Source organism: Atractosteus spatula, chromosome 1 (assembly GCF_055471065.1).
Source record: "Atractosteus spatula isolate fAtrSpa1 chromosome 1, fAtrSpa1.hap1, whole genome shotgun sequence".
Taxonomy (NCBI): domain Eukaryota; kingdom Metazoa; phylum Chordata; class Actinopteri; order Semionotiformes; family Lepisosteidae; genus Atractosteus; species Atractosteus spatula.
Window position 1 is genome coordinate 61,400,928 of NC_142706.1, and position 261,767 is coordinate 61,662,694.

Here is a 261,767-nt window from a genome sequence, read left to right on the forward strand (position 1 = left end):
CTGGCAAATGGAGCAAACGTTGTTTTCTACAAGGTCAGTCATCTGGTCATCACAGGAGTGTGTCTCAGTGTTGTCTCTTTGGCCACGGTAGGAAGAGTGCTGGCTGGGATGTGCCCAAGATCACATCAATCTAGAATGATTCCTTGTAAGAGAAAAGATTGTGAATTAAATCAAATGTCTTTCTGGTATAGAACAACTGAAATATAGGTTCCTGGTCATTTAGGAAAAGCAGACCTAATCTTTAATATCAAGGCATGAGTTGCATATTTTACAGTTGCTAGCAAGCAGAACAAACCCCCCAAATATTGTGCTGGGGGTTCAGAGGGAGGTGTCTGCACATCTTCATGGATGGTAATTCTGCTTAACAACAAACTAGCCTGTTTAAGTCCATTATGAAGCAGTGCCACGTGCCCAGGCTTAGTTGTTGTGTTACAGAACAGACGCACCTTGTTCAGCAGTAATAGCTGCTGTATATGTTTTCATGTTTGCTGACTGAAAGCTCATGTTTTGGTTAACAGTAGGTGTGCACGTGTGCACGTGACTTATGTTTTAAGGATGATGCCCTTTACCCTTCTTAATCAATCACTTTTTCTATCAAAAACCAGCTATCTGGTTTTGTGCATTACTACTTTTTAAAACTTTTTTTAAAGCAGTTGTCTAGGTAGTCTCAGCACTGCACTCCATGGCCGGTATGAGTATTGTATTGGTTCACTGCCTGGTTTTGACTGCACCTGTGCTACACAAGAGTAGCAATTCAGCTGTGTGATTTTTACCTGTTTGCAAGGACACTTGCAGCATGATCAGTGGTGGCTACAATCACCCATTCTCAATTACTGTTGATCCAGAGGACACCACCTGGGTGGTCTGAGGTTTCCACAGAGCCTATAGAGAACAGGAAACAGGAGAGAATATATATAACAGCAAGACATCAGTATTGTGCAAAACTACCATAGCCCCATATTACTTAATATCTGAGACTGCTAATTTTAGTTTTAACCTTCCCATTGAAGTGTTTTTTTCACATCAGTAGAAAATACCGTGTGGGGCGGCTCACAATATGAGCACAGGTTCAAGATGGGACCCCAAACACAAATACTTGCCCCACAGAAGGCTTTAACAGTGTTTTATAGACTAGCATTTGTAGAATATAGCTTGTACCTGGCACAGCAATAGTAGTAGCAGCCAGAGGGCGCTCCTTCTCTGTCCTGTCCCTAGTTTCCGGGACTCCTTCTCCTTCCGGTGTCTCTCTGTCTCTGGGGCTATATATTTCCGGGTCACTTATTCTGCTTCGTTCAGCATTGACGTTCGGATGTCCTGAGACCCGCCTAGCACCAGGTCGCCACTCCGTCCGTGGCCTGAGGGCAAAGTTTCTATACGGCACTCCAGAACTCTTTGCACTACTGACTGCGGGCTAACCCCCCGTTCCGCAGCTTCGCATAGGGTCTTTTTCCGCTCTCCTGCCTCTCCACGGTTTGTCCCTTCCAACATCCATGAAACATTGTTTGTCGTCCTGTTCAAGGAAGCCTGTGGAAGTAGCGCAGGCGGGTGTGGGTTGCTACTAAAATCTGCAATCTTCTTTCCTGTTGGTCTATAAGCAGCCTGTACTGTGTGTATATGACTAAGGCAAAATATCACAGTCCTAAAGCTAGTTTAGTGAAATGGTCGAGGTGTTTTTGCCTAGGGCTATAATGGAAAAAAATACAGACAGCCTGCGCTATGGCAATAAAGCTGCTCTTCAACCCTGAGGCTGAGACTGTAGCATTTTAGGCGAGATTCTTCAACCCGGTGGCTGGATTAAAAATATTTCAGCCTGAAGCTGGGCTTAGGCTAACGCAGTGGTCTTGCAAAGTATGTGCTCGGACGTCTTCTCCTCATTAGTCTATATATGTGGCCTGGAGCAGGGTGCACAGCTGATGTCTGTTTCTGTGATTGCCAGCATCTGCTCTCCTGTGATCTGTGCGATGCTATCAGATAAGCTTCTAAAAAAATTTAGGAGTCCTTTGGGAAGGAAACACCCCTCAAGTACCCAGCTCCTTGCGGCATCACAATTGTTTGTGCCTTATTCCATTTTGGCTTGAAGTCAGTCTAGGCTTCCAGTCACATACTGAATGATGAGGCTGTCCCTGCTTGTACACCAGCCCTGGTCCAGAAGGGCCACAGTCCAGCAGGTCTTACCACAAACCCTGGTCCAGGAGGGCCACAGTCCAGCAGGTCTTACACCAGCTCTGGTCCAGGAGGGCTACAGTCCAGCAGGTCTTACACCAGCTCTGGTCCAGGAGGGCTACAGTCCAGCAGGTTTTACTCCAGGCCTGACTCAGGAGGGCCACGGCCTCTGCAGGATCAAAGCTAGTGTAGAATTCTGCATTGTATAAAAAAGTTTAAACTACCTGATAACATTCCTGAGAGTATCACATTCACCTGAACAAGTTTTGATTAAATAACATTGGATTTAAACATCGGTTTCTAAACCACATACCTGGCCAGATGACGTCGTCCTTCATTCCCTTCATCTCTGTCTTTGCTGGTTTTTGCCAGGCGCTGTGATTAGAAGGAGAGAGAATGAAAACAGCTAGAGCAGCCAGAGGGCCCAGAACCTGCGAGAGCGAAGCAGCAGAAGATGAACTTGCACCTGCCTGATAAAATTAAAGGAAAAATCTCAAAAACCGTTTCAAACAGAAAGCTTTCGCCTTTGTTAATTGGATAACAAATGTCAGCAATTCTGTTCACTCTGACATCTTGTGAATTAAACTAATACTTTATCTTAACACTGAGAACATCATGTAATTAACAGATCTATTGTGTGTGAAATCTACACATCAGCCATAAAAAAAACACAAATCATGATTCTGGAACATATATATTTCAACTTCATAGAGCTTAAAGCCTCTGAAGCATGATACAAAATTAGGAAAGATACATGATTTGATAATGTTTTTATTTTTGTGATTTGCACAATAAACGGAAAATCACTACAAGAAGTACGAAGATTCAATGCAGAGACCTGAATTTAAGTGACTCTCTTCTGCAGAACTTTAAAATTACACATTTAAAACTCCCAAAAATGTGGAGTCAAATTAAATGTCATACTAGTCATTTGCTCATGGCTGCACAGCAGAACTTGAATACTGTTGCAGTCAAAGCAGGCGTTTGTGTGGATCTTCAAAACCTGAACACGCAATCCTGCACATGTGTAGCTCTGATGGCTAATTTTTATGTCATCTATTATTCACCCGACTTCAAAAGTGATTACGGAGCTACAGAAGAACAGCACCTAGTCTTTCTGGTATTGCACTGCTCCCTGCTGGCTATCTGTGGTAATTCATATCAGATTGCCAATATTCCTTTTCTGAGTCTGTGAACTTATTTCTTTTCTTTAAGACTGAAAGAGCAACAAATTATAAAATATGAATTACAATAAGAATACTTTAAAATACAGTTTTTAAAAGAATGTTATTAACTATTTATTGCCTAGGGCACACAGGTTTAACTACAGTTTTCAGTGAAAAATGTGAGAGTGTTTAGGGCTGCTGTTTGAGGTTATTTTTTCACTTGAGTCTTTCCACATCTCTCAGCTGTGCCCACAGCTGGTTGAAGTCAGGGAAAGTCAGTCTCTGCTTAGCGCTTGGGGGAAAATCACAAATCCATCAGCATAAACTATCCACAGTGGTTCATTTCAAGTTGCCTGCTATGTACACTATGGGTACTGTATATCCCACCACACCCAGTAGATTGCATGTTACACACAGGGCAATTATAAAGTACTGTCCACTGTCAGAATAAGACTGGTACCTCTCAGCCTCCAGCTACACGGGCTCCTCCAACATTGGTTCATTCCCATTACAAAAGACAGAACGCAGTACAGAAAAAACTAGGATCGACACCTGCTTTTCCTTTTTTACCAAACATGCCAGCTGCAACTGTGACTCGGCTCAGGTCAAAGCTGGGGCCCATGTATCAGTACTGCAGGTATGCAGGCCTGCACATTCTCTGAAATATACACTCTTGATACACCTGGCTCTAGTCGCCTTGTGAGCCCCACAGCATCTACTGCAGAGTTAGCACCGAGGAGAGAATGGGTGCAGCTCTCACTGACAGCCCTGCACTGTCACAGGTGCCCAGCCAGTCAGTACGGATTGCTCATGGGGGGAAGCTATCCTTATTCAAACCCATGTCAACCCAGCAGAACCCAGCCATATCCAAGTCATGTTTTGGGGAATACTCAGTGGCAGTCAGTTACAAAGGCCACACTAGATTTCTGAATGAGCGACACATGGGCTAGTCAATATGATCACCGTTTCCAGGTCTGTGCAGTACAGTACATCCCACTGAGGCTACTGAGAGATCTATGATGCATTCACTACTGTGGCTCCCTGGGGCCAGAGCCAGCCATCAGTGGTGTAAAAGACACTCCAAAACCAGATGCATGTGGCTCAATGCCACCTCTGGACTGCTGCTTTGTCTACAGGTTGTCATGCACACAATCACATTCCAACACAGCTTTAAAAAGCCAATTGAATTAATTATTGGCGTCATCAAAGCACTTTGAAACATTTTCCCTCTCTCACACATATAGTTTACTCCCACAGAGATCATTAGAGACATCTTTAGGTCTATGAGAGTTGATAGGAATCTGAAGAAACCCACATGGATGAGGTGAGAACATCCAAACTCCACACCTGAGGTACTAAGGAACTAAGAGCTCTGAGGCTGCAGCACTAACTACAATCCAACGCCCTTAGTTTTGATGTGTTTTGTAATATTTTCATAAAGTTGTTTGTGCAAAAAGAAAGCGATCACAGAAACGGAGAGAAATGATCGAGCCAGTCTAAAGAATCTACTGTACATTCTTAACATGTGTTGTTTTACTTGGGAAGACAAAAAACAGTGCAGACATTTTCTTTGAATAACACAGAACTAAATTAAACACAAAAAGTTTAGATTTTTTTTAAAGTGAGGATAACCTGGTGTAGCGGCGAGGCTTAATAATAAGGCAGAATTAAGTGTTTCTGAGCTTCCCAAATGAGGCCCCATTTCTCTGTTGATCTCTGTGGTGCAGCCACAGAGAGACCATTAGTGCAGGTTGATTTAAGGTTTCCTAGGACAGCTCCCAAAGGGGGATGCACTTAGCTAAGCCTGGCTATCATGATCAATGGTCATCCATTGGTGCCTATCTGTCTAGGGAGTGCCAGTTGGACATCTGGACTGCATTACTAAGTGTCAGGACTAAGTGACTCATATCTCACCTTGATCAACCAATCAGGGACTGGTAGGGCCGAGTAACCCACGTGGGACTCTGATGCCCATGGAACTTTCAGCCAATCAATGAGCTGAAGTTCCTCCAGGTAAAAACAGGCAACACAGAGAGCCTGGAAGATTCAAAAGATTCAGAGATTCAGAGATTCAGTGAGATTCAGTAAGATTCTGGAGAGGATTCTGTGGACTGTTCTAAAGGGAATTCAAAGGAGAATTCCAGGGCAGGACGGCCCAGGAGCAGAAGGCTCCCAAGGGCAGGACATTCTCGCAGCGCGCCTCCTGACCATCCTGAGACTCAGCCCGGACAACCACGGAACGGCCAGTGTGTCCGAGTGCCAGAACTTTCCTTTGTTCTAAGAGTCTAGAGTGGAGGTTGCCAGAGAGTAACCAGCAGCAGGCCTCGTGAACAGGTCGGAACTGTGGACAGCTGAATCACTATTCAGAACTAGCTCTTCATCAGGAACGAACCGGTCCTCTTCCTGACTTGCTGGGATCCACAGTCATCTTTTCTCTTGTGCACAAACTTTGCTAGTTAAAGCCAACACTAACTAGCCGGTCAGCGAGCATCAGCAGCTTACCGTCGCAAGCCGCACAGCACAGCCTGGCACGGAGCCAGAGAGCGCGGATTGGACAGCAACAAGCCTGCAGCTGATTGTTTGTGCCTGCAGGAGATATGAATCCCCAGAGATTGGATGAGTATTCAACTTCAGTGCATTACAGCTCGAGAATTCAATTGTTATCCAAACCAGTTGATATCAATTTAATTCCTAAGAGTTATGTACTTGTTTTGAGTATCTAATGTAGAAGTTATAACCAAGTTCATTTACGAAACGGTCTAAATGAATGATATACTGAACGTATGTCCTCTTGATATGTGTAACACTTTGTAACTGATTGAATATATACCTTTGTATTCTGATAACCCTCACGATAAGATCTGTTAGGTTTACATGCATATTCTATGTATTAATAAATGTATCCTCGTGTATTAGTACCTGTGTGTGTGCGTTGTTTGAGTTATATCGCATGGTTGGATTCTAAAGCCATCAAAAGAATCAACTTTGTGATTTACTGCTACAATTATAAATTGTCACAGTAAATACCCAAACCCTACAGAACTGGTGCCTTCAGAGAGCCACTACATTACATTTTGGCTATGGCAACGTTACATATTTGGCATCCCTGAACCGGTTTTCTTACACTGGACAGGTTAGAATTCAGTGTTTTGTACAGCTGTTTTTTTTATCCTATATAATGAGTGATTCATATTGTAGTACTACTGTATTTCTATTTGAATATTACAGAATAAAAGTGGGTAAAGTCCATACAAGAGCCCTGTCAGTCCAGAGCTCTGGTTCCTGTGGGGTTAAGAGAGTGTCTGATGGGGTGGCAGCCCAGAACAGAGTTACCCAAGCACCACTTATTACCACAGGGTGGACTGGTGCCACTGGGGTCAAGTGCCTTGAAAGAGGGACTTGAACTCATAACCTGTCAGTCATCATATCATCAGTTCAGAGGTTTAACCACTAAAGTATGTCACCTCATCACAGACTAAGCTGCTAGAAATTTAACAGGAATTTATTAAAAGCTTTCTTTCACTTTCTCTGTTATTGGTTTACCTACTGCTTCTTACTGTGCAACACCATTCGTAGTTACTAACTCTAAATAAGTCAATTAATGAATTACAGCAAATTAGGTTAACATAAGTATTCAAAATTGATTTCTGATTCTTTATTTAGTTATTGTCAGTAGTCAAAAGAATATTAATATGCAAATTGATTGTAAAATATCAACACATTGAACAATTCAGCTTTCCTAAACTAAATCCCAAAGTATACCAAGGGAATGACTGTAATTAGATCAACATGGGCACTACCTGACTGCCTCAATATTACTGTACATCAATATTCACTCAAATTCCAACTTAAACACTGCAAAATCATCACTTTGCCTTTATCATTTACCAGATTTCATCATATTTAAAGACAAACCTTTTTAAACACATTGCCTGACTTCCAGTATTAAATTGGGATTTGTTTTTGTAAAGGAATGGGATATTACAGAAGATATACATACAGGTGAGATACCTTAAATGGATCAGTTCAGTCCTCTTAATTTCATCTGTAATAAATCACTCGCATTCAAATACAGTCCAGTGAAATTATGAACACAAAACACAGACATAAAAAGTCGGGAAATAATTACAGTGAAAATTCTCATAAAGTTATTGGTAGAATGATTTTATCCAATTATACTTATACATATAATAAATAGAGAAACGCAATCCGTGCAAAAATTATATAGATTTAAAAAAGTATGCAATCAAACAAAAATATTTACAATTGGCAAGGAAGCAAAACCCACTACCACATAGAAATTGTATCAAATACACAGATTGTTAGATCTACAGGTGCAGTTGTCTGCACAGGTGAAACAAGGAAAATAAGGTGGAAACATATTGCTTGGATTGGTATTACCTGTTCAAGTCCTTGGCAGCTAAGGTTCCTTTGTTTCCACAGGGGACTGTTGTGCGGGCTTTGTGGAGATGTGTGCAGGTTTTTTGCATGGGCCTGGTGGAGCTGGGCTTGATTTGAGCACCTATTTATACGTTTCTGTGTGTGTCCGTATTTATAGAAACAAGGGACCCCAAGCCAATGAGACTGAAACATGTGCCCTGGGCCATCTGTATGGAAAAAGAGATCCTGCAGCTTCTGCCTTCTTTGCAGCACTTCGGAGAGCTCCCAGCAGATGCTGGACTCAGTGACAGGTGCGTCCTCCCAGCTGCCAGGAGCTGTGTCAGGCCACACCGAAGGCTAGCACCCGAGATGAACCAGTCAGCTCTCTCCACCGCACTCACCTCTTCCCGGGTCCTAGAAATCGGATTTCTAGGAAAATCTGTTAAGGACACGAAAGAGTACTTAACTGCAAGTGGTGGGGTGGGGGAGCGAGAGTTTACCCCCAATCTGTTCTTAAAAAAAAGGTTTTACATCAATTCTATTGCAAATCAAATTTTAAACAGAAGGCAAGGACTTGCTTTCATGTTACCAGTCTTTCTATTGTGACAGACACTCTTCCAAGTTCCTTCTTAGATTAAGTTAGCATGGGTTCAAGTAGGTGTGTTGTCAGTATCTTTATAAACAAACACAGATCTGAAAATGTGCTGCAAGATGGCTCATGTCCAGTCACATCTTCTTGCATTTCTGTAATACAGAGCTGGAGCTAACTAGGGCACTATCTCACAGAGAAATATCACCTAGTTTGAACATTAACAAACTGGAAGAACTGGAAGAAATCCCCCAAGGGGATTTTCTATGCCAAAGGTACACTGCTCTTGCAGATGACCAGTATCGACCGCCTAGTGACAACAGTTGCACCCAGAGATGCCACGGATAGACTGCCATTTTTATCTTGAAAATGATCAAATGGAAATGACCGTTTTGCATGAAATCATATCCACACATGGGACTGTGCATGCTCTGTGAAAATCAGGAGAAAATGACATCGCTTCATAAAGCAGACTACATCGTTGTGCCCCTTGGCAGTCAGCCTGTGACACTACCTTGCGACTTCACGATGAACACCAGGATCGTGAACACCAGGATCTGTTCTGCCACTGCTGCAGATGATGGTCAGGTTTTGGTTTCGAGCAAGCACACTGCTGCCTTTGGGTGAGAAGGACTGAGGCTGCCCCTGACCTGTACCTGTACTCGTTGTTATAAGGAGCAAGCATGCACTTAATGTGAGGCTGGAATGGCTTGTGGCAATGCTGTGATTCTTCAGTCATGTCAATAAAGCTCCTTGAATTTATGTGAAACTTGGTGGAGGGTAAGCATCTAGTGAAATCTCTCTACAACTCTGCAATTCCCTATGGAGATGTAATGACTTAGAGATGCAAAAGATGCAAATCAGCTCAGTAAATTTATTCAAAATATAAATTCAGTAGCAGCAGAGTCTCATAAGAAGCCAGCTTATTGCCATCCAACGCAGTTGTGGATCCAGCATGCTTTGCACCTTTGCTACCTGACCTCAAGCTGGCATCCTACCGTCAGAAAGCTCAGGGACCCCTTAAAAAGCCTCCAGCAAAGACTTAAGAATTTTATTTCATGCAGCACATGCTGGTGGAAACCCTAAAAAGAAAACTGTAAAAAATCTGTATCCAATATTAGACTGTGTTGGACCCACTGCATTAATGTAGCCAGTGATGTAGACAAACTCTTATTTTCACTGCAGATCTATGAATAGACTGCACATTTTACTTGAGAGGCCATTCAGATAATCCCAGGCAATAAGCCTGGTATTGGCTTTGAGCAGCTTAATGGGCATGTGCAATTTAAGATTTGCATCTCTAAAATAAGTAGTATGTTTTGCACGTTGTGACCTTGATACTCCTGTATTTTTCCTTAAAGTTTAAAGTCAGCTATGTACGCTACAAGCACATAATCACAGTAGTTTTGCTAAGCATTTAGTACTTGAAATGGAAAGTTAAGGATCATTCACAATATTCATAGGATATTACAAACTAGAGTTGGTTTCCTTTATGGCAACAAATCTTGTTATGCATGTTTCCATAGGTACACACCAGTTCAGTTCTGCATACATACTGTATATTCTTGGACTATGGGGATGTTGTTTACAGATTGGCCTCTAAAGGAAACCTGATGTCTTCTACCATTCTGTCATAAGGTTTATCACTGGCATAACCCATCACACTCATCATTATGATCTTTTACTCTTTGAACACTTAAATTAATTTCCTGATCATAATTAATTATGATCATAAAAAATTTATTTCCTGATAGTTGTGATAATACCTTCATATCCACACACTTTATCATAGTTCCTTGTGCCTACCTCAAATGTTGAGTTGTCACACTTCTATCAAATCTACCCTTTCATAGCATAGCAACTAGTTTTTTTAGCATAAGACATTGCTAATAACCGGAATAAATTGCATCATCGTGTCTTTTGTGTGTTATTTAAATCTGAAATTGGTTGTTTTCTTTTTTTCCTTGTTTGGCTTTCTGTGCTGCAGTGGTTTGTAACTCTGGGCCAGGTAGGTCATTATTGTGAATGAGGCTTGGTTCTCAGTTGATTAATCTGGTTAAACAAAGGATTAAATAAAATAAATATATAACAGAGCAGAACCACAGAACCAGCTATTGAGCGAGAATAAAAGCATCAGTTGGGATCTGGGTGGACAGACTGCGTGGACAAACATCCCTGATGTTTTCCCAGGGAAAAAGGACAGAAGAATATTTTGTGTAATGCTGACAAAATAAAACACAAGACATAAACTCACAGGAAGACAGATGCACAGACTGGCAGTGTAGCAGCAGGTAAGTGATCATAAAGACAGAAAAATGAAATAAACTGATAGATCCTTATTCCCCCTTGCCAGGACAGAGTGCATGTCTCTTCCTATCTGAGCATGACAGTAATCCTCTCCATTCTGAAGTTTCCTGTCCTCCTGACATGAATGAAACGTGGTGAAAGGGAGTCCATTCAGTTTGCAGGAACCGGACCTGGCATATGGCTCCAACAGCTGTGTGACCATATGCAAGCACCCTGGGTGGCTAAGAGCACTCAGAGCTTTCGTTGAAAATCTCTCCTAATCACACTCTTCTCACGTGTTGGGTGAGGAAAGGGCTATGACTGTAACTTTTCAATGGCCTTGGGCTGGATGATGTAACATAACACTTCTCTGTAGAAACCCTCCCTTCTCTACCAGAGCTCCTCCCAGTTCTTTGGTAGCGTGCTCTACACCTACAAAGTCTGTGACTGTATCAGCTTCACAGTGCATGAGTCCCAGGCATCTGTGTGCTGCTGTACAATGATATTGCACTGCAAATGTGTTCTCTGCTTTCTGAGCACCTGTCTCTGGGACTCTGGGACTGATAAAGTCAACTCAAAGGACTGTGTCAAACACAGAGCCAAGGATATGAGCTCCTAAGTGGAGGCTTTGCATTAAATAACCAGGTACCTCTCCAAAGGACTTATGGGGGCTCTGAAACTTACAAACATTTGAAAATTGCTTCCTGGATGTGGACTGGGTTAGAATACTGGGATTGATTAGCTAGTAGCAACGAGTGAGATGGAGTAATACTTGTGAGTGAATAGTGCAGAGGTGGCCTCCTTTAGCTTACATTTCATACATTTTTATACTGCAGCCAGAGGACTGTACAAGTAGAACCTTCAAATTGGGAGGACTCAACATAAGCAAAACATTTCTGCAACATGAAATCATGGGAAGGCTTTTAAAGACTCGACAGCGTTTTGTATGTGTTCAGAAGTACCTTGCTTAGTATTCACAACTGTGAGATTAATGCAACTGTAAGGTTATCTGTGAAGTTTCTGCAGGGGAAATGGATATTGTGTATATCCAAGGGATATGTTAATGGATATTGTTTTCCACTCAGAGAAGAAAAATCACTTACTGAAGACCCCAAAATACACTGGGTCGTGATGCAAACTGGCATTAATGACTAAGACACATGACTTCCGATCACAGAGCATGTGGGTTCAGCTGAGGTCCTGGACATTGCTTAGATGTTACAGGAAATAAGTAGGTGAATCTTTCATAATCTTTGGACTCCGATCCCCAAGTTGACAGCATGCAACGTATGCATCCCAGCTGACTCATGCGTTGGCACTGTTGTGCAACATGGGCAGTTCAAGATAATCACAAAGGGGATACTTTTAATCTCTATTTTTGACTTTTGCTACAAAATTCACAAATGTTTCTGTGACTGTTTCTTTGTGTGAGACTGTGTGTGATAGCACCAGGAGGATATATGTGCAGATTTATGCAAGTACAGTGTGTGCAGTAGTTCTTCTTGGCTAAATTTGGACCAGAGTCGTATTCAAACATACTCAAGTGTAATGACTGCACAGCTGTCAATAGAGGGCAGCATTGCATTTTTTCCTGTATCCTCAAATTCTTTCCATATACTGGGTGCCTCACTATATAGAAAGTGTCAAGATAAATCACTATACACACAGAAAGATGTCTCTTAGGTGTTTGAAATATGAGCAGCCCTCTTTACAGGAAATGTGGTACATATACAAAAATTACAATAAATAGGACAAGAAAAAATATCAAAAATCTAAATATAGATATTAACTTCACTCCAACAAAAGTATTATTTTTATGATTCTTTGATGATAATATGTGTGCCTAACTCATTCCCATGGATATTGTGGTCTCCCTCTCTGACTCACCCTTTTCCTCTTTCTCTAGATTTTGATTTTTCTTTATCCATCTTAAACCACTCCTCTCCTTTCCTCTCTCTACCCCTTCTTTTCACTTTGTTCCCCTCTCCCTTTCTCGCTTTGCATATCTTTTTTTTCTCTGGGAAGGCTGGCAAAGTTGCTTTCTTTATGAACAGACATTCTTGACTTCCTGCTACCCTCTAGGAATTCCGGTCATTCCCAGTTCAGGTGTAACTGGAAGTTTGAAAACAATAACAGCATAAAACTCGATAGCTGCAAGCCTGCTGTGAATGCCGACATGAAACCTAGAGACAGCACATGGCCAGATGAGCAGTGTGCGTTTCAGTGACCTGTCACTGGTCTTGGCTTGTAGAACCCCTCCAGGCTCCTAGGATATGCCAGCGGTCTCCTTTTGGGGAAACCGGCTCAGTCCAAAAAACCAGTCCATCACAGAAGTATTAGCTGAGAAAATACATTTTCGGTTCCCTTATGGATTGACTAAACACTCCTACAATCCCATGGAAGAGCTGGAACTTCTTAATACCTGACAAACTCCATTCCTCTTTCTTAAAAACTGTTAGTCACACACCCAGGGACACCCTGACACACTGACCCTGGCTCATCCCTTTGATAAATGGCCAGGCTTTGCTGTCAATAGGAAACTATATGTCCCTTGTGTTCTCTCAGACCTACTGCCAGACCTTACATGGCTTAACCCTCAGCACCCAGTTTCCAACTATTAATCAGCACTAATCAACCATTCTACAGAGACTATGGAGAATTCACATTAACGCCAGGAATAGAGTGTAGCGTAGTAGAGGCAAAATGCTAAATTCACTCTGGATCATTCATGTATTCGTTAAATCCGCTCCATTACAAACAAACTACTTGCACGTTTTTTCCATTAACTCTCTTAAATACTTCAAACTTTAACTGCATTTAAGACTGCAGGTTGACTGCTGATAAAGTACAGGAGTAAAATAAATTCTCTGATACCATCTAAACCCTCTCCAGTTCAGATTACCCCTGAGTATTTCCCTGAACTACAGTTCCTTCTCCATACCCCAGACTGCTGTTGTATCCTAATTGTTGATAATTGCCATGGAATGTTCCTTTATCCAAAGGGCCAATCAAATTAACCCATTTTTCACCCATTTCATTCCATAGGACTCTAATTAGCCAATTTAGACAGGTGTGTCCAATTCAATTACAGCAGGAGAAGGCTTCAGACAAGCCTTGGCTGGCACCAACATAAGCCTTTTATTATACAGAACAGCCATCAAAAGAAACTTGAGTATCTTGATTTAGAATGTCCTGGCCTGAATGAAAAGAGCTTACATTTAGAGATGTTCTTCTGGTTAATTCAAAACAATTGGCATAATTGCATTGAAATGTATTTATGAGGATTTTTCTGCAATTTTCTTTGAATACTCATGATATTCCAGGAGAGCCCCTTGTTATGTTCTGAAGCTTTTCTCCAAGACAATTCAAATCATTTTGGACCAGAGAATCCCTGTTAGAAAGCGAAGCCGCTTGTCTTCCTTCTCCATTCTAACAACATTGCTGTGCTGTTGGATAGGTGTGAGACCAGACTAACCACCTGGACAAAACAGCGACAACAACCTTGGGCCCACAGTGGGATTTCAGGCTTGTATATAAAGAAGTATGTTACTCATGGTGTTCAGCATTGCTGCCTTGCAGCACTGGAGCCCTGGGGTCAGTTCTTTGCATCTTCTCACTATGTTTACGTGAGTTTCCTCTCGGTGTTCCAGTTTCCACCCACAGTCCAACGACATGCTGTTTGAATTAGTGGCTTCTAGGAAAAGTGTCCCTGGTGTGTACGGTATGTGCGTGTGCCCTGCGATGGACTGGCGTCCTCTCCAGGGTGTACCCTGCCTTGTCCCTGTTGTTTGCCTCCACGCGACCCCAAATTGGATGAAGTGGCTAAAAAGGCATGGATGAATATCACCTTGGTGACATTTGTGTTACGTAGCAAAAATTCACTTTATTCATTGCAAGTTCCGAATTGCCAGTTAGGTTCAATTATATGCCCACTCGATTAGGAATGTCCGACGGTCCCAAAATGGGGAGAATGAAGAATCGCAGGCAGGCTTCTCTGACCTGCCGACCCACTGAACTGTCAGTCTTGTGACACGCGCTACCATGTCCACAGGGGTGGTAAGAGTGCTCAGTACCTATTGCAGGGCAAAGTGCCTCCCCTGTTGACATCACCGTGAGCCTGCAGGCATCAGAGACGTCGCTGGGGGTTGCTGGGCGGACTGCAGCCCAGTCCTCTTCCAGGCCAAACCATAACCCTGGCTTGAACTCACAATAGCTAGAGCGCAGAGGACAACGTGCACCGAGAGAGGGCACCTGCGACAGTAGAGCCTCTCTAGGGCCATCCTTGTCCCTGTCATTCTCATTTCTCTTCTTTGCTTGTTTCGAAGCGCAACTGTGAGACCCAGGTTTGGTAATGCATCAGCTTCTATATTTGCTGTCATTGCTCAATGAAGGAAGGCAAAACCTTTCTACTTGCCGATACCTGGACTCTGGCAATGACCCAGATGATCACGGTCTGGGAGTGAGTCATTCTGACACACAAAAGAGGAATTAGAAATGTTTTTCTTCTTCTGATCCACACACTGACAACACACACTAACTCTGTGTTATAGTAAGAGTGCATATAAGAAAGACAGGGAAAGATGTAGTATAGAGAAAGATGACTACAGAGATTGGGTAGCTTGATTGATTTGAGTGCTGCTACCGCAAGGATCCAGGGTTCAATTCCTTGGCTAATATCCCAAGTCACAGGGAGACCACAATGTTGATGGTGTGGTTCTGATGTGCATGTTGGCACAACAGATGCTGCAGAAGATTAGGCAAAGTAATTTGTTATTTTAAAGGAGAAACAGTCCACAAGAGCTCAAGAGTATTCAGATTTCAATTTCAAGTTTCTTAATTTTACAAATCACCTGCTTAGATGAGTGCAATCAAACTGACCCATGTCCTTAGAAACTGCTGATTTAAAAGTTGCCCCTAAAACTGCTTGGATTCAGTCACTCCGGGACCAGCGTTGGTGACCTGTGCTCCATGTAATTCAAGAAGCTACACTGAAGGAAAAACATGCATCCTACCGAAAAAAAAACAGACCTGCACATTTAGAAGTGAACCTAGAATGCTTGGCAGTCAATGGTTGGATATATTAAATCTCAAAGTCTTTAACACATGAAAGACTTAGCCTGAGAAAGCTGACGCCTTAATACGAAAAACCAACAGGTTTTCATTTCCTTTAGAAAGCAGATCAGCACACTTAGATCATGGTGTGCAGCAAGTCTGTGCCAAATTCTAATTCAATGCCAGTATTATGCTTATCCATATTTGCTAAACCAATAGCCATTACACATGCTTATACTTTTAGGGACATGCACATACTTTTTCAAAAAGCGTCAAGTGCAATAAGAACTAATTATTAATTACCTTCAAAAGGAAACAGTCCAAAATACATCCGCTTACTCCTGAGTTTTGTATTAGCCCCTCATAAAATGTGGTCCACATGGTTTTAAGCGGGAGCTGCATGCTTTGAAAAACCAGCCTGCATGTTCTAGGCAATGCACACAGGAAATTCAATGCAGATGAAGAGAGAGAACACAAATCCAAATCTGCTAGCAAAGGTTTGTGGAGTTAAGAACACTGAATAACCTCATAATAATAAAATAATAATAATAATAATAATAATAATAATACATTTATTAAGTGCAATACAGAAAAAACTGGGAAATAATACAAGTGCAGACAAAGTGAAAAAAACAGGTATTAATTAAAGGCTCATTAAAAAACAGTTTTGTGCCCATACATACAAAGCGTCAGACACTTAACAAGAATTTGTGTAAGTGTTCGAGAGCTAAGACTGTAGACACAGGAGGACCTACTGTTCTACTGCTCACGCCTGATCTTTGAGATGGACAACAGGCAATAGATCGTTTCAGTTTTGCAACAGGACAGATTGCAACAGAGAAAACTAAAGAACAAGCTGGAGATGTTTTAAAGTGTTTAAATGCCCGAAGATTGTAAAATCAATTCCTGATCCTTCCTGAAGCCAGTGCAGAGTAATATGAGCGCCAGCCCAGGACTTAGCATCCTACTTGCTGATTTTTTTGAAGTTCTACAGTTTGCTCAGTGTAGTCTTAGGAGCTGCAGCCAAGCTCGGCATTGCCATAGCTAATTCTGGAGGAGACAAGACTACAGAGAGTTGACTTGTTAGAATATAAAGACAGAGCACTGGAATACCTCTTGAAGGATACCCCATACATACGTTTAGACACACACGCAGAATTCACAAAAAGAGAGTCATTAGTCAGGGGTGTATATAAATAAGAAGGCACCAACCAAAAATAAAAAAGTCTAACAGGGGCAATAAATCATCACCCGTGAAGAACACCTTGTCTAACAGTGACAGAATTGTTTATGGAGAAGCTTGCCAAAAGTGCCTTACAATATAATACGCCTGAGAGACCATATACAGCATCACATGAAAGAGAACAGAACCACCGTGGAGAGATAAGAAACTGAATATGGAGCGCCTACAAACACCCCTGCACACAAAGCTGTCGCACAGAGCCTGTAGTTTGAAAGAGCAAGAAAAATATAAACAGCTGAAAGCAGAAAAGTCAGGTGCTGTAAAACTGCAGCAGATCAGAGTGTATCTAAAACAGTGGATAATGCACTGCCTGGCTGTTACTGTGTGCTCACGGGCCGTAGCCAGGCAGCCCGTCCCAAAACCCATGGACAAGTAGTGAACCATGTTAAGGAAACACTGGAGGCTTTTTCTAATTCACCTGGAAACCAAATTAAACCAAATGCATTCCTTCAGTCCCAGCGGCAGCGAAACCTCTAAATGTGCGGAACTGTACAAACGTTGAAAACGACCTTTTCACTCTGAAGAGCTATTTAATATTGTGCACCAAACTTCTACCCAGTTTAAAGTTTGTATTACCTCCAGAAAGAAGAGTAGCAGGAGAACTGCTCTTATATATGTAAGCAAAACACCACAGAAGTGATTGCATTCATTTTTTGGTCGTCGTCAAAGATCAAGCAGTGAAGACTTTTTTTTTTCCGCGGCTAGTTTTGTCCTGGCTGGGACAAATCCTGGCAGCTTCACTACGTCTTAACCATACTCCCGTTCCTAATTCTGCCCTCCAAAACGAAGTGGGCCTGCTCCTACACGTGAACCCCGCTTGGAGGGTAACATTACTAACTTGCCCTGGGTTCGGTTCCGGACCCGGAGTGCTGTGGGTGTGGAGCTTGTATGTTCGTCCCATGTTGGTGTGGGTTTTCTCCCAGCAGCCCAGAAACATACTGGCAGTTGAATTGGCTTCTGGGAAAACGGGTCTGTGTGTGCCCTGCGATCGACTGGCGTACTGTCAGGGTGTATCCTGCCTTGCGCCCACTGCTTGCCAGGATGGGCTCCGACTCCCCCCAGGACCCCGACTTGAAAGAAGAGGTTAGAAAAAAGACGGGAGGAAGGAGCCACTTTCAGATCTTTGGAATGAAACATACTGTCTAAATAAATGGAATTATATTATTTTCACATGCTGCAGGATATTAATATATTAAAACCAGACTCTGGGTACTCTGGTACTCAAATGAAGCAAAAACCTTAATACAGCCTTTCTTTTCAGTCTGTGGCTTCAAATGATTCTATATTGGACGTTCTTGTATATTGTACACACACAAAAGATTGCAGAGGTGTCTGAGCCACAGAGTAGAACATATTAAGAACAACAAAAAGACTGTATATAGAACAAAATTAAAGTCTTGATCTGTGCTTATTAAGTTTCATTTATGTACCTGCGTGGTGTTTTTCAGCCTCATTTGATTAAAACAGTATTTCACAGGCTGTTAGGACTGAGAGTCACTTCATGTAATAAAACCAGCAAATTGCAATTTATTACCAAGGGGGCTAGATGGGTCAGATAGCTTCTTCTCTAATGCAAGAAATTGTATACGGCTAATAAAGTGATCTCGCACGTGTAACTGTTTTTCAGATATGTGTTATTGTGAGACCAAGGACACACACTATTTGGTGGTTTCTAGTTATTTTACAATGTGGATGTCTACTGTATAGTCTGGACATTTTGAATGTGGCGTTAATGTTAGGAATGAAAGCAAACACAGGTTTCCACCCGCAAGGTACCGCACCTCGAAGATTGTTCTTCCCGCAACTCCAGTCCGGGTTTTGCGGTTTCCTCTCGACCGGAGAGACAGCGTGCTGTGCATCAGGGAGGTTGAGTCTGAGAGCATCCTCAGCCACACACACAACCGAACTTCAACACGAAGGATCCCAATGCCGTAAGCGACTCCCTGGTTAGTCTAACTTCCTTTTTAAAAAAAAAAAGTAGCAACGAGAACAATCTCAGCGAGATCAGAAGGAGCGCAGTGGAGAAAGAGGGGTAGACTTTTTTTTGGTTCGCGTCGGCAAAAAAGAAAAAAGAAAGAAAAGCGGTGCCAATGGAAGAGGATAACCGCAGCCAACCAGCACGAGTCTTTTTTAGAAAAACAAAAAGTTAACTTCCTGTTTCGGGGTGGTCCTCTGAGTCTGAGAATGGATTGCACACAGGCTGTTACGGTCTGTGCGGCTTGCGGGAGAGAGTAGCCGAATGACGGGAGCTATTTCGTCTTCTCTCGCTGTGTTTTTGAACTGGACCTGGCGGAAAACTTTTTGAGGAGATACCGCTGAGGAGAAGGGAGAGGGAGTTTTGGACGCGCGGTCCTGTCCTTGTGGTGGATAACGTTCCCTCTGTTTTCCGAAATCTGGTCTTCCGAATCAAAGGAGCTTTATTGGAAATTCTCAAAATCCCCTGGGGAAGACCGTCCGAGGGAACAGATCAGTTCATTGGGATCAAATTCAGGCCACCAACCGATGCAGAAGTTCCCCACTTTTCGTAAAAGGTACAAGTCTCTTTCTCTCCACACCCAGGCTCAGCGCAGTCACTGAATTTTAAAATAATTTGAAAAAAAGTGGGGATTCTGATAAATGCCTAGTGTTTGTCCAAGTGATTTATTAAACAGCAAGGTGTTGCTTTAGAACCGCATTAGAAGTGTTTTATTCACACATGAATTTTTGCGTTTTGATCAGCGGTACAAACACGTCTTTATTATACTCTAGTGGTGAAACACTTGTGGATATGTAAACATGCACCCATACAGCGATACACAGTCAAAAAAAAACTTCCCTTTTAAGGGGAGAAGAATCCAGGGGTATTGAGAAGCGTGGGGAAATTGACAGAGTTACATGTGAATGGTTTTCCTCGCTTAATCATAGTCTGCGGCGTGTTGTCCATTCTGGACTAGAGGAAATGGGATTTCATGTTTCTGGAAAGAAGTGTACGCGATTTATGTTTTAAAAAGTCTAGAGGGGGGGAAATGAAGAAAGAAAACTGTCTTCGTTTTCCGCAGTGCTTTTCTTAAGTGTTATATCTTCTGTGCGTTACACTAAATTGAGCTTGTTCTGCGCACAACCCAACCAGAAACGCCGCAATCATTTGAGAAATTACAGCTTGTTGCGCGTCGCACACAAGTAATTCAGCCTCTCTTTGCAATTTGCTGCATTTTGTTCCTATTGGGAAGGTAATAATTGTTTATGTTTTTGGGTTCTAAGAATCCTTGAGAATCTGATTTGTCTCTCGTTTTTTCTTTCCTGCCGAGGCTGCCTTCAGATCTGCGGGTTACTTTTCTCAGACGAGATTTTCAGGAGTACGAATTCGAATTGTTCGACGTGCTTTCAGAACTGAACTGTCTGACAGTTTAAGGTGGTTTTTTCCCCCCCCCGTGTTGTCGTGCGTGTACAATTTTGTCGTTTCATTACGCTGCCACCTGACTTTGTTTCTTGGTTTGTACAGAATTGTTAAAAAATACACTCAGAAATTAATCTTAAAAATCGAGAACATATTTTCGGTCCCATTTGTTCGATGTCTCCAAAAAAAGAATCCGACACCTCTGAGTAGGGCCAGAAACGATACGGTTTTTGAATTTCTAGCAGTCACAGTCCTCCTTCGATTTAGCGTTCCGATTTATTATAGAGCATACATTCAGAAGTAAACTTTCTGTGTCATGACTTTTGAATTCCTTAGAGAGCTCTTGCTTAGAAGCCAAACAGCTGTTACTTGTAACCTGAAATCCGTAGGGGGCAGATTTCTTTCCCAAATGTTGAGATCTGTCAAGACCACCATTAAACGACGTAATTACAGGTTGTCTGGCTTTTCTTGGCATTTAGTATTGTTATTGTTATTATTGTTGTGCGATAATAATTGAAGAACTTTCAGGGCTTTTATGGTTATTAATGGTGACTATAATTATAAATGGTAGGTCATTGGTAACTACACGAGTTCAAAGTAACCTCTCAGACGAAGTTTCTTTCAGGTTTTGAGAGAATGAACCGCCGATGTTTTGAACGTAAACTTCGAAGAACTTTTCAAACAAATAATTCACCTCCTTTCGAACAGAAATAATGCTCATGAAATGACATGAAATATCTTCCATGCCGAAGACTAGTAAAGACAAACAATCCTATACGAGCAAACACTTTCTATGCGAAAAAAGAAATATATGTTCTTCGTTTTGACTCATTTTGAAAATATTTAAATCTATGTCTGCTTGTATGCAAAATAATTAAGTACACCCATCAGTAATTTGTTCGCACATTGGCACTAATTGCGATATCTTTCTTGTTTTACATACCAATCCTTAAGCACGTCTGCTATTATTTCCGACAATGCCGACGAGCTGCGAGAGCAGACGGCGCTTCTGAATGGACCATAATGCACGGAAAGATATTAAAATCTGATATCCTTCACACCACATTTCGTATAGTGGATTTGTTAGAGATTTTAGCAAAGAAAATCAATAAATAGAATTTAACAAAAAAAAGTTAATATATATTTAATTTTCTTTCCGTGAAGAGTCACAAAAGGTTTTTTTTTCAGTAGTGGGACACAGCTAGTATTATTGGTAACATATGAGCGGCGGGTGTAGTTGCTGGGATAGTAGTTACAGACGAGCTAGTGAAGCCACGTAAGATCTAGTGGACTGTTTTTCTGGCCCACTTGTTTTCTTTCTTAATTTTTAGAGATCGGCGAACCTTGTCATTTGCAGAACTTAAAATTAAATACAAATTAATGGAGCACTTACAAGCGCGAATGGTTTGTGTTTATCGATACGAGCTGAAATCAGGGCGTGAAACAGACGTCGATACCAGAAATTACAAAACCCGCGAAGTATTGATTTCTATTGATAAAGTACTGGCATCCTGTAGCACTGTGAGTTCTGAAACTGTTCCTGCAAGTGCGTAAAAATGCTTCATTAATACCTGTGGTGTAAACATTCTAAATAACTGTAAATTCATTTATGTATAATTATTATTGCTAAAATTTAAAACATGTAGGAACTACATTGATGTAGGAACTAGATAAAGTAATAAAATGTATTACAAAAATCTGTTCCTAAAGTTGAGTGCTTAAACAGATCAAACAGAAATATATATGCAGATGATCATTTCCAAATACAAACTCATTTCTGGATTGTATTCAATGGACGTTATCATTATTTGATATTGCACGTCAGGATAATGACCAGCACGAAGGGCTGTTTCTCCAAAGGGCCAAGAGCAGCAAAACCAGAAGGGAAATCAACAGAATCTACAATCCTAAGAAAACGCGCACATGGCGGAAAATAGCAGAATAGAATAATACAGAAAGGTGTCTCCATCTTAACAGGAAAAAAACCCCAAGAAAAACAGAAAATACCATAAGGGCCTGGGCTGACTTTTTTTTTTGTTCTGTATATAAAAATATTATGTAGCTGCTGGCTAGGAAAATGAAATTAAATACAGTGGGTAAGTCCCACCAAACGTTGACTTAAAATGTTTAACTTGGACATTACAGGGTCCCTTTGAAGAAGCAAAAAAAACACAGACCTTGCAAAAGAAACCGCTTTTCCTTGGCAGTGGTGGGGGAGCGCTGCCAGTACCCCAGCATGGCCAAGATCTTCGTCTGAGAGACGGCAGAAGAGCAGGCTTCACATGGGCTTGGCTTCATGGCTGCCCGCAGACACACAAAAACACCGGTTCTCTGCTCCGGGCCATCAGATCCGCACAAGGGCTGAGATTTTAACTTCGTTAGTCCGTGTTGGAATTCATCGGGCTCGGGCAGCGAAAGCAGTGGAATAACGCGTTGGCATTTTGCTTTGCTTTCGGAGGGGTTAGGGTGGGTGTGTGTGTTTGGAGTACAGCCGTTCATGTGGTTTCTTGTAGAGTTGGAAGGTAACTTGCCTCTCTGGATTATGCTGTGGAGAAGCAACTTTTTTTTTTTTTTAGTGGCCAGGTGGCCAGATGAAACCTAGGTGTTTACAGACAGCGGACAAAAACACACCTTGAGCTCCTCAAGGCTGTATATGTGGGTCTGGTTTTAGGAAAGGTCAGTTCGAACTGGGGATCCAGTCTCTTCTGTCAGAGGTTCAGAGGCTGACTGTTAAATGCAATGGCCACCAGGAACAATGTAACAGAAAAATAGACTACAACCAGATGTCTGTCCAGCTCATATATTTTAAGTATTTCTTCTCATCACACTGCAGGACCTTGTGAATTCATTACATAATTGAAATGTGTAGCTGCATAGTAAATCTAATTTGGAGGAGAGCTCAGAGCCAGTGTAGGGTGTCATGTAAGAATCCCCCCTTTAATAACAAAAAGAAAACACTTTGGTCACTTTACAATAATGCTAGTGGTGCTGTTTGTGTTTTAGTAGTGGAACTGCACTACTGTATCAGATGAGCTTTGTAGAACAATTGTTGGAATTATTTTATGCTGAGCGGTTCTGCTTACAGTGGTTTTAATCAACAGGCAGATGGGAGTTGTAATTGATTTGGGACACAAAGAACGCATGTGCCAACTGCTTATAAATACTGCTTATCTTGATTCTGCCTGGGATCTGCAAGTTCTTTAGGAATGACGAACCATGTCCTGCAGCAAGACGGTGAATAAATTGTACGTGCTACATACATACTCCTATTAAAGCTCCTCTAGTAAAAAAAATAATAATATGGGCTTTTCCAAGACAGCTCTGTCCGTCCCAGTCTGTGCTCTGTATTAACTGCCTGCTGCAGATCTGAGTTCCTGCAGCTGACATCCAGAAAGCTGCACAGGAGTTTAAGTCATGTCAAGTCATGAGACCCCCATGGCAGCTCCCTTGTGAGACTGCTCGGACTTAAGAAATGTCCTCTCCGACAGTGAAAGTTGAGAAATGTCAGAGAATTCACCATTGACCCCTTAACTTGAGCCCCGCCTGCCACTCCGCTAATGAATTAATTCAAGATTCTGCTCAGCGATCAGCTCTTCCTTACAGCACAGATAAGGCTAGGAGGATAGCCTGGGAAAGGATAGCCACCAGAGCCATGAGGACACGGCACTCCAGCCTGTCAACTCGCAGCTTGGAGCTGTGGTTACTGAGGTCTCCAACACAGTAAACCTCAACAGCCTGTTTATAATACTGCAGACAGATCCAAACAAATCGACAAGAAGAAAACCCTGAGTCACAGGGATGTGTGTTGACACCAGCTTAGAAAAAAGGCATTTGGTGGTTAGGGAGGAAAATGATGTTTAGGTTTGTCTTGGTTCGTGAGCACAAACTTTGAAATGTTCATTTCTCTGAGTGGGATAGCCGCATCCCGAAGACACGGGAGACAAGCAGTGGTCCACTGTTGTCAGTTTGTCAGTTCGAACTCTTCTAACTCTGGTGTTGTTGGAGTAAAGTAGATCCGTTCAAAAGTCTTCTTTCTTGCAGATCCAAAGTGTAATAAAAAACGGGAGCTATTGTAGAATGTTAAAGGCGTTTCAAGTCCACAGCATCTGAGTTTTCACAGAACACTAATGAGAAATAAAGCAGTAGTCAGATCTGGTTCAAGTGATCATATTACTGTTGTCTTGGAATCTTTATATTGGCTTCCAGTCAAATTCCATATTGACTTTCAATTAATTTGGTTAACTTTTCAAGCTTTGAATGGTTGGGCTCCCTTGTATCAGTCTGATCTTTTGTCTGTTTATCCTCCCAGTAAAAGCCTCTGATTCTGGTGCTGTGTGTGTTCCCACAGGCCTCTGCAGTCTGGGTGACACGGTCTTTTCTTATTGCCCTGAAGCTCCCTTTAAAAAAACTATGATTTGCACATCAGTTACAAACGAGAGGAGGCCATTTATTTTCCAAATGCAGTGCACCGAGATGAACGTTATAAAATAAAGATTATAATTATTATTTTAGTATACCTTTTCCCCACGTCGTCTCACACATTCTCTCCTAATAAGATAATCCAACGAGACTGTAAGACTCTCAGATCTTTCAGAATTCCTAATTTCGGACTCTCTGTAGTTTGTTTAAACATTCCTTTTGTAAAAGTACGAGCATGTTTCTGCCTTTTTCTAAAGCTGTGCTTAATGTAGCATATCGGCAGGCACTCTTTAATGATCGCGGCCTGGCGTGAGTTACTGATGGCTGGGAAGTGGAGGTGTGCGACTTACCACCTTTCTTTGCAGGAGAAGGGGCTGACATGTGCTCCATTGTGCTTCACCTGTCCTGTCCCAGGCGGTGATTGATCACCTGGAGGTCTCTCTCAGGGCTCAGCTATCTCAGAGAAATCAGCAAGGGGGAGGAGGTCTGTTCAGCTGGAGGGCTTCCTGCTGAGGTCCTGGTGTGTCACTTAGCAGCGCTATATATAAAGGAAGCACCATTAGGGATGTTATATATGCACTACGGAGATACAACAGATCTAAAGGGCACCTTCCAGGTCACGAGCTCTCTGCATTTTGCAGACTTGCTACTTTGTCTGTCTGTCCTATAGAAGTACAGTAGCTGTTTACTGTAATGTGACGTGGCATCATCCCTAGACAGCTGTGGAGCATTGTCTTTACACTGGGCTCCCCACATGCTGCAGTTTACAGGAACTTTGCAATTCCTGAAAACACCCCCTCCTCCCCTACCTACCCCAGCAAAACCGAGAGGCATGAAAAAAACTGTCTCAGACCAGGTCCGTTTGGGATGCTGAAGGATTTGTGCAGGGAGTCACCTGCTCATACTGTAACTATACACAAGTGAGAGCCAACAGCGTGTGGAGATACTACGCTGCTGGAGGTGTGGGGGGGAAGCACAGGCCGGTGATTGGCATTGCAAAAAACACACCCGGCCTCTTATCATCACGGCTCTGAGCTGACCTGGCCTCGTCTCGAGTGACTTCAGGCTCCCTGATGTGAAAGCGGAGGTAGTTTTCTGATTTTTTTGTTATTGCTGTTAATGATGTGCTCCTTGGATAAAGGCTGTGTGTCCTGTCAGTGGTACGAATTAAAGTATTCCTGGGAAGCTTGTTGGTTTTATCCTGGCTCAAATTCCAGTGAAAGGGGACTAGAAGTCCTAATCACAGCCAGCTTTTGCTCCTGTTTTTGGAGTTTGCTAAGGCAGTTCAAGTATTCAGTTCAGAATACCTGTGTGTATCTAAGGTAGGCAGTACTATTTACTTGAAAAATCAATCTGCCAATCCTGCATAAGTTGCAAATGGGAAAAAACTAATTCAATATTGTGATGGTAAAAGAAAATGGTCAAAGTAATTAAGAAGTACCCGAAAAAGTTGGTTACTTGATCACTTTTGTGTTCGGGCTGTTCTGTTTTTTTATCCATGCTTTTCACAAAATTTAAGAAGCACATATGCTTGGGGTAAATTGTCAGAAGGTTGACCCAACTGAAATACAGAGCTTTAGAGCGATTGTGAACCTCCTTGATCGTGAGAAGTTGCTTTTACTTCTGGAGTGAGGTGGGGTTTCTGGATGGAAATATGGCGAAACACCCCAGTCAGAGAGCAACAGATTAAGAGCCAGGGTTCAGCAGCTTGCTTCACTTGCTCTGCTGGGCTGCCGCCCCCTCTCCAGCGGAAAGATGTCAATATTTCTGCTTGTGCCGGAGGAGCCAGCTGCACTCCTGCGGTTTCGCAGACAGAAGGGCGTCCCGCTGTCCGAGTCGGGGACGGGCTCCCACAGCACACGTTCTCGCGCCGAGCCGGACCGGACAGCGCCAAGCCCCTTCATCTCAGCACTGCCTTAGTCAGTGGCGTAAGGCCCGGGTTCCAGGGCACTCTCCTGGCTTCAAGCGCTCGCAGAATCAGCAGACAGCTGAGCGAAACACCAACAGGTTAGCTTCATCCTCCCTGTTTGCGTTTCCTGCCAATGTATCTCTTTCAAGTTTCAGCAGTAATGCAGAGTTTATTTGTTCGAATTGCGCCAGTAACCTAATAAATGTGCTCTATTGGCTGCTCAGAAGTCACGACAGACAAGCAACTGCTGGATTTCCACAGCTTTTCTCTACACAAAATGGAGTCCCGTACGGTCAATTGATTTTCTTGTCCTTTAAAACCAGAGCTCGATATCTGTACATCAGATTCTGTGATATCAAATTTGTACAGTAGGTTAATACTCACCGGAAGAATGGCACTGCTGCGTAGGTCTATTCTGTTTTCTGTATAATATATTGTTATTGAAGCTCCAGCACGTTGATCTTGTTGAGTGTGTTGACATCCTACAGGGTCTGTACAAATTAAGGCAATTATTCATTTAGTGTACAGTGTAAATTGTCAGATAAACAACTTAGCTGAAGACATTTCTTAGTACTCCTGGAGGTTGATAATGCTCATTAAGGGCAAACAGCTGCTTTCTGCACTAATATTCTGCAGCATCCATTCAATCACCAGTCAGTCACTCTCATTGTTCCACAGACCAGCTCCTTAGAAAGACTCAGGCTGCCAAAGGCCACAGCTGAAGCTGCAATCAACTAATTGTCCTGAGGTTCATAAATGAATCACATTAAGCTAACAAGCCAGAGTTGTATCAGCGCATGTTTCCAGGATCGAACTCGATTCAGAAGCTTCCGAGACATAGCAGGACAGGAAAGAGTCCTTGTGAGAAGAGGCATCACTGTGGATATGAGGAAGGTGGTGTATGAGAGGCCCGTCACAGAGAATGGGTGTGTCTTCACATTTGAAAGAGCACAAACTTCATTTAAGAAAAAAAAATCAGTTCCAAATATTAAAATGAAGCTCCTTTGCCTGGTCTCCTTTCACATTGTTTCAACAATGTGCTCAGGTATTACAGAAACGAGTCACATCAGTGAAGGTCCTGTGAGCTTGACTCCTTTACCAGAGGAGAGCGTAGACTCCTGCACATTCACGTGTGTTTTCCAAACCATTCCGATTTATTAGATCACTGGAGTGACCTTTAAAAAAGACAACAGCACTACACGTGTGTTAGCATTGGAGTTAGAAACAAGTGAGAATTCCAAGAATGTGCAGTTGCCTACAGAGGAATAAGGTCTTAAGGCTGGGTTGGCACCTCAGAGATCCAATCGGGGCTGATGTTGTGGCACGTTTCGGTACGTTAATAGAGGAGCCATGGATGGCATTCCAAAGCTGCTGGGTTGCCAGTGTTGGCAAGCCAGGTGGGGACTCATGCATTCATGTGGAGCAATGCCAGTTTCAGTCCTGGCTCTTGCATTTTGTACCAGCTGGAACCTGTTGAAGAAATGTGATTTCAGGCCAGTAAATACAGTCCGGGCAGGAAGAGACAAAGCATAACAGTGGATATCTGTGACAGGAGCGTATCTCTATGCTCTGTAGAAGGAAGAGTTTGGAGATGGTAAGGTGTATGTGTGAGAAACGTGAGGTCACTGGCCCAGTGAATGAACGGCAACCTTTCGGCCTGCAGTATTCTTTGGTAGCATACACTGTGTCCTAATGGTTAGTTTAAAGTGTTTAATAAAGGGTTAGAGACTGGAGTTAATGGTGCAGGCCTGCTTTGTCTCCAATATTAGAAACGTCTTACAGCGAAAGCACAGAGAGGCTTAGGACACGTCTGGAATGAATGAACCTGCATAATCTCAACTAATCTTAGTAATTAACCTAATTAAGACTCATTTTACCCCTAGTTTGGTCAGATTAGTCTAGCATTACTGCAACAAGCTAGTTTTTCATGTAGGTTAATGCAATGCTAGGCCTTAATCCTCACCTCAACCAATGTAATTGCAAAGGGAGGTAAGACCATTGTGGAATAGTCTGCAAACTGGAAACAAGCTCCATTAAGGCATAGGGCTCTGAATTAAATTATACTGAGTTGTAATGAATGATCCTTTGCAGGGCTGTTTTGAATGGCCAGACAGCTAAACATGTGCTGACCCCTACCCCCTCGTCCAATTTTAGCATAGCTTGGGAAAACATGGCATAGTGCAGGAGCTTGTTTACAATAATGACTTTTATTCTTTAATGCAGGGATGTCTCTGAGATGCATATCATATCTAAAAATATACAAAAAAAGACATAAGAAAAAAACTAACTTTTGGAACCCTATAACATGAGCCACACCAATGACCAGTGCGTCTGCAAACGCATTGGAAAACAAAGTATATTGTTTTCAATACTGATTATTGAATTGATGACAACAGTTGTATGAAAATGGTTGGCTGAAAAAGAAATGTTACTGAAATGGCACAAACCATCTTGCATTTATCCTGTGCTTTTCATGCCTCTTCATCGGAGTACTGATCCCAGATAGAATCTAAACTCAGCAGTTTCGACTTCGACTTGCACGTGCAAGAATCCTCGCCTGTGATCGACAGCCAAGACAGAACTGAAATTCTGAAATGCCAGGTTGCGAACGTCCCTAAAGTACATTCAAAGTCAGAGGAAAGCTGGGGTGCTTTCATATTGCCAAGAGAAAACCTCTTCACTAAGTCACCGGGAAGCTGCAGATTACACAGGGTTATCAGAGCAGTCTCTCCACTTCCACGTGGAAAAGAACTAGTTTGCTTGGCAAGGATTCTGAACGGGAATCAAGTAGACAAACCGAAACCAGAAGACAATGTGACAGCCTGCTGTGTTCGGCCTGTCTTTTCCTAAAAGTGGTTGCACTCCGCAAGGGGAAGGAGGAAACAACCAGAGGAGATTTCCCAGAGCTGCTGTGGCATTCTGCACCTACCCGCAGGGCGTCTAGGTCCGTTTCAGCACGGCGCTCTGAACCCAAGCCCATTCAGAGGCAGGCCATTGTGTCCCTGGCTCATAGCGCTGGGAAACAATAGGGTAGCGTGTGCACCAGTGTATGCAATTAACCCTAATTAACACCTCTCTGGCCAACAAAAAAAAACACCCCAAGGGGTAGGTGTTCTGTCTGAAGAGTGCGGATAATTGCAATTGTGGGTTTTGTTAGCTGCAGTGTGGTGTCTGCATGTAGGGCGAGTCGTTTTCTGGGAGCAGAGAGGCTCACTTCCGCCTCTCGCTCTGCTGTGAACGTTGAAAGGTGCCGTAAGGAAAAACGACGGCTCGTGTGTACTTGGGAACACTTTTTCTGCTCGCCTCCTGTCAAGACGGGGATATTTGTTCAAAACAAAGAAGAGTGGTGGCTATCAAAGACGTTATCTGAACTAGCTGAGAATCCGGCAGCATTTCAGAGAGTCAATTCCAAGCGCCCTCGGCCTGTGGTTTCCACAAGTGTGAAAGACTCTCTTGCACGACGCAAAGACATGCAATCAAGGGCGAAGGTATGAAAAACCACTCAGTGGAACACAGCCCGCAGAAGTGTTTCCTGATCCCAGAGCAAGTGTGACAGCTTGAGTGGCACTGAGCCACTGCTGCAGGCGGCGTCACCCCCTTGAAACCTAGACAGTGCACAGCTCTCCCCAGGCAAGAGACCCAGGCCTTCGGAGTTACCCTCCGTCTGAGGGGTAATGCTGTCTGTGCTCTGGGCCAGCAAGCGGTCATGATCGAGTCCTGGCAGGGGCTGGGCAGAGCAGAACGGCAGCCGATTAATGGTTACATGCTCAGAAGCCAAATTTCTGTTTTATTGAAATGCCTGATATTTTGTCCAAAAGTCGAAAAGGAGATCATATATGAGACATATATGATTATTTGTGCCACCGTTCTGTATGTCTGTTTTGTATGCTTTCTTGTAAAACTTTATTTAGTATTCACCTTCCTCCTCCTGTACTGCACAAGGCTTGGTGATCAAGCCTAACCAGGCAGATGAAGAGCCCCTCTGGGCTTTTTATTAACAGGTTAAAAAAAGCGACGCACTTTGGAAACAAAAAAATGGATGGAAAAAAAACAGCAAGAGATTCTGATAAGCGAGCAGAGAGAAAAGGCAGGGATGACGAGTGTTTGTGTGTGTCTGTGTGTGTGTGTGTGTGGGGGGGGGGGATCCCTTCTTCAAAAAAAGAAAAATGATCATGTGACATTTGCCCCCCTCCCCAGGACCCGCCTCTCAAACGCACCAAAGCAGAGGGGCCGCCGTTTCCCGGACCACCCTCACTCTGCGGCAGGGGTCCTTGTCGGAGGGATCAGACCCCTCAATCGGGTTCTTTCAGGCCCCGTGAACCTGAAACAATGTGGCTTTAAAGCAGCTGTCCATCCATGCCGATTAGCCCCATGCGCTCTGTCAAAGGAGGGTTGGGGGTTGCGGACAGGAGCGGACAATACCCTCAGACCCCTCTCCCCAGCTCCCGCGGAGGAATCCCCACTCTGTTCCTCTACTCTTCGTGGCTGGAAATGCAGGGAGTTCAGGGAAGAAAGAGCTGTTTCATTCTTCTTCCTTGAAACACCCCCACCCCTGTTCACCTCTCTGCCACCGTGCTTCCCTTCTGCCCCCAAAAACCGGGTCTCTCCGGTCCTGTGGTTCAGTCCATATCTCCCGTCCGATTCTCTCTCTCACTTTTCGCTGTCTCTTGTGTGTCTTTTGTTGGCGTCTTCTCTCCCTTCTCTCAGTCTGCTGTGTTCCCTGCCCATCTCCCTGTTTTTCTTCATATCACACAGCAGCCCCTGGAGCTCTCTGACCACCCTCCCCCCCGCATCCCGATTCCAGCTGCCAGCTGTTTTTCTGAGACATCTTCCTCTTCTTGCAGCCCTCTCCCTCTCTGTCTCTCTCTCCGCTAAACTTCCTAAACCTCCTGGTGTGCTGAGACAGCTCCCCCTACTGGGCGAAAGAAATCGGGCCATGACCTCAAACCAGAGTGTTTGTTTTCCATGCCACCAAAACGCAGCTGGTTTGTTACTTTTGCCATCAATAAAAAATTTAACAGTGACAGTGATGATAGTCACTTTTTTTTCTCTAAAAGCTGAAAGAGTAACATAATCAGCCGAAAGAGGACAAAATCCTGAAAACTACATGTAATACTGTACCAGGTCAAAATCCCTGTTTGCTTTTGACACTTAGTCTCTCCAGTTCCACAATCACTGAGCAGAACTATTGAGAGTGTTGGATGTGCTGTATTAGTGGGCTTGTAATGTTGGCATCTGGGCTCAGGAGTGCTCAGTAATCTGGAGGCTGTCTGGACAGGGCAAGGTGCACAGGCAGTGCTGCTCAACTCTGCTGATTAACAAGGCTGTCTCTCATCTCCACACAAGAGGGGCTCCAGCTCCACTGTTTACTGGCTCATTGGATGGCTGTGTGATCTTAAAAAAAAACAGTGGCTTTCTGTGACTTTCCTAGGTCAAGCGCTGGGGTCTGTAGTGGGAGAGTGAAAAAGTGAAGCAGTAGCTAAAAAAAGCAAACTACTGTAAACAACAACAAAAGTTTTTTTTTCAAATCATCAGATTACCCCCTTTTGAATTTTCTTTTTGCTTTCAGGAACGTTTCCTAGATCTTTAGGCAGTTAAAGAAACTGTTTTTCAGTCTTCCAAGTTGAACGAGCAAAGCCGTGATCCCCCTCCAGATGCCCTGTACTGTCAAGAGTTCATAACAAATAGCCTTTCCTAGTTCTCTTCTCACGTTCTGTACACTTCGGTGATACTTTCGATCAACGTTCAGTTCTGTGTTCTGGATCAGCACTCATAAACGATTCTGAACCTGGGCCTCGTGAAAAAGTTATGGGATCCAAACAGAACACAAATAGCAGTGTGTGCAGTAAATAAGAAATCAACTGGTAGCTGGTAGACTCCTGATTGTTCACACACACACACACACACACACACACACACACACACACACACACACACACACACACACACACACACACACACACTCTTTCTCTCTCTCTTGCTCTGCGTTGAATGACAGCTATTTCATACCACCCTTGGATCTTCACTGTAATCTGCCTTTCAATCTCCTCACTATGATCCAGCGCGTGTTCCCACCTACACACTGCCTCCCAATGCCCCTGTGAACCTTGTGTTTTCCAGAGCACTCCAGCTCAAACAGCACACCCTCCGGAGTAAGATCAGCGCGAGGTACAAGGATGCCTGATCCACAGCAAAGAAGGGGTTGTGTCTAGCGGGCTTCATACCTGAGCAGACGTAACCCCCACCCCCATGTTCTGTTAGTTAGACCAGCTTGTTTCCTGTAGGAATTGTTAGTAGCTTCATTCTTTCTCTTTCTCTTATATTCTGGCACTGATAAAGCAGGGGAAGGATACTTTTTGTCACTGTAAACTACACGTCAGTGCGCTGTAATCTAAACCAGCTGCTTGGCGATTTTTAAAAAAATGTTTTTAATTTCTACTGAAATGAAAACTTCCGGAGCTTAAATCTCGTAGAGATGGTGGCAAGGTGACCCGAACAATCTTTCACCTCTGTCCCTCAGACTTTTCACAGAGCATTGACCTGTGTCTCCCTTGGCGTCCGTGTGTGTAGAGAACATCTGCCAGTGCTCAGGCCTGTGGAAGGACTGCAGTAAGGCTTGGTGCGGACAGGCGTGTTCTCTGGCAGGGCCCTCATCCCTGTGATCAAGCCCATGTTCCTGTTCCCTTTGCATGAGGGTGGCTTTCACAGCAGCTCATGTGTTACTGATTAGGAAGAAACTCTCGATAATGGGAAGCAGGTGAAGGGATAATGGGAATCGCATGTGAGGGCGATCTTTACCTGATTCCCTTTAGTGCTGACACTACATGTGATCCACAGTGAGGTATTGATCGCACTTTGCAATGTTAGTGGATTTGCTTTTAAGGAAAGGTTAAAAAACACAGGAGGAATTGATCAAGGAATTCCCTGTTCCTGGAACCATTGGAACAACCCTGGGCCTGTTACTCATGGAATCACAGCCACAGTCATTGCATTTAATTACAGGACCTTTTGGTTTACCATTTCTGCTTCGTGTTGGGTGTACTTTTCAATAGAAATAAAAGCAGCAGTCCTTGCGATAATGTAGAATTCATAAGGTAATCCCAAAAAATATAACGTAAAGCTGGCTCCGTGGACCAGTGACAAGGGAAACTAATGCTGAATGGGATGTGGAGGATTTCCATCTCTCTGATTTTGTAGTGCTGGAAAGCTGATGCAATGCAGTGTTCTCTGCGACATATGACTTGATCATTATCAATAATCAAAACCCTGCATCGGTTTTATTTTCTTTTTAAGGGTTTTAAGCCAGGAGAATTTAAAAACTCTCCAGCAACATTCCTAACCCAATGGCCTGAGATAGCACAAATCTATCATCCACTTTGCCGTGCATTAACTGGTGTAATTCAGTTATTCTAGTCATGCACCAACAGTGTAAACAACATCTCTACGTATATTACAATGTTGATGTTGTTTTAAACGGCTCACCGTGTTGATTAAATTGATGCATGAACTTTTCTGTGAAAATGACATAGTGAATCAGTCCAAGAAAAACACAGGAATGGCCCAGGCATTACTTACTAACTTATCCCTTCTGAGAGCTAGTCTGCTTTACAGCTGCTGGATTGTGGAGAAATAAAACAGCCTCCCAAATCAAGCTGGAATGAAAAATAAGCTGTAAGACTGTAAACAACTGCATTTACGACGTGCCGCCTTGCACTGTGCTGGAGCTCTGGCTTGGAGGAGAGGCCTGAAGATCCGAGTTCCTTTCAAGAGCAGAAGGGAGACATTTGCATTTCGGTTTCCCTACACCAAAAAAGTGCGTTCAGATGGTCGACAAGAAGCATTGTCTGTTTCCACAGAGGTGAAGTGCAGCAGGTTTCTCTGCAGACCTGGAACGGCTGGAGTCCGAGCTCAGGTCGGGAGCCGCAGTGCTGCTCTCTCAGTGGAGTGTCTGTGCGGTCCTCACTGGCAGGAAGCAGTATATGTGCCAGCGGGTATATATGTTTTTTTTTGTTTTAATCATTTTAAAGTTCACCTTTATGCCCCTTAGTACCTTACAATAATCAAAAAGGTTAAAAACTGTATTTTGTCTATTTTATAATGCCATCCATCCGTTTTCTAAGTGCTTTATTTAATTCAGGGTCGCAGGGGAGCTGGACACACCCTGGACACAAACACACTCCCACTAGGGCCAGTTTTACAGACGCCAGCATGTCTTTGGGCTGTGGGAGGAAACTGTAGCACCCAGAGGAAACCCATGTGTACACAGGGAGAACATGCAAACTCCACACAGACAGCACCCCAGGAATCAAACCCAGGGCCCCAGTGGTGTGAGGCAGCAATGCTGACCACTGTGCCACTGAGCTGCCCATTTTTATAATTTAAAATTAATCTTTTATCATTTCTGAAAACCTCATTTTACTTTTGCTGCAGAGTTCTCCCTGTGAGTACAGAATGCAGTAGAAGCTGAAATCATTTCATGGTTCACACATTTACATGTACAGTATAGTGCTTTTAAGAACACAACTAATAAAGAGTCCTGAGCTAGCAGCTGTCCTGAGGAGGGATCGCCTATTCCCATGCATTTTAAACACCATAGTTCACATAGCAGTACAAAGATCCCCAATAACGTCCTGCAGTGCACTGCCATTCCAAGTGAGAAGGACTGTATGACTGAAAGCCTTTGATTGGGGAGTTTAATTCCTGAGTTGGAGCAGCTTCTACCACTGAATGATTGAATGAGTTGAGTGACTCCTAACTCAGTTAACCTCAAAATCTAGAAGTAATGCAGACAGATTCTGGTATCCTTCTCCTCAAACGATATTGAACCATTCATGAACAGTATGGAAACTAAATAATATAAATCAGTCACTGAAATGTAACTGAAATTGTTAGTTTTAATAGGAAACTCGTTTTGTTTGGAAGACAGCTGCATTCTACTGCATTCTAAAATGCAAATCCTCCAAAACTTTTGTTCATCTTTTTAGTTTCATATTAAAAATACAGCAGTGTATGAGAGCAGTGCAGAGCTCATTCAACAACAACACTAATTGTTTTTCAAAGGGAGCACTGTGGAGTTTTTAATTGAATTTGTCCTACGTGATATACAGTATAACAGCGAACATGCTCACATACATACGTGTATATGTACACACACTGCGTGTGTTCATTCACTGCATTTAAAATACAAGCCTAATTAAGTCTTTATAAAAATAATATCATTGGCAGGCAGCAGCCAAAGAGCTTCGTTTCATTACCGTTGGGAGTTTTGGCAGGCGTACAACTACGCAGAGAGAGAGAGAGAGGGAGGGGAGGGAGAAGGAGAGAGAGAGAGACGCAGATTGTTTTAAATCCTCAGTGAGTCAAGCTCTCAGATTTATGCCTATGGGCTGCTACTTGGGTGGGCTGAAGGGGAGCAGGAGGATTGGAACTGGGGAATGTTGCAAACTCCAGACTGCTCTCTCCAGCTTCAGTTTCCTTGTGGAAAACCTTGCTAACTGCCTGACTGGCCACCCACCCCCCTCTCTCTTTCACTCTTGACATGCACATAATGTCCCTCTCTCCCCCTTTTTTTACGTGCTTTCCAAGTCTCGGAGCTAAACCCAGAGAGCTTCAGAAAGTTGCTTGGTTGCCGAGGCTGGTTGTAATAGTTAAAAAAAAAGATTAGAGCAGAGGAGGAAGCAGGTGTGCACATCCAGAAGGTGCATCTTCTTATCTTGCTCTGAACTGTGTGCTCAACCTGCTGTATAGGACAGTAGTTCTGACAACAAAAGAAAACAGCCTATCATTTAACTAGCTGTGATAGAAACCCTGTACATTATATACCGAATATTAAGAAGTGGATGTGTATTGTAATTGATTTTTTAACATAAATAAGTAAATATTATTACTGCCCTTCAATCTCTATTTGGTGAGAGATTTTGTAAGCATTAAATCCCAAAGGTGAATCAGCTTCTTCTGATTCTAATTTCTTTCTGTCATCTTTAATATTTAATAGAATTCTTAATCAAGACCACACAACTGATAAAGCAAAGCATCATCATTAAAGCAGTTGGACAAATAAACCCTTTTGTTTTGGAAGCAATGAATGTACATCTAGCCTGAAAATTATTGCATCAGCGAGAAACTGTTTTTATCACTGGAACCAATTTTCCTCCAGGCAAACTTTCAGTCCAGAGAGACGCACTGTGTCTATATTGCATGTATAAGATCATATTCTTTCTGATTAAACCAGGTGGTACGTGAACTACAATGTTTTTAAGATGACCGTGGGAGTGTTAGGCCTCTGCAGTCAATGTGGCCTCTCTTATCTCTTCATGTTGCTTGCTAGCAGAGTCACCTTACAGAAGTGCAATATCAATGCAGATGTTTTCGAAGGAATGGATGTTTCCAGATGGAGATGTGTGCCATTGCTGGAGATCTGATAAGCTGTAATTTGCCTCCCACTCATTCCTATCTGGTAACCCATGTTTGTTTTGCAAGGCTTGAAGGAAATCGAGCCCTCTCTCTCCATTCCTCTGCATTAACCCCTTCAGAGCGGGGCTGTTGGAGCCCACTGCCCAGGTGCACAGTGTGTGCTGAGAAATGTTATCCTGAGCTGAAGATTGTACACTATTACCCAAGCAACAAAAGAAGAAATAACTAATAGGAAAAAAAAATCACATTTCTAAGTACAAACCCCTATATGCACATTTATATGGGCATCATACACATACAAACACTGCTACGCAGAAGTCTTAGACATTTTGCATTATGTTGCTCATTTCACTTAGTGTTCTGCCTTCTGAAATTTCAGCTGTTTTAGAAGATGACAGTTAATAATGATGGATATTAATTTTACAATACAGAAAGTAGATTTTTAGCTTTATGGATAAGTAGAGAGGACGAAATAGTGTCAATGAAAAGGAAACGATCTGATAATGAGTCACTTAGATTGGATTGGTGAATGGGACTGATTAGCTGCTACAACACTTTAAGTTGGTATTGGCCAATTGTGTCTTCAAGCTTTTTTCCCCCTTTTGCCCATGTCTCCCACTGTTTTCTGTTCGAGACCATTTAAAAAATATCTTATTTAATGATGCAAACGTGTGAATGACCTGAGATCTCATGGGATCTTATGGGCTCATAACAGGAATACAACATTTCCTGCCGTGCCCGTTCTTGATGCACACAATTATGACCTTAGTGATACCTGGTTTTACTTGAGGAGCTTGTTAGTGGCATGACAGGTGCTGACTTCACGGAGATGTTAGTCATCTCATACAGGAGGAACAGTGTGGAGGTAATGATGACCTAGTGCATGTCACGTGCTTTGAGATATAGTGATTGCTGATTCAAAGACAGGTTATGTTGTTTTTTAAATTTGGAGTTGCCTGTTGCTTATGCACCTCATCCCGGTCTGAAGTCGCAAACTGTTAACAAGTTTGCCTTTTAGTGCTAATGAACCTTCACACTAGTGTGAGGAGGATAAGACCTTTCACACTTGCCTCCACAGCACAAATGCCCACAGCAGATGTTGGCAGTAATTGGAAGAGCAATGCAGCTGAGCAAGTCTCAGTGTATTACTCAGTGTGGCGCAAGTCCACTGAACTGCAGCAGTGCTCCGACATCAGCGTGCCGCAGCTGTGGGAATCCTGGTTTTAGTTGGTTGATTTGAGAACAAATTCTCGTTTAGTACGATGACCTGGAGAGTTAGCCATTTGTACGTCTGTACAGGATGATTTACTGAAGCGATTGGAGTGAAGCACCTTGCTCAAGGACACCACAGCAGCATCACAACCAGTACAAGAGCCTCTAGCCACTTGAGCCACAAAAGCTTGAAGACACGATCATCCAGTGTGAAAGCTGCTAAATGACAAAACTAGAACCAGCAATGTTCTGGGACCATATGGCAGCTTAAACTGGAAGAGCCACTCTAGTTAGGCTGCAGGTTGGGAGCCTAGAGAAGTACACAGGAAGAGTGTCACTATGTCCAGCTCCAATCTGCAAGAGGTTCAAAAGTTGCCTGGTTCCGGGTTACCCAAAAGAACCTACTTAGCATCTATCTCAATCAAACATAAATCATTAGCTTGAATGCACCTAGAAAACATCTCCAGGTGTAAACCACACCTGTTGTAGCTGTCTACTATTTTAGTAAAAGGAGGTATCGCAAACAATTCATCAACAAACCCTTCAGTCAGTGACTGGCACCCATGAAAACCTATCCAGCGTGTGGGTTGAAGACACTGCACATGAGCACATTCGGCCAGGCAGAGATGGCCAGGCCTCTGGGCCACACACTGAGCTACCACAGCTGTACCCCCTAAATCACCACCTAGCCTCCTTCTTTCTCACCTCTCTGTTTTGGTTGGCTGGTGCTAGTGCGAATGTGCGCGCCGGCGCAAATGGCTCGTTGCCGTGTGGCTGAGAGAGCTGCTGTGTGTGGGGATGTGGGCGTGTTGAGGGAGTGAAAGGAGCTACTGTAGATGTGGGGGTGGTACTGGCAGGTCGGTGGAAGGAACAGGAGCTTACGCACGGAGAAAGCAGTTGTAATAACAATGCCAAGCACTCTTGGAAAATGCTGTTTATGCCGTGCTTGTAAGTTACTAGGGAGATCTGAGCTGTTCTTAGTCTCCACATGTGTAACGAGAAGCTGCTAACATTTAATAAGACGTCATTCTGTTGAATGACACAGACTGACACTCACTTCCACAAGTAAGAGAAACAGGTGTATGAATGTTGGTCTCCTTCGTGCATTATCAGGAAGACCAAAGGGGCTTTGCCCTCCATGTTAGTTTAGTGAGTGATTTGGTTTAGATGGGGAGGGGGGTATGTCATGAGATGCAAGCGTGCTCCTATCTATAGTACGTGGTCTCTTTTATTGTTGTGACAGCCCCCCATCGTGGAACTGATGTTTCTTTACTGCTGGTGGCGTACAGACTCACAGAGCTGGAAGGCCAAGGCAGTCAGTATATAGGGTCTTATCCAGGCTGAGCAGCTGGGTGAGCCTGGCCTGATCTCCTAACCCCACTGGTAGTAATGACAGGGCTCTGTCCTACTTGTGCTTGGACCAAATGTTGGAATGACAATTTGCTGCAGCTGTTGTTGATTCAAGGAACTCTCCTCCTTCTGGCCATTCTCTCATTCTCATTCTTTCTTCTTTCTGCTTGCAGAGGCACAGTCCTCTTGGTCCTTAAAGCCAAGGGCACCTGTTGGGGTATCATTAAAGAGGGGGGGGGGGGGGGGTGAGGAAGGGAGTGAACAGTAGTGTGAAAACTGCAGTGTGGGGGTGGGGAGGTGGAGGTAGGTAGTGTGTGTTCTGTCTTTGTGCTATAATGTTCTTGGACTACTGTTGGCACACACTTGAGGCCATTTCAAAACTTTGACCATGAGCTGAAGAGTTAAGTAGGTGAAACCATCCTCTGCAAAGTGCGTTTCTTTAGGGCAGTGCGGTGGCTCTGTGGCTAAGGATCTGCGCCTGTGGCTGGAAGGTTGCTGGTTTGTATCCCGTAGCTGGCAGAGGAATCCTACTCCGTTGGGCCCCTGCTTAACCCCAACTGCTCCAGGGGAGCCATATAAATGGCTGACCCCGCGCTCTGACCCCAAGCTTCTCTCCCTGTCTGTGTGTCTCATGGAGAGCAAGCTGGGGTATGCGAAAAGACAAATTCCTAATACAAGAAATTGTATTTTATCTCTCATCTAAATGGGCATCTTTCATTGAACTTTCTTCCATGCAATTCAGAAAGTTAATTGTTTGCTGTGTATTCTTTCTTAGTTTTGTATATTTTCCTATTTAGATTGAGCATATTACTCATAGAGAGCAAAGACGTGTTATTACTACTGCATAGGCAGCAGGATAATGGGACAGAACTGGCTCCTGCCTGTGAAAAATTTCTCAAGCAAGGCATTTCCTCCATTGACATGATCCTGGAGTTTTGTTTTGATTGGCAGCTCTCGATGTCACTGAAATTGAAAATGATCAAATCGTAGAGATTGTCTTTATCTTTGATGATTTGCCTGCTGCATTCTGATTTGGTATTTCACCCACACAGGAAAGCCATTGTCTTTATCTTTGCTAGTGATTATTGCAGGCAGAGCTGACTTTCCCCCTACACACACCTGGCCAAACACAGAGAAAGGTAAGCAGCCAATGTTGACATTCCACCTGAGAATGCTGGTGCTGCAGACAATAAGCAGGCACTGTGGGAATCCCCACACAAAATGCACTGTGACTCCAGAGGCTTCAGTCAATCTGGAAGTGCTTATAGTGCACTAGTTTGAACTGATACAGATACTAACTGGTTCCCACTCAAGGATTTTGTACTTAAGAATGAGGATACACTCATTTGTGCCCACATCAAAGCCTTGACATGACAAGATGCTACAAGGCGCTGGCAACAATTCTGAGAGAAGTTTATCCCTTTGGTCATGTGTCAGCAGTTCCACTTACCGGCTAGCCCTTGTTCACGTTGTCCCGCAAAAATTGTTCTACTTGCAGGGTGACATTTGCCAGATCTTGAGGACAGGCCTTGAGGTTTCAACTGGCTCCTGCAATTGGCCCAGAAGCGAATACATGGCAATGTGTTAACAAAGCACATCTTGCAAAGCAAAACTTCACATTAAGGACTCCGTAAAGATCTTATGAATTAATGCCACCTACCAAGAAACCGAAATTTAAATCGCAGAAAAGTTCAGTTTCTGGGAGATTTTTGGGTCTTTCTAAGCAATTTTCCGATTCTCGTTATCTAGTGAAATGGGCAGAGCCACTGATATTGAGAGCTGGCAAATGGTTAAATGTGCTAAAATAACAGTACAGAGTGAAGGTGCTGTCCAAATGAAGCTTCTTGTTAATTAGTGTTTGCTTACATTCTCTGATTGGACTGTATTTAAACTAGAGACCGAAGGTTTTTCCTCTCTTTTGTCAAGGGGGGGTCTCGGGATGACACACCAGGTTTGGTGCTCAGTTTTAATTGATAAGGATATCTTATTTTACCTTCTGAGTATTGTGCTGCTATTATTTCTGGACAGAGGAAAGGGGTGGTAGGTTTGTGAAATGAAGAGAGTGTTAATCCAGCCAGCATTTTCCTTACAGTTTGTCTTTTAATTTAAGTTAAAAAAAAAAACAATACCTTTACTAAGTTCATGAGATGTCTTCATGGCAGGACAGAAATCCTCCTTAAGACCACGCTTTACCGTGGCGGGGTCTCAGGAAATGGGAGATTCCACCTGAATATCCATACTTACGTACTTACTTTGAAAACCTTCGCTGAGAACACAGTTCTCCCTGCCCTGAGGAGATCCGTTCTCCCGTCTGAAAGACTACAAACATCCACAAACAAACTTAACAGCTTAGCTTGACGAGGGCACACTGTCAGGAGGATGCGGGGGGGCCTGTACACATCACCTGAAAGAGCCCCAGGGGCAGGAGCCGTCCTGGGGTGGAATGAGAAAGGTGGGGGGTGGCTTGAATCCTGCCTGCCTGTGTGTGGCATGCAGGCAGGATCCACTCCACGCTGGAGAAGGCTCCGTGGATTGAGCTAGCCTGCGGTGAGAGCCGCCTGGATCTGCCATCTTCACACAAGCAGCCCACTTTGTGTGGCCTGCTTTGTTTTAAGAACTTGAAGCATCTGAGGCATCGAATGTTCCTTGGTTGTATCACAGCGTGTTTCAGAAGAAAAAAACAGCAGATTCAGCAGATCTAGGCGAGCTGCGTTTCGTCCATATTTTCCGGCGTGTCTGACGTCTGTGTGCTGCTCTCGTTCCGCGAGACCTGCTGGGGTCGGTGCTGCTGTCTGTCGAGCATCAGAGCGTGACGCGCCGCGTCCTGTTCCTCTTTTTCATCCTTCGCGTCTGTGCTCATGCTACGACGAGCATTAAGTGGAACGAGTACAAACTGGTGCATTAGCTATAAAATATAATCTAACGTCAATATTTTAGTTTTTCATCATACAATCCCAGCTGGGTGTCCCAGTGACCCACTGGTCCCCCAGAACCATGGGATGCTTGCAGCAGTGCTGACACTGATTTCCGTGTGCGGTCATTCCAAACCCTATTGCCGAAGTGGATGACTGCTTGATGAGGTGAGCAGCCAAGTGAGCAGTAAGGTATTCGAGATGCTATTGTTTTATAGAATCATTTCGAAGATGGATGACTTAAAACGTACTGTTGAAGTGGCGAAGTACAAAGGACTGTACGACCCTGGCTGTTCTCCCTGCAGCAACATCTCAAAACAGATAGATTCTGGCATGACATTTCACCGGCCGCCCATGTGCAGCACGGGTGTTAGATTTAATAAAATACGTCATCTTAATATAATGGATTTTACCTTATTGAATTCTATTATATCATCTCTAGCAAAGTTACATAACGTAAGCATTATCAATGCTGTATTGTTGTCAGAGAAAGAAATGGCAAAAACAGAGAGAATTTCATGTCATTTGATGCAACAGGCACTAGCTCAGAATAAACATATTAGAGAAGCAACCAGTGAACTTTACCAGCTGCATAAAAATTTGCTGTGAGAGCAGGACACACACACAGAAGAAGCAGTGTAGATTTGACTTAAACATATCAAAAAGTCCATGTCACTCTCCTTGCTGATAGGCGCTATGTGTGTTAATCTGAATAGGAGGCAAGCAGTTACATGGAAAGGGATAGTGCTCTCCTGTTGTACTAGCAGAGGGATCGCATTTCTCCCCCTGAAACACAGTAACATTCAATGATAAGATACACACTGAGCCACAATATAATAATGATTGCTTACACTTATATAGCGCTTTTCTGGACACTCCACTCAAAGCGCTGTACAGGTAATGGGGACTCCCCTCCACCCCCACCAATGTGCAGCATCCACCATTTGCATGTTGTAAATGAGCCCCAAGATACAGTACATAACATGTACTTGATATTGATATTCACTATGCATGTGCCTCTCTCTTTCAGCCTGCTGTTTTGTTTTTTTGTTTTTCTGGCTACAGCTGGAATGAGCTCTGTGTGTTGGGTGAGCGGGGAAGGTTTGTGTTCCAGGGCTGGTGATGCTTGAGGACAAAGCCTGTGTTTGTGTGCGGGGGGGGGGGAGGAGGTCAGAAGCCGAGGGGATAGGTTGGAGAAACATTGTGAGAGCGCTGTAAGCTGTAATGGAAGACAAGGGCCGAGGGCGTGTGAATCACAGCTGGCTTGAGAGGTGGCTCGGGGGGCCCATCTGAGGTCAGGTGCGCTCCACTCCCTGGAGGGGAGGGGCGGGAAAGATCCTGTCTGCCCAGCCCCAGATTCTCCAGAGAAGAAGCTCTTTTGCAGTTTTTCATCCCTGAGATCATGTCCAGGATGCCTGTAACGTTAGCTGACCCATTCCAATAACTGTGCTGTAGAAAACTATGTACAGTAGTAATAGTAGTAATTTTGGACATGCATATATGGGACCATGGAAAACTCATACCTATGGACAATGACAGTGGGTACCAGAATGTAGTGACATCACTGCTGCTCACCAGAGGACAGATGGTGATCACTGTAAGCTAATGTGGTAACTGTATGAGGGCAGTACTGTCATGACATGGCGCAGCCAAGTATACAGTAATTCCATTCATCCTTCCAATGGAAACCCGTTTATTCCTGGCAAGGACTGCAGCAACCCAGAGTCTATCCTGGAAGCACAGGGTGCAAGCTGGGAAAGCACTCTGTACAGGTTGCCAGAACAGTGCAGTGCACACACACTCAGACTGGCACAAACACACTGGGGCAATTTAGAGACACCCATTCACATAGCCAGCGTGTGTTTGAGAAGGAAACTGAGCACCTGGAGAGAGCCCACACAGACAAACGCCATACAAGAAGGCACCTCAGGCGAGAAATCAAACCCAGAACGCAAGAGCTGTGAGCAAGACACGAACTGTCTATTTAAAAACACAACCATCACCGGGCTACAGAATATTATCAAAGTGCATTCGCTGGAAATGAATTACAGTGCTGATAGAGGATTGACAAGGGTGTCTATCAGAGCAGACAGCTGGGTTGGTCTTTAATGGGATATAACAACAATACACCTCCAATAGAACAAAAGGCAGTGATTAGAGGATGGGCGCTTAATGATGCGTAATGTGTAGAAACTGCATCCACACACAGAAACCACTTCACTCTGCAAAGGAGGAAGCCATCAGTCTGTCGGGAGAGATCTTCCTGTGGAGGCAAAAATGCTCAGGAAGCAAACTAGTCCAGGGTTTACAACGCAGGGGGAGGCACAGATGTCTTTCGTCTTGCACAGAAGAGCTTACATGGCTTTACTGTAACCCCTGCTGCAATAAGAATGCAGTAATGTATCGAGATGTCCAATCATGTGCCGCAGATACAGCAGCGCATCACACTGTTCACACAATGTAATCTTTTATTTGACTAAGAGATTGTAGTGCTGGAAATGGGGGGCCAGGGCTGTTGCATATGCGATGTGTGTTTTAAACCTTTTGTGCCTAGCTTACACAGTTATATGTAGGCTGCAAGATACTATTTTTAGGAAAATAGCAACTCAAAAAAAGAGGCTGGATCTTGCTTTCACAAAACACGGTTCTGCAATCCATATTTTCAAACCATGAAACCGGATATCCAGTACTGATCTGGTCTAGCATGATTTGGAAAGGTGACTTTATACTGGGAAGCCAGAGACCTACCATGGTGGTTGTCTCCGTACCATCCCCAAAACCAATACACTGCCTCCCTTTGTGCAACCTGCCTGTCAGCCAGTGTACCCCTGGGGGTGCCTGCCTAGAAACCACACAGACGTGCAGGTGCATGCTGGGAAGCTTGTGGCTCATTAGGAAATGAGCAGAACAGCACAAGCCCTGGCCTGTGTCCCTGCCTGAACTACCACAGGGAAAAGCTGTCTCAATCTCACAGAGCTGTACAGGCAGGGTGTGCGGTCTTCTACAGCACTGCCAAGAACTGTTCCCGACCCTTCGGAGATACAGAGTGGGGCGCTCCTCTTGCAACTTTCCATTAAATAACTTTAAGACACACAAGCCATGCAACTGCACATTAACTGAGCATTCAAAGTTGGGACACATGTATCTCACACATATCAACATAAGAAGCTGTTGAATAATATTTCTTTTAAGTTAGGATAATGAGGCAGGATATAGAGGGTGGATAGGTCATGGGGTCATAGATTAGCTTGATATGTCTTTTCCCTCCGCCTTAGACGCTCCCGAGAGTCTCCAAGTTAATCTCCAAGTTTGGCCAAGAGAACTAAACGGGGAGGATCCACATACAACACACAATTCCATGTGCCTGTTTATTACAAATGTAGAAATCAAAAAGTGCTTTTGTTTTGAAACTGCTCACAGTGTTCAACAAACATTCCCCCCAGACAAGAGATGACTAATATATTCTTGAAAACTCCTTTTGGCTGACAAGTTCCTGGGACTGACTGTGTTTTGTGCTCAGTCAGGGCTGCTGGGGTTGATATTGTAGTACCATATTACAGCGTGTATATGCTTTGTTCCTGTTTGACTTTGAGTAAGTGTGGTGTAGTATGTATCTACAGTACTTATTGTTTAATGGAAGACTTTGTGTATAGAAATGGCATTTGGAAATATCTTGTTACGATCCCTGTTTTTCTTTTAAGATGGCCAAATTCTGCAGTTCAGGAGCAACAAAAAAAGAAACGAGAGAACATGAGGCCTTGAAACTGGACATCTGGCCACCCAGTTTAGAAGGGAAATAAACCAGCTTGCCTGTTAGTCATGTTCGCGGCACTGTTTTCCATGGTGAGTCGGCAATGGAATGGAATTCGGCTCTTAAAAGAGAGTGCTGGGAGGCCTGTGGCCTTTTCATGTGCTGCAGAGAAGGCATGTAGTATAACCACGGCCATACCAGACTGGGAGAAAGCCGAGTTACCTTTTCTTGCCCTGAGGGATGAGGCGCTTTGCCTCTGAAGTGAAAAGTACTGCTCAACAATCTACAAATCTAGTTTCCTGAAAAGGATTTAGCAGTGTCTGACAACTCGTGCTTCGTGGCGAAGAGATTGGGTTAAACCACTGCGACCCCTGCCTCCTTCAGTGTAATGTTTCTGTAGAAGACAGCAGTCTAAACTTGGTGCCTGTCGTCTCTTTCAGTATGGCGGTGTTTGTGTGTGTGTCATTAGCCCTCGACCACGATTAAGCTGCTTCTCCCCAGAGCTGTGTTGTGGTTCCCCTTCGGTTGTGCTCGTCTTTTTAATGACTTTCTGCCACCTTTGCTCTGCTCTGTTAAACATGTTAGCTTAGGGCTCGCTCCGCACACAAGTACCTCAGGCGTATTAGCAGACATCTTGTTGGTCAACGACCAAGTTGTTTTAACCTCAAGTTAAGGAGTCGCCCACTGCTTGTGTGCACCACAGCACTCAGGGATAATTCAGAGCCCATCTCTCTGTAAACAGCCAGAGCAAACTTTCGCTTAAAAAAAATTTGGAGTGTACCATCAGGGCTCTCTTGCTAACTGACCCAAGCTCTTAAGAGGCCCAACAACAGACACCCAGATTGGCTTTTGTAATGCAGGAGAGGGTCTTTACATAACCTGAATAACGAAACGCATTGTCTAGCAACCAGCCAGCACTGAAGGGCCTGTAAAAAAAGGAAGACTTGTTCAGCAGGGGCAATGTGCCTCATTCAGGACTTAGGCCAGGCATTTAAAATGCAAATGTTTATCCAGGAAAAAACCCAAGCCTTCCCACTGCATTTTCTGTCTTTTATTTTTTACAATTAGCGATATTAGCACTTGGAGATGGGATCGAGGCATGGATTTACTAGGCAGCTGGAAGAAGGCTGGATTTTAATGGACTTTTTTCATACATGGCATAATGAAAAATGCTGATGCTGTAAAAGTTTATATTTTAACGCGACACATATATTGTAAGATTTCGTTTTCAGGTTTTGTAAAACGTTTTACAGTTTACAAAGCTGTTTTGTAAAACCTCACAATTGCACATAATTGGACATAATCTCACAGGACTTTCCTAAGTATGCAAAGGAACAAGTAAAGGTTGATTCCATGCTGAAAAGAGAAGAAAAGTAACACAACATTTCAGCTGTGGAGCCTTCTTTGGGTGTGAGGCATTCTTCCACACCCGAAGAAGGCTCCACAGCCGAAACATTGTGTTTCTTTTCTTCTCTTTTCAGTATGGAATCAACCTTTACTTGTTCTTTTGCAGCCTACGCATTGCTGACGCAGCTACTTACTTGAACTACTTTCCTAAGTATGTTAGGCAGCCATTAAGATGGCGTATCTGCACCATCCTACAACAGTGCAATGCTCTGTATGAATCTGGTCCTAAAGGATTCTTTAATACAAGAGCTAGAATTACATTACTAATTCCAGTCTTTTGCTGTCTCATGATGGAGGATTAGCATAACATCTCTGATATGAATCATTGACATGCATGCCAGAGTCTTGCTTGTTCTGAGTTACAATTATGCAGAATCAGAGAAAACAACAGACCAGCTCCAGAGATTCCGCTGCTTTCTAGTGAAAGCTGAAAAGCACGATTACAGACACTTTTGTCAGGTGTAGGTTACTCTTCTCAGTAGAATAGCAGCTGAAAGCGTAGCTGTGGTAGCACACTTCCCAGTTCGGTGATGGGAATATCTCTTTCTGAGAGCTAGCCCTGTGTAGATATGTGAAAATTCACACAGGCGATTCAAACACAGAGTGTTGATCAGATTCCTGGGATAATGATCAGATTTCAATCCTTGGTGTGTGCACTAATCTGTTCAGAGAGCTCTCTTTGGACCCCCTCCCTTGCTCCCCTCCTTTGTTCAGATGTGTCCCATGTGCTCCCCTGGGGAGACAGAGGAAGTTTTTCTGCAGAAGTGAGATGTCATCATTGTGTTCCACCACACAATGGCAAGGTGTTTCACAGGCAAACCAGGGCCTTCTCCTCATTGTGCTACAATCTGGAGGGAGAGGTGGAAGGGGCAGTGGGGGTTACAAGACTTTGAAATGACGTGTGAAAGGGGGACACTGATATTTAGAGTGTTGGCTCAGCCAGGGGCTCATTGTGTAGAAACAGCCTCCCCTGGCCCCCCATGGACTCCCATGATCATCAATGGCACTTCCTTTCTCTGCCCTTTAGGGACCTGGGTCCAGACTAATTGGCCATCTGAATGTCAAAGCTGGGGAGCTTCCAGGGTTAAAGATTGGGGGTTATAAAGAGATCACAGAAGATAAATACTAAATAAAAGGTATTTGCAAGAGCTGTGCAACACCTGTAACATCCATTTCTATTTTTCTGAAGGATCCACAAAGGGATATATAGGAAATTATTTACAGAGTTAATTTGTGAATCTTATACACAAGTTTTAAGGAGCATTACATACTGTAGATGTGTGTGATGAATTCATTTTTAAGCACATTTGTATCTGTGGTGTGGTGAAAAAGTAAGAACACCACCTGAAATGTTTTATGGTCAAAAACACTGCTGATCTATCTCCTCCTCTTATGTGGTGCTGCCACATTGTGTAATGCTATATTTAGTGTATGTATATTCTACACTAAATACTATATATATATATGGTGTAATACATTCTGAAACAGTTAAGACTTTTATTATTGATATATACTGTATATATACGTTTTGGTAATGTCTTTATCCATGCAACTTGGCTACTGGGATGCGAACTGAAGAATAGAGAGGTGTTGATCCAAGTGGATAGAACAAAACAGGAACATCTTTTATCCCAGAGGGACCAAATAATAACACTCCATTTTGTGATTATATGTTAACACCTGTTGTATACTGTGTAGTCAGATGATCAATTGCCATCCTCCTGTGTTCAGATGGCAAAATAGCATAATTTCCTTCTCTCAGTGGTCTAGGAGCTAGTGCAGTGTTTTCACAGAGAAATCTGCACCCTTACTTTTGATCCAGGGTACAACTGCCAAGATAGTTCTGTGTGTGTGTGGTATGAGTCCGTGTGTATATGTGTGTACATTTATATATTTGCACAGTGTTATCCTGCTTGTACCAGACCAACAGTAGCCCTACGTTTGTCAACAGTGGGACTCTATAAAAACCCTCATTGACAAAGAAAGAACAAACAGCACAGTTTGCTCAGGATTTCCTAACAAACACTCCAGAGAGCAGAAAGAGAGAGAGAGGCTTCTGAGTGTCTAGCTTGTGTACTGTATACCCTCATGTTGCGATAGGGTAGGAACAGTACAGCTCAGCGTTCCACACAGCAATGACACGTCATCCTTGTCAAACACATAGGAGCTGCTGAAGCTGAAGCGTCACGTTGCTTTTTTTAATGAGGGCAGCCAATCACTGAGTCTGATCAATGAATCCAAAAAGTCTTAAAGGTGTCGTGAGTGAAAGTGGAAGCTACACAGGCTGCATTTTTACAGTGGCAGAGCAGATTCATCAGAAAGACGACCCAGACTTGCCTGCTGGGGAGTGCGAGACAGGAATGATGCTACGTCTTTTAAAAGTTAAAAAACTGTCTGGGTCTCCAGACCCACCTCTGTACGCCCTACGAGCCTCGATCATGACACTGGCTGGATCATTGTTTCGCCAGGTTGAATGGGTGCAGGAGGCAGGGGTTGTGGGGGGAGTGGAGAGGTGGGAAAATTCTGCAGTTTTGCGGAAATCTGCATAAGGTCAGAATTACATTGTAAGGGCTTTGCCATTTGAGGTTACGTGCAGTGTCCTGCCTTGTCTAGTCCTGTGAAAGGCAACAGGGTTTAAATTATGAAGAGGAGCTGAGAAGCTGTCATGGCCAGAGAGGGTTTTAAAACTCCCGTGAAAAAGTGGAGTTAAAACCATGCCTGAGAATATTATTTGTCTGACTAGCATTGTTTTCCTATTTCAAACCCCTAACACTTGCCCATGACATCAGCGTGAGATATCAGTCTTCTTTGTCGTCTTCCAATAGGTAACCAGAAACTTAATTTGTTATTTTTAACACAGGAATGAGCCACTGTGTCATATCTTTTTCACAGGCCATCACTTGGATACTGTAAGGCTACGCGTTCAGTTGCAAATAAACAGCCCGCTCTGCAGATGCTGACAGAATCTCAGAGATTATTTTCCCCTCAAGTGGAGGGAACGGTTTGGCTAAAGACGTTTTAGGCGGGAGGTTGTGGTAGTAAGGAAGGGGGGGACATTTAGGGGCGTAATTAAAATTCATCCCACGGTCCTCACAAAAGAAGAAAGGAGGAGAGGGAGAAGGGTAGGGGGGGTAGGAAAAAAAAGGTTGTTTCTGAAAAGGGTTTAAGCCTCTCTAGTAGCAAACGCATACCCCAGCTCTGGTCTTAAATCTCTGTCTTTGGCTCCCAGCACAATTACCTCCGAGATCGGAGAGAGAAAGGCGGGAGAAGGGGTGCTGGGAGGCAGGGAGAATGATGGAGAGCAAGTGCGTTAATTATTCTCCTAGCCTCCCCGAGACATATAGAGGCAAGCCAAACAGGAGGTCAACAATTGACTCAATTACTAGACAAACTTCACAAGGGCCCTACAGACTACTTGCAGCAGCTTAGAGAGTCTTGCGCAAACTGTAGTTTTTTATTATTCCCTCATCTTTTCTGGTAAATGTTTGCCCCTCTTCAGGTGCCCCCTGCTATTGCTGGGACCATTGCGTGGTTAGAGAGTTTAACCTTTTCATTTATTGGACGTTTTTTTGGAGAGCGATGGAGAGGAAAGAGCAGATTAAGAGGCTACAGAGGTTTCGGGTTGTGTCTTTTCATTTCTTCCTCTGAGGTAAAAATGAAAATCCTATCGGATAACGCAGCCTGGCAAAGGCGGTAGAATCGGCTGTTCGTCTCTAGGTTTGTAACAAGAGACTGTGGGGGGGGGGGAAAGGAATTTAAAAAGCAGGGATGGACATAATGCCGTTATCTTACATCACTTTCCTGAGTATGTTAGGCAGCCATTAAGATGGCATATCTTTATTTTCAAAGAGTATGCCTTGTTCATTTTTTAAACTAACGCTAAGAGTCTTTTTACGTCCGCAGACTGAATCCTTGATCTCCTGTTTGTATCACTTCTCCCCAAATGCCCACAAAGACTATCAAACTTTATTGTATGTATTGCCTTTCAAGAATACCGATCTACACAAAACTTTGTACATTAAAAATAAGTAGTTTGGCTGACATTTTTTTACATCTTTCTCCAAAGCATCTTTCAATGACCTGTTTTGTTTCTAGATAGGTCTTGGTTCTGATTGACCTGGTTGGGCGTGTTGGCATAATTAGGGTAAAATACTTTGGCTTAAGTGCCCCACCTACGATCTGAGCCAGTGGCCCTCTGGCCCTCTGGACAGTGATCTGGAGCCCTGAACAATACCCAGGCTACCAAGTCCCATCCCAAAGTAAGAGCGCAAATTCAGGCCTCTGTTTCTGATCAGAGGGCAAGCGGACGTTTGTGCATGATGATTAACCTAACGGCTGATCACCCAGGGCTGCGACATGACTTCAGTTCACGGTACAGCTCACCCTTTCTTCTGTGCAACTCGGAGACACAACTTTCTTGGAGCGAGGAACATAGCGGGTAACACCCGCGTGTTTTTGTGTTTCTCCTTCGACTGCAAGAGTTGAGAAAGTGCCCCCCCCCCCCAAAGTAAAAGGAACTGCAGATTTGCTTCTCCTGTTCTGCCCCCTCTACCTTAATGAGGCCAGACAATACAGAGCAGAACAGCAAGTCCACAATGGCTCCGTCTCTCTGCTCTCAATGGGAGCGCTGAAGCATGGGTAGATTTCTTCTTTTCCTTCTCCCAGATTTTGGCTATTCCGTCTTTTCTCTCTCTCTCTCTTTATGACCCTGGTGATGTAGAGTGGGGGAGGGGGGGCGGGGTCTGCCACACACAGACTCCACTGCAGCTCAGTGACGAGTAGCACAGTCCTCACAGATTGTTTCCATTTCGTATCGCCTTTTCTTTCTTCATCTAAAGCAGTTCTTTTTCAAACCGTGCTCCTTGATCGGTGCCACACTTCGCCGGGATTTCCGTGCGGTGGCCATACGGGCAGCACTTTGCCGGGGCATGCGTGTGCCACTCTTCCTGTGAGAAGGGTTTTTTTTTATGGCTGTAGTGGCTGGATCACATTTAGTAAGACACAAAAAGAAACGCACCATAGTGTTAGTCTTGGCATTTTTTCCTAATAATGCCTTGAAATACTACAAAGGATGTGCAGACGTTTATGTATGGCTGTTGGGTTCATTAATCCATTCAAAAGCCCACCAGCAGTACGTTTTCCAACTGTGTACTCTCCGATACTCCCGGTCTTCTCCACAGGTTTTCTTTCTAGGCAAAAATGGATCCGATTCCGGTCTTTAAAACCGAGACACTACGTGCTGTAGGCTGACCTCTACAGGTCCACTGGATGAAAACATTTCCACTAGTGTAAGGAAATAATTCTACCTGGACTGAGAGAAGACTGAGAAGAAGAGGTGTGTGTTTCTGACACCTGAAGAAGGCTCAACAGCTGAAACACTGTTTCTTCTTTCTACTGTATGGAATCTACTTGATTTCATTTACTTGATGATCCTTTCTGAGTCTCGCAATCCCTCTAGTCCCTTGTCCGGATGATCTTTCTCCCCCACATATCTTTCATATATATCCTGCCCTGTTCCAGTTCTATTACTACTGTATCAGCCAAATGAGTGTTAAACAATCATTTACTGTAAGAATCTTCTCTTCTCCTGTTGTGCCCTTTTCTACCAAGTAAACAAGACAACTCTAATGCTCTAATATCGTGCTAATGGAGCGCTGAAAATAAATATTGTGGTTGCGTTGGACTGCTTATTTTCCGTTTGTACACAACAGAAGAACTAAGACCCCCCTGAGCCCAAGACTTTTTTTCCTTCAAAGGCCACAGTTGTACGCTGCCGATCCTGGAAGTTCACCGTGAGCTCTGGTGCCTGGCCCTCTAAGCTTGGACCATGGCCTGCCCTGCTTCCCTGCACGGGAATGACCGGGGCGCAAAAACCGTGTGTTGGAATGCGATACCGTACGACTGTCTTGTTGAACATAGTTTGAAAGCCGCGTGCAGCCTGAGTATCACTCAATGCAGGGTGCAGCCGTTCAAACATAAAAAGGAAACTTTGTTTAAGAACATTATCTGGATTTCTGACAGGGGAGATGAAAATACTTGTCATTCTTGGGATTTACTTAAGTGGAGCTGTATACAACGATACTCAATCCTTGCAGAGTACACAAACTAAACAAAGAACAGTCAGAACAACGAAGGACAGCCAGTAATCAAAAACAGTGCTAAACATTGAAAATCAAGACTATTTTAATGCGCTTTTTAAAATAAGCAGTGGCAAAAATAATTCCAGAATTTTAAAAGTGCTCTACTAAATGTGTTAAATTTCCACTTCTATACTTAAAACCATGTCACTTGGCACTCAGGTCACAAGAGCTGTAGTCAGGTTTAATCTGGGTATACACCGCTATCTCTGCTCTCTCACACAAACAGATTCTCGCTTGGCTCATGTATCCTTTTTTGTTAAGTACTGATTAGGTGATTTGTTGCCTCTCAGTTATGCAAATTCCACTTAATTAGGGGCCTGCTGTGATTCCCGGTGGATTGTATAATGGAAAACAATGGGATTCCTTACAAGCCGTGTTGCTGGGAGAGGGTGGTGGGAGCATATACATTTTCACACAGCACTGCTCACAGGTGTTTGAGAAGTACTGAGCAATGGGGAGCAGGGCACAGAAGAAGGTGGAGATAAAGAGGATGAGTGGGATGGAAGAGAGTACTGCTGTATGTCTTGCATAGTACTGCAAAGTATTATGACAGCTACTAATATCCTTTGCACAAATGCTTTGGTAACACCTGTGTAACCTGCCATGATGTCAATAAAGCTAGTGTGGATTGTACACAGACAGAAAGGGATCTCTGTAATCTTCAGAGATCAGCCACTCTTAGGTCAGACAGCCAGGGAAGTGATCAAAGCTCTTCCATGCACTACCAGAGATTCCCACTGCTTACTAAAAGAGATCACCTATTAGTACCAGCTTCCACAATCCCTCCCTTGATGTATTTCTGCATTTGGTTACCTACCTACTGTACGTTTGTCAGTTTTTTATTTATGAGGCTCTGGAAATTGGTTATGAGTTTGTATGGAGGCAGTTTTTAATTGTGATCTTCTGAAAGAGATTTTCAAGGCGTGCGGCCGCAGGGCACTAGAAATAGCATAGCGGGCAAGTCGCAGGAAAAGGCAAGAGAAAGCAGTTACATTTTTGAAAATACATGGCTTCCAAAAAGGCTAACAAATTGGGAGCCAAAGACAGTTTGGTATCTTAAAGCACTGGGGTGTTGCACTAGGATCGGGTGGGAAGGACGTGCAGAGCGTCTTGAAAGTAGGAAATATTCACAGTATAAATAATAAGTTAACTCTGCCTCTGAAAGAATGTGAGAGAGGGCTTGTTGTTCATCTTCTTTTTCCCTGATTAGGAAAGCATTCGATCAGCAGCAGGCCATTCTTCACACAACGGTGCGCACGGCAGCCCTGGGCAGAGCAGCCAAAACCCCAGCATGAGGTCACGTTATTGTCAAATTAAAACTAATGCAGCCGGATATTCTGCTCCCCGCACATCTGTATATTAAAGTAAATGCTATATTAGTTATGAACTCTGGAGGACCACACAAGAACTAGAGGCTGAGTACATGTGGCTGCGTGCAATAGGCAGTGCAGCCCTGAGGACTTGGCCCTGCCTCCAGTCTGAGCTGGGAGACGCAGGAGTTTTGGAGCGATCCCTGTTTTTCTGTTCCAGCAACTACAATATATACTGTATATGCTCCGTATAGCCCAGGCAGTTCACAGTCAAAAATCCTACAGGTGGTCTTACGGCTTTCCTTTTAATAGAAGCATCAAGACTATATATTTTATATCTGTAAAGGTGGATGTCTTTAACCAACACATAAAGCATAAGAAAGGATGCAAACAGGAGTTTGGTTTCTAGAAGCTCATTGATCCATGCATCTCATCCAGCTGATCCTTAAAGGATCCCAGTGAGATCCCTTGGATTTGAGACATCCAAGGGAACATCGCCTTCCTCACTTGCCATCAGCAATTGAGGTCACATCTTGAGTGCAGGTTTATAGAATGTTCTCATCTGTCAGGTGTGAATAATAATAATATCACTTGATTAACCCTTTACAATTTCTTGCATTAGGAATGCTCTTTTCGGATACCCCAGCTTGCTCTCCATGAGACACACAGACAGGGAGAGAGCCTGGGGTCAGAGCGCAGGGTCAGCCATTGTACGGTGCCCCCGGAGCAGTTGGGGTTAAGGGCCTTGTTCAGGGGCCCAATGGAGTAGGATTCCTCTGCCGGCTGCGGGATTTGAACCGGCAACCTTCCAGCCGCAGGCGCAGATCCTTAGCCACAGAGCCACCGCTCCGCCGTGGCGAATGTGGATAATGTGGCTAATGTGCTTAATGTGGATATACCGTATGAGGACGAAGCTCTTTTGAAACGTTTTTTGGTGTGTTTCCCCCCTGGGATGAATAAAGTATTTTGAATTGAGTTGAAAGACCCCTTAGCTTCGGTTGTGTCTCACTGGGGAGGCTTGCTTGGTTTTCATAAGACGTGTGTTAAGAGGGCGTGGCTATAATACGGAACGTAGTCTAAAGTGTTGACCTGAAATATGCCAACCTGCTGGTAAACCTACAAGTGTTAAGAAGCAGCATGTCACTCCCACAGGCTTCTGCCAAGCCCCACCAATTTGTTTAGTCTGCTGTAAATCTTTGCTGTCTACTGCCCAGCTCCAATGGCACAGTCGGTCAGGGTGGGGCTTGTGCTGCAGTGCACAGCCATGCCAGGATCAGGAGCCTGTGCCTCGCCCAGAGCTGTAGGTTTGGGGGCAGCGGCACCAGAGTTCGGGGCTCTGGACTCCCAGTCGGAGTGCTGGGCGTTCAGCTGGCGGACAGGAATCTGCTGCTGTACGCCTGAGCAATGTACTGCTCTCGGATCGCGCCGGGAAAGGTACTGCTGCACGAATGAGCAACTTTTCCACGTCATCATTGGAAATGACATTTTCTTTTCAATTGACGTATCTGGTCAAATAACGGCCCCACGTATCAAGGGGGTCGATACAACTATTTCCTTTTCATTGGGTATTAAAGTTTTTTTTTTAATTGTTATTTTTCAGTATCTCTCAAGTTTATTTTTTTAATATTCTAATTGTATATGGCTATAATAGTGAAAAACTTTATAGTCTCCTCTCTAGATTTGTTTCTTCGTGCCGCTGTATTCGGAAGATTTTGCAAAATGACAGTAAAGCAGACTCTCAGGTAATGTTTGGATAACCCACAGTATGTCACCGGTTGCCACACAACCCGGTGCTGAAGCAATGCCCTGCTCTGCCAGCGGGCTCTATCAGGTCAGTGTCAGTTCTAGTGCAGTAGGGAAGTGCTATTGTGACCGTAGCGGTTCCGCGCAGGCTCGTGCCCTCCGCCACCCCATTCCGTCCCGCAGCACCTGGGGCGCGAACCCGAGTCTGCGGCGTAACGCAACAGGGAACCAGCCGCATGAGCTAAAGGAGACCTCCCCCAGCCCAGGCGGCTGAGGTCCCTGCTACGCGCAGTGAGGGGGATGACGTCACCGTCACCATTTTAGGCAAACGGGTTCAAGGACCTGGTTGTAAGGTTGAGGGGCGATTTGGGAAGCTCTGGTGTATCAGGGGTTAACATGGCTACAGGATGATGAAGCTCTTCTGAGATGTTCTTGCTGTGTGCAGCTGTGTGCCAGCTGTGGAAACGCACCGGTTCACAGTTGCAAGAGCCCTGACGACACCACCCCCTCCTCACATCAGCCCTGTCCAGCTGTCCTCCAGAGCTCCCAACAGATTGACTTCAAAGAGCTGCCTGTGGTCTGGGCACTGCCAGCCGGGAGCAAGAAGGTGTAAAAACAGAGAGAAGGGGGGGACGGAGACGCGAGGCAAGAGAGAGAAGGGGGACAGAAGAAAAGCGAGGCACCGTGGGAGAGGAGGAAAGAGGGAGCTAGAAAAAAGAAAGAGAGCTCTTGCGGTGGAAGGAGGCAGGGGGAGGGGGGGAAACCACAGGTATGTGAAGGATTGTGGGTGGGAGGCCTGGAGAACAGGAGAGGAGAGCTGGGGAGAGGGTCACACGTGACAGGGGAAGAGGGAAGAGGGTGAATGCAGGAAATAAAGAGTGGGAAAAGAGTAATGGGAAATGGACAGATCGTGGCCAGACAAGGATACGAGTGGGAAGAGAGCTATGGAAGATGGATCGAGGAAAGATCTGGATACTGTGGGAAAAAGAGCAATGGGAGATGTATCTTGGATAGGGAGATCAAGTTTGGAGAGTAAAGGCAGGGATGCTGGAGAGGGACAAGAGGAGCTTCAGATAAGAGGGAGGGGGTAGGAGACAGAGATCACAAGGGGAGCTGAAATGCTCAGGGAGCAGAAAAATGTCATTTCTATAAAAAGGGAGAATCTTCCTATTTAGCACAGGATATTGCCACAAAGAATGTCTGCATGACCTTTTAAGTACATCCTGTTACGTTTGGTGGATTTCTGCTGTAAAATTCTGCAGACAAATCCAGTGACCCCCTCTTTTTAACACACCATGATAGTGGACGCAGCAGTGAAACACTCCCACACTTTACATAGATATTTTCCTTAACAAGCTTAAATGGGGCTGTGCGGTGGCTCTGTGGCTAAGGATCTGCGCCTGTGGCTGGGAGGTTGCTGGTTTGTATCCTGCAGCCGGCAGAGGAATCCTACTCCGTTGGGCCCCTGCTTAACCCCAACTGCTCCAGGAGTGCCATATAAATGGCTGACCCTGCGCTCTGACCCCAAGCTTCTCTCCCTGTCTGTGTGTCTCATGGAGAGCAAGCTGGGGTATGCGAAAAGACAAATTCCCACTACAAGAAATTGTATAGGGCCAATAAAGTGATCTGATCTTACACACAGCTTGCCCAAGTTAAGAAAGTGAGCCGTGTGCCCCTCTCTTCAGGGTGGCTTAGTCTGTCTACATTTCATTCACCTTTTTTCTCTTTTTTGCACTTATCTCTTGAATAAACCAGCTTATAAAAAGAAGGTAGCCATCTGATGTTTAAAAGATTCAGAACTAGATTTGTTTGTTGTTTTTAATGAAGAGTATTTTTTAAATATCACTCACAACAGAAGGGTCTTACACTGCAGTCTGATCTGGTGCTCTGACCTTGTTAACAGTAGGGAATTTGTAGTGCTCAATACATTTTTTCAAACAAAAACAGAAACATGCATTGTTTTCAGTTGACTACAGTCATGTACAAAGCATTAGTGCAGGTTGATTACGTCTAAAAGAATTTGTGCGTAATTCAAGTTGGAGAACAGGAGCTCAGAAAGTGCAGAGAGGATGGAACATGGATGAAACACACGTGAAACTGCTCCAGGATCCAACGGGCTGAGCAGACGGGTGCAGAACCAGGACCGCTGCTAACAGTGGGCTTGGATGAGGGTGTTAAAGCTCTGAGGGAGGCTGGGTTACACAGTGACAGCACACACCGAAAGCCAGTCTCTTTCACAGGTGGACTTTGTGCTTTAGCCTAGTGATGCCGTAAGGGAGGGGAGTGGAAACAGTGCAGGAGTGGGGTGTTTAAAACATCTCTAAGGGGAAAGCCACAGCACAGGTATGGAAAGAACACTTGGCTTTGTGGTATTAAATGCAAACCGAGACACCTGAGGCTAAGGTGGTGCACTGGGTTCCTTCTAGACCTGGGCCTTTCGCTCACCTGGAGTTTGCACACTACACAAGGAGTGCAGTGCAGTCAGTGTCGACCTTGTCACAGTTCCAGCACTGTGCACAGGATGTGAAATTTTCACACAGTGACTTGTGCTGTATGAATCAGATTTTTTGTGACATTTTTATTTTATATGCAAATACCTAGGGCAGGAAGGTGGTGCAGTGGTTAGCATTGCTCCCCAGAAGAGCCGGGGTCCTGAGTTTAATTCGTAGGGTGCTTTGTACTGTTGCTTGCTGGGATAGGTTTCGGCTCCCATGCGACAATTGTGAAACCAAATAATGTCTCTTGTCTGCCTGATCTGATGTGCAGAATGGCAGCTGTTTGTAGTCCAGGCTGGTGCCGTTCTGCACTTCACTGGCGGATGAAGTGAGTTCCCTCTTAATTGAAATATCCTATTAAATTATATTTAGCAGTGCATTAGCTTGCAAGCATACAGTAGGCAAAGTAAAAGCAAATATTTTCTGCCTTTGTTAAAATGCAATTGGGCAACAAAATAAAATAACCAAAAAGAAGCAAAAAAAACATCTCTGAGTTGTGTGCAGCTGTTTCCAGAGGTAGACAGTTGTGGATCACTACAGCTGTGCAATTTGACACAACAGTTGTAATTCAGTTAGAAAATTAAGTGCCCTCAGACTTGCACTTTTCAGGCCCAAGGAACTTCAGTCTCTTTAGTCCCATAGAAAAGGCACGACAAGTTAAATTCAAGTATTCAAAATCCTCACTGATACTGATAAAGACAACCCAGGGGAGATACACTTGAAGCTAAACCACAGGATATGGAGCACAGCTTTCTAAGTGGAAATTAAAGAAGGAGGAATGCGAGATTCACAATAGGAAGCACTCCATTTCACAAAGAGTTGTCTGAAACAGCCTATCGTACATTTTCACAACCAGCTGGGATCCTTTGTCATTATTGTTTAATAAACTGGCCCTGCTTTTTGCTTTCTTCTCCTAACACTCTCATGTTCCTGTGTCACCTCTACAGCACACCTTTTCAACATGGTTTATCCACCACCCCCAAAATGTATTTGTTCTTAAAGACACCAATCTCAACTTGAATAGGTATAACAACAGGAAATAGATATAAAAGGAGACTGTCCTTTTCACTGAAAACAGGCCATTAATGAAGGCCAAGCGTAATATTGAAACTCGCCAACAACTCACCAGCTGCCACCAAAGCGGTGTACCCAAACTGACCTCGTGCCGTCGCTGGCCCGGTGCTTGCTGGCTATGTGGGAAGTGGTGTAGCTCTGCCTCACCCAGCGCACTAACAAGCTATGCTTGTGCGTCGGGAGACTGACCATCACAATAGCCCATGTTCAAAAACGGAGCTCCTTACTGGTCTGCTTTGGTTTTTATAGCTCAAACAGCAGCACAATGTTCTTAGCAGCAAACAAAAAAAGAACAAGTACTAAGTTACCCATCAATCAAAACCCACACTTGTTTGTAACAACCAAAGCCCTAATCTCTATATAGGACACCCCAGAACTGGTGGATTGCAGAAGATTATAGGTTTGGGGGGGATGGGAGGAGGGAAGGGACTTGGGTAAAGGGATCTTAAAAAGCCAGTTCACCACAGAGAAGAAAAACACCAGGGGGAGGGAAGAAAAGAGCAAACTGGTAGAATTTGCCCTCTGATTGGCCAAAGTCCCACAATCCTGCCTTCCTCTGCACTAAACAAAACAGAATCCCCCACAGGCTGAGCCACATTAGGAATGGCTGGCTACATTATATCAGCCATTATCGACTTCCAAGTCATAACAAACCCCAGAACACCCACCTCGCTTGTAATTTTACTCTGCGGGAGGGGTGAAGGGGGGCTGGGCGGGTTGCACAGAAAGAAGGAACGGGGGGAGACTGCAGGAGCAGGACTCGCGAGAGGGAGAGAGACAGGAGGCCTCTGAGCAGCCTTTCTGTGTGCATGTCCCTCGCTCGTTCCAAGTTTGTCTCTGCGTTCACTGCAGTTGCTTGCCTCCACGCCATTTGTTTGTCAGTGCCAAGCGACTGTCGCGCTCGCAGGAGGCGTAGAGAAGACAAGACGCAGAAAGCGATCAGTCAGAGATGGGGCGGATCTCCAAAATGAGTCGTCTGGGATACGCTTTCTGTTTCGCAACAACAGGAGAGGGGAGAGTGTAATCACTGATGCTCCAGCACTGTGCTTTTACAAGTCATCTCAGTTTAAGAGCTGCCTTCAGTCAGCTTTAATCACCAAGATTGTCAGGTTTGATTGCGAGGCTAAGAGACATAGCAACAAATGATGGGGGCTCCCTCCTCTTGAGGAAATTCTGCAGGGATGTCGTTCTGCATAAAAGCCCCAGAGCACAGAGGAAATGATCAAATAACCCCTGTGTGCTCAGTGCGTTTCAGCTTATAAGTGAACGATGCCCTTGTATCCTTGGTTTTTGCCCTGTTCTGCCAATAGAGCGATCTTCTGAAATGTGCAGAGACATCCTTTGCTGTACACTTTCTAGCGGCTCTGCAGCTCCGCTCAGCCAGCCACACATCACTGCTTGTTTATACTGAGTGTTGAAGGCTAATATGTGGCTTTGAAAGGACAGGCTCTTTCTCCTCACAAAGCTCTGCAAAGTGCACCTTTACACAGATGAACAGTAGTGGGAAGTGGTCGCGTTAGTCATTTATTTACTTTGAAGTGTAAATAAGCTGTGCCAAAAGCAGCATCATCGCCTACATGCCATGTTTCTACTGGCAGGCAGGGGTCTGCAAATGGGTGCGGTTCGTTGGTCGACAGGTGCTGACAGGTGCTTTAAAAAGTTACCGTCATCAGTAAAGTGTCTTGAAGAAGGCGATTCCTGCGCAGAGTCATGTGTCATATACAACAAAACACAACTTAATTCCTGAGTGCTTTTGAGCATATTTTTTCATCCTGTTACTGTATGCCATTTCTGGTACTGTGCCGTTTCTTGTACCGTATTAAAGTCCTCACCATTTCAGCTAATTTAGTTGCTGGCAGAGGGAAAGAGGAAGGTAGTAACTCCCGTACTGCAGCAACAATTGGAGAATTGTGCAGCCTGTTGAACTGCACTGAGCAACACATTGCACGCCAAAAGCATGTTTTACTTATAATGGATCATCTGTGCAGCATCCTTAACTTAAAGACCCAGTCCTACAATCTGTCAGGATCTTGAGATGATGCTAGTTAGAAAACGATTGCATATACTGTCCACATTTCAATCTTTCTTCAGTTGCAGAGGAAACTTCACTTAGGAGTCGCATCTGAAAACAGTTCTGTATTTCAAATTGGATGGGTATCCATCCAGCCATATCAGAGAGGGCATAGCAACCCACAGCTCAGCCCAGAGGCACGAGGAACAAGGTCCCTAGATGGGACATATATCACAGTCTTAACACAAGAAACAGTGGAACAATCTAGAGACACCCATTCACCAAGCACGCGTGTATTTGAAAGTGAGAGGAGACAGGAATACTTGGCATCAACTCCGTACAGATTCATCCCAGCCTGGACCTGCACCCAGGACCCAGGAGCTGAACATCCCAAGAGTTGATGAGCGTACGGGAAGATTTCTAAAAACTAGTTTGTCATCTTCTAATGCCCTGTAAACTGTTTTTCATTTTTGTCTAACTATCCAATTCACAGCTACAGGAAGGTCATAATATACACCAACACTGCTGCTGTTTGCAGTTTCTACTAACATCTGTCTACAAGCTCAACAGCTGGACAGCCGGATGCTGAAGCACATCCAGCTGTGCGTCACCTACAGTAATAACAACATGAGACCAGAAACGCCAGACATAGGTTTGTGTCCTGAACCCAGAATTTTTCTAAGGGCTTTCTTAACAAAGCGTGGTTGTGCCTTCGCAAATTGTTTCCAGTTGCAGAAACTGGTGTGCGTTGCGAGAGCGCTGGTACTGTCTTCAGAGCTCCCACGTGACGCCAGGAAAATGGAAGGGACTTTGAAAACCTGGCTCTTCAAACAAAAGAGAGAGAAAAAAGATTGTTTAGTTAACTCGTGATTAATGTGAAGGTTTTAAAATAACATCGCTCTTTCACCACAAATGATGTACCGCATGCTTCAGCAGCAGGTCTGTATTTGCCATTAAATATTTACTTAAAATAGAGGTCCGTGGCACCTGTGGCTGGGAGATCACCACAGGCACAGAGGATTCCAGAGGGCTGGCCTAGCCACATGAAAGCGTAGTCGATCCGATTCTCCACGATATGGAGACGTTTAAGCTTGCTCGTCTTTAACGCCCTGTGACCTGCAGCCGGGTCTGGAATTCCCTTGTCTGAGCTGCAAGGCACACTTCTTAAAAATTATCCATCGTAGGGCAGACCTGTCCCCTCTACAACGACACAGAACAAACTCGATTTCACTCTCCCATGGTGTTCTTCGGCAAAGGTTGTGTTTGTGCTTAAACAACAGCGGTATGTAGCCTTCATTTTTTTAAGTAAAAGACAGTGTTGTCTTATAATCTTAAGCCGTCTTAAGCAGAAGTGAATCAATTATCTCAATTAAAGAACCAGATCAATCATCTGGGCCATGCTTGTGCAAATGACAAGGGCCATCGAAATTCATGGAGAAGCTGAATTCCATCCAGTCTCAGTTCAAAACAGCTCTTGATCAGGTGGAGATTTCCCACAGTCCCACAGGCGGGGCACTGCCATTCTACAGTGGCAAGCATGGACGGGCTACCCTGTAACCACATGGCTCTCTTACTCCCGCAGCAGGTGTGCCTGTGTTCTGTGGGCTTGGGAGGCTCTTTTGGAGGCATTTATTGGGCCACGACAGCTGCAGTGCTTACTTTAGTGCTTACTGTACAGAACAGCTTGTTTTTCTCTTAACAGAACAGTTTTCTTAACACAACACTGATGCCGTTCAGTGCTCACCTTACACTTGTAAGGATAAGGGGTTTGGAGTAAAAATCCAATTTTAAACGCTTTAAGGTTTGCTCACCAACGTCTCAGTTCAATTTGACAAAAAAAAAACTAGCAACCTATGCTCCCACTGTCTGCATCTGTGTTACAAAATCCCCAAGTTGAAAAATGTTCGGAATGAGTGTGGTTAGCACGTGTCTGCATGTTGCTAGCCTTTCATCAAAAGGGCTGTTTTTACATAATGATAAGCTACTCTGCAGTCTTTTGCAATAAAAGGTTAAGAAAATTAACTGCAGTTAAATGACTAGATACTGTGCCATTTTTCAGTCAAGTTAAAAAGTGGTTTTAACATCACTCTGCGTATTATGGCATTATAATTACTTCTGTAAACAAACTGTATTCCATGGTATATCTCCTTTAAAGTGTATTATACATCCTTTAGCACAGTCACTTAGTGTAATGAGTAGGTAGGCCAGTCTAAGTGCTCTGTGGCTTACAAGGGTAAATTATGCATACACACTGCAAGGATCAGAAGTCCCACACGTCTTTTCTTGTTGTCCAATAAAACAATAACTGTTTCCTTAATGAGTTAGCATGAGGAAGTTGTTCTTTTCCGCCCTTAATCCTGTGTTGTATTAAAAATAGTGAAACCTGGGACATTCCCAGAGAAGCCAACTCAAGAAGGCCTATTTAAAAAAATCTCCTCTTGATTAAGGCATGTTGATCCAGTCTTCAAATTACACACTGACCGGTCTGACATTCTCCCGTGACTTAGTACAGGATTTTCCTTTCTTTCCTGTCCTTTCTTTTACCGTCCTTGTTAATTTCAATTAGCTCAATGAAGTTAGACAATGTGCTAAAGGATACTGCTAAAGGATAAGTATTCCAACTCAAACACAAGTCAGGGTCAGAGGTGTTACTGCCACAAGCAGGAGACCAATAAAAACCCACTGCTAGCCCTGTGTTAGCTGCCTGTTACAGCCTGTTAACCTTGTGTTATATTAGAGGTTGGGATTTAGAGTAAATTAGACATTATTAAATGATGAAAGTCTTACATCTCTCATAAAGCTGCACTGTGGTGTGGCATCTTTTACTGCTGCTTCACAACCCCAGGACCCTGGCTTCAATTCCAGCCTGGAGATCCATCTGTGTGGAGTATGCATGGTCTTACACAGTGCAAATGGGTTATCTCCAAGTGCTCCAGTTTCCTACTTCTTCCCAAAGAGATACCGGCTGATTTAAATTGTGTTTCCGCATTGTTCCTATCCTATATGCTTACTTGTGTGTGCCCTGCAATATAATAACATCCCACCCACAGTATAGTCCTAAAGGACCGTGCTTCAGGGGGAGGTTTTGTACCAACTTCAAGTCATCTTCTCATAGGAACCACAGAAAATCTCAGCAACCAACATGAGCATGCGCGCACACACACACTCACATACACATACAGTATAATAAATATTATTAAAAAATTATAGCCCTTAACAGGAATCTGGGGCTTTCCAATAATGGATGGATGATACCTCATATTCTGTTAGCTTCGTCACTGCTTTGACTTTTTGGGCTACACGTGTGTAGCTACATCTGCTCTGACTCAAATGTCAGATAAAGTTATCAACATTTGTAGATAATTGTATAATAATCCATTCATGGACTTTAATTATCAATAAAGCCTTAGCCTAATATTGTTGCGTTTGGTCCTCCAGGGCTTGACGACAGTATCCCAGGATTCCAAGCTCCAATGCCAGTTGACATGCAGCCACACCAGGGCCTGTATCACTATGAGTCTGGCCCCAGTCAGCCAGCCAGAGGGTAAGTCTCAGAACAACTCGGGAAAACAGGATACAGGCATCATTCATGCTTTCAAAATCACTGTTTTGGGAAAAACCTATGTATTTTACCACCTCCTCACTTCCATTTTAAAAACCACAGCTTTACAATGCACATACATGGAAAACGTTTGTGACGTTTTGAAAGCCAGAGGTAACAGATACAGTCAACATGGACTCACAGCTTGTACCCACATACTGGATGTCTCGATTGTGAACAATCCCAAACAGTTTCACCCTGCAGGCCTCTGTCAGGCTGATCACTCTTTTGATCCATTCCTTGTGGTCTCAAGACTATCAAGAATAAAGCCATCAAAATAAATAGATCACTCTTCTTGTTAACTGCCTGTTTAACCATTTTTGGGGACATTTATAGTTGTTTTGAAGACATTCTAGACTCGCATAGTTAAATGCATAGGAAACAGAGGTTCCTCCATATTTTACAGGAGGGAAACGTGGTAGGTTCCCACCACCAGAACAAAATAATGTATCAGAAGTGTTGCTCTACAGGGGATACACTCTTGGTAGACGGTGCTCCGTGGCCGCCAGTTCAGGGCTGACCTGTCAGAGAGCCGTGCTGGCTCTGCGGAGAGATGGATAGCTCGGCCCTGTCCTGCCCTCCTCCCGCCCCTCCCCTCTCCCTCTCCCTCTTCCCCCCTCTCCTTCCCTCCTGATGCCACCCAGGTTGAGAACGCCATGTCAGCCCGCTTTATGACAGCTGCTAATTATGTCCTGGCTCAGCCCATCCATGGGCTGGTGTGCATGACTGCACCCTGACTCATGTTTCACCTAATCCATGTGCACAGCTCTCGGCCGCTAGGAAGGCAAGCAGGCAGGGCCAGACGAGAGAGAAGGCTCTGTCTGCACAGAGCAGGAGGGAACGAGGAGCTCCAGTCTGCTCCCAAATGCTGCAGTACGCAATGCTTTCACGACAGCAGCCAGGCAGACTTTTTTTAAGACGACGACAGTTTTCTTGGTTTTCTGCAGAAATCTCAAAGGGTTTATAGAAGAACTGGTTTCCAGAAGAGTGTGACTTTTAAATACAGTATTCTTCAGAACTGATAGCATGCATAAGCATATGGAAAATATTTTTTCTTAAACTATGGTCACTTTATATCTAAAGCATATGTATAGAAATGTACACACAGATGCAAATATGCACAATAATTTGTCATAGGAGTTCTTAATATACTGTAAAAGCATACAACAGCTATGCATTGGGAGCCTGATCCCTTTATATCCTGTCCTAATGAGAGCTATTTTATCATTTGTGCAATCATGCACTCAGGTATTTATATATATACAGGCAGTGGGGCTCTGTGATTTATTAAGGGTGTTTATATTTTCATAGGATGAACAAAGTTAGCAACACATCGGCACTCACTCTGCATGTGTCTAGTTCAGTTTGCTACCATTCACTGAGAAGACTAGACCTATACACAAATATGCTCTGTGAAAGAAGGCTTTTCAAGAGGGCAAGATGTAAAATGGACAGTACAGATGTGAGCATGTTGTCCACAGGGCTAAGGAAATTTTGGGGAGATCACAGAGTCAGCAATCCAGCCAGACAGCAAGGGTAGCCATACAGGGGCTGCTGATGCAGCTCTATTGCAGGCTAATACTATATAAATGCTGGAAGTGATGTGGTGCTGAGGCTGTCCTCCCTCTCATAATGACCCAAATGCACACCGTTTGTGAGATGCAGTCACAGAGGAGGGAGGCTGAGTCTGTGTGTCTGTCTTAAATTACATCACATCAGTGAGAAAGAGTCAGACTCCCTCTAGTGGTGAAAGTGGCACATTGCAAACTTCTAACCCCCTCTAGTGGAGAAAATAAGACATTGCAAAGATGATGAATTTGCATTGCAGAGTATCTAACTTTACATTTATTCATTTGGCAGATGCTTTTATCCAAAGCGGCTTATGATAGTATCTGGTCAAGTTGCAATCGGTGCATAGCAGTTGTACAAACATATAAAAGTAGTTTTGAGTTGCTGGTTTGCCTAGAAATTCTAGCTGAAAATATCAGTATAAAAGCAGTGTGTTGCCACAAGAGTCAATCACAGAATATTTTAACTGCCATCTCCACTGAAATGCAGCATTAAAAATAGAGTGCCATTACACTTTAACCTGGTGCTAATGTGCCAACTTGTCTTGTACTGTGTGTGTTTCTCCAGTCTGGCTCCATCTGGCAGCCCTGTGTACTCTGATGTATCTCTGGTCCACCCTCCGCCCCACAGCAGCCAGCCTGCAGCCAGCAGACCCATGTTCAACCCCATGCCCCCTGCCATGACTCCAGGTTCCTGCATGGACCCTTATCTGCGGTCGCCCCATGTTCACCCCTCACTGAGCATGATGGGACCTCGTGGCCTGCCTCCTGCTGAGGGTGAGTGATGTTCAACTAGTCTTTGGCAACAGGAGAGTTCCCAGCTCCCCCTTCATACTGCACCTTGCTAAAAATAGACAACATAGGTGACAGTTCAGCAGTCGGAAATATTAGAATTGAGTTAGGTTTAACATCTGAAATGAGTTATCATGGGAGGCATGGTTAGCATTGCTGCTTCACAACGCAGGGGCCCTGGGTTTAATTCCTGGGGTGCTGTCTGTGTGGAGTCTGTATGTTCCCCCTGTGTTCACGTGGATTTCCTCCAGGTGCCTAAATTCCTCCCACAGTCCAAAGACTGTGCGTGCCTGTGTCTACCCTGTGATGGACAGGCGTCCCGTCCAGGGTGTTCCCAGCTTTGCACCTGCTGCTTGCTGGGATAGACTGCAGCTTCCCCATGACCCTGAAATGGAAGAAGTGGTTGGAAAATGGATGGATGATTTATCATTTTTTGTCATATTTTGGCTGTAATAAAATAACCGCTCTTGGAACATGACACCTACTCATCTCATTTCATAGCACAACATCATAGCTCATTACCAGGGGAATCCACAACAATTCTCTTAAGAAAGTTATGGAACCACATGCCTGTTACAGTACCTGTTCTTGTGAGCACTGGCACCCCCCAAAAAGTATGATATAATTTCAGTTGCCACGTCTTTCTCCAGCCTTGATCTTGTCTACTGAATCTCCAAGTCTCCAAGTGTTACGATGCGCTGGGGTTGTTTCATGCAGTGTCTCTGCGTTTCCCCAGGAGGTACCGGAGGCCCCTACTGCAACCAGAATAACCTGATGGCCACCCACCACAGCTTCGGGGTGAACCCAGCCGACAGCGAGCACATTGGCTCGGGAGATGGTAAGGGGCAGCACAACGTACAAGTGTTCAGGACAAAGTGGTGGCACCTACAGAACTTCTACCCTCACAGTTCACAAGGTTTTCCGTCTCTACAAAGATAGTGAAGAGGTGTTTTTCTGTGCCACTGTTATCCATCACTGGACAGATTTCCCTTAAATAATACATTGCAAATAAGGGCGATTTTGTTCAGATTCATTATAGTGGGCGATACCTTTGCTGGCAGTTTTCCTCTTTTTTATATACTGTAAATACTCTCATTCACTCTATATTTATAAATGCATACTGTGGATATAACACTGCCTTTCATCAACCTTTTGCTATGTTTCTCTATTCTCTATCTTCCTTCTCTTCTCATTCATCCTCTCAGATTCCGCAGCCTCTTACTGTGTCCACACTGAGAACATTAGATTGTAAGGCAGGGTGCAGACAGAAGAGTCCATTTGATCTAGTTTGTTTGGTGGCTAGTAGCTGATTGATCCATGGATCTCAAGCAGACTTCAAGCTTCTTGAAGGAAGCAAGTGTATAAGCTTCAACAACAAAGGGTAGATAAGACAGCCAGTTCCAGACACCGACAGTCCATTGTGTATGAGAACGACCTCTAGTTCTCAGGGTTGGAACAAGAGGCACTTCTTTACTCAATGGGCGGAGGGAGTCTGAAACAAACCACACTACTGTGTAACAAGTGCATCCTGTCAGTTGTGCTCTCAAAGCTCCTCTCCACCCCCTCTTTGCCTTTCTCTCAGGATCTCGGTTCTCAACTCCCCGCTCCATGCTGAAGCTCAGTAAGAAGCGTGCCCTGTCCATCTCTCCCCTCTCCGACGCCAGCGTGGACCTGCAGACCATGATCCGCACCTCGCCCAACTCACTGGTGGCCTACATCAACGCCCGCTGCGGGTCTGCCAATGGCTCCTACGGGCACCTGTCTGTGGGTGCCATGAGGTCAGACACGCACGCGTCCGAACTGGGTTACAAACACCGCCGCGCCTCCCAGAAACACGCACAGAAGAGAAGCGTTAGCACAGCACAGACACGAGCGCCCGAGCGGGCAGGTTAGATGTGCGCTACAGAAAAAGCCCACCTCTCCCACATTTTACTGTGGCCGTGATGAAAGGACACATGGCTCAGTGGGTGGGCGGGTCGGAGGATCCCGTCTGCGTTTCCTCACTCTCCCCGGCTGGGCACAGAAGGTCATCACTGTCGAGATGTAGACACTGTGAGACACTGTGAGACATCGCTAAGCGGGCGGGTATCAGAAAATAGAATTGCTGATATAATTACTCTACTGACACAGTACTCAAAGCTCCAGAGAAGGTTTCTCACACACAGTGGTTCTTCACCTCCAGTTGTTGGTTATCTTGTGGGTCTGTTCTACACCGCCAGGGTGATACAAAACTGGCCGTTAGGAGGTGTTTTAATTTCCACAATTGTGCTGTTACACTGTAAAGCGGACTGACCGGTCCCTCTTCTTTCTCCCTCCTCCAGCCCATCTCTGGGGTACTCCTGCTCGATAAACCACCAAGCCAAGCCTCCAGGCTCAATGTTCAGCCCTGGTCCTCCCCTCAGCCACCCCCCCCACGGACCCCAGCCCCCTCCACGCCTGCTGTCACACAACCCCCGGCTCCACTGCCCCCCGAAGCACTGCCACGTGAGTAGCTCAGGCCCAGCCAGCCATGATGAAGGGAGATGAACAGCCAGCGCACGTTTTCCCTTGTTTTCTACAGCACCACTCCACCATAAAAAAAACACTCTTCTTCCGCTGGTCTCTCTTTGATCTCTGAATTTTACATGTGAGAATTTGAAATGATACGTTAGGGAGACAGCTGCTTATACAATGCTATTTTTTTAAATAAAATGTAAAGCACTGGAAGTTCTGGAGTGGATTTTTGGTTTCAAAAGCACAGAGACTGTTATATGCTTTTTGTGCTTTGTCTTGAGATAAATACTTGTGTGCCACTTCCTGTGAAACTACATGTTTCAATTATTCAATTAAGTATTTCATATTTATTTAAGTACTTAAAATACTACGGGACAGAAATTGATTTAATATTAGACAGTGCAGGACAAATAAAATGAGACAAGTGGAGGTCAGTGTAACATGTCTGGTGTTTGATGAAAGCATGGTGGGAACTGGACTGTGCTGTATGGTTTCAGATGAAAACAGAGCCAGTGATGGGAAGCTCTCTGGACAGCCTGAGTGTGAAGGGCCTGGAGGAGAGATCAGAGGGGGACGTGCCCAGCCCATCCTCCACTGGGACACAGGTACAGATCACTTTATTGGCCATATACAGTTTCTTGTATTAGGAATTTATCTTTTCGCATACCCCAGCTTGCTCTCCATGAGACACACAGACAGAGAGAGAAGCTTGGGGTCAGAGTACAGGGTCAGCCATTTATACTGTGCCCCTGGAGCAGCTGGGGTTAAGGGCCTTGCTCAGGGGCCCAACGGAGTAGGATTCCTCTGCCGGCCGCAGGATTTGAACCAGCAACCTTCCAGCCACAGGCGCAGATCCTTAGCCACAGAGCCACCGCACCGCCCCCTGCCTTGTGTGTGTGAGCTCCAGAAGTGGCGTTCCGGACTGCCCCATGTGTACAGTATATGCTTGGAGCTGACGTGTTTCTCCTGTGCCACGCAGGACCCACTGATGGGAATGCTGGATGGTCGGGAAGACCTGGAGAAAGAAGACGGGAAACCGGAGCCAGAGGCTGTGTACGAGACGAACTGCCACTGGGAGGCCTGCAGCAAGGAGTTTGACACCCAGGAACAGCTTGTCCATGTGAGGAGGATGGGGTGGCCTCTCTACATTGGCACATCTACCCTGTGCTAAGACAACACTAGCAACTATTTAGTGCAACAACTAGTCTAGCAGACCTTAAAATTCAGAGACCAGGATTAGTGCCACTGTGGTACAGGCCAGAGAATGAGTAAGCGAACAAAACAATTTCTACTCTACAAAAATGTCTGAGCATTGATTGCGATGGAAAGCTAAAGGGTCTAGATATCAGCTGCATATGGAGAATTTCTTTTAACTTTAAAAGACAAAAGTAGCACAAGTTAGCCTGTGTGCAAATCTTAAGTGATTTTCCTGTCTTACACATCTGTAGTTTTCCTAGCTCCCTTTATGACAGTGAAGAAAAGCTCAAGGCTGTGGAGTAGGGATAAACTGATTAAACCTCAGTTGCACAGGTGTACAGAACAATTTATAATTATTCAGAGTTTAAGGAGATGTAGAATATCTGCAGGATTATGGGTCCCCGAGGTTGTAAATTTGGCAAGCTCTGCTTTTAGACTGTGCATTTTGTCCACAGCACATCAACAATGAGCACATCCATGGGGAGAAGAAGGAGTTTGTGTGCCACTGGCAGGACTGTTCACGAGAGCAGCGCCCGTTCAAGGCCCAGTACATGCTGGTTGTTCACATGAGGCGGCACACTGGAGAGAAACCTCACAAATGCACTGTGAGTAAGAGCATTAGGGACAGGTACAGCCAGGCTAAAAACACCACTGAGCTAACTGTGGAGCTTAAGGAGGATTTTAGGTAAATAGGTAAGACGGAAAAAAATATATAAAGAAGGAAAAACAAGGTGGATGCTGAAGTTAATGAATTGAGAGACGTTGGAAAGTTGGTTAAAGACAGTAACAAGACTAGTTGTTCATTAAACTGTAAAACCTAGATTTATCTCTTTGGCTTCTGAGGGCTGTAAAAGAGCATCTGTGTCCCTGTGTGTTGCAGTTCGAAGGCTGCAACAAGGCGTACTCGCGCCTGGAGAACCTCAAGACTCACCTGCGCTCTCACACCGGAGAGAAGCCGTACGTGTGCGAACACGAAGGCTGCAACAAGGCCTTCTCCAACGCCTCAGACCGGGCCAAGCACCAGAACAGAACCCACTCCAACGAGGTTTGTGTCTTTTCAGTACAAGGACTCTCTTCTTTTGAAGAGCACATTCTCAGCTCTTATATTAATGACCCCACAGGACAAGTCTAACGCTTATGTGATAAAGCTCTTGGGAAAGAAAGCATGCTTCAAAAGAATTGTTACTTAAATACTACTTGCTTTAAGACATACTACCGCACTTCTAAGCAAAAATACAGGGGCCAAGGCATCTAGTAGCTTCCATGGTTTCAAAAGTTCCTTTGCCTGTGTAGAAACCCTACGTGTGCAAGATCCCCGGCTGCACCAAGCGCTACACAGACCCCAGCTCGCTCCGCAAGCATGTGAAAACCGTCCATGGCCCCGAGGCGCACATCACCAAGAAGCACCGCGGGGATACGGGGCCCCGCCCTCCGGGGGCCAGTCTGCCCGCTGCTGGACAGGGCCAGGAGCTACACCTGGAGAAGGAGGAGGGCCGCCGGGAGGACTGCAAGTTGCTCGTGCCAGACATCTTGCTAGTGAGTGACATAAAATCTTAGACAAAAAACTACGAAGCCATAGATATGCTTTTTAACCATATTAGCATTGCATACTTTTGCTCCATCGAGTACCTTCATTGTTATATTGATCCTATTGATTGACAATGTAACAATTATTTTTTCTTGATGAAGCAAAAGGCATGGGATGTATTGGACTGGAGGAGCTATAGATTGAGTAGCCCTGGTCAATGGCACTGTGTGTGTTTAGAGCAGATAAGACTGAAAATGGTCTCTTTGGGCAGATGCAGGCTAATTTTGTGTATGGTATTATACTAGTATCTCTACAGTGATTCCACAGGACACTGCAAAAACACACAGGGTTAGAGCTCAAGTCAAGTCAAATTTAGTTTTATACATCACTCTTCATACTAAAGCTTCCCCTTGGCACTGCACAAAAATAAAAACCAAGCAGTCATCATGTACACACAACAAAGTCAACATTGATTAAAAATGTCATCTATAAATGAGTTCAATTTTGATTAAAAAGAACTAAATGTCTCATTCTGCCCAAAATCTATTGGAATATAATTCTATAAACGAAAAGTGTAATTGCAAAGGCTTTCATGTTTTCATGTGTTTTGTTTTCAAAAGCAAGTCAAGGTTTGCAGATTTTGGAGAGCATACCAAATCTGTCAAATATATTGGTCCTGAAGATATAATGGACCTCGATGATGCAGAGCTCTGTGCATTAACAGAGTCATTTTAAAGAATTGCTCCTAGAAAAGATCCTAGTCCTAGATTTGATGTAGCATGTTGAGAGTTCCTAGTGTGAGAATGAAGTCTCACATTGGCTTTTTGAACAAGGTGCAGTTTCTGATTTTAGTAAAGGGAATACCAGAAAATGCTTTTTTAAAATCGAGCAGTAAAGTAACAAACACATGTATCTACCATCCAAATGTCAAGAACAGTTTATAATCTAGCAGTATGTTTGAGATTGCAAAATGTTGTTTTAACAACAGAAGACATTTAGTGAAACTAAAGAGAGATCAGAGTACAGTGTAACACCAGATTATTTTGGTAGATGATAGAGCTTTCTATCAAACATTAGGTCTATGAAACTTTGATTGGGTCACAGCATGTCCATAACAACTTCCTAGTGATTAATTAAAACTAAGTGGTAACTGAATATATTTTCAAACAATTTATAGCTATTCTTCTTTTTAGCATTTTTTAGCAAACAGTAACTGTGAGTGGTTATTGCCATCTGTAGTGGGAGTAACACGTGAATTTGAGTACTTAAATAAAAACGGCATAATGTAAATAGTTTATTTTATCTGTACATACATAATGTAACAAAAGTGAAAGATGAAGGGAAACGTTTATTTTGCTGTTCTGGACGCGTTCTGTTTGTAAATCTTTTCATTGCTAAATAAAAAGTTAAAAAAATAAAATAAGAATAACAAAAATTAGTGACCAAGGATGGAAACCTGAGGAACTCCATGCAGTATCCAACTCAGATGTAAAGTCACTCTTTTACAAATAAACCATTCGAAACGTTTACCGGTAAGGCCAACATGAGAACACGTGATTTTACAGAATCATACATTCAACTTCATCAAAAGCAGCCAAAAGATCTAATAAAACAAGTGCTTTAATCAAGTACAAATGTGTATTGAGCCAGGAAATTGTTTTCATTCCTAAGAGGAGCTGCTTCTCTCTTTGTCCACACGGTTCAGAAGTCTCAGCCCAGCCCTGGAGGCCAGTCATCATGCAGTAGTGAGAGATCCCCTCTGGGGAGTGCCAACAACAATGACAGCGGAGTGGAGATGAATGCCAATGCCGGTGGCAGTCTGGAAGACCTCACTGCCCTGGAGGAGGGTGTGGCAGGGGAAGGAGTGGGCACAGCGGGCATGTCCGCCCAGGCCTTGAAACGGCTCGAGAACCTGAAAATTGACAAGCTGAAGCACATTCGCCGACCGACGCCCCCCAGCCGTAACGCCAAACTTCCAGCACTCCCCAGTAAGCGGTTTGCAATCATTCCAGAACACATCAGATTGCCCCCCAAAACTGCTGAAAAATTACCACCACTGTATTTGTTTGGCTGATCACTGAATATCTGTATTCTGTCCATAAATATCGCCTTCAAATCCTCCTCCTCTTTACCCTGTGCATTTAACAGATCTGTTTCCCTGTCATCTTTTCTTTATACTTTGTTTTTCAGGTAACACAGGAGAGATGCTGTCCATGTGTGGCCCGTCACCAATGTTGTCAAACCGGAGAGTGATGGAGCTGTCCAGTAATGACGTAGGAGCTTCCGGGCAGCTGAATGAGCGTCGCAGCAGTGGCACTAGCAGCGTCAGCTCCGCCTACACTGTCAGCCGGCGCTCCTCCTTGGTCTCACCCTACCTCTCCAGCCGCCGCTCCAGTGAAGTATCACAGATGGGAGGGTACCCACAAAACTTAACGGGCAAGGACACAGAAGACCCCCTCTCTCCCGAGACCAGTCGTAAAGCGGCCGTGTGCAGGGGAGGAGGTGGTGGTTTGCCAGGCCTCCCCAACCTTACCCCAGCACAGCAGTACAGCCTCAAGGCCAAATATGCTGCGGCCACGGGTGGGCCCCCACCCACGCCTCTGCCCAATATGGAGCCCCATGGGACCAACTCTAGGATGGGCATCATGAGTGAATACCACGGCCAGCCTGTGCCACCATTCCTACAGCAGGGAATCAACCGTAGGAACAGCAGCAACGATTACGGCAGCTATGGCACAGGCATCATCCATCCACACCAGGCACCTGGCAACGGGATGAGAAGGGCCAGCGACCCAGTAAGGTCTGGCACCGATCAGCAGTCTGTGCCCAAAGTCCAGCGCTTCAACAGCCTGAACAATGTCAACATGCCCATGATGGGACGACGAAACGCCACCACTACCACCCTCCAGCATTTTGGAGGGTCAGAAGCCAGCTTCGCCAGGCATATGTATTCCCCTCGACCACCCAGGATCAGTGAGAACGTCATGCTGGAAGCAATGGCATCTATTGAACCTTCCTCTTCCAGTAACCAACCAAGGAATCCCAACATGATGATGAATCCAACTGACAGCATGGGGTACCTCGATTACCACCAGGGTTCAAACCAGCTGTCTCCTGGTCACGAGAACCTGAACTGCAGTGAGCAAGGCTACCAAGCGGTAGACATGCAAGGTCAAGGGCTGTTTCACAATCAGCACAGAGAAATGGGCAGTGTACAGGTTGGGCAAGTGGAGGCCATGCATCAGGGAGGAATGGCTGGCACTATGATACAGCAGACAGGGTATGGGATGACCACCTGCCAGCTGAGCCCTTCCAGTCTTCAGTTCCAAAACCTTGGACAAACTAATGAAAATGAGAGCATGTCCACACAGTGGTGTGAACCCAACTCAGCCAGCATGGACCAGCACCCCAACCAACATGGGATGCAGTCAAGCATGGCGTCAGGCAGCAGGCAGTATCCAGAACAAGGTACTGTGGTGCAACAGCCGACACGGAGCCACCCCAATCTTGTTGGTCCAGATAACAACCGCAACCAGCAGGCCATGTTCAATAACAACAATCAGAAGCTACCGCATCAGCAGGCCATAAAACCTGAGGAGCAGTTCCACCACTCTCACCAATCTTCCAACCCCTGCCGGAACATGAAGCAGCAGCAGCACATGCCCTCCCCACACAACTACCGGCAACCAGGCCAGATGATGATGAGATCTGGAGCCCCAAGTTGTGAGTTCCAGGGGCAGATGGACAATCAGCAGCGAGGCTCCTTCAACAATGCAGGGATGGTGGGTGGATCTCCCTTGCGTGATGGGAGGCGGTCTCAGACTCCCATGATGCATGTGAAGGAGATGATGGTACGGAATTATGTGCAGTCCCAGCAGGCGCTTATGTGGGAGCAGCAGCAAGACAGGGGTGAAATTGGCATGCCCCTCCCTCCTCCTCAGGCACCTATGGCAGATAACATGGAGCTGGGTGGTCCTGTGCAGATGATGCAGCATAGCCCCCAGCAGCAACATCCATATAACGGGAGTGCTTACATGGGCTACCAAAACCAAAATCTTCTGAGTCCCTCATCACACAATGGGGGAGGAAGCTCAGGGCACTCCAAAGACCTCCTAAGCCCAAACAGCCAGTGCTATGGGCAGGATGTGGTGCCCAGGCCGCCACAAGGGCGCAAACCAATGAGTCGACAAAACAGCCTAACCCACCAGCAGGGGTACTTGGGTAGCCCACCTCAACTCAGCCCAGGGCATGAGGCTACCTCCAGCCCCAGGAGGAATATCCGCTTACCACCAGTCCAACCTCATCCAGAAATAAATCCTGGCCCTCCTTCTAGCAGTAGCGTTAATAACAGTACTCCTGCCATGTTTTACTCTGGGCAGATCCAGATGCATCCAGATGTGGGCAAGCAGCTTGACAGGCAAGAGTCACAGCAAGGGATCTGCATGAACCAACAGCACATGGGCCAATTGGACCAGAACAAGTCAGCCTCTTTGGCGTATTCTGAATCTGTCCAAATGTCGAACACTCTGGACAATCTGGACCTAGAGAATGCGCAGATAGACTTTGCTGCAATCATCGATGACCAGGAATCCTCCTCTTCAATGCTGCCCGGCTCCTTTAGTCCGCACCCTGTGCAGGGCTCGTCTCAGACGTCTTCACGCCTTACTACGCCACGAAACTCCCTCACCCTGCAGTCTGGCCTGTCCAACATGGCTGTGGGGGACATGACTTCCATCCTGACATCTCTCGCTGGAGAGAACAAGTATCTCAACACACTGTCATAGAAATGGCAGGCTGTGTAAAGCCTTAAAAACTTACACGCACACAACGACTTAAGCCACAGAGACTATCTTATGAACTACTAGCCAAACCAAAGGTGCCTGTTGGACAGCCTCACATTACCTTCAATGTGGCTTCAAGGAGATTTTTACATTTTTTATCTTAGGGTCCAAACTTAGAGGGAGACAGTGACAGGTGGTGTTTACATTTCATTGAATTAAAATAACACATGCATACTGCTTATATGAAGATCTTACCATTGCAGAAAATGATGAGTACAACTAATGTGTATTTAAAAATACCTAAAAGATTTGAGGAAGTGCTGGAATTTTCCAAACAGTGCCTCATGTGCCTTCTCCTGCAGCCTGCCTGCAGTGCCTTACACTGCTTACAGTAGACTGCTGCATTAAAGGGGTTCCCAGCAAAGCCTTAACAGACTTTACAAATTGCAACTAAAATTCCTGAATACAGGTCGACACACAGAGACATGCCCATGTTCAAATGGAGTATTCAGAATTAAATCTATAGTCAGGCCCTTATTTATAAGCTCCTTTGATCCAGACCGCTTCCCTCTTCAGCTCTTGTTCAATTCAGCACAATGAGCATGACACTTTAAAGGTACAGACAGAGAGGCTATTTGTTAGTTTTGAAAATGCAGTTTAGAAATTTGAAAGCAAAAAAACAAAACAAAAAATTTGGACTGCGTGTCTGACTGAATGGTTCAGTGCCATTAGACGTTACAGTAAGTGCCTTCGCCTTCCTTGGGCACTGCAGTACTTCTGTGGCGATATGATAGACAGGTATGGGCGATAGAAAGTCAGGTAACTTCGGGTACAAAAGAGAAGATGTGATTGCGAATCTAAAGGTCAAGTTTGTCACAGAATTGACATATGCTGCCCGCCAATTTGGCTACCTATCTGAAACTTTATGATATGCCTTTGACAAGTACAAGCATTTGGATTTTGAATTAAACACGGACTTCTCCAAAGGAGAAGGAATGGCCCAAAACCCAAGGCGACCGACACGTAGCTTGATTGCAGTGCCCCTGCAGAATGTACGCCTGGTTTGTATGGATACACAGCACTGGCCTGGAGTGTGCTCTGTGCACGCAACGATCATTGTGATCCCCTCACCATCATTTCCGTCTGATTTTCATGGTTTTACGTAATCATGTATTGCCCATGTTTTATATGTGCACAGTTACCGTAAGCTGGAATGGGTTTTACTTTTAAGCCCAGACAATGGGAAGGCTTAACAGGAACTCACTTTGGCTTGGTGTGCTTTTTATCCTGACATATTACAATTGCCAAGCTTTCTTTGCTTTCAGTGACTTCATAGCAAATGTTTTTTAATTTCTTTTAAAACTCTAACTTCACAACACATTCAATGCAGGGAATCACATTCCTAATGGAGGACTTTATACATACTATGAACACACCCTTCTGTAGCACACCCCAAATACAGCACCGCCTGCCAACTTAGAAAAGCTACAGAACACTAAAACAAAACCTGAGCAGTATTCTCAAAATGTATTGTTATGTTAAATATGTAATAAAAAAGCAAAAGGGGGACTTTGCTGAAAAGCTACTTATGAGTACCTCAAGTGTAAATTACACATATCTGACTCTAATTTTAGGTGCATTGCTATTGTACTCAGAATCCAACTTTCATTCCAGTTCAGAATGGAGTCCTTGACTCTTTCTCACAGTCATCTTCTAATTCTTTTCTCTCAGTTTGATATGATCAGTAACAAGATGGCTTGCTTTCCACCTTCTCCTAGCACCGTGCCACTGAACAGTCACAGGGGATCAAAATTTTAACAATGAAACTATGTATAGTTATATACATTGTAGACCAAAAAATACATAACGAATAGGCACCATACTTAGTGCGCTGTCCTATGTGTGGCATTGCAGTAAAGTATTTAAGAGTAGGTCTAAAAGGACCAGCTGCATCTTTAGAACCAGCTTTTCTTGAGTTTGGACCGATGTTGCTAAAGTGATCGAAACACGCCAGATTAGTTAACTCCGTCTCATAATTGATATTTGAATTACAGTAACAGAACAGGCTACAAAAATGAATCATTCAGGTTTGAAAGTCATGTAGCCATTGCTGAAAACAGCTTCGTCTATACCTTTAAGTGGGTTACAGTTCCCGCACAGCAAACATAGTGTACCATGTCTTACATACAGTGTGTATATATAGTGGCCACGCTATTATTTTAACCTATGCAGGTTACAGTTCATTTTAAAGTAAACTAGGTTGTCTTCTTTCCCTTTGCTAACCCTTGATGTTTTTTAGCAATGCTAAATTCTGTATTTGGGGAACCAAAGATGACTTTGATCAGCATTAAAAGCAAATTAAAAAATGCATGAAAAGTATGTAGATTTCTTTTTAAAAAATCCAACCCTAACTGCCTGATGTTTTGGGGGTAAAGATGTAACATAGAATGTAATGGCTTTCATGTAGTAGAAGGTCACTTTTTCAATATCTTGTAATTTTGCAATATTAGCATTTTTATAGCTTGTAATCTTTCAGTTTTCACAAAACCCTTTGCTGGCAAAAGAATTTAATAATATCGGCATTTATTGCACCCATACAGGTACTCAAGTGATATATTTTTGTGAACTTTTTTAAAAAATGTTTTTATACATATGTATTATATTTTATTGGTTTTTAAATAAATAGATGTTCAACATGTGTTGAACAAACCATGCAATGATTAAATGCTTTGTGTATGTAGTACATTCGATTTGGCAATTAAGCAATTAAGAGAAATGTCTGTGTTTTAGAAAGCTCTAGGAGATGCCGTGTTTGATTAAATGGTCCTGGAAAACAATGTTGGAGATGGAAGACAAGACACGCGAGGTGAGAGTGGAATACAATGACTGCAGGACAGAGCAATTTCAAAACCGTCTCTCACAGTTTGGCACTTTGTTGAACACCAAAACACATTTCACTAGGAATGACCACAGCCAAGAATCAGGCATATTAAAAGGTTTATTGAGAGTTTTAAGTTTCTATGATTTGTCCTAACCCGCTTGGCTGTGGGCTGAGGGCTGACCTCCTGGCCCCAGGACGAGGAGACTGGGACCCCCATGCAGAGCGAGGGGTGACCAAGGGGCAGCAGCACAGGTGGAGGAGGGATGTGAGGGAGAGAAGGGATCGTCTCTAGTGTGTATAACGTCTAAGAGGGGAAATGGTGTCAGGGTTGATTACACATTAAGGCTGATTGAACTTCTGAACTTGCGTTATAAATTACATTCACTCAGAGATATATTCCAAAGAGATGTAGCTTATCATGTCAAGTGAAGGGTTAATAGTGCTAGAGCCGGGTTCTCTGATTTGGGGGAATGTTTTGAATTGGTACGTGAAGGAAAGCTGTTGCCAGTCATGTAGGGTGTGATTAAAATGGAGCCTGCAGCTCCCCATCTGTGAAGTAACTCAATGGGAAACAGCTTGACTGCTGCCCAGGAGCATTAGACTGTGTGTGCCACTGTGTGAGTGTTGGCAGCAGAGGAGGGGGGGTGCAGCAGTTGATTATTAAGTCCTGGTGTTGGCTGGTTGGTTGGTGGGTGAGTGGGTGGTGGCAGGGGGGGGGGCCTTGAATCAAAAAATGAAAACCGCAGAGGGGGCCACATCTTAGAGCCGCACAGAGCAGCATAAACAACCAGGCTCACATGATATGAAAGTCTTGTTGTTGTACTGCAGACAATAAAAAAGAGGGAGACAGAGGCTGTCATTAGTTCTGGCCGAGAGAATGGAAAGACAGAAACCCATCTTTATACCAAAGAATAATTCAGTCTTAATTATAAGCTGAGGATTCCTTGCCAGGTCCGTGTTCATCCTTTTAATTCCTTTGAAATATGCAGCCAAAACCCCACTTAGCCTTCACCCTGTGAATCCACTGGAGGCGGCTGGCGCGGCGCTATGTTCCCAAAATAAGTCAAACAACATGCGTTCTTCACTGGAGTCCTTTGCTCTTCGAGCCGCACGGCTCTCCAGAAAGCACAAGAGCGCGCACGTCACCCTTCATGTCAGCGATCTTAATGGCGGGAGATTCGGAGCATCCTGGGGTCTTGCTGGATGGGAAGGATCAGCGTGTGCTCCGAGCGGCTCTCGCCCTGACAGCGGGGGGGGGGGGGGGGGGAGTGCAGCCCCGGGCCGGGGCGCTCGGCATGGCCAAGGGCAGGGTGGGATGGGTGGGTCATGGTGATGTCAGTGAGAAGGTGCGCTGGGTACAGGGGTGGGCACTGCTAGCCCCCACCATCAAGACACCATCGCCGATCCCAAACGGGCTGCGTGTGTGATTGACACAAGTGACAAATCTTAATCTAGTGAAAGAAAAAAGAAAACTCCTCTTCTGGAGGGTGATTTGTCTAAACAAATGCTTACAAAAATAGTATTTCGGTTTAATGTAACCTTAAAGGGGCCAGCCTGGTGGCACAGTGATTAGCATTGCTGTCAATTCATAGGAAGCTTCTCCCTGTATTCACATAGGTTTACTCTGGGTGCTCTTCCAGAGTCCAAAGACATACTGGTAGCTTAATTGACTTCTGGGAGTCTGGCCCTGGTGTGAATGTATGCATCGTTCTTTCTGAGGGCTTGGCAGTCCATCCAGGGTGTCTCCCACCTTGCACCCAGTGCTTCTCCGTATAGGCCACCGAGACGCTGAATGTGATAGGCGATTACCGAATGTGATGTGATAACCTGAAAGGACATTCGTGCTGGAGTATTGGACTGTGATACGCGCAATGACCGCTAGATGGAGGTACAGAGAGCTGAAAGCTTCGTAACAAAATTTTGCGCGTTAATCCCAAACAGAATTGACATAGTGAAAATGAACCACTAGAGGGAGCCCTTTTGTGGGTGTTGGTTAAAAAATGAATTCCAGATTAACTGTATTCAAGGAAAAGCAACTCAGTCTGCTGAGAAAGACTGAAATATTGAGATAGACATCATCGAGTTTTCTTTTTAGCAATTTTTTATAATATAAAGGATGAGATAATGTAGGTCATTCTTACCGATTTAGATTGAACAGGCAGCAATATTATTTCACGAGACGTTGGAACTTTGAAGGAAACATATAATCAATTTGGGCTGCAATCCTGGATGTGGTCGTACTTTCCATCAGCTTTTTTTTTTCCAACCAGAACTTTGCTTCAAGCCCAGAATCCAATCTGAAGGAACACACCAGTATAAATTGCAAAAGGGTGCTGCTCACTGCTCGTTTTTACTCGTTAGGGGTCTGAGTGTTTGAAACGTCTTTTAAAGCGCTATGGAAAAGAACACCTCCTGTGCGTTCTTCTTTTTGCATTAACCCCTGCCTATGTTGTGAACCTGTGAGCTGAGAGGCTGGCCCGGAGATGCCAGGTCCTGCGCTGTCCCGATACTGGCATTGTCACATCGTCACATGGCCAGGCCCATCCCAAGCCATCTCAGCTCGCCGGGGCTGCTGGGAAGCCTCTGATGCTCCCCTGGGCTAAAAGGAGGTCATGGTGAAAGGTGGAATGGCAGCAACTGTTGTACAGTGGGTGGAACACAAAGACAGTCAAGCTGATTCACTGACCACAGGCCTGCTTTCCCCACAAACCTTCCCACCCCCTCCATCTCCTCCCCCCACCACCTCCTCTTCCTGCATCACTGCTAAATCACCAGAGACACTACCCTGCTGACCTCATTTGGGAATTAAGAAACATTCCAAACCTTTTTTTGCTCTCTCTCTCTCTCACACTCTTTCTCTCGTTTGAGAACTCATGTGTTTTGAATCACAACGTTGTGAAAGGTGTAAAAACAAAGTTAGTCTGTCCCATGAAATTTTCTATCATCAAGACGGCATAGAGCTCTCAGCCCCTGCTGTGGATGGCCAGCATTGGAGCGCAGTTCATACACAGTTGTGTTAGTCCATTAACACTCACAGAAGCCTCCAGTTTTCCCCTGGTTTGCCAGCCACAGGCTGTGTGATTCATACTAGTGTGAATTCAGAACCTCGAAGCCATGATAGAAACTGTTTTTTCAGACACATTTCCAATAATACACTCAAGAGCAGGTTAAATAATAAGATGATTAATAGATCATGGTCAGCCAAACACAAGTGTCACTTAAACCAGAAGACAGGCAACAGAGTCAGATCGGATGTATTCGTAACAAGATGGAATTTGCTCTGCAAGGGAAATTACCTTAATTAAACTACCATGCACCATGTCTCTATTGGCCAAATGGTAACAAAGCCTCAGCCAGTAAGATTTGATTAAGATCCTGGCTACAGAAATTCAAACACTGCTACCCAAGAACTGAGACAAAGGAAAGTCGAAGCAGTTTTTCTTCCTTTTGTTTTTCAAAAGGCGTTAAATAAAATTCCCGTTAATAACATGATGGACTCAGAGGCTTTTGTATGGCAACAGCATTGGGAATATTACAGCTCCGGTGGAGACCTAGTCATTTAGTTTCTGGCAGCCAAGGGCTGCATTCATTCAGACAATGGCGCTGTGCCTTACTGTTCTGTGGCACTAGTAGAGTTGTGTGTTGGCAGGGTGGCACGGTTGACTCATTTCACCAGGGCCTGTTTCACATGCCCAGAATGAGGTTTTTAATAACTGGTGCAATTTATAGTGGTAGTGGCGAGCACCAATCAAACAGACAGCACTCATAGCTCTCAGGAGGGCTGAGGTCTGAGTCTCACAATGCCTGTGAAATAAGGCAGGGCACCACCTAACCTCTTAATGTGTCACTTCCACTGAGAGTCTTCCCGTCTTCCTGTCCAAAAATGACCCAATCATAAGGAATAATGAGCTCTCTCTCTCACACACACACACACATATATGAAGAGAGAGAAGACCAAAGGTCTCAGATTTCACAGATTAAAGGAAGAATCAAAATACTAACACAGCATCAGTATAAAAATGGAACACTGCTGTGAATTACAATAGTAAATATAATAGTAAGAAAGTAAGTAAAGTTGTAAAGTAAGAAATTGCAAAGACAGCAGAATAATTTCTCTTTCTCCTTTTTTTAGCCATGCAGTGAAAGCTTTGCTTTTGTTGGTGGTGAGCATATAATTAACTCTGCTTAATATGTTATTAAGCACCCCATCCCCCTCCCTCTTTCCCTTCCACGCTCTCAGCTTTGAACCTCTAACAGATGATGCACAATGGCTCAGTGGGAAGGGGTATCCCCCCCACTCCGGCCTCTGTTGAGATGCGGAATCCTCTTTTTATTTCCTGTTCAGGCAGTGGAAGGACCCCTGCGCCCTGCTCTCTGCGGACAGCTCTACAGGCTATCAATAGCACAGGGGTTCCTGCAGCAGGGCTCAATAGACACCTCTGCTGAACTGGCCAGCTGGGGTGCATTTTATTTCACCGGACAAAAGGATAGTGACCCCCCCCCCCACTCCACCTCCTCCACCCCCTCATCTCCGCACCTGGGGGTCTTTTCATCGCACGAGGAGAAAAAGGACTGCCCATTGGTTTTTGTAGAAGGCACTGACCCTAGTGCAGCCCTGTTAACTCACTGCTCGGAACTGAACTCCCTCGGGCCGCTGTAACCCAGCACAGACTCAGTCGATGACAAGGAGACTCCCTGGCAGGGAGACTGCAGGCCTGTCGCTCTCCGTTTCGTGACAGCACTTGTTTACTGAGCGGAGCCAAAACGATCACAGAACTTAGAAACGTCCTGGTAGTTATTGATAATAAAAGTTAGAAAACACGTTGGGCCGCTTTTTGTCTCTGAAATTGGGGAAAAAAAAAGTTCATGGCTCTGAAGAGAGCCGTGCACCCCACTGGCTGAAGTGTGAACTCGGAGACAGTACAGCACTCCCCAGCGGCCCGACACCTCAGCCATGTGAAGAGAAACTATCAGAAAGGAGAGAAACCAACACAGGCTTTCAAGGTGCTGTCGGCTCACATTCAGACAAGGCTGTGGGTACAATTTATAGGTGCCTGTGAACTGAAACACTCATTCACCATGGCAGGGGGCAGACGAGATGGTTAAGTGAATCAGCCAGCTTCAGGTGAAGGTCTCCAGTACCTGTGTCAAGAGCTGTATGTACAATACACATGCAGGCACTCTCAGTGCTCCAGAGAAATCAGCACAGCCCCTGACAGACGTCTGCTTTTCCTTTAACTCAAGGCGACAAAACCAATCTCCGTGTTTAAAGGGGCTGCTGTCCTTATTGTGTCTGTTCCTTATCGCGAAGAATTCGGCACAAGACGTTTTCATAGTAGCAGGGGCGGCACACTGTAGGTACAGCACTTCTGCCAGTGGCTCTCTCACAGGATGGCATTTACTGTTCTTGTCTTGTAACTTTTCTCGGTTTAGAACCGGGGTACCTGGAGTCCCAGATTTTGAGCCATTAAAAGGGTCACAGAGTTCTAAAGTATATGGTAACCCGCAGATTTTGTTGAGGTTTTATGACTCTCAGTACAGATAATGTAATGACCAACGATTAGGAAAGACAAGCTCGATTTTTTTCGTCATTTGTGTATGCGATTTTCTGACTTAGACTTTCTGACATAGTTGGTTTGTTGCCATTTGTTAAACCTGACTCGTTGCTTGTGTGTGTACATCGCATATTTTAATTTAAAAAAGACCGTCTCTCCTGGCACCGCAAGCGATAGCTGGCTTCTGCCGCTCATAAAAAAAGCCGTTCCTGTACTGTAGGTTCACGTGTTCATGGTATCAATTAGCACAGTATAGGATAACTGTTTGTAACTGTTTTTCCCCTAAAACACTGAGTAACACTTCCCGAGTTCTTGAAAAGCGAAGTAGAGGAATCGTGCCTGATGCCTCACTACAACCTGAAATTTTCTCAGAAACTCCTCAGTCTCGCTGGGCTCTGCGTAGACTAAAGGGGAAAACTCCGCGCATTGGCGAACACCCGACACTTTCTTACCACACAACAGCAACCCCTGAAGAAGTGATAAACAGCACTACGGTTCTTCATTGATTTCGTTTAGAAAAGCTTCCTCCGTATTCGGGCGTCTCTGTTCATAGTTGGTTTAAGCGTTTAGGCAAAACACACGCAGGCGTTAAACAGAAAAAAAAAACGTTTGTAAGTGTAAATTCTTCATGAAAACTGTAGAGCTACTAAAAGACAAGTTGCTGTCCATTTATTTTCATACCATTAAGTTTGAATTTTCTTTTTCAAAACAAGCAGGAGGTAAATTTAAGGCGGTGTGAAATGTTTCTGAAGACGGGCCAAGAGAGACGGACTGCTCTGCGGTGCACGAGCCAAGTGTGCTCAAGTGTTCAGGGAGCTCGAGACAAAGGGTTAACGCGGAGCCCCTGAAGAGACAGTCTCTGCCCTCCAATCTTATTTTTTCCCCCCCTCTCGATGGTTAAGAAATAAAGTTAGGGTATTTTCCTTATTAAATGATGGCAGTAAACGACCTCGTTAGCATGAGTGACCATATGAATGGTTATCATACTGCTGTGATGACCAAGCAAAGTGTGATTTTAATTCCATTATCGATAAAGCAAGTCGTTAATTAATGATTCCACTGTTGCCGATTTATAACCATTACTCTCAGAAGATCTCTGGCGTGACTTCAGTTAACGACACAGAGGGGGAAATAACTCTGGGAACAGCAGTAGGTGAATCGGTGAAGATGTCTTTGAAAGACCCACAGAGGCGTTTAAATACAGGGGGAAAACATTAAGACCTCAACACAAAGGACGGACATTCCACCTCTTAATGCGATCGCTGGAAGAAATGGGGCACAGGTCGAAATTCGCGCCGTGAGTGGCGCTACATATCCGGACGGTCATTTCACAATGGGCTGACTGGGGGCGCTGGATATTTACCAGCTCGGAGCAAGAAGCAGAAGGCAGAGAGAAGAAAAAGTCATTTGGAATATGTCAGGGGCGAGGGGGTGTTCGGTATGCAGGCGCGCATCTGACTGAGTGACTGACTGACTGTGGAGGCGAGCGGTGTCGAGGAAGCCGTGGCCTGCAGCAGGGCTGTCCCAGCCGGCTGCGGACGGGTGAGGGCCGGGGGCGCTGGTCGGGCTGGGCTGGGCGCCGAGCTGACCCCGCGCCTTATCGGGTCAGCAGCCCAGGAGCCGGGCGAGACAAGGGAGGCTCCGCTCCGACAATCTCGACTGATGCAGCTGGGGGCGACTGATAAACCGAAAGACAAAGTGACGAGGGGTCAGAAAGACACGAGCCCTGTAAAAGTACAGTAGTAGCCCGCCTGTAGCTTTTTCATATGTTCAGGCGCACGGACGTCCCTTAAAAACCAACAGGCATCGATTCTAAAACAGCCCCTTCTCCGATCATCTAAACACCTTCCCTTCTCTGTTTTGGGTTCCGTCCAGCTGGGTCATTAATAAAGTCGACTTCTCACTTAGCAGCTCTTCAACTTCTTTAGCCTACCCAGCGCGAAACCCCGCATTAGCGGTGGCAGTGCCGAGAACAGCAAAGAGGAAGAGAAATAGTGAGAGAGAGAGAGAATTACCCGGCAAAGTTTTTTTCTTTCCTTCTGATTATTAAAAAAAAAAGCTCCATCTCTGAGCTGTCACCCCGCGTGTAACACACGAAGCGCTCTGCATCACACGAATACAATCTTATCCTGCGAGTTTACGGACAAGACCAGCCCCTACCAATGACATCACCTTCTAATGAGCGCTCTGCGCCGATCTGGGGTCGCAGCATGGCTCAGAAGAAAAAAAAATCCCTGAAGGGCTGAGATGAGGAGCGCTACAGCGTTTCTCCTCTCTCACCAGCTGAACTGTCTTGAGCCCGGCCAGCTAACACACGCGGGATGGCGGAGGAAAGCAGGGGCAAGCGCAGAAAGCAGGCGAACCCCAGGAGGAACCAAGGTAGGGCACCGCTGTTTAACATCGTAGCAGCCGAAAAGAGAACGGAATTGCTCGCTGTCGACTGTCAGGGCACAAGGATCTGGGAAATAACGGTTTCGCTTCTATACAGGCTTTTCGGACCCGTCTCTTGTGGAGGAATGTTTCAAGTCGGTTGTTTCATTACTATACTTTAGACTTTCTTTTCCATCGTGACTCGCTGTCGTCTTTTATTTGGGTTCATTAAAAAACCATGTAGCCGTACTATCTGCCGGCCGGGGTGAAGTCGGCTGCCGCTCGCCCATGTGCCTCCTCTCTGCTTACTGAACCCAAGGACCCGCATCGCAAGTACTGTATGCGATCTCAGAAACAACGTTACAGGGAGTTTACTTATGAGCACCGGACTTTACACTGCACAAGTCGGTAAGCGGACGGTAGTGCTCGCTTTCTGTTCTAGGACGTTCTTAACTTCTCTGTAACGGTCGTAGGAAGAGACCATAAACCAGCATGTGTATTCACAGTTTTGACTGACGTCGGAACAGCTGGAGTTTAGACGGGTTACTGTACTGCGGGGTTATGAATGAGCGACGCGGTATTTATACAGACGGAAACGCGCTGTGCAGGCAGTGCAGACGGATGTGTCGGGCAGAGGCTATTGTAATGTGGCCACCCTACTGCCCGCATGATGCTCTGTACGTGAACAAAGCGCGTTACCGAACCCCACATTCGCCCCGTTAGCAGAATCGAAAGTTTATCAAGAATCACAGCGGCCCACAAAATAATAACAATGAAAAACGACAGATACCAGACTACGTTGTTTTCTTTTCAACACGCCTCCCCAAACTTCCAATATAGATTTCCCAAATAAACTACAGACAGCACCCGAGTGACAAAAAACTCTGTCTTTACGTGCGTGTCGTATCCCACTCATTGGCGCGGTATCTCCAGAAATGAGTAGAGATTTTCTTTTGCCAATAACCGAAGTCACCAGTGAAATACAACCGACAAATCTCTGCTGTTCACTATAGCAGCAAAAGTCATTTAGCTCACAGCTGTGCGGCGGTACTCTCTTCATTCGTAATTTACAAAATTCGGAGTGGTTTGACGATGTTTTTAGAAACACGTTTCTAACACAAGCGCGCACGGCGCTGCTATAGCTGAAGGAACGGCCTTGAAAACTAATCAATTGAATGTAAGAAAAACGCATTTAACGTCGAGTCCAAAATAAATCACATCTGTAGATGAAATATTCGAGGTGTGTGAATTCGAGAGGTTGACACAAAACTGAATTCGAATCTGAAATAATGGCTTAATAAAAATCACAGTAAAGGTTCGGAGACTTCGTTGTACGCAAAAGCTAAAATGAAATAACTTCTGTGGTATCGAAAACGTCGAGATAACTACATGTTGTCGGGTGTCACTCGGTTCTGTAAAAACAGCTCTCGGACGTTAACAGCGAATACTATTTTATAAAGCACACAGAGGCCAAGAAACAAGTATGTTACGCTTTCCGAAGACAAGATATGGAAAAGCAAGTGATCTCATTTTGATAGTGCATTCATTCAAATAAAGCGTCTAACGGTCGCTTCTCGAAAACAGACTAAAAACTCCTCCGACTCTCTACAGACCGATTAGTTTCAGTCACAGGTTCACAGGCTGGCTGCTTCTCACCTACAGTACGTGCGCCTGTTAAATACAAAAGGTAGCAAGTATAGTGGTCCAGAAGGCTGGGTGAACTTTAAGGTAACTAAATCGTTATAAAATAGTGAAGTTCTGGCTCATGACAAACCCCTTGTGAATAAGGTTCTTCTAAAAGCAGATGACTACAAACCAGACAGACTTTCTTTACCTGCCTGCAAAGCAAGTTTCCCCCTCGGGGACAATAAAGTAAGTTAGCCAGACAAAAGAAAAAAAAAACGACATCCACCAACCTCTATTATTAAAGTGCAGAAATTCCACTCCCACACACACTTATTCTTAAATAGAAAACCATGTTCTGTGAAGCAACAACCTTTGTGATCCCAGTGCGACAGGAGAGAATCTGGACACCAGCAGAAACACGGATGCAACCGAGTAGGAATTCTTCGAAGGATGGAAAGTCCCAAGTACTGGGAGTGGATATCCCCACCACCTGGCTAGAGGAGCAGCACAATCCATAAGATACTAAACAGATCACACAGCATTGGGAGTTGTAAGAGTTGTTTTAATTTGTACTAAGTAAAATCCTCATCTGCGTCTATAGCAGGAACTGATTTTCAAACATCAACACAACCTTGATTGATAAAACAACTCAAAAATACCCGCGTGGCACACGCCGATGCCCCAGTTTTCTGGCTCTGTCCTGCGTCTCTTGCAATTTTTCTTCAGCAGAGTGATGTAAGTGTTACGGGAGGGGGGGGGGGGATTACAGTAGAAATTCAAGCTGTAGATTTCTTTTTATTTCGCTGAAGCTCAAGGCAAACACATCGAATCAGTCCCAGCACAGCAGAACACAGAGAAAGGTCAACAAAGCATGGTGAATGTGATAACATCAAGACAGGGAAACAGAAGTAAGAGCCAGCACTGGGTGCAGGCCAGTCTTCGGTCTCGTCTTTCGGCCTATTTTGAGAGGTTTTCTGCCGCCGAATGGCTGAACTCAACTGCATATCAACGAGGTGGCCCAGCCAGCATGAACAGAGTGATTTCCGAGCGGTTGTAAACACTAGCTGACTTGCCACGGACTCTCCACGGCCTTCTCACCCTTTCCCAAGAGGTGAGGAGGATAGTTCAGTCTCCTGTGGATTTAAAAGGCCCACTCTTCTATCTGCAAGAGGCCAGGGTCAGTTCATAACATGCATGTAAAGATTACATTCACTCAATCCCCAAACTACGAACCAGCAGGGTGATGTTTTTAAAGAATTTCTGTTGCAGAATGAAACATGCTCTTCATTGTCTGAAAGTAACACTAATAGTGTGAAGATGACTCCCTGATAAGAGGTCCAGCAAGACTAGGAAAAGCAATGTGAAATCAACACATTTTTATGGGTTGTTTTTTTCCTGGAAAATCAACTACGGTTAATTAATAGTCTGGAGTAAAAAGCTTCAATTTATTCAGCAGACGCTTAAAGATTAAATGATTAGGGAACCAACAAGCTATGCCGAGACCACAAAGCTTTATCAATAAACTCCCAAGTTTTATTTTTTGATTCCTTTTCCTTCACTCAAGCACATGCAATACAGATGGGTGCCGTCTTGAACACAAGCAAAGTGAAAACAGTTGTAAATTTCAAAATTTCAGTACGGGCTTTTTGGAATAAGTGTGTACAACATATTTTCCTGCAATTAAGAAAACACTGATTGAAGCATCTGGATAAATATTTGGGTTACTGTACTGCTAATCACACGGAGTTACTTTAATTAGACAATTTGTACTATTTAAAAAACACACTGAGCAGATTACAGAGTTTAGAGGCAGTGTGTTGGACTGAGGAAAACGTCTCATGTGCGAGGTACAAACAGATAAAGCATAATGAACGTGGCACAAACTGTAATAAAATAAAAGATAAAAAATACACCTTCAAGGAAAATTACAATTCTGAAAGCCAGAGTCAAAGCACTCAACCCCAGCTTCACACATGTAACATTAATGTGGTCGAATACATGCTGGTATAGTATAAAATGGGATGCGGGGTTGGTGAGAGGGCAGCCACTTTTTGAGGGAAAGGATCAAATATTTAGCTTAATATAAAAAACCTACAAAGCACAGGCCAAAGACCGTTCCTCTAAACTATAGAAGCAGGCTTACTGTAGGTGCCATGACAAAGACGGCCCGAAATCCTTATTTCTAAAGACGATCGTGCTGCAGTGCTGGGAAGCAGTTTTGCAAACCTGTGATCAGACGGAGGTACTGTGGTTATTGCAAAATTGTTCAAATTTCCCATCTTCCCGCAGCCACAGTCATTTTTACACAGAACTGACCTTCAGGGCAATAGCCGGTCAGGACCATTCTGTCAGGAGAAAAAATAAAACCAAAAAACAGAAGTATAATACAGTAAACCCCCAGCAGGGCAAGGAGATGATTCTGGGTAGTAATTCACATTAACAGGAAGTAAATGAGTAATTTCTGACCTTATTTTTTAAAAAAATGTAAAAAATGAAATTTCGTCACTGAATTAACCACACAAATGATAAACACACACAAATCTTTTTCATTCTCCATGTAACGTGAAACTGATAAACAGCAGTTTGCTCAAATAAAAAAAGTATTTCCTTATTTGAAACCCCAGCCCTGTTTTTCTCTTTTTTTATTTTTTATTTCTTCTTTTATGCGCTTATTTCATCTTTTTTTTCTCTCTCTTCATTGATTTCCAAACCCCAGTCTCTGCCGGCAGCTGGTGAGCAGATGTCTGGCAGGCTCTGGCACTGTGCGTTTGTCGCAGGGCAGTGCAAGCTGTGGCACCCTGTTTTACGATGATCCCTCTGTTCATTTGAAGCCCAGGCGTCAGGCTCAGTGGGGGGGGGGGGGGAGTTCTGAGAAAGGGGGGCTGGTGGTGACAGTGCTGACGCCGAAAGCCAATAACGGGCCCCACAGGGGGGCTGTCACTCTTCAGTGGGACAGGAAAGTGGAGCTTTTTTCTTCCTGTTGTCACTTGCAACTTAAAATCTGCAGTGTCCATTTCTAACGTGTCCTTTTAGCGCTCAAGGAAGAAATGTGTAGTTGATGGACCTAATCAACTGATCCTGTAGCTCTCTGTAGGGCCCTACAGGAAGAAGGATGCTGGTGACCCTGTCCTGACCTTTTTGCAGCATCTGGTCTCTGAAGGATCATTGTCTAGGCTCCCTAACCATATCAGTCCCAAGTAATTCTAATATCTTCACCTGGGGGAAAGCCCAAGGTATTTATGGACAGGCTACATTATAATTTGCGTTTAGATGAACTGCAACCTGGTATTTCTCTAAGGATTCTATACAGTAGTTACCCTTTACTAGTTGTTAGTGGAGTCTCCTAGCTTTTAATAGCTGTAAACATTTAAACGAAAAAAGTGAAGTGAACATGTATACATAACATTGAGATGGGCAAATGAAGTGATTAATGATCAATGATCACATCACTCCGGAGTGAAACTGGTATTATTTACTACATTTCCATTGACTAGCCATGCTAGATTAGGTATGTCTACCATTATCGATCATAGTTCTTTGATGGGACTATCAATAGGAGTTATATACATAGTAGAAAACTGTTCATTTTTCAGAAATGATCTGAGTTGTAAAACATCATACTGAGTTTACAACTTTAATGCTAGTTAAATACAATTTAAATTTTGGCAGATCTCATACTTGTGCTGTAAACTCTGGGAAGTCGGTCTTGGCCCTGGCGCTGTCGTGCAGTCCTAAGCCTTGTGATCTACAGACACTTCGCTCTCAGTGGCAAATAGCTGCAAAGAGTAGGTCAGTGTTTATGGCTTTATTGTTCAGTCTGACTGATGTTTATGTCTGTAGTGTTATCTGTAGTCCTCAGCAGTACAGTGGCTCCACAGTGGACTGTTTACAGTATTCCCAGTCGTGATTCAAACAGCTCTTTGGTTCAATTCCCTGCGGCTGTAAGCCACATACTTGATCCTTTGGTTGGAGCTACAGTATGTATGCTACTGTACATGTATATACTGTAGGAGAGGTACAAATGGAATAGTGGGTTGTTATATGGAGAAAGATTAAAAAAAGAGAGGAGGTCATTCGATCCAGTGAGTCCATGTGGCTGCTAGCAACTACTGAGGATCTCATCTAGCTATTTCCTGAAAGTAGCCATGGTGTCACCCCATCTGCTGAGGAGGTCACCCAGGTGATGGGATGATCTGACCAGGATCGGACTACAAAGTGTGATAAACTGTGTTCTCAGCAAACAAACAAGTATGTGCACTGAAAACAGCACACCAAGTTGTTGTTTTCTCTTCAGAGAAGCCTATACCTCACAGCCTTGGACTTCATTTGAAAAGAACTGGGTTAGGGTACAGCAACAGAGCCTAGCAGAGAAATGTGCATTTTCCCTAAGCGATTTGTGCTTTTCCACAGACAGCTGTTTGTTACGAATTAGTGCTTTCTCTCATTTAAGAATTTACACATTCTCTGAATAAGGAATTCAGTTTCTTCACCCTGCCAAAATCAGACCGGTTCTATTACATACACTATACTAATGATTTGCTCCCTAAAACAGTCTTCTCCACTGAGAGAAGACTTCTGACAAGTTCTACACTGAATTCAGATGTCACAACATATTGAAGACCCAGGCAGCAGGATTACAGAAAAGGGTTAAATCTTCAAATCCATTCTGTCATGAGTGGCAACCATGGACACTGAAAGCATTCCCAAATGCAGAAAAAATATAACAAGACTTCACCTTAAAAATCCTGTTACTACTTACTGTCCATCTTCCATGTTACTAATACTGAGCGTGCACACGTGTGTGTGAATTTTAATTTATGACACCTCCTTGGGGTTAGCAAAGAGCTATGCTGCCAAAAAAAATGTTCTTCCTGTGGTCCGTCTCTGGTTTTAGATAAAAAAAAGAAGTACATTCTATTTGCAAAAAAATACAAAAACCTGAGAAGTTTTCTAGAGAAGGAGCATATCACCTATCTCACCAACAATGGCACCCTGGCCTTGTACTGTACAGTATGTGCTTGTTTACGCAAAGTGGGGGAACATAAAGGTAGCATACCTACTTCAGTTTCAAATTCAACCTGTTGTTGTAAAATACGGGACAAAGGTAATGTTGAAATACTACAAGGAGTGTAACCAAAAGCAACTAGAAATGCTGGGGGGGTGGTATTGGTTGTTTCTTTTTAACTGCATAATGCTACTGTGAATAATCAGCTCCTTAATTACCGAGATGATAAATAAGTCATTATGAGAATTAAACTGCTGGCTGTCCTTAAGGCACTTTACTTGGGGTTTTTGGCATGCACATTCGTCAGTTCCTCTACTATGGATATTTGCTTGTGGTATTCTGTAGCACAGTAACTGTTCTGCAGAGTGGACACTATGAAGACATAAGAACATAAGGATGCTTACAAACAAGAGGAGGTCCATGGGCCTACAGCTAGCTGATTTGGTTTTCAGTGGTTCATTGATCCAGCCATTTTTAGAAAGAAGCCAGGGTATCAGCTTCAACAACACAGCTGGGTGGTTTCTTCCAGACGAACACAACACTCTATGTGATAATGTGCATCCAGTTCTCAGTTTTAAGAGTTTGCCCATAGTTTCCTCTTATGTCCTCTGGATGTGTTTCACTGTTGATCCCGATTCCACTGCATTGAGTCTATCTGCTTATATCCCCAGCTTCCAATTATATATCAAATGATGGATCGTGAACCCTTAGACAATATCACTCAGAAAGAATAGGTGGCAGGGACACTCACTTAGAAAGGAGAATGACCTTACATTGCCATTACATTACATACCTGAAGAATACCAGTGGACTCCCCATTGTAAAGATGCAGTCAAAGCCTTTAGGTGGAGGATAGAACACGGAGAATTTAGCAGACCTCTTTCAAGACAGCGCTTTAACAACCCAGATATTCATCAATAGAGTAAAACCATTATGACAATGTCATAGTGAGGGTTACAAAGGAACAAGTAATAGGTTTATTCCATGCTGAGAAAAGAAGAAATAAAACACAACGTTTCGGCCGTGGAGCCTTCTTCAGGTGTGAGATAATGAGGGTTAGTACTATACACAGCCATGGGACCCTGGGTTCGATTCCAGTGTGCAGGCCTATTCGTGTGGAGCTTAGATGCTCTCACTATACTTGTGTGGGGTTATTTGCCATTTTATATCCCACCTCCCAACAACATGCAGGATAGGTTTGACTGACTACTCAGAGTTCGCCCTTTCCGCGTGAGGGAGGGCCTTGGGGAGGCCTTCCCCCCATGCCACCAGTACTGGCTACAAGGAAAAGAACTTGAGCCGGTGAGCCTAAAACATTACATACGCCAGTAGGGTGAGCAGCACACGTTAGCATGAGTGAGTGAAGGTGTGCAAGCCCGTCTCTCTCAGCACAGGTGCGTGTTTCTCCGAGAGGTGATGGGAGGGAGCTCACAGAAGCACACTGTGGGGGAGGGCAGGAGTCAAGGACATCCTCCCTCACCCTGTACCTGCGATCAACAGGTACCACCTGGAACTGCTCACCACTCGGTACCTGAGAGAGGGAGGAGGCAGAGAGAGACCGAGAGATTGCATTCCTCTGAATGACAGAATGCTTCACATCTTATTAAACAGAATCCCTTTTTACTGTAGACGGGCTGTGGGAGGCTGAACTGTGTTTTTTTAACTGGGTAATAGTACAGCAGTTTACAAGTTTGAAGTGAATTAAAGCTAATTAAACAAGGCCGGTGTTTAATTGGCTCGTGACATTGAAAATGTTATTTTCAATTTCAGTTAACTACCAACTACCTGTAAAATGCTTCTTGGGATTTGTAACCTTTCTCATGTTCTTTTTTTACAATACATGTTAACATGGTCCCCCCATAGCTAGAAAAGCTTGTGCTTTCATGTAGTTTCCCTACTTAATTATGATAAAACTGAAAATGTTTTTTTTTTTTAGAAGTTCTCATTCACAACTCATTATCAGGCACACGTAAGGCTCCAGAAAAAAGCAAAGCTGATGAAAGCAGGTGGGGAGGGCAGTGGGAAAGTACATGGACGTCACACAAAGGACTGAAGCCCATTACTAAAGTTTAGCAGGCTCGAACAGGTGCACCACTTGCACACTTCCCCCTGTCATTTCCTCTCAGTTGTTGAGAGGGCTTTTCAGATGCTATTTTTAAAGGGATGCCAAGACAGCGGGGCGAGATACCCAAGCAAGAAAAAAAACCAACTAAACATCAAAGTTTCACTTGCAGTAGATCTCTCACCGTTTTGGACAAAAGTGTTGGTGTCCTCTGCTTCCAGGGGCCTTAGTCAATCAAAGAAAATGTAACGCTGTCAAATCAGCATTGTCAGATGAGCACTGAGATCTTTTCTAGAACATTTTGGGATACTCATTCTAACAAATGGTAAGGCACAGGTCATATGTGAATACCAATTTATGCAGCTGCATAGAAGCCTGTAAATTAGGACACATCGACTGTTTAGTTTGTAAAGATCAACAGAACATTTGATTGTTGGTGAATAACTCTGCTTGGGAACAGATTATCTGTGAAACCGTGACTAGAATTAGAAACAAGATGCAATTAGTAAGAATATTTTTTATTTTAGTTTGCCGAGTCCTGAAATGAAGGCAGTATTTTTTCCATCTGTGCGTTATTGTTGTAATTAAAACATTTATTCCAGTTACAGTGCTTAAATAGTTCAACCTTAATGTAGTTCACACCCTTTCTCTTTAATGAAGAAACTACTGTACATGGTTAATCCACTGAGAGGGATGGATAAATAAAAACGTCAGTAAGAAACACGAAATTAAACACATGTACTGTATATACAGTACATAAATAAGCATATTTCTATATGTGAATGTGCTATAACTATTTTTCCAATGTGGCTTTTAGTTCCTCAAAAGGCCAGTGAGCTTTACAGCAGCCTCAGTCCAACACGCTAACACACTAACAACACAATTTTTTCACGGCTGCCCAAAAATAATTGCATGAAAGGTGCTATTGGTTGAAACATAGCACCTCCATGCATAACCTTTTCACTTCAGCAGGACATGCAGAAATACATGATCAACTGACAAACATTTCTGCAGCACTGAAACAAAAAAAGTTTAGAGATTTCACAATTACAGAGACAAAACAGCAAATCCACCCTTATAAACAGACGTTGCTGGAGCTTGCCATTGCGCTGTTTATGCGCTGGACAATGCATGTGCTATAATACTTAAAGCATCAAAATACTGGTGGCTCCAGAGATTCAAAAGAAATTTGTGTAAATCAGCAGGGAATCGCTAGAAATATGTAAATAAACAATCCAACTTTCCCCTTTGAAGATAGTTTATGTGAAGAGCAGTATAAATGGCAAGATTTAAAAACCAGTGAAACAGAATTCAGCACAGCACAGAAAACCATAAACCGATTTGGACCCCTTGCATTAGGAAAGTGCATTGGTTTAGGTACATGAGGAAATGTGCTGGATTACTAAGAGGCAACCCTTCCTTAAGAGTGTCAAGGTGTCCAGGTGACATAAGTGGACCAATTATTTCCTTAGCCACTTAACAAGTTAATGAGTTTTCCAGATCTCAGCTCTTAGATTTGAAGACCTGTGATTTGGAGCTCAGATCCTCAGTGGTCCACCTGGAATTCGATTTTTCATGATCGACAATTAGGGAATTGAATTGGACATGTATTCACTGAACAGTAAACAGTTTAACCCTTTTCATAAATCCAAAGCAGGCAATGATCTAAAGAAATTTCTGGAAACTATCTGAACTGAGGCCAGACTTGGGTTCAGAAGTCCAAGTGCCAGCTCATGAGAAGGAACAGACTTTAAAAAGATGCCAAAGGGATTTCTAAGCATACATCATTCTAAACACATTTTAAACTTTGCTAAAGTAATAGAAACCACTTTTCAGATGGAAGATTAGACTCCCTGTTTAACTCCTTTATATTCAGCCTATGCACTGTCAGTGGGGACTACCAATTTAATAAGGTGGAATCAGATATTACAGCCTGTTTTACAGGCTGTATTATTATACACTTTTTCATGATTACAGTGATTACTAGTTTATCAAAACAGTGTTTGCTGCCATCAATTGAATTACCTGACTGATGCTTTTATAGCAATTGTGGTGTGCAACAGCAGATCAAACATACCTTAAAGAGTTACATCTAATCAAATGCTCATAAAATTAGCATTTAAACCCTCCTTAATATAAACATTTAGCTTAGACTGCAAAGATACAGGTAAAAGTTTATACCACGCTGAAAAGAAAAGAGACACAACATTCCGGCGTGACACCTTAAGAAGGCTCCATAGCCAAGACGTGTCTCTTTTCTTTTCAGTATGGAATAAACCTTTACCCCTTCCTTTGCAGCCTATGCATACTGACGCAGCTACCTACTTGACCTTCTTTAACTTGAGAATACTGTATCTAAAGATAAAGAGTATGGTATCTTTTTTAGCCTATGTTGCAAATAAATCACCACTCATGAACAATTTGGTACTGTAAGTTAAAAAACAAGGACCATTTCCTTTATGACAGAGCACCGTTTGTTTTCCCCTTCAAGTTTCGGTGCTGGGTAGTGAAGGACTACAGATGAGTGACTTGAACAGAGGGATTCTTTTTTCATTCATTGTTCTACAGATTTATCACAAATTCCCTTAATCTAGCATTTACCACAGTCCCAAAATGACACCAAGAAGTCCCCAGGAAAATAGTCAAACAGCCATGAACAGCCATCTGAAGACTTGTTTTGTGTCAGAGGTCCCCAGTCCTGGTCCTGAAGCACTGGTGTCTCCACAAGTTTGCATTTCAGCTAGGCTCTCAACTTAAATTGGTTCATTACCTGTTTAACTAGACCAATTCTCCAAGATCTTCAGGTCACATTGTTTTTTTGTGGTTCAAACACAACACCCTTACAGGACCAGGACTGGGGTCCCCTGATCTAAGTCATTAGACGACCCCTGAATGGGATTCCACAAGTGGTACCCCTGTCCAGGTTTGCCCAGCTGGATATGCTTGCTGCACAGCAGTGAACAAGAATGTTCTTTTTCCTTTACATGCTTCAGCTGTTTTTAGTGCATAAATTACGATTTACAGACAAAATTCAAGGCACTAAAATTAAATGCAAATCGAGGTGTTAATTAGTCAGGCTCAGATAAAGCCACACACAGGGTACCTGAGGTTGGCAGAAGTAAAATTGTTACTTTCTCATGTATCTTATCCCTCAAAACATCTGTAGGTAGTAAGAAAAGAAGGTAGAAAGTCTAACAACTTTACTACCCAGGTGAATCATATATACAGCCCATACATCTGCTTTTTGGCATGGAATTAACCTCTGCTTTTTCCATTGCTGCAAGCTCCTTGTTCTAACCAGTATCACCAGAGCCTTATTCCTAAAACAGAAACCCATTGCAAGTTCTTGCCACAATGCTGGACTGTCAGATACAGGTCAGCTTCTGCTTGTCTAAAAGGTATCATGCCCCCCAAAAATGACGGCTTCTCAGGTATAATTCCCAAGTAGAAACCTCTTGCCAGCGACAAATTCTGTTACTACTTAAGGCATCCTAGCTTCGGTGGAAACCGTGTTTCTAGAAGTAATGAAGACTCGAACAGAAGCTGCAGCTCCTTTAAAGCTCTCTTTCAGAGCCCATCAGTAAAGATTACCAAGTTGGCACTGAGCTTTAACCTCAAAGGGCCTGGGCTTGGCTCAGCAAATGGGTCAAATGTAACACTTAACCATTTCCCTTAACGAGGCTTTATGACTTAAACATGTTGGGCTGCTTTATAGAATAACCTTTGAGTGGTTTAGGGCAAACAAGACAAACAAGACTTGAACTGTTTAAGACCATAAACTCTACCAATTTGTTCACTCTAAGAAGGACAAGAACAAAATGGTAGACTTGAAACTACAATTTTCCAATCAATTAAGCTGATTCAGTACCATTTGTCTCCATTACATATAATGCTGTGAAGCAAACAGTATGCACAGTTTGAGTTCTAATGCTGGACAAATTAATATTTAAAATGGTGAAATAATAATAATAATAATAATAATAATAACAACAACAACGACAACAAAAACAACAACAATAATAATAATATCTTTGCTATTTTGCTTAGATTTGTAGTATACATTATATTTGTTCTGCTAAATTTCAACTTGAACTGGTTGGTAATAGTTGAAAAAAATAGAATTTAGTACGTTTACTTTTAACTGATGCTGCTAACTGATAACTGTTAGATGACGAGCCTTTGGAGACTTTTGTTCAAGTACTTATTTTGTTTATCGGTATCTTGTAATACTGAAGTGCTTCTTTATAATATAAAACTTGAGGGATACAAAGTCACAGCTCTGACAACTGGAACACACACATATATATATATAAAAATCAAAATAATTAATTATGGAGAATAGAAAAATACTGCTTTACACAAAGGGTTGTGGGAGTCCGAAAGAAACTATACAGTAATGTTAATGATGGTGGGAGATTCTGGGACCAGCAAACTACAACCCACCAAATGAACAAGGCACATTATCAGGGGCGTGGCTTCCTTTCCTTTGAAACTGTGCTTAGCTATTATTACTTCGGTTTCTTTTCTCTCTTGTCTCGAACAAGACTGTCTAAAGATGCTTAGTACAATGAGGCACATAGCATAGTGCCTCTGAGGGGACAGGGTAGGGGACCGCATGTGTGTTGTTCAGGTCACCTGTAGGAACAATCCCACAAGTCCTGCACTTGAAGAGCTTACCATCCACGGTTTCTTACAGATCAAAAACAACAACGAGGAAAAGATATTGTAACGCAACGGGGGCTCAGGCGGGCGCCCTTGCCGCATTAGGTCGGCCCCCCACTGTCGGGGGCTCGAACCCGGGACTCCCGCGTCACTCAGCGGGGACCCAGCCCGGTGAGCTAAAGAGAGATCTCTCCACAGCCCAGGGGCTGTAGTCCTGCTATCACTGGGAAGGGCGGTGACATCACCTGCTCTGGTAAGCCGGCTCTTACACAGTACCTGTCGGCCGTAAGCGTTACAATATGCAGCAGTTCAGATGAAGGCACTGCAGCATATCTGCAGGCAGTCTGTGTCATTCTTTTGGGGAGCGACGTGCAAAAACCCTGTACTGCATGTTAGCACTAATGCTTTCCCCCCTCAGATGCAACTTGGAGGAGTGCTTCCAAAAGGCTCAGGCAGTGCTTGCAGGAGATGCGCATGAGCCTTTGGAGGTGCTTTTATCACCATAGTGTTCCTGAACACAATGTCTGTGCTTCACTGAGTTTAACCTCAGAAGTCTCTTTTGCTCTCAGAATTTCAAAGCAGCGTCAATGCCTTACTCTCTCACTGGAGATCCCTCAGTAACTTTGGACAAGCAAGACTAAAATCTTCAGTCACACTTAAGTGCAAACGCCGGCATGAGATTGAACTGTGAGGAGTAGATGTCCTAAACCTCCAGATGCTTAGGATTTGGATAAAAGTTGCGGACCAATCGGGGACAGGCTTTCCCAACTTGTGATTCAAAGAGGGAGAACTTCAGATGGTGGGCTGTGATTTTTACAAACTTCCTTAAGGGCAACATGGGCAAATACAAAATGGTTCACCATTTTACCTCAAGATCAGCCCTTAGTCGTCTCTGCTCGGAATGAGAAGCACAGTGGCAAGACACGACAAGGAACAAACTACACACAAACGTGGAAGTGTGTCAGAGGGCCACTGCGGTCGTCTAAAACTTGCTGAGCAGAGTAACATCAGTCAAAAAAAGAGACAGACACTTTGCATTTGAACTATTTCTGAATGAGTAAGAAGATGTCTGAGGATGGGATATGCTAGTGTACTGTATACATGAAGAGGTCGGTGTTCCACCACAGGCCAGGCCGTGTGGTGAGGCCTTTTGAATGAGCATCACTCTCTCTTTCCTTGGGGTGTCATCTTAAGACAACAACCACCTGGGCGGGGAAAATCCCCAGTGCTCCCCTCCACACACCTTCAAGAGCACGTAGCCAGACTGTAGCCCCGCTCACGGCATTTTCAAGAAGCAACGAAATCGCTGACCTTTTGATGTGTAATATTTTATGTAAGAAGGAGTCATTTGCTTTGGCGACGTGGGCGTTTGTGGGTTTTTTTTTTAAAAAACAAAAAACCAGTTAACTTTTCTAACAAGGTATCTGAGCTTTCTCACTGTGCTTTATGGGTTATCGGGGGCATCTTCCCAGATTTCCATGGTTTACTATAAGAGACCAGGTCACGGAGGCACACACGAGGGGGGCGTGGGTAGACCACAGAGGAAATGGGACAAAAACAGACTCGAGCAAAAACAAAAGAATCCAAAAGCAAAGAAAGGCACTAAAATATGTAAAGGAAAGCCAAACACAAGGGAAAAGTGATGTTAGGTCTCTCCTGTGGTGGGGCCGACTCCAAGCTAGTCTCACTGCCCCAAATCGGCTGTTAGTAGGTGCCAAACAACAAAGGGTCTCTTTTAAATCATGCGACTTTATGAAGGGGAAAGGCACTGTAACATGACAAAACCCCCCAAAAATGTCTAAAACTGGGCAGATCGAATTAAACTGCTTCGATTGTAATAAGAGTTGTTTCTCACTAATCACAAACGGGTGCGAACTCCTCTCCGAGACCTGGCCCGCACTCACATGAACATGCCGCCCGGCGGCCCTGGGCTCCGACAGCCGGCCCGGGAAGGTGTCTGACAGGAGGCCGAGGGCCGTTTCTGCGGCTGGGCCTTGGCTGCGGGCTGTGGAGCCTGCTCGCTCGCTCTGATGACGAGCGCTGGCACGGCCGCCCTCAGCCTCCCGCCGCCGCCGCGTCTCCCGGTTGGGACTGATTTGATGTCGCCGCTGATGGCACACATTGTTCCAATCCCCACAAACCACTTCAAAGATCCCATCAAAGTCCCATCACCAAGCCGGCCTTCTGGTTCAGCTTAATGTTCTTCTAATCCCAGTCACAAGGCTGCGTTTCCTTTTGTGATATACATCAAAGACGCTCTTAAATTTAGAGTTTTCTTTTTCTGCTTTTTTTCCTCCCCGTTCTCTTCTCATTCTGTTTTCATCAAGATTAATTAGACCAAGCTCGGCTCGAAAGACATTTGTGTCATTTTGCTCCGTCGTGTTTTTTTTTTTCCAGCTTTGAATAGCTCGCTTTCACTAAATATTTTCTGCTCGTGTCTGTTTACGTGTGAAGTTTTCTTTTCTGTGAATTCCCAGGGATTTTTGCAAGTTTGGATACTAAACCATTTCAGCTCCTCTCTGGTATCAAGTGCTTTGTGTGATTTACGTGCAGGCCGGCCTACAAACTCTACCTACCTGGCTCAAAAGAATAATGTCTGAAAAACAAGTTTAGTTGTCAGCAGCTCTCAGTAGTCTGCCCCACAGGCATGCGGCATGACATGCCTTTAGTCAAGTGTATGGATCATTCCACAACCTGAAACCACTTTAAAACAGAAACGCAAAAGGACCTATCGCAGTTCATTTAAAAACAGACACTCTGGCATTTTTAAAAGACACCCACCATGTTGTGGGTGAAACTGTGCCTTGAGGCCTTTGTATATTCCCAGATTTGTATTTGTTTTTTCTAAGAGCAGGGACAGGTATTTCACCCTGGATGAAGGTCATGCATTATCCATATCCATTCCCACAAGGCCAGATCAGATCAGATCACTTTATTGGCCATTTACAATTTCTTGTAGTAGGAATTTGTCTTTTCGCATACCCCAGCTTGCTCTCCATGAGACACACAGACAGAGAGAGAAGCTTGGGGTCAGAGCGCAGGGTCAGCCATTTATACAGCACCCCTGGAGCAGCTGGGGTTAAGGGCCTTGCTCAGGGGCCCAATAGAGTAGGATTCCTCTGCCGGCCGTGGGATTTGAACCGGCAACCTTCCAGCCACAGGCACAGATCCTTAGCCACAGAGCCACCGCACCACCCCAAAAGGCCCCAAAAGATCCATTAGCTCCTTTCCTTACAGCTGTTTCTGAAAACCTGACTTGTTAACTAACAGTAATGTTTCTAATGGTTTCCGAATTTCAAAGAATGAAAACAAATATTTGTAGGGTCTTGTGTTTTGGGGAAAAGCAGACATGTCCAAATGCATACTGTTTTACCGGGGGAGCTGTAATACTGAATGACGCCAGAAGGTGGCGCCTACTTTGCTTAAATCGGGGAAGAAGAGAGAACCCGGGAAAAGCCACTGCCATACCCGCAGAGCAGCAGAGCGCACAAAGAGTGGCGTGGACTCATCTCATACAGACAGGCGGAATTGCGAGGGCAGCTGCAGACAGCGGAGAGAGAAACAAATAGGGGAGATTGTGCAATAATAGCTCCAAAGCTTTGAGCTTTTTCACTCAATACTCGCGAGGGCAGAAAAGGGTTGATAAGCAATACTTATACTTGTTATGTTTTAAATGTGATCTACACCTTTTAAACATGAAATCCCCCAGAACGAGCACTCATTTAGGAGCTTCAACTGACTTTACAATGCAAAGTTTCATTTCCAGCTTCCACAGAATGCAACACCTAAGCTAGAGTACATGGGCTAGCGAGCTGAGCTGTTGAGCTAAAGATACTGTTTAGCAGTGCAAGATTCCAGCTGTAGCCTGAGACCCTTAGGGAGAACCATCATGGCTCTGATTTTCCCACACACGCAAAAAGTAAAAATAAAACAGGTTACCCAAAACAAACCCAGCTCCCTAAAGCACAGCTTAATAGCCTCAGTGAGGTCCACAGAAGATCTATGGGGTGGAACAGAAAAGAATGATATTTCAATGGGAAATAATGATTACCAAGAAAAAATCTGAGCATGCAAGTGAGGAATCTACACACATGTGCATATGTATTATATATATATATGAATATTAAGGTATATTCAAAGATTAACTGTGGGGAAACACCAGCAAAGATGCCTCATACTGGAGCTTTCACTTTGTCAGAACCAGAGCAAGTGATACTCAGACAAACTAAACCTCGCCAAAAATCACATGTTGTGGTTTCTTTTTTTAAAAAAGACGCATTTTAATTCACATTCAGGTCTCGGTTTCAGTGCGAACTGTCATTGTTGCATCTTTCCTTCTGAGTGTGAGCAGGGCTGTAAGCGGGGCACTGGGAAAGAGTACTGCTTATTTCTGAGGTGACCCAGAACCCCCGGCTGCTGTCTGATCAGGACCGGCTGCGAGACACTCAGGTGTCAGAGGAAGACGCTTGCTTCTCCAGCAGGGTTATGTTAATTTGATAAACATAAGGAACTAACAACCCCGCAAATTTTGAACCAGTTTCCTGGCTGCCAACCCTAAAACAACAAAATGGAGAGATATATTACTGCTCATTATGGCTCCATTAAACACCACCCACGACGTCGGTTTTGTAGCCTAGAACAACGAGTCTGCCCCGAGACAGATGCAGCTGTAGGTAGGGTGTTTGTCCTGCAGGTTTCTTCACTAACCAAGCCTGTTGTTAAACTTCAGCAAGCCCAGAATGAGACATTTCCTTCCAATTTCATCTTCTGCTTGTTGATGGGGGAAAAAAACGGGTTTAGTCCGCTGTCCCCCAGTTTAGATTAGAATAAACCTGAATGGGCATTGATCTCAGAGGACTATAATGGCTTTTGCAACACGTCAGCCACTCCTTTTCTGAAGTTGATCCAGCAGAACAGTGGAACCCTCTTTTTCATTTTAAAAAATCACGGCAATTCACCACTTCTCAGCCTCACATTTTGAGAATTACCAACCACTGGTACTTTTTCACAGCACAGCCAAGTGTTGGGGCAGACAGCCCTCGTAGGAGCCCTCTCCCTGAAGCCCGAAAGCTCTCGGCTAATCATGCATCGCCACTTGGGAATCCCCTTTCCCATTTGGCTAACGAAAACAGGCAAATTACAAGGATCACCGTGCCATGTATGCCGTGGACTTGAACTGAATAAGACAGCCAGGTGGCCTCGCTGTAATGATTCTGTGTGACTCTGGTTAACAAAGCTGTACATTTTCCCGACCAGCTCATGGAGAGGAAAAAAGCACCACCTGCAATCACAGCGTAGAAAACAAAACTCTTGATGCAGTGTGCAGGAGCTTGATCATCATCAATCAATGAATCAATCAGTCTGTGAAAGGCACCATCTTTGACAGGCATGGACATCAATAAAGTCATACAAATTCTAGTACGAATAACAAGTGATCCCAGCAGCAACACCATGCAAGTGAGGTGACTAGGGAGGTTGATCAAAACTCATGAATCAGAGTACTGAACAGTACAGTAGAGCAGATTTTGAGAAACCTTGATGAAATGCTGAAGCTACAAAGCAGAAATCTTTGCAGTGGAAAGCAGTGGAAAGTAACCACACACCTACCCAGTGATTTACAGCGACTGATACTGCGGCACCCTGAAACTCCTCACTTTTATCAAGTGCCAGTAAAATGCTGCTGGTTTGCCAGTTAACGATTTGCATGCTTCAATTAATGGTTAATCTTAGAATGTAGAGGACTAACAGAGCTTAAATACTGTAGATGACTGGGTTTTGCTCATGTATTAGTTGCAAGATGTATTAGTTATTCTTATAGGAGTTTTTCTAGTATAGCTCTGAGATAATAATGTTTACACTATGCACAGAAATAGACTACATTAAAATCTTGATTCATTTTAGCTTGACACATCAGTGCCTCAATAGTTAGCACAGTTGTGTATAACAGCTATTTTGTATGGATACATATACGGACACACATATTTATCCTGATAGGTCTGTACTATGTAGTATATAAGGTAGAAATCTTTCAGCTTTACTACAGAAGAAAAAATGAAGTTAAACACAAGCAAGGAGCTCTTGGCAATGACTCAATTAGATCTGGATATAGTTATCATTTCATATTGACTGATCTTGTATGGTTGACCTTGAGTTGTTGTGATCACATTTGTGAGGATGCTGATGAATGTGAATTACAGATGCTAAAGGTACAAGCTTGGTTTCTTGTCGCTCATCTGACCTATAAACAGTCAAAGTAGTTACAACAGTAAAAAACAGTAGTGAAGGCTATATGTGAATTTCTAATGCTGATAACATATATGTAAGTCCTAAGTCTGATCTCTAAGACTTTTGCACAGAAACATACAACTAACAAGAACAAAAAATTCTAAAACCAAATATGGCTACCTGTATAGGAGCTTAATATATCCTTTAGGAATCTGAATAATAAAAAATCAATGTAGTGATCTTCTGTATCAGAAAGCAGAGGTGCAAAAAACCAGGACAAAGACAACATTTGACTTTTCATTATTTACTGTACATGACTTCATTACTTACTCTTACAAAAGTGTCTCTGTTATGACTCCATGAAAATCCTGGCTAAAACGTTTTAAGGATATTGTTAGCTTTCAAGTATTCAGGTAACTCTTCAAGAATGGAGAGAAGACTGGAAATTGGTCTAAAAGGCAATGTAAAAAGGTGCAGCCCAAGAAAAAGCTTAGAATTTGAAGGAACAGCTTTTAGCGGCTTTGATGTGTTTGTCACTTCTTATGAACAGCTAATCGTTTGAGGTTTCTAAATTTCCGCAGGACCACAATAGGGGAAATAAAGGAAGAGGTCAGAGATGAGAGGAGGGTATTCTGACGCCCACTGTTTATCCAACATGTCATTTAGAAATCCAGGGTTTCTGAGTAAGGGAGCACTTTCCAAATGAGTTAAATGGGCCAAATGGCTTCCTCTTGTTTGTAACCATTCTTCATCAAGATTAAATCATTTTGACACAGCAATTGCATATTGCATAAAGTAATTCAGTTCTTATGTTCTTGGTGGAATTCCTTACTGCTTCTCAAAACTAATTTACCATTAAGAAATGTGGTAAATTAATACCATAAAAATGAAACCTGTGCTTTTTCATAAAGATCGGTAAAACGTGAAGCACGAGTGGAACTGTTTTGCGTCTCAGAACGTCTTTATTTCGTGCTTCTTATTAAGCGTCTTCAAAAACCTCTTCTCTCCTCTTTGCGATGTCTCAACATTCCTAGTACCACTGAGGTTCAAACAAATTAAAAACCACATCAATGTCGAGAAAAGTAGCAACATTTTTATGTGCAAAAACAAAATATGCATGAAAAAAGCTTGCATGGCCTGGATGTATTTATAGACAGGGCTGGGAGAGTGTGGAATCGCCAGGCACTAATGAAACTCGGGTTCGTTTCCTGACACTGAGCGGCAGTTGAGCGAGTCTCCTTTCCTTCTCCTCTTTTTTTTTTTTTTACAAAGTTAGTCAGTGGCTTTTTTACAAATGTGTCTGCACACATGACAGGCTGTTTAACCCGCGCTGAAAGCCATGTTTTCACAACGCTGTGCCCTCAAAAACAGAAACCTCCGAGCTGGCTGGGATAGCCTTGGAAATCGGCTCGTCACTTGATGAGCCATCTTGACTGCACTCTGTAATCAAGGCTTTCAAATCACATTTAAATGTTTCAAAATGTTTCAACTACGAACCTCCCCCGTTCTTTTTTTTATGTCCTTCAAAGTCCCACCCTTCCTCTTGTTAAAAAAATATATCAAAACTGTTTATAGACTTGAAGTGGGAGAAACTGTAAAAGAATACTGACGTCAGGAGGTCTGTCATAGCATCTCAAGATGATTTTGGTAAACCTTTATGACAGAACAATGCAGGAAACCACTTGAAAGAGCCAGAACTGAGCCAGCACCCAGCTTCTCGCTGTTCTCTATCCCGTTACCACACTGCCTGCCCTTAAGAACAAAAAAGAAACAAGAAACAGCTCGAGTCTCTGCACTTCCGTTTTTAACCCTTTCCTGCCTGGCTTTCCTCAAACGAGGTCCAGTATATTTCAGAGGTATTTTTAGAATCTTTCAAAATTATTAAAAAAACAAACCCTGAAATGTTCTGATGCATGTGACTATTCGTCATTGTGTGGTATCCTGATAGCACTCAGAAGTTCCCTGTTCACATAAAAAGCTTCTTCTTTCAAAGAATCAGTACCTTAGCTTCATAATATGTTTTTGTGTAACAGGTTGTAGCACACTACCACTAAAAATTCAAATTAATAATTATTATTATTATTAATGCAGTCTCACAGCGCTGAGGCCTAGGGTTCACTTCTGGACCTGGGGTGGAGTCTGAATGTTGTCCCCGTGTGTGAGTAGGCTCTCTCCGGGTTCTCCGGTTCCTTCCCACAGTCCACAGACATGCTGGTAGATTAATTGGCTTCTCCCACAATCCTGTATTGGAAGAAGCAGTTCTAATAATTAAACATTATGATCATTAATCCACCCAGGTCTCACAAAAATGGACAACCATCTTCAGCACAGCGATGACGATTTACATCATGTTTACTAATAATCTGGTATAACAGGTCATATATAAATAAGTAATATCGTACCAAAGAGAAGGCCCTGTGGGACATCACTGATCTAGACATAACAGCACATTTCCTTTTAAGGTGATCTCTTTAAATGACTATCTATTGATTTAAAGACAGCATAACCAGGATGGAGACAACATGTGTCTGTATTTAATCAGTAATTTGTTACTCTTAACAGATTCTGAGCAGATTCTGTACTACGAGCTGATCAAAATCCTGACTGAAATTTTTTAAGACATTGTTTTAAAAGATATTTTAGCCACAAGTATCCCAGTAACTGTTAAGCACTACCTCATAAGATTTTATGTTGGTCTATAATTGCCTGGAGCCAAACAATCCAAGTTAGGTATTTTATGGTGAGTGACATTCAAGACTATTTTGAGAAAATATATTTCTGATTCCCATTTTCTACTTTACAGTCAATATTAATTTTTGAAAGATGTTTAGAGAAAAGGATCCATCACAGATTCACTCCGCCTATCAGGAATTTTGTAAGACAGAGACATAGGCCAGAAATTGTTCACCAATAATCTCTTTTCTAGATTTTTTCACTGTCATCTGTCAATAGAAAAATAAGGACTTACCATTTTACTTAGCAGGAAAAAGGGATCCTGATTCTCTGTAAGATCTTGTGGGCTTGTTCTCCATTTACACAGGTTCTTCTTCTTAGGGTGGGTGGCATCATTCATCTCAGGCACTGTATGTTTTCATACTGCTAATCTTGTGCTGATCGGGGCAACTCATTAAGAGACAGAGAATGTACCGGTGCAGACGAAATAGAGCTTATATTTAATAAATTACATTTCTTGATAATGCGAGACCCTTCTCTATTGGGGGGATGGTAATAACCTTTTTCAGCATGGAATGAACCTTTACTTGTTCCTTTATAAAAAAATATGTACATTTAAGCCTTGTGAGGTTACCAGATCTAAAGTACATTCACCAATCTGTAACACCATCACATCACAGGATTGAGACTATATTTATTTTTCGCTCTGTCTGCTCTGGTGCTGAAGTGCACCATCTGATATAACAGTGGTCTCTTAAACCTCTTAAACCATTAAAGGGTTAATTAATGTTTTACTCTTCTACAGCTTACAAATATATATTTGTGGTGTATTTTCTACCTTTAAATTCTATGACACCCGTCAGTTTTATCATCATATCGAATCATGAAAACATTAATAAGCTTGCTGACTAATATGCACAACACAATTTGTACCAGTTCGCAAAATTTAAAGACAAACTCCCATCTGCAGCACAACACAAAATAGGGTATATAGCACATCTTTTATGCTGGCTGGATTGGCAATTAAATTAAGAAATGTTCTCCGTAAATCAAGTTTGTACAAATTAATCATATGAATCATTGCAGCGCCAGAAATGCAGGCAGCATGCAGTCTGATGGTTCTTAGTATTTTCCAAGGCCACTTGTGAGGGATTTTCTCTGGTTAAAAGCAGTGGGACTATACTGCTCTTGCACACATTAGTAGAAAGTAGTCTATGTCATTACAAAGCTAGACAGAGGCAATGTAATGGCTAATTCATCTTCTGCCCTGTCTTGTCTGCTTTTAAATGACTGTAATGCTGGAAGGAGAATAAATCTGAAGTGGAACTAGGTGATCGGAGGGCTAGTCCAGGGGACGAGAGTCCAGCATGCCCAGACAGTGCACTAGAAATGCAGCAGGGCTGCAAACATGCAGTGCTAGACATGTGCCTGGGGAGCCAGCAGGAAGCCGCAGACTCGGGCTGAAGGAAGGAACAGATAGTCTCAGCGAGCAGTGAGGTTGGCTGTGCAGCTGAGGAGGAGAGAGAAAGACAGAAAGAGCGATAGGGAGAGGAGGATCGCAGAGAGGAAGGGGCTCAGAGACAGGGAAAGGAAAAGTGATGAAAGAGCGAGAAGGGAACCGGAGAGAGAAGGGGGCTCGGAGGAGGAGAGAGAGTGGGTGGCTGAGGTTTGTCTCCTTAGCTCTGTGCCGCTTTCTCTCTATCACTCACTCTCGCTGACATTGTGCAACATCATCTCTGACACAGCAGTCTGTAGGAGTAAAATTCAGACATGCTGGAAAAAACAAACAGATCAAATCTTGCTCTTTTTTCTATGTCACGGTTTCGAGACACTGGTGCAGTTGCTGAAGTATATATATTAAGGAACTATAAAAAAAACCATTATGCTTATCATCTGGCCCTTACATCAGTGTAATAAAGGGCACAAATACTGCTGATCCAAGGCAGATCTCAGTCATGGGTTCGTCATGTGTAAAGAATCCTTTCATGTAAGGGCCTCAGAGCTATTTAAATCATCATAAAATTGGAGCAAAACAGTGTAAGATGATTTTAACCAAAATTAAGAAGTTGTCACGGCATATCACATGCTGAGCAGAAAGGGGAAGGAAGCACAATACTGAGGCCAATAATACTTAAAACGGCCATCAGAATCATGAAGATAATAAAACTATTACAAAACACTAGCCCGAAAATGGAGCTGGGACATCACACAGCCTCGTCTGGCAGCAACAAGCCGATGCAGCTCGTTTGATGCGGACGATCATGCAGGAGGGGCTGGTATTTATTCCATGGACATTGCAATAATGTGGACAGAGCTGGGTCATTTACCCAGCGTTTGGATGGAAATGGCTTTCCGGGGCTTTTTTTGTAAACAAAGCCACCTAACAGCTCTCCAAGCTGTTCACCGCAGGGGCAAACAGACAAAGGACACCAGCAGCGTGTCCCCATGTGTCCCCATGTCCCCACACCCCATGTGCACCTGCCCCGGCACTTCCGCTCCACTGAGGCCCGGACCACCCGTTCGGCTCTCCTCATATTGGAAAGCAAACAAGATGAAAAACTAGAACACGAACGCAGCAGCAAAGCCATCAGTCCTGTGTCCTAATTTACTGCAGGCATTTTCAGCCTTTTTGGATCCAGTCCTTTGGCCAGGAGCAAACTAACAAAATGTTATTCTGCGGTGCCTTTTTACACAACTCAGCAAACACACAGTTGAATAACAGGGCTAGTCAAAAACTGAACCGATTAAGTTTTCAGCTGTGGTCCAATAGTTACATTTTCTAGACGCTTACAATAAATAACGTTGTGAATCGGCTATCTTGAAGTAACAGAGTGCACTGTTTTAGGGATTGTTTTTTAAAAGGATGAAAACGCAATGTTTAGTCCTGGGTAGATGCACCAGTGAAAAATAATTGCCATCAAATCAAACTCAAGGTTCTAACAAGCACCTAGTTCTGCTAATTTAAAAAGCCAATTAAATAATACTATAAAAAAATGCTAGAAGAAACCATTTTATTTTTGACTGTGCACTGCCATTTTGAATTGCATCAAGTCAATTTTTTTTATCGTACACAACATCTTGGCATTATCAGAATTCATCGCTGCTAACCATGCAATGCTTTAGAAATGACAGTATGGAAAGACATGGGTTAATACGATTCAGCTATGATTAATTAAATTAATGAGATAACCTTATGAGCCACCTCTGATTGCATGCATCAGGACGGGTCCAATTGCCAACACAAGACTGCAGGAAGTGAAACTGACTTTGTTGTCAATTGTGGCTTAAATGTTATCTGTTTTTGCTCTCTCTGATCAACTTTTTTTTTTTCTCTTGACATTTCCTTATTAAAAACAAAAATAGCTCGCACGTCTTGATTCTACCCATGATAGTGCACAAGACATTTTCAGCAGCAGAGAACTTTTTCTTTTAAAAACAAGACGTGGCTTGTAATTCCAAAAAGCAACCAGTTTTGGGTACAGTATCTCTGCGCATGTACATATAGACAGCTACTCAGTGAATAAAACAATTATATTTCAACAGGGTCTTGTCAAAGTGTGATTGTTGCTTAAGTACGTTGCGTAAGTCAGTGTACAGTACATGTGCTCATCAAACGCCTTACACATACAGTATGAATGGCGAGGATTCTTTCTCATAAGTCAAACCCACCTTGCCAAATGTATTTAAAAATTCATCCTTTTTCCTTCTATTTTTCACTAAAGTCTGAAGTGAAATAAATGTACACATGCTGAGAAATGGGCTGTTTTGTGCTTTTGCAGCCAAAATTGAAGTGTCCTAGTCTTGCAGTCAACTAAGACTAAGCCTGTGCTTTCCAGTCTGCACGTTGTATGCATGTTGGACTTTAAGTTGCTTCAATTCTTAATACCTTGATTTATTAGACTTTTTAAATGATTTACGATCATGTAAAGATGAAGTTTTCAAACTACAGTACTACAGTACACACAGCAACATTTAAGACGTGTCCAGAACTGAAAATACTTTAAAAAGTGTCATTTAAAACTACATTCGAATAGTATATATTAAAATTAGTTCTATTTTGTCTTCAATCAATTATTAGAGAGCTAACGTGCAATAAAAAAGCAGCAGACCCTGGAGTCAAGAGGACCTGGACCAGGAATTTCACTGGACTTAGCTGAACTCCTGCTGGTTTCACAGAGGACCGGTGGCGAGAGCAAGAACTGAAGGGAGCCTCTTCCGAACAAGGCGGAAGGTGCCACAGCAAAGCCTGGCGATCTCTACCGCTGCGCCCCAGCATAGCTATAGCCCATAACCCGCAGGCAGGGGGTGGCACAAACATGCCCAGCATTAGAAGGAAGCCAAACTGTTGGGAAAAAAAATGACGAACGCAGTGAGGGAACGTGGAAACGGGGCAGAAGAGGTTAAACTTCACCATGATAAAGCAGTGACGCTTAATGTTGTTAAGAGCGTGGGACAGCTCGGTAAAGGTGAAGCTCAGCCCCTGGCCCGCGTGGGGAGGAGGGGGGAGGTATTAAAATTTGCGAATAACGCTTCGCCGCAATGAACTCTCCGAGCAGCACTCGCATGTCAAGAGCAGATGTGGAGCCGCAGTGCTTTGTACCGCTTGTACAGTACAGTAAAATTCCTGGACAGGGTGGTGTCCTTCACATTTCACAGAGAAAGAGGGGGGGGGGGGGGGGAGGAAAAGAAGAAAGAAAGAAAACTAGCAGATTTACAGTTTTGTTTTTTGTTTCTTTTCCGTTAAGTGGTCTCGCAGCTCGGTGGAGTTTTGTTAGAAGCAGCTTGCTCTCGTTTCCACACAGGGACTTCCCCAGAGGTGTTTTTTCCTTTGCTGTGTCATTTTAATATATGTGGGAGGACCAGCTCGAGGGCAGTCACCGGCACACATACACACACACACATACACACACGTACGTTAATATTCACACGCATTGGCACTGTGACGTGAGCAAACGCAGTATAGAGGCGCTGACTCAGACAGCAGGCTCCAGCGCATGGATAGGGACAGAAGAGTGCTCTGGCAGGCTAATATGTGCATGCACTAAAAGCGCAGAGTGGGCACCAGGTCATGAGCCAGACGGACAGACTCATAGCAACACAAGACTAGTGCCACACAAAGAAACTGCTGGAATGCCGCAGACACGTACCCACACAGAAAAACAAAACAACAGGCATACTGACAGGTACATGGGGCAGCCACACAGCCACACAAGCAGAAAGATTTTCACACTGGGGTACAGCAAAGCGCACACAGGAGGATTCAAGCAGATAGGCTGATGCATAGACATGACCACAAAGCCAGAAGTAGGCAGTTTAAGATAATGGGCACGGATTAAAGTCACATATGTGGAGTTCTCTTAATTTCAAAACTACTCCAAAATCTGGTTTTAAAGATTATAATGGCTTGTTCCAAAATATTGAGCCTTGGGGACACCCTACTTTAATTTAGGTTAATAGGTTAACATTTGGTTAATTAGACCATTTTGAATCAGTTCTTCCAAATGATTCAAAGCTACTGATATAACCTGTTAAAGGAACAGAGTTGATGGCACAATGTTTCATATTACCGTAATGACCAATACAGAACATCCTGGGATTAACCACATTTGAACACACTTTATTTTAGAATTTCATGCTAATTTAAGTTAATTAAACAAGGGATTGCACTTCTGTCTCCTAATACTAATTTGGTACCAATTCTTGATCAAAATACAGTTCCATAAGTGAGAAATTTGCATCGGATGATAACGTGCAGCCGAGACTGTAAAGTCATCCTTAAATGCTGAATAACTGAACAGTTGCTGAAAGGAATTAAGGCTGCAGTCAGTGAAGATGCAGTGAATCAGTTTTTAAATGATCAGCCCACAGGAGGTGATTCACAAAACATTTAATGTCAAAGTATTACAAGCATCCGTTTTTCAAAATTGTTTTTCTACTAAATGAATGATAAACTGACTTCAAAAATGTTTTCATTCATCAGACCTAAAATTGTACTTAGATTGCAAATTAAAAGAGAATTCAATATGAGCCAGGAATAGTACTTATAGTGAGCAGTTAGCACTACAAACTCTTTATCAAAGCATGGGAATTTTCATTCTGTCCCGCAACAATATTCATCCCCACAAAAGGAGAAACTGCTTGCCCTGCAACAGCTGGTAGGCCGAGGAAGGATCACAGATACTGCACTGATGGCTGTGACTCTGGGATCCAGTGAAGATAACAGGTGGGATTATCTGATCATCAACAGAGGAGTGGAAAGCGAATAAAGAGCTTCAGAGAGAAAAGAGAGCAGAAACTGGTAGAGAGAGGGGGTCGCACCCATTCAGGATGAGTCAGATGAAATTTTATATGTCGCGCTGTCGTCTTCTGTAAGTCATCACCAGAACAAGGTGGTGGTGGTGGTGGTGGTGGGACAATTTTAAAATTGGTGGCTGGAGATCTCGGTGTAGTTCTGTCGAGCAGAGACCACACTGACTAAACCCCCTTTTCACAAACCCTGAGCAGTGTTTTTTTGTTGTTTTGTTATTGCTTTTTTGCTGCAGCGAGTTCTGGCAGTGTAGCGTATTGACATTTAGGTTAACAGTCAGCAGAAGCTGGATGCCGTGCAGATGCAACGTCTTGGTTCGCTGTTAGGCAAAGTGCTGCTGGTTTGGTCTCGTTATTAGTTGTGTGCAGGGGAGCTGGTCTTGGACGCATTGTCTAGGCTCACTGAGGGGCTATTATTTTTAAAGAACGTACGTTTCTCTGTTTGTAGGAAATGCTGCTGCTATTTGTGCATCCTAGATAAGTGAGTGACATAGTGAAGATTCATGGCCCTTTATGTTTTTGATACTTTTCATTATAATAAGTTGTTACACATAGCTCGTCTGGGTCCAGTTCTTTCATATTTTATCATGAGCATTTTCCATATTAGCCTGTGCTAATATTTTATTGCATTGTTTTTTTGCTGTGTGCTAACCATTCCGGCAATCAACAGCAATGAACAACTCTCTCTGGGTGCAGTCATGTTCAGAGAGGAATCACATGTTTTCAGCAGGGCACCCTCTTCAACTATGTACACCTAAACCTGTGTACAACAGCATAACTGGGGTCAGTGACAAATGGGCAGCCTACAGAAAACCTTTCAGAACTGACGAGCAGACAAGTTCCATGTGACAAAGCGCGCGCCTTATCATTGAGCTTGCACAGAGATCTAGATTCATTTAGCGAAAAAAGCAAGTGAATTGCACATTCTCATTTGCAAACATGATGTGGACAGTACTGATAGAGCACATGACAGCTGTGAATTTTACTGGAGCAATTCAAGTGAAGTACTGTGCTCTAGGGTGCAACATCAGGAGTCCAGCTGGGATCTGAACCCCCAACGATCATGTTACATAGCCAGCACCATAACCCCAGCTCCAAGGTCGAGTGGCTTTCATTTTTATAGAAGCATTTACTGAAAAATCATGAAGCACCTTGCAATGTGACAGAAGGGATTTCAGGTAGAGAATATACCTCTATATTGCTGTAGGACTGGAGCAGCACATCTGTGACTGATGCTCTACATTAAGTAGCAAGGTCTGCAGCTTATTTTCAGAAAAAAAATCAAAATTACTTAGTGTCCTACTAAAGACTACATAAAATGGTCACCAAAAAATGAGACCATCATATTTGTAACCATATAGTTAATTAGTTTTTGTAGCTAATTATCCAACAGATTCCTAAAACTGTTCCTAACTTCAACAGGTTAATACTTTCTATTCCAAGCAACTTAAATTTATGCCCTTCTGTATAGCAGGGAGTTTTACTGGAGCAACCCCAGTGAAATATGTTGCTCAGAGGATGCGATAGCAATGCTGCACCCAGAGCTGAAATCCATAGTTACAAATCGAGAACCCCAACAGTCTTCCACCTTGATGTGATTAGGTGTGTGGTGCTGATGTACAGTAAACATTTAAATAGGTGTGCAGGAAAAACAAGTTTGCACACTGTACGATGCACCTTGTGCTTTAGAGGATTGTGGGTGTACACGTGTTCCGTCTGGCATTAACGTGCAATCAATTTCCCTGCATTTGTTCTTTTTCAAAAGCTGATTAGAACCCAGAAAGAAGAGAGGAGCACAAAGAGCGCATAACTAACAACGTAAATAGCAGTGATGAAAAACAGCTGGTTTGAGCTACCTCTCAAAGCCCCACGGTGATGTTCTTAGCTCAAAACGGCACACTGCCTCTGGCACAACAGGACCTACTCGTTGAGAGAGGAATTTCTAATTGCACTTGAAAGTTCAGCACCCCCCGGATGAGCACAGTCGTTAGGAAATCTAAGACAACAAAACAACAACGAGGGCAACGAAGATGAAAATAAATAAAACAAAATCAAACAAATTTCCCTGCAGGGAAACAGACCCATTTGGAATGTGAGAGAGACCAGGGAGAATGACACCAAGTCTTAATTCAAACCAGCACTCGGGGTTTTTCTTTTTTTTTTACAAATGAGCATGTTCCTCATATTCAAAAACCTATGTGAAATACATCTTCTAGTCCCCATTGTTTGTTTTTAAAAATTAAATTGACCTGCTTAGTCATTCCATCTATTAATCCTGTCTGTATCTTGAAAGACCTACTGTACTCAATTTCAGAAACTGGTCACAGTATGTGGAATCAAGAGTGCTTTCCACCCGTTTTTCTGAAGCTGTATTGCAAAGCAAATGTCCTTAACAGAGAGGTCAAAAATGCATTCACGTCTAGTCCTCAGATTCATGCCCATGGCGTTTGCTTTTTTCGGGTGGGGTGTGTGCAACACGCTTTTAATAAATTATTAAATCCTTTTGGCTGCGAATATAGGGAACGTCATCAGGGAGTCCTGCCACAACAAATTTTCAGCTTGATATTTTTTAAAATAAAAATTCACAAGTGATGGAAGTTTTCTACCACGAAGACGTCACTTTATCAACTCCATCATTTTATCTGTTCAGACCAAGCAAAAGTATCTGATCGTCTTTTTTGCAACAAGTCTTTAAATAGTCGGATTGACTGTTACATGGTGCACGCACTTTACAAATTCATATGGTTTATATGCATACATGCACACACTGACAATATTAGTCTAAGTGCAGCCTTGTGCTCTTTGAGAAAAAAAAAAAGTTTGCAGAGACCAAACTTTTTACGGAGCTTGTGCAAGTGATCGCAGCTCTTTACTTCAGAACCGGATTTTAAAATTGAAACAATCTGAATTTTATAACACCCTTACTGGACCTTAAGGATGAACAATCGTCAAATAAATTTAAAGCTAGATGTAATCAGGAGATCTCAAGTGGCCTAACCTGGGGTAAAGGTGTTCTCTTGGTGCGCAGGTCGAGATCTATGACCTATGCACAGTTTCACAACATCTGAGTCATGTCATGCCAACTCCCGAATTCCCAAAGATTCCCGAAAAAGTGGTGCTTGCTGCAGTAAGGAATGAGTTGGGATTAGTCAGACAGGGCTTTTTTTTGGCTTCCAGTGAAGGTGACCCATGCAGCTTCCTGAATACTTGTAATGTTGTAATGTTGTAGTGATGTCATGAGGGATAAGCTTGTCCTCCAAACTGTACAGAACCTCCCGTACAACATACGAAGACTTCACCTCCTTTGTGACATTGCAATTCAACCAGGAGGTTATTACAAGTGTATGTTGTATTTATTATAGTTATACATTTGTTTTACTTGACATGCATAGCACTGTCCTTGTATTGCTGAGTCTGTTTTGTTTCATGGACATAATCCCTGTTCCTGTCTTAATAAACACTCGTTTGCTATTACACGTGGATCTCGTCGCCTTCATCAATACCCACGCTTACACAGTGTACCAAACAGAACGATGTCTGTGCTTTAGTGGGCAATGTGAACACTGCCGTACACAAAGGCACTGTAATTCTATGGGCTTTCTCCTTTGTAATTTTCAGTTCTGTTTTCAGCTGGGCCGCAGTTGTGAAACACTGAAATTGTCATGCATTTAATAACTGGTCATATTTGAAAGTTGGTTTTAATGAACCGAATAAAGAGATTAAGGGTTAAAATATGAGTAAGGTTAGAATACAGTACTGCGATTGTAGATGCTTTTATCTCCCATTTACTGGATTGAATTATTTTGCAAGGAACGTTTCACTGCGGTTCCTGAAGTTACATTCCTGTTTATACTATTGGTTCCCTGTTCGTTACTCGCCAACGGGTTCATCAGATTAGAACTGCTCTGCTCTGAGCTGAAACATGATTTTAAACAGAAATCACTTTTGATTTCAGAGAAATTGAAGTTGACTTACACACTCAGACTGCAGAATTTAATGTTTTTACTCAATAAATATTTTACACATTTCACTGAATAACGAGGGTGTGCGATCAGTGATGTTTCCAAACCTAAACGATTTTATCTAATCTCTGTTTTTACAGCCCAGTGGCAGTGATAGTGACGAACTATTTTACTGCAGGGGCTTCATCCCGAGCCTATATTTGGTTACTCGGGTGCTGCTGACTCATTAGAAAGAATACGGATGAGACGGGACCATTGGGCACACATAAGTCATTTTTTTTTCTGTAGCTAATTAGTCCAAGAATCTAATATGGCGCATCTGTACCAGCAGCAGGAAAGATCAGCACTACCAGATAAAAAAATGATACATGGATAAAACTTTAACTTAGGAGTTGCAAATAGTACAGTATGTTTAAACAATTTAGAAATTAAATATTTTTATAAAATGTTAATACAGTGGGCAACGCTATAGTTTAGGTATATGGTACATGTATTATGTAACATATAGTTATATGTTATGTTGTACAGCCTCTTGTTTTGATAAGGTCAGTGTAGCATTCATGACCTGCCTGTTATCCCCATATAGTTCTATAAGGGTATGCACAATCCCTTAGGCTGAAGAATAAACTCCCGTTTTACTCAGCGCAGAAATGTTGTAATATATTTAATGCCACACTGCATTCACCCCTAGTAAACCCAAACACTCTGTGTTGCAGATTATAACTGTAGCCATTAGATGCAAAGAAAAGCAGATTAGGTCTTGAAATCAGTGGGCATGCATGCACCTCCAATCCTCACAGGTTACTGGTGGAGGAAACATGTGCAAGACGGGTATTTTTGTTGCAACTTTAAATTGAAGAAATCATTCAAGAAAGGTATCTGTTTTGAGATCCAAGCTCTGGAAGAGTTTACCAAAACTTTATTTGGACTTAAATGTACAATGGTGAAGCAAGTTACACTTCTGATGTGCTCAATTTCTCTGAAGCAGAAATACATCTACACAAATCTGACTTTCCTATCTATGATGAGCCTTTTAGATTGCATCAGAAGTTATTATTAGATCACTGAGTTTATGATCTGACTTCATTTGGTTATCCAGAAATGACCACTGCCCTCCACCTAGGAGGAAACAGAAATCTGGGCGTAGACACTTTCCTTTGCCTTTGTGATGGGCCAGGTCATTTTTTTCCCTCCTCCTCTTCCCCAAACCCCACCACCCCACCCCTCCTGGTCTTGCTGGGGCTTTCCTTGGTGCATTCTCTGTCACCCCACTGTGCACCTCATGTGCGCTAGGACAGGGAGGGCTTCTGGGCCTTCGAGCGTTTCGGCAAGATCGAGTGGGAGGTGTTTTTTCAGATGTGGTGGCTTTGAGTCATAGCTAGAATGTCAAACAGCGGCTTCAAATAATATAGCTGTTTTTTTTTCTTCTTTAATGTAAAACATTCACCGTTGCTACACCAAGGCTGGGAGCAGGCACCAGGCACACAAATATTAAGGTTTTGTCATTCTCTTTGTACATCCATAAAAGGTAAAAAACAAATCCTTTCCTGCATTTTTTTTGTTTGTTTTTAGCTGTCACGCTATCTGAGTGCTTTGTTCGTATGCTTGAATGTGGCTACAGCAATTACAGGGAGTGAGAAACTTCATCAAGGTGAACAGCATAGTATAAGCACCCAGATGTATAACTACTGTACAGGTGTTTAGAAATTAATTTTAAATTATGGACTACATGTCCGAGCCTAATTTAGCATTTTTGCCGAGTATGTAATAATATATGAATTGCACTGTTACTTGGCCAATGCTGACTCAAGCACAGCGCTCTGGTTTCATTTTTAATACAGTAGATCAAATTTACTAAGTTGCTGGTCGCCAATCAAACAGAATGTATTCGCGTTCCAGATTTCTGTCCTATTCCTGTGCAATGCTCAACAGGTCCAATCAGGGGAATTATTTTTTTGATACATTTCTTTCTGTAGGGAACTGACTGTGTCTTGGGTGAAGAAATTCATAGTGATCTGGCCATGTTTTTGAAGATAAATGACAGATAACACTATTAAGAAAATGAACAGGATTTAATTCACGCCGATTTTCAATTTTTTTGAGGGGGATCCATCATTACAATAATCAATTTAAAAAATCAGTCCCGTGGAAAAACAAAAAAAGTGTAGGCATGTTGTATTCACAAGAAATAATGCACGTTTGATAGTGACATAAGCAAGAGCTTTATGACAATTCCAGGCAATCTTTATACATCATTTTTATTTGAGTGCTGCTTTATCTTGAGTTCCTAATGTGACACATGCTGAAGTTCATTATTTACCTTTCACAAGGACTGTCATGTTGAGCTCCACTTAAACCTGTTCTTGTGCATTTCAAAATTGAGCAACAAATACATTTAAAAAAAATAGATTTATACCAAGATGGTTTTTGGACTTTTCTACACCATCCATGAGGACAGCTAAGTCCTGATTGTAAGTAGGCAGGAACAACAAACCACACATAATTCTGACATTTAGCTCTCAACCAGATGCACAGATTTGGAGGTCCAGGCTGATGTCTTTACATGTGAATTAGCACATTTAGTTATCAAAATGTATTTACTGATACAGTTGCTCAGCTATGTCCACTTAACATTGCTGAGGTTTCATAACATTATTGTTAATTTTGTACTGTCAATGACTAGCAATCTGTCATCGAAAATGTGACATTTGTCCGTGTTTCTATTTCATGTCATGACTGAAATTACACTGAAGTGCTTTTGTTGCCAGTTTGGAATCGGTGACTGTGATTTTCTGAAAGCTTTTAGAAATTGCTGACTTGTAGATGTAAAATAATCGCTGACTTTATAGAAAAAAAGTAGGTCTTGATTACCAGCTTACTGCAACATAATAACAGGTCCATTACCATTATGGCTGAGACAAGAAAGGCTTTTCTTCTTAGTTCAATGGAAGTGTAAATGGGCTGTTTTTAAATGTAGTATTTTTTTGTTAACCTCACTCCAGACAATGCAATACACATATTTACCTTAAATTAACAGCAATAAATTATTTTGAGAAACACACAACCATTCAACTAGAAAATTAAATCAATCAATCAATCAACAAAGATAGGTTTGCGATATTGTGATATACAATAAGAATGTAACAAAGCACTTAAGAACTTAAGACGATAATTTTTAAATAATAACTGCTTTGAATGTTTGGAATTCGCCACAGATTAACTCGATTAAAAGGGACTTTTCCGACTGGTTGGTAAAAGCCACACCAGTCTTCTGAGTAATAAATTGCTTGCTCCACAGATCTGAAAAGCTGAAACGTCCCCAATACATGATTTGACTACATTTAAAGAGAGGGTCATCAAATGCTTCGCAAAAACAACACAAATTGAAGAAATGAACATTTTAATAATTATATACAGTATAAGCCTTCTGTTAATGGGTTGGCATTTTCATTTTTAGATAAGAATGAGATCGTTCTCTGTAGTGGCGCACTGGACTGTGAGATGGACTCCACTGCAGTGAGTCAGGGGTTTAATGGATGTACATGTAACAAATAGGAACTCATTTTGATCAAAGTAAAAACATAATCAGTTATCATTTCAACCAGACTCAGTGAATACTGCTTCCAAGGAAGAATGAATTCCAAGGAAGAATGGGAAGCCCTTTTTTATTGTTAAGATATTTCGATAAGTAGAAAAGTCATATAATTTCTAAAATCAAAATGGCTATATTTCTCTCAAAAAATAACAGCAAAAAAAAGAAGCTAATGAGCTATGTTACTGTGAAATAATAAGAAGAAAGGCCTTTTCTAGGATGAATGCTATTCTATGGACATGGGGGAAAAATTCTGTGCTGGGAGATGCAGAACAGGTTTTGTGTTTTGCACCACCTGTCCAGTAGCTAACCTAGTTAAGGCTCTTGTGCGATCACTGCACATTCATACTGGAAAGGCCAGCCATGTGTTTTACAGTGCACAGGTTTTTACAGACAGTCGCACTCACTTGTAGGTGTGCTGTGGTGTGGGATTACTAATTTTAAAAAGCACAGTGCTATTCAGACGAAAGTGTGGCTCCTAGTGATCAATTTAGTCGGTGATAATGTTTATAGACCAAATGGATTTTTTTTGCTATAATTTGCTCTTTTTTATTGTGATTAAGGCTTAAACCACTGATTGAAATATGTGCATGAAATTCATATATATAAGCGCATCACATAAAGCAATATTTGTATCAAAGATTACAATTTCATAGAACGCTAAGCCATGAATATTGCAGGGCTTTATTGTTTTTGAAGGCAAGTAAAATAGCTGAACTTTAAGACGGCGAAGTAAAATTCCAGTTATTGCCTGTTTTTTAAAGCCTTTTATTATAAAATGCACGTCAGTAAACACGTCTGTCTGCTATAGAACTAATACTCACACCATATGAACTTTGCTGAACCTCCTCAAAATACTTCAAGTAAAACAGCCCAAAGTATTACCATTAAGTGTTCAAATGGTTACCACTTTAAAAATAAACCTGCACAAAGAGTGCTCTGCTGCAAACACTAAGAGTATCCATCTTTCCTTACTTCACTTATTTCATATTTTTTATTAACGCCTTTTACACCTGAATAAGGCTCGCAATGGCAAACAGAGGATGTTTATTGAGAAAAATCTAACCATCTCAGGATAAAAATCTGCGACCGAATGGATGAAAAAAAGCAGAGAATGAGAGATGCACAGTACAGATCCCAGTTTTCAGCACCAGCATGGGTATGTTGCCTACACAGCAGGTCCTTCCTGCAAATATCCTAGCGCACCAACCTGGATATTTGGGAAATGGAAATGCTGAGCAACGAAGCCGCTTTATTGTGAAAAATAATTAACTCATTTGCATTAGATTTAAGATGACGTTTTCTGCAGCGCTACAGGTAACACAGTTTCTTCTCTGCAGCCAGCGAAGTAACTCTGCAATGAACACCAAGCGTTTGCGCCTGCTTTAATGTGGATTTTTTCATGCACCGGGTAGCTAATTTTGCACTAAGACGAAATCAAAACATGAGAAAATAAAATATGTAAGAAAAAGAAAACTAATGCCTGTAGTTTATTTTGTCAATATATTTGCGTCAATAGAATGCTAGAATTCATCTCTAGAATATAAAATCTACAATACTGTATGTATGTATTGTAGATATAAATGTATATAATACAGATATGTGATACAGTAATGATGGAATAATTGATTTTCTTTAGGAGGAAAAATTCTTGTCTTGAACAAAAAACAGAATTGGGTTTATAGTATTACATTTTAATCTGGCTCCTTCTTTTTGTCTGTGAATGACTAATGATTATTGTTTGATCGTGTACTTACAGTAGTTAAGTCTGCTGAGAGCTTAAACTTAGTTTACACATGATTGTCACATTATATCTTGTATTTCTATTATGTGTAAAACTGTGCTTTTCTGGGGGGGGAATCATTCACATAAAATGTTTTCAAGGTGACACTTTTTTAGCACAAATTTGAAGCCAGTGAAACTTCTAATGCCCATAATGAGGTGGGTGTGTAATTTTAACTTTCACAGTGTGGTCTGTTTACCAAAGAGAAAAACAATTGTTTTCTGATGATGAATTCTTCCTTTCAACACAGACACACCATGTTCAATTCAGTTTCACCAGCAAGACACCAACGCTATTTTCTGGGCACATGGTGGATTCTGCTAACCTTGCTTCATACTGTGTGATGTTATTTTCTGCTGAGCTTTGACTTCTTTCTTGGTTCCAGCTGGCCCACAGAGAGCAGAAGTGTTTGGATTCAAAGTTTCATTCTGTACAGTACACTGCCACAACAATGGCAAAACAAAACCTTTTTCCATTTGTTCTAAAAATTCAGCAGCAATAGAAGCAATAGCAGGTGAACCGTGTCTCATTGTAGTTTCACACAGGAACGGTAGTAGACATTACATTTCCACTACAGAAGACTGCAGTTACAGCGATGCTGAAGCACACAAGCGCTGACAAAGGGCAAAACCAAAAAAATACTGCTTCCTGCCAGAGTACAGAACTAGACTGTCCGATCTGCTGAAATAAAACTACAGTAGTGTTCACAATGCTACCTCCATTATATCTGGAATTTTGACAGTGTTTTGACTTGTATATTAAAAAATAAAATGTATATATTTTAGCATTAAAAATAAAACGAGGACCTTCCTAGCTTAATTCTCCATATTATTCTTACCGACTTAAAATATTAAAGAGTTTTAAAAGAATGGGAGTTGATATAATCATATTTATGTAGCCTTTGCATGCAGTCTAATAAAGACGAGACATTCAGAAACCCAGTCTTACCCTAGCCGCAGGCTTTGCTCGCCTTAAATGAAAGAGTGATTAATGGAAACTTGAAAAATGAAATTTAGTGGAAAATGTTAAATTAAAAATATCATTTTTTTAAAATAAAATTCACTATAGATGTAAACACCATTTGCATAAGTGTTGTGAGATGTTTTCATCTCTGAGTCTAATCATCACGGGAACCAAATATTTGATCAATACATGACTTGAAAATTAGATTTCCACCCCATACCTTAACTCACTGCTCTGGTTCTGCACTATCCCAGGTGTATATTTTATGTGATAAAATTATAACAGAACTTATTGCAATTCCATACAAGAAAAAAGTATACAGCTGTTTATTAAGATCGGAAAATCTCAGTCATCAAGTCTGTCAATGCTGTCTAAAATCACAAGCAACACAGGATGACTTCTCTGAGGCACCAGAATTTCATTTCACTTCACCGTTATCTCATCTGAACTTTAAAAACTAATCAGTCAAAAGCTCATATTGTCAGTCTTTTGCCAAAAATGGCAAATGTGCCATTTAAGATGCATTGATGCAAGTGCACGGGCCGTGCTTGAAAAGCAATCAGCCATTTCGAGTAAAGGAGGCTATGGAGTAGTGCGGGGTTTGACGGATGAGGCGTGCCGTTGCAATTCCCTCACATGTGTTTGTGATTGCGTTCCCGAGTCACTCCGCAGCGGGAATGGATCACACACGAGAAACAGCCTGGGACAGGGTACAGCCCAGTGTCTGCCTTTCTCGCTGCAGAACGCTTCCTTTCACGTTCCCAAGTCAGTCGGCAACAGGTTTTGGGCTTGAACCTTTCCCCTGCAAATGAACTTGAACGATGATTTTACACTTAACAGCTAGAGTGGATATAGTAGTGCACTGTATTCTGTTACTCTGATATTTCTGTCTTCCCGACTACTGTACGTACTGTACCTGTTCTATGGATAAAGAAATAGTTGATACATTCCCTTGAAAAGCATGGACATGAACAGATGAAAGTGAATATGTTTTAGTGTTATTATATAGGCTGAAAGTGCTGGAAGCCCATGGAAGTCCAGCACGTCCAGTCCGCTTCTCACTGCCAGCCATGACATGGATGTGGCCTTCGAAGGGATACTGACACATTCACTCAGGCATTGTGTCTGAAGCGAACACTCATAATGAAACTACGTGCAAGTGAACTTGCAACACTTCAGCAATGAAGTGGTTATTCAGCTGGCTCCTTTGCTCCACAACCTTTAAAAACAAACAAATATTATTCAGGTTGCACCAGTTTCTCTTCGCCTAGATGCAGATGGCCCCACACACACCTCGGTCACTTACTCACCTATCACTGATTAGAACAATTTTAATATAACTGAAAAACTTTATTAGTCAGATCTACATTTACGTACTTTCTAGCTTTGATTGATGCATTCTCGCTTACAAAAAAAAAGTACTATATATATGAAATATATGAAAATTACTGTACGTGTTTAGCCCCTCATAGCTGGGCAGTGTCCTGGCAGTTTCTCTCCAGGGCCCTCTGTAGGTTTGTCACAGATGGGTGTTATAAGAACAGGCCGCTCCAGCTGGGCACTCATTTGGGCAGCAGGAAGAGAACGGGTTAACGTAAAATAAGCAGTGTATAAAATTTATCATTTAATTTGTTGCATGATAAATATTTATCTGAAAGCCACAGTAAAGAGATGTATAATTTAAAAACTATTTCCTTTTGTTTCTATCCATGCTCCTCTCACTAATGGCTACAAAACCCAACAAAGTCCCAGAGTTCTCTCAGAGACTTTATTTAGAGTTTGTACAGGACTCCTGGGAAAATCAGCTGCCCATTTCCATACTTCAAATTACATGCCTCATCTTTTTTTCCTCAAGTTGAAACGAACTGGTGGAGTGAGGCAAGTACTCTTAGCTGTAAAATTAGAACAAGAAAAAAAACGTTTCCCTTTGAAACCCAACAAAGTGGAGTGCCTGGTTTAGTAAATGGAAAGTTTAGGGTAAAAGATCTTCCCAGCAAGAAGTTCTAAAATACATAACAACTGAAAAATATAAAAATATTAAATTACGTGGAATTTCATCCAAGTACAAAGTACAAACAAAACCATTCACTTGCCGATTTACCAAACATTTTTAGACTACAGCCTTCGCTATCCGCCCAAAAAAAGGAAATTAAGCCATATATTATCCTGAAAGAAAGATGTTTTCTTAAAATGAGAAAAAATGTAAATAATCAGATTTATCTTATCTAAAAATAGGGAGCATTTTTCCCCTCGAAGGTAAAACCCTTTGAACTAACGTTTGAGAAATATGACTTTGCAAATGATAACCACCAAGGTGCAGCCTGTGGGTTGCCAAATGGGCTGAAAAAAAAAGATAAGAGAGGGAGGAGGAGGGAAGCAGAGAGAGAGAGAGAGATAGGAGTGGGTGTGCAGAAATAAAAACCAGCGACGTTGCAGTTTTCGTGTGGCGTATGGATGCATAATGCAGACCGGCGCGTTCTTCTCATTCTGGCTGGAGGATGTGTCCAATGTAGGGGTCTCCACCTACCACACAGAGGTCTGCACACCACTGAAATACTGTGCCAAGGCAGAGCGATCCCTCAAAGAGAGCCTCTGTATAGGCTCGCGGCAGATGCTGCAGGAAGCGCTGCTGCCCCTAATTGAAAATCACTGTGGTACTTTTGCACACCGCTCTTTAAATTCATTACTATTCCTTGAATTTAAATGTGAGGGGATGTCAAAGTGTTTTATATATGGGAGGGGATCCACTTCAGTTGTAATGGAAGTGCAGTCCCCACCTGGGTGATGTGGCAGTCATTCCTTTCCAGCAGCCCCAATTTCAAGGCAGATCAGATGGAGTGAAGAATGGCTTTAGAAGCTTAGTAGGTGCAAGTCTCGAGTCTTTCTCAAGCAGGATGACAAGGTTATGCATTAGGTTTGGAACCTTAGATTATTATTGCTGTTAATCACCTCTGCCATCACTGAATACCACCACTAACTCTGCCGACCAAAACATGCACTTGTCAGAGCCATCTGTATTTTTTCCATGCTGCAAGTCTTGCTGTGCCTATTATTTCTAATAATCCGCCATGCGCTACAGTTCACGACAGCTCCAGCTCAGCGTCGGAATATTCTGTGAACAGCGCTTTCAGTATTATTAGACTTGTGATAGTGGAGGTCTAAACTTTTCGTTCCAGGAAAATATCTGTACTGATATTTCTTTGAACTTTGGCAAATGTATTCTAGAAATGTGTAAAAGCTGCTGTGATATGATTTCTACTACATCTTAAATAATTTATTTAGGGTTGACTATGCCACAGATTTTTTCCCTGCTTCTACTGCCCTGCATTTTACAAAAAGCGACTACCCAAGAAGGGAGCTGACAACAGAGCTTTATCACAGAACATAAAGCACATGAAAAATAACTTTGGGTTACAAAGGCACCAGTTATTTTGTGTACGGGTTGGTGCATAATAGGTGCTTTACAATATCTGGGATCATTTATAGTTTCTTTTCAGTATTGCATTAGACTTAAGTCTACGGTTTCAGTAGGGTTTCAGCTTCAAACTAGCAGCCCAGTCCACAGCTGCAGCACATCAGCACACGGGGCTGGCAGCTGGGATGGGTTTAGGTTTCGGTCAGTTTCACTGCTGGGTTGTGTGACGCCACCACCCTCTCTCTGGGTCCTGTCCCTTTTGCAGTAGACTTCGAGAAGCTGACAGCCCTGGGATCGGAAGGGGAAGATGAGGAAACCCACTCCGGCATGGAGGGCCCGGACAGTCATGAGAAGAGCAGCCTCACAGCCAGCGATGGGACAGAGGCCCCTAGTCCCGCGCTGTGTGCCCGGGGCCGGAGCCTGAGCCCAGAGCCGTGGGCCGGGAGCAGCGCGGAGGAGGAGCGCGCCGTCCCACAAGCCCTTTACGGTAAGCCGAGTCCTGCAGCTCCTCACGCTGCATCATCCTGGGGAAGCACCTTTCTTCTTTGTTTATTTGGACTGCGACTTTAGTACAAGTGTCTGGAGGTGTTTCCTCCTGCACCGCAGCACTGAAGCTCATGTGCTTTAACACCTCACATGGTCAGCATTTTAATCTTGATATTAAACTGTCTTGTAAGGGAAAAAGAAAACCTTTGGCTATCTAAACGATCATCACGTTTTCCCCTCTCGACAGTTACTCTGTTGTAGTTCCTGGAAAAAACACTCCTTCTGCTAAACTAATTTACCTTCTGAGGCCGACTTTCACAAAAGACTAATAAAAGGTTCAAGAATTCTCCTTTCACCTCGGTGTTTAAAATGAAGGAACCGCTGCCGACTTCCCCATTCACAGTATAATCAGCTCTTGCTCCTAGAGAGCTACGGTTCAGCCTATAATGCAGGCTTTTCTACAAGCACAACTACCTTCTTCCCTTATTTCATTGCGAAGAACAGGCTAGGAAAAGCGTGATGGCTCTTCAAGTACTGTTTTAATAGTAAGACAGGCAAGCGCAACACTATACTAGAGCCTAGCTAAAATAAAATCTTTTAGTGCTTTAATTGTATTCCTTCACATCAAACAAAATTCAACACTGAAATCAAAACCAAGTCTCTAAATACCTTTTACTGCCTTTATTTCTAGATCAAAGACTCCTGTGGGTCGCCTACGAACAATCAAAATGCTTTCACTTCACATGTGCACTGCTCCTTCCTTCAGGCAGGACTAGCTTTGAAAGGACCGTTCTCCACTCAGGCTTCTCGCTTATCAAATGTCATTATCTGTAGCACATAAAGTTACAAATCAGAGGGCGCTTGGTTGTTGTGAATTGATCTTAGTATCTTTTCCAGCCATTTCTTCCAGAGAATGCTCTCCACAAGCGTCTGAGCAGTTTGTTCCATACTTCCTCACCCCTCTGTATAAAGAGGTGCCTGCTCTTCTGAGTCTTAACTGCACTTTTCCTTCGTTTCAGTTTGCGGATTTTGTCATTTGCAATGAAGTCCATGGGGTTATGGTCTTCTATACCTTTAAGATTTCAAATATTGGAATAAAGGCCTCAGTCTGAACTCTAAAAAGATTCAATTCTATTAGCCTGTCGGCATGGACATTAGTTTAAGCCTGGGAATCCGTCTGGTTCTTCTCTGATCCTGTTCGAGAACAATAATATCTTTTTTGTGACGTGGTAACTAAAATCGTACACAATGTTCTCAGATAAAGTATTATTCATGCATTGTACAACTTTAACATGTGATATCTTCTCCAAGTGCAAGTGGATGTCCTTTTGTGAACCTTTTTTCAGTACAGTAGGGTGACGTTTATCACAGGACAAGTCGTCTCTGTTCCCTCCCTTTTATCACCTCACGCCTGACCACAGACTCCAGTACCTTTCATTAAAAAAATGACCTTTTCAACATTCAGGGCCAGCAGTTCAGCATTATATGATGGTATTAAAAACAATAACTACGTAAAGGAAATGAGGGCTTATTTATCATGTTTGATCAAGCTCTAAACGAGTGATCTTTTTAGAACCGCTTGTTGCTGTGGTCACAGTCTAGAGGAGGGACAGACAAACCTATTCCTTACTGCCTTCTCACTTTAGAAAAACCAGAGGTGAAAAAACAAAGAGGCGGCCGCAAACCCAGTGTACCCACCTCATCTCAACTCTTTCGTGCTGCGTCAAGGGAAGGAGGCGCAGAGAGAAAGAGTGATGGAGGAGGTGAAAGTGAAGCGTTTCAGCCCATAGAGTTCCAGGCTTGTGCGCACTGAGTTTAGGAGGACTCTTATCATCACTCACCCCCACAAAATACACAGCGTGGGTGGCCTCAGAAATCCCCTTCTTACTGGCCACTTCCTTAACAGAGTCACTTTGTTGTTTTATTTATAAAAAAATAAATTTATACATCTCCACAATTCTGCTGTTGCCCTTCTTTTTGCAAGTCTCATGTACTAAAGCACATCGGTAGTAAACTTGGCAGTCTTTGGACAAACTGAGCGAGGATCTCTTCTACCTTTGCTTTCATGTTTTTGCCCTTTTGAACTTGAACCCGGAGACACTCTCCGCTATGCCACGCTAGGAAGACTAACTTACTGCAAACTGATTTCAAAATCAAGGTGGTCCTCCTGTGCTTTTCATCAGCTGGTATGTAGACATTTGACCATGAAAAACGTGATTACCAGGAACAAAAACTAAGATCACAAAATCTGAAGTTTTTTCTTAAGAAGTCGCATTGCCAATTCAGAAACCAATGCTGAGCTAGGGATATAGTGGAACATCGCGCCTCGATTAGGGGTGTGAACCATGAATGTAGAAGCTCAGTTCATTGTGGACACATGTGCAGTACTGTCCCCCCTCTGGCCAGGGACACCACAGAAAGATGCACAGGAGGCCAGAGAGTGAATCTCCACTGTGGCGTCTGCTAAAAACAGAAGGAAAGTTTAGTAGCTGGTAACCGGTAGCTGAATTTAGAGTTTTATTTTTAATATCATTGCTATTACTTATTCTCACTCCTAGAGCAAGACCACGATTCAAATGCTTGTTACCATTAAGATTGCTGGGGATTTTACCATGGGCTACCAGTGTGACTGAAGTCATGAAGAACTCCTTAAAAATTTCTTTTATAATGATTAATAATGCTACTATCAAAAGCAGAACTGCAGGTTAACATGTTCACTGTAAGCCTTCCTGGAATCTATCCAGTGTAGAAAGCCACCACTAAAAAGGACTTTTTGTATCTGCGGTCTTTCAGGTCAGGGTGAGCCACCCATTACAGATGAGGAGATGGAGCGCTATGACTTTCTGAAGAGACTGAGGGAGGCCCCGAATCCGGCAAGCCCCCCAGACCGTCTGTCGCAGAACGGCACTGCGGTTATTTACCCAGCAGCCCCCGACGAGGATCTGCCCCCAAGGAGCTGGTCTCCAGGGGCACATGGCTCACCCGAGGTACAAGGTGAGGAGTAGCCTCCCCTCCAGAGCTGAACACACACACCCTGGCCTTGCCTCGTTTCTGATCAGGCAGGTGAAGGGCTAACAAAACAGCCTAACAAACACACTCTCTTATCGGCGCCATCAGCGACAAATTTCGTCAAAGAAAATTACATTTTGAAAAGAAGTTCTGAGAGTTCTCGTGGTTGAACTGGCAACATAAATGATATGATACCCTTTTTACAGATGAAAACACTAAACTATCACATTTACAAGCCTGCTTCCACACTTGTAATTGACTATAAAAAGATTTTTTTAAAAAACAAAGTACAGAGCCAGTTTGTTCACTTTTTCAACAGGTAGATGTTGGTTATTAATAGTGTTCTGCATTTTTGGTTGATACTAAACTTTACTAATTACTAGATTTTATTGAAGTTTTCCAGTTTTCACCAATTCCCACCAATGTTACTAACAAAAATATTATACGCCATTATTGAAATATTTTTTCTGCCATTCTGACAGAAGGTTTTGGATTGCAGCCCTAAAGATGAAGCAATTTTTTTCAATGTAAAACTCACTCGATACAGAGGATGGATGATGGCCAGATTGAACTTGATCATTCCACAGATATTTAATGGCTCCAATTCACGAGAAGCTGAATAAAAACAAACACAGAAAAGAGTAAAAGATGGTTATAAATGGCAAATCATGGTGTGAAAATATCTGTGAAAGCTAGTGTTTAGAGGTTTGCAAAAAGAGTAAACAGGAAGGAGAACACACACTGCTCGTTGAATACTGCGACACTGAAGAAAGTTCTCATGCCAATAGGATGAAACAACATATAGAAAGAACAATCCTCATTCAAGTCAAAGGCAAATGTGAAAGAGCTAAACAGGCCATGTCATGAACCCTCTATAGGACACGAATGAAAAAGAGGCCCCAAACTACTGTGTTTTAGTATTCGTGAATTTCTGTGCATGTTGTTTTGCTGGTTGATCACGGTTTCGTGCAGATGAAACCATCAGGGACTTTTTAGTGCACAAAGTCTGGCAATATTGAAAAAGTATTAGTTTCGATAAAACAAAAAGGTATACATTAAAAAAACATTTAGCCTAACTTTAATGTTTTTCATTCTTATAAATTAAAATGGCAACCCCAGTTTTCATTCAAAAACCTCCATTTGTTGGATAAAATGGGGATTTGCTTTTTGTTCAACTTTGTGGATAAGAAATTACAGTATAACAGCAAGTAGGACAACAACCAATTCGTGATTTATACAAATACAGAAAGTGCTCAGATGTACAAATTGTCAAGAAGTATATTCTTTAGGAAAATAAACAGGAAGCACAGAACACCAGCGATGAATGAAACACTGTGCCACACAATCATTTAACACTGACTGATGTTGCACAACAAGTAACACCTGTCACCCCTTCAGCTACTGACTAATGTTTCTTTAGAATTCATAGTAGCTTGAAAATAAAACTGAGACGGGGTCAATACCCACTGCATTTCAGAAACAATATCACAGAGATCATTTCATAAGAAATGAAACTAACAGAGCAAAACCTGGATTAGGAAAATACTGTCACCAAATTTGACTTATAAAAAGGCATGTCAAGTTCTAGTATCAGTCCCCACCCCCTCACAGTGCTACTTCACTGTACTGTATACCGAGTATTAACAGATGTGATGAGTCTCTCACTACCTTGGCGATATTTAGCTTTTTTAATTTAGTGAAAGCTTTGTTTTCATTTAGAAAGCACCATGTAGGATCAGATATGGCCGCTTGCAGTGCTACTACATAAAGTAAGCAAACAGAACCATCAAATGTACCTAAGGACTGCAGATATGTCAGAGTCAATGGAAGCAACATAGCATCACTGCAGCAGAACCGCACGCGACAGAATGTCGATCTAATGCTGGTGTCAGTTTTTTTTTATGGGCATCCTTCTGGCTTTTTTAGAAGCGGTACCCGGGAGTCCTGATGGTACAAGGGTGTTTCTTGCGTGCCCGTTCTGCCAGCGCACATATCGCCGTGATGCGTCCCTCCGCGAACATGTGAAATTTTGCCATGAGAGAGACAGCGGCAATCTGGCGTGCCCCTTGTGTGGCTACAGCACCACCTACAGGCCGCAGATGGAGAGGCACATGCTAATGCACAACCAGGCGCAGAGCAAGGTAAGGTTCTGGTAGATTTTTGTATACATAATATGAGATGTCACTCATTTCAACAGGCCTCAAACACGTCAATATTTCATTTTTCTTATCATCTGTTTTAGCATCCATCGTTTGAGCAAGCAACAGAGAACAGGAAATTTAAATGCACACAGTGTGGAAAGGCTTTCAAATACAAGCATCACCTGAAAGAGCACATTCGCATTCACAGTGGTAAGTTCAGGTTATAGCTTTTATTTTAAAATTTACATTTCTTACAATCAAAATTGAATGTGGCCTCACCCCATGCTTATTGCTTCTATCGCCCTTGTAAAAGCAAAAGAGGGAGCAACGGTTATGGAAGGGTCAATTCCTCCAAAGCGTGCCGTCTGCCATCTCTCACACTGCTCACAGAACTAGCACCAGTCAGAGAGGTGAAAGGTTAACAGCGCTGCACCACAGCTCTACAGTCTTGGGTTCAATCCTGGCTTGGGCTGTGCGAGAGTGTGGAAGAAGATGCGGGCCTTGCAAAGATATTGTACAGCACAAGACTGATTGAGCAAATGAACAAATATGAAAAGTTGAAATCTTCCTTTCCCTTTTTGGGTGGCTTAGGATTTGGCCTTAGAAAGACTTAATTACATCTTTTTTCCCCCCCCCTACAGGCGAGAAACCTTACGAATGTGCCAACTGCAAGAAGAGATTCTCGCACTCTGGTTCCTACAGCTCGCACCTCAGCAGCAAGAAGTGTCTGAGCGGGGGCAACATGAACGGACAGTCATATGGCGGACAGAACGTCAACTCATCTCCATCATCACCAACAATGAACCTTCTCCCAGCAGCAGGTGCCAAAGACACCATGAAAGGCCTGGGCTCTCTGTATGTTTTCAGACCACAAGAGAGGTCCCTGGACAAGCCTCATATGGAGGACTTGATTTCACAGGATAGCCTGGTTTTTGCCAGGAGCAGGGACATGGGATTGGATACAGCAGAATTCCCGCACCATGCTTTTTTTAAGGGGACTGCACTAATGCCTTATTTGCATCCACACAGCAAGTTCGAGCACCTGCTCCAGAAGATGCTCCAGAGAAGTGCTAACAGTGAACTAGGAGAAAACTTTCCCATGGGAGGAGAGGACAGTGGTGTGCAGCCAGGTAGAAACCCTTCCCAGGATGGGAATGACACCCAAGAGAGTTACAAGCCCCGGATGGAAAGGGACAAGGTATCTTGCCAGTCTTCCGAGTCAGAGGGGAGCGTGTCAAATGGGGTGACATGCAGGTGGTGCTCTCAGCTATTTCCCAGTGCCGCTGTTTTGCTCCAGCACGAGAGGTACCTGTGCAAGATGAACAGGGAGGCCATGGAGGTCCCAGAAGGTCCTAGAGGCAAGGACGATTCCCCTCTTAACTTCTCCAGGCACTCCCCAGGACATGAGGGCGTAGCTTTGGGCCCTGCTACCAATGGCTATTCCGAAGACAGGACAGCATTACCCAGACTGAGGCCACTTCATCATCAGCACCCAGCTGCCATGCTGTCCCCAACTCTTACATGTCCAAGCACCCTCAGCCCTCATGCATTCTGGCCACCACATCTCAAGGAAGGAGGTAGCCCAGCTAACCCTAGCAGCCCTTCTGCAATGGAGGTAGCCACTCCTCCCTACCAGGAGCGAGGGCGCGTGCCACCCGGGGCGGGGTCTGCTCTGTGTTCCCCTCCTTCTAAGAAGGCCGTTTTTTCCTGCAGGACCCCTACCTCTGGTGGCTTGCAGTCAGAGCCTTTGGACTTGTCTCTGCCCAAGTCCAGAGAGGAACCGAGTGAGGAGAGAAACAGGAACGGTAGATCCCCGGCCATTGAAAAGAAGGAGATGGCAAGCCCACCCAGGAAAACGCCACCCCCGCACCATGAGGCGATGTATAGCAGGAGCTCGGGGTTTGGCCACTCAGTTTACAGTCCTTTCCCCCTGTTTAACTCCATCCTGACCCCCAGCCTGAGAAATGCAGGACAAGATGGCCTGCCACCAATACCACTGAATCCAGCAGCAGCTAAGACTGGCTTCCTCTCTCCCATGACCTACATGTTTGAATCAGACCCAGAGTCCTTCCTAAAGAGAATCCAACAGGAGAGACAAGCAATGATCGTAAGCAACTCAAATGGGTTATTTCTACTTTTTTGGAGGTTGTAACCAACTTTAAAGACGAACACCCTTAATTACAATAGAGTTCTGTGATTTCAAGTTAAGAAAATGCAGCAATTTTAACACAATTAAACAATATAAAAAAGGTTACAAACTGGACGGTATTCGGTCTGTCCGATTTCCATCCTTTTATATCGGTGATATTTACTCCTGGTCCTGGAAGGCCACAGTCTACTGTAACTTATCATCAATGAGTAAAGGCCTGGAAACAGTGCCAATACCACTGATTCATATAAAGTTCTTATGAACCCAGATTGGAATGAAAACCAGAAGGCACAGCGACCCTCCAGGACGAGGAGTGAATAACAGTGATCTAAACTATCAATGTGTCCTGCATTGGACTGGTGTCCCACCCAGGATATGGTCCAAACTTGTACCCTTTTCTTTCAGGATGGGCTCCCATTTGCTAATTTGATTAATAACCAAGAATAACCAAGTTTCCCATAACCAGGGGAGGGATGATGAACAACAGTCAGAATAAGGAATCACTGCAAAACTGAAATCTAATGACACTTTTTATAAAGAGATAGACAGAGAAGGGGGAATCAGATCTCAACCCTATTTGATATATTTGAGCTGTTCTGGTATGGTCAGCATTGCTCAGAGGCCTGCTAACACACTAAAGCTAACACACAAAGCCTGCTAAATCAAGATTGATGCATTGGTGTTTGAAAGCTCCTGCTTTCTAAAGACTCCAACACCGATGGGCTGATTAGGATGCACTATTACTTCTTATAACCACATTTTTCATTGACTGCAGCACACAGCTTTGTGCACAGAAGAGGCACACTCATCCCCGTGCACAGTGATTGTTATGAATTCACCTTTTCCATCACCCTAGAAGTTTTCAATATCGTGGTGTGATTTAGCATGGAAACTAATTAATTGTGACCCACCCTCATTAGAATTAGGAGCCCCCGCAAGTTTCTTTGAAGTGTAAACAACTGCAATGACTGTAAAGCTATGTTTCTTAGAGTAACCTTAGCTTAAGTAGCCCACCCAATACTTAAAATAGCAATGAATCACCAGAGTTTTTGGCAACTTTATAGTGCTTTTTAGATCCACACACCGGAAGTAACAGTGTTGTAACAGCATTATTCACCTCTGCGGGCATTCCCTAAGAGGCAGAGATGCCTTCACTGAAGTTGATCAGTGTTTATTTACTGTGTTTACTGAAATTCTTCAGCTGGGAAATTCCAGACGTGTAAGTTTGAGAAAAGACCTGCCTTGTAGAGAGTCCCTGAGGAAACATGATTCATGCGTGAACTGTACTGTCACTTTCTAACTACAAAGAAAAATGTGAACGAAACCTAAAAAGTAAAAATATAAAGCAGAAAAAGCCCACACATTAACAGTGAAATGCGGATTTTTCATGCTTTCACGGCAGCAGAGGAAGCAATTTCATCAAGTCAAAGGGCATTTGATCTGCAAACACAGGCACATTTTCAAAGATGTTTCTGGCATTAGCACATCAAAGCCAAAAAATGGTATTAAGAGTATGCAGAGGTTTTACCGTATAAAACATCATTTAATCATTGTCTGCTTTGACAACGGGAATATCAGATACATGTAATATGTCTACATACGACCAGCTCCCTTCATTAATCTGGAATTTAAACTGTTGCCACTTTCACACAATTCCTCGATTTTAATGATCAAAAGCTAAAAAATAGCACAACCTCAGCTGTTTCACTTTCTTCTATATTTTGGTGTGCCTAATTCTGTATAGGTGTGCTTAATCCTGTGGATCCTAATAGTTTTCCATTGAGACTGTCTCTGATCCAAGACTTTCCTGTCACACACTGTTAAAATCTACACCTTGCTGAGATATCCCCAATGCAAAGACTGTTGTAATGTCAATTAGGATCTAAAGAAAATACTTATATATCGCCCTCATTTCCATAATTACATTTCAATTGGATTGTTAGACAGAAGGATTTGGGGTTTTTAAAGTTTTAATCTGAACAAGATGATGCAAACTTAATCTATCAATGGGCCAGCAAAAAACAAGGCAGTTTCATAAGAACATAAGACAGGTTACAAATGAGAAGAAGCTATTTGTAACCTAGCTCACTGGGAAGTTAATAGTTATTTAATTCAAGGTTTTCATACAACTGATTCTTGAAGAAAATTAAAGTATTGGCTTCAACCACAGAGCTGGGCAGCTTGTTCCCGACTCCCACAACCCTTTGGGTAAAGATGTGCCTCCTGATCTCACTTTTAAATGCACTTCAGCATGTGCAGAAACAGAAGCAAACTTGAGTTCAAATGCATTAAGAAGAAATGTCAGCTTTTTACCAGCTGTGCCAGTTTGTAGGTAATGACTACACAGTCAACTACCTCACACCTGTCCTGCTAATGGGAGTTTTCATCATTTTTTACTGCCTTTTCCCAGTATTTTCTTTTTGTTCAGTTTTTCATGATTGACCTGCATCTGGAAATTACATTTTCAGAGATGTGTGGGAAGCCAGCCTTATGCTTTCCCATCAATTTTCACTCTTCAGAGCTTTTTAGACTCGGAATCTAGAGCCAGAAGCTATATTCATGACTCACCACATTGTTTCCAAGACTCTCACTTAGTCTTGGATTGTTAACAGAACTCTCAAGGCTTTGTGGTGAATGCTTTAACAACATATGACTAGATACTAAGAAATGGTTACAAACAAGAAGAGGCCATTCAGCCTGTCTTGCTTGTTTGGTTTTCCGGTAGTTCACGGATCTGAGGATCTCATCCAGACGTGCCTTGAATGATCCCAGAAAACCAGCTCCGACAACGTGGCTAGGCAGCTCATCCCAGACACCCGCCCCCACCTTGTGTGAAGAAGTGCCTCTTATTCTCAGTCGTAAATGCATCTCTGCTGCCACAGATACAGTAGCTCTGGCTTCAGCCTCAAGCCTATTCATCCTAAGGGAAAGAGTACTCCATCTAGAAAATTAACCCCTTTCTTTCGGCAGGGGGAGGCCATGACCAGGGGGTGTCTGGACTACCTCTCTTTCACTGATGACGGCACAGAGGGAGACTACGGCCCAGGCAGAAAGCGGCTGAAGAAAACAGAAGAGGGGCTCTACGCCTGCGACATCTGCGACAAAACGTTTCAGAAGAGCAGTTCACTCCTTCGCCACAAGTACGAGCACACAGGTAAGGACCTAACTGCAGTTGCCTCTCTATGATAACATGCACTCCAACGCCTGCGCGTAAGGGCTTTCTAGCTGGGTGAGAAGAAGCATGAACAGCACCCTTTGACGGCAAAACAATTGCATTACTGAAAGAGTGTGCTTATAAAATGAGTAATTTGCAGTACTAAGCTTCATCTGAAGTGGCCTGGAAGAAAGGTTTTCCCCAGACCTGCAGTTAAGGTTCCCTTGAATGCCTAGCAACCTGTTGCAAGTTGGTCGGTTTTCTTTTCAGCCATATTTCCGTTACATCCATACTTCAATTACAGTTACACGTTAATATCCTGTTCCGTCGCAACAAATTGAACTGAACATGCAACATGCTTTTTGGAGGCAAATTATGGCAAAGATGAAAATAAATCTAATCCCTGTATTCCCTGTTCTAGGCAGGAGGCCGCACCAGTGTAAGATCTGCAAGAAGGCATTCAAGCACAAACACCATCTCATTGAGCACTCTCGTCTGCACTCCGGTGAAAAGCCCTACCAGTGTGACAAGTGCGGCAAGAGGTTCTCCCACTCTGGGTCCTACTCCCAGCACATGAACCACCGCTATGCCTACTGCCGCAGAGACATGGACCCTGACACCATGGGGGAGGAGCTGCAGCCAGGAGCCACACCCCTTCGCGAATCCTCCTCCTACTCAGAGGACGGCCTGGACTTGGACACAGCCCCCAACAGGGCGGGGCTACGACTAGAGGTCACACCTTCATACTTTGCAGATGCTGCCCTCGATCTGGGCTCTGGCTCCCAAAGCGAAGAGCTACTAATGGAGACTTCGTCTCCTTCTTTGGTGGTGCAAAACGTGTTTTCCTCTGCTGCCCAGAGGGCAGAGCTTCAGCAGCAGCCGATGCCTACCGACGAGTCCTCTTTGACCGAGGACGGAGAACAGGGCAGTGAAGACAGCGATGAGCAGCAGGCACCGGCGGACAACGGGCACCAGACAGAGCATGAAGTGGACAGGACTAACAGCGAGGGAAGTGACAGCAATACGTCAGAAAAAACATTGTGCCCTGCCGACGATGGTACAGAAGAACAGGGGCAAGAGGCAGCAGACACAAAGGAATAGCACAGTGTTTCAGGAAGGCCAGCAATTGCATTGAACAGTTCTCCCAAAGAGAGCTTTTGAAAAATAAATGGTATCTTTTGTTATGGGGCTCACACAAAGTTTACAAAGACTTTGGACCACGTCATGCATAAAAGCATGATAAATCCCTGTCAGTGCCTATAAATGATCAAAGCCATGGCTTTATCAATTAAGACAACAACATTTGCAATACATTTAACACATTGCTAAGTTCAGTACATTGGAAGATGCTCTCTGTGTGCATTGTATTCAAACTGCTTCTAGGATAACAACCCCTGATCAAGTCAATGTGGAACAAACAGCATCAATCACACCGCTTAAACTCTAGTGTGTACAGTAACTGCCAAAATATGCTTTGCTTCCAGATGGGGAGAGAAAAAAAGACTAATTTCCATCGAGGCTCTCTTTCCACAGAATGGCTGTTACAATGAACAAAGAGAGAAGTTTCACATTTCGCATGTGGGATGAAGTGTGGAGACACTACTGGACTGGCTCCTGGAAGACAAGAATGTGTCCTACGTAGGACACATTGTAATTGGCTTTTATTTATTCATGAGTATTGCTTTTTCAGTATTTTATAAAACATGCTGGTGCTAAACCCTCTAGACACATTGCTATTGTAAATTTATGCAGCCACACGGCGATAAACACAAACTCCTCAAACAGATTTTTTCTTGAAAAAAAAACACCCTGATCATGCAAAACTGTGACGCACACCAGGGATTTTATTTTAATTTTTTAAATTTAGAAATTTTCTAAACATAGAAATCTACTCTATTTTCTATAAGCGAGATTGCTACAGACCAGGCAGATCATAGAAGGAAGGATTTTGTTCAAATTCTTGATTTGCTATTTTTTCATTCTACAATTTTTTTAAATGAAAGGGTAACGGAGCATGCTGTGCACAAAGAAAAAATACTTTTAGAAAGATTAAACATTGAGTGTTCTTTACAAAAGGGAATATTACCTACCTCCATCTGTGTGTTCTTTAGAGCTTGCTTAAGGATGCTTTTGTTTCAAAGTGGCTTGCATATAAAACACAAAGTGCTCGTATAAAAACCATTTGAGGGCCCAATTACCTCAACCAATAAAGGCGCCGCTTCTGAGAACAAGGTGAGCACTTTAGACCAGACCCTGGTGGCATAAGGTCAAAACGTGGTACATTGTAAAGATGTGGTTGGCGTACCAAACTGACACCTGTACTCTCAGAAAGCGGGACATTGAATTTTTTGGTACATTTGCCTAGATTTCACCAGGTAGTAAAGAGATGCAAGGAGTCACAGAGCAGTCCAGTGAAGGTCTGAGATGAGTTTAATTGTAACGAAAATGGCCACTTCCAGAGATTACTGAAGGAGACACACTCAAGGTGTACTTCCTACAGTTCCCACGAATCACGAATTAAGTGTTACATACAGTACGTTTTCACAGTCTGAGCCCAGCTATGCTCACCCTATGATAATACCATTAATGGGGGTTAATGAGTGTGCATTCCTCTCATGGTCCACTTGCTATTCATGTTGATGTTATCCTGCCTTCCAGCTATTTTTGAGGCATCACGTACAACAGCAGGCGTCTGTTCAAAAGTCCCTCAAGTCAGATCAGGAGCAATGACCCCAGGCCACAGTCAGATTTCTACAGTAGGATGTAAATTAATAACGTTGTGAAGCTGAACATTGTCTGGGAGTCATGCATTTTTCTCAATCAGCATCCCACCGATAGATGAAACAATAACTACACAACAACTGGCACAAAATTTAATAGGTACACAAATTAGGAAAGACATTGTTGTGAGGACTCAATCACTTCTTTTTCAACTCTTTGCGCTTGCTGCCCTCTCTCTGCCAGAGCAGCAGGCTCCAAAAGGTGAGCCACCCTGTGCACACCCAGGAAAATAGGTCTGAGCGTGCACCCAGTACCATAATTTGACTGTGTCCCACATAATAACATGGTTTCAGTCCCAATCTGGACAGTCATCTCCCCCTGACAGATGGGTTAGCTCGTACTGGCGAAGGTACCTTCAGGCTGGCAATGCACCTGTGGGTTTGCAATGTCACCAGCGAGAGAGAGCACTCCTCCAATGGATGCCTAAACTCCTACCCATGTGTAAAAACTGTCTGAATGCTCCAACAAGAGCCTGTTTCTTCAGGATAGCACACACAGCCCCCCAACCCTCAGCACTGTAAAGCAGTTATAGTGGTGATTTGAGACTGCTGACTCCAAAATGGGAGGATATAAAAAGGATCCATAATTATCCATTTATAATTCCAAATTAAGAGATTATTGGAGACTTTGTTCATGATGAAGGTAGGTAATTACCCTGTAGCTATGGTTGGGCTGCTGCACAGTCCTAACCTTTAATGCACTGTTTATCTAACTGTGGACAGATGGGTTTTGAAACCCTTAGTCCACTGTTTTTCAACTTTAAAAAATTCCTTGCTTTTTCTACATTAAATCTGTATTTTATTGACGTAGCTACGTGGAGAAGCTACACACCATCTTAAGCTTTCTATATCCCATTGCAGTGTTTGTTAAGCACAAATAATTTAGTATTTTAGTACAGATAAGTTTGATCTGTGGATTAACTTTGGATATTTTTGCACTGTTTAAAATTTGGAAAGATGGACTTATTGATATTATTGTTGTTGTTATTTTGTAAGAAATGTTCAAGTGCAATTGCTTCTGCTTAGAATGTAACAAATTAACATGCTGGAACCTTTTTAAAAAACTGCATACTTTCAAACAAAGAGCAGTCTGCCTTGTCTTACGCATGTAAAGAGCTGGGAAGAGGTGGGAGGTGGGTGGTTGTGAAGAGCTATTGTGATCTACCCTCGTTTTCAGGTGCAGAGATGCCTTGAATCTAATGCATGCTTATGGCAAGCAGATAGAATCTTATCTACACTCACTAGCAGAGAAGGGGAGAATCTTCTGCAACAATCTACACAGATTAAAGCTGTAAAGTGATTACAGAGGGGTTACTGGGTATACAGTGTACTGATACAGTATGTTTACCTGTATCTGAATAGGGGGCAAACCTTGTTCACTCTGCTGCACATCATAGCAGGGCAGGACACTCTATCCTTAAACAAGGAAGAGGCAGAAACAAAGCTACAGTCCGTCAGCACAGATATCCAGGCCTGCACAGAACTGAGAAAGAAAGGAGGAATATAGACACCCACCATAGAGCAGACTATCTATGACCACTGCTGTACTGCCACAAGTCACACAGCTGTCACGTGCTTCGTGAAAACACTTTGTTAATTAGCAAGATCAAGAGCAATTTGCACAAGAGCTGGTCCAGATTTTGCTAGTTCAAACCAGTGCTGACAAATTCTGTGAAATTTCAGGCTGTGAGTGTAGATCTGTGACTGTAAGTCTGTACATGGAGGGGACCAATGCTGAAGGCATGATACCACTGTTTAACTTGTACTGATAAGAAGCTATTGAAGACAAGATGCTTTTTGCAAGCATGTGCCTTTCTTTCTGTCTAATTTTACCACACGTGGGTACGAAAGCACACTATAGCTGCAACTCTGAAGAAGTGGGTGCTAAGAATTTGCGGTTGCTTTATACTTGTTTTTTTCTCTTTTGTATAATAAATTCTAAGTATTTTTGGTGACCTTTAAAAATGTATTTTATAAACACTTAAATGTTATCTTGCAACAGTATCACTTTGTATTTTTATTATTCTTAATTTCTTCCGCGCTAGGTTTGTTTTTTCTACATTTGTGTGTAAATACCTTCTAAATAAAAGGAAACATGAGGCAATGTGTTCTACTCTTTCTGTCTAAATCATGCTGCAATTGTGTCCTCTGTATCACTAGGAAAAACAAGGATGTCAAATAACCAAAACACTTTCACAAATATGGTCTGCCAATACTTGTATTCCACCAAACCTTCATCCTTACGGAGCTGATAAGACCAGTGGCCCTCAATGGTGATCAGTTTCAATAGACTGGACTGAAGTCGAAGTGTATATTGCTTCTCAGGGGCCTGAGGAAACTTTCAACACTGCCTGCAACAAAAATCTCTACCACCTTTATAAACCCAAAATCTGTAAACCTGTTTGCTTTCTAAACTGGATAGAGTATATTGACTTGAGGCCAGGCTATTCATGAAGGTATATTCAGGTATACATAAAATGGAGAACACAATATATCACAGGGTGACTTTGAACCTGTGGTTGTCTGCATGCCTAAGTCACCTTGCTGTAACATAAGCTTTCACATAAGAGCACAAGAATGGGCTCTTCTAGCTTGAAACCCTTGGTCCATTGTGCATGTGTGATTGCTAATCTAAGAATTATTTCCATCCCCTAAGTCCATTCAAAAACAAGATTAGAGAGTTGGTTCCAGACTCCCACAACTCTCTGTAAACATGCACCTCAGGTTTTCTGTCCTAAACTTTATTTTCCCTTGAGTCCCTGGGTCCTTGCGCTTGTGCACCTCCTAACATACTCCATTTATCCTGAAGTGGCTTGTTTGCACCACTGATGTGTTCTGTAAAGCTTACAGAGGAAGCCAAATCATAGAAAGCCCTCCTGCACTTTTGTACTCTCAAGAAGTTTTGTGACTTTTCATTGCTTTTTCAAACTTTGTTTTACCTGGTACATCAGCTGTGAACGAAGTCCCATTTACAATGGCAAATTGGAGAGCTTTGCTTTTGCACAGCACGTTCAAAGACACAACAATAACGAATCTCTCCAGCTCCGAGCCCACAACCTTCCAGCGACCAGTCCTGAGCTCTGTCTGCTCCACACTGCTGCCATGGCAGTCCTCTCAGCCCAGGACTTTATGACTTAGAATACTTTACAGGACAGAAAAAACTCACTTCAAAATGAGGTCCACACGCCCCCCACCCAACCACTCTCTGTGAGCCCACGGAAAGTCCTCAAGACTAATGTTGAAAACTGAGTTTTCTAGTAACTTTCAATTTGGTCACCAGACGCACCCAGATCACCGCATGACAGAAATCCCGGCCTCTGCATGTTTAGTCACGAGATTTTAATTTTAGTAAGAGTGAGCCACTGAGCTTGTGCTCTATTTTTAAGTTTTTCTTTCCCCTTCTCTTCAGCCTGTGTTTCAGGTCTTTCAGAAGATGGCATGTGGCTCAGAGGCAAGAGCCGCATCGATCTCTCTTTACCATAAATGACCTCTCTGACAGTCGTCTCATCTGATTTCCCCACAGCGCTTTGACTCTGCTCTCCATTTGCATAGTGATTCACCAGCAAGTTGCACTTTGGCGCTACTGGAAGTGACAGCTCACGGCAACATGGCTTCAGCAGTTGATCTGAAGACCAAGCTGCTGCTGGTTTTTCTGAAAGGGTTGGGTGGTGGTGGTAGTGGTCTTGTGCACTTGCTTTAAATTAAAATAAACCCCCCCCCCCCCCCCCACACACACACACACACACACACACACACACACACACACACACACACACACACACATACACACATACACACATACACACATACACACATACACACACAAACTAATTCTGGATAAGCCATTATTGGAAAAAACATCACTCGTCACTAGTCCATCACTCACGCCAGGAACAATTTTCCCAGAAACCGCTTTTCTGGACACTCCACTCAAAGAGCTTTACAGGTAATGGGGATTCCCTCCATCTCCACCTGGATGATGCCATAGTGAACCAGTACTCTCAACACACACCAGCTATCAGTGGGGAGGACAACAGAGTGATGAAGCCAATTCACAGATGGGGATTATTAGGAGGCCATGATTGCTAAGGGCTAGTGGAAAATTTGTCCAGGACGCCGGGGTCACACCACTAATCTTTTTGAGAAACGCCCTCGGATTTTTAATGATCACAGAGGGTCAGGATCTTGGTCTTACGTCTCATCTGAAGGACGGTGCCTTTTTACAGTATAGTGTCCCCGTCACTATACTGGGGCATTAGGACCCACACAGACTGCAGGGGTAGCGCCCCATGGTGGCCCCACTAACACCTCTACCATCAGCAACCTTAGCTTTCCCAGGAGGTCTCCATAAGGGTACTGACCAGGCTCACACCTGCTGAGCTCCAGTGGGCTGTCAGTTGTAAGTTGCAGGGTGATATGGCTGCTGGCAATTAACCTACCACTACGTTGGGGTTTTTTTTGTGGGGGGTCTGTTTTTAAATCTCATCTCAAAGCTTACTTGTTATTGAAAGGTCGATTTTCTTATAATTTCACATTTATACATGGTTGAACTGTATTTTTTATACTTTTGGAAAGGTATAATTTATGTAAAGTTCCCCGAGAATGCTCTGGAAAATTGAAACTGGAATGAAAGGTGTTATATAAAAACCAAATTTGCTCGATTGACTGATGACCATTTTACCCCTACTGGTAAGGCACACTTGAGGCCCTGCCTCTAGGGAATGCTTGGTCAGTATCTCCAGTTTCCACAAGTCCATTGCCCTTCTTTAATTCTCTGTAAGTTACACTAGGTGCTGAGTCACTAAATGAAAAGGGGGAGCCTAATATCTTCCTCTGGTTTGCAACCTTTCTTTTGTTCTTAAAAAGTAGGCAGAGTGCTGGTCACTCAGGAAGTAATTTTGTAAAAGTGAATCAGGTAGTGGTTAGAAGTCTGGACTCATAGCCAAATCCTGGCTGTTGTACCCTGGTACCTGCACTTTACTCAGATTGCTTCAGTAAAATGACCGGTTGTATAAATTGGTACAATTATGAGTTTTTTTGGATGAAAGGGTCATTCATATGAATTATAACAATCCATTTTAAAATTAAGTGTACTGCACATATATTTGTATTTATGGTCTATCTTCCTCATTTGTAAATTTAAGTATTACATAGCCTCTAAAACATACATAAAATTGGTAAACCATTAAAAATCAGGCACGGAGAACATTTAGGTCCGTTCCTCTCCATGATATCTACCGATGTAACACGATAAACATACAATACACTGGAACAAGTCAGATAAAATATGGCAATACATGGAAAAATACCTTAATGTAATCAAAATAACTAGAATAGAAACGTTTATTACATTTTCTAGTTAAAAGAATCCGCTTGTGTGCTTTTAAAAAGGCGCCAGGCTCTTCACGTGACTGGTGGTAATTTTTAATTTTGCTACGTTTTGAACTTTGGTGATATATTGAAAGCAGATTTTGAGGGACCGAGAGGGGGGGGAAAAATGTACTCACACAACATCGATTTTCGCCCAGGATACCCGAAGCTGTCCTCTGATGTCCACACATGTAAGTTGTACAGTAAGCAATAAAACGTTGAAACGGCTTTTTGTTGTTCATAAAATGAGTATTTTTTTAGCTGTTCGTGTCTAGAACCTTCTCAAACTTCACGATAAAAACGTAAACGAACTCCGCGGCCTGCTCCTGTGAAAGTCTCCTGATCTTCCCGCGGTCCTCCGCTCGAAAGGTAACCGCCTCACCTGCTCTGAATCACAGTTTAACGGCGCCCTTACGGAGGCAGTGGCATCCATTGGCAACCCAATCAGTAGCTACTTTCATTTTATTTAAACTGAAGTTTTTTTTTTACTCTGGAACCCCATTTCATGCAACCCATCAGTGTAAAGATTCGGTTTTAACGAAAGATATAAACTGGTTTTTATAATTCGAATAAATACTGCCGCCACTAAGAAAAAAACATTGCATGTCTACAGACCCGTCTCAAATATTGTCAGATGTGTGAATGTTATTTTACACACCGTTAGGCTTAAAGTTAAAATGTAACCGTTTTTGAAGATCCTCTGGACTGTGTCTTAGGACCTCAAGTTGAAATCCATCGTTTTTAAAGCTTGTTTGCATTACAGATGTCGGTTTAAACATCTTTCAGGACAATAAATTAATACCTGTTCTGAGCTTGAGGTCTAAACAGTTATTAAAAATGATTTCACACTAAAGAACAGGCCAAATCACCTAAGTGCAAAATAGATGAAAATACATTTAATTATTGGAATATGCACAAAGTAATTGTCTTGTATGTCCTCCAAGATACATGTAAGAATACACAATTAACTGAATTGCATTATTGCTTTTTGGTGAACAAACTATCCCTCTTTATTATAACATGAATAAACCATTGTAATATCTGGGAGTCTGGAACAGGCTAACGAGCCATGTTGTTGATGCAGACACCTTAGGTTGTTTCAAGAAACAGCTGGATGAGATTCTGGGATCAAGGAGAAACTTAAACCCAGTGAAACTACAGTACATGGGCCGAATGGCCTCCTCTCGTTTCCAGATTTCCTCAAGTTCTTGCTGTGCGGGAGCTGGCTGAGTTTTGGAGACACACCAAGTACTGGCAGGAAATTGCAGGATGGGGGCTCCTATTCTGAGGTGAATTGTGGGGGGGGAAAAAAACCCAAAGACAAGCCCTTTCAACTGGACATCATCATTAAGGAGAGCGAGCGAGGGAAGGGAGGGAAGGAAAAGGGGGTTCGTCCCCATTCTTGGATATACTTTGACATGCTGTGTTGCAGTGAAGAGCCCACATCACTAGCTGAAATAATATTGGTTACAGACATATTATAAAATCTGTCGACAAAAAAAAAATGTCATCTTGGCACGGCGATAGAGGTTTTGGTTTCTGAAAAAGAAAAATTAAAAATGACAACAAGACACAAAACTGGCAGACCACCACATTTGTAAAGAAGGATTGTCTGTCTCTCTCTTTTTTTAATATCCTCACTTAATCCAAAAAACATTTTCTCTGTGTGTGTGTGTATTTTAAATGCAGTACAAAATCTGTTTGTTTGCAGTTTTTGTCTTGGTCTCTCAAAGACTCCAAAAAAACACAGCTATATAAAAACCAACCCCCCAAAACAATTTAAAAAAACAATCATTTAGAAGAAAACAAGAAGAAAACAAAACAAATACAGGACTCTTCGTTCGCCACTTTACGTTGTCAAAGAAACAGACAGATGATATAGGTCTCCTAGCCCTCTTTGGAGTGGAGTTAGTGATAAAACCGAATACAGCCAAGCCCAAACCTAATACAGCCAAGAAATGCAAAGCCAAATGATCTACATGGGCCCAAACGGCTTGTTTCTAACCTTTCTTATGTTCTAAACCCCTGGTTCTGAAGAGCAACAGGCCCTGTGGTTATAAATCTGACTGAACTCCATGAACGATGTGACTGTTCACAGACCCTTTTACTGAGGCAGGCACACTCAGCATAAGGGGCCTGTGCATCGGTGTAGAGGTGAGGGCTGTGTCCCCTTGACTATGGGGGTTGTGGGTTTCAATCCCAGGCAGGCGGATGGATGGCGGCACTTCTGCTGCACTCCCCCCGACCCCCTCCCCCGGCCCTTCAGCAAAGCACCTTGCCCCAAAATTGTTCCGCCAAAACCAGCCAGATAAACCAAACATGGGGTCCGTTTTCAAAAAACGCGTTTCCGTTTTTCTGTGCAATTTGCTTTGGGTACCATCAGCGACATCTTCCAGGTACATCCCCCGCTCAGCCACTGTGTCTCTTGATTGTAGGCCCCTCACGCAGCCCTGCCCCTGTTCTCGAACTGGGGACAGGACGTTGGCAAGGCAACACCAGAAACTCTGCTTATCGAATAGGCCTGCCAGACTCACAGTCACACAGAGCCCAGATGAGGACTCGCATACCTTAAGTGATCTTTCATAGTTCATAATTGGGGATGGGGTCTTTGAAACAATGAGCAGGGCTTGTGCCATAGCTGGTGTTTAGGATGCAGCCTTCAGCCACAGTCAGCACAGCCCTCTGGGAAACGTCGCTTAGGCGAATCCCCAGCTTTCAAGGCGTCAAACCCCAGCCCCTGCCGATGACCTGGGGCCAATCGAGAAACAGAGAGCCTTCTTTTTTTTTGGGGGGGGGGGTCGTGTTTTGTTGACGTGGCCACAGCACAGGCAGACAGAATTACATCCACGAAGGCCAGCACACTTTCGAACAAAAATAAAAAGGCCGAGTGGTGAGCTCGGTCAAGCGCGCGGACCCCCCTTGGATCAATATCACACAGTGCCACGGCGCGACGGACGGTGAAACACGAGCACGGAAACCAAACGTGTTTAAAATAGCGGCTCGGCCTCCTGTCACCGCGGAAGTGCCGAGCCAGAGCCTACCGCTGACGTCACCGCAGCCTGGGCCACAAGCACCCGGTCTCTAACGTCAGCCGGTCGGCCCCGCTCTGTGAAGACGGCCCCCACGTCCTCTTGGGCTGGCCGGGCCCTAGCGTGGCTGGCAGAGCTGAGGTAAAGCCCAAACCCAGCGGGAAAGAAATCACGGAAGAAACACGCTGGACACTCCAATTTAAAGACACAAATAAGCCTCTCTCAAACCCAGAAGGAATTCGAGATCCTCTCCAACGGTTTTTCGAGCTGACCCGGCGATTTCAGCCAAGAAGGGCCTTGGCGATGCAAACAGAACACCCCCGGAGACGCGAGCAAAACGCAAAAAAAAAAATTAAAATTCCTTACACATTTGCCTTTTTTTTTTCCTTTGCCAAACCCGCAGAGTCAATATAAAATTACCAAGCCACAGAAAGGGGGGTGTATGTGTGTGTGTGTCGGGGGGAGGGGGGGAATCACATTTTTTTAACATATGTATTTCTTTTTCCTCCTCTGCCGTTATTAAAAGCAGAAATCGCTTCGATTACAGGGCTCCGAGAGCCGCACATTCCTCCCAGTGTCGAGGGCCCCGCGAGGGACGGGTTTGGAGCTCCAGGCAGGTTCTAATCCACCATTTCGCCTGCAAGCGCCTTCTTCTCTTCCTCCGGGGAATTTCTGTTGGTTCTTTTCTTTTTAACGTTTCAAAATGCTTTGGAAGGGAGGGAGGGAAGACCACGCCCATTGGACTACCCAACGTCTGTTTCCCGGGGGTCGTTTGCCCTGTTTCTGCCCCCCCCCAACAGGGGGTGGGCAGAGGATACTGCATTCGAGTTGACGAGTCATGCCCTCCCTCCCCACTCCGGGCTGCACGCTGGCGCGGGGCGAACCCTGGCCCGCAGTCCTCTGGCGTCGTGGTCGAACCGGCAGTGCCCGACTCGGCCCCTCCCCGCATGACTCGCCAAGAGCCCGTTACTGCCCTCGCCGGCCACCCTGCTGGAAGACATTTCAACTGAAACCGGAGCATGACCCTTAGAAGAGCAACAGCCCCCCTCCGAGTCGTGCGATCTCGGGAACGTGCCGGGGATTTCAGAGAAGGCACGTGGCAGAGCGAAATCCGAACGAGGGTCTGAAAGGCAAAGTAAAGAAAAGTAACCCCCACCCCAGCCCCGTCCCGTCCCATCCCAGCGCGATGGCTCGGACTTCTCCGCCTTTCGGCACCCCCTGACTAGGCTGTCAGCCACAGGGCGGCCTCTGCGGCAGGCGCTGACACACCGGCGCGGGTCATCCGACGCCAGCCGCTTCGACACGCAACAGGCGACAAACAAATGGGCTCTGACTCTGGGCCGCGGTGGGCAGAAACCGTTTGCCAAACCATCCCACACAATGCGAAGCCACAAGCAATGGCATGGGGTACGCATTAGCTCTCTTGACGGGGGGGGGGGGGGATGGTAGATTTTTAAAAAGAAAAATCCACGCTGGACCGTACAAGGGGATCACAAGACCAGGGATCGTCAAGAGGTCACCGGGCGCAAAACCTCAGCTTGGCCTAAGGCTGACGCAGGGCTGTCCACAACCTGTGCCCCTCTGCCAGTACCTGTGCCCCTTCTGCCAGTACCTGTGCCCCTCTGCCAGTACCTGTGCCCCTTCTGCCAGTGCCTGTGCCTCTCTGCCAGTACCTGTGCCCCTTCTGTCAGTACCTGTGCCCCACTGCCAGTGCCTGTGCCTCTCTGCCAGTGCCTGTGCCCCTTCTGCCAGTAACTGTGCCCCTCTGCCAGTACCTGTGCCCCTCTCCCAGTAGCTGTGCCCCTTCTGCCAGTGCCTGTGCCTCTCTGCCAGTGCCTGTGCCCCTTCTGCCAGTACCTGTGCCCCTCTCCCAGTAGCTGTGCCCCTCTGCCAGTACCTGTGCCCCTCTCCCAGTACCTGTGCCCCTCTGCCACCCACAGGCCAGCCCAGCCCCTTCCTTTTCTCCCACTGCAGGACCCGTGGCAGAGCGGCGCTTCCCAGACATTAATCACTTCCGCTGAAGCAAGCGCTGAAAAATGAGGAATTGACCAAGAGGGTCCGTAAGTGTGAAAGTGTTGCCTTCCTGGCACTGCCAGGCTGCCAGCCCCTCCGATGGCCGGAGCCCGGCTCACTGGGGCTGTGCACCAACATGGCCGGCGGCTCACAGGGTCGAGCCTGTCAACTACATCCCGTTTCCAGCCGTCTTCCGTGTGTCTCTGCGCCTGACGCGTTTTCTTCAGCCAAGCAACAGTCGCAGAGGATCACAGCGTTGTAGTAAGTGCCAGAAATTTAACAAGAACCACTTGAATGTTGCATTGCCTAGTCAGCATGGCGCAGAGGTCTGGAGTGGACTCGGCACCAGAGCAGCGTACAGTTCTGGGACCTGTCTTTTGTTCTGCTGATGGGATCTGATTAGTACAGGGCTCTCCAGTACAGTGTTATTAACCAATTAATTACTGATTCAATTAAATAACTGGAAGTCTACTGCACAGACCAAAGAGCCATATACTGTACACTGGGGTCACCAGGACTAGCTGATCCTGGACTAGAGAGTACCTCTACCTACCAACTCCTTGTTTACCTGAGAACAGGCATTAAGAACATAAGAATGATTACAAGCAAGAAGCAAGAAGAGGTTTGTGGCTTGTTAGTAACTAACTGATCTAGGTATCTCATCCTGTTTTTTGAAAGAAATCAGGGTGTCATCTTAAACAACTTGGCTGGGCAGCTTGTTCCACACTCCCACCACCCTTTGGATAAAGAAGTGCCTCCTGTTCTCAGTTGCCCCATGCTCCTCCCCGTAGTTCCCCCTTGCGTCGTCCGGTTCATGTATCACCGCTGATACTGAAGACGTTCAGGAGGTTAACTTTGTCAGCGCCTTTGAGGATTCAGCTTTAAATATAATTGCAAAAAACAAACATTTTCAGCTTGCAGGGGTGCCCATAAACTAACAGCCAACAACACTCTCAAAGGCACTTTCTGAAATAGGGGCTTAACTGTCATACACATCATGCATACCCATTCCAGAAAGGTCTCTGTTTACAAAGCTGATGAATCTAATGTGTATCAATAGTTAGGGAAGGCTTTCTTGAGTGTTTGTCTGTAAGAGTGTGACACTTTGTTCACACAGTGACACTGGGGAACAGCCACTGTCTCTGTGCTCCTGGTAAGAAGGTGAACTTTTCCGAATCCAGTGTCATTTGCTTTGTTGTGCAGTCAGTGGGAGGGATAACAGCAGATGAACAACTTTAAACAACTGCTAAACAGTTTCTCAGAATTGCATTAAACCTTCCCAAACTCTTAAGCTGTATAACTGCAGTTTGGCTCTCCTTGATCTCCCGGCAGTTGCTTTGATCTTTTTCAGAACTCTAATTTTGGTAAGCATGGGCAGACATGCAAAAGAAAAACAATCTCTTCTTGTCTCTGTTAGGCCATTTGCACTGTCCTGCTACCTCAGGACAAGGCAAACAGAGGCAGAGGAAGTGACATCACAGCGTTCTTAATGGAACAGGACAGAGAATCTGGTGTTGACCTGTGTTGAGTTGTCCTAGGACCATAGCCGTGCGTTCTCTGAATTTGGCTCACAGCCTGCTGGCTTATCGTGCCTTAGTGAGATAATGTTCAATTGAACTAAACTGGAACACACTCACCCTCACTTGCACACACACAAACCACAGTTTCATACTAGTGCTGATGCTATTGCTTAAGGCGGAGGAATGCCTTTCTTTTTAAAAACAAATAAAAAAGCAAAAAATCTGTATCATTTCTGCATCCACATTTATGTAATAAAACAGTGCTCAATTTTTGCCAAAAAAAAAAATTAAACAGCATGAATAAGTCCCGTCTTGGGAGGACTACAATGTTGAAGTCTTATGGTGCTGGTGTTAAAATGTCTTCCCCATTGATTGCTGGCTGTGGAAGACGGCCAGTTAGACAGGTGAGTCCAGGATTCACCGCACGGCAGACAGCCTGTTACAAAGGAAGAGAATTCTGGGAAAACACAAGCCAAGCCTCCCCTCTTGAGCGCTCCCCCTCCACCGCCCCCTTCTCGTACAAATATCTGTGCCAAATCTCCGGCACCACGCCACGTCTTTCGAGGGAGCCTGTACGAATCAGACACGACTGTTAAAAAAACATAAAAAAATAATTTAAAAAACGTTTCGGCATCAGACTTGCTCTGATCTCCTGTGTCTCACTGGCCCCTACTGCAAGGGACTATGGGATTGAATCGCAGACCTAGAGGAACGCCAAGCCTGGGCCAACGTTCAGGGAACCCGAGCCACAGTGATTTCAGGGAGAAGCTCGTGATTCGCGTCCCCGCGGCCTGCTTCAGTGGCAGGAGTCTGCTAGCACAACGTTTTGATCTCTGTCTTCTTCACCACCAGGGGGCTTTGAGAGCAGCCCATGCGTGACAGAGCGAGCGCGAGACAGAGTCGGTTACAAACTCCAGTGAAAACAGTGTAAAGGTGACCAATGCAACATCGAAGTCCTATTAAAAAAAGTCACTCTCGCCCCTTTCTCTCTCCCAGCCCACCCATCGCAGTCACTGTCCTGGTGGACGGCTGCCGAATCCTGCGGCTACTGTCCCTTCCCAAGACAGCAGGGAAAAGAAAGATGGCAAAAGACCGCACGAGTGTCATTCGGAGGAGGCCGGCCAACACCGCGCCCCGCAGACAGGTCAGTGGAAGTCTGGCCTCTCGGGGCCGAAGATCTGGCTGTACTCGCTGAGGATGAGCTCCACCACCTGGTTCTGGTACACCATGTTGATGGCTATGTTGGAGTAGTCTCTCTCGGGCCTCATCAGCGTCGGGCCGAAGACGATGCCGATGTTCTGGGTGGTCATGCGGTTGATGTCGGACTGCTCCATCACCCTGCACCCGGGGAACACGGAGAGAGGGAAGTGCTGGGTCAAAGGTCATTCTAAAAGGGCCCATTTGTGCCACAGTGATGAGAGCAGACTGCCTGCCGTTGAGCAGATTCTGCACACTGAGGTTACAAACCCATTAGGACAGAGCAGCACAATTTGCCGTTCCCCTCCCCATATTGCCTTGCGTTTCTCAGAGCAGTTAATTGTTTGGTCAAATAAATCCCACTCGAGCTGCATTCAGGCACGTCCGCTTCTGCCGGCCTACCACAATGGAAAGGGATACGTTTTTGGAAAAGCTGGAAAATACGCCACGGGCAGTCAATTGGAATTCGGGAGCAGAAGTGGGAAACGCGGAACTAGCCGCCGTCCAGGCACAGGGACCGTGACCGGACGTCACGGGACAGAGCCGTCCCCGCAGGGTTGAGAACAGGGCCAGCTGTGACCGCAGAGAAACCGAGTGGGAAGAAAGAGGAGAAGAGGGGAGGAGGATGGCGGAGAGCAGCAGGGAGATGGCAGCCCGTGGACACTCCACAGCGCCCCCACAATCCCCCGCGCGCTGTCAGCCTGGCACTCGTTAGAGGGAGAGGATGGCACCTCGGAGGCAGGGACCAGCAGGCGGGGGCTCAGGGGAGAGGGGGAGGGGAGGTGTGGTGTCTGTCCTGGGGCCTCTGCAGTGCTGCCAGTGGAAGACAGGCAGAGCTCTTCAACAAAAGCTCCTTGGCTACTTGCGCCTGGGAGAGGGGCTGCTTGGCATGGGTCTTGGGCATCCCAGTGGGATCCCCAAGATGGCTGTGCTGATCTTGGCCCAGCACTGGGCTGAGGGATTATTCTCTTCAAGCAGCATGCCCGCTGCACCTCTCCGGGCCTCAGCATTCTAGCCACAGACGAGCTGATCACCAGCATTAGTCATTAGTGCCGTAGTCTGAAATGCCTACGAATTCAGAACTGAAAGTGCTTACAATTCTGAGCACCAACCAAAGCCCTGTGGTGCTGAGCTCCAGTCGGGGTTAAATGGAAGCCTGACACTTCGAGCTACAGCAGCGCTGAAGAGAGGGGAGGGGGGAGATGCCGATTCTCATTTCCGCCTGCAAAGCCGCTCCGTTTTGGAACCGGATGACTGAGCGAAACGTTTAACAAGCAGTTTGATCTGCCCTTGATTCAGTGCATTCATTTCTGTTTCTCGCTTGTTCGCAAAGCATGCTCACGGGCAGCGCCACATCCTGGAGAGAGCTGGGATTTCCAGCCGGAGAGGAAGGAGTTAAAGGCTCATGGTGGTGCCTTCTTCTAAAAATGACATTCCCACCCAACCACAGAGACCGAGGAATTGCTCAAAGCGTCCACATGAAAAAAAAAAAAGGCACAGAGAGAAAACACAGGGCCGCGGGGAGGGAGGGGGAGTACAGAGCACGGGTTTCCAGTTGCATTTCTGTCTCATCCAGCGGGCGCCCCACAACTCCTCCGAGAGAGCCGGGACACGCAGCCCCCTGTCCGGGCGTCAGCTCCGTCGGGAAACAGCCTGGCTCTCCGCCCACCGGAGAGATACGTCAACCAGGACCCTGGGACACGACTCTTTCCCGTTACCTCTGGCCATGGTCCCCAGACCCACAATCCGGCTAAATCCATTTCCCACTTCTGCTCCTGAATCCCCCTGTGGTGCATTTTTCCAGCTTTTCCCCGGACGCCAACAAAATCTTTAGGAAAAATAAACTCATCGCTTTTTATTTTTGGTAGTCGGGGTGAGGCACAAGGAATAATTCTCGCCATCAATCTGAGCCCCGAACATGCAGAGTGACTTTTCGGAATGCGCTGCAAAGCACTGTGGGTTTAAAACTACAGGATGAGGTGTTCACATGAGTAGCACATCACCATCAGTGCTGCCAACCAGGATAATAATCTGCCACTCAGACCCCAGGAGCCTACAGTGTAAATCAGGTTTTCATAATTGTGGGCTGTAATATTAAATATCATTCATAAATGTAGGGCTATGGGTCTCGGAAACATGGTCGAGTCTTCTGGCTGGCAAAAGAATTTCCATTTTAGTAGATGATCTTTTCAACCTTACTGATGTATATATTACAGCAAGCGCCCAACAATACATTTGATTTCAGCTGCAGCCACAGCTCTGCACAAACGTTAACTGCTGTATTCTCAAGATCACCAATCCCAGCTGTGGGCCTGCCCTTCCATTTCTAAGCGGAACGCTCCCCCGCCTGGACAGCTCTGGTATTGCAGGCTGGGCTCTGTCCTACCTCTTGAGGTGTTGCAAGATGTAGTTCAGGGTGTCGTGGTTGGGAGGCGGCAATTTTTTCACCAGACACTTCATGCGCTCTACCTTCTCCATATAGTCAGGTATTTCTGCACAGAAGGAGGAAACAAAGCTTAACTCACAAACTTTCCAGAAACTAATCAGCACCTAAGCATTTTGATTAAAATCTTCATTTCTTACTAGAATGTACTGAAGCACTTAATTGTCATAAAATGACAGAGATTTCTATGTACAGCCCCTGGTCACCTCATATATATATATATTCCTTCTCTTTCTCCTAATGTAATCCCTGAAAATGTGGAAGTGGTACACCATACAGATCATTTACTAGGATCAGGAAGCGTTATTCCAAAATGATCGAGCAATGCAGATCACTCTAATCTAGATCCCAGGATCATTTCCCTCCTCCCGACACTGCTCCAAGTACAACAGAACTGCTGCGGATGTCGGAGAGACTCACTGACGGTCTCCACAAAGTCATTGAAGAGACTGTAGGGAATGAGGGGCTCGGGCAGCTCCCGGAAAAACATCTTGAGAGCCCCGGTGATGACGTGGATGTCCTCCCATACGCTGTCATCCAAGTTCAGCTTCTCCTCTGAGAGCAGGACAGGACAGAGCAGGAGATCAGTCAAGGAACAGGGAGAGAGACAGGAGTGAACAGAGAGAGAGACAGGAGTGAACAGAGAGAGAGGAGTGAACAAGGAGGGAGAGACGGGAGTGAACAGGGAGGGAGAGACGGGAGTGAACAGGGAGAGAGAGATGGGAGTGAACAGGGAGAGAGAGACAGGAGTGAACAGGGAGAGAGAGACAGGTGTGAACAGAGAGACGGGAGTGAACAGGGAGGGAGAGACGGGAGTGAACAGGGAGGGAGAGACGGGAGTGAATAGAGAGAGACGGGAGTGAACAGGGAGAGACGGGAGTGAACAGGGAGAGAGAGAGACAGGTGTGAACAGAGAGACGGGAGTGAACAGGGAGGGAGAGATGGGAGTGAACAGGTAGAGACAGGAGTGAACAGGGAGAGAGAGACAGGTGTGAACAGGGAGGGAGAGACGAGAGTGAACAGGGAGGGAGAGACGAGAGTGAACAGGGAGGGAGAGACAGGAGTGAACAGGGAGGGAGAGACAGGTGTGAACAGGGAGGGAGTGACTCAGGGAGAGAGAGACAGGAGTGAACAGGGAGAGACGGGAGTGAACAGGGAGAGATGGGAGTGAACAGGGAGGGAGAGACGGGAGTGAACAGGGAGGGAGAGACGGGAGTGAATAGGGAGGGAGAGACAGGAGTGAATAGGGAGGGAGAGACAGGAGTGAACAGGGAGAAGAGACAGGAGTGAACAGGGAGGGAGAGACAGGAGTGAACAGGGAGGGACAGACTCAGGGAGAGAGAGACAGGAGTGAACAGAGAGAGGAGTGAACAGGGAGAGACGGGAGTGAACAGGGAGAGACGGACAGGAGTGATTAGAGAGAGAGGAGTGAACAGGGAGGGAGAGACAGGAGTGAACAGGGAGAGACAGGAGTGAACAGGGAGAGAGACAGGAGTGAACAGGGAGGGAGAGACAGGAGTGAACAGAGAGACAGGAGTGAACAGGGAGGGAGAGACAGGAGTGAACAGGGAGGAGAGATGGGTGTGAACAGGGAGAGACGGGAGTGAACAGGGAGGGAGAGACGGGAGTGAACAGGGAGAGATGGGAGTGAACAGGGAGGGAGAGACAGGAGTGAACAGGGAGGGAGAGACAGGAGTGAACAGAGAGAGGAGTGAATAGGGAGAGACGGGAGTGAACAGGGAGAGACAGACAGGAGTGATTAGAGAGAGAGGAGTGAACAGGGAGGGAGAGACAGGAGTGAACAGGGAGGGAGAGAAAGGAGTGAACAGAGAGGAGTGAACAGGGAGGGAGAGACAGGAGTGAACAGGGAGAGACAGGAGTGAACAGGGAGGGAGAGACAGGAGTGAACAGAGAGAGAGGAGTGAACAGGGAGAGAGACAGGAGTGAACAGGGAGAGAGGAGTGAACAGGGAGGGAGAGAGGTTACAGGGATTGGGGAGAGGAACAGTAGAGCAGAGAGGAAGGAGACAGAAAGACGAAGAGGAAGAGACAGGGGGCAATGAAAGACTGTGAGGGTACAAACACTTCCTCAGCCCGGCGGTCATTAGGAAACAGCAGGCCAGGCTTTAGAGCAGGAACGACAGAGCTGGAAGCTGAGAAAAAGAGGGCCGCTTGCAGTAGAGAAAGCCCATCCGCTCAGCGGAGCAACAGCAGGCAGTCCTACACAAGAAGACGACTTCTGTGAAGGAGAACGACTGCCCCCTTTACACGCCTGAGAATCTTTCAAAGAAAAACTGCGCTGTTACATTTTAGAAAAACAGGATATCTTTGTCTATCAACTTAAATGCAGTCTTTTCTGGGAAGATAGGGAAGCCACAGTTTTCATCACACTTGAACTTCTACATAACCACGATTGCATTAACTGTGTAGGGCGCACCTCCCTGTTGTGACACAGCTGCTGCACTCACTGTTTGCCAGTAGGGGTCTCCACTGGACAGATGAAAGGGAGAAACAAACTACAGTACCATAAAGGAAACTACCAGGGTAATGATGGCGAACATCTGGTATGCAGTTTTATTTCTTGGCATAACCAGTGAACAACTTCAATTGATTTGACTGGCGAAACATGGCCCTGCCCCAGGGCTAAGCAGCGCTGTCGTGGTCATTCACAGCTGGGGGCTGTGCTGCTGAGTGGCTCTGTTAAGAAATGTGATCAAAAAAGGAAAGCCTGGCCAAATGGTCATCTATGGTAATGTGGGTGGTCAGTCAGTCACTGCATACTGACACACAAACCCCTCTGGTCAGGGTTACATGCACCGCGCCAAGCGAGCAGGATTCTCAAATATCTTGTAGAGTGCAAAGCAATTGTTGCTTTTTATATAGCATTTGTGATATAGCGTTATACTTCTCAAACGTAATGCATGCCAAATTGTGACTCATGTGTTGTACTGTTCTTTAGTGGTGTAAATTTCCTACTGCATATTTATTACATGACAGGCTGTTATTCTTTCACAGTGTTGTGAAATGCTTAAAATCCATGGATCTCAGTTGTAATACACAACTTGGCCAGGACTGAAAATGAATGATCTTCCTTGTTCATATATCACATACATATATATATTATGAACAAGAGTATTTCACATTGAGCACTGATGTGTTGTTGGCATGTTACACAATTAATGTCAAAAGGGAAGATGCTGTTTTAAAAAGGTACCATTAGCACCCCTGTGTAACTTCTTCACTTGTAAATAGTCACTGGCCCTTGATGCATTTGTACATGTAACAATCCAACTTTGAACACTCCAGCTCAGAAATGTTCACCTGCATTAGGGAGACTGAAGCCTTGAATAAATAATTGGACAACTGATTCATTGGCACAGTGCCTTTGAGGTGTGCAATTTAAAATTGAGTGTCTTACACATCAGAGATAAAGAGTGGGTTGCACAGAAAGAAGGAGCACGGCGTAGTGGCAGTGTGACAACGGTGTCAAGAGAAAGCTTCGCAGACAGAAGTGCGTCTCGTCAATATTCCAAAAGCATTATGGGAGAAACAAGGCACCACACAACACTGCACAAAGCAAACAAGGAGGCTGCCTACAGGACCTGTGGAAACTCATTCTCAGAGCAGGATTGAAACTCTTAAAACATGTCATCTCATTCCTCAGCTGCTTCCTCCTGGCGAGGCTTGCAGTGGTCACAGGCTGAGCAGGCCAGACCAGACTGCCCTTTCCCCAGCAACAGTCTCCAGCTCCTCCTGGGAGACTCCAGGATCCCTCCAGCGTGTCCTGGGTCTGCCTCAGGGTCTCTTCCCAGTGGGCCATGCCTGGTACACCTCCAGTAGGAGGCGCCCTGGGGGCATCCTCACCAGATGCCCCAGCCACATTGGCCATTTCCTCATTTGCCAGTGACTCATAATTAATCTAATATACAGCACGCTGTGCTGATGCCATTTGTATATGGTCTGTATACAGGCACATCATGCACACAGTGTAAATATTACCTTTAAAAGCTTTAAAAGAGAAAGTTTACAAATGGGCACATATGAAGAAAGGACTACTGTCTGGTTTGAAAATGGAGGGGCAACAGGTAATGTCTTCTTATGTCACACATAACAGTAATACTGAGATAACAGACTGAGAGAACTCATGTATCACCCTATTGAGTAAATGTAAAAATAACTGTAATTTTATTTTTGGATGTGGCTCATTTAGTCTGATCATTTATAACACTGATACTGGAGAAAGAAGAGTGATGAGCAAGAATTAACAAATTAATTCTTCCTGGACCACTAGGGCATGCTTTTTTCTGCTAGATTTCCCTGTGACTTCTTAGGTAGCGAACTAAAAAAATCGTAAAAAGATGCTGAAACTACATTAAATGACTGTGGTTGCAAACCTGTTTACAGTGTCTCTACTGAGAATATTCACAACAGGTTTCTGTCAGCTGTGCACACAAAGTGCACAGGCATGTCCAGCCAGCAGGTGGCGCCACAATAAAAAAAGCACAGTTATATTCCACACAAGAGCACCTGCAGAGGACAGGACAGAGGACAGCTGCTCACGGGACCCATCGTGAGAGGTCACAAGCACGTAGCTCAGCATGTCTGACACCACGGGGCCTGCACAGGGCACTGGTCAAGTGCAAGTCACTTCCCGAAATCACACTCCTGGCCACAGAGGTAAACATAATGCTGCTCATTGCCCAGTCATGTAGTTGCTCCACAAGGCTGGTTGCTGATTACAACATGACTCTGCTCCGACACAGTGCGTGATTAAAGCACAGTGACACACTGACCCCCCCCAGGACCAGGACAGGACATCCTGCAGACACACTGACCCCCCCAGGACCAGGACGGGACACCCTGCAGACACACTGACCCCCCAGGACCAGGACTGGACACCCTGCAGACACACTGACCCCCCAGGAGCAGGACTGGACACCCTGCAGACACACTGACCCCCCAGGACCAGGACAGGACACCCTGCAGAGACACTGACCCCCCAGGAGCAGGACTGGACACCCTGCAGACACACTGACCCCCCAGGACCAGGACAGGACACCCTGCAGACACACTGACCCCCCAGGAGCAGGACTGGACACCCTGCAGACACACTGACCCCCCAGGACCAGGACAGGACACCCTGCAGAGACACTGACCCCCCAGGAGCAGGACTGGACACCCTGCAGACACACTGACCCCCCAGGACCAGGACAGGACACCCTGCAGACACACTGACCCCCCAGGAGCAGGACTGGACACCCTGCAGACACACTGGCCCCGCAGTCTGAAAGCCCAGTGTCAGCAGTGTCAGCTGCTTGAGTTCCACATGACCAGGCCTGTGCTGCACCCGTGTACCAGCGGACATGTGCGTGAAGCTGAAGCGCTGTGCTGTCGCTCGGCCCGTCTCTCTACCTTGGACCAGTTCCTCGGGGAACAAATACCTCCCGTCCGTGGTCACGGCTCGCTCTGCAAAGACCAACACGCCGTTAACTCCTCTCGCCTCAGGACGGCACCGCGGGCGCTGTGGGTCCCCAGGTCACACAGCTTCCAGTGTCCATGGAAACAGCTGCTATACAGTCTCCATGGATGGAGGTCCAATACAGTATCCATGGAAACAGCCCAAGTATTGTGTCCATGGTACCAGATCCTGTATAGCATCCATGGGACCACCCCCTGTATAGCGTCCATGATAACATCCCCTGGCATGGGTATACCTGGTATGGTATCCATGGCAACAACCTCTGTGTGGTATCCATGGCAACTCCTGTACAATTATCCATGGTAACAGCCTCCGAATAGTTTTGTAGACGACACTATATAGTAACTGGTAACAACTTTTGCATACTATCCCAGCAGGAGATACTAGTCATACTCCAAATGTTGAAGAGTAAACTGCATCCTGTTACCAGGTACCAGGCCGACGGTCTGGGCAACTCTGGCTGAATCACCCCGGCCTCAGCACTGCCCTGGGAACAGACTGACCCCAGTTCAGCCCAGTGTTGATTAAAAAGATCTCTTTCTCTTAAAAAACTGAATTGACTAGATAAGCTGCAACCATGGCCAGCAGGACACAGCTGCCAGGGGGCCGGGGCCCTGCCCCATCCCCATGCCATCCCCGATACCCCCCGACGCACGCCACGCCTGGGCCGGCACTCACCGTGGTCCACGATGAAGCGCAGCTTCTGGATGACGGCCAGATTCCCACTCACCCTGTAGATCCCGTCCGTCTCCAGGCCTGCGGGGACAGGAATCGGCCTGCTGTCAGAGCCCTGCGTCCGGCGGCATGAGCACCAGCTGGCACACTGCCACATGCAGGCACGAGGGGCTTCAGCAATGACCCCTAAACCACCTGCAGTGCTAATGTCCATCCCCCAGTCCATTCTCCCACCGCTGCTCCCAGTTCAGCATCACGGGGGAGCCGGAGCCTGTCCCGGCGAGACAGGGTACGCCCTGGACAGGACGCCAGTCCATCACAGGGCAAAAAGTCCCTCACTCACACCAGGGTCAGTTTTCCCACTTGCCAATTAACCCACCAGCATGTGTTAGGGTCGTGGGAGGAAACTGGAGCACCAGGAGGAAACCCACTCGAAAACAGGGAGAACGTGCAAACTCCACACAGACAGCACCCCAGGAACTGAAGCAGCAATGCCAATCACTGCGCCAGCATGCTGCCGAATTACTAATGCTGCTTTCTAGAAGTTTTTTGGACCAATGACTGGGTTATTCTAGCTTTCCAAATTTCCAGCCAGGCCTGTTGCCACGGGGACAGATGTGCAGGGAGGAGGAGACCCACCTCTCTTCTCCACGGCCTCCGCGCACATCCGCACGAACTTCGGCACACTGCTCTTCTCCCTCTCACACAGGGCGTCCAGCCGACAGCCGAACACCTGGTCTGCAGGGACACAGTCATGGATATGCAGCCGTTAGGAGAACTGCAATCTGCAGCCACAGGAGACCGGTCATCTGGTTACTTATAGGATACACTGCACTGGGATCTCCCTGATCACACTGATCATTTAGGAGCAGATCCGCCTGCTGAGATCTAACACTCTGTAGCACAGCCAGTGAGAGTCCGCAAGTAAGGGGTCTGCAGGTTTTGACTTCGAGGGTCTCAATCGAGCAGGTTTTCCAGGTCACATCAAACTCACTCCATCTTAAAAACAGAAAGATTGTCTCAGCTGTTCCAGTTCATGGGCTCAGTTCTTTACACACACTGAGCTTCTACTGACTGAGTGACCAGGAGACCCTGCTGGACAGAAGACAGTGGCGATGATGGCCCCAATCCCTGCTAGGATTCAGCAGCTGTCTCCCAGGCAGGCTCTAGGCTCCAAGCCACACTGGGCAGGCCTAGACGCCTCCTCCAGAGGTCAGTTTCATCAGGCCAGCTGCCCACTGCAGGAGAATTAAACGCCACTGGGTCTTCTATGAGGCTGTTTCACTATACCAGGCTCACTTGAATGAGCCCTGTTACTCCTGCAAGCACCAGAACTGCGGACCCCAGACTGTGTGACAGTGCGTGTTTATGTGCATACATGCATTTGCATGAGTCTGTTTGTGTGCGCGTGTGTACAGGCATGTGTGCTTTTGCATGCATGTGTGCATTCACATGAGTACGGGTGTTTATGTACGTGTGTGAATATTTGTGTTTTGTGGGAGTGTGTGTGAGTATATGTGTGCGAGTACATGTGTGCTTGTGCGTGTGTGTAAACGTGTGTGAATCTGTGTGTGGGAGTGTGTGAGTATGTGTGTGCTTGTGCGTGTATGTGTATGTGTGTGAATATGTGTGTTTATGCATGCGGGTGTACTGTATGTGTGTGCGAGTATGTGTGTTTGTGGGAGTGTGTGTGAGTACGTGTGTGCGAATCTGTGCATTTGCGGAAGTGTGATGGTGAGTACGTGTGTGCTTGTGCGTGGGTGTGTTCGTGTGTGCTTGTGTTTCCACAGCTTCCTTTGTGCAGTACCCTTGATCAGGCCCTTCTCCTGCAGGGCCTGCAGCGGCGGCCTCTTCAAGATCAGCTTCTTCAGCCGGCTCTTCACCCGCTTCTTCTCCGAGCTCTCCGCGCTGGAGGTGGAGCGCAGCACTGCTGGGGGGGGAGAGGGGGAGACAGCGTGAGAAAAGGCCAGTGGTGAGGCTGCATCCGAAACACCAGCTGCAGGATAAACCTGAGAAACATCACGGCACCAGGAGGCTTGTGTGTGTGTGTATTAGCTCTGGGGATGCGTACTCCATGGGGATTGTTTCACACTAAGCTCACCTGCTGTTCCTGAGGCTTGCGATGTGCTGTGCTGTGTGCATGTGAGGGTGGTTGGCATGCTCCTTGTTAGGATTTTCTTCTGCTCCCAGGAAAAGGAGCAGGTTAAGAGTTTTAGACACATCGACTGAGACACTCTCAGGTTCCAAGCTTCTTGCAGGCTTTTTCCACTGCTGTGCCCCTGCAGGCTCTTTTTCCTATTTCACTCCAGCCCTCCACCTAGCTGCTCTAACTGTTGGGCTGCTGGGTCAGGGCACCCCTACGGTGAGGCACAGTGGAGTGCAGTGAGGACCAGTGGGGCGCAGTGAGGAGCAGAGGGGCTCATTGGGGTGCTGTGAGAAGTGGTGGGGTGCAGCGAGGTGCTGTGAGGAGTGGTGGGGCTCAGTGGGGATATGTGGTGTACTGTGGCGACACTAACAAGTGGACTTGCGGCTGGCTCGGATGTCGTCTTCATCTCTGCTGTGGTCCAGGATCTCGGTGCTGCCAGCGCGGCGCAGGGAGTACAGCAGCACGTTGTCCAGGGGGTTCTCCCGGTCCTGAAACGCACAGCGAGGACGTCACCCGCGGTACAGCACACTCACCCTCCTGTTTCCTCCAAACGGCCCATTGGCTGGCCCTCCCCCCTCAGACCCAGGACTCACCAGGCGGTCGATGACACTCTGGATGGTGCTGTACCACTCCCGGATCACCGAGTCCGTCTCCGACTGCAGCAGGAACTCGTTCCCAGTCACTGTCCGCAGCTGAGGGGAACAGGTTCACCAGTACAGCTCTGAGCTCACTCCCCACCCGCCCACAGCTGAACAGCCCATCGATACAGCAACACAGCACTATCACCAGTACAACCATGGGAGACCTCTACGGAAAACTAGGCTGTCGACCAGTAGGTGGCGCTCTTCGCTCATTGTACTGCAGTCCTCCAGGTGAGACGTGACCTAGCGGTCCTGACTAGTTGGTCACTAAAGATCCCACGGCATTGTTTCAGGAGAGCAGAGACACTAACCCCGAGATTTGGGAACAATGTGGGAGTAATTAAGGGCAGCGCCCGCCCCCTCAATGTGCAACACAACATCTTGTTAATCGGCTCGGCTCGATCATTTCCCTACAGCGGCTCTTTCTGTTGTGGCTGTGGATCATCCTAATGGAAGGCGGCCATAATGGAGAACGTCGTGTTTTCTGAAGCTGAAGAAAAGAAGAGCAGGCTAAGCAATCTCAGACCAGAGCTACACCACATCAGGTCATTGCAATAGTGTACAATATGCAGAAGAATGTGATCATTTGTACTCCGTTTGGTTTTGAGTCTGTCAGATGCACCAGCGAACGGTAGACAAGCCAGATTTTCATGTTACACACGCAGACTGCTGGAGGTGTTTTTACTAGAAGTTAACAGATTTTTCCCGTCATTGTACACAGTGTGGGTCACCTGGCTCACATTCGGCACTGCCCGGCCAAACAACAGCGTGAAAGCAAATGTACAGTGCAAAAGACTGTTCAGCAATCATGTGTAATCAACATTAAAGCGCCTTGTTTTCCTCGTGGTTTCTCCTGTATTTCATTAAACGGAGGTATTGGAAATTCAACCAGTAGCCCTTGGGATTGCAATCTCTCTCCCAGTAACAGCAGCAGAGCAGAAAGGAGCTTTTCAGGGCTCAAGTTGATTAAAACATACCTGAGGTCAGAAATCTAGGCAAACTGATTGCTCGAACGTTTTTTCAGAAAATGTTCCCACCTGCCCAGCCTTACTGATATTGTCTCCCTTGTTATTGAGAGCACTTGGTTTTTTATTTCTTACTTAATTTCATATTTATTTCTGCATTTCGTTTCTACAAAGGTTTCCATTCAGTCATTTGTAAGTTAGGATTTGCTCAAAATTGAGAGTAACAAGGATCCCCTTGATTGTAATTTATTGTTATACCAGCTCTTTTTCCACTTCACTTTCAATGTTAAAATACGTTCTCTTTGTAAAATGTGTGCCTTGTGGTCTTGTTTATAAGTCGTTTATTCCTTTTCCTTCAAAGCAGATTAATAAAAGTTTTCTTTCTATATGATTCAATTATCTGATTGTTCTAGATAGTAAAGTCAGGTTATGCCGGGGGCTGATAAGAGTTGTGTTTGTGCACATCGTGACCTAGGACCCCCTGATCGAGGGGATGAAACAACCAGCCGGAGGCCACTGCCTGTGCTGTTCTGTTCTTTAAAGGAGATAACCAGCTGATAATTCTCATAGAAGTGCTATCTGTTTCCTGTGGGCTGCTATCTGCACCGGCACCAGCTGGGTTTTCTGCACACACGGCCAGTAGACATGACAGAAATGAGTCCAGAAATGTGGTTTAATACACATACTGTCGGCTCTTCGACCTGCCGGGGGTGAGAATCCGTAGAGGGGCCTGTGTCCCCCTCCTCTCCCACTCTCTCTTCCTGTTGGTCTCCTTCACTCCTGCACTCTCTGCTCATCTCTTTCATCCCCTCCCTCCATCTCTCACTTTGTCCCCCTCTGCTCCCCTTCCTGCCCCCTGTCCCACCCCTCCCTCTGCTCCCCTTCCTGCCCCCTGTCCCACCCCTCCCTCTGCTCCCCTTCCTGCCCCCTGTCCCACCCCTCCCTCTGCTCTTCTTACTGCCCCCTGTCCCACCCCTCCCTCTGCTCTTCTTACTGCCCCCTGTCCCACCCCTCCCTCTGCTCTTCTTACTGCCCCCTGTCCCACCCCTCCCTCTGCTCCCCTTCCTGCCCCCTGTCCCACCCCTCCCTCTGCTCTTCTTACTGCCCCCTGTCCCACCCCTCCCTCTGCTCCTCTTACTGCCCCCTGTCCCACCCTTCCCTATGCTCCTCTTACTGCCCCCCACCTGCCCCTGACCCCACCCCTCCCTCTGCTCCTCTTACTGCCCCCCACCTGCCCCTGACCCACCCCTCCCCCTGCTCCCCCTCCTGCCCCTGTCCCACCCCTCCCTCTGCTCCTCTTACTGCCCCCACCTGCCCCCTGTCCCACCCTTCCCTCTGCTCCTTTTACTGCCCCCCACCTGCCCCCCTCGTCCTCCCCTCTTTCTTACCCGGAACACGTTCTTCTTGCTGGACAGATCGTTGGCCCAGTGCACCTGCGCTCCCCGTAGGTCAACGCTGCTCTCCGGCTTACTGTTGCCTGGATGCTACACAACGACACAACAACAACCACACATTGACACACCCCTGGCACTGTCAAGAGCACCGCTCGCCACACGCGCCTGGCACTGTCAAGAGCACCTCTCACCACACCTGGCCTTCGGCACCCCAGGTCTGGAATTAAACCCAGGGACCCAGACACAGGCACAGGTGCAGGTATGGCCAGGAGCAGATATGGGCACAGGTGCAGGTATGGCCAGGAGCAGATATGGGCACAGGTGCAGGTATGGGCAGTAGATATGGGCACAGGTGCAGGTATGGGCAGGAGCAGATATGGGCACAGGTGCAGGTATGGGCAGGAGCAGATATGGGCACAGGTGCAGGTATGGGCAGTAGATATGGGCACAGGTGCAGGTATGGGCAGGTATGGACAGGAGCAGATATGGGCACAGGTGCAGGTATGGGCAGGTATGGACAGGAGCAGATATGGGCACAGGTGCAGGTATGGACAGGAGCAGATATTGACAGGAGCTGACACAGTACAGGTACAGACAAGAGCAGACAAAGTACAGGTATAAACACGGGCACATGTGCAGGTACGGTGAATTCTACTCGTGCCCTCCGGTTCTTGTTTCATGGTTTCTGAATTAGTCCGCTGCGTTGACTCGTTAGAGGCAGCTGTGCTTCTGCAGTCTGGCAGGCACACATACGCATCCACAGGGCTGCACTATGATTGTGAGAAGGGATCTCCACCAGGGGGTGCACTGACTTACCCAAGTGGAGGGCGTCTGCGTTTTGGGGTCCTTAAAGAAAACCAGGCTGTTCCCCACCAGCACGACCCAAGAGGCATTCCAGTTCTTCCTGAAAAACACCAGTTTGGAAAGGCTATAGGGCTAACACACTGCAGAGAGCCGCACAGTACTGTACAAACCACAGCTGTGCAGCAACAGTCCCAGCGTGCACCTGGCACAGCTCACTACTGACACACAGTATTAACGAAATAACCCTGCACAGCCCTTGTGCAACACTGGACTGAGCAAAGACATTGCAGTGCAGATGTTGACATACAGTACACAACTCTGAGCAACACAGCCAAGCTCAGAGATACTCGCTGCATCAATGTGCAGCAGAAGGACAAAAAATATCAGATCATTAATCTAACGAAGATCAGATAATTGGACAAACACCTATAAGAGTGAGGCTAGAGACCACAGACAGAAAGGACTGCATCTCACCTTAGCTTCCTGCCCCCTTCAGCAATTTTAGTCTTATTGAGCATGCCGGCCTTTTCCAGCTCCTGCAATCAAAAGGCAACAATGTTACAAGCTGTCGAGCGAATTGTAATGTTGGCACGAGTCTCAAACACATAGGAAACTATGCATTTCATGCATCTTTAAAAAAAAACGATGGGATCCTGGAAAAGAACAGGGGTACTCACAGCAGGAAGGCCATTATACCCCTATAGCAACCTGACTTTGCCCCAGCTTATGGGAGGGTGCGCACTGCGTTAGTGCATCACTAGGACACGAATCGTGATTGGCTGGTGGGAGGAGGGGGCGCTCACCGGGGTAGTGCTCTCAGAGCTGTCGGGAGAGCTGATCGGGGAGAGGGGCTCCATGCCCCTGCCACCCAGGACGTGATGAGACAGGTTTCTGCGGTGCTGGGCCACCTGGGGAAGAGGTCAAACGACACCTGCGTGAGATTGCAACTATTTTTTCCGGTGCCAAGGGTTCAAAGAGCTCGATTAAGGCTTAACTGGACCCATTTAACCTCCTTCGCAGATCTTGTGCTTCTCATAATTGAATAAATCTACAACATGTGATGGACAATAATTATACTATATATACAGTAAGAGATCTGATCAATAAGCGATCAGATCATGGAATCTAACTGCATTCTGAAACACCTAAGTACATCAGCTTCCAGCACTGAATTTGGTGGTCTGTTCCATGCATTAGTAATTTACGGTGCAAAATATAAGAGTTAGTCTCTAAGACCAGCTCAAGCTAGCCTATTCCAGACTGTACAGTACAAGTTCGAAAACTGAAGACATGGGAATATTTGTTTAATACACCACTTAATCAAGCATCACAGTTAATCAAAGCAGTTCGGTCAGAGATACCAAGGGATACAGTTAGCGTTCGCGGGTGACAAGGAGGTACTTCCTTACTCGAAGAGTTGTGGGAATATGCCCATACCTCCATTCTTCCATTAATGGCTGAACCTCATACTCGGGCTTCATTCAGGAAACAACTGGTCGAAATCCTCAGGTCAGTTAACTACTGACTAACAAACAGGCCCGATGGGCTGAATGGCTTGTTTCTTGTTCCTATGATATTTCTGTATTACTTAAAACGAATTGTCACTGTGACCACATTAACGCTGTTAACGAGGATTCCTGTTCTTAAACTTCCAGATCGCTGCAGCAACAACAACAACAAAATCACAGGCACCCCAGCCCTGCTGGAGAGAGGAGGGAGGAGAGGGAGGGGAGAGAGCAAAGGGGAGAGGAAGGATCTAGGAGAGAGAGGAGAGAGAGGGGATAGAGAGGGGAGAGAGAGGGGAGAGGAAAGATCTAGGAGAGAGAGAGGAGAGAGAGGGGATAGAGAGGGGAGAGGAAAGATCTAGGAGAGGAGAGAGAGGGGATAGAGAGGGGAGAGGGAGGATCTAGGAGAGAGAGAGAGAGGAGAGAGAGGGGAGAGAGAGGGGAGAGAGAGGGGAGAGAGAGGGGAGAGGAAAGATCTAGGAGAGAAAGAGGAGAGAGAGGGGAGAGAGGAGAGGGGAGAGGAAGGATCTAGGAGAGAGAGAGAGGAGAGAGAGGGGAGAGAGAGGGGAGAGAGAGGGGAGAGGAAAGATCTAGGAGAGAGAGAGGAGAGAGAGAGAGGAGAGAGAGGAGAGAGACGGACAGCAGGCCTGAGCCTGATGTCAGAGAGGGGGAGAAGACCAATTAAGGCAGAGGTGTGGCTGACACATGGTCAATACACCCTGTTACTGCTCGAACCACAGCACTGTTCCTGTCAAACTGACGCTGACCAAAAAGCCTAGCCGAGAAATTATCAAAGAGCGCTTTGGCTAGAAAATAAAATCAGGTTCCCCCTGCCCTTTGTTTCAACTAAAGGCACACGTTTTAGAGGAACTTTTCATATTCCAAAAGGATGTACCAGAATACTACACAGGTGCGATGAATACATTCGTTAAGACAGGATTTTGGTTTCTCTTACAAAAGTCGTCACTGGAAAAAAAAAGCCTCATGTGTAAATATCCTAGTCTGAAAAGTGCTGGCTGACAGGGTTTTGACTGGAAGCCGGTGGAACGACAGCAAAGAGGTGCAGCGTGGGACCCATACCTTGGCCTCACTCTGCTCGGTCAGGATCATGGAGCGGGCGTGGTTCAGCCTCTCGCTCTTGGGCAGAGCACTGCTGTTCCGGAGCTGCGCCTCAGTGGGGCTGAAGGGGGCGCTATTCAGGGCGTCGGAGGATGCTGCTCGCTGGATATTCTGTAAGGAAGAGACGAAGGTCAGGTCAAACAGATTTCAATAGCAACTAAAATGTAATACACGTATATGACACAATCACATCTCTTTCAATAACACTTTCCCAATTCAGGGCCGTGGGGGAGCTGGACACTAGACAGGACGCCAGTCCATCATGGGCAGACACACAGACACAAACAACAGTCACACCGGGGACAGTTTTCCTAGAACCCACTTCACCTACCTGCATGCATGCCTTTGGACTGTGGGAGGAAACCAGAGCACCCAGAGCAAACCCACATGAACACAGGAGAGAACATGCAGACTCCACACAGAAAGCACCCCAGGTCTGGATCTGACCCCAGGGACCCAGCGCTGCGAGGCAGCAGCGCTCACCACTGCAACACTGTGTCGCCCTAATACACACCTACAGTACATATATTTGACTTTGTAACCACAATATAGTCCTACATTAAACATTATTATTAGCATTTCACTCTTTGATTAGGTAATGGAAGATTAAATAAATGAAGGGCTACTGATTCCAATTAAAGCTGTTCGGGGATAACTCAATCCACATTCGCCTCATCACGTCAGACCTGCAAGCAATTCAGACTGGCTCGGCCCGGGCGATCTCTGCCGGATCCCCACAGAAGGGGTCAGCGTAGACTGTCCTGCTGGCTGTGGAGACAGGAGCTGGCCGTGCCGTGCTCTGAAAAGGAGCAGGCGGAGACAGGGGCTGGGACTGTGGCATTCACCAGCGGAGAAGGAGGGTGCGCCTTACCTGGCTCAGCTCCCAGCCGCTGTCGGCATCCTGCACGCTGTAGATGTAGGTGACAGGGCTGGAGCCGGGGGAGAGCTGTAACACAGGAGAGCAGCACACCTTAGCCCCGTGACTGCGTTCATACAAGGGACGCACACTGTCACCTGCCTTCAACGCCTTTTAAACAGACTGCGCGGCAATGTAACTGATAAACCGTGCATCCGCCTTCCTCTTCCTTTTCAGCGTCCCCATTTTCCCATGTCACTTAATTAGACATATGTTCTGCACCTTCTGAGGCAGTTACATATTAGCTACAGTAGCTTTGGCTTTTTTTTAAGTGTCATGTTGTAGACTGTTATGGGTCAGGGCCACACAAGAGAGGTTGCAAATCAGAGATCATCTGGGTTTTGAGTAGCTCAATGAGCTGAGGATCTTATCCAGCCGGGGTTTCAGCTACAGCAACACGTTGGGGTAACTTGGTTCATACCCCCCAACTCTTCGTGCAAGGTAAAGCCTACTGTCCTGATTGAAGGGTCTCATCCAGTGGTTTATTGCAAGAAACCAGGACAATAGCTTCCACAACACGGGTGGGTAGCTTGTTCCACACTCCCACCACCCTTTGTCCTTCTTGCTCTCCATACTACATACACCTCGACATAGCTCCTGCTTGTCCCTGAGGCTTGTGCTAGCTCTGAAGAAGTTCACTGGTCTGGCTCCGAGAGTGGACGGCCACACCAGGGACGATGTACCGGTTCCCCTGCTCTGCTCCTTGATCAGCCTCAGCCCGTGCAACTGGATCTGCCCCTCCCTAACGAGCCCAAGTCTCAGTCCACAGTACCAGCTGCACTAGAGTCAAAAAGTCCTGCTGCGCACTTCAAATTAACATGACCTACTCTTTCTTAACACTGGGCTTACTTGCCAGCATGTTCTGAAAGTTTTAACACTAGGCCAACTATTGTTGGAAATGTTTAACATCTACACACAAATCATCATCATCATCGCCATCTTCAGCCTTCACCCTCCAATTCTGCATCCACTCCTCCCCAAGACTCTTCTATGACCTCCAGTCTCAGTTTTGCTCATCCAATTGACTCCTACGCAGGGCACCTTCTTAGACACTCCTGGTGTCCAGCTGTCCAGTTTGGCATGACCTTAGTCCAGTGATGATCCGTCCTTGCTGTCCTGACTGTGTCCAGCCCACTCACACAGAGACGTCCCGCGGGCTCCTCCCTGCTCTAGCCCAGCCTCTCTCTTTGTTATCCCACGTGGGCGTTTTTCTGCGATTCCTTCTTGAGTTCCCATGTCTCTCTCCAGGAGTCTTCTTCTTTGCCTGACACTACGTTGGGCTGGCAACGGAGCAGAACTCCAGCACGCCGGGCAGGAAGCAGGGCCGATGGAGCCCCCCCTCCCGCTCCTCATGGAACAGGCCACTCGGCACGTCTTCTGGAAGTGGGAGGAGGCCAGGGAGCCTGAAGAAAGAACGTGCAAGCTCCACACGGAAGGTGTCCCCGCCGAGAATACAACCTCTATGTGGGAGAGGTGGTAAAAGCTACACCGCCCTGCAGCCCTTGCCTAAATCGATTCAGCGCTGTCCTGAGCCTGTTCTGAATCGCGCTGCGCTTGTAACTGCAGGGGACTGAGCCCTTTGCCACCCATCTACCTGGGTCACAGACCGGACAGTCACACACGAGCTCAGCAAACTCATGGCGAGATTTCACACCCCCCACCAGCGGAAGCCTGTTTCTTTTTTATATGTTTATATGGCTTCCTAAAAATGTCACCTTTTTCACAATGTCTCACCAGCCTGCGCTTGGCAGACAAGTACAAGCAGTTAATATGTTAGGAAATTCTTTTTTTAAAAAAACATTTTGCAACACAGCCCATAAATTCCTCTGTTGCCATACCTTCCTTCGCTGTAACTCTGACCACACCAGAAATCCTGACAAACACACACAGCGCCTGACAAAAGTTCACAGAAACGTTTGCAGAAAAGCACAGAACTGGACAGTAAGACTACCGATATGAATTTGCGTGCTTTCTGGATTTTTATCCATTTTATCTTTATCGGGATTTTTATTGCTTAATGTGCATATCTGATTGGTGAACAAGTGACCATTGGTGAACAGAGTTGGCTCTGTGACCCTTTCTCCAGTGGCAGGGTGCAGTTTCCTCCAAGCCCGTTTCTATTTTAACTCAGAACGATAAAACATCTCTTTAATGTGACCGCAGTGACACCAACCTTTTCTGGAACTGCTCAGACCACAGATCACCATGAAAAGAATTTACAGAATGCCAGCCCAACCTGTCCCACCAACCCCAAATCCACACACACAAACCCCTTTTCTAATCACCCCTTCTATGATTCACAATGTTCCCTGCAAGTCAAACTCAAATGTTTGCATCAAGGACTTTGGGAAGAGTGGGCATCGGTCTCCGAGATGAGAACTGCTGTCGTAAAGGCACCTAAGTGCCGAAGAATAAAAGGAACTTCCAAGAAAGACGCATACAAACACACAGAAAGGCAAAAACACCAAAAATATCTGGATCAAATCTCTGACCGTGACCTTTGGCCCCACCCCTCCCGAGAGAGAGTCGCTCCCTGCAAAGATTTCCCAGCCCCCGTGCAAACATGAGCAGGTCCGTCCTCCCCGCGGAGGCCGGGAAGAGAGAGCAGATCTAACGGCCGAAGCAAATCACAACTTACAAGGCTCTCACTCATCTGGTCCATGCTGTCCGATCAAAGCCCAGCTCACGAGCGCGGGATCGATCTGCGTGAGAGGGGTCCGTGTGAGTGGCCCCAGTGTCGCATGCCCAGGGGGCGACAAGACAGCGCACCTCAATCAGCAGCAGCCCGCAGCCTCCTGCCTGCAGCCCCAGCCTCGCCGCTCCGAGAGAGATTTCCTCTTTCAAAGGGGAAGATAATCTCTCTTTTACACACTGCGGCTTTGAGAAGAAGGAAGTGCAGCGATCGTGCAAGGCCGATTATTCTCCTCCTATGCAGCTCGCGACGAACCATTACCGGGCGAGAATAGTTGATGATCTCTGCTCCCACCCCCCGCCCTCCTCCCAGCCCTCGTGTTAAAACAGGTGCCAGAGCTGCAGGAATTCATCAGCCAGCTGGCCGGCGTGCGTGCACAAGCAGGGCAGGGGACACCCCCGCCGAAGAAAACCCCGGGCCTGAGGCCGGCATCACAGCTGAGCTCCTCGTGGCAGCTGAGCAGAGGGGAGTCAGTCTCCGAGCTCGGTTCTTTCTGGGCAGTCCCTGCTGCGAGGCTGGAGGGACGACACAGCGGCCAGCCAGTGGCCGCAGCGCCTGAGTCAGGGGCTCCGGGCATCACAGCCACGTCGAGGGGGCGCATCGGGTGGTCTCAGCCGTTCCCAGCAGCCCTCTGCTCGGTCCTGCCTGCGTTCGAGCTGCCAGCGTCCGCCGGTCTGTCTGAGGGAAGGCAGGGTCTTTCCTCGGCTCCCTGACTGGAAATCACCTCCGTAGTGCCCGGGGGGGGCGGGGGGAGGTGCCGTGACAGGGGGAGAGGGGGGTCACTGAGGGTCAGGCTTCACAGGAACGTGAGTGGGGGGACACACCCCCTATTCCGATCGGGTCTAACTCTCGTGTAGGGCGCAGTGGAGCGGCTTGGCCAGGTGGGGGCGCTGTGACGCAGCAGAGACGTGGTCACCACCCCGCCCATTAGTTGTGTAAACGGGTCTTTACACAACTAATGGGCAGGAGCAGAATGAAACATTGGTACAACGTATAATACAGCAGGATCTTTACGCAAGGATGGGGTATGTTTTGTCCTTGGGGGGAGCAGGGTGGTGAAGGTTACTTTGCTGTTGCTTAAACTACAGGGCAGTAAATCCAAAGGATAAATGAGGAGGGGGGGCTTCTCAAATGACACACTTCACAAACCCATACAGCACGGTGCCAAGGGAGATTAGCCAGAATTAGCTGATTTATGGTATGAGGATTTCAATGAACAAAAACATTGTTTCGGAAAAAAAAAACACGGATCCTTTTTTAACTTGGATCCCTTTTCACTTTGGAGAAGAGAACATGGGGTTTGTACACGTGTGGACCTCAGCACAGGGACCCCAACACACCAGCGTGTGAGGGAGAGGGGTGTGGCCAATCAGCGTCAATCATCTGTCGACCAATCAGGATCCACATCCTCGATGATGTATTAACCAATGAGGATCCAGATCTTTAAGGGAGCGCAAGGATTGGATTAGAGTGAATTCCTCTCCTTAATCTCTCAGATTAGTTCATTTAGTATCAGGAGCAAACAGGCTCATTACAGAGCTTAAACAAATTAGTTATGAGAGCTCGACTTAGGAGTTATTTTTTTTTTCAATGTCGGTAAAGTTCTTGCAATTTCACAGAATACAGCCAGCACTGACTCTGTTTTCAAGCGGAGGCTGAAGACAGGATATCGAGGACACGGCAGGCTCACGAGAACTGAAAGGCCTGCTCTCACCATGTGGTTTTCTGCAGTTAATATTTCATCTCTTTTACCCAGTTCTTATTTTCATTTCCTTGTTTCCTTGTGTTGACTCACATGAACTGACGGAAAACCATCGGGTCTAAATGCATGACCGTGCCAACATCCTGATACAATCAGCAGGCCCCTACAGGCCCAGTCCTGGCGTTACCGATGTATGTGTGTATGTGGGTGCTCCCATGTTTTTGTGTTTGGACGCGCCTGTGTGTGTGTGGCTCCTGGTGATGTTTTGGAACTTGGCGTTTTCCATGGAGAGCTGAACGGCTGGCGTGCTGTTCTCATTGTGCAAAACCTTGCGAAGGGAATTATAAGGACAAAATCCTCAACGTGAGGGAGATTTCCATCTTAAAGGATTTCGGGTTTCAGACACAGGGCTTAGAGAGCATGGGGGTCTGTTTTTAAAGGTCTTGGCAACGGCCCTCGCCTTCACAGGCAGATTTCATGAAAATCACCCCTAGCGAACCAGGAGTGTGTTCGTCCCTGGGAAAGCAGGGTCTCAGTGGCTTTAAAAGACATGGAGCGGGCGACTGGGTGAGGCTACCAGACCAAAGCTAGTGACCCCCTGCGCCCCGAAGCTGTAACAACAGCCCCCTTTCTTAAGCACAAAGCCTTTACAAAAGTACAGCCCCAACCCAGCCAGAAGTGACCACACCTCTCTGCTGAAGTAGCAGGAGAGGTTCAAAGGCCAAAGGTCAAAAATGAAGGCGAGCGATGCAGGATGGGACATGTGCTCAGTCCCTGCTCTTTGCAACTGTCCCAGACAAGGATTTGTGTTGAGATGACACTGGCAGTCTGTTACCAGGCGTACAGAAGTACAGCCTTAAGCGCTCTTTTTCAAAGCCGAGCCACACTTGAACCATAGGAAATCAAAATCCCACCACTCTGCAGGCAAGACGGACCAAAAACCCAGAATATCCGGTAGAGCTTGTCCGCGTTCTCAGAAACCTGCAGGACGCAGTGCCCGCCAGGAGGAGGGCAGCCCGAGGCCAGCGGAGGACACGGGCTGGTCGTACCCCACGGGTGAGTGAAGGAGACGGCGGGGAGCAAGCAAACGGGCAGCCCCTCCTTCAGTGCGCCTACTAATGGGCCCTGTTTTGGTTTTGACAGAGATGGATCTCATTCATTCATTCATTTATTTCTGGGTGAGGGAGCTACAGTACATCACAAGAGCAAAGGCAGTGTACATTCAGTTCACTGGCCACAGACATCAGTTCACTGTCTCAAGGTAACCAGGACAGGAAAGCCCCACCAGGTGCAGAGTGACTGATCTCTCTGTCCAGTCACCCTGGACCTGGGTACACTGCCCAGCCGGACACTAGAGCTCTGCTACAGCCATGCTAATCCCCACAACATGAACACTAACTATCCCAACACCAGCTACGTCACAATCTGTGTAGTGAACACACAAACCGCACTCTTTCCTACTGTACTGCATTTACCACGAAAGACTGATAAACACAGGGGCAGCTGAGCAGATAGACCCGACAATCAGATAGAGAGATCATTTGTTACAGGACCATTCCTTCCAAAAAACGCAACAAGCAGCAAGCAATACACTGATCAAATTAACCGAACACTTCTTGGAACATATTGTTTATCAACCAGACGTGATAAACAAGTGTTTGGTCACACTACTGTAGACATAACCACCTGTGGAGTGAGTCAGTGTTGAGTTTGGTCACACTACTGTAGACAGTAGCCAGTGTTGTACTTTTTTTGGACACTCAATCTGTATATACCTATGCACATTTTGCACATATTTTATTGTTTTTACAGTGACTATGATCATATTTTGCACACACCTATGTATTTATTTTTATTTATTTATTTTATTTTATATTTATTTTGTATTACTGTACATATTCAAATTTCTGTTTTTTTTTTGCTTGTCTTGGGCTGGACTGCTGTAACACATCAATTTCCCTTCGGGATCAATAAAGTCTTATCTATCTATCTTGTACAACAGAAAAACGCAGCAGAGCTGATCTTGACCCTGGGGATGGTGGAACTTCTTGGAATGAACATTCTGTAGTGACATCGCCACGACATCATCATTGCGTCATCACCCGCACAGTGATCTGAACTGCAGGCCAGCCACACTACAGCAACATTTCCTTCTACACAATGATTTCCAGAATGTCCCGAAACAAGTGGTGTTTAAATATTTTGAACCTTAATGTACAACACAAACAAAAACACATTTTCAGTCAATTATTTTCCACTCTGCAGTTTGGCTTCCTCTAAAAAAACTCCTCAACCTCTGCTGCATGCCATTTACCGAGAAGGATTTGGGTCTTCGGGAATTTTGTAATTGATGTCCATCAGCATCCTTACCTTTTGCAGACTCCCATTCCCAGAATCCTGACTTGGGGGCGAAAGGTGGTTGGAGTCCCGAGGGAACGTTCCTCCCTGGAAAGGACTAACCTGTCACGGCCGGGGAGAGAGGCAGAGAGGCGATTACAATCACCACAATCGTTTCCTGCTCTACGGGAGTCTGTGTATGTACGTGCATGCGGGTTGCTGTCAAGGAAGTGGGAACGCACTGCCTTCCCTTTTCAGTGGCGACTGCCGAGCAGGCTGAGCTCCACCTGTCCGACACCCCCTGCCGTGCCGCCAAGCATGCTGGGACTGGCCGTGGGGCTCTGGGCATTGGCGGACGCTAGAGAAACGCATTCTTGGCATCACAGCATGCTGTCAGCACAGACAGATCAGCCTCCCTCACGGTAAACGGCCGGGAGCTACTCAGGTTCATCACCGTGATGAACAAATAACAGCAAGGACTCAATTCATCAGGGAGATCATGCCGATGCTCTCTGACCCCAGGATCTCAACCAGCCGTTCTTGGAAGAAGCCAAGGTATCAGCTTCAACATCATTGCCAGGCTGTCTGCTCCACGCCCCTACAACTCGCTGGGCAAAGAAGTGCCTCCTCTTCTGGAATTAGCTTTTCAGTGGAAAAAATGCTTGTGTGACTACAGCCCGATTTGAAATGGCCAACTAAACACAACTCTGTGAGCACCACAGTGCCTCATGGGTGAGTCATTTGAGGAGGGTTGCGTCATGATGTCACTGTGAACCTGACAGAACCCTGCTAACGCTGTACCTCAGTCGTGTCACAGTCGCCTCTGGGTGACTCCCAGAACCGGTGACAGCTGGGTCACAGGGCTGAACCTGCAGGGCAGACAAGTGCTTACGTTTCTATTTACTTACTCTGGAAATAGCTCTGATTTTGATGAATTAATCCAGAGGTGACATATCTTTTTCCTCAAGAAGCACAGACCCAAAAGGTTCAGAGTCTCCCTTTACAGTAAATCAACTGGTATAGAATGATTAAAGGATCATTCTAAAAAATACAAGTTCAAAACAGCACCCATCAGCAACCAATTTCATCCCAAAAAAAAAGATCCAAGATCCATCAGAGATGAACAGCGTCATCCTGTTCACCCTGAAAGACAACAGCACACCTGGCTCTAAAAACAAACATCTATTCGTTCTAGACTTGTTTATAGGCAAAGATTCTAAAATAACAGAAAGGGTGAAAGTGTTTAAACAATGAATTAGATCCCTAATTCCAGACACCTAGAGTCCATACCCTCCACCCTCCCTGCGAGACACCCAACCCTGACAGAAGTGTGGCACGCCTGTGGGGGCACAGCCACGGTTGGAACTGTTGGGGCAAATGGGCAGTTTCAGACATCCGTGTCAGGATTCAGGATGAGTACCGCAGTCAAGGAGATTGCCCAAGTACTGTGGAGCGGCAGATTATAATGTGATTTTCTTTCCCCCCAGTTTCTATCACCATTGACCAGTCCCTCTGAGTGTTTCGCCATGGTTTCACTGTGCTGTCCTACACACCCTCTGCAGCACCCCTTCATCAGGCCATGGTACCCCTACACTCCCCCAGTGGGTACCCCTTCACTCGGCCCACAACACCCATACACGCTCCCAGGAGGTACCCCTTCACACAGCCTGGCCCATGGTCTTCCTCCATACTCCCTGGGGGTACCCTGCACACTCCCAGAGGTACCCTCACATGCTTTAGGCAGAATCCCTGCACACTGTGTGGGGTACCCCTATACGCGTCTTGAGAGAAAGGAGGCAATGTGGGAAACTACAGTACAGTATGTCACTGCAAACTCTTCTAGCGAGAGAGAACGACAGGGGGCTGATCAGCTGGAGACAGGTGCTTGGAAAGACGCCCCCTATCAGCACAGCAAAGGGACAGCGTTTAGGTCTGGATCCGTGGGCTGAGCACGTGTTGCAGTCTACAACCAGTTATGATAAGAAAGACGCAAGAAGAAAAACCAGGTCTGATTCTGGGATGCCTTTGACTGGGCCCGCTGTCTCCAATCTGCCTGGAGCAGTTAAAAGGGGAGGAATCAGCTACAGATGGAAAAGAGGAACCTGACTTTACAGAAAGAGAACTTTTTCCAGCACAGCAACAACAGGAAGTTAATAACTACAATAAGAGACAATGCAAATTCCTCTAACACCAGGAACTTCACCAGGAGCTCGGTGCAGCATGTTGAAAACAAAACACGCAACAAAAGATATTAATCACACCAGCTGAAAAGTGCCGTTTGTCACCACAGACTCGGCGCCTCCAGGAGTGCAGGCTGGGGTCAGCCGGCCTGCTTCCTGCAAGACAGCGCCTCCTGCAGGGCTGCTGTGAGGACAGCGCTCTCCCCCGTACGTCAGGCTGGATCGGGCGTGGTGGCCGAGGGGGAGGGGGTGTGTTTGCCCTTCCTCAATCTCCCCAGAGTTGGCACGGGTGTTGGCGCTGCAAGCCGAGATGCAACACCACCACTGGCGATCACAAGGCAAGTGGGGGTGCCCTACAAAACTAACTGGGGAATCTACTTGTGTTAAAATGCACATTCTGGCTTGAGAAAAGGGCCTGATGTTGGCCGGGACGAGTTTGGGGGGGGGGGGGATTCGCAGTTCAGGGCAGGAGCAGGAGGAAGAAGAGGAGAGGGGGTGCAGTTACCCGGCTGGCAGCGCGCTCCTTGGCCCGGCGGGGTGGCTTCCAGGATCGCTCACGGGTCACGCTATTGACGTAGAAGCAGCGGCCCGTGACGGGGTCCAGGTGCTGCTCCCACAAGTCCAGCACCTGCAGGGGCCGCTGGGTCGGGCTGGGCGGCTCTGACAGCCGCCGGGAGCTGTAGAGGGGCGACTCCAGCAGGGAGTGGCGCGGGATGTAGGGCTGGGCCCCCAGCTGGAGAGACACGACAGCACAGGTCACAAAGGTCCCAAAGGTCACAAGGGTCACAGGTCACAGATCACACAGGTCAAAAAGGTCACAAAGGTCACATGTGTCACCGGCCACGCTTATCACAGGTCAAAAGGGTCACAGGTCGTGCAGATCACAGGTCACACAGGTCACGTGATTCACAGGTCACAAGGGTCACACAGGTCACAGGTCACAAATATCACATGGGTCACAGGTCACATGAGTGCCAACATCATAAGACAAACAAGGTCAGGGCTGGCTGTCTAACAGCTGTGAGCTCCTGTTCTGTCTGCAGAAGGGTCAGATAACCAGACGAGTGAGGGGGAGAGACTGAGAGCGAGAGCGAATAGGGTGAGGGAGAGGGTCTGTAAATGTCCACCCATACATTTGTACTGTAAATGTTGTGTTACTTGTTTCTGTTTTGGCAGCACTGTAATTCATTGGTGTTGCCGATAAAGCCCTCGCAATTCAAGATTGAGAGGGAGAGTCAATGAGAGAACAGGAAGAAAGAGTGAGGAGTGAGAGAGTGAATAAAGTGAGGGAGGGAGAGAGTGAATTGAGTGAGGGAGGGAGAGAGTGAATTGAGGGGGTGAGAGAGTGAATTGAGTGAGGGGTGAGAGCGTGAATTGAGGGGGTGAGAGAGTGAATTGAGTGAGGAGGTGAGAGAGTGAATTGAGGGGGTGAGAGAGTGAATTGAGCGAGGGGGGAGAGAGTGAATTGAGCGAGGGGGGAGAGGGTGAATTGAGTGAGGAGGTGAGAGAGTGAATTGAGGGGGTGAGAGAGTGAATTGAGTGAGGGGGTGAGAGAGTGAATTGAGTGAGGGGGTGAGAGAGTGAATTGAGGGGGTGAGAGAGTGAATTGAGTGAGGGGGGAGAGAGTGAATTGAGTGAGGGGGGAGAGAGTGAATTGAGTGAGGGGGGGAGAGGGTGAATTGAGTGAGGGAGGGAGAGGGTGTCAATGAGAGGAAGGAAGGGGAGAGAGAAGAGGAAGAGAGAGAGGTGGGGGAGATTCTACTGCAGCTGTCCTTACAGATAGAAGCACCTTCATGGACACTGTCAAGTACGTGCAGACAGATAACAGGCCACGTCGCGATGCGCTAGATATTAACAGCAGCAGCAGCACGGTGGGCATTCACCAAACACAGGACTGCAGAGGCACAACAGCTCACACAGGAAGAGCGCTGCACTGCGAACGCTGATAAGAAGCAGGATGTTCAACTGAAACTTGAGTCAAAACGCAATTGATGAGGTGGTTATCCGGGGTTACAAAATACAAAACACAAGCCAGACACCTGTTTCCAAATAGGAGACAGAGCTATGGGCTGAATAGGCAGAAACACTAAGGGAAAAGCTTTTTTCTTCCAGATCGGGAGGTTAAAGCAAATCTGGCCTGGATTACATAATGCAGTCATTTCACTAATGAATGATGAGTGAACCTCTGTGGTACACTATGACGACTGACTGTAGTACTAACAGTATCCAGAAGGGGGCGGCACAATCCACCCACTCACTCCAGCCACAAGACAGCGCAGGCAGCTGACAGCAGCGCTCTGTAATCCCTGGTTTCTATTGGCTGCCACTTTGGGTGACATCACAAAGCAAGAGGGAAACAAGCACAGCGCTTTAAAGACCCCGCTTATCAGCAAATGGTTCAGATTGGGCATTAAGTAAACACATTAAAACTAGACAGGCTAGGCTGTGTGAATATTACAAAATAAGAGTTCCCCCCTTCCTAAATGGCAGGGTATTCAAATCACAGGCATCACCTGGGGTTCCATGCTGTTTGTATGCAAAGAGCTGGGCTAAAAGCAGTCTTTTGGAAGGAACAAAAGCCTTCTGCCCCAGATAAATGGAAAGTTTGGCCCTTCCAGGGGGGTGCGGGGCCTCACCCCTCGCTGTGACTCGGCTTCCGGGGACCAGAGCAGTGCTGACAGAGAGGAAACTCTGTGGCTTCGGCTGCTTTCAGAACACGTCAGCACCTCTTCACAGAGAGGCAGAAAGGTGCAGTCAGCACAAGGCGCATAACCGCCGTTTAGCTGGGCTGCACCTGGCCTTCAAACGGCTCCGTAGAAAACACATAGAACTGAGGACAGGAGGTGCTTCTTTACCCAAAGGGAGGCGGGAGTATGGAGCAGCGCTGTTTGGCCATGTGGTTGGAGCCAATACTGCAACTCTTCTTACAGTTATATGCAAATGTTCAGGCACCCCTGGTCAAATTGCACGTTTCCCAGAATCTCTAAGTGACAGAGATGCCCACACTTTTGCACATGCCACATTCACTGTTTTATTTTTTCCAATCTGTTTAATTCAGCAAACAGTAATTGTGCATTCAAACGTGCAGAAATACGTCATATTTAAGTTTGTACCCTGCAGAGGTTGTGTGAACTTCTTTTCACTTAGAGATTCATTGAAAGAGGCAATTTGACCAGGGGTGCCTAAACTTTTGCATACAAGTGTATGTGTTGTGTAAGGCCTAGCCCAGGCTGATGTCGATGTGTTTATGCTCCGTTTTGTGCTTTGCGTTTTAATGTCTCCGATTCAAGGTTTGTATTTTCTTTTTAATGCAGAAGGGCTCTGTTCTATTGTGTGCTACAGTACACAATGACCAAATCAGGTGCTTAGTGGATTTAGACTAAGTGGCTTATCGGGACTGTGCATGTGTGTTAAACATAAAATCCTGAGAAAGGTTGCAAACGAGAGGTGACCATTTGTCCCAAAAGGCCACTGGGCAGTTAGTAGTTAATTAATCCAACGAGTCCATTCAGCCATTTTTGTGAAAGACGTCAGGGTAGCAGCTTCAACAACATGGCTGGGTAACCAGTTCCACGCTCCAGCAACCCTTTGGGTAAAGGAGTGCCTCCTCTTCTTAGTTTGAAATGCACTTTCCACATGTTTCACCTTCCCAAGACGTCAGCTGGGTTGGCTCAGTCAGTGTCTGAGAAGATCCCGAATATTCAGATCAGGTCCCTCCTAAGCTGCCCTGTCCAAGACTAAAGAGACTCAGTTCCTCCAGCGCGGTTTTCGCACCCTACCTGCAGGTGGCTGTGCCTGCGGGGGGCCTCCACGATGTCCCCCTGGCTGTAGCTCTTGGTGTGGGGGGCCCCGCTGGGGCTGCCCCCCGCCTCGGGCTCCTGGTAGGGGTTCTGGGGCAGCATGCTGGAGCTCTTGCTGCGGGCCATGGGGGCGGAGGGGTCCGGCGGCAGCAGGAGGTGGCCGGAGGAGGAGGAGGGAGGGGGGCCAGCGAAGGGAAGCGTGGGGAAGTGGCCCCCGGCCCCCCGGCCGCGGAAGGCGGAATTGAGGTCTTCCATGGAGCGGCAGAAGGTCCTGGCGGGCGCTGCAGGAGAGGAAGACACGGCCCTGGTGACAGTCCTGCCTCCCCCGCGGCCCCGCTGGGTCACACAGGGTGCGACCTCCCCTCCGTCGAGGAGATTCAGCCCAGCCACAGCCCAGCCACATCCCAGCCGCAGACGGCGCCCCCCCTCTGCACTCCTGCAAGCAGTACTGCACTGTTCAAGCCCGGACCACTAGGCTTCAGAACAGCTTCCAGCCCACTGCAGAGGGCATCCTTAACAGCTCACTGTGGAATGCTTCAGCACTCAATGCACCCCTGCACTCTGACTTTCTACCCCGTATTCGTTGTTCTGCTTGTATTTATTGTTCTGAGTATTGTCTTTATTATTTACTGTTCTGTAATGTACTGTCTGACTGTGCGGTGTTGTCTGCTGTGCTGTGCATGACCCGAGAGATCGGCGCCAATAAGAATCCCAATGCACATGTAAACATGGCAGCAAACTCCTCTGCTCTACGCTGGCCTGACCTGCCCCTGCTGCTGCACACGCAGGCCAACCTCCTGCAATCTGACCTTCGAACACAGGCGCTATATAACCTCAAAAACAAGAACTGAATGGATTGAAATTAACAGGAAAGCTGTTAGCAGGGCATTGAAGCCAATAGGTCTTGAACCTCCTCCTTTCTTGTATGTAAAACAAAGTCCCTTATAATATCCCTGATTTCTCTGGTCGCTTTTGCACATCTGGAGAAAATGCAGTGGTGCACAAAAACAAACTGATGCACAGAAGGAAAAACCTCCGACTGAGGACCGACACTCAAGAGGCCTGTTTCTGTGGCCGCGAGGTTGTTTTCGACACAAACTCAGTGACCGTCCTTACCTGGGCAGGGCGACGGTGAGCAGGGCGTGAGGGAGGCCCTGGCCACAAGGCGCACATTGGGCTGCACTTCGGTCACGTAGGTCGCGGGCACGTAGATGGGCTTCGACTTGGGTGGGGCGCCCATGCGGCGCACCTGCCACCAGTCGTCGTTGGCCTTGCGCAGCAGCACGAAGCGCTCGCCCTCGCGCATCGACACCTGCCGCCCGTCCGTGGCCCGGTACGAGTAGTCATACTGGGCCTCCAGCACCACGCTGCCCCCTCTGGCCGCCGAGGGCAGTGCAGTCTTGCGCCAGCTGCCGGACAGCATCTCACAGCTGGCCACCGCTGCTGCTGCTGCTGCTGCTCGGGCACATCAGGATCGGGCGGCCAATCGGGGCCATGCTCTGAAACACAAACGACCAATGGCATTTCAGCAACTGTGCGTTAAACAGCTGCACATGTTACTCAGCTGTGGAATTACCACATGAACAGGACATGCCAGGGAGATTGGTTAGAACACAATCAAATCTGTTAATAGAAACCACAGTGAGGGAAGCTGCTGTTGGGCGGCACAGTGGTTAGCATCGCTGCCTTGCAATACTGAAGCTCTTGGTTCAATCCAGGACATGGGGTGCTGTTGGTGTGGAGTTTGCATGTTCTCTGTGGGTTTCCTCTGGGTGCTCTGATTTTCTCCCACAGTCTAACCACATGCTAGTAAGCGACCTGGCCCTGGTGTGAGTGTGTGTGTGTTTGTGTTTGCTTCTGCAGTGTGCTGGACTGGTGTCCTGTCCAAGGTGTACCCTGCCTTGTTCCTGTTGCTCCCCTGTGACCCTGAATTTAAAGCAGTGGTTAGAAAAAAGATGAATGAAAGCTGTTTTTTTTTTGTATTGCTCTTCTTACAGTTTCTTCAAGAACAACAAAACGGAAAGTTTATCTGCACGTTTGGCACATTCACGGGGAGGTTTGTGGGCTCGATGCAGAATTTCCTCTTAATCTGATGAAAGCAATAATAAAAGCAAGAGAGGCAAATTTAAGAGCACGGCAATACAGGTGTGGTAAGAAACAAAATTAATTTGTCTTCCACTTAAACACAGTCTGGGGGATTTTGGAGGGGCTTTTTATTCACAGAAACAGTGAAGCGGGTTTGCTTTGAAAGTAGTCCTGGTCCTGCAACTTCTTTTCTTGAAACTGGCAAAGCAAAAACATCAAAAAGCAAGACATTTCACACAACAACTTAGAATGGTAACAGGCACTCTCCACTGCATTAAGAAGAAAAAGTTGCCACGCTCAAATCTTTCCAACAGCTAATGTGAATATTGAAAAAAAGAATTTCTGGGCCTGATAAGGCAGGCTGTTTAGGATGTGACAGAGGGCAGTGGCCGACCGTTCGGAGGCTGTGCAGTGCAGTGAGTGTCAGCACTCAGGGAGAGAGCTGCCCAGAATCAGTGCACTAATTAATCACTTCCATGAGCAGGGCTGGGGGGCGAGGGGGGGGGGGATAATACATTTTTTGTTTCTCTCCGAGTCTCCCCTGCCATGTGACTCCCCCCCCCCCCCTCCCGGCCTACTCGGAGCTTGCTGCAGACTTCCTGTCTTATACAACAGTCCCCAAAAAGAACAAATTACTCTTCTCGCGTTCTAATTAACAATGCCTGGAGTCACGCTGGTTTTCTTATGCAAACAGCCCGGCTGTGTTCTAAAAATTGATCCAGGATCGGAGTGCTAATCCGATGCTCGGGAACGACGGGAGGCTTGTTCCCTTTGCCGAGAAGATTAAGGCCCGTCATCGCCGCAATCGGATCTCTGTGACCCCAGTGCCGGCGGGGCTGCGGACTGTGTCCCAGTCCCGAGGAACTCCTGCTTGGGATCAAAGTAACTCGTGTCCCTGGACTCTCCTGGAACTCCTAGATCCCAAATTAAACCACGGAGTAGGTGATTACTAGAGCCCAGATAAGCATATGTGTAACATTCAACGAAAATACGGACTACTCCACCTCCAGCGACAATAACTGCTGCAAAACATGGCAGTATCTCTTTACAGATACATGACCACACACTCAACAGGACCCGGCGCAGCTCTGCATTAGATGTGGGTAGCAGCCAGACATTGCGCCTGCCGTAGGTGGACTTCCCGTGTGACAACTCCCTGCCTGTAAGCCGCTGAGGAAGACTGGTCTGGCACATTAGCCAGGTCAGCTGTTGCCTTCCGCAACCACCAGGCCCCATGTAATGACACTTCTGTAGCAGAAGCACACCTAGGAAAATCCCTGTTCTGTTATAATGTTAAAGTCCTCAGGAATCCACAGGACATACTGCTGGGCTATTTACCCTATGCTGGACACAACAGGTCACCGCTATAAAATGCCTGCACAGCCATTCATTTTCTAACCACTCACACCAGGGCCAGTTTTCCCCACAAACCAATTAACCATGTTAACATACAAACTCCACACAAACAGGCCCAGAATTGAGCCCAGGGCCACAGTACATCGAGGCAGCAAAGCTACCATGTTGCTCTTTAAAATGCATAATTCTGTTAAACCTTTGCAGGACAATGCACAAAAATCTTCACCACTTTGACTGCAAGGAGAGAGCCTTCACAGAGGAGAGCTAGCCTGCTGACCTGATGCCTGAGTCACTAGCCTTGTGAGTCTGTGCAGAGTTTCTGTGTTGAAGAAAACCACTGGTCTGAACTTGCGATGGAGCCGGTCTCTCCGTGCCTGACACTCCCGGAGCCCGATCCTGACACACGCTGTAGAAAATTGGACAACGCAGCCCTGATGCCACCGTCTCTTCCAGCAGCTCCCCACGGTCAGCTGGCGTGGCCACTCTGTAGTCCTCTGGGTCTGCCGCGCTCACAACATGGCTGGGCTTGGCCACACTGTGGCGAACCCATCGAACCCTGCCCTGCCAGCACCTGGGCCTCTGCCACAGGTTCACTGCGTTTGTACTACGGTACGCGCCGGTGCACTGTAATGTGGAAATGTGGAAGCTGAGAGCAGGCCCCAAAGGATTGTGGGAGCATGGCAAAAGGATGGAAAAGAAACACACTGCCCCCCCCCCACCTCCTCCTCTGTAGCAGGTGGCGTCTGAGGATCTGCGGAGGTGAAAAGGAACGGAAAAAATCAAGTGGAACAAATACTCACTCACTCACTCACTCACTCAGGAAGGAAGTGGGCTCGCAGCGGCCGCCCGCAGTGCTATCAGAGTCGAACAGCCGCTGGTGGATAGTAACCGATCGAGTTTCGGTTCGGCAGGACAGAAGAGGGGAGCACGCCGCCGATGTCCAACTAACGGACTGACAAATCGGAGGACTGATCAGATGACTGCTCCCCATCTCTCAGCACCTCGTCAACACCCAGCCCTTCCCTTGTTGTGCAATGAAAACGAGCAGGGCGATACCCTGGGGTCTAGCAACACCACTGCTGATGGGAGCGGGGCAGAGTCATCTGTGACATCAGCAACCTTCTGAGGAAAGGAGCGACGTCACCTGCGACGTCATAGCTGGTCGGAGGGAGGAGCAGGGTCGTCTGTGACATCATCGCCAGACTGGGGGGAGGAGGGGCGGGGTCTTCTCAAGCCCAATGGCATCATCATAGGAAGTCGAACTTTGGCAGTTTCCTAAGCGGACTGCTTTTTGAAACAAGGAAAATTTCAGGTGCACATGCTTTGATCCCCCTCCTCCATCGCCTACTCCAGCCCCAATTCCTCTAGGGCAGATGGGGCCATTCGTTACCAGCACTGACGCTGCTTGACATCAATCGCAGAAGCAATCCTCATGTTTTCACAGTGAATTCTTAAGCCACGCATGGCTCTTCTGCACCTTGCCTTACTATGTGCCTGTCCCGCTGTGTGACGTACAGGGCTACAGACTGGACAGACTGTGACTAGTTACCCAAGGTCGCCCTGAAGCACTTTGCGGACTCCAGCTATACCGCAGAGACCTGCTCTGTCCATCACTAGTTTGCACGAGCGCTCAGCCGCATGAGCTGACAGAACCGAGCACACAGCTTCGCCCGGCCCTCTTCAGTTAGCACATCGAAATGAACCCGACACAGAGAAGGAGACAAGGCCACAGCCCGGTGGGCGTCCAGCTGAGGAGGGCCGACAGAGGGGAAGAGAGCGAAGACAGAGAGAGGGGCAGAGCAGCTGTGGCCGCCAGGCCCAAACCCAGCACACCAGGCAGGCGGGCGCAGGGTGCCACGTAGAGCGGGCACCCACAGCGCCCAGTTCCAATCGGGGCAAGGGGCAAGGGAGGGCAGCAGTGATGTAACCCGGCAGCCACGCGCCAGTGTGTGCAGGGGACAGCCTGGCACTCCGAGCGACACACAGACAAGGGTGTCCAGGACAATGGCATTCATGCTCACAGGGTCAGTGCCAGCCGCCGGGCACTCTGGTATGCTGCAAAGGACAACACTGAATAGGCTGGCAGCAGCACTCGGGAAGCAGGCTGAGGCTTCTGACTATGCTTGTGTCTTTAAACCAGCAGATTCTTTCTGAATGAACAGTGAAACTACTGGATGTGGAACTGCATTTAAAACCGAGAGCAGGAGGCATTTCTTTACCTAAAGGGTTGTGGGAGCGTGGAACAAGCTGGGTGACATCCTTGGCTCAATTAACTACTAATTACCAAACTTAAAACTGCCTCCTCTCGTTTTTTACATTTCTTACATCCTCTTGTTCTTAATTAAAGAGTCATACTCCTATTAGTCCATTTGCACAACAAACCCTTATGATACTGCTTTTATTTCTGCCCATAACAGGGCGAGCCCTCTCAACACACTAATGCAAGCTACCGATCCCCATAAAGAGCTCCCCCATCCTGGCCCTGGGGACCCCCACTGGCGGTCGTCACTCCAGCTGACCTCGTTACTTAATTGACTCCTCAGTTATAATAATTAAATCCTTACAAGCCGGTTTAATGGATCCTTTGAGATTATTTTCTCCAAAGCTGGAGATCTCGCGCTGCTTATGAAAGGCATTAGTTACAAGGCAACTTCCCACATCTATGGGCACTGAAAACAACGAAACATCTCAAACCGATCCTGTTATTAAGTCCATTACGGATGCAATGATGTAACGGGGAACTGACCTGGAATGATATCCAGCAGGTGCGATGGGAACCCTTCTCTCCTAAACAAGCAATATCGTCTTCTGAGAGTAAAAGTGGTGTGGGAACGCAGTTTGGCGTGTTGTGGTTTGAGGTTTAACACGAGTCTCCTCTGGATGTGACTGCCCTGTATTTTACTGTGTTCTCCTGCCCCGCACTGTGATTATGACAGCTGACAGCCATGGTGAACAATCCCAAGAGTAGCGGGACACACTAACGCACGAGGTGAAAGCCTGCTAACACTCCCAGCGTGTGCGGATCTGTTGTACAGCGCGCTCACCGTCTCTCTCACAGCTCACAGCTCACAGCTCCGGTGCGCGATCGCGGCCGCCGGCTCTCTCCCAGGGGACTAGCCAGCCATCTGCCATGCTGGGCCTTCCAGCCAGCGAGGTCCTGCAACAGAGCACGAAACATTCACTGGGCGCGCCCGGCGGGCCCGGCGCGCTCTTCCGACTGCCGTCGCGCTATCCCCGGGCAGTGCCAGCCCCCGAGCCCCAGCTCTGCGCGGTGAAAGGCCTTGTTGTTCCAGTCAACAGCACCCATCCTGGCACGCACACTGGAATGTTACTGTGTCTCGTGTCTGGGGCGCTGACACACACAGCGCTCGGTCTCAGAAGGGGGGCATCTGGTGTTTTGCCAATGAAGAGGCGGGCAAAAGGGGGGGGGGGGGGGGACAGCTGCCCCCACATGTTTAATTAAAGCAAACTAGATCCGTCACCTTCATTTCCACATCTTCTCCTCTCTTTCCCTACTAAAGCAAAGGATCAGAATCCCCATATTCAGAGGAAACCTCCCACGCTCCACCTCTCTCTGCCAGCCCCCCTCCCCCCCAAAAAACATACAAATCCACCCCCCTTTTCCTAAGCAGCTGATCTGGAAGAACAAACTCCCCCGATCTCTGTAACCCTGCAAGAAAGCAACAGCTCCCTCCCGAACCCTGCGAATCCCCCTGCTACCTGCTGGGAGGAGTAACAGGCTCAGTAAACACTGGCTAAGTGAGGGCAGGTTCCTTAACTGAACCTACCAAACAGGACGAACTGATGAGCACAAATGCTGCAACTGAAGGCTGCTGAGGTAGTGTTTTCATCAATGCATATGTAGGAAACACATTCCTCTTATAACCCAAGCTGCCAGTACTGAAATAGCTCATTAAGAAGCACTCCTTATTAGACCTTGACCTTTATTTGTCATACAACAGTGGCTTATTATCCTTTTCATCAGCAAGGCAAGGGGCTTCAGTTTCACTTTACTGTGACTAACAGCAGGACACAGGTTGACTTCTCTTGGTTCAGTGTTCAGTGGACGGAGGAGTGCCGTTTAGGCTGAGTCTGCAGCTCTCTCCGGAGCTTCCTTCTGCCTTAACATAGCCGAGACGCTTCCACACGAGTGCTCAGACAGCGAACAGCCACGGTAGTCAACTATTCCAGCAAAATTTACTGCTATTGAAAAGAGCCCTTACAGGTGAGACACGCACCAACGGGGGGGGGGGGGGGGGGGAGTGAATAAGACTGAAATAAGGATTCAGCACTGTTATGCTCTCCCCTCGGGCAGGTCCTGGTAATCAGGTCCGAGACGTCAAGCAGACAGCACGGCACTCTCTTGCTGGTGCGGTTAGTCAGTGTGGGAGCTCTCTTCACCAGACACAACGAGCCAGAGATGCGCAGAACACTCCCCGCGGAATCTGCAGCAGACAACTGACCCAGCACCAGGGAACTCTAGACAGGGACTGCTCGTCCTGAAACTCCCATAATTCAGAAGGGCAGCTGAGCCCTGAAAATAGAAACTGCAAGGGCTTTATAATTAACTGGCCTTTTCCATTAGCTTTTCGTTCCGCAGGGGAATGAAACAGATTGAAAGACTCACGCTCCGTCACCTGCAAGGCCACGCCTCTCCGCCTGCTTCGGGAGACCCACGGTGTTAAAATAGGTGAGAATTCATGAAAGTGCAGCTGCCCTTCAGAGGAATGGGGCAAGAATTGGCACCACTCTTACACAGCTGCTCCCGAAACTTCTCCTACTCCCTGCCCTCCCATCTGTTTCGGCAAGGAAACAAGGGCCTAGCTCACAGGCCGGAGGGTGGCAGGAATCAGGAGTTCCAATACGGCGGCACCGTGCCCGGCAGGGGCTGTGCTGTGCCGGCTGGCACCGAGAGCCGGCCCCGGCAGATGGCACCAATTTGCCAGGAAAACGGCTCACTTGGATGCGGCCGGGGCTGAGACAGGCAGCATGGGAAAACCTTCCCATCCCACTGGGAGCACGAGGGAATCTTCAGACACCGGACTGCTGCAGAGAGCAGCGGCATCCAAACACAGCAATATTAGCCATATCACCCTGCAACTCACAGCCCACTGAAGCTCAGCAGGTGTGAGCCTGGTCAGTACCTGGATGGGAGACCTCCTGGGAAAAACTGAGGTTGCTGCTGGAAGAGGTGTTAGTGGGGCCAGCAGGGGGCGCTCACCCTGCGGTCCATGTGGGTCCTAATGCCCCAGTATAGTGACGGGGACACTGTACTATAAACTGGCGCCGTCCTTCGGATGAGACGTAAAATCGAGGTCCTGACTCTCTGTGGTCATTAAAAATCCCAGGGCATTTCTCGAAAAGAGTAGGGGTGTAACCCCGGCGTTCTGGCCACATTTCCCATTGGCCCTTTCCAATGACGGCCTCCTAAGAATCTCCATCTATGAACTGACTACATTACTCTACTCTCCTCCTCACTGATAGCTGATGTGTGGTGAGCGTTTTGGCGCACTATGGCTGCTGTTGCATCATCCAGGTGGGGCTGCACACTGGTGGTGGTGGAGTGGAGTCCCCATTACCTGTAAAGTTGCCTTGAGTGGAGTGTCCAGAAAAGCGCTATATAAGTGTAAGCAATTATTATTATTATTATCATTATAAAAATAAAAATGACTTATCTATCATCCACCCATGGTGACAGATGATCATAGGGGAGCCAGAGCCTATCCCAGCAAGCAATGGCCACAAGTCTGCTGTAGGACACACACACACTCACACCAGGGCCGGTTCTGCCCAGAAGACAATTAACCCAGCAGCCTGTCTTTGGACTGTGGAACCAGAGCACCTGGAGGAAACGTACGCAAGCACGAGGAGAACATACAGACTCCATGCAGAAAGCATCCCAGGAATTGAACCCAGGGCCCCAGCGCTGTGAGGCAGCCAAACCAACAACTGTGCCGCCATGGCGCCCTAAAACAATACACAGTGGGTTAAAAATCAATTATTTCAATCCCAGCACACACTGCTGTTCAGTAGGCCCCTGTCCCAGCTGGGAGGGGGGAATCAAAGAGATCTGGATCCAGAGCTATGCCTTTTTAACCAGCGGGATAACTCATCAATAACTGAACTGTGCAGTTAAGTAGCTGATTTTATCAAAGGTCTGCTCCAGTAAAAACACACGGGAATCACAGTATTGGATTGAGCTTCAGATCCCGCTCTCAGATTCTCCTCAAATATCCTGGCTCCCCTATTCCGGTATTCCGATACCTGCCCACCTTGAGCTGATTCTGCACGGGGGAGCGTAATTCAGCGTCACACACGTCTCGGAGCACTAATATTGCAAAACCCCCAGGCCTCGGTGCAATGTGCCAGAGCAATTTCCTTCCCCCAGTTGTCCCCAAGTGATTCTACAGCTGTTCTTATAACAGTTACTCAGCAGATCTAAAAAAAATGGAGAAAAAAAAGACCAAAACACCCTGCAAAATATCCATTCATCTTCCCCCCTTCTCACCACTTCATCCAGTTCAGGGGCGCTGTCCTGGCCAGCACGGGAGCAAGGGGGGGTACAGCCTGGACGGGACGCCAGGCCACCGCAGGCTGCAAGATCTCAAGTAACTATAACAACTGAATAACAGGAAATGCAGAGGAGATGAGAAACCGCTTTCAAGCTCTCAGGCGAGGTGCAGAGCGCTCTCCAGTTGCACTTCAAAGAGCTTTTGTTTTAACCAGACCCGCTTCTCTGCAACAGACAATAACGGCGGTTTCACTCATCTCGGCGCGGCGCGATCCCAGGCTCCAGCCTCCCGTGCGGGGCCCCTGTTTATGGGATGGCGATTCCGAACGCCATGTTTGCAAAGCAAACAGAAATAGAGAAATCAAAACGGATCCCATCCACAGTCCTGGACGCACAAGTGGAACCAGATGGAGGGCAAAACAAAAACACCAGAACGACACAGACACGTCATTATCTCCTGCCACAGAAAGAATTCAATGAAGTTTGCTCTTGGGGGGGCATGATGGCGCAGTGGTTAGTATTGTTGCCTTGCAGGTTGGGGGCTCTGGGTTCAATTCCTGAGGGAGACTACAAGCTGGAGGTCTGAAAAGGAGACAGGATCAGTCCAGAGAGGGGCACCTAGATGCATCCAGAAACTTAAAGGAAAGTCTTGCACTGACAGGCTGAAAAAACAAAAACATATTCGTCTTGAACAGAGAAGATTACAATGGGACCTGACGTAAGTAGTCAAAGCCCTTAAAGCCAGCCCACTGGACTTCAGAATGAACAGTGAAACAAGAAATCAAGAACAGGAGACACTTCTTTACGCAAAGGGTTGCAGGAGTGGGGAACAAGCCACCCGGCCATGTTTTTCGAATCAAAGCCCTGGCTTCTCTCAAGAAATGGCTGGATGTGATCCTGGTATCAATAAGCTACAAAGTAACATTTGGTTTGGCTCTTCCAAAAACAAAATTCTTACTCTGTTCCTTACGGATTTAAAGAACAGCAGGGACCATGCAGCAGTTTTAGGGCAATTATGCCATAAAGGTTCTGATGGTTTCAGAACCAGGACTGGGCTGGACTGGGCCTTTAGCAAACTGGTGCAACTTAGCTGCAGAGTTACTGAGATCAAAGTTTTAACCCTTTCAATCAAATATTTAATTTTAGGTTGTTTTTATCAACTGGGCATGATTAATTTCTATAATTTGTTTAGATTTTTAAATAATTTCTCAGGTCCTACCAGAATCAGAATTTGGGACTTGTTAGTTCCATCTCTGAATACTGAGTGAATTGAAAAAGCACTTTGACAAAGTCGATAGGAACTCTGCTATCATTATCTCTAATCTTCCCTGCGGAAACAAAAGTCTATTATCGAGTCCTCATCCTTCCTTGAGTATTTTTCTTTTGGTTGTGCTGTACAGAAACCCTATTTAATTCCAGAGGGGAGGTGACAGTGGCTGTTTTGAGTCAGATAATCAAATATTAATGGGAGGATTAAAACAAAACACTAAAAGACACTCAGACACGACATGGGGTCTGGGCTTTGAGATCTGGTGTGCGTGTATGTGTGTGTGGGGGGGTACTGTCTCCTGCAGAGAACAGAACATTCCTGAATCCTTCCCAAAATCCCTCCAGTCCTCTTCTAAAACTGGGAAGCCCAATAAGCATGAAGCAGCCAATCAGGAACAAGGGCCAGTGACAGGCAGTAAAGACCATTGGTTGTCGGTGACAAACGTTGCCACAGCAACAGGAATGTGGACCAGAGGAGTCAACACTGTGCAGGCCTAGGGCAAGATGTGCTGTACTGTTACTCTGCAGGCCAGGAGCGGAGATACGAGAGAAAGAGAGAGGAAGGAGAGGCAGAGAGAGAGTGAAAAGGTGAGAAAGAGAGAGAGAGGCAGAGGGACAGAGGGTGGGCAACAGAGAAAAACAGAGAGAGTATGTGCAAGACAAAGGGAGAAAGTGAGACGCACTACCCAAGCACTAGAAAAGGAGAGTCATGACACCCTACACATCAACCATGTGGTCTTGCATCGGCACGTGTCTCTCTCTCTCTCGCACGTATCAGACAAATCCCAGTGTGGCCAATGTGTGCACACGCGCAGTCACACAAAGCGCATACAGCTGCAGCGGTCAGTCCCCAGGCTGACTGCACCTCCCAGAGCTGCGGCCACAGAGGGAGGGGCTGGACAGCAGCATTAAGAGCTTCCCCCTCGCTCTCTACTTCTGCTTCAGAGAGAGAGCCTTTGTCAATAATTCACTGTCAAAAAACGTGATCCTGGATTGAACACCGGGGTATCACCTGTCACCCACAGCACGGCCTGCAGCCGCCCTGGGAAGACAGGAGAGGAGACGGCTGCTCCGGACTCCCGGCAGGGCCCCTGTCCTGAGGGGGAGCAGCCTTGTTCGCCCTGCGGGAAATGAAGGAAAAGACCGTCTCGATGTGAGACGGCAGTATCAGAAGTGTGGAAGTGTGGAGCTGTGCGCAGCAGGTTTTATAAAGACAGCTGGCCCATCTCTAAACAGAGGAAAAACAAATAGGAGCTCCAGACTGAAAGCAGTTTTAACTGGTTGATTCCGAGCGCCAGTATCGGCATCCCGCAGGCTCAACACTCACGGCAGAAAGAGTAGCATGGCTTGTGCTCTTTACCAGCTCAGCCTGCGGATCGTCTCAGATTATACGGGGAAATTAAAGTTTTTTTGTGCTACCAGAATCAGGAGTGATTTCCTCCCAGATTCCCCACAGCCCTCTTAGAATACTGGGAAGCCCAATAAGCATGAAGCAGCCAATCAGAAAAGGGGACAGTGACAGCCGGTAAAGGCCATTGGCTGTCGAGGACAAACGTTGCCGCAGCAACAGGAATGTGGGCCGGAGGAGTCAGACACCGTGCGGGGCCTGGGGCGAGATGTGGGGGTGTCCCACTGACCTGGGCGGGGCTCACACTGTCTCTGCTCAGGGAAGCCAAGATCTGGGCCCAGCTCGTGCGAAGGCAAGTCACTCAGGCATTATTAAAGGAATATCATAGCCCTGGGGCTCACAGAGCTGGGCCTGGAGAGCTTCACCCCCGCTGCATTTCAGTCCAGCCCATCTAACTTACTTCAGTCAGGCCTTCACTGAATTAAGAGAAGTTGCTAGATTGGACAATTTGCCAGCTTTTCTTTCTGCTCAGGCATCTGGGTTTATATTTTATCAATGCAGGCGCAATAGTCCAACATGTTCATGAGCTGAAAACGGTTCATCAGCTCAGACGGATCCTATTTCCTAAAGGCAGTTAAGGTTTGAAAGAGCTGGGCAGGGGCTGCAGGAGCAGGGCAGGGAACAGTTCTCTCTGTCCTCAGAAGAGTGAAGAGGAAGGTTTTCAAGACCTCACACTCCCTGAAGCTTCCCATTGGATTTGTCTTCCGCTCTAGGCGGGAGACCCCGAAGGGTGGGCATCGTCGGGGGGAGCGCCCTGCCTCTTGCTCACAGTGGGATGCCTGCTCTCGGGCGAGATTAAGTCAAGGGCCAGATTAATGTCAGCTGAGCCATGTCGCAGCCCAAACAAGAAAACAATCCTACAGGACTGCTGAAATGAACGGGCTACAGATTTCCTCAAAAATCCTCCTGTGCCCCAGCAGAATTCCCACAGGGAAGAGCCTGCAAGAAGCATTCCTTAGGACAAGAGAAAAAGATACTTTCCAGGCTCCATAAAGACTTCTGCACACGGCCAGCTGATTCGTTTTTTTTGGCTTGGGGTTTGGTTTTTGTAGGGCAGTGGGCTAATACCCCAGACCGCCCACTCCCCTTCTTCATTCCCCGCAGTGCGCCTATAATCCGGCGCCAGCTCTCCTCAGCGGCTCCCTCCTGCTTGGGCTCACGTGAAATCCGAACCAGAGCGAAACTGCAAGTCCCGCTCCACAGGGGAGCAGCCCGAGCGGATGAGCCGGGCCGGCCTCAACTCGGGGAACACTCCGCGCCCCGACGGGCATGCCCCCCGCGTCTCGGCGACCGGATGAGGGGCGCGGGCTGTCAGGTCTGCCAGGCGCCCCGGTCCGGTGGGCTGCCAATCACTGTGACAAAGGCAGACGATCCCCCCCCCCCCCCCCCTTCCAGCCCTGCCATTCAATTAACCACCCTGCCCAGTATCGACGTGTCCCGGTCACGAACTGTGCGGGCCATCAATCTCCCGGCTGTTATTGACCGCGGGACGCAGTCGGGCAGGAACCGGAGAGCCCTGGTTCTGACCAACGCCCCCCCAGGGTGTGGGGGTGTCTAGTTCAACCCATCTTCAAACAGGCGACAGCCTGGCCAGTCCTGGGTCAAACCCGGACCAGGTCGGGCAATAACACCGCCGCCAGCTAGCAACGAGAGCAGGGTTAGGGGAGGGCAAAGTGAGAGCCCCCCTAATTATTTTACTTGGATTTTACTAAATGTGCCGCTAGCCCCCCCGCCCCAAATGTACTGTAGCTACTGTACCAGTAGCAAAATAAAAACAGACCCTTCCGAGAAGACCTGTCAGGGTCAGGGGAAGGGGAAAGGGACCTGCTAGTTATGAGCTGAAAGCCAGCCGATTTCACGGTCCAGTGATGGGGCTCAGAGCGCTGCCATGCGCAGATTTCCCCCCCTACCTCAGCCCACTGTTGTTCAGCCGGGAGGAGTCTGTTCAGGGGACAATGCAGATCACATCAATCCTGCAGTGCTCTCCTGCAGCAGTGTGGATTCCCACTGTTTATACTGCACCTGCCTAGACTGTCTCTTCACTGCACAGTGCTCCAGGGCTTCTGACGCTTTTATCAGCTACATCTGAGCGGAATCAGATACCCCAGGCCCAATCCTCCCATGCTCACTCGCATCGGACCCCAACACTTCCTGTATACTTCTGCTTAGCACCCACATGCGCCCTGTTGAAATCGGCCATGACCACTCCTTGCACAGGGAATCTGAGTGCCTTCACCAGCGCCTCCCCTCAGTTTAAGTGCAAGAGAACTAACTTATCCGGTTATCAACCTGCTTCATTTGGTGAACTGATTGTTAACTGATTTTATTTATTTTTGCCTCATGCCTGTATCTTGTGTATGCATCTCAGCCACTGATGGCCCAACGTCTTTATAAGGCTTTCGAAATTGTGAGGATCGCTGACAGCTGCTAACTTGTGTTGTATTTGTCCATGGGTTCGTGCTGTGTGAAACGTGCGTTGCACGGCGTTCTGTCTGTTACCTGCCTGCAAAGCTGATTTCCCCATCAGGGCTAATTAAAGGAAGGAAGGCAGCAGGTGAAACTGGTGAGGTGGACCTGGAGGTGTCAGCGGCAGGTGCGCTGTGTGAAACGGTGAACCCCAGCCCCTGCCCGTGGTGGCTGCGTGAACAGACCGCACCCCACCTCGTCCCACCTGCCGCAGGCTCCAGACTACAAGACACCGCGCCCCAGAAGGTCTCCAGCAGCCGCCATCTCCAAACAGCGCCAACTTGACAGGATATCGAGAATCGCACGTGGCCGCACTTACAATTCTCGATATCCTGTCAGGTTTTCTTGTCTTTTGATCTCAGCGCGTATCCTGTTGACAGAGAAGCACGGTGCCCCTGCCGGTCCAGAGCTGGAGAGGGGGGCAGTCGGCAGAGCTGAGCCCGCGCCCATTGTCCGCATTAACAGGGCCGACATCGGGAGAGGGGAAAATAGCTAAATAGCTTAATCCCTCCACTTCATCCATGACCCTCCCCTCCTCCCCCACTCCGCACGCTGTCCTACTTCATCAGCTCACAGGCCGCTGAGCCACAGAGGGTCCTGGCTCTCTCTCTCGTCCTCTCTCTCTTTCCCCGCGCTCTCACTCTTGTTTCTCTCTCTCTATACTTCCTTCTTTTGCTCTCTCTCTGTTTCCCAGACTCGGTTTCTCTCCCTCTCTCTGTCATTGCTCTCTCCCTCTCTTTCTATCGTTCGGTCTTCCTTCCTTCTTTCTCCCACTGTCGTGGAGACGTGGGAGGAAGCCGGAGCAGCTCGTGAAAAACCCACGTGATCGTAGGCGGCACATGCAAACTCCACACAGACAGCGCCCGCTAACGTGGATCGAACGCAAAACCCTGGAGCTGCAAGGCAGCAGTGCTAGCCGGCCATATACCTGCCGTGTGTGTGTGTCTGTGTGATGTGTGCGTCAGTGTGTGGTGGAGTGCTGTGTGTATCGGTGTGTGGCACTATTAATAAATCAAGGTAATTGCTCACTGCAGGGGAGACACAGTAAAGGATCTGAGGAGTGTGGACCCCCTGAGTCACCCTCGCGAAGCGGATCAGATCAGAACTCTCTGCAGTTGTATTCTATGTCCGTGGCCATCTGGCTTGGTTGGGTTCAGAGGGGAACTGTGCAAGTTACTACCCGCATTGTAGGGAGCGAGTCCTTGGGCTCATAACTAACAGCTCGCGGGTTCGAGTCCCCACTGTAGACACTGCTATTGTCCACCCAGTTGTAGTAAGTCCTATCCACCCAGCATTGCTGGAGTAATTCTGTTCAGAACCAGCATGCCATTCAGGGGGGCCGTCACAAGAGCTCAGGATCCAAGACCAGATCAGGCCCGATGAGCCGCTGTGGCTCTGGTCAGTAAATTTGAGCAGCACCTCAGGCAGAAACAATCAACAACAGATTGACAGAGAAAAGCCACAACAGGATGTGAAACAACTGCATGAAAAACTGGTTCTTAGAAACCAGCCCTTCCGCGACACAAATCTGCCCACCATCTTAAAATACCTCATTGACCCGGGATTTCTTTTCTTAATTTCTTCCTTTTCTTAATTTCTGTTTTTAATCCTTTTCAGACACTCAAAAATCCACACCTCAGACTCCTACTCCAGAAGAATGCTGAATTTCATCACAAGAAAAAGATAGTAGCTGAAACATCTGTTGACTTTTTTTATGTTGTTTCCCCTACGTTTTCAGACTGGTATCGCACTCATCTTTACTGGACTTTACATCTAGGAGAGCAAATGCCAAGATTTTTTAGTTAAAACTGACAGGCTCCTAAACTGACAGGCTCAAACTCAAATGTTTTGACCTTAAAGAGAAAGGACAATAAGGGTTAGACTTGATATACAAGTTCAAAATCATCAGACACTGACAGAATCAACGCAATGGGCTTCTTCAGAACAGTGAAACATGAACCAGAAGGCAGAAGAATCTACATTTAAAACTGTGAAAACATACAACTGTGATCTACATTTAAAACTGTGAAAAGTTTTAAATTTATCAAGTTTAAAGACGTTTTAAGACATATCTTAAAATAAGGTTTTAAGACGTATCTTTGTGTCTAGAGGCGTCTATACACAAAGGGTGGTTGGAGTATGGAACAAGCTGCCCAACCATGTGACACCCTGGTTTCTTTCGGGGAAACGGCTGGATGAGATCCTTGGATCAATTAACTAACGACTGCTTAACGGGTTTAATGTGCTCAATGGCTCCTCTGATTTTTGACCTTTCTCATGCTTCCAGGTATGACATTTCAAAGACTTGTGGGCTGGAAATCCCCGTTTTCCACACGGAACCGGATGAGAAAGAGAGCCAGTGGGAGGGCTGGCTTCCTTAGCAGTCTATAAAGTAACCAGGGGTGCAGTTCTGCCCTTCTGCAAGGCTGGTGCTGGAGGAGAGCTGGTTCTCACACTAGAGAGCAAAACTCAAAGTCACTCCTTAGTCATCCGTCTGCTTTCAGCAGCACCAAAACTGTATGCAGACCACAGAGAGACAACCACCAACTGCAACACAGGTTCTCAGCACACATCACTGGAAGCTGTGTGTGTGTGTGTGGGGGGGGGGGGTATATCATCTACATACTTACACACTATTCCAGCTTCTCAGTCTTCTGAAAGAAAAGAGCCTGACAATAAAAGAACAAGTGAGAGATCAGCACTACTGCGGCAAGCAGGCTCTCAGACTCTCGCTGCAGACTCAGCAGGGCTGAGTGCTACAGAAAAGTGGCTAGAAAACCACTAGAAAACCGCCTAAAACAATGCGAGAGCATTTCAGAAAAAAGGAAGTTTTCTTGCTAAAGGGCCCGTCCTCTCCACGAACTCTACCGGTCTGGAATTCCATTTGGTTTCAACTGGGAATTCTTTTCAGGTTCAAGCTTAGATCTTTTCCTTTGCTTTTTTTTTTTTAAAAAAGAAGAAATTAAAAAATGCAGAAAATGATGGTGTCGGTATGGTATTCTGATTAGAAAAACAAATCAGCTCAGGGCGCTGAGCTGCCTCTGTTACACCAAGCGTTACAGCAACACCCTACAGTAAGAAAGAGGCAGCAAAACGAGCTTCACTGTTAATGGGAGATTATAACAGTGCAGAGGTGGTTGAGAGGGGAGTTTGCGTGCTTGGGGGGGGGGGCGGCGTCTTGTAGAAGATTAAGAGCTCAAATATAGTTATTGGAGAGATCAGGGGAAACTAGCTCTTACCCCACGTGCTCTCATTTGCCCCCCAATCTCTCTAATACCATCATCCACCCGTTTTGAACCCACTTCGTCCGAATCAGGGTCACGGAGGAGCCGGAGTCTATCCCAGCAAGCGACCGGCGCAGGGGTACACCCTGGACAGGACCCCAGGGACTGTGGGAGGAAACCGGAGCAAACCTGGAAAGAACATACAGACTCCACGCCGACAGCACCCCAGCAATGCGAACCACTGTGCCATCCCTAAAGACATTTCATTACCAGCAACTACTGCTGCACGCTGTACTGTTGTGCATTTGCTAAATAAACTTTGATTTGATTTGATTTAATAAGCATATTAATAATGATATTAAGGATATTAATAATAGTCCACTAGACCTCTCCAGCCGTGCAAACTCCCCTTGCAAGTACCTGTGCTCTGTTACAGAGATACAGGCCTGCTCCTGGCAAAGGTAAAATGTGTGCAAAGCAGTGCAGCACACAGCCTGCACAGCAGCTGTAGACGTCCAACAGGCTGTGCGGTTCGTGGAAAGGCAGATATAAATCAATCCCGCTGCGTTAATGGGGCGAAGCGCAAGAGACGAGCTCCAGGCTCTGAGCGCAGCTCATCAGGCGTGTGAGGCTGTGACAATTACTCAAGCGAAAAAAGATGAGTGTCAGCAACCAGCAGATTTTACAGCCCAGGCTAGACCCAGCAGAGATCGGCAGTGGCTGGAGACTGGAGTCAGAAAGCAGGGAGAACACAAGAACGCAAGAAAGGATGCAAACGAGAGGGGCCATTCGGCCCACCCGACCGTTTTGGTAGGTAGTAGCTCTCTGATCCCAGGATGTCATCCAGCTGTGTCTGGAAGGAAGCCCAAGTATCGGCTTTAACTACGTGTCTGGGCAGCTTGGTCCACACTCCTAGCCCCTTTTGTGTAAAGCAATCCCTCCTGTCCTGACTGGAGGATCTCATCCAGCCATTTCTTGAAAGAAGTCAGGGTATTGGATGCAACAACATGGTTGTTCCACCCTCCCACCACCCTTTGGGTAAAGAAGTACCTCCTGATCTCGATTTTAAAAGCATGTCCACATAGTAATATATGCTCTTTATTCATAAGGGAAATTGCTGAGCACCTGGTACACAGAATTACCTGACGCATTAGAGACTATGAGAGACATTGCAAAGGAATGCTTTTTCCTCTAAAGCGAACAAAGGAAGCATACAAATGAGGAATGACCTCATGAACCCAGGGACTACATCGGTTACTAATAGCTTATTGATCCCAGAATCTCATCCTGGACAAAGATGGTTCTGAGAATCTCATCCAACCAGTTCTTGAAGGTTCTCAGGGAATCAGCTTCAACAATGCAGCTGGGCAACTTGTTCCCTACACCCACCACTCTTTGTGTAAATAAGTGCCTCCCATTCTCAGCCCTAAAAGCACATCCCCTCACATTCTGTCTGCACAGTTGCGTCCTTGCTTTCCTGCTGAGCATAATGTAACTCGTTGGGCTGACTCTTTTAGTATTTGTCAGTACTCTTGGGAGGTCAGGAGAACGACATGGCATGTGAACAATATACTCTGCAGTGGCATTGGTGCGGTGCGCTACTGTTTCACATGAGCATGGTCCCGGGTTCGACACATTTTAGGTTTGATTGGGTATTGGAAGTTGCCACTTTCTAAGGGCTGCGATTGCAAGGATTTCGTATGCATTTTATACTGGTTTCTTCCCAGGTCCAACCAGCGCAAAGGAGGCCGTGTCTAGTTTCAGCAGAACAGCCTCCCTGTCTCTAGTTTCAGAGCCGAGTGACATGATTTTGCTAACTGTTGGACATGCAGGGAGCTGAGTCCAGCAGTCTATTTACATCACAGTCTCCACACTCTAACACAGGAGCCAGGCGAGGAGAGGCAGCTGTGATCAGTGAGGAGCAGAAGAGACTGCAGGGGCAGCAGCAAAGGCTGCTTGTCCACTCTGTGTCCAGTCCGATCTGGACTAGGAGACGGCAGTAGCAGAAACTGGCCGACTTGAACTGCACAGACAAGGCTGGTCCCTTGTTGTCAACACCCCACCCTCCCCTCAGCGCGGTGCCTTTCTGATCGCTGCACATCTGCGCCGGGAGAGAGAGAGGGGTGTCTAGGCTCTCTCAAGGTCATGGCAAGGGTGCACACACACACACACACAACACACACACACACACACAGCGCGGCCTGCGTCTGGCTGGGATGTCACAGAGGCCCTGACCTCTGCAGCACTTCTCCGAAACCCGCAGCCCCGGACTTCCTGCTGCACAGCTTTGCAGAAGACCGCCCCCCCCCGTCCCCTCCCTCTGCACACACACACCCCCACACTAAATAAAATACACAAAGCCAGCTCACAACAACAGGAAAGCCACTGACCTGCTCGGCACTCAGTGACTCTGTCACATTACAACGAAATTAAAGGCGCGTTCGTATCAGAGCTCACGTTTAGAGCACAGAGTCTGAGGCCGGTGGCATGACGCACCTTCAGGTAAAATCCCACCGGGCTTTCCGCTCAGGTTTAAGGGTAGGACACAGCACAGCGAATTTTAATAATGTGTCAGTGCAATTCCAGGCTAGGAAAAGAAACCTGTTACTTCTGCTGAAGGCTAAAGGTGTCGGATTTGTCTTGAGTCGAAACGCACTGACGCACACCCGGCCAGGCTCTGCACACCCCTGCCTCCTGCTCGCGGCGCCCAGCGTGAGCCGATCCGTGGCACAACTGAAGGAGAGCGTGCACACACCAGAGGGGTCGGCACCGTCACGAGGGCCGGGACCCGGGGCGCCGCTGTGACCCCGGGGCCGACCGTCTGCACGCCTGCCCCTGGCACCACCGCGGGCTTTGTCTTCAGGGATTTTCGTCACCTGGTCGCTGCACAACGCCCGCAAGTCCGTTCTGGAGGCGGGAGGCCCCTGCGCTCCTGTCACACTGCCCGTCGCTCCTACTGCAGGACAAGCAGGAATCAGGACCACCTGCCAGCTCCAGCTGCGGCAGAAGTGCCCTGTTGGCACAACACACCTGCCGCGTACGCCCAGGTGCCCAGGCAGCCCAGGGGACACACCTCCGGCCCTGGGAGGCTACCTGCTGCCTGGTTTTCTTTCCCTCCCGAGCCCTGAATTGCCTAATCGAGCTGATCGTTTGCTCAGCTGCACAGGGCGAAGGCTTTCCTGTTGGTTCCTTGAGCTGAACCTGCGTAACCTGCTGGACATGCTGTAGTCCATCTGCTCCATTCTCGACCTCGAGTTCTGGGCTCCAGTCCCAGTCCAGGAGGGTCCAGAGCTGCGGCAGGTTTTCATTCCAGCTCTGACTCAGCTCTGTACTGGTCCACCTGGACCACAAGGAGCAGGACTGGACACCCTGCAGACACACTGACCCCCCAGGAGCAGGACTGGACACCCTGGAGACACACTGACCCCCCAGGAGCAGGACTGGACACCCTGCAGACACACTGACCCCTCAGGAGCAGGACTGGACACCCTGGAGACACACTGACCCCCCAGGAGCAGGACTGGACACCCTGGAGACACACTGACCTTGCAGGACTGGACACCCAGCAGACACACTGACCCCCCAGGACCAGGACTGAACACCCTGCAGACACACTGACCCCCCAGGACCAGGACAGGACACCCTGCAGACACACTGACCCCCCCAGGACCAGGAAAGGACACCCTGCAGACACACTGACCCTGCCACAACCAGGACTAGAGCCCTGATCTAATTGAAAACCCATAATATTATCTATTTACATCAGCGCCATACGACATCCCCCAGGGCTGTGTTGGGGTAAACCGACTGGCAGCCTGTGCTTTCTGTGTGCACTGGGTACAGAACGTGCATTCACGAACCCTGCATGTCACCACTTGTGTAAACACCACCACAATCATCTTTGTCAGTGGTACACAACGTGGTAACTACTGTATACACCTCCTTATTAAAATCAGACTGTTTCCCTCTTAAGGACAGAGCGCAGGGGAGGAGACTCAGACTCATTCACAGAGACGGAGCGAGAAGGAGGTGGATAAGAAAAGCCCGGCTGACAGGCGCGCTGCAATCCCCCAAGACCACGGCCTCTGGAGAGGTTCACACTGACGACCCGCTTCAAAGTCACAGGAAACAGAGCCCTCCTGTCGTACCGTTTCTCGGTTTGGTTTGTACTACAGAACCGCAGACCTCCAGCCCCCCCCCCGGAGCTCAGCAGCAGGCTGTGGAGGGCGCTGTGGCTGCCTGCCTGAGCGACCCTGGAGGCGGGAGGGATGTCACTTAGACATGCAGCGCCTAGTGCTGTCTGCGCCAGGATTACTAATACAGCACAGATCTCATTGATCTGGTCCTCCTGGAGACGCATGTGGCTCGTGAGCACAGGTGTAACAGGAAGGGGCATGAGCCTCCCTCAGCCTGTAGGGAGCAGTAGCCAGACAGTTGCTCTCGTAGACCAGTGCACAGTGGGATGGTCACAGCAGGAAGACTCCTAGGGGGCAGGTCTGGCCTCATGTTTGTCCCCAAGACTAGTGACCGAGGATGGGCAACTCCAGGCCTTCAAAAGGACTTGGGGTCCTGCAAGTGTTCCCAGCACTTTTGAATAAGCAGTTGATTAAGACCAAAAATAGCAACTGTTTACTGAATTCAATTAGGCAAATGAAGATGAGAGATGGAATTGAGACAAGAGGGCCCTAGTTACCTGTCCCTGCTATGCGTGCATGCCCAGACTTCCGTTTCTCTATAACGCCGTACCAACTGTAGATGGGGTGGTAAATATTTAAGGCCTTGCTGGTCTTCAAGGAGAAACAACTGCTGGAAAAACACACCTCTTCCACGCCAACAAACCACGTCCCCACGAATAAAATTTGCAGTAAAGCGGCAGAACCATTGGCTGCAGAATCAGAGTGTCAGAAACAAAATAAATACTATCCTGTTCCTTCACATTAAAGATGTTAGCTCCCCTGTACACTCGCCGATAGCATAAACACATTCAGCACAGACGAAAACAAGGCAGCGTTATGCCACGGCAGGACTGAAAAAACCGCCAGTAACGGATTAGGAAATTCCTTGACAGTTAATGCGCAATACAGTTCACCGTTTACAGCTATCTCATCTCCGGCTGCAGCGCGCTTTGAGATAAGGTTTTCGCGTTTTTGCGCTCAGTTCGTTCTTCACAAGTACCTCGACTTCATAAAGGTGTTTTAAATGGTGAAAAGTTAAAATGTCGAATGCCCCGTTTCAGACCGTGTCCGCACGATGGCCACCCACTGCGTGAACCGCGTTCAAAAATTTGTCGGAAGGCCAGATGTCTTTCTTTTTTAACAATCGTGTTCTCAATCATGTTATTGCTTTATCACAGCACAGTGGTTTGGCCAGGAAGGGCTTGGCGCTGCAGTATTCAGGTGGATGTACTCTTGAGGGCTCTTCCTCAACTAAAACTAAAAGCACCGGCTGCGTGAATCCGAGCGCGCGCGACCTGCTTTCCGCTGCCGCGATTGTGCAGTTGGGCGAAGCTTTTATGTGCTCATCGATTTAAATCATTCTTACGTCGTAAAAACGACTGATCCCACCTACAAATCGCTTTCTCTAAGTAAAAAAAAAAACGCAGAGTTGGGAAAGAAACCATAACACATCACACTCATTCAGAACCATTCATATTCTAAAACCTCAGGCAGAAGATGCTACTTTTGAGAAACGTACTTTCTCGCGGGTTTTTTTAATGCAATCGCAGTTTTTTTTTTTCTGTCCACAAACTTATTTTAAAAACCCCTCTCGTTTGCATGACGTGTTTAACTCATCGGTATGCCTGCCTCTTGGCCACACTGCGGGCGGCAGACAGCACCTGACCCTAACCGCCTCAAGTGCCGGTGCCGTCTTTGTCCCGCCTCCATGGCCCCCCAAAGCATCCCTCTCATTTGTCAGCCGACATGTGATTGGCGTGACCTTTTGCGGCAGCGCCTAAAACCCGTTGCCGTGGGCGACATGCACCTGAGCCCAGAAATTCACGCGGACCCCGGCTCGAGCCAAGCCCCCTCGCTCCGAAATAAATAAAAAAAAAAAGACACGGAGAGAGACCACCCGCGTGCGGGTCGAACCGACCCACCGCCCTCGCCGCATCATCAGTGCGAATGTGAAAGTTTTAAAGGGGTGCTTTAAAAAATGCATGCTTGGGCTCCTCTGTCGTACCCCGAGAACTTTCAATATTTTCCCTCCTTTTTTTTCCGCAGAAGCGCCTCCGGTTGCTGAAAGGGTTACAAGCGCCCAACGGACTCGGCTCTCCGTAGTTCTGCTGCTGGCTTAATTTCACACCAGATCCCCTCATCTGTAACAATACGCGCACTGCTACTGTAACTCGGTACAACTGAGAGTAAAAAAAAAAAAAGAGCGCAACACGGCACTAATGATACACAAAAAGTACCACATCGCGCCAGTGATCAACAACATAGCACAAGATCACCTACTGCAATAAAAACAACAGAGCGAGCCGTGTGTCTGGAGATGACATCAATGTCGTGAAGTCAAATCCTGATGTCAGCCCTGAGGTTAAAGGCGACTAGAATTTGTGATCTTTCAGATTCCGCGACTAATAAATTATCGGCTATGTCAAAAACACGATTAAAGTTACAATCTTAAATAACACGGACTCGCAGAGAAGTGATAAGGGTTTTTTTTTTTTCCGCAGGGGCTTTAGCGACGATGGGAATATCCACCGTATCCCATTAATTGTTTTAAATGAAAATTGTATTGCGCCCGCACTTCCAGTAGAATAATTAGGTTAGTCTTCACTTGTCATGAATAAAGCTAGCGCGGCAAAAAAAAACAAAACCTGACACTTCGCACGCACGGTGAACTTCACATTAACAGTAAAAAAATCTCAACTTTCACTGAAAAACTCTTCCAACTTAAACTTGTCAAACAAAATTACAAAGCAAAAAAATCTCCAATTTACATGTTATTTTTTTCTTGAAAAATTTATCACTTACCTCGATTTCGTGATTTTTTCTACAGGCTTTCAATTATAATTAATTTTCCCTATGACACTCCAATCCGAGAACCGCTTATCTCCAAGAGCTTGTAGAGCAGATGGCTTGAGCTGAGGCACTGCTGATATTAGGTTACTGGAGACACATTGCGTCACTGCTTAGGATCACGTGACATGGGCCACCCTTGGCCCTTACTAACTTCACCTCTGTAACGTGACGAGGGTGCGTTGGGTTTCCCGTGGAGGAAGCTGACGCCTGGGCGTTCGACTCGTGCGAGAGGTTGATGGGAACTGTAGTTCATTCATAAGCCGCGCCTCGCTTGTTTCAATGCTACACCCCCAGCATGAAAAACTACACCGTCGGTAGTTGAGCCTTCATTGCATCAGCGTTACTAGTAAGTCGCCGGTTACATGCCTGGCGTGGTGCTGAAAAGCTAGTGAATTAGATTGTGGCTTGTAGCTTGTTCATTTATGTTGAGTTTCGATTGAAGTTTTTCGAAGGTTTTACCGAAAGCATGAAGTTATACGTGAGTGAAGGCAATCCGCATTGTTTGAAAGTGCTGGCGGCGGTGAAGGTAACTGGAGTTATCTGTGAAATACAGCACGTCAATCACGAAGGTAAGATCATAGACTAAGCTACTTTTAGAACAGAAACGTTATAAACCAGAGGAGGTCACTCGGTCCATTTCAGATGGTTTGACCATTAGTTGCTGATTGATCCCTTGATCTCATCAAGCTGTTTCCTGAAATATGTGATTGTATCTGCATCGACTACATGGCTGGTAGCTTGTTACAGGCTCCCGCAACCCTTAGTGTAAAGTAGCCTCCCCCCACCCCGTTTTCCGTTTCAAAGCCACTTTCTCTTCTTTTCCACGAGTGTCCATTGAATCGTGTTTCAGTTGCAATGACTTAAATCATCAACCATTACCGTCTTTGTCCATACCTTCAGTGCATAAGTTAGACGTTGAGAAATGTCAGAAACTTCCTCAAGTCGAATGGCTTCCTGTTTTATGTACAGAAGAGCCTCCTGTTCTGAAATTGAAATGCACTTCCACAGGGCTTCCATGTGTGTCCCCTGGTTCATGTTTCACTGCTCATTCTGAACAAATCCGTTGGGTTGATTTTGAGGGTGTTTAATATGTGCGTCTCGTCCCTTTGTAATCTTCTTTGTTCAGACTCAAAAGTTTGAGTTCCTCCAGCCTGTCAGATTGCATCTCTCAGAGCTGCAATATCTCTTCCGTAACACGGTGATCACAGTTGTACACAGTATCCTAAATGAGGCCTTACTAGCACTCAGTTCTGAAAGGTCTCAGGGCCCTGTTTGTAAGAGTACGGCTCGTACTCTTACAAAAGTGGTCGTTTCTTTCGTGAGCTGTCTGCGGGACAGGACAGTATGAGCATGCAGTCATGCTGTGTACAGAGAAATCAAACCTGTTCTGCTGCACGCAGTCGAGGTGTAATGTGTTACTGTGAGTAATTATAAATTCCTGAGCGCTGATTGCGTTAGTGAAGCAGTTTGTTCATAGGCCGGGGATCCTAGTGACCCCAAATTGTTTCACATTCAGGGGGGGACCCACTTCACCCCCTTCCGGGGTGCAGCCCCACCTGGTTGACACACAGCAGGTCAGGGGGACGAGAGAGAAACTGCTGCTCCAGATGAAATAACCTGATTGTACAACAAGACACCAGGGTCAACACACCTTCTCTTACAGACAGTGCCTTGGGATTTTTGATGACCAGCTAGTCAAGAAGGAGGATTCCAGCTTGAACTCTTTAAGGGTTTAGGGAGGTCCATCTAGCTGTTGTCCAGCAGGCACACCACTGGCCCCCTCAGTCTGGAATTAGACACCCCTCCACTGATACCCTCATCAATATTAGATTATATTCCCTAATTATATACATTGTGTGTGCGTGGAAACCATGTTATTCCTTAAATTGATAAGAAATCGTCAGTAGAAGCCAAGGGAGGTGGGAGATTAATAAAGCTTCAGTGAAAACAGTGTTTTAGGGTGAAAGAGTCTGGGAGCCCTGTCCCGTGAGCAGGGGGTTGGGTGGGCACCTATTCTTAATGCCTGTCTACCTGTGAGGGCGTGGGCACTTTTTCGCACCTAGCGGGCAGAGACAGTTAAAGCCCCAGGGGTGTGAGTTCGGATTGCACACCTGGTCAGTACCAGGGGGCCAGCAGCGGGCGTGTCCAGGAGACAGTAACGTGTGTGTGTGTGTGTGTTGTTTGCCCTCCCTGCAGAGCGAGTGGTGCCCTACCTGAGCCGCCCCGTACTGCCAGCCCTGCAGCTCGACTCTGGAAACTACCTTTTCTCAGCCAACGCCATCTGCCAGTGAGTTCATACCTGCCGGTGCCCTCGCCAGCCACAGCGATGCCAACCTCTTAATCAGTCAATATGGGATTCCCGGTGCACCTCTCCTCTCCTCCTTCTGCCCCTGGAGAGAGAGGATACACAAAAATGTATTCATACTGGTGCTTTAATAGGTATTTAACAGAGATATAAGACATGTAAGGTGTAGCACAGCCCGGTGTCATTACTCCTGACCTGGCTTGAGTGCATTTTAAACAAACGTGCTGTATGTGTGTATGTGACATGTCAGGAGTAACTGGTGTAGGTGACACCAGGAATAGCCAGTGTGCCTTAAGGGGAAGTATGTACTAGGATTCCAATACATTGGTAATGGTCGCTCATAAACACCCATCTGTGGTAATAACGCAGGATGACCATGGCTGTACCTGCACTATAAAAGTCTCTGCCACGCTGCTGGTGTTCAGGACACTGGGGGGGGGGGTGCACCTTCTCCCAGTGTTCTCCAGAAATGGCTGTTTTCTCCACAAATTAGGGGGGAACTGCAACGCTCTCTTTATGTTTCAGGGTTTAGAAAGAATCAGCATTGATGAGTGCACTTCAAACCGCAATACAAGTAGAATGTACACAGTAACTTGTATTCTGCGATTCGGAACGAGGCAGCCCTATTACATTGTAAACAAGCAGGCTTGTGAATGCATCTCCTTTAATCCAAGAGAAATATTGCTCTGAGACGCTTCACCTACAAATGCCTACTTACTTGTCAACTCTGCATGCAGATCACGGTGGAACATTTCTGCAGTGAAACATCTGCTGCACAACCTGTACTCATTCGTGCTCAAAACATAAACGCACATCTCACAGAGGTATGATTGTTGCATTGGCGGGTCGTTCACATAGCAGACGGCTCTTTGGAAAGATTATGCCCTCTCCTTGCAATGCCTTTGTCGCCGCAGGTACCTGTTTACGCTCGCCGGACAGGAGGCCAGCGATGCGACCAATCAGTGGCTGGAGTGGGAGGGAACACAGCTCCAGGTGAGGGGTGGCGGCCTATGTGATTTGCTGCTGTGGCTGTCATGTGACCTGAAGAGCGTTATTAGAATCCAGAGTGGGAGGGACCTGGAATGTCATGAGAGTGTTGAGGAATGCATTTTTTAAAGTTTTGTCTGATACACACATTTGAGTATGGAAATGATGCAAGTACCCAGGGACACAAGTGGAAATTAAGCTCAATACACCAGACAGAAAAACAGGACCTGATTTTTTACACAAAGGATTTGTGGGATTCTGGAACTAGATCTCTAGTCACATTGTTGGATCCGACTCTGTGGGATCCTTTAAGAAACAGCCTTGTGGGATTCTTGGATTCAATCCTAATGAGATATGTAGAGTTAAATGGTCTACTCTTGTTTGCAGCCTTTCTTGTGTTCTTCCTATGAATGCGTTTGCAATTGTGTATGTAAGTTGTGACTGGATGCAGTTTAGCAATGGAGGTACTGGTTGCACTGAAGACCTGTAGTGGAAAGGATTGGAGGAGCTGTGTGTTCAGTAGCCCTAAGGGGAGGTGGTGACTATTTTTCTTGTGCTGTGTTCCTGCAGCCTGCAATGACACTGGCTCTCCACACGGTGGTGCTGCAGGGGATGAGAGACAAGGCCACAGGTTACCTCCAGAAGCACCTGAGTCATCTGGATCAGAGCCTGACCAGATCAGCAACGTCATACCTCACCTCTGTAAGACACATTAGAGAAAACCGTAATGGAGACCTGTATCTGGCAATTACTATGGAGTAGAAGTTTGGAACAGCCTTTGTAAGGAGGAAAGAGAGTTTAAGCAGCCCTGGAACGAATACAAATACAAAGATCTTTAATGAAAGTTATTTAATGCATGTTAGAAATGAGTAAATAATGTTGTAGTAGGAGGAGGTTGCCAGTATTTATGCTTGTGAAAATAGGGGCATTTTTTTTCTTGCAGAAAATTGTGACTGTTGCAGATGTTGTCCTGTGGGGGGCGCTGTACCCCTTCCTCTTGGATCACACTTTAGTGCCTGGTAAGAGTGCGCGGTATGTCAGGTCTGCCCTTCTGGTTTGCATTGTGCTTTTTCCCGCCCGCCCACTGTGCCGTGTTCACTCCTGTCTGTCTGTTCCAGGGGGGCTGCAGGCGCTGACGGGCTGGTTCCAGAGAGTCGGGGGACTGCAGGCCTGCCAGGCTGCCGCCCAGGCCGTCCTGAAGGGGCAGGGTGGGCTCGCCGCTCTGAAGCCCTACCTGCAGAGGCAGCCGTCCCCCCGCCATCCCACGGAGAAATCCACCACCAATGAGCCAGAGGTAAGGAAACCGTGAGACCCCTGAGTCTACATGCCACTTAACCAATCATCTTCTCCCAAATGGTCACGTGATTGAGGATGGCCAGTTACTCCCCGTTGCCCTCTGGGAAATGTAGTGAAGACAAGATCCGCCATCTTGTCTCCACTTGCTGTCCTCTTACTGTATGTAATCGGCTCAAGGAGAGCTGGTAGAGTAGTTGGAGCAGGTGAGGGCAGTGAAACGGTGGTCAGTCAGCCCACTGTGTTGTCACCCTTCAGGGCGAAGGCTCAGAGCACTCGATGACAGAGGAGGAGATCCAGGCAGCCGCCGATATCTGGTGCAAGGGACTGTCCATCTATCCCAAACCCCGAGAGATCCAGCATCCCATGTGAGTGTATCCCCACCGCCGTCTGTGCGTTTGTGTAAGCTTCACTTTATAAGACACCTCCCCGTCCATCACAAGTGTGTCTCTGTCCAGTTCGATCAGCAAGGCTCCCCCCCTTCTCCTGCAGTTCTGAGCCCAAGTCCTGTTTTCACTGTGGATATTGAAAGAGCCCCCCCCACTTCCTGTAAGGGAGCTGTTGTCAAGCCTTATGTCGCGCGCAAATCAAAAACTAAGTTTTGGGGCTCGCGTGTAGCCAGGAAAGATGCTTGCTTGGAATACAGGCCCGATACCTGTGTGCCATCAATATAAGCACATATATTGATCCATCAGTCTGTACCCGTCAGCATGAGAATATTTATCAATCCATCAATAAATACCTGTCATTATGAGAATAATATCAGTCCATCGCTGTATACCCTTCAGCATAAGAACATGTCCATCCATCTCTATACATCCGTCAGTATAAGCAGTATTGGTCCTTGTGTCTCGCAGAAGCAGGTGTAGGATTCATTGGAGAGCTCAGTCTTGAAACCGGCTGGGGGTACAATAAACTGAGGCTGAAATGGAAGGTTCCTCATTTTTCACGAGAGCTTGAAATCTGCCTCCCAGCTCTGTTTCCTGGGAGCTCCCCGCTCAGTCGGGCCGGGGGCGTTGGAGCGTCATGCCCCTGGCTTCCCCGTTCTCCTCGGTGGAGGCGATTGCATGTTCCCCGGTGGGGGCAGCTCATGGCCCTGTGATACTGACTGGCGTTTGCTTTCGGTTACGTGTCGCCCCCAGCCTGCCCCGGAAGGACGACCGGAACGTGCTGATCACCAGCGCCCTGCCCTACGTCAACAACGTGCCGCACCTGGGCAACATCATCGGCTGCGTGCTGAGCGCTGACGTCTTCGCCAGGTCTCTCTCTTCCGACGGCAGCGCTGGGCCTGGGCTCGCTCGGCGCACCCAGAAACACACGTCAAGCACGCCTTGGCTTCGGTGTCACCCCTCACGCTGAGATTCCTCTTCCTGGCCCTGGCTCTCATCCCAGCTTGTGTGTTTCTTGTTGTGCGTCCAGCTGAGAGCTCAGCTGCTACATTGAGCCTTTAATTGGTTTACAAATCTGATCAAGTTTAACTGTTAGAAGTTAAGAGTTTTAACCTAATGATAATAAACATTATTTTACATAGTGCCTTTAAATATTGCATCTCACAGCCCCTTGCAGTGGGTGTAAAAAAAACAGAAAAACAACAGAAAATGGTTAGAAGGGGAAGAAGAAAACAAGCAGGTATAGGAGACACAAGCAGACAGACACAGTCGTTAGAAGATGGGGCAGGCTCAGACACTAATTAAGTTAGAGCCTTTTAGCAGGACTACAGGAGATTGGTCTGTGATATTGGGTTGATATCAGCTGGTCCTCTGGGCAGTGGGAGGGTTAGTCCTCTGGGCAGTGGGAGGGTTAGTGCTCCGGGCAGTGGGAGGGTTAGTGCTCCGGGCAGTGGGAGGCGCTGGGACACAGCGGGCGGAGAAACCCGGCGGCTGCCCCTAACCGCGCGCTCTCCGGGCAGGTTCGGGCGGCTGCGCGGCTGGAACACGCTGTACGTCTGCGGCACGGACGAGTACGGCACGGCCACGGAGAACAAGGCGGCCGAGGAGGGGCTGACGCCGCAGGAAATCTGCGACAAGTACCACGCCGTGCACGCGCAGATCTACCGCTGGTTCGACATCAGCTTCGACCACTTCGGCCGCACCACCACCCCGCGGCAGACCGAGTGAGCGGGGGGCCGGGGGGCCGGGGGCGGTCTGGGGTGGTCAGGAGGGCGATGGCTAAGCCAAGGGGCAGTTTAGGCTAGCTGGTGGCATAGCAGACATTTTGGGGTAGTTCGGGGGTGGGGGGGCAGTTGGTGGAGCAAAGAGGGTGGTTTGGGGGCAGTGCGAGAGTGAAGAGGGCAGTTTGGGGTAGTTAGGGCAGCAGTGTAAGGAAGCTAAGAAGGCTGTTGAGGGTAGTTGGGGGGCAGCAGGGCAGAGAGGAGGGTAGTTGGGGGGGTAGTGGGGTAGTAAGGAGGGTAGTTGGGGGGGCAGAGGGGCAGTGGGGTAGTTGAGGGGACAGCGAGAAGGGTAGTTGGGGGGGGCAGTGGGGCAGTGAGGAGGGTAGTTGGGGAGCAGTGGGGTAGTTGAGGGGGCAGCGAGGAGGGTAGTTGGGGGGGCAGAGGGGCAGTGAGGAGGGTAGTTGGGGGTATTGGGGTAGTTGAGGGGACAGTGAGGAGGGCAGTTGAGGGGGGGCAGAGGGGCAGTGAGGAGGGTAGTTGGGGGGGGGCAGAGAGGCAGTGAGGAGGGTAGTTGGGGGTAGTGGGGTAGTTGAGGGGACAGCGAGGAGGGTAGTTGGGGGGGGGGCAGAGGGGCAGTGAGGAGGGTAGTTGTCGGGGGGGAGGAGGGGCAGTGAGGAGGGTAGTTGGGGGGACAGAGGGGCAGTGAGGAGGGTAGTTGGGGGGGCAGTGGAGTAGTTGGGGGGGGACCCGTGAGAGTGACCGGCCCTCCCGCCCCTGTCCCAGGATCGCCCAGGACATCTTCAGGCGGCTGCTGGATCGGGACTTCCTGCTGCAGGACACGGTGGAGCAGCTGCGCTGCGAGGGCTGCGCCCGCTTCCTGGCCGACCGCTTCGTGGAGGGCGTCTGCCCCTTCTGCGGCTACGAGGAGGCGCGGGGGGACCAGTGCGACAAGTGCGGCAAGCTGATCAACGCCGTGGAGCTGAAGGCAAGGGACGCTGGCTGTGGCGCTCACTGATTCATTCATTAGGTCACTAGCTGGGTGGAAGCCGGTGGGTTTGGCTTAAGTTGCAGATGGTGGGGTTCGCTTAGAGCAAATTTTGTTTGGCTCGGTGGCCTCAGGTTCGAAACGCCCCTTCCTCCACACGCCCAGCAGCGTGGCCGGGCTGGGTGGGAGGGTGAGCAAAGCCTGACGTGTGTGATCTGTCCGCCTTCTCCTTTTCTTAAACCGTAACCCTCCGTCTGTCGCCCTCTCCCAGAATCCTCAGTGCAAGATGTGCAAGCAGACCCCTGTTGTCAAGTCGTCGAGACACCTCTTCCTGAACTTGCCGAAGGTACAGACAGGTTTATGTGTGTGTGTGTGGGGGGTGGTGGCACAGGGTGTAGAGCTTTAAAAAGGAGTCCATCCATCCATTTTCTAAGCACTTTATCCAAATGAGGTGAGCTGAAGCCTATCCCAGCAAGCAGTGGGTGCAACACAGGCTACACCCTGGACAGGACACCAGTCCATCACAGGGCAGACACAAACGCAGACACACAGTCACACCAGGGCTAAATTTCCCAGAAGCAAATGAACGTACCTGTATATCTTTGGACTGTGGAAGGAAACCTATGGAAACACAGGGAGAACATGCAAACTCCACACAGAGAGCACCCCAGGTCTGTAATTGAACCCAGGACCCCAGCACTGTCAGGTAGCACTGTTAACCACTGCGCCAATGTGCCGCCTTAAGACAGGTCTTAATGAATTTTTGTCGGATTTCCTTTAGCCCAGTGCTTGTCAGTAGCTCTGCGTGCCCGGTTCAAACGCAGAGGCTGTTCAAGTTTAAACAGTAATTGGAAATGAAAAGGCACGACAAGCTGTGCATCGAAGAAACTCCAGATTGCGGGAGTTCCTTCTCTCTTTTTTTCTTTCTGCCGCCTCATATTCCCGGGTGACGCATCTCTGCCCCTGCTTCTCTCCCTCCTCTCCTTGTGCCCCCCGCCCCGCTCAGCTGGAGTCCCGCCTGGAGTCTTGGCTGGACCAGTCGATCGGCACGGGCGACTGGACGCCCAACGCCCGCTTCATCACACGCTCCTGGATCCGGGACGGCCTCAAGCCGCGCTGCATCACCCGTGATCTCAAATGGGGCACCCCTGTCCCGCACCCCGATTTTTCCGACAAGGTCAGGACTGTGAACTGTTTGTTTTTCCTCTCTCTCTCTCTCTCTCTCTCTCTCTCTCTCTCTCTCCCCGCAGACCTGCTATAATGAAAGCACTGCTGGAGAAATCTCATTTTCCGTGGGCAGTGAGAGGTTGTTAATTTCCTGCCACTGTCTGCACCCCTCCTTACCCAGGTGTTCTACGTGTGGTTTGACGCTCCGATTGGCTACCTGTCCATCACGGCCAATTACACCGACCAATGGGAGCAGTGGTGGAAGAACCCAGACCAGGTGACTACCCGCACGGCGAGCCACTTCCTGCCTGGCCCACGGCTGTGCCAAGCTGTGGCTGGTCTCGGGCCCTCTCAGTGCCTTGCAGTTGTGTTCAAGCCTTGCTGACCCAGGCCTGAGCAAAGCGATGCAGCTGATCAGCACCTTCATTCTTGCGGCTGACCCTGAAGTGCAGAAGGCGCCAAGCACAGACTTTTCCATCTCCTGGAGTTAGCAGTGTGCAAGAGACGCCGAGCACAGTGACCGGGGAACGTTGAATGAAGACATTCAGATACAAATCCTCTGCACCTGGTTGAGAAGTGCTGAGGTTGTGGGAACAAATGTCAAGTTTAGCTTTCTGCCCCCGAAATCACAAACTCCAGGGTAGGGCTGGGCGATATGGCCAAAAACATTATCACGATAAAAATTTTCATATCAGTCGATATCGATAATTATCACGATAAAGGTCAAATCATTATTTCTTTCAAGTTTAAAGGCAGATTTTTTCTCCTGAGTGAAAGTTAATTGGTAAATTAAACAACTCTTTATTTTAAGAACACAACAAACACTTGCCAAACATCAGAAACATTAAACAAATCTGAGGTAGAGAGTATTCAAGTCTTTTTTATGTCAAAATATGCATATATAAAATTTACAAAATAAATATCTTAATAGAAAAATTAAGTACTGCAGTGTGATAAAACACACATAGAAGATGGCTCAGACAGACTGCAAACTTTAAAGTGCTCTGTTTTATGTCTGATCGTAAAAAGCCAAAATATCTCCAAATTACCCATTATATCTCCATGTGTCGCTTCTTCAGTGTCGCTCATTTCTCCTCTCTAACTACAATCCTGTCAGCCACCACCGTGTGGATAAACAACACCATGTTAGCTGCCCGGTCTGCAACACGCACACGCACTCGCGCAGTATTTTGTGCGCATGTGCATATCATGCGCAAAGCATAAACATATATATCGAACATTTATTTAACTTTTGTTAAAATTATATCGAGGAAAATTATATCGCGATAATTATCGTTATCGAATTATCGCCCAGCACTACTGCAGGGGCTCTTTTTGCCAAGTCTTTGAGCCCCTGGGGTCAGAACAATATCTGTGCCTGTGCTCAGCTGACCTGTGTCTCCATCTGCTCTCCCAGGTACAGCTCTACAACTTCATGGCCAAGGACAACGTCCCCTTCCACAGCGTGGTGTTCCCCTGCTCCCTGCTGGGCGCCGAGGACAACTACACCCTGGTCAACCACCTGGTGGCCACAGGTTCGAAACCCCCAGCAGCATGGGAGGGGGACACTAGACAGGGCTGCATGATGTATACAGACGCATATAATCTCTGTACAGCTGTGCAGGAGAACAGTGGTCACTTCAGGGCCTGTTCTAGTCGCAGGCGTCCAGCACGTCCGTACAGCTACTGTTTCAGTTCTGGAGAAAAGCTGTGATTGTCACTGTTTTGGTTTGTGCTGCACAGCCTTGGTAGCAAAGTATCACTTAAGTACTGACGTGCTTCACACAACCAAATCAAAGCATTAGAAAACCCCAAAATCAGGTGCAAGTGGAAAAAGGTGTGAAACAGATTGCGTCAGGGCTAAATACATCTCAGATGAGCTGCAGTCGAGATGCCAGCCCCTTTTCTGCTCCCCTGCAGAGTACCTGAACTACGAAGACACCAAGTTCTCCAAGAGTCGGGGCGTCGGGGTGTTTGGGGACATGGCCAAGGAAACGGGCATCCCCACCGACATCTGGAGGTTCTATCTGTTGATCATGCGGCCGGAGAGTCAGGACAGCACCTTCTCCTGGGCCGACATGGCACTGAAGAACAACTCGGAGCTGCTCAACAACCTGGGCAACTTCATCAACAGGTGAGGCGTCCCGTCCTGGCCCGCGGGGCGACTGGCGGGCTCAGGCAGGCGTGGGAACAGCTGGGGTCAGCGCTGTTCTCTTCCCCCAGGGCTGCCATGTTCGTCTTTAAGTTCTTTGAGAGCCACGTTCCTGCCATGGAGCTGCAGGAGGAGGACAAGAGGCTGCTGGCTGTGACTTCATGGGAGTTGAAGCAGTATATCCAGCTTCTGGAGAGAGTCAGGTACTGCTGACCACTGACACACAACAACACACCACTGCTGACCACTGATACACACAACAACACACGCCACTGCTAACCACTGACACACACAGCAACACACACCACTGCTGACCACTGATACACACAACAACACACCACTGCTGACCACTGATACACACAACAACACACGCCACTGCTAACCACTGACACACACAGCAACACACACCACTGCTGACCACTGATACACACAACAACACACCACTGCTGACCACTGATACACACAACAACACACGCCACTGCTAACCACTGACACACACAGCAACACACACCACTGCTGACCACTGATACACACAGCAACACACACCACTGCTGACCACTGACACACACAGCAACACACACCACTGCTGACCACTGCTGACCACTGACACACACAGCAACACACACCACTGCTGACCACTGATACACACAACAACACACGCCACTGCTGACCACTGATACACACAACAACACACGCCACTGCTGACCACCGATACACACAGCAGCACACACCACTGCTGACCACCGATACACACAACAACACACACCACTGCTGACCACTGATACACACAACAACACACACCACTGCTGACCACTGATACACACAGCAGCACACACCACTACTGACCACTGACACACACTGGAGCACACACCACTGCTGACCACTGACACACACTGGAGCACACACCTCTGCTGACCACTGATACACACAACAACACACGCCACTGCTAACCACTGATACACACAACAACACACACCACTGCTGACCACTGATACACACAACAACACACACCACTGCTGACCACTGACACACACAGCAACACACACCACTGCTGACCACTGACACACACAACAACACACACCACTGCTGACCACTGACACACACAACAACACACACCACTGCTGACCACTGACACACACAACACACACCACTGCTGACCACTGATACACACAGCAACACACACCACTGCTGACCACTGATACACACAACAACACACACCACTGCTGACCACTGACACACACTGGAGCACACACCACTGCTGACCACTGACACACACTGGAGCACACACCACTGCTGACCTATGATACACACAACAACACACCACTGCTGACCACTGATACACACAACAACACACACCACTGCTGACCACTGACACACACTGGAGCACACACCACTGCTGACCACTGACACACACAACAACACACACCACTGCTGACCACTGATACAGCAAACCCCCACCGCTGCTGACCACTGATACACACAGCAGCACACACCACTGCTGACCACTGATACACACAACAGCACACACCGTTGTTGACCACTGACACACACAACAACACACACCACTGCTGACCACTGACACACACTGGAGCACACACCACTGCTGACCACTGACACACACTGGAGCACACACCACTGCTGACCACTGACACACACAGCAACACACACCACTGCTGACCACTGACACACACAGCAACACACACCAGCGTTAATAATGCGTTGTGTACTGATTTCGTGTGCAGCTGTGTTGTGAATGTGTTCATCAATGGCACTCTGAACACGCTCGTATCTTCTGTCTCTATAGGATCCGCGAGGCTCTGAGGTGCATCTTGAACATCTCTCGCCATGGCAACCAGTACATCCAGGTCAATGAACCCTGGAAGAAGATCAAAGGAGACGAGGCAGAGAGGCGAGTCCCCATGCGCTGTCTTTCTCTTTATCTTCGTCATCGGCCTGATTCGTACCCTGTCTCTTTCTCCGCCCCGTTGTCTCTGACTTGTACCCTGTCAATTCAATTCAACGAGCTTTATTGGTGTGGCTGAAGAATTTGCCAAAGCGTGTACAATTAACAGCACTTACAGAGATTTACAGTACTGTACTCACACATCATTATACATTTACATACAAACACATGGAGGATTATTGAGAGACAGGCTCACTGATCCTTGGGCTATGACAGGAGATCAGTTCAACTGAGTTCCCTCTGCCCTCTCCCAGTAGGACTGGGAGCCGTTTTGTTCGTACCCTGTCTTTCTCTCTCTCTGTCTCTGTCCCTGTTGTCTGTGTGACTCGTACCCTGTCTCTCTCTCTCTGTCTCTGCCCCTGTTGTCTGTGTGACTCATACCCTGTCTCTTTCTCTGTCTCTGCCCCTGTTGTCTGTGTGGCTCATACCCTGTCTCTCTCTGCACCTGTTGTCTGTACTTGTACCCTGTCTCTCTGTCTCTGTCTCTGCACCTGTTGTCTGTGTGACTTGTACCCTGTCTCTTTCTCTCTCTGTCTCTGCCCCTGTTGTCTGTGTGACTCGTACTCTGTCTCTGTCTCTGTCTCTGCCCCTGTTGTCTGTGTGACTTGTATCCTGTCTCTCTCTCTCTGTCTCTGCCCCTGTTGTCTGTGTGACTCGTACCCTGTCTCTCTCTCTGTCTCTGCCCCTGTTGTCTGTGTGACTCGTACCCTGTCTCTCTCTCTCTGTCTCTGCCCCTGTTGTCTGTGTGACTCGTACCCTGTCTCTCTCTCTCTCTGTCTCTGCCCCTGTTGTCTGTGTGACTTGTACGCTGTCTCTCTCCTGACTGGCGATGCCTGGTCATGGTGGTTTGCGCTGCAGCCTCACGGCACCTGTGATTGGTTTCAGGCTTTGGGGAGCCTGTCTGTGTGGAGTTCACATGTACTTCCTGGGCTTGTTCTGCTTTCCTCCCACCTCCCAGAGACATGCAGCTTGTCTTTGACTGGCCCTTCCCCTCTTCCAGGGGTTTTCTTACTGGGCTGGGGCGGTTCCCAGTACCGGCACAGAGCGCTCTGAGCTCAGCGGAGCCGTGGAGCTCTGCTGTCCTCTCGTCTGCGGCTCGATCTGACCTCCTGTGCTCCACCCTGCAGGCAGCGAGCGGGCACGGTGACGGGCGTGGCGGTGAACCTGGCGTGCCTGCTGTCCGTCATGCTGCAGCCCTACATGCCCACCGTCAGCGCCACCATCCAGGCGCAGCTCCGCGCCCCCACGGCCTGCAACGTCCTGCCGGGGGACTTCGTCTGTGCCCTGCCCGCCGGGCACCGCATCGGCACGGTGAGGGGGGTCAGGGGACATGCGATCGGAGGGCGAGAGGGGCTTGACGTCTCTTCGGCACTCGTCCTCTCCATCCTCTTCTGTTCCTCTCCGTGTGCTCGTTCATTCACTCATTCACTCATTCACTCATTCTGTACAGATGCTCCTAAACCCTCCCTCTCTGTCTCCGTGTCGCCACAGGTCAGTCCGCTGTTCCAGAAGCTGGAAGCAGATCAGATTGAGTCCCTTCGGAAGAGATTTGGGGGACAGCAGGTGAGTCTGGGGGGCAGTGAGGGGGACTCCTTTGTTTCTGTGCTCCACTCTACCTCTGGCCCTTGTGAGCAAGAATGTACACTATTTTGATGTTGCTGCTGCACAGGTTGAACTGTAAAATATGCAATATATTTCAAAAAGAAGTGGAATTCCTCAGCTTTTCTTCTAACTTAATTTCCTCTCTCCTCTGTCCTCCCCCTCTCGCTCTCTCATCCCTCTTTCCTCCTCCTCCTCCTCTCCCTGCCTCTAGCCTGAGGAGTTAGGAGGCAGCCAGCAGGTACTGGGAAGTCGTGTTGTGTGCTCTGACTGCTGCCTGTGTGAAATCAAAATCCAGGAATGCCGAAATATGGAAACCACGTCTGTAGCACCTTGCTCCTGCACAAAACTTATCCTTCAGTTTGTGTCTGTCGTCAAACAACAGCTGACCAAAATTCCCCAGATATCTTTAGACACTACACAGTGAGCCCTTGGGTCATACGCATACTTCAGTGCCTGAAGGAGGCGGGTTCACTTTCTGTGCAGGACATGTAGATGATCTCCACAGCCTCCGAAACGGCATGTAAAAATCTGTGATTCCAATATTTAATTTTAGAGTAGGATATGTGCAAGAATAGCAACAACCAGACAGTCTAATTGCTAGCGCCATGTAGATCACAAAAGAGCCAAAAGACAGCCAGCAGGCAGGCAGGCTGCACTGGAGCTGCCGGGCTACAGCGATTCTGATTGGTTGGTGCATGTTGCTTGGCGCCCGGGATTGGCTGGTGTGTGATGTCATCGTGCAGAAACTAGATCTGATAGGTGGCCATGTTATAGTGCATTCTGACTACTCAACTACTCAGCAGTGTAGTGCTGTGGTGTCTAGGACAGTTCTTTGCATTCCTTTAGATTTTGTCACAATATTGTTTTTAATGTAAAACAAATTCCTTAAATGTTTGATGCATTCACTCAACTTCTCCCTTGTAAGACTGCATGCAGTTGGCAGATCTGCTCCATTCCTTCCATTCATCTTCCACAGTGCATGGGTTGTTCTCCCTTTTTACATGTTTTGTACAAGTCCTTATCAAAATATTAAAATCACTTTAAGGACATTGAGGGTCCATGGTGAAGCACACTCCCTGTTTGACGGGTATAGTCTAACTTGATTGTGCGCATGAAGTGCTTGCTTGATTAACAGTGCCTGCTGTGAACATCCCCTTTCACAAAACAGGGTTATTTCTTGAGTGTTGTGTGAAAATAATTGGAGTTAATTACCCGAGTTCAGGAAGGATGACAACAGCCAAGTTCAATCAGCCTTAATGTGTAATCAACCCTGACGTCATTTCCCCTCTTAGACGTTATACACACTAGAGACGATCCCTTCTCTCCCTCACATCCCTCCTCCACCTGTGCTGCTGCCCCTTGGTCACCCCTCGCTCTGCATGGGGGTCCCAGTCTCCTCGTCCTGGGGCCAGGAGGTCAGCCCTCAGCCCACAGCCAAGCGGGTTAGGACAAACCATAGAAACTTAAAACTCTCAATAAACCTTTTAATATGCCTGATTCTTGGCTGTGGTCACTCCTAGTGAACTGGACTTTGTGGCTGGTTCTTGCTTTTTTGTGTTGGCACATGCTCTGTCTTGATTTTTTTTTCCTTTCTCCTGCTCAGCCCAAAACAGATCCCAAACCAGCTGCCGACCCTAAACCAGCCACTCTGGCCCCCGCCGCTGAGGCTGCTGGGAATGTGCCCGACCCCGAGAGAGCCAAGCGCCTTGCAGAGGAAGTAGCCCAGCAGGTGAGGCAAGAAGTGGGAGCAGTGGGACAGCCCAGACACCAGGGTGACCTTTCCTGGCCCTGGAGGGGACAGCTGTTGCGTCAGGCGTTGGCTGCAGTTCAGCTTTAGCTGTTGTTATGCAGGAAGGGAATGTCAATGGAATTCAACTTTCCTCAAAACTGGTAGTCGTTTAAGTTTTTCGAGTATTCAAAACTGACTTGAGTAAGTAAGCTTCAGGAACTGGTTTACGTCAGTGGAACTTAAACCAGTTCCTCTAATTACTGGCTTAACAGGACCAGTTCAGCCCCTTTCTTAAGCCACTGGTGATTTAGAGACCTGTAAGACCTGCGTCAGGATTGTACACTGCTGTGCATGGTCTTGTGCTGCAGGATGTGAGGGACACTGAGTCATTGGATGAGATGATTTTGAAATTCGAAACTGAATGCCCTTTTTTAAGAAAGTCTGTTGAGGGCTTGACCTCAGTAGGATGGGTCAGAGGTTAGGGTCTGCTCTACATACAAGAGATGCCGATCTTCCCATTTTAAATCCAGCCCTGCTTTCCACTAATTTATTAACTTAACGAGCAGTTTTTCACAACGTTTTGCTGCTGCCTGAAGATTATATGGCAAACAGCAGTATCTGTTTTCTTCTTCGGAGTCAGGTTGTCATCTGAGGTTTTTAACGCCAGTTTCTTTTGCAGGGTGACCGCGTTCGAACCCTAAAGGGCCAGAAAGCAGAGAAGTCAGTGATCGGAGCCGAAGTGGCCAAGCTCCTGGAGCTGAAGAAGCTGCTGGCCCTGGCAGAGGGCAAGAGCCCCGAGCCCCCCACACAGAAGGGGAAGAAGAAATAACACAAAGGAGGGGCTGTGATGCAAGAAGAGGGCATTGATTGGGTCGTGGGTGATGGGGGCGGGGACAGGAGGAAGGGGGTGTGGCTCATACAGGAAGAGAGAGTGTATCTGTGCCCTTGAAGGATGCTGTTGAGGCATTCCACTCCTTGTCAGCAGTTTTGGTATCAGGATGTATAAGGGTTTGGGTAAGGCATGGTAGGATCAAAGATGGAGGGCAAAGGAGGGGTGAATAGCAGAAAGATGAGGGAAAGGGACTAGGAAGAAGAGAGGATGATGAGGTGCAGTGACAAGGCTCTTGTGGGAAGCTACTGCAATCGAACAGAAAATGCACAGCTCTTTACAATACAGACAACTCTATCATGTCACTCAGTGCACCAGGATATCTTTTCTGTTCCTCCAATGACACATAAATAGGGAATTCAGGTTACACTTCATTTTATTGTATGCTGTGTCAAAGCAATAAGAGATTAGCCAAGATACATAAATGCATCTTCAGAATAGGTTTAAACTAAGACTTTTTTCCATCATTTGCACAGTCTTAAACTGAGTGCTTATTTTTAAGGGGGGAGGGATAGTGCCTTTAAAATAGAAAATAAGGACATAATTGGATCTTTTTGTACATTGTTTTTTTCCCCACATTCAAAAATCAACACAGCCTTTCTAACTCATCGACGCATTTGTGCACAAGAGTGTGATGGAAGTGTGACATGCCCTTCAGCTGGGAGCAAATCAATATTTTATACTGTAACAGAAGTCCTTGAATTCTGGGCTGTATTGGTTATAATCAAGGCCATCTGTTATTCTCAGGACCACTTTTACTTTGCCGTTTCAATATAAACCATCTTGGAGTTGGATTCTTGTGTTTTTAATTGCACCATCTTGTGAGCTCAGTGCTTATCGCTGGCCATCAGGCCTCAAGGCAGAGGAAATGTGACAAGAGATCACATGAGATGTTAACCAAGATCTCATGTTAACACAGAAGAGCCCAGGACACTGTTTGAAACTGTTGGTATAAAACAGTGTCCTGGTTAATTTTGGCCTTAAATCATGCATCTTCCCAAACTCCAACCCCTCTTAATTCAAGTGATGAAGCATATTCTCTCTATTTTACCTGTTCTGCTGTGGAGTTACAGGTGCAGGAGGGGGAAGGTACTGTACTTCAGTGGTCTCCCTCTTATATGCAATTCATTGAAGATCTTTAAGAAGGATTAGTGCTGTATGAATTCAACAAGTTATTAAATGGTATTTTAGTTACATTAGCAGTTACAGCTACCCCCAGGCAACTTGAAGCCTTCACTAGGTCCTGGCTTAGGCAAAGGCGAGATGAAATGACCCGACCCAGCTGGTCCTGAAAAAGAATCATTGCTTAAACCAATACAGCAGCTGATGTTCCTGCAGGAACAATGTATACCTGCCATCTGTGATCCATGTAGATATTTAGCGACAAATTTCAAAAATGAAAGCTGCACACCATAAATGTATTACCCAGACTTTAATTTTAAAAAAGTTGCATAGCTTACAACAGTATACAATAAAAGTATTTAAGTTCCAACTGCAATATAACATTAACAGATACACAGATGAGCCATTGAGCATGCATGTTTTTTAAATGGCATTAAATGATACATTTGTCAAGCACTTTGGCAAGACATTGAAAAGAGCAAATACCTAGGATACAGTTTCATGGTTCATTAACAGAGTAAGATACACTATTACAGGAGTATAAAAGTTAAGTATTTATAATTGCCTGGGCTGGTGTGCTGTTTAGACTATAGCTTACTGGCACAGTTGGCAGCCCTAGTCTCGAGGGCACAAGGTGCCAGAAATCTGCAGCCTGACAGCAGCACGTGCCCTGAACTCCGAGCAAGCCGTTCCACAAGAGAGACGGCCCGACTGCAGGCCGAGACATTTGTTTGTTCTCAACCATCACTTGGGATGTCTCTCTCTGGGACATGGACAGTTTTCCAAAAGGGGGGAAAAGAAAAAACTCTGGTCCTTAATGTAGAATATGTTACAAATGAAATCTTACTTGACTGTTAAGTTAACCAGGTAGGGGTGTACAGATAATTGCATTTCGAGGCACGACAGACCCAGTTCTTCACCCGCTCCAGGTATTTAGTCAACAACAGTCACGCAATCCCTGCCCCAGCCTGCTAGCTCCCACCCCAGCTTCCTCAGACAGCCTGGCTGCAGGCCCTGGAGAGCCACCTGCCCTTCCTCCATTACAGATGCATTTTCTCCACCTCTTTAATCATGATTTTAAACCAGGTTTGTGTCTCTTGCTGGGATATTTCCCCTGCCCTTTTCCTGCTTTCCATAACACCTTCATTGTTCTCTCTCCCTGTCCTCTGCCTCTCTCGAGAGCACGAGGACGCTCTGCCCGGCCGCTACTTCACCTATCCCACATTCCCTCGCATTTCAACCTCCCCTCCACAGAGCCCTGCAAAACCCACCCATTTCCTCTGCAATTAAGTGTAAACCGACCTTTTTTTAAAAAAAAGAAGTGGTTAAGAGGAACAAAGATAAGACAATGGCCTGGCCCGGCGATGGCTAATTTCTCACAGGGGCAGGAGGGAGTCGGTCACTCGGCCCCGCCCTCGCAGCCACCCCAGACAGGGAAGGGTCGCGCCCCGATGGAAACGGCAACGACTCCCCCCTGCGGGTTCCCCGACACCTGCCCCCCTCCCGCCCATCTCCTTCCTGCCGCCAGGGTGCGGCGCTCTAGGGCTTCCTGGCGTTGACCAGCTTCTCGATCAGCGCCTGCCTGGTGCGCTGCACCTCCTCACTCAGCCGCTCGATCTCTGCCTTCAGCTGCTCGTTCTGCTCCGCCAGCTCCTGCGCCCGCTGCTCGTTCTCAAGCTCCCTCTCCTTCCTGCTCTTCTTGGGGGCTCCGGCTCCCGAGGACTGGGGCCCCCTCCTCTTGTGCCCGGCTAGCCCCCTGCTGCCCTGGGGGCTCACACTCGGTGGGAGCAGGGGGGACCCCGACTCCGCGGGCGAAGGGGGGTCCTCTTCGCTGGAGGCCGGGGATGGGTGGGGACGGTTTTTCTCCTCCTCGTACTGCTGCTGCTCTGCCTCCTCCTCTTTCTCCTCTTCCTCCTCCTCCTCCTCCTCCTCTTTGGGGTGCCCTTGCAGACGCCCTGTGATTTCCAGGGCTCCCTCTCCTTCCGCTGCCGCCGTCTCCCCTGCTCCCTCGCTCAGCAGCTCGAAGAATTCGGGGGGCAGCAGGTCCCCGCCCGCACTGGCCGGCAGGGGGGGCTCTGCTGCACACAGCTGCTCCTCCCCCTGGGCCCACAGCTGGCCGTCTGTCAGCCAGGCGAGGGAGCAGGTCTCCAGCATGTCCAGGAACTCCTGCTCCTTCTGCGGCAGGGGAACAAGAGCAGTGTCATTCGCCCGCATTCAGGGAGATCAACTCGCTTTTGGGTATAAAAGCATTTGGCAAAACCAGTACAGCAACACAAACAGCTCTGTATCCCCCCAAGTTTTTCTTCCTGCTGATGCTCAATTACAGACATTTAGCACTCAAATATGCACCTGGCTCCAAGCCCTGCAATGGCAGGTATTTAGGAAAGCCAAGCTCTAGGTCTGAAGAAACTGGCATGAATAATGAATTACACATCCAGCTCCCAAGTCCTCCTCCCTCCCTAGCAACCGCGAGACACTGACCTCATGGCAGTGGTCCGGCTGAGCGCTCTTCAGGTCCCCCGTGTCGGAGAAAAGGATGTCCTGCAGGTCCTCGTACCACGCCTCCAGCTCCGCCCCACACAGCGGCCCCACGCCAGGGGGGTATGGAGAGAACGTCATCGACTCTGCCGTCATGTCGCACCGCGCTGCGCTCTGCACCCAGACGACAAAAACAGCTCACTCAATCTGTCCACACAGGAGAAACTCGGCACGTACCAGGACTTAAGAGTGTCCCACACAGGCTGCAGGACCTGAGTCTCTTCAGTCTGAAGAGAGTGTCCCGCACTGACAGGCTGCAGGACCTGAGTCTCTTCAGTCTGAAGAGAGTGTCCCGCACTGACAGGCTGCAGGACCTGAGTCTCTTCAGTCTGAAGAGAGTGGCCCGCACTGACAGGCTGCACGACCTCAAACACAAACGAGAGTCAGCCCACTGGACTTCTTCAGAATTAACAGTGACACAAAATAAAGAACATAAGTGGGAAAACACATGGAAGTGCACTGAAAACTGAGAACAGGAGGAAGTTCTCTACACAAAGGGTGGTGGGAGTATGAAACAAGCCAACCATCCATGTTGTTTAAGCCGATAGCCTGGCTTCTTTCAAGAAACAGCTGGATAAGATCCTGGGATCAATCAAGTACCAATGAGCAAACAGGGCAGAACTGACGAATGGCCTCCTCTTGTCTGTGAATTTTAGTACGAACAGAAATGTTTTAATAAAGTTCAACTCTGTTCTCCTCCCCACTGAGAGCTGGTGTGTGGTGAGTGTACTGGTGCACTATGGCTGCCGTCGCATCATCCAGGTGGGGCTGCACACTGGTGGTGGTGGAGTAGAGTTCCCATTACCTGTAAAGAGCTTTGACTGGAGTGTCCTGAAAAACGCTATATAAAGGTGTAAGTGTAAATTATAACTTAATAATATGACAAGCTGCAGTGTACTTATGCAGGTGGCAATGAGACTGAGAAACAGCGCAGCCTACTGGCTTATGTACACTTTCAAAACATACCCTATTCAAAGAGCTTGATACTGCAAGCGGCTTCAAAACTCATAGCGCATCTTCATCTCTTACTCCTAGCTCAGTAAGTGAAAAAATATATACGGGTTTATCAAAGGTAAGCAACTGTCACCAGTCTTCACAAGTACTAGAACATAACTCTTTGCTTCTTATCCTAAAGAAAAAAAAACAACAGCACCATTCACCTTTTAATCAAGTCTGGCGATGATTCGGCGGTGTTGGCGTGTCAGAGACGATCTAGGGAAAAACAAATATCTTTTGTTAATATCCTGTACTCAGAAGAAGCTGAATACTCCCTACAGCTGGACAGGCTGACACACATTTACACAGCTTCTGTCACACATATCAGACAGCACAAAAATGGACTGATTGGAACATGCCCATGCTTAGGCATTCTGTGATGTGCTGAGATGATAACCAAGAAAACGATCTGCATCAAAGTTACATTTAATATTTTATGTCACATGAAATTTTCAGACAATATTTCAAATTGTTGCTGTTTAAACTATTCACTCCCGGTGGGACGTTTTAAGATGTTTTTTTTTTAATAATTAAACATGTCTGGACAAGGGACTTGTTTATTTCCTACCGGGCTAAATCCACTGTGAAATTTAGGTCACGCTGGTTTCCATGTAAACATCGGCGTCGCTCGCGAGCGCCCCCGTGCGGTCGTCTGGGTTACAGCGCTGATCCCTCGCTTAACCCCGCGGCGAGGAGGCGCTCGAGCACGGGGCACAGGTGGAAGGAGCTCGTTAACGACACACAGGTGAACCAGCGCGCACAGCAGTTGAAACGTTTATTAAAAATCTAAACACTTTGTCATTAAATGGCGCTCTATTTGTCTCCATGGTGCTATTTCTTGATTAACTTGACTCAGCGCGGATAAGAAGAAAAAAACATTGTTCCCCTCATGGCTCAAGTTAGTTTCCAGTATCCAAACTCATGGAGGCAAATTCGTTACCAGTTCAGAGAAGAACGACCACAACAATAACTCCTCCCTGTTTAGCATTAATGTAATTATTTTTTCTGTACACACCGAAACAGTAAACTCGGCGTTCTACTCCTGGTGTTAGAAACAATAATATATTGGACGCTAGGCAGTGGAAGCAGTAAGAAACTATCGCAGCTAGCATCGGAGAAACATGGTTTAGTATGCATGTTTTTTTTTTAATGAAACTTTATCTAAATAGGACGATTTTCTTCCTCGGCTTGTTTGTTCATCGAGTGCGGGTGGTTGTATTACGTAATGGAATCAGACACACAAAGGCAGTCTGAGGCTCTTGCTGATCACGCTTCCTGGGCAGCAGAATTAACAGTCAAATTCATTTGTAGTACTAAACCAGTACGGTATGAACACACATGAATTAAAACATTTGAAGCCTAATCGATTTCCTAAACTTATATATATATAAATAAATAAACTGACAGTCCCAATCCTTCGCCATACGAACGTCTTGGTTAGCGAAACACTGATACAGTGTGAGGTTTTATTAAATTAAGCTTGAATTACACTGACATTATTTCAATATTAATTGGCTCCTAGGTTGCACTTCAGGTACAGACGTGACAAAAAAAGGGACTAAAAATAGAATAACTTTTTCTTAACGCTCACATTAAAAGACAAGATCTTAAAAACCAACAATTCGCCACATTTGAAAGAACATTGTTGTCATTAAAAAAAGACCACAAAAGAAAACCTCGTAATGTTAAAACGGGAACAACAACTGTTTTCCTAAAACGGACATGGGAGTTCTGCCAGAACATGTCCCTGCTTGTATTTTTTCCACAACCTCAACCCTCACCGCTAGGGAATAAGTTAAAGTTAGCACAGCGTGTCCAGAAAAGAGCGAAAAAGCCTTTGCACGTTCCTTAGAATTCAGAATAGACACACATAAACACTCACCCTTTTTCTTTTATTATTTCGCTTTCTTGACTGTCTGTGGTTCGGAGAATTTTTATTTTCTGGTGTGGAGTGATGATAGCTCATGTTAACCATTGTTCAGTAATGTCACTGAATGTGAATTTCGGAAACTCCCGGCGATGCTTATATACTTGGAGCAACCAAACCACTTGAGACAACGGGGGAGGTGACAGTCTAGACTGACTGCTTAGCATCGAGCTGTGATTGACAGGCCGGCTATCCATTCCACGCAGCGCTCGAGGGCACTTTCGCTTAGTGATATCCAATGAGAGGACGAAGATGCTCAGCTCTCTAAGGTGTGTGGCAAGGAAGGGGGCGGGCCTAGTTAACCTTGCTAGCTGTCGCGGGCTGTATAGTTTGTGTGCCGAAGAAGTTGTGATGCAGTCAGAAGACGCCTAGGACGAACGCCGGGGCATGTGGGAGTCATGTGAAATGATGCAATCGTTGGCAACCGGTTTCCAAGGAGAAGCAGGCAGACGACCTGTTAAACTTTGATTTTGCGCCGCTCTCTGAACGGCGTTTAAAACTTTTAAGACCGCATCGCGTGTAACTTACTCGTAGGCTGGTAACGAGTATTTTTCAAGTGGGAATGAGGATTTGGGGAGAACGTTCTCGGGGATGATGGGTCTCCAGCAGAAAAGTGCTGATTTTAGAGTTCTACTCAGCACCGTGAAACCTCGCAGTTTTAAAACCGGGAGTTTTTCTTCCTTACTAACAGTGGTCTTCCGAAAGCAGCCTCATTCCCTGCCTGTGAATTTTATGTCGTAGTAGTCGCCATGATAACTAGTTAGCTCTCAGATAGATACCCAACTGCCCGCCCCCTCCGACAAAAAAATCCTGATCCAACAAAATTCATTCATTAGTCAATCGCAGTGTTTCTTAAGAGTTGTATATAATGAATTTCAAGCTTTCTTAAATGCGCGCTTAAAAGTTGGTCATAACTTAGAACTTCAATAGCACTCTGAAGTTTTCAGATAAGTATCCTGAATATATACTGACTTTTATCAACGCTAATCTGAGCAAAAGCTATTTTACTGTAGTTATTTATATTTCTTTTTTAGTGTAACCCGGTAGAAAATATAACGCTTTGTGTTTATTATTGTATTGCTTGTATTTATAGTAAAAAAAAAAGTTGCAAATAGCCTATCACTGTCCCCAGTGGACATGAATTAGCTAACCTTTACTTTTGAAACCAGTACTTTTGCAAAGTCATTTCCGCCTGTAGCTCGAGAAGCTCTCCCTCCAAGTTCCGGGAAAATGGCTGCTTCGGGCACGACCGCAGACACGATCGCAAAAGAAAAGTTTATTATCGGCTCGTTCTGACTTAAAATTTTATTTCTGTTGTCATCTGTTTTTTTTTCTTCTCGTAACGCCAGACGGCAACACACGAGGAAGTTCATTTACAACGATTAAATAATTTAGCAGCGTTAAAAAAAGCACAAATCTGAATGCAAGAATACCAGTAGAACGGTACCGTGGGCTATTAAAAATTATCCGTTAGAGGATTACTCCTGTCTGCTTATTTTTATGGAATGGCAGCTTACTCCCATCATCAGTCTGTACATACAGTACACTTCGCTGTAGGAATGTGAAGTGCGGCTAACTGGTTTGTTCGCACGAAACGTTTCATGCAGAAGTCACGCTTTCAGGAATGTGACTATAAAAGGGGAGTGGATTCGAGTACTGCATTCCGTGTGGTGTGGAACTTGGTTTTCAGATGATCTGATTGTTTCTATTGGAAGGCTCCAGTAGGGATATTAATAGCTTTCAATCCTTCTGGAGGGAGAGCCATGTCGCCCCCGCCCCCTTAAGACGGCCTCTCCAGATGTTGGCTAACATCTGGGTCTTGTTCTCCTCAGGGCTGCTGCGGTGATCTCGCCCCCGCCCCCCAGCTGTCTGAGTGGGTGTGGGAGCTGTAAGCCCGAACTTTACTCCTTCACTTTCTCCCGTGATGTAAGGAGATGTTGGAGCACAGGGAACACAGAAGGAGTGAACCAACAGCTTCTCGGTGGCCTTAAATCGGCGTTCGAATCGCTGCTCTTCGTAACTAATTCAGCATCAGAAAAGGAAGTAAATAGTTTAAGAATTATTTAAAACAACCAAGCAAATGCGTGACACTGTGCATCGCAATACATTTAAAATAGATGTACATTCTATCAGTCAGAATAATGTTTACAAGTTATGAATTTAACTCCACCCCCTTCTAAACCTGAACACATCTTTTCCAAAAAGGAAAAAAAAAAGAGAGAAACGGAACATTACGAAAGCCAGGCGATCTGTCTCGGAATGAGACAGGAAGCCGAACACGAGTATTGCGTAACAAGTAACAAGTTAGGGCTAAGTGTACAACGAGGCGTTTAATGCAGCTGTTATTAGAATCTTCCCGAATGCTTCGACAAAATGCAACATAAGCGTTGCTCAATGTGTTATCTTTCATTCAAATAAAAACGTGGACCAGGTATTCAAAAATACCACTTAGCTGTCAAAAAATTTGCTCGTTTTTTTTTTCCCGGTTAAAGCGCAGGCACGGTGGCGCAGTGGTTATCATGGCTGCCCCGCAGTGCTGTGACCTCGGGGTGCTGTCTGTCTGTTTACGTGGAGTTTGTATGTTCTTTGTAGGTTCCTCCCAGGTGCTCCAGTTTCCTCCCACAGTTCAAAGACACGCTGGTAGGATAATTGGCTTCTGGGGAAACTGGCCCAAGTGTGAGTGTGTGTGTCTGTTCTGCGATGGGCTGGTGTCCTGTACAGGGTGTACCCCCACCTTACGCCCTTTGCTTGCCGGGATAGGCTCCGGCTCCCCCGCGACTCTGAATTGGATAAAGCGCGCCTCGGCGCCGCACGAGCGCAGACCAACCAGCAAGCCGTGGCTGAGGGGGGCCCTAGCAACAGCACGAGCTGTGAGCGCAGCGAATAGCAGGCGCATACCCGAGTCCCTCTGCAGAGCGACGCTGTCGCCGAATAATAATAACACCTGTACATGATCTCCGGTGACAAGAGTCACTTTTCCCACCCCTTCAGTTTGTTTCCAATATGCCCCCATAGAATTGCAAGCTTTATTGTTAGGGTTATTATAATTGCGCCAATGAAAAACTCTGTCAGAAATTGCGCAACGTCAGAGCTCTAATTTATAGGTACAGCGGTTTAGCAGTTTATGACAAACTAGCGTTTGCGGTTGACAGCGCAAGACTTGATAAAGGCAGTAGCCAGGATTCTTTAAAAGGGGGCTTTCTCTGCTAAAGTGAAATTCGACCCAAGTATCCGCCAGGCACTGAGTGTGTACGATTCACTGACAAGGGATAGAGATGTCAACTGTTTTGGTCGCGTCAACGCGCACGCCCTTCAGAGACGCGTACGGGTTTGACACACTGGTGCGAGGGGAATCGCCTGGACATTTTCACTTTTCCCGCTGCTCTCCTTTCGGCACCGCGGGCTGCGGTGCTTTTATTCTGCCAGTGAAAGAAACACGTCCGTTTTTAAAGGAGGCAAATCAACTGCAACAAAATCTGGGAACAGATTAGGAACAGCGGAGCGACCCGCTAGCTGGCTCCGCGTCGTGTGTGTGTCCGGCCGGGGTCTGCCCCCCCAGGTACACACCTGCGCCTCTCGGCCCCTGGCCGGGAGAGAAAGTATGTCCGCCACATTTTTTGTTGCTTCACCCAAACGGAAGAGGTCAAAAAACTTGTGTCCATCCCTCCGTCCCATCCTTCAGTGCGGTCTGGCGTGTCTGATGTCAGCGCTCCGGGATGTTGTTTGGGTTGGCATCCGCGACAGGGACGATTAAGACGCCAGAATTTATGATACGATTTTTATTTTTTCCTGCTTATTTTTTTAAAGAAACAACACCTCAGTGGACACAGGAAATAATGTTCTCCCCTAAACCGAGCGGCGTTATTTGTGTATTTTTACAAAAAGGCGGGGAAAGAGTTTTGCATGCCAATGCACACTTAAGGTAAAATCCCGTCTGTCCCAGTCGATAAACGTGTCACAGCCCAGACGCGGTCCGGCTGAGCAGCAGCGGAAGTGTCATCTCAGCTATCGCGGTGCCTACGCTGGCTTCCACGCCGCGGTGAAGATGAGGTCTCTTGACTATCTTGTCTGACCGTCACGGCTTAATTCCCTTTCTGTATAAATCGGCATTAAAAAAGCAACAGAAAAATGCACTTTAAACGTATGCTTCTTAACAGTCACAGGAAGCAGGCGACAACGTTTCGAAATTTCCTTTTTTTCTTAGCGCTTTATCGTTGGCTTAGGAGCCTCGATACATTCCGTATCTTTAATGTTGGTTAGCTCGGACGTCGGATTACTTGCGACAAGTCTGGATTGTACTCTAATATCTTGTCCTCTCGTAACGTGACTGCAAAACACGAACCCGGAGAAAAACGTAAAACGGGCATAAGAAATTATCCGTATTTTGAACATGCAACCATGACGTAATACTAGGAACCGGTCTTCTTTACAATATAATATAGTATTATTCTGTTGAGTTGACCCAGTTCTAAAACTAATTTTTGCTTGATTTATTTTTTATTTTGTTTTATTCTTCCTAGATTTCCACGTAAATTAGTAATACGTGACCAGGTAACACGACACGCCCCCTAGGCCCGCTTACTGCGCATGGTGTACACCTTACATGAATGTGCATTGATAATACGGGTCTTTTTTGATGCCGCGTTCACTATAACTCAGTTATAACCCAGTACAGATTTAATAGTCTAAACACACAAAAAAGTTCCTTATCGTCACATTGCTATTCTCAGAAGATGCGAGTAACACTAAAAAGATCGGTTTCTGTGCAAGATCACATTGCACTGAAGTCCAGACGGCGTTCAGCCTTTTCTACATTAAAAACGTATCCTCTCCCTTTGCATTGTGGGTAAGGAATTCCCAGGGCTGTCCCTCGGCAAGTGCGCATGCTCCAAAGGAAACTCCATGATTTTTTTTGGCACGGAATCCAAGGGAAAAATAGCAACTGGGAAGCAGGAATTAAAGCTACACCGGAGAGTCCAAATCAAAACAGAACAGACATTGCGTGGCCATAATCGGGCCAGGCCAAGGGCTAGAGAGCCGAACGGAGCCATCGGCTCTCCCGAAGGGACCCGGGACCTTTCCAAATTTAAAGTGATTTGCAACAATGCAGCGGGCGCAATAAAACGAAGCTTTATTGCTCTTTGTTTTTTAACAGGACGGGGGAGACGGGAAAGGAGAGAAGACAGCGGGCCCCCCCCCTTTCTCTCTCTCCCTCCTCAACGTCCACCGACACCACTACAACAACAACGAAAAGTCTGTCAACTCCACTCCGGCAGGAAAAAAAAAACTTCGACAAAGCGAGGGAGGTACGTCGCATCGAGGGTTGCAGAAGCGTGTTGAGAAATTCAGATTGAAAGTGCAGAACCGGGACTTCAGATCCGCCGCTGTCGCCTGCGCTGCTGTGTTGCACCCGGAGCAGACTGGATTTGTTTACAGTGTGGAGAAATCGCGTATTTCAAGTAGACCTGCTCCTGTTTGCCGGATGATCTAGGGAAAGAAACAGTTTGGCATTCGCGTTAACGCTAGTAATGTAGCTTTTAATCTTTATTTAATCGAGAGTGGGTTGCTGCTAAGGGAGAATAGACAGGAGACCCCCAAAACGACTGGAGGTTTGTTTACATTTCAGTTGCAGAATCCCGACTTTCGGCAAGTAACTAACCTCGTTAGAGCCGAAGGGTTAATTTGTTATCCTCAACGACTCCTTGCGCTGTAATGCAGAATATGAAATTCATATCGTATTTGTACTTAGCACTTGGCGTTATAAAAATGAGACTCTTGAAAGGGACTCTAGCCGGCCGGAGAGTTGTCGTTGTGTGTGGCATGTTCCGTTGGACAGATTCATCGATTCCTTTACGTGGGTAGTTTTGAATTTCGTGTAGTTTTCTTTTTAGCAAATAAGTTAAATATCCTCCCCAAACTTGTATTTAAATTGAGTTCTTAACTTTGAACTTCATTTAACAAATAATAATAATAATATTCTTATCTCAGGTGGGTAGCTGCGTCAGCATGCGTAGGCTGCAAAGCAACAGGAATAAACCTATTACTTGTTCCTTTGCATAATATTATTATTATTAGATTGTGTCATTTTTGACTAACCAGAGGCTGCATTGTTTTTTTATATGGAACTGTTATGGAGGGAATCAAACTGTTTGGCAGCATGTCACGTTTCAGGAGAGCTTTTTCATTGCTTGATACAATAATGGCAGAGTAAGGAGACTCATTTCGTTGCCTATGCGTTGAACCGGCCAGTGCATTGCCGTGCTTGAAGCCCAGCCTGTGCTCTGTGGGTTGAGGGAGCAAGGATTCTGGTCATTGAAAAGTATCCCACTTTTGATTCTCCTCTGCAGAGATTCCTGGTTGACCATTTCCAGGCTGTATGTTGGCTCCCTGGTTGCAGAGGCACAGGAATATTCCAAGAAATGCAAACCAAAGCTTCCAATCCCCTGATTTTAAAGACAAGTGTTTGAAATCAACAGCTCCGTAAAGAACGTAGGAGAGGTTACAGGTCAGAGAGTAGCAGTTCGGTCTGTCCAGCCCGTGTGATGGCCAGTAGCTAAGTGACCCCTTTCCTGGATGACATAGGGGCATCGGCTTCGGCAGCTCGTCCCAGATACCTTCTGCTCCGGTCTTCTTCTTCCCCCGGCTCTCCGGCCTGTCTGGAGGGGTCGGGACTGTCCATCGGGACAGCGCCCATGGTGTGAAATATCGTACCTCGATGTACAGTACACTGGCACTAGGGCACGTGACATCCTCATGGCCCTCAGGTGGGTTCAGTGACCCAGACCCTTCCTGTCCTGTCCAGTGCTTTGAGACAGCCTGTGGGGACGGCACTCAGGTTTCCCTCTAGGTTATCGGATATTTTCAAGAGTGATTTGGTGTTTTCCCGGGAGCGAAGCCCAGGTGCCTGGCGAGAAAGCAGAAAGCCCCAGGCCCTTCCGGTCGCAGGTGGACTGAGCCGACCCCGCGAGTCAGCCCCCAGTGTGTGAGTTGTGTTCCTGTCCAGGCTGACCATACTTGATCCCCCTTCCAGGTCGTGGGCAGTGGTCTGTGTGCTCGCTGCTGGAAAGGGAGTAAAGGCAGACGAGAAGGCAGTCAGGGTGCGAGCTATATTGACGTCTTTGTGGGTTTTTTGTTTTTAGTGTGTGGTTGTGGTGCTACCGTTCTGAGGAAAGTTGATAAACTGTTGCCGGATACTCTGGAGGTATCCAGCCACGCAATTTTTAAGTTGCCTGCAGCAAGATTCAGATTTAGACCATTCAGATGGGCTCTCCAGGCGCGGGTCGAAGAGTTTGAAGACCGTTCCCTGACCATTTCCATCGAGGGGTGAGGACTGTCAGTTGCACCCGGGCCCTGGGCAGCCCCTGAGCCGGGTCAGGGCCCTCTTCGAGATCTCCGAATTTTTAAATGACTTGAACTGAGCCCGTAGAGTGCATGTGAGCCTCACTGCCTGGACATCACCCCCTCTCTCTCTGCTGTCTCTGTGAATGCGCACAGTGTTTGACAGCCCAGCTGTGCGGCTCGTGTTTGCTTGATCCCGGGAGGGGGGGCTCGGTCGGTGGAGGTTTTGGGGGGGGGTCAGCGAATGAATTCTGCATCTCAAGGCAGGGAGTGTGACCGGCGAACGGACACCGAGCCTGGCACGATCGCAGCTGGCTGCTGGTAACCTGCTCACCTGCAGTGCGCTGTCCTCTTGTGGAACATGGGTGCTTTCAGCTCTCGCGGCTCGTTAATCGCGAGAGCGGCCCCTGAGCTCTAAACACGTCTCCGCTGCGTCGTGAGGCGCTGCGTCAGGCAGCAGAGGAGCGGAAAGGGACAGGTCGTGTCTGGGTAGTTGGGGGAATTCTGCAGACAGCCTCTGTAACAGTGGGGAAATCCGTGGATTTGGGGATCATTTTGAAGCCGTGCTGTATTTTAACAAAGGGAATGGTAGTGCCCTTTTCATCAGACTTGGTTCGAGATGAGAGGGGAGCAGACTGCCCCAGAGCTATGCGGGCGCAGGGCGGTTTAGTCGGGTTCGGCGGGCGAGCTGGCGGAGGTTGGCGCTTGTTGTGCGGGGAAGTCACACCCAGAGGCACTGCCTGGGCGCCAGGTCCGGCCGTAGCTGCGTGTCTGAGTATGCAGGCACCTGCTCAGAGCTGGTTTCGAGGGGTCACACCGGGTCGCTCACCAGCAGCCTGGTCTGTTCCGGGTCAGGTGGCGGCCTGGACGCTGGAGGGGTGGTGGTGGGAGGGGGGGCGCAGGTGTGGGTGGAGCTTGACACCTGCCAGCTGTCCTGGTCTCCGTACGAATCCGCACCCCCCCACCTGCAGCCCACTCTCCTCTCCCCCACCACCTCTCTGTTTTCTCTTCTGACTTTCATCTCCTTTCGCTCCCTTATTTTTCCCACCCACCCCACTCTGCCTTTGCTTCCCTCTTGTCTGGGTTTTTAGCGTTTTCCCGCCACGTCCTGTTGGCTGGCAAATGTCTCCCTCCTGGCTGCCGCCGGGCTCTGTCAGACTTCAAACGGCCCCACCGGGCAGCGCAGACGCCCCGAAGTGCTGGTGATAGATTTTGCACCTCCCACCCCCCTGCACTCACACTCAGACGCACAATCTCTCTGGCACATCTGTGCTGTTTTCCTGGTGAGGAGGCCTCACCGACTTCCTCAGACTCTCGTTCTCTCTTCTCCGCTCCACAGAAATGAAATGGGTGAAAGTAGCCCCAAATTAGTCTTATCTCATCTATTTAAAACCGAGAACAGGAGAGGCTCTTCTGTACCCAGAGAGTTGCGGGAGTAGGGAACAAGCTGCCCAGCCGTGTGGGTGAAGCCAATACCCTGGTGTCTTTCACGAAACTGCAGGGTGAGATCCTTGATTCAATTAACTATTAGTCACCGAGTGGGCTGAATGACTTCCTCTTATCTGTAACATTTCATATTTTCTTTATAATCAAAGATCATGTAATTTGGTATCATGTGGTGATATGCCAGAAGCCATATCACCATGCAACTCACAGCTGGCAGCCCACTGAAGCTCAGCAGGTGTGAGCCTGGTCAGTACCTGGATGGGAGACCTCCTGGGAAAAACTAAGGTTGCTGCTGGAAGAGGTGTTAGTGGGGCCAGCAGGGGGCGCTCACCCTGCGGTCTGTGTGGGTCCTAATGCCCCAGTATAGTGACAGGGACAAAGGCGCCGTCCTTCAAATGAGGCGTAAAACCAAGGTCCTGACTCCCTGTGGTCATTAAAAATCCCAGAGTGTTTCCACAAAATGAGTAGGGGGTCTTACCCTGGACAAATTTCCCCCTGGCCTTTTTCCAGTCATGGCCTCCTAATAATCCCCATCTCTGAACTGGCTTCATCACTCTGCTCTCCTCCCCACTGAGAGCTGGTGTGTGGTGAGCGTTCTGGCGCACTATGGCTGCTGTCGCATCATCCAGGTGGGGCTGCACACTGGTGGTGGTGGAGGGGAGTCCCCATTACCTGTAAAGTGCTTTGAGTGGAGTGCCCAGAAAAGCGCTACATAAGTGTAAGGAATTATTGTTATTTGTTCATTAGAAAAGTTAATTTGACTTGTGAGGGCTGCTTTGCTAGTCTTCATTAATGCCCGTTTCTTTGCAGTTACTGTCGTTGTGAAGACGTTGTCTCGGGTTCGGACCTTCTTCATGCTGCCTGTCCGAGAGGTGTATCAGAGATGATCCTGAGTCTCGTGTCTTGCGGTGTCCGATGACCCCCTTGTTCCGGGATAAGGGTGGCTCTTTTAAACAGGGTTGTGTGCAGGAGGGAGGGGGCGTGCTCGTGCGGGTCAGTGTTATCCGGTAGGAGATTCCAATGCTCCGTGCGCCCTGAGGATTTTTCCTGAGCTGCGGGAGGGTGCTGGCAGAAGCATGCTCACAGCGCTCTTCTTCCCCCCCCCCCCCCCCAGACTCCCAGCGCTCCGAGGACCCTGCAGCAGAGGACCAGTTTCGGACGAGAGCGAGAAGGGGCGAAAGACCCTAAAGAAAAGGGAGAGTTAGCGGGGTGCCCGAGTTCCTCCGTCTCCTGCCGCCCTGAACCATGTGCTTCGAAGGGCTGATTCTATGGATGCCAGAGACCAGCTCTTTATGAAGATGAAAAGGTAGGACTGCCCAGTCACCTCTGGGACGGCCTTAACACCCCAAAGGCCCAGCAGTTTGATCTGTGCCAGGCTGTGTCAGAGCTGCTGGGTTTGGTTTAAAAATGCATTCGGCTCTGCCAGTTTCACACAGAGGACCTGAGATGTGTTGCTTGCAAGTGCCTGTAAGCTGCACTATTCCTGAAGTCCCAGACTGCTGTGAAGTGGGAATCTCCCTTCACGCTGACCGTCCTGTGGGAATGGAGGGCTCCCTGTGCCAAGGAAGAGGATGGGAACCTATGATGTGAACACACTAGTTGTCTTTGTAAGAAGTGGTTTTGTTTGAGTGCATTGTTCAGCATTTATTTCAGTGTCCATGTATACCAGCAGTGATCACAGAGTACAGCACAGCCTACAGAAAAAAGAGGAAAAAATCAAAATGGCATTAAATAGATTCTCCTTGTCTCTGTCCCCTTCTCTCTCTCTCTGTCCTTCTCCCTGTCTCTGTCCCTCTCTCCCTATCCCCGTCTTTGTCCCTCTCCCACTCCCTCTCTCCTTTTCCCTGTCTCTGTCCCTCCCCGAAGGTGCTGGAAAGCCGAGACTAAAAAATGACTGGAGGCAGTGAGAGCGGTGGAGGAGACCAAGATGGAGGCACGCCTACAGCACATGTTCCTATTGGCTGGCAAAGGACGCTGGAGGGCGGAGCTGTGGTCTATATCAGGTGAGCCCGCTGCCTGCGCGCCTGTCCCCGGACGCCCCTCGTTTATCATTAAGACAGAGGTTCTGGATTCTCCCTGCTCGTGTCAGGCCGGGTGCACTGCTGTTCTTCCAGCTTCTCGCCACAAGGCTCATTCCAGCAGCTCCAGGTCTGGAAAGATGTCCTCTCTCTTCCACAGCCCCAGCGGAGCGGTCCTGTCCTCTGGGGACGAGGTACGGGCATACCTCCTGACCGATGGCACCTGCAAGTGTGGTCTGGAGTGCCCCCTGGTCCTGCACAAGGTGAGACCCCGAAACGCTAAGGGTTGCCTTGCCCAAGTGGGGGACCCCCCGTGCCCTCTGTTTGTTTGGCAACACTGTGCCGTCTCTTGAAAAGTAACGGATTGTCAGCGCAGCTCGCGCTTTCTCTGCGTGGCGATGGCGTCAGAAACCGCGCGCTCCGTTATTCTGGATGCGTCCTTCGCGCGACTTTCCTTTCTTGAGCGCCAGGCACACAGCTCTCGTTGGACATGCAACTCATTTCACCTCCTGGCTTAAAACGATTCGCTTTGTAACAGAAAAGCGGGGTTGCTGAGTGTCAGACTCTCACTGGTAAATGTACACCTCTCCCATGGTCCTGACTGTGCTAGACTGGGCCTGGGTGAGGTCACTAGCTGACTGTGACCTGGGTTCCCAGAGCCCCATCAGAGTAGGACTGGGATCATTCAGCCTCGGCTCTCTGAGTTGTCCTGCCGATAGCAGGTCTTCTGCAGTGGCTTTCTGTGGGCTTGCAGTGTGGTCTCTGTTCTGGACGGGAAGGCGCCGCAGACTGACTGGTACTGTTTTAGGTGTCTGTGAAAGCAGTATCTACCCCCTCCAGTGGTGGCCCCTGACCTCTCTCCCTCCCCCGCCCAGGTGTTTAATTTCGACCCAGGGGCAGCGGTGTGGCCGCGCAGCTCCCAGGAGGTGAAGGCGGAGGAGGACATGACCAAACTGTGCAACCATCGCCGGAAAGTGGTGGCGATGGCCGCGCTGTGCCGCAGCATGGAGGTGTCCCAGCTGGCCCTGCCCGCGCCGCCCCCTGGTGAGAGCCGGCCGTTGACGATGGGAGGGGCTGGAGCCCTGTTAGCTGCTCCCGGGGAGAGTGGATATCGAGCTGTTCTCTTTTTTTCTCTCCCTCTCTCCAGCAGGGGGCGCACTCAATCACCTGGAGTCTCCTGTGCCGACGCAGTGCAGGGTCCCCCAGGGGAGCCAGATCAAGACGGAGCTGCGGGCGGAGAGGGCCGGCGGTGGTTTGGGGGGCGCCACCTTGCCAGTGGGCAGGGAGGATGGGGGCCCCTGCACTTACTCCCAGCAACAGCGGTCCTCCAGCCAGCCTACACCCCCTGCCAGCCCCAGCCTGGCCACAGCGGGCGCTGGGAACCCTGCCAGACACCCCTCCCTGCTCTTCCCATCGAATGGTTCCAGGCCCCTGGCTAACGCCCGGCTGTCCCCTGAACTCGGAATAAAGACACACATGCCCTCCCCGGCCCGCTCCCCCTACTCTTGTTTCAGTGGATCGGCCCAGACCCCGAGGTACGCCCGGCCTCCGACACCCCAGAACCGGACGCCCGAGCCCCCCAGCTCCCCGCGCATTGGTCCCTACTCTGTGGATGGCCACGTCTCCTCGGCGCTGGCGTCTCTGGCTCACGGTCTGGGGGGGCGTCCCCTTCCGCCGGAGGTCCCGTGCGGCGGCGGTAGCGGCGCGCCCCACAACCCTCCCCCTCTGTCCTCCTCGCTGCCCCCGGCCCAGGCCGCGCCCTCCTTCCACAGCGGCTCCCCGTCGCCCGTGGGCAGTCTGGACGCGCCCTCTCCCCAGAGGTCCCGCCACTACTCCGCCTCCGAGCCCAGCCTGGGGTTCCCCGGCGCGCCCCAGCCCTCCGCCAGGCCCTTCTCTGCCCACTCCCCCACGCCGGGGGGCTCCCCCAAGTTCTCCCTGCTGCCCGCGAGCCCCAAGAGCAGGCTGGAGGGCATGCTGCAGCAGTACAAGGACAGCGCCGGCCACGACCTCTACCCCCAGCACCAAAGCAACCAAAGCCAGTTCCAGCTGCCTCCTCTCCCCCCCTTCCCTCCCAGCTCGCCTGCGCCGGAGCGGCGGAACGGGCAGCAGGTGTCGGCGGCCAGCCCCGGCCCCGGCGGCTCGGGGCTCCTGGGCCTCCCCGTGGGGCAGCTGCTGCAGCAGCACCAGCACCACGCCGCCTCCTTCCCCGCCAGCAGCCTGCTGTCGGCCGCCGCCAAGGCCCAGCTGGCCAGCCAGAAGAGCCAGGGCCACGCCTACAGCCACGGCCGAGAGGCCCCGCCCAAGGTACCGATCAGCACTTTACAGAGCCGCCCGCCCGCCAGCAGGTCCCCCGGCGCCCTGCTGGTCCCCCTCGCCCCGCGGACCCCTCCGGCGCCTCCCGACAAGTCTTCCAGGCACAAGCGGCAGCGGAGGTCGCCCACAGTCCTCAGCATGCTCAAGGAGTCCCACCTGAACAGCCTCCGAGCCGGGGCAGAGCTGCCTTCCTCGCCTGCAGAGAGGGGCCCCCCTCATCTCCACCTGCCAGCCCCCCCCGCCTCGGAGAACCACCTTCACCACCCGGCGCAGGCCCCGCCCGCCCAGGCCGCTCCCTTCTCCGCCTTCCCCAGGCTGCCGGAGGCCCAGGACCCCCAGAGGAGGAGCGGGACCCTGGGCACGGCCGCCCCCCAGCCCCTCTCTGCCCTCCTCCACCTGCTCAGTGTCCAGAGCACCCAAGCGGCCTCCCAGCCTCCGAGCAGCACTGCCGCCTGCGGCCCCGCTCTGTCCCGCACCCCTCCTGCGCCTGCTGGCTTCGGGTCCGGACCGGCCCACTCCCAGAGCCAGGCTGCGTGGCCTGCCTCGGCCACCTGCCAAAGCCATTCCCAGCATGCCTCCCAGCCGCACGGCCAGAGCTACCATCATTCCCAATCCCAATCCCAATCCCAGCCCGTGATGCCTGGATTGGACAGGTCCTCCCCCTCCCCCTCCGCGCAGGCCTTAACTCTGATGAGCATCGGAGTGAGCGACAGCGGAAGCCTGGGTTTGTCCCAGGGGGAAGCGCCGAACGTCGGCTCCAATCCCAACGCCCTCCCCGGCCAGAATCCCCTCTTCACCCTCCACCCCAACCCCGGCGGTGGGCCGGACGTCGGCAGCCAGCTGCTGGGCCTGTTGGGACACCCCTCTTCGTCCTCCGCGGCGCCCGCGGGGGGACCCAGCTCAGGGACCGGCGGGTCAGTGCCCAGGACGGGGGCGGGCGAGGCTCTGCCCGCGGGAGCCAGCACGAACGCGGCAGGTGAGGGCACCAGAGCTCGGGACGTCTGTGCGGGAGTGTTTTCTTGCTTGCGTGAGATCGGCTGTTTGTAGTTTGTTTCTCTGTTCTGTACTGAGCTGACTAGGGTTCCTTGATTGTGCCCCCTGTCCCTGTGTGTGCACGTCGGGCTGCGTCCTGCCCTTGTCTGCAGGGTTAGGCTGCGGTCACCACGACCCTGAATTGGACTAAGCAGTTGTTGAAAGTGAATGAGTAGATCAACACTACTCTGCAGTTACTGTGCTTCTTCACAAGAGTAAAGGTGTTAACTGTGAACAAGTACCTTAACAGCACTGGGCGAATTATGTTTGGTAAATACATGTTTTTACCATTAAACCATACAGTTCAATGAGATGAATTGTCTTAGGTAAAACACGTTTGTTGTTTTTGTTGTATTAAGTGTTTTGGCTTTATTCAAAGGTCAAAGAGCTGGTGAGAAGGGGGTTGAACAGTCTATAGTTTGGGAGATAAAGGTGACGCACAGCACGTCCTCGCTACCTGGTCACAAACTTCAAGCCCTGTCTTTCTGTTTGTTTCATCACAACAGGGGGACAGACTGCACAGGCCTCTCAAGGCTCCCCCGGGATCAAGACCCCCCCAGCCTCCAGCCCAGGGCCAGGCCTGCTGCCCCTGGCGGAGTCCTTCCCCTTCATGAGCCAGGAGCAGCTCCTGCAGCTGCTGTCGGCCAGCTCCGGGCTGCCCTCGTTGCTGGGCCCGCCCTTCCTGGGGTCCCTGCCTCTTAGCCTGTGGATGAGCGGCGGCGGGCAGCAGACCCAGCAGCAGCCGCAGCAGCAGCAGCAGCAGGCACAGCAGGGCCTGCTAAACCAGAGCTCCCAGTTGAACTTGCTGCCCTCCATGCTGGGACCTCAGGGGGAGGTGCCGCTCAGTTTACTGGGCCTGCTGAATCCCCCGCCCGCTCCTGGCGAGCAGGGGGACAAGCTGGGACCCCAGGCTCTGCTCACCGCCTCCCTGCTGCTCGGCCAGCACCAGGCCGCCATGCTTCCTCTGGCGGGATTGGGCAACCTCAACCTGGAGCTCCTCCTCCAACAGCAGCAGCTGCCCCCCCTGCAGGACGGCCCCGGCGTGGCCCAGCCCCAGCCCATGGAGAAAGCCCCCGTCCTGGAGGCCCTGCTGTCCGGCGCCGCCCCCGTGGAGGGGCTCCAGGGCTTGTCTCCCGCCGAAGGCCCCCTGCAGGCCCTGCAGTCTCTGCTGCTCCCCACGCCCCCGCTGGCCCCCGCCTTCCTCTCCCTCAGCCCTGCCCTGCTGGCTGCGGCCCTGGGTGCGGCCGACGCCCAGGCCCTGCCTCCGCACACTCAGGTACGCCGCCTGGCCGCGCACCTCTTCCTTCTGCCCACGGCACAGAACCCACCGCCATCTGGCACTTTTTAGAGAAAGAATGTGTTTTGCTTGTCTTGCCCCCTGGAGCTTGGAGGTCTAAAACCCCTTTCAGAAGACGCAACTGGCTCTGGAGCCTTGCAGAGCTTCTTGCTTTGTCCAGATGTGCGTCTGTCTTCTGCATTGCTAGACCTTCTGGGGTAAAACCCCTTGAGTTCCATTTCCCTGTACGTTTCGTCTTGAGTGTTGTTAGAGGTGTGCAGAGCTGCTGGACAAACTGAAGTCACGAAGGGGGAGAGTGTCCGTATTGAATGCTTGAGGGGTGTAGCCCATCTCTGCAGACGCTGCGGCGTGATGTCATCAGCCTGTCCTCTCCCTGTGGCTGTGCAGGTGACTTCTCCCAGCTCTGCTCTGGCCTCTACCTCGGTGTCCAGCACTTGTACCACGACGGCGCCCAGCTCTGGCGCGGAGGGAGTCGACGCCCTGCTGCCCGGCCCGGGCAAAACCAGCCCCCTGCCTCCCCAGCTGCTCACCCCCCTACTGGGAAATGGGGTGCTGGGTAAGTACCCCCATCTCGCATGCCCTGGTAAGGATATCCCGAGCACCTGGCAGGGTTCTTAGGTAACCAACAGATCTACAGTGTTTAAAGAACAATTTGGGAGCCATGGGGTGGCAGTTTGATTAATTTAAAGATAACCTCTGGCCCTTCGTGGGGACGTCACAGGAGTAGTTGCATTGCCTGGCTCTAGAAGAAGGCACATTAGGGGGACCTATAACACTGCATCAGGGATCTCCCGCACTAAGGCTGGAATCGCTGCTATAAGAAGATGTGCTGTGGTCGGAGTGGTCTGGAGTAGAGGTCTGCTACCTGACCCGACCCTGATGGGTTTCAGGTCAGGTTCGGGTCGGTTTTTCACGTACAACAGGCTCGGGCCGAGTTCGGGTTTGTTGTCTAATAAGTGAAAATTGATTATGATGATGATGATTATGATGATGATTATTATTTAATGTTTAACATTTATTTTCATTAGTAGAAATTCGTAACTCTTTTTGCGCGCTCGCCCGGTCTCTCCCTCTCTCGTACGTGTGTAGCGCATAGCAACCGAGCAAAGCACTGTAAAACCGCGTCTGTGAGGACCTGTCTCCATGTGTGCACGTGTGTCTACTCGCTCTGAGAGGAAAAGGGATGACCGGTTTCGGCTTCGGGTTTCAAATTTGGCGGTACCTTTCGGGCTCGGTTGGGTCGGGTCTTAAGGTCTCGGGTATGGTCCGGGTTCGGGCTTGAGTTTAATGCTCGTGCAGAGCTCTAGTCTGGAGATACAGGCCTGAACCCTGCTGCTCCAGTCACAGAGGGACGCTGGATAAAAAGACTGTCCACTAGTCCCTGCAGCTGATGTGTCCAATCTGGGGACTCTGGACCATGCAGGTCCTGCTTGCAGAAGAGCTGTGCTTTGTAGTGATGTATCTGGTATTCTGAACATTGCTATACAAGTCTAATTTTGTGGGACTTGTGATCTTGGTGATAAAGCCAATTAGCTCTGGCCCGAATTATGTGCCAGTTCAGCTCTCTGCATGTTCCCTATACACGTCATCGTTTGTAAGCAACATTAAGCAGTTAATTTTAAATCAAAATGTCTACTTTTAAACATGCAAATGTATCATATTTGAAATATGGATTGGCAGACGGTCAGGAGACTGCAAGTTACTACCAGTCTTCTACAGTGGTAATATTTTAATGTTGTATAAGGACAAACACTAGACTATGCATCAGCCCAACAATCTGACTTTAAAATATCTGAATATCCAGATAAATTACAGCATAATTTTTACTCCCAGCAACGTTATGCAAACCACATATAAGGCTTCTTTCCAGCATCGTCATTTTGAGAATCCTTACAAGACAAAGAAGTAAAGAGAAGCACAAGGAGGAAAAATGCAACAGTAACACCAAGGACCAGTAACACCAAACACCAAGTCATCTGATGCAAATGTTTCTTTTTACATGCCCTATGTCTCACTTAATATAGATAAACCACCCCATCAGTTTCTCAATTAAAGTACAGACCTCTGATGACGAATCCAGTCATTATTTTTTATAGTTTCCTTTCAACTTGCTGATCATCTGGGATCAGGACATCCCCAAGTCCTGGGGTCACTTTCAGAAACGATGGTTAGAGAAAAAGAATCCTTAGTAACATGGCCGGCAGCTTTTCCACTTCACCAGCTAAACAATTAGAGACCTTAAAGGGAAGTTAAAACTTCTGCTTTTTGTTCCAACTCCAGCAGTCAACGAAACCATTAACCTAATTATTTTCTTTGACGTACACTGTTTTTTTTTTGTTGATTTGATTTGTTGAGAAAGCGAATGTTTGGAGTAGTGACCGAAACATAACTTTGGAGTCTGGACAGGCGTATTATAATTATGCATCAAGAATGAAAAAACTAGAGCAGATGTGTAACTGAGAGCTTGGGTGGAACAGAAACGGGATGACACAAGAACCTCCAGGAACTGGATTTGCAATAGGCGAGTTAGCTAGATCAGTTCCTCTATAGAACTGTGCCACAGTCTGACTCTTCCAGTTGAACAGACGATGCTACATTATCTCAAGTACCGATCTGCAAGTGGCGGCATCAGTGTTGGAACTGATCAGAGCAGAGCTGGATTGTCCCTACAGAAGATGGGTGGGGCTGACCGGCGCTGTCTGTGTTGGCAGGTGATCTGTCGGCTCTGGGTTCCGGCAGCCTGGCTCTCAATAACCTCCAGGCCATGCTGGGGGCTGGACCTCTGCTGCTGCCCCCACTGCAGGCTCCGACCCTGGGCATGCCGCTAATCCAGGGCCAGGCTGCAGGCCTCAACCCCATGGCCTGCTTGCTCAACAGTCTGCAGGTATACCTCTTGCGGTTTTGCTTTTTCTATTACTATTTGAACTGATTACAGATATGCTGGTTTTGATTCTCTCTGATGAATATTGAGGAGTACCTCGCAACTCAAAGAGATGGTCAATCAAATTATAACAAAGCAGGTTATAATTGTGCCGTGTTAAATTGTGTCTATGTGTGTGTATACTGTATATAGTAGTTCAGGTGGGTATATATACTGTATATATACTGTATATATACTATATATATACTATATGTATACTGTATATATACTATACTGTATATATAATCTTGCTCTGTCCCTGTAGCTCAACATGGGCCCTACTCTTCCTGTGGGCGGTGACAAGCCAATCAACAGCTCTGGCCAAACATCAGACAACACTAGCCCCGCCCCTCTGGAAGAAGCTCCAGCCAATCAGCTAGCCCAGGAGTCCCTAACCAACTCAGGCCATGCCCCAGGCTCCCAGCAGCGCTCCGGACCACTGGACCCCTACAGCTCCTTCATGGAAACCATCTACACTTCTTTCCTGCAGGTCACTGGGAAGAAGGCCTCGGATGGGGGCCCCTGTGGGGGTCAGTCAGGGGCCCCGAGTGCCTTACCACCCTCTCCCAGTCCTTACCCCCAGGTCCCAGGTGATACCGTGCCACCCCTTCCCCAGAACAGTGGACCCCCCTCCCTGAGCCCCCGACGTGCCTGTACCCTGCGCAACCAGGACCTGTCCCGTTTAGGGATGGAGGCAGCCCAGTCACCAGCCAGGGGGACCCCCAAGCTGAGTGAGGATGGCTCCACACCCCCTCCCCCGGGGGCTGCCCACAAGGCCGGTGCCGGCGGGGTCCACTGTGACCCTCCCCTGGGCCCGGCCTTCCCCGCGGCCCTGGAAGAAGCCAAGACGGACTCGTCTGCTTGTCCGTACAGCAACGGCGTGGCCCCGGCCTGCGCCGGCGAGATGGAGCGCGTCTCCGAGGAGATGTCTGAGAGCCCTCAGGCTCAGGCCATGTACCCCAACCCAGGAGAAGGCATGAATGGGACAGCTCTGTGCCCCAGCACCCAGGAAGGGCACAGTCTGGGACTTGTGGGTGCACAGGAAGTCAAGGTAGGTCTATTTAGTTTTTAAGAAGACAGTGGTTCTCAGTCTAAATATTGTTTTTGTGAGAATGAACTTCTGAGGTTTTGGTTGATTTTTCGTGAACCAGCTCTGGTTCTAGAACGCCCTGTGCTGTCTTTGGATTTATATTTAAACTCTTATCCACCCGTATCACCTAATTATTGGCTAAATAGGCTTAAATGTCCAGTTTCTCCCAGCTTATCAGGTTTTTCTGCTTTAAACCCCTATATGTCTGGATACATGTCTAGTTTTCTGTACAGGTGTGCTGCAAACCAAATCTTTTTTTGTTTTGATTACTTTTCGTGCAAAAAGAAAAAGCCTTGTAGGTATTATACAGGATCCATAGCACTCGGATGGTTGAAGGACATGCAGAGGCTGAGGTGGGTTTATTGTCATGACCAGGCACTCTCTCTCTCACAGGGGCAGGCTGTGCGAACAGGGGGTGCCAGGAGAGGCCGAAAGAGGAAGCAAGCGTGAGTAAAATCACTCTGGTCTCTATGTGTCACTGTGTGGCCCAGAGGGATGGGTACCAGTGAGGTACGGGGCACGATACTCTGCTGTCAGGGAGGCCAGTGCCTGCTGTGACAGGACTGGGGAGGGATTACCCACGAGCCTCGCTGTTGCTGCTGGTGTGTACTGTGAGGCACATTAGTGCATTATGGGAAACAATTACTAAATGAGGAATACCAGCCATTGGGGGGGAAAAAAACAATGGGGTTCACCTTCTTAAACAAGTTGTGGAGAATGTTAAATGAATCCTTGAAATCACTGTCATCAGATCTGAGAACAGCTCTCTGTTTCAGGATTTCTAAACCACTTTGACTTGGGTCCCAGTTTAGGTATTACCCGGTCGGTTGTGCAGGACATTATACATAGATTAGAAAACAATATCTGAATCATTTTCATAGCAGATAATATAAGACTGCCACATTTTTAAGATTTATGTAGAGATGCCAACAGTCAGAGCAGTTTTACACAAAGCCATGAGCAGTGTGCCTTGATTCTGGTAAATGGTATTTTCTTTTCCCTCTTACTTAGGACAGGGGAAAGGAAGCTTGATTTCTCTAGACCAGTGGCTAGTGGTTCTCAACCACGAAAGTGTGGCCCGCAACGTCCGACCCCTTTTTTAATAAATGACAATTGTTTGCAGTCGATTCCTTCGATAAAAAAAAAAAGGTAGAACTCACCGCCCCACTAAGAGTGTGTTTCCATTTCTGAATAGATTCGCTGGTGATCAGATTAATTTTCATTCATCTTTAGTTTCATTAAAGTGCTGCATGTAGGCTATAAGGCACGTCACTAGAACACACTTTCATACTGCCTTCACCGTCGCGCCCGTCATGCATCCGAGCGCAAAGACTGGCACGCCCACGGCAGGGCTGCCTGGGCTAGTAGCCTGCTAGTGCGGATAAAAAAAGAAAGAAAAATGGATAAGATTGTTGTAAGGGGTGAAAACTACATGGGCCAGAGGAAGAAAATGTCAACGAAACAAATACAGACAATGCAACGTGCAAACAGAAATCATCTAAAAAAAACTACTACTGCCGCGCAGAAAATCATGCGAGCTACTTTAAAAGTGTCCCAGGTGGTGACGCTAGCCATGTTCAAAATGCCATGGCTACTTGCTAAACATGGCAAACCATTCAGTGATGGTGATATATATATATATTTATAGATATATATATAGAGAGAGAGATGTTGGAAAAGTTATGGTGTAGTACACAAGGTTGCTTGAGAAACGGGATGTTTTGGACGGAAGTCCTTCATCAGCTGTGCAAATTCAGAAGCACTTTGCTTATGCATATATATACATACACATGGTTAATAACTATTATACTGTTATATATTACTATAATTATATATATACATTATAGATTATTATAATAGCTATTATGCACACAGATAAGGTAGGCCTAGTAGTGATTAATACATGCAGCTCGCGAGACCTGCTTTTAGCCACGGTTGTGGCCCAGTTGATAAAAAGGTTGAGAACCACTGCTCTAGACTGTGCCCTTGCCCATCTTTAATCTTTACCTGCATCAAGGCCAGTTACATAAAGTGGTGGCTTGATTAAACACTTCAAGCAAAAGGAGCAGTTGGCTGGAACACAGGCTTGGAATCGAACAGAAGCAGCAAAGTTGCTGCCCTGTCTTAAGAATAGCAGCCTTTTATTAGCATTTATGCTTGCTTTTCTAAAAGTTGATTTTCCTTTCTCTTGTTTCAATGGCCCAGGCTGCAGAAGCTGCCCAGTGACCTGAGGGAGGCAGAAAGTGTGAACACAGGCGATCATGGGACTATGGTGAGAAGCTCACAATCAAAACGCCATCGTTCACTTTACCACCGACTAACTGGGAGTGCAGAGTGAAACCCTGATTGAACCACCTGTGACTTAAACCAATAACTAGTAGTTCATCAAGCAATTGAGCTTGATTGGAAATAATACTAGGTGAATCAAGGACCAACGTGCCTTTACAGCTGACGTAGAGTATTATATAAATTATTATATAAACCCATATCTGAACATGGGTATGTTAAAGGCTTGGGAATAGACCAGTTCACAGCAGTGGTTAAAAGTTAATGAATGCAATTAAGACTCCCATTGCATGACACTTTTCACCAGCTCATATTTAATCAGCTATATGCTGTTATGCGTGAGCCATCCCCAGCTGTAGGAGGTTTTGTGCTTATGAATTTGCAAAGACAGACAGCTAAAATAACAAAAAGATGTGCTCTTCTGTGGAACTGAACAAGAGCCTGTCTTGTAGAAGAACGAAACTGCCATGCATGATGTTTATGATGCTCTGGTTTAATTAATGTTAAGGTTAGTATACAATACTTAATACAGTACTCTTTATGGTCATTGCAGGTGGTCCATCAGAAACCAGAGAGATCAGTAAAGAGCAAAAGGAGGAGAGTGATCAGGTAACGTCTTCTGCTGATCAGAAGTCGACCCCAGGCCCTGGCATGCCCACAGTGCCCTGCAGCTGGGCCCATAGGGCAGCCCTTGCCCACAGTTCCTCAGGTTCCTTCCCTGTGCTGCCTGTGCCTCCCTTCTCATGACCTCCGTGTGGTAGGATGACGCTGGCTGTACCCAACCCTCCAGCCCTTCTGTGATCTCATCCAGGCTGCTTCAGGGGTAAAAGACGACATTGCTGCTGTTTGAAGAAAAAGCTCCGAGGGGTCCCTTTGGTGTGAGGTTTACTTGAATCCTCTCTTTGCTTTTGCTTTCTGAAACCTCCGTAAAAGAGTCCCCTGCTTTCTCCTAAACATTACCTTCCCATCTTCTCCACCTCTTTCAACCAGTCTGGTCCTGGGCAACAGGCCCAGTGAGCAGTCCTTTCATTCCATCATGAATTAAAGCCATTGAGAGCCTTGCCTCCATCTGCTGCTCAAAAAGATAACTTGAGCCACACCGTTCTAGCAACATGGAGCACCATTGTTGAAACACTGCTTTTCAGGATAATGGAGAAGCAGAGGGTGGGGTAGGAGTGGTAGTGAGGAGGAGGTTAAAAAGCCTGCGTAAGGCTGGCAAAGGTCTAAGAGAAAATCTTGAAAGCAATTTCATAGTGAACCCAACAAGCTGCTGGCATATGAATTAATAATGCTAATCCAGCTATCGGCAAAGCATCTTGGCACTCCCTTATACAAAAAAAGTTTTATTATTCAGTGTTATATTTAATACTGATTTTTTCAGAAACGTGTGCTTCAGCTGTTTGTGTTGTAGGTGGTAAGATGAGAACGGACAAGACCGTGATGTCTTGGGGTATCAGATGGTGTATGCCAGGGGTCTTGGCCTCAGTTCCTGGTGAGGCCGGTCTTCTGGGTTCTCTTTTGTTCCACCAGCAATCTTGTCATACCATAGGTCAAATAATCTAATTACCTGTAGGACTGTTACGTGTCCAACCAGATACTTTATCGATAACTACGATTAAAAAAATGCATCGTTTCCGTAGACAACTGGAAAGGAGTTCTAAGAAAATTTCTGTACAGGTCTAAGAGAATTGACTCCTCGGTGTGGGACAAAAGCCTAGGCCACCCAGAGGCGAGTGCGTGACCCCTAGCATTGGCCGATCTGTGCGCCTTGATGTGGCATGCAGGCCTGGAACGTAGCTGTTTCATAATAGAGTTGTGTGAGCAGGAGAAGT

General features: G+C 46.7%; 6 protein-coding genes across 16 annotated transcripts; 4 read left to right on the forward strand and 2 right to left on the reverse strand.

The window, feature by feature from the left end:
* The first annotated feature begins 19,361 nt into the window (after positions 1-19,361).
* On the forward strand, positions 19,362-79,053 carry gli1 (GLI family zinc finger 1). The gene is made up of 13 exons (XM_088924568.1): positions 19,362-19,410; positions 65,840-65,945; positions 68,202-68,347; positions 69,099-69,200; positions 69,945-70,140; positions 70,684-70,846; positions 71,353-71,460; positions 71,835-71,975; positions 72,508-72,657; positions 72,933-73,097; positions 73,346-73,588; positions 75,286-75,568; positions 75,771-79,053. The coding sequence occupies exons 2-13, from the start codon at positions 65,875-65,877 to the stop codon at positions 78,362-78,364; spliced, it is 4,362 nt and encodes a 1,453-aa protein (XP_088780694.1). The 5' UTR covers positions 19,362-19,410; positions 65,840-65,874; the 3' UTR covers positions 78,365-79,053.
* A 10,065-nt stretch (positions 79,054-89,118) lies between these two features.
* LOC148841458 (zinc finger E-box-binding homeobox 2) lies at positions 89,119-143,557 on the forward strand. The gene is made up of 8 exons (XM_088924581.1): positions 89,119-89,176; positions 131,707-131,928; positions 134,721-134,921; positions 136,863-137,077; positions 137,179-137,287; positions 137,719-139,184; positions 142,197-142,380; positions 142,802-143,557. The coding sequence occupies exons 1-8, from the start codon at positions 89,119-89,121 to the stop codon at positions 143,479-143,481; spliced, it is 3,135 nt and encodes a 1,044-aa protein (XP_088780707.1). The 3' UTR covers positions 143,482-143,557.
* A 13,765-nt stretch (positions 143,558-157,322) lies between these two features.
* Positions 157,323-214,527, reverse strand: arhgap9 (Rho GTPase activating protein 9). Of its 7 annotated transcripts, XM_088914521.1 has the most exons (22): positions 214,383-214,527; positions 195,572-195,684; positions 190,203-190,585; positions 189,066-189,367; positions 185,792-186,019; positions 183,892-183,975; positions 183,140-183,229; positions 176,331-176,405; positions 175,421-175,570; positions 173,639-173,743; positions 173,310-173,371; positions 172,848-172,935; positions 172,026-172,121; positions 169,625-169,723; positions 169,402-169,519; positions 168,693-168,815; positions 167,525-167,623; positions 166,889-166,966; positions 166,144-166,197; positions 161,153-161,287; positions 160,676-160,781; positions 157,323-158,430 (listed from the first exon to the last, which is right to left on the reverse strand). In XM_088914521.1, exons 3-22 carry the CDS (start codon positions 190,507-190,509, stop codon positions 158,238-158,240), a joined length of 2,592 nt encoding a protein of 863 aa, XP_088770647.1. In that variant the 5' UTR covers positions 190,510-190,585; positions 195,572-195,684; positions 214,383-214,527; the 3' UTR covers positions 157,323-158,237. The 7 variants fall into 7 exon arrangements, with proteins under 7 accessions (XP_088770647.1, XP_088770611.1, XP_088770602.1 ...); XM_088914485.1 differs by lacking the exon at positions 183,892-183,975 and having other exon boundaries at positions 168,693-168,812; XM_088914476.1 differs by lacking the exon at positions 183,892-183,975.
* A 230-nt stretch (positions 214,528-214,757) lies between these two features.
* mars1 (methionyl-tRNA synthetase 1) lies at positions 214,758-232,404 on the forward strand. Of its 2 annotated transcripts, XM_088914532.1 has the most exons (22): positions 214,758-214,999; positions 216,627-216,717; positions 217,650-217,728; positions 218,293-218,424; positions 218,666-218,741; positions 218,841-219,016; positions 219,274-219,383; positions 220,158-220,274; positions 220,925-221,128; positions 221,909-222,110; positions 222,382-222,456; positions 223,117-223,287; positions 223,459-223,554; positions 224,695-224,812; positions 225,198-225,411; positions 225,501-225,632; positions 227,234-227,342; positions 228,524-228,703; positions 228,884-228,955; positions 229,206-229,232; positions 230,598-230,723; positions 231,403-232,015. In XM_088914532.1, exons 1-22 carry the CDS (start codon positions 214,897-214,899, stop codon positions 231,550-231,552), a joined length of 2,760 nt encoding a protein of 919 aa, XP_088770658.1. In that variant the 5' UTR covers positions 214,758-214,896; the 3' UTR covers positions 231,553-232,015. The 2 variants fall into 2 exon arrangements, with proteins under 2 accessions (XP_088770658.1, XP_088770667.1); XM_088914541.1 differs by lacking the exon at positions 229,206-229,232 and having other exon boundaries at positions 231,403-232,404.
* A 625-nt stretch (positions 232,405-233,029) lies between these two features.
* On the reverse strand, positions 233,030-238,327 carry ddit3 (DNA damage inducible transcript 3). Of its 3 annotated transcripts, none has more exons than XM_088914561.1 (4): positions 238,151-238,327; positions 236,433-236,484; positions 235,216-235,386; positions 233,030-234,909 (listed from the first exon to the last, which is right to left on the reverse strand). In XM_088914561.1, the coding sequence occupies exons 3-4, from the start codon at positions 235,366-235,368 to the stop codon at positions 234,274-234,276; spliced, it is 789 nt and encodes a 262-aa protein (XP_088770687.1). In that variant the 5' UTR covers positions 235,369-235,386; positions 236,433-236,484; positions 238,151-238,327; the 3' UTR covers positions 233,030-234,273. The 3 variants fall into 3 exon arrangements, with proteins under 3 accessions (XP_088770687.1, XP_088770679.1, XP_088770697.1); XM_088914553.1 differs by having other exon boundaries at positions 236,837-238,266; XM_088914571.1 differs by lacking the exon at positions 238,151-238,327 and having other exon boundaries at positions 236,433-236,555.
* Positions 238,328-248,200: 9,873 nt separating this feature from the next.
* On the forward strand, positions 248,201-260,955 carry mbd6 (methyl-CpG binding domain protein 6). Of its 2 annotated transcripts, none has more exons than XM_088914585.1 (12): positions 248,201-248,285; positions 248,846-248,982; positions 249,158-249,260; positions 249,873-250,041; positions 250,145-252,286; positions 252,849-253,618; positions 254,027-254,195; positions 256,351-256,523; positions 256,825-257,610; positions 258,043-258,095; positions 259,855-259,921; positions 260,489-260,955. In XM_088914585.1, exons 2-12 carry the CDS (start codon positions 248,870-248,872, stop codon positions 260,546-260,548), a joined length of 4,605 nt encoding a protein of 1,534 aa, XP_088770711.1. In that variant the 5' UTR covers positions 248,201-248,285; positions 248,846-248,869; the 3' UTR covers positions 260,549-260,955. The 2 variants fall into 2 exon arrangements, with proteins under 2 accessions (XP_088770711.1, XP_088770719.1); XM_088914593.1 differs by having other exon boundaries at positions 250,148-252,286.
* The last annotated feature ends 812 nt before the right edge of the window (positions 260,956-261,767 follow it).

Excerpts from the sequence above, each read along its gene's own strand:
- LOC148841458 (XM_088924581.1), top strand. The coding sequence starts at position 89,119 with ATGGCGGAGGAAAGCAGGGGCAAGCGCAGAAAGCAGGCGAACCCCAGG. Across the intron at positions 134,922-136,862 it reads TGGCTCACCCGAGGTACAAG|AAGCGGTACCCGGGAGTCCT; the intron begins GTGAGGAGTAGC and ends TGGCTTTTTTAG. Across the intron at positions 137,288-137,718 it reads GCACATTCGCATTCACAGTG|GCGAGAAACCTTACGAATGT; the intron begins GTAAGTTCAGGT and ends CCCCCCCTACAG.
- mars1 (XM_088914532.1), top strand. The coding sequence starts at position 214,897 with ATGAAGTTATACGTGAGTGAAGGCAATCCGCATTGTTTGAAAGTGCTG. Across the intron at positions 217,729-218,292 it reads GGGAGGGAACACAGCTCCAG|CCTGCAATGACACTGGCTCT; the intron begins GTGAGGGGTGGC and ends GTGTTCCTGCAG. Across the intron at positions 218,425-218,665 it reads CAACGTCATACCTCACCTCT|AAAATTGTGACTGTTGCAGA; the intron begins GTAAGACACATT and ends TTTTTCTTGCAG.
- gli1 (XM_088924568.1), top strand. The coding sequence starts at position 65,875 with ATGCCAGTTGACATGCAGCCACACCAGGGCCTGTATCACTATGAGTCT. Across the intron at positions 69,201-69,944 it reads GCACATTGGCTCGGGAGATG|GATCTCGGTTCTCAACTCCC; the intron begins GTAAGGGGCAGC and ends CCTTTCTCTCAG. Across the intron at positions 70,847-71,352 it reads GCCCCCCGAAGCACTGCCAC|ATGAAAACAGAGCCAGTGAT; the intron begins GTGAGTAGCTCA and ends GTATGGTTTCAG.
- arhgap9 (XM_088914521.1), bottom strand. The coding sequence starts at position 190,509 with ATGCTGTCCGGCAGCTGGCGCAAGACTGCACTGCCCTCGGCGGCCAGA. Across the intron at positions 189,368-190,202 it reads CTCACCGTCGCCCTGCCCAG|CGCCCGCCAGGACCTTCTGC; the intron begins GTAAGGACGGTC and ends CCTCTCCTGCAG. Across the intron at positions 169,520-169,624 it reads AGAGTGTCATCGACCGCCTG|GACCGGGAGAACCCCCTGGA; the intron begins GTGAGTCCTGGG and ends TGTGCGTTTCAG.
- ddit3 (XM_088914561.1), bottom strand. The coding sequence starts at position 235,368 with ATGACGGCAGAGTCGATGACGTTCTCTCCATACCCCCCTGGCGTGGGG. Across the intron at positions 234,910-235,215 it reads AGCCGGACCACTGCCATGAG|AAGGAGCAGGAGTTCCTGGA; the intron begins GTCAGTGTCTCG and ends CCCCTGCCGCAG.
- mbd6 (XM_088914585.1), top strand. The coding sequence starts at position 248,870 with ATGACTGGAGGCAGTGAGAGCGGTGGAGGAGACCAAGATGGAGGCACG. Across the intron at positions 249,261-249,872 it reads GCCCCCTGGTCCTGCACAAG|GTGTTTAATTTCGACCCAGG; the intron begins GTGAGACCCCGA and ends TCCCCCGCCCAG. Across the intron at positions 254,196-256,350 it reads ACTGGGAAATGGGGTGCTGG|GTGATCTGTCGGCTCTGGGT; the intron begins GTAAGTACCCCC and ends CTGTGTTGGCAG.